The 288,358-nt window shown below is 40.5% G+C and overlaps 3 protein-coding genes and 1 long non-coding RNA gene across 6 annotated transcripts; 2 read left to right on the plus strand and 2 right to left on the minus strand.

Annotated features, from left to right (window-relative positions):
* Positions 1–21,545: 21,545 nt before the first annotated feature.
* On the plus strand, positions 21,546–22,370 carry MPC1L (mitochondrial pyruvate carrier 1 like). The gene has a single exon (XM_047076395.1). It carries the CDS (start codon positions 21,843–21,845, stop codon positions 22,266–22,268), a length of 426 nt encoding a protein of 141 aa, XP_046932351.1. The 5' UTR covers positions 21,546–21,842; the 3' UTR covers positions 22,269–22,370.
* Positions 22,371–23,864: 1,494 nt separating this feature from the next.
* CUNHXorf38 (chromosome unknown CXorf38 homolog) lies at positions 23,865–45,354 on the minus strand. 2 transcript variants are annotated; one of them, XM_047076088.1, is made up of 7 exons: positions 45,131–45,354; positions 44,827–44,961; positions 38,747–38,866; positions 36,714–36,863; positions 36,013–36,192; positions 28,900–29,062; positions 23,865–24,405 (listed from the first exon to the last, which is right to left on the minus strand). In XM_047076088.1, exons 1-6 carry the CDS (start codon positions 45,344–45,346, stop codon positions 28,901–28,903), a joined length of 963 nt encoding a protein of 320 aa, XP_046932044.1. In that variant the 5' UTR covers positions 45,347–45,354; the 3' UTR covers positions 23,865–24,405; position 28,900. The 2 variants fall into 2 exon arrangements, with proteins under 2 accessions (XP_046932044.1, XP_046932043.1); XM_047076087.1 differs by lacking the exon at positions 23,865–24,405 and adding an exon at positions 27,092–28,450.
* Positions 45,355–47,734: 2,380 nt separating this feature from the next.
* On the minus strand, positions 47,735–115,770 carry MED14 (mediator complex subunit 14). 2 transcript variants are annotated; one of them, XM_047076085.1, is made up of 31 exons: positions 115,230–115,770; positions 110,608–110,634; positions 108,188–108,293; positions 103,631–103,804; positions 102,675–102,804; positions 102,009–102,137; positions 101,575–101,682; positions 100,937–101,069; positions 99,789–99,939; positions 98,585–98,696; positions 93,196–93,321; positions 91,123–91,201; positions 86,430–86,589; positions 81,538–81,732; positions 80,980–81,114; positions 77,834–77,910; positions 72,626–72,786; positions 72,363–72,509; positions 71,348–71,439; positions 70,032–70,184; positions 69,457–69,726; positions 65,524–65,664; positions 63,828–63,939; positions 61,107–61,238; positions 59,159–59,341; positions 58,007–58,242; positions 56,281–56,460; positions 55,640–55,747; positions 53,310–53,435; positions 52,694–52,886; positions 47,735–50,066 (listed from the first exon to the last, which is right to left on the minus strand). In XM_047076085.1, the coding sequence occupies exons 1-31, from the start codon at positions 115,442–115,444 to the stop codon at positions 49,993–49,995; spliced, it is 4,365 nt and encodes a 1,454-aa protein (XP_046932041.1). In that variant the 5' UTR covers positions 115,445–115,770; the 3' UTR covers positions 47,735–49,992. The 2 variants fall into 2 exon arrangements, with proteins under 2 accessions (XP_046932041.1, XP_046932042.1); XM_047076086.1 differs by lacking the exon at positions 61,107–61,238.
* Positions 115,771–116,004: 234 nt separating this feature from the next.
* On the plus strand, positions 116,005–227,604 carry LOC124509688 (uncharacterized). Its single transcript, XR_006961483.1, has 3 exons — positions 116,005–116,083; positions 120,868–121,042; positions 227,460–227,604. It is a non-coding gene; the product is annotated as an uncharacterized LOC124509688 (long non-coding RNA).
* Positions 227,605–288,358: the final 60,754 nt, after the last annotated feature.

Genomic DNA, 288,358 nt, shown 5'->3' on the forward strand with positions numbered 1-288,358 from the left:
GCTCTGAGCCATCAGCCCAGCACCTGACGCGGGGCTCGAACTCACGGACCGCGAGATCGTGACCTGGCTGAAGTCGGACGCCCAACCGACTGCGCCACCCAGGCGCCCCTTAACATTTACTTTTGAGAGAGAGAGCGAGCGAGCAGGGCAGGGGCAGAGATGGAGACACAGAATCCAAAGCAGGCTCCAAGCTAGTAGCACAAAACCCAACACGGGGCTCGAACTCAAGGACCACGAGATCATGACCTGAGCCAAAGTCAGACACTCAACCGACCAAGCCACCCAAGTGCCCTGAGCTTACTTAAAAAAAAAAAAAAAAAAAAAAAGATGTATATCTCATTATTCATTTTACTGTCACCCGTTCTAGCATCCATTGATTCTTGCCTGAAAGAATTATTACTGTGGTATTTACCAAATAATGTTTTTATTAATTTTTATTTTAGTGCATGCAAGCAGGGGAAAGGGGCAGAGAGAGAGAATATCTCAAGCAGGCTCCATGTTCAGCATGGAGCCCGACACAGGCCAGCCTGGAATCATGACCTGAGCCGAAATCAACAGTCAGATGCTCAACCAACTGACCCACCCAAGTGCCCCCAAATAATGTTTTATTTCCATCATTCCTTTTTTTTTTTTTTAATGTTTATTTTTGAGAGAGTACAAGTGGGAGAGGGACAGAGAGTGGGGAACAGAGGGTCCGAAGCGGGCTCCGCACTGACAACAGAGAACCCAGTGCGGAGCTTGAACTCACAAACTGCAAGATCATGACCTGATCTGAAATAGGATGCTCAGCCGACTGAGCCACCCAGGGGCCCCTTCATCGTTCCTTCTTATTAACTGGAATTCTATAAAGAAGAGTTTTCCCTTCTCCCCATTTATTTATTCCATTATTTATACCAGCACGGACTCATGGATATTTTAGGTTCTGTGTTACTGTCTATTATCATTTATTTTGTTCCGTTGTCCTAGATTTGGCCATTGGGAGACCCTTGAGTTGGTTCTTACGTCCTTTTGACATGTCCCCATTTTTTGAGCACTTATTTACTTTCTGGCACCACATTTTATGAACTAAATTTTCAAGTTAACAACCACCAGCGTACCTTTATGTGACGGGGAGAAAGATGGGTGGGGAGAAGCGCAGGTAAGGAAAGAAGTGGTATCAGTTGGAATATGTAAACACATACATAACAAAATGAGGAATTAGGAGAGAGGGAAGTGGGACTCACCCCGGGCTCACGTTTTCACCCAAAGTGGGGCTAGAACTCACATGACATGGGATCTGTGAGAATCATGACCTGAGCCGAAGTCGAATGCTTAATGACTAAGCCAGGTGCGTTTTGTTTTGTTTTTTAAGGTTTTATTTTTAAGCACTCTCTACACCCAACATGGGGCTTGAACTCACAACCCTGATATCGAGGGTGGCATGCCCTTCTGAGCCAGCCAGGCACCCTAGGCAGATGTCCTTCTTATAAGAACAGTCATATTGGATGAAGGGCCCGCTCGACTCCAGTATGATCTCATCTTCACTAATTACATCTGCAATGACCCTATTCCCAAATGAGGTCACTTCTGTGGTACCAGGGGTTAGAACTTCAACATCTTATCTTTTTGGTGGACAAAATCCAACCCATAACAGGATCATAAAAATGTCAGCTCTCTCCAAGTTAATTTAATGCCATCCCAATGAAAATAAAAATGTTTTGGGGGAGCCTGGGTGGTTCAGTTGGTTAAGCATCCAACTCTTGGTTTTGGCTCAGGTCATGATCTCACAGTTCATGGGCTCAAGCCCAGCAAACCATGGGATTCTCTCTCCCTCTCTCTGCCCGTCCTCTGCTTGCACTCTCTTTCTCAAAATAAATAAATAAACTTGGGGCGCCTGGGTGGCGCAGTCGGTTAAGCGTCCGACTTCAGCCAGGTCACGATCTCGCGGTCTGTGAGTTCGAGCCCCACGTCGGGCTCTGGGCTGATGGCTTGGAGCCTGGAGCCTGTTTCCAATTCTGTGTCTCCCTCTCTCTCTGCCCCTCCCCTGGTTCATGCTCTGTCTCTCCATGTCCCAAAAATAAATAAAAAACGTTGAAAAAAATAAATAAATAAACTTAAAAAATGTTTTTATGGAACTAGACAAGTAGATCCTAAAGTTTATGCAAAACAGAAAACACTGAAAAGAGGGGTTATAAGGCTGAACTAGTGCTACCAGATATTAAAACCAGAAGCCTCTATCATAGAAACAGTATGGTACCAGTCCATTAACAGGCAAACCAATGGAACAGAATAGAAAGTCTAGAAATAGAAATTTAGTATATGATAAAGGTAGCATCTCAAATCACTGGGCAAAGGTAGACTTTTTGATAAAAGGTGTTGGGGCAACAGGATACCCATTTGAGAAAAGATGAAATTACATCCATATCTCCTAGCACATATAAGAATAAACTCCAAATGGATTAAAGATCTACACTTTATTTAGGGCCACCTAGGTGGCTCAGTTGGTTAGGCGTCCGACTTCAGCTCAGGTCATGATCTCGCAGACTGTATGAGCCCTGTGTTGGGCCCTGTGCTGACAACTGGGAGCCTGGAGCCTGCTTCAGATTCTGTGTCTCCCTCTCTCTCTGCCCCTCCCCAACTCACACTCTCTCTCTAAAAAATAAACATTGAAAAAAATAAATAAAATTTTTATTTATTTTTAAAGACCTAAATTTTTATTTTTTTTTTAATTTTTTTTTTCCAACGTTTTTATTTATTTTTGGACAGAGAGAGACAGAGCATGAACGGGGGAGGGGCAGAGAGAGAGGGAGACACAGAATCGGAAACAGGCTCCAGGCTCTGAGCCATCAGCCCAGAGCCCGACGCGGGGCTCGAACTCACGGACCGCGAGATCGTGACCTGGCTGAAGTCGGACGCTTAACCGACTGCGCCACCCAGGCGCCCCCAAGACCTAAATTTTAAAGAGAGAAACCACGTAAGTACTAGAAGAAAACACGGTTAATTATTTTATAGCTCAAGTGTAGGAAACAACTTTTCTGTTGGTATTGAATCAAAATCCAGATGCAATAAAAAAAAATGTTGATAAACTTGGAGATCTAAAAATTTGAATTTTGAAAATTTTACTGAGGCATATGTGAGATACCACATATCTATTTCAAGTATATAATTTAATGCTTTTGTAAATTTATCACGTTGTACATCACTATAAATCAGTTTAGAACATTCTCATCAGCCCAATAAGATCCCTCATATACATTTACTGTTAATCCTATCCCTGCCCCCCTCATCCCTACAACCACTAAACTACTTTCTGTTCTACAGATCTGCCTTTTATGGACATTTTATAGAAGACATCATATGATATGTGGTCTCTTGTGTCTGGCTTCTTCCGCTGGGCATAATGTTGCTTTTTTAAATGTTTATTTATTTATTTAGAGAGCACAAGCATGCATGTGTGAGGTAGGGAGTGACAGAGGGAATCCCAAAATGCAGGGCTCCAACTCATGAACCGTGAGATCATGACCTGAGCGGAAATTGAGTCAGGCACTTTTTTTTTTCCGGGAGAAGCCAAGGTGGCAGAACAGCATGGAAGTTTTTTTTTGCACCTCGTGTCCATGAAATACAGCCAGATCAACACCAAACCATCCTGCACACCTAGAATACTGATTTGAGGATTAACACAACAATACGCACAACCTGAACCACAGAACTCAGCAGGTACTCAGCGTGGAGAGGTGAACTGGGGGAGAGAGAAGCCACGGAGGGCAGGGAGCTGTTTTTGCTTGCGGAGAGAGGAAGAAGATTGGGGTGTAGGGGGCAGAGAGAGTATGGGAAAAGCACCCAACCCAAAAAGTGGCTGGAGAGAAAGTGGAAAAGTGGAAACAGCTGCAGGGATTGAACAAAAAAGGGAGAAAGGAGAAAAGAGAGAGTTTAAATTCCATTAAGACTCTATAAACGGGGAGTGCAGAGTCTGAAACTCCGCAGATCGATAACCTGGCTGTGCTTTGCTGGGAAGGGCAAAACCCCAGGAGCAGAGTGAAGTCTGGGGGGTGCTCAGGCCACATGGGGAGAGGCGGCTCCCCTGCTGGAAGGACATTTGGTAGAGACTGTGCAGCCACCCAAGCAGACCCCAGAGAACAACCACATTTGCTGGTACTGGAACAGGGTCATTAAGGTGAAGCCTGGTGCCAGATGTGTGTTGTGATTTTCCATAATCTCTGAAATGCTTCTGCTGCACGATCGCACAAACTTTTTCTGGGGCAGGCTGGCACCCAGCCACAGTCTCTGGGTATCAGCAGCAGCACGATCCCGTGAACGTTCCTGGGTGAGGCCGATACCCAGCCATTGCTCAGTGAGACCCTCCTGTAGAGGGTCAGAATGGATCAAAACCGCAGTCCCTCAGAAGTGAGGGGTCGGGAAACACAGCCCCATCTGAGAGAAAACTCAGGAGGGTGGTGCTGCCTGGCAACCTGACAACTTGGTCACGGACAGCGTAAAAGCGGGGAATGGACAGAAGCTGGAGACAAAGAACGGGTGCACAACTGCTGATCAGGGAGAACAGAGTTCCAATACTAGAGACTGGGTAGCTGGGTGATGCCATTTTCACCCCTCCCACGCGTGAGCATACACACCTACAAGTGCCACAACAATCCACACCAGTAAGCTAAGCAGCGCCATCTAGTGGAGAATGGAGCCATTACACTAAGCCCCACCCAACTGGGCCAACCTCACTCTTCAGGAGCACCACCAGTCTCTCCGCCTGCTTAGTTTACAGACTATAAAGTGCTTCACAGTCTGACTTCTAGGGGAAAACAATGTAATTTCGATTGTATTTTAGTCCGTTCATTGGTCCATCTATTCAATTTTTTTTTTCATTTTCGCTTCTTTTTCTTGAATACAGAAAGAAAAAATTTATTTTTAATTTTTATTTAATATTTTTTCTACTATATTTTTTACTTTTTTGTAAATTTTTCAAATTCTATTTTACTTTAATCATTTCATTTTATTCTATTTCATTGTATTCATTTTTTCAAATTTTCAAATTTTTTTTTTTGCCCTTTTTTCTCTAATCTATCAAGCCCCTTTCAACACCCAGACCAAAACACATCTAGGATCTAGCATCATTTATTTGATTTTGTGTGTGTGTGTTGTTTTTAATTTTTTAATTTTTTTTATTTTTTGCCTTATCAATTCCTTTTCTTTCTTCAAAATGACAAAATGAAAGAATTCACCCCAAAAGAAAGGGCAGGAAGAAATGACAGCCAGGGACTTAACACAGATACAAGCAAGATGTCTGAACCAGAATTTAGAATCATGATAATAAGTATACAAGCTGGGGTCGAAAATAGATTAGAATCCCTTTCTGTGGAGATAAAAGAAGTAAAAGCTAGTCAGGATGAAATAAAAAATGCTATAACTGAGCTGCAACCTGGAATGCATGCCATGGCGGCAAGGATGGATGAGGCAGAGCAGTGAATCGGCGATACAGAGGACAAACTTATGGAAAATAATGAAGCAGAAAAAAAGAGGGAGACTAAGGCAAAAGGGCATTATTTAAGAATTAGAGAAATCAGGGGCGCCTGGGTGGCGCAGTCGGTTGGGCGTCCGACTTCAGCCAGGTCACGATCTCGCGGTCCGTGAGTTCGAGCCCCGCGTCGGGCTCTGGGCTGATGGCTCAGAGCCTGGAGCCTGTTTCCGATTCTGTGTCTCCCTCTCTCTCTGCCCCTCCCCAGTTCATGCTCTGTCTCTCTCTCTGTCCCAAAATAAATAAACGTTGAAAAAAAAAATTAAAAAAAAAAAGAATCAGAGAAATCAGTGACTCATTAAAAAGGAACAACATCAGAATCATAGGGGTCCCAGAAAAGGAAGAGAGACAAAAAAGGGGTAGAAGGGTGTATGTGAGCAAATCATAGCGGAAAACTTTTCTAACCTGGGGAAAGACACAGACATCAAAATCCAGGAAGCACAGAGGACCCCCATTAGATTCAACAAAAACTGACCATCAACAAGGCATATCATAGTCAAATTCACAATATACTCAGGCAAGGAGAGAATCATGAAAGCAGCAAGGGAAAAAAAAGTCCTTAACCTACAAGGGAAAGCAGATCAGGTTTGCAGCAGACCTACCCACAGAAACCTGGCAGGCCAGAAAGGAGTGGCAGGATATATTCAATGTGCTGCATCAGAAAAATATGCAGCCAAGAATTCTTTATCCAAAAAGGCTATCATTCAAAATAGGAGGAGAGATGAAAAGTTTCCCAAACAAAAATTAAAGGAGTTCATGACCACGAGACCAGCCCTGCAAGAAATTTTAAGGGGGACTCTGAGGGGAGAAAAGATGAGGGGGGGGGGGAAAAAAGACGAAAAGCACCAAACACTAGAAAGGACGAGAGAACACCACCAGAAACTCCAACTCTACAAGCAACATAATGGCAATAAATTCATATCTTTCAGTACTCACTCTAAACGTCAATGGACTAAATGCTCCAATCAAAAGACAGAGGGTAACAGAATGGATAAGAAAACAAGATCCATCTTTATGCTGTTTACAAGAGACCCACTTTGGACCTAAAGACACCTTCAGATTGAAAGTAAGGGGATGGAAAACCATCTATCATTCTAATGGTCAACAAAAGAAAGCCAGAGTAGCCATACCTATATCAGACAATCTAGACTTTAAAATAAAGACTGTAACGAGATGAAGAAGGGCATTATATCATAATTAAGGGGTCTACCCACCAAGAAGACCTAACAGTTGTAAACGTTTATGCTCCAAATGTGGGAGCACCCAAATATACAAATCAATCACAAATGTAAAGAAACTCATTGATAATAATACCATAATAGTAGGGGACTTCAACACCCCACTTACAGCAATGGACAGATCGTCTGAACAGAAAACCAACAAGGAAACAATGGCTTTGAATAACACACTGGACCAGATGGACTTAACAGATATATTCAGAACATTTCATCCTAAAGCAGCGGAATATACATTCTTCTCCAGTGCACATGGAACATTCTCCATAATAGATCACAACTGGGACACAAATCAGCCCTCAACAAGTACAAAAATATCGAGATCATACTGTGCATATTTTCAGACCACAATGCTATGAAACTTGAAATCAACCACAAGAAAAAATTTGGAAAGGTAACAAATACTTGGGAGACTAAAGAACATCCTACTAAATAATGAATGGACTAGCCAAGAAGTTAAAGAGGAAATTAAAAAGTACATGGAAGCCAGTGAAAATGGTAACACCACAGCCCAAAACCTCTGGAACGCAGCAAAAGGCGGTCCTAAGAGGGAAGTATATAGCAATCCAGGCCTTCCTAAAGAAGGAAGAAAGGTCTCAGATACGCAACTTAACCCTACACCTTAAAGAGCTGGAAAAAAAAAAAAAAAACAGCAAATAAAATCCCAAACCAGCAGCAGACAGGAAATAATAAAGATTAGAGCAGAAATCAATGCTACTGAAACAAACAAACAAACAAAAAAAACAGAACAGATCAATGAAGCCAGAAGCTTGTTCTCTGAAAGAATTAACAAAACTGATAAACCACTAGCCAGTTTGATCAAAAAAGGATCCAAATAAATAAAATCAAGAATGAAAGAGGAGAAATCACAACCAACACAGCAGAAATAAAAACAATAATAAGAGAATATTATGAGCAATTATACACCAATAAAATGGGCAACCTGGAAGGAATGGAAAAATTCCTAGAAACATATAAACTACCAAAACTGAAACAGGAAGGAATAGAAAATTTGAACAGACCTATAACCAGTAAGGAAATCGAATTGGCAATCAAAAATCTCCCAAGAAACAAGAGTCCAGGGCCAGATGGCTTTCCAGGGGAATTCTACCAAACATTTAAGGAAGAGTTACCACCTATTCTCTTGAAGCTGTTCCAAAAAATAGAAATGGAAGAAAAACTTCCAAACTCTTTCTATGAAGCCTGCATTACCTTGATTCCAAAACCAGACAAAGACCTCACTAAAAAGGAGAACTATAGACCAATTTCCCTGATGAACATGGATGCGAAAATCCTCAACAAGATATTAGCCAACCAGATCCAACAATACATTAAAAAAATTATTCACCATGACCAAGTGGGATTTATACCTGGGATGCCGGGCTGGTTCAATATCCACAAAACAATCAGTGTGATTCATCACATCAATAAAAGAAAGGACAAGAACCACATGATGCTCTCAATAGATGCAGAGAAAGCATTTGACATAATACAGCATCCGTTCTTGATAAAAAACCCTCAAGAAAGTAGGGATAGAAGGATCACACCTCACACCTTGAGATCATAAAAGCCATATACGAAAGACCCAACACTAATATCATCCCCCATGGGGAAAAACTGAGAGCTTTCCCCCTAAGGTCAGGAACGAGACAGGGATGTCCACTCTCGCTACTGTTATTCAACATAGTATTGGAAGTCTTTGCCTCAGCAATCAGACAACACAAAGAAATAAAACGCATCCAAATCGGCCAGGAGGAGGTCAAACTTTCACTCTTTGCAGATGACATGATACTCTATATGGAAAACCCAAAAGATTCCACCAAAAAACTGCTAGAACTGATGCATGAATTACACAAAGTTACAGGATATAAAACCAATGCACAGAAATTGGTTGCATGCCTATATACTAACAATGAAGCAACAGAAAGAGAAATCAAGGAATCGATCCCATTTACAATTGCACCAAAAACCATAAAATATCTAGGAATAAATCTAACCAAAGAGGTGAAAAACCTATACACTGAAAACTATAGAAAGCTTATGAAAGAAATTGAAGACAACACAAAAAAATGGAAAATGATTCCATGCTCCTGGATAGGAAGAACAAATATTGTTAAACTGTCGATACTACCCAAAGCAATCTACATATTCAATGCAAGCCCTATCAAAATAACACCAGCATTCTTCACAGAGCTAGAACAAATAATCCTAAAATTTGTATGGAACCAGAAATGACCCCGAATAGCCAAAGCAATCTTGAAAAAGAAAACTAACGCAGGAGGCATCACAATCCTGGACCTCAAGCTGTATTACAAAGCTGTAATCATCAAAACAGTATGGTATTGGCACAAAAACAGACACTCAGATCAATGGAACAGAATAGAGAACCCAGAAATGGACCCACAAACATATGGCCAACTAATCTTTGACAAAGCAGGGAAGAATATCCAATGGAATAAAGACAGTCTCTTCAGCAAGTAGTGCTGAGAAAACTGGACAACGACATGCAGAAAAATGAATCTGCACCACTTTCTTATACCATACACAAAAATAAACTCAAAATGGATGAAAGACCTAAATTTAAGACAGGAAGCCATCAAAATGCTTGACGTTGGCCACAGCAACTTCTTACTCAACACATCTCTGGAGGCAAGAGAAACAAAAGCAAAACTGAACTATTGGAACCTTGTCAAAATAAAATCTTCTGCACAGTGAAGGAAACAATCAGCAAAACTAAAAGGCAACTGATGGAATCAGAGAAGATATTTGCAAATGACGTATCAGATAAAGGGTTAGTATCCAAAGTCTATAAAGAACTTATCAAACTCAACACCAGAAAAACAAATAATCCAGTGCAGAAATGGGCAAAATACACGAATAGACACTTCTCCAAAGAAGACATCCAGATGGCCAAGTGACACATCACAAAATGCTCAACATCACTCATCATCAGGGAAATACAAATCAAAATCACAATGATATACCACCTCACACCTGTCAGAATGGCTAACATTAACAACTCAGGGAACAACAGATGTTGGCGAGGATGTGGAGAAAGAGGAACCCTTTTGCTCTGTTGGTGGCAATGCAAGCTGGTGCAGCCAGTCTGGAAAACAGTATGGAGGTTCCCAAAAAACTAAAAATAGAAATACCCTACGACCCAGCAATGCACTACTAGACATTTATCCAAGGGATACAAGTATGCTGTTTCGAAGGGGCACATGCACCCCAATGTTTACAACAGCACTATCAACAATAGCCAAAGTATGGAAAGAGCCCAAATGTCCACTGATGGATGAACGGATAAAGAAGATGTGGTATATATATACAATGGAGCATTACCTGGCAATCAAAAAGAATGAAATCTTGCCATTTGCAACTATGTGGATGGAACTAGCGGGTATTATGCTAAGCAAAATTAGAGAAAGACAAGTATCATATGAGTTCACTCATATGAAGACTTTAAGAGACAAAACGTGAACATAAGGGAAGGGAAGCAAAAAAAATATAAAAACGGAGGGGAACAAAAGATAAGAGACTCATAAATATGGAGAATAGAGGGTTACTGGAGGGGGTGTGGGAGGGAGGATAGGCTAAATTGGGGAAGGGGCATTAAGGAATCTACTCCTGAAATCATTGTTGCACTATATGCTAACTTGGATGTAAATTAAAAAAATAAACACTTCACCAACAAAAAAAAAGAAGAAAAAAGAGTCAGATGCTTAACTGACTGAGCCACCCAGGGGCCCCTGGGCATGTTTTTGAGGTTCGTTTATGTCATAGCATGTGTCCACAGTTTGTTATTTTTTACTGATGAATAATATCCCTTGTATGGATATACCACATTGTGTCTATCCATTCACCATTTGGGGCTATTATGAACAATGCTGCCAAAAACACCATAAAAAAGTCAAAAGACAAATGACAAACAAGGAGAAAATACTTGCAACATACACTACAAAGTACTAATATGTCTAACACATAAAAAAACTTTCCAAATTTGAGGGGAAAGTCCAAAATTCCGATTTAGAAATGAGCCAAAGACATGAATAGACAATTCACCTAAAAAGATACTAAAATGACCCTTAAACATATGAAAAGAAATTCACTCATACTAAGAGTGCAAATTACAAATGTTACCAAGAACAGTGACTAGGATGGGCACGAAAAAAGGCAGGTAATTACAAGTGTTGGCAGGGATGTGCAGAAACGAACCCTTGTGCGCTGCTGGCAGGACTGTAAAATGTGGCAGCCTGTTTGGAAGACAGTCTAGCAGTTCCTCAAAAAATTAAACAGAGTTACCATATGATCCAGCAATTCCACTCCTGGGTATCCAACCACGAGACACAAAAACACACACCCACACAAAAACTTGTATGTAAATGTTCACAGTGGCATTATTCACAACAGCCAAAAGTAGAAACAGCCCAAACGTCCATCCCCCGATGAATGGATAAACAAAATGTGGCCGACGCACCTAGTGGAACGGTCTTCTGGCACAAAAAGGAATGGGGTATCACTACATGCCACAACAGGGATGAACCCAAACAATACGCTAAGTGAAAGAAGCCAGACATAACAGCCACATTGTATGCTTCCATTTATACAAAATGTCCAGAATAGGCAACTTCTTAGAGTCATAAAGTTTACAGGTTGTCAGGGGCTTCAGGGAAGGAAGAATGAGGGGTGACTTACTACTAGGTACAGGGTTACTTTTTGGGGTGATGAAAATGTTCTAGAATTGATTGTGGTGATGGAGGCACAGCTCTGTGAATATTCTAGGAACCACTGAATTGTGCACCCTAAATGGGTGAATTATACAGTATGTGAGATATGCCTCGATACGGCTGTTATAAAAAAAAAAAAAGAAAAAGAAACTACTGGAAAATACCATTTCTCTACTGTCACTGCAGCAAACATTCTAAAGCTTGATAATATACTCTGTTGACAATGCCGTGGGGTAACAGACACTCCTGTACATTGTGAGAATGCAAAATGGAAGGCAAATTTGATCATATCTAACAAAATTAAATTTATATTTACCCTCTGATCCAGCAACAACAGTTATAGGGCCTTGCTCTTTTTTTAAGGTTAGTTTATATATGTATGTATGTATGTATATAATCTCTACACCCAATGTGGGGCTCGAACTCATGACCCCAAGCTCAAGAGTTGCATGCTCTTCCAACTGAGCCAGCCAGGTGCCCCTCTGGGGCCTTACTCTTTTTTTTTTTTTTTTTTTTTTTATTTTAAGTTTATTTATTTTTGGGACAGAGAGAGACAGAGCATGAACGGGGGAGGGGCAGAGAGAGAGGGAGACACAGAAACGGAAACAGGCTCCAGGCTCTGAGCCGTCAGCCCAGAGCCCGACGCGGGGCTCGAACTCACGGACCGCGAGATCGTGACCTGGCTGAAGTCGGACGCTTAACCGACTGCGCCACCCAGGCACCCCGGGGCCTTACTCTTAAAATACACCTGTAATAACAAGAAAATACACAAGCATATTCATGATTACTCACACCTGCAAAACAGTAGAAACTACCTAATCATCTAAATGAAGGATACTGGCTACATAAACTATGACACATCCACATAATGGAGTACTTTGTAGCTGGAAACAAAACAAAAAAGATGTTGGGGGGCACCTGGGTGGCTCAGTTGCTTAAGCATCCAACTTTGACTCAGGTCACGATCTCATGGTTCACATGTTTGGGCCACACATCGGGCTCTGCTGACATCTCAGAGCCTGGAGCCTGCTTCAGATTCTGTGTCTCCTCCTCTCCCTTCCCCTCCCCCACTCACGCTCTGTCTCTCGCTCTCTCAAAAATAAACACTAAAAAAAATTTTTTTTTAAAGATGTTGGAAGATCTCTAGAGGATGATATGGTCATTTCCAAGAAAAATTGTAAAGTGAAAAAGAATATAAAGTCTGTTCCCATTTGTGTAAGAAAGGGGAAATAAGTAAAAATGCACTTTATCTCCTTATTTTTGCAAAAGGAAACACAGGAAGGATGAACCAGAAAAAAAAAAATGAAAGTAGTTACCTATAAGTAGTGTGTGTGTGGGGGGGGGAGTGGACAGCATGAAATAAATCGGGGAGGGAACAGCCTTTGCAGGGTATATCATTTTGTGTAGTTTAATGCTGGGGTCAGAGGGGACAGCTTCGAAGGGCTGCCACTGTCCAAATATGGACCAACTGGAGCATCAAAATTAAGATGACAGTAAAGGATTCTAATCACTGAATAAAACAGGAATCCAGGAGACCAATTTAGTAATAAACAGGTAAGTATATACATGGGGGGAGACGGGAAGTTCTTCCTTACAGTAATGCTGACATATATATGGAAGGACTGGTAGGACTGGAAAATCTTCACCTTGCTTCCATCGTAGTAAATATTGATTTGGATGAGACTCATCCATGGATGCTAAATCTCTGGGAGAGAAAGTCTGATAAGGAGCAGGATATTTATATAGTTTTGAAGTATCCGTCTCTTGACCACTTATTAGCTCCAAGGGGCAAAATTGTAACTACAGTGGGGAACCTGGCCAGTGCTTTGACCAGCTGATCAAAATGAACATTACAACCATGGGCAGGTGCACACATGCTTCTGGATGCAATCATCGCGGAAGGACACAGATCACTGATAGTATTTTGGCTGAGAAAGTATAATCTTTCTGAATCTGTGAGGAAACATCAGGCAAGCCCCGACTGAGGAACAGTTCTATAAAATATCTGGCCTGTGCTCTTCAAAAATACCCATGTCATAAAAAGTGACCAAAGGCGGAGGAACTGTTCCAGATAAAAAAGGAATATGAAATGTCCTGCATGACACTGGACAGGATCCTGCACTGAAGGAAAAAATGCTATAAAGGACATTATTGGGACAGTTGACAAAACTGAAATATGGACTAAAATCATATAAAGCATTGTATACAGTGTTACATCAATGAGTACTGTGGTTACATGAGAGAATCTATTTGTTCTTCTCTCAAATGGCTCAGACAAAATACACAGTAATGTATGCTTGGACATACATATGTAATCTAACACACACACACACACACACACACACACACACACACCTAGAAAGAAAATGATAAAACAAACATGGAAAAACTTTTTTTCTTTAATATTTCATTTTTAAGTAATCTCTACACCCATCATGGGACTTGAACCTACAGCCCTGAGATCAAGAGTTGCACACTCCACTGACCAAGCCAGCCAGGCGCCCCAAACATGGAAAAGTTTTTAATTGGCTGGAATGGTCTGTACTGTGTCAACCTGGTTAAGCCAGAACCCTGTTTCCCAGAGTCGCCTTTCCCATATGTTTCCATGTCTGAGACTGGACATACAGAAGTAAAACACGACTCTCCAAACGCATTCCGGGTTAAATGCAGTGCAAGAGGCAGAGGTGTTGGCAGATTCCAGCTTGTTCTATTCTCTGCTCCATGGCCAGCTCTTCTTCCTAACTGCAGGTCTTACTGACCAACAGTGCCACCCTCCCCAGGTCCATCACCAGACTCTTGGCTGTAGCACCTCAGAGGCAAGAGTCCCCCAGGCCTGTCTGCCAGCCTCCCTTTCAGTGCCCCAGGCCCTGCTTTGGCAGCTGAATGGGCCAGAGTCTTCACGATGACCTGACCAGTTGGTGACTCCTCACCCTCCAAGTTCCCCTTTCAGACACAGTCACATCCCCAGCTCCTCCCACGGCTCTGTTCTTTTCCCTATAATAAATCCCTTCTCACTCACAGTGGCCCTGCCTCCCTGACAGAACCCTGCCATTGGTGAATCTGAGTAAAGGGTATATGAGAGTTTTTTGTATTCTTTAAATTTTTTTTTTTCAACGTTTATTTATTTTTGGGACAGAGAGAGACAGAGCATGAACGGGCGAGGGGCAGAGAGAGAGGGAGACACAGAATCGGAAACAGGCTCCAGGCTCTGAGCCATCAGCCCAGAGCCCGACGCGGGGCTCGAACTCACGGACCGCGAGATCGTGACCTGGCTGAAGTCGGACGCTTAACCGACTGCGCCACCCAGGCGCCCCAGTTTTTTGTATTCTTAAAACGTTTTGGTAAACGTGAAATACTTTGAGAACAAAGTTTTCAAAACTCAAAGTTCTATTTTGGTAAAATTTTAAATATTGGATGATCCATTCACTAAAAGGTTAAAAAAAAAGGTTTTTCGTTTCTGGCGCCAAGACTATGTAGAAGTAGGCACAGCTATTTCTGATGACAGGTTCCTCCAACGAGGCCCTGGCAAGAGAGTGGGTGGAGGGTGGCTTTGCAGCCTCCTGCTCTGTTCTCCACAGACTTGATGGCAGGACACGTGAATAAGGCAGACATCACAAAAGATTGTAAGCAGTTCGCTGGACCCTGGACCCAACCTACCCCCTTCCAGCCACGTGATTGCACCGAGGTACTCAGACCAGGCTATGACATGCTTTACAGCTGGAGAAAGGGGGACACAGCACACTTAACTGGTGTTCTCATGGCTACTGAAAGATGCACCCATCCAGCCTTCAGCCACTGTATTCACATGAGGAAAAAAGAGCACACAGAAAGGCAAAAGATTAGAATCAGGGTCACAGATGGCTCTAAAATTACTTTAAGCAGTAACTGAAAATAGCAGAGTCAATATATCCACCTACTGTTTTATTCATCTAGTTTTAAAAAAATTTTTTTAAGTTTATTTATTTTGGGGAGAGAGAGAGAAAGAGCACAAGCAGGGAGGGGCAGAGAGAGAGGGAGACACAGAATCTGAAGCAGGCTGTGCTGACAGCACAGAGCCTGACATGGGGCTTGAACTCACAAACCGTGAGATCATGACCTGAGCCGAAGTCGGACGCCCAACCAACTGAGCCACCCAGGCACCCCTTTTTAAATTTTTTTTTAATGTTTATTTAGTTTTGAGAGAGAGAGCGCGCACAAGCACAGCTTCTTTTGAGGCACTATGCTATTTATTCCCTTTGGTAGAATTTAAGAGCAAATACTCCAAGGAGATCAGCATAGATATGGCAAAAAAATTTTTTTTTCATAAAATACCCAAGTCCTAAATGTTCGGTTTTCGTAGCCATAACTCAGGAATAGTCCTATGTTTTGTAAATGTTGGCCAGCATTCCAGGACAACTTTAATGAAATACATTTCTGACTTTTGTTTTAAACCAAAAGACTAAAATTGTTTTAAAAAAAAGAATGCTGCCATCTTTAGAGTAATACTGAATTCAGGCAAGAATCGGCAATGGGTGCTAAAATTAGTAGCTTAAGTATTTGATGAGAAAATAGATATTTACATAGTCTCAAAGTACCTCCCCACAAATTACTTATTACAAAGGGGAAAATACTGACTTTACAGTGATGAAACCTGGCAAAGACTGCCTTACTATTACTAATAACCAGACACACAGATATCACATGCCTGCCTCCTCATGTGACGCACTGGTGACAAAACATCCCCTTCGTGGGGTTCCTGCCCAAAATGAACACCCTGAAGATGGGCATGAAGAAACATCAAATAAACCCATAATGACAGACATTCTATCAAATATCTGGCCCGTACTCTTCTAAAATGTCAAGGTCATGAATGGCAAAGAAAGGCAGAGGAAGGTGGAACTGTTCTAGATGAAAGGAGGTAAAAGAGACACCACGATGAAATGCACTGTATCATCCTGGTCTGGATCCGGGACTAGGAAAACGAAATTGTGAACAGGACATTACTGGGACAATGAACAAAGTGTGAATAAGGACCGCAGATTATGGTATTATATTGTTAAACGTCTTGATTTTGATGGGTGTATTGTGGTAATGCAAAACAAAGTCATGGGTGTCCATGTGCTGAGGAAATACACACTGACATTCTTAAGAAATACCCTTAGAGGTAGAGAAAACTTTACAGGGACTGTTGCAAAATGTTAGAGTTGGTAAACCTGGGTGAAGGATAGGAGGGTGTTCTTTTGACACTCCTTGCTTTGTTACACTTGCTTTAAGCTGTTTTAACTTTTCTGTGAGTTTGAAATTATTACAAACTAAAAAGTTAAAAAGAACAGGTAAAATAAAAAGGCATGCTCTCTATGGTCCACTGCATTGGAACTCACTGAAGGGTCGTGTACTGCGAGAATTGTTAACATCAGGCAGGATTTCACAGGACCTTGTGAGCTGGAATCTTGGTTAGAGGAGAGGACTGGGCAAAGGTCTGAACCCACCTTTGTATTTGGTTGTCTTCTCCCATCGTTTTCCTCTGAAAGAGGATAGTGAACTGACTGACCAAGTTCACATTAGTGCCTCCAGGCTGAGTCGCACAGTAGACCCTGACAGCTTTATGCTGGGAGAGGCAGCACGGTGGGGAGAAACACCACTTCCAATAACATTAATGGTAAAGAGATAGTATTTAAAATAATGATATACCTTCAGCTGTTTAGTCTCAGCTGTTAAAACACACTGGGATACACAGCAGGGCTCACTTACCTGTGGGGAAAGGTAGTCATTGGCCAACATTAACTGTAATAGCACCCGGCTGGTCTTAAGGGTTAACCTGCTTTCAAGTTAACACACTCCTCGTTTGCTGACCTAAGGCCTTTGATCTGTAACAGAATTGATTTACTCTCTTTGAGATATGCAGACCACTGGCCTTGGGAAATGAAGGACCAGAACTTTCCCAGGCCATAGAGGCCAGCAAGTGTGTTTGAGGCTGCGTCAGCTTTCCGATTAGCCCAGCAATTTTTTAGCAAAATGTCTTCTTTTTTTAAGGTCACATAAATGACTTTACTGACCTCCCTTTGTGCATCTGTAGACCTTGCCCTCCTATGCAGAAAGAACAGGATATTCTTGCACAAGACCCTGAGTACCAAGGAACCATATCTTCTTCCACAACCACCCCCGCATACCAAGGAACCAGAACTTCTTGCACAGCCCGCCCTCCTGCCTCCCGGGCACCAAGGAACTAGAACTTCTTGCACAACCTTCAAACACCAAGATAACTCTGTAGCTGGCATCATCGAGTTGCACATAATCAAGAAATGCCACAGACCACCGCACTCCCTTAACTGATTAAACTCCTTTCAAAATTTCTAGGCCAGGCAGAAACCTTGGAGTTGGCTTTTGGACAAGAGTCCACCTTCTCCCCAGGTGGCAGGCCATGTGAATACAGCTATTCCTTTCCAATCAACGCTTGTCTCTTGAGTATTGGCCTTTCAAGCGGCAGGCAGCCAAACTTGGGCCTGGTAACATCACTTATGTTCTCTAATCCTAAGACTGTTTTGTCACCATCTTTGCTTCAGCCAGGAAGGAGTCTCTGTAGCTGTGCTCACTCCTAGCCCTGGATCTTTCTCCAGTTCCCCTTCAAGTGCTGGCCAAGCTCCATTACTATGTCTTACCCTCCGCCTGGGCCATTCTCATAACTGTACCAACCAACACGTATCTACCAGGCACAAACCTGATACAAAGGCATTATTTAGCCTGCATCTACCAGCCTGGAATCTACCAGGAAAGCCACACATTGCGTGTACCTCCATTTCTCTAGCTGTAAAATGCTCCACTGAAAGGCAGACCCTGTCTTGTCCAATTTGTTTTGGGCCATATCCAGTCAGCCTATTAAAAGGGCTCACGGGGAGAAGGAACAGTTTCTTTGGTGATGTTTTCCCTGGTCTGAGGGAACTCACAACATGGTAGGAAAGACAGAAACACATCAGATGTTAAAGTGATTTGTGCAGAGGACTGATGTGGTCTATTGCAAACTCACTGTATCACCATGGCAAATGACATGATCTCTTCAGGCTTCATGCCTCATTTGTAAAATGAGGGGGTTACAGTGGATGATAAAAAGGTAACAGAAATTCACTGAACACTTGTTATATACCAGATCCTATACTCAGCCCTGAACAAGGATTATCACATTGAAATCTCACAATACTGCTGTGAGGTAGGTACCACTGTCCACATTTTACAGATAAACTGTGAGATCCTTTCAACTCCAATGTTCTATAATTCTGTGATTACAAGTAACATGGTAAACTCTGTTTTCCAAAGGCGGCCACAATATTTCCCATCCCACATGCTCTTTTTTTAAGTTTATTTATTTTGAGAGAGACAGAACCAGCAGGGGAGGGGTAGAGAGAGAGGGAGAGAGACAGAATCCCAAGCAGGCTCTGTGATGTCAGTGCAGAGCTCAACGTAGGGCTTGAACTCACGAACCGTGAGATCATGACCTGAGCCCAAACCAAGAGTTGGATGCTTAACCGACTGAGCCACCCAGGTGCCCCTCACATACTCTTCTTAAAGTATGACTTTGGCACTCACACTCCTGCCTTTGCGAGGTGGGTCTATGTCCTCTCTCATTGAATTTGGGTGGGCTTATGATTGGAGAAAGCGATGTTATGTGACTTTAGAGACTAGATCACAAAAGCCAATATAGCTTATATTAGTTTTCCATTGTGGCACAACAGATTACCACGAACTTAGTGGCTTAAAACAATACCCACTTATTATCTGGGTCTGTATGTCAGAATTCTAGGCACAGCATGGCTGGGTTCTCTGCTCAGGGTCTCACAAAACTGAACTGAAGGTGTTGGCTGGACTGAGTTCTCACAGGGTCTAGGGGAAAATCCACTTCCAGGCTCACTCACATTGTTGATAGAATTCAATTCTTTGTGAGGACAGAGGTCTGCCCCTCTTTGCTGGCTGTCAGCTGGGGCTGCACTCAGCTCCTAAAGGCTACCCAAATTCCTTGCTAATATGGCCACCTCCACCCTCAAAGCCAGCTGCAGATAATCTCCCTCATGTCAAATCCCTCCCACACTTCAAATCCCTTGATATCCTCTATCTCTGGCTTCTAGAATGGACCCAGATTTAAATGGCTCAAGTGATTACTTGAGGCCCACTTGTAGAATCTCCCTAACTTAAGGTCAATTGATTTGGGACCTTACTTACACCTGCAAAATCCCTTCTGTCATATAACCATGGGAGTGAAATCTAATCCTATTCATAGGTTCCACCCATCCCAATGGGAGATATGCCAGGGCAAGGGTCATTGGGGGTAAAATTCTGCCTACCTCAGGGCTTCTATTTGATTCTCCTGTTACGCTTATTTTTGAAGCACAGCCACCATACTGTGAGGAAGTACAAGCAGCTTGTGGGAAGGAACTGAGGCCTTCCAGCCAATGATCCCAGTGGAGCTCCCAGCCAACAACCGGTATCAACTTGCCAGTCATGTTAGTGAGCCACTTTGAAAGTGGATCTTCCAGCCCCAAACTGAGCTGCCCCAGCTGGTGATGCTTGGAGCAGTAAGCAGTCCTTATGGAGTCCCATCCAAACTGCAAATTTGTGAGTAAAATAAAGGACTGCTGTTGTTCTAAGCCACTAAGTTCTGGGGTGATTTATCACACAGCAAGAGTTAATCAAGAACGAAGTAACAACCCAAGTTTAGCTGATCTACAAGTACTGAAAGTTTTTTTTTTATGGACAAAGAGTGGTGGCTTACATTTCTTTCAGGACACTGGAGCATCTGACGGTGTAGGCCTAGAATGTCACTCAATTCATGGTTGCTGATGTGTTAATTCAAACTAGTACTGAACCAATTTAGTATTCCAGTCATCCATATTTGGAAGCCCAACATTTTAAAAAGGTTATCTAAAAATGATGCTGTTTTCCTTTTGAGCAATGGCTATATTATATACTTGGAGCTATATTTGCAAAATATTTGGGGTGTAAATAAACATAATTAATGTACTAATTTTTAAAGCTACCATGGTCTTGTTTATAAATCACTAAAGTATTAATATTTCAATGTATATTTAATTTTCACGCTATTTTTAATTGGAAAAATAGGAAACACTTGTAAGATAATTATCAGTTGTGTCATTAAGAATTTTCATCAATGTATATTAACTATTAGGTGAAAGACTGTTGAAACAGAATTTCCGTACACTCTCAGAGAGGCTCCCCCTGTATTATTTTGTTGATTACAGAGGGGGAGAAACCTGGCAGATAACCCCTTAACCAGATAATCAAACTTAATATCACCAATGATGGAACAATGGGATATCATGTGCCTTCCACTGTGATGCACTAAGGGGACAACATCACATGTGTAGTATTCTTGACCCAAAATGTTTAACCTAAATCGAATTATGAGAAATCGTATAAATCCAAATTAAGGATATTCTGAAAAACCCCTGACTTGTACTCTTCAAAAATATCAATGTCATGAAAGACAAAAAACGCTGAGGAACTCCTCAATACTAAGGGAGATTAATCTAAAAGACGTAACTAAATGTGAATCTTAACTGGATCCTGGATCCCCCCTCTCCAACGTGAAAGAAAAAAAAAAACAGCCCAAAACTATAAAACTTAAATATGCACTGCATATTAAATAGTACTGTATCTATTAAATAGTACTGTATCTAATGTTAAGTATCTGAGTGGATTATTGTACTGTGGTTAAGTTAGGAGAATGTCCTTGTTAAGATCCAGATGCTGAAAGATTTAGGGGTGGAATGTCACAGCATCTGCAATGCTCAGGCAAACTGTATAAGGACTAAAATTGTGTACTTGGTTGAAGGATTCTGTATCGACATCTAGTCAACACTGTCCACACACTGGGCAGAACAAGCCAAGTTTTCCCCTGGATAGTTGAAGAGAAGCACACAGCTGGACGGACACTCACCTCCCTGCGTGCCACGTGGAGCCCTGAGAGTTCTACGATGGCCACACCCCAATGGCGAGTGAAGACGAGGCTGCGGTCTCACCTTTGTTAGAGGAACGAACACACACACACACACACACACACACACACACACACACACACACACGAGCACGCACACTCTGCATCCTTTCTGGCAGCGCTGCTTACGGATGATGGCGAGGCTACGCCTTCCATCTCCAAACGCAACGAAAGCTCGTTAAGTGCTTGTCAGATACACTTTACGGCCGTCACGTGAAGGCGGAAGGGCGTGGCCACACCTCCTGCACTTAAAGGCAAGTGCGACAGAGGCATGCGCTGTGTGGAGCACTTTATGGCAGCCACGCGAAGGCGCGAGGACAGCGGCCGATGCTGCGTGGGGCCACGTCTTTGGAGGCTGGCTGTTATTCCGTTGGTGCTCCCACCGCTCGGCGATCATGGCGACGGTGGCAGCGCTGTGGCGGAGAGCGAGGGACTACATGAAGACCAAGGAGTTCAGGGAATACCTGACCAGCGTGCACTTCTGGGGTCCTGTGGCCAACTGGGGCCTGCCGCTGGCCGCCTTTAAGGATATGAGGGCACCGCCCGACATCATCAGTGGCCGCATGACGACGGCGCTCATCTTCTACTCGATGGCCTTCATGCGTTTCGCCTATCGCGTACAGCCTCGAAACTTGCTGCTGTTGGCGTGCCACACCACCAACGTCATGGCGCAGAGTGTGCAGGCGGGCCGCTTCGTAATCCACCACTACGGCGGCACCGCCACCACCACCGCTGCCACCACCACCACCAACGACCCCACCATGGTTCCCACCAGCGACCGTGTGTGTGCTAGCGACTTTGAGGATGACAACTCCTGCTAGGCAGCCCCCAGCTCCAACCCGTCCTCCAAACCTGGCTGAGCGGGCCCGATTGAGTTTTTGCAGCTTGCAAGCACTGAACTGTTACTCTTCCTGAAGAAAAGGCCAGTGAAAAGTTTGGTTTTGACTCAAATAAAACAGTTCGAATCTGATTTAAACCTGCAGTTTGGTTAATAAAAAAAATAGAAAGTAGCAAAGAACGGAAGCTGCAGAGTGTTTATTTCGTGCTCTGAAAATACAGTGTTGTTTAGGGGAGGGTAGATTGGCTGGTCTTTCTCTTCACGGGACCTGCACACACCTCGAGGGGTAGTTTTTACAGGGGAGGAAGACTGAATGAAAGCTCTCTTGGGATGTTCTGTTACTTGTTTTGGGGTGTCCAGGCCAAGTAACGGTGCCTAATAGCATTCATGATTTTTAAAACTTGGTACAGGCATTAATCTCTTACAGCAAAAATAACTCGGGGGCTATGTCTACCAAGGGAAATACTTCAAAGTGGGTTTAAATGAGTTCAGTGAAACCCAGTTTGGACTTTTAAAAGGGGTACTTATTAAGAGAACCTAGAATCTCTTGGTGGCTGGAGAGCAATGACAGACTCTACCATAGAAACAAGATAAACAACTCTGAGGTCTGTTGCTGTCAACCCTGGATTTTAGGTAACTAGAGAATAAGAACGACAAAATCCTAACCCTTTCCTCTTTTCTTCATGCCTAGAAATGGGGGGGGGGGGAATGGCAGCTGGTAAAACTGGTAAGCCTATTGCCCTGTATTAAATGCTAGCTAGGGGTGGGGGTGGGGGTCAGTGGTCAACAGTATTAGCCTCGTGTTCCCCTAGGAATCCCATGGGTACTAAGAACTTGTCAAACCAGGTTGCATGAAGTGGGGAGAGAAGGGTGGGGATGTGGATGTGAGGCCACTACCTCTGCAGCAGAGGCTACCCTCTAGGATTTGACCCTGAATCTCTGGCCTCTGGAGGATGCAGGAAGTTCCAGAGTGGTCTGCTGGGTAAAGACTACTTAAACCTTACTTTGGTTAAAAATTTCAAATGTAAAGAAATTGACGACAAATCACTGAAAGGTTCTGAAGACATCAGGTCTTGGACAAGACAGGCACAACATTAGTGGAACTCTGGAAGATTCCCCTTTATCTTCTTTTTTAAAAATCTTTTTTTTTTTTTTAATTTTAGAGAGTGCAAGCTGGGGAGAGGGGCAGAGGGAGAGAGTCTTTTTTTTTTTTTTTTCAACGTTTATTTATTTTTGGGACAGAGAGAGACAGAGCATGAACGGGGGAGGGGCAGACAGAGAGGGAGACACAGAATCGGAAGCAGGCTCCAGGCTCTGAGCCATCAGCCCAGAGCCCGACGCGGGGCTCGAACTCCCGGACCGCGAGATCCTGACCTGGCTGAAGTCGGACACTTAACCGACTGCGCCACCCAGGCGCCCCGCGACACAGGTTTCGAACCCACGAACCGTGAGATCACGACCTGGGCTGAAGTCAGACGCTTAACCGACTGCGCCACCCAGGTGCCCCGAGGGAGAGAGTCTTAAGCAGGCTCTACGCTCAGCACGGAGCCCGACACAGGGCTCAATCCCATGACCCCGGGATCACGACTTGAGCTGAGATCAAAGAGTCTGATGCTCAACTGACTGAGGCACCCAGGCGCCCCCACCCCACTTTTATCTTCTGTGGCATCTAAGCAGTAGTCCTTTTTGTAGGCAGTTTCTGCATTTCACACTCTGCATTCAGGGGGAGAACAAACTCTGGAAAACTATTGTGTATCAGTAACAAATCACCCAAAACTTAGCTTAAAACAACAAATACTACCTCACGATTTCTGAGGGTCAGGAATCTGGGAGTGGCTTAGCTGCGTGTTTCCGGCTCAGGATCTCTCAGTTGTCGGCTGGGGCTGCAGTCTCTGGACTTGCCTTGGGCTGGCAGATCCATTTCCAAGCTCACTCACGCAGTTGTTTGCAGGTTTCATTCAGTTCCTTGGCATGGGGGCCACAGGGCTGCTCATGACAGGGCTTCCCTCCACGTATTCCAAGAGAGAGAAAGCCCAAGATAGCCATGGTCTTTTGTAGCGTAATCTGGGAAGTGACACACAATCACTTCAGCTGTGTCCTGTTGGCCCATTTCTGGTACACTGTGGGAGGAAAATACAAGGGTGGGAATACCAGGAGGCAGGGATCTTTGGGGACCATCTTGGAGGCTAGCTACCACATATGGTTCTGAAATAAAAATCCTCACGCCTTTCTGAAAGTCAGTGGAAGGTAATAAAGCATGTCAGGTCAGCACCCACCTTCCCCCAAAGATGTCACAAAATGCTCAGTTTACAGTTCTGTGGTTGTAACTAACATGCACATATCAGAGAGCATGGGTTTGAGAATCAGGAAGGAAGTCTCTGGAAGATAGTATTTTAGATAGTTCAGACTATAATGTAATAATAGAAACCAGTTCTGAAAGTTTTGAAGTGGGTCATAACCTTCTTTCAAGATTTTTATTAAAACTTTAAAGGAATTTTCCCTTTCACTAATGTCTGAGTAGGAATTAATATAATTTTAGATCTGTCTTACAACATGTATTTTGTAATTTGAGTATATTCCAATAAAAGGCAGGTAGGTTTCTAATTAACCTGGTAAGAGAAAAGTAGGTAATAATCCTTACTGATAATTTCCTATCACTTTACAACGTTTATAATTTAGAGGGCAAAATGATTAGAGAAAAAAATCCAAAAGATTGCAACGCCTCCTACTCTAAGGCAATGCTCCACTTACAGGATCTAATTTGCAGTATGCCCACCCAACACGTAACCCTTTGTTGCCTAAGATATTCATGTTTCAAGCCATATAAGTGATTAACACTTTAATAGAAATGAGCATTTCAGGGCGCCTGGGTGGCTCAGTTTGTTGAGTGTCCAATTCTTGATCTCAGCTCAGATCTTGATCTCAGGGTTGTGAGTTCAAACCCCACATTGAGCTCCAGGCTGGGCATGAAGCCTACTTAAAAAAAAATAAAAAATAAATTTTTAAACCTTAGGGTAACAATCATTTCATAATCTTCCCCAAACTCTCAAACAATCCTTTCTGGTCCTGGCAATTTAACCTGTCTACAGATCTCTTCCACTACTTATGAAGCCATTAACATTTTCTGAATCGGCAGAGCTATTTTTCCAGAAGTTTTTGTTACGGACACACTTTGGTTATTTCCCAGAATTCGTGTTTTATACTGAGTTTAATAAGTAATGTCTTTCCCCTTAGGTCCTCTGAGCTCCCTGGCAAAAAACGGGCTAAAATCCAAAGAACTACCTCACCTTTGCAACCATAATGCTGAAACGATTTCTCTCCTCTGATTCTTTCCACATATTGTGTCCCAGGGAGAGGCTGAGAGAGTAAATCATATTGCTGGATGAAAACCAGCATCTCGGGATGAAACAGCCCTGTGTGGAAAGGAGACCACTTCCTGGGCTTCTCTGGACCCTGATGCCTCACAAGTGCCCCTGGAGGTGAAGCTGACCCCCACAAAAATGGAGGCTACAACATATTCCGGGAAATGTAACACATAAGTCATGGCAGTTTGAATTTATATTGTTTGTGCCTCTTTATTGTCTTGAAATGAAAAACTGTACTTAAAAACTTTCAAAATACCAGGAGTCCATGTTTGTTGCAAAAATTTCATGCAGGGGTATGCGAAGAGCAGGAAAGCCAGATTTCTAACTACCCCACTCAACCCCAGTTCCTTTCACAGAGCTAACACTGCAAAAGAGCTTGGGAAAAGCACACAACTTTCAAGACCTTTTGTTGAAAGATACAAATAGTTTAACAGCATGCCACGCATTGTTAAACATTCTGCTTTTCTATTTAGTAGGTGTTCGAGAGCATTCCACGTTACTGCATTGCAGCATTAGTTTATACTTCTTAGCAACTGCATAATGCTCTGTAGCATGGATGTGCTGGGATTTAACCCGTCATCTCGATGGCTGGCTGCCAACGCTGCTGTGAGCGCCCTTTTGTGCACATCCTGTGCCGCGCGCACAGATCCGTAGAGAGGCCCACAGGTTGATGTCCCTGTACACGCTACACTTGCTTTAAAGCTCTCTCTGGGCATGTCTTCCTTTCTTCAATTTCAGTGTAATTAAACGTTGCCAGCATAATGTTTTTCTGAACAGTATCTTGAATTTATCAGAGTAGACAATAAATCCAGAGAGGACAGCATGTATACCATTGTCCACACCCTATGAATCCTCACATTTGCATCTATTCCAGGGCCTGACCCGTGGCTGACACGTGATAAATGTTGGAGAGAGAAGGAAAAGCTAACTAGATACAAGGGGCATGAAATGAAAGTGTTCATAACCCTAAGTTCCTAAAGTTAGAAATCAGGTCTTAAATTGGTTAGGGACTCAAAATTTAATTTGATCCCAACTCTTGTACCTTGTATCTAGAAGCTAGGAAATGTTTCAGCAAACTTCTTGGTTTGGGGATAGTTGTGAGATGAATGAAAATTCTTACTTTACTGTTGATGTCTTCTAAAGGAGCTGCATGAAATGAAGGGAGAAAGAAAATGTATGATTCAAGACCAAATAGTTAAGTTATAGGCACGTTTGTATTTATCCAGGGTTTACAGCATTACACTCATTTTAATATAAAAATATACCAAATACACCTCACCCTCTCCCCATTCTCTAGAGACCACATCCTTTTTTTTTTTTAATGTTTATTTATTTATTTTGAGACAGCATGCTCTAGCAAGGAAGGGGGGAGAGAGAATTGTAAGCAGGCTCCACACTATCAGTTGTCAGCGTGGGGCCCAGTGTGGGGCTCCAACCCACGAACCACAAGATCATGACCTGAGTCAAAATCAAGAGTCGGACACTTAACTGACTGAGCCACCCAGGTGCCCCTACAGGGTCACATCCTTGATGGGCAGCTCAGTAAGCAAAGGAGGATGGCTTCATTTGGGGTTGGAGTGGAAGTATCTCCTCCAGGAAGCAGGGAATGAGGCAATTCTGTTCCTGAAGGTCCAGAGGTGACATGGCCCAGTTAGGCACTGCTGGCTTTGAACAGGAGCAGAGGTAGGGAAGGGTGAGGCTGATCCCCCGGACCACTGCATATGACTGGACAGTGGTTTTGCAGTTTAGGAAACAGACAGGATAAAGTCAGAAGTAGATGACTTTTGGGGATAGAGGAAGTACAAATGAATCTGTCAATCTGCTGAAAGAAAAATGATGCCTTTGAATCTAAAAGAATGTTGGTATTTCACCCTTAAATCTCATAACAAGGGACCAGGTTGGTTTAGTTAATGGTCTAACATTCATGTGTATGAATAAGCGATCTGTGGATCCTTTGGTCAACAAATATTCATGGAGCACATGAGGGCTAGGCCCTGTGCACTCAGGATATTAATGAGCGGAAAGAGGGGATTGCCACAGGAGTTGACTTTTCCCAGGAGTACCATAAACAGGTCAGTAACTGCGAAGCTATCCCCGACATTCCCGTTTGTGAGACTGGCATGGGCCTTCTGCCTGCTTTGGTCAATCAAGTCACTGTGTTCTCTGGTCCCCACTGACCAGCCTGGGCCCACCTCCTTGCCCTAGTGCCCGGGGCTACCAGAAATAGGTAGCAACAGTTCTGTACTAAATTGGAAATGGCTAGAAAATGGGCAATCTCTTTTCTTGCCTTCTTTCAAAAAGGAAGGATTTACATCACAGCCTGCCCCTTGGGCACCCCTCGTAAGCGAGACTTTTTTTAGGAAGGGGGTAGGGATAGGGCTTGTGTGCCAGCTGGCAGAGAACTCTTTGTGACCCTTCGCCCAGGGCTGGCCAAATAGCCTTTACTGTGTTAAGCAGCTTAAGTTTAGGATCAGAAAAGAATAGCAAAAACCTTCCTGCAAAACCAATAAACCAAAACAAACAAAAGAAAAAAAAAAAAAACCCTGGGTGACAGCAAGTTTTGGCACAACAGTATCTAACATTTTTTGGTGGGTTATAGATAACACAACACCAAGCTTACGAATATTAAAAAAAATATTCCCAAAGAGTCAAAGGAAAGTCCAAGAAAAGACAACAAAAATTCCTTTTTGTTTGGGTGGTTGCACTCTGTTAAGTTTTTCCTTTTGCACAGAAAAGAAGGGCTGAGATTGAAGCCATGCCGACCTTCACATAACATGCCTGGGTTTTGTCAAAGGGCAGCCTAAAACAAGAGAAAATGTTTAATTTTCTTTATTTGAAAGGAAAAATGTAAAACACCAAAGACAGTTATTTTAACAAGTTTTTCTTATGGAAATTAACAAGTTGCTAGTAATGCCACAGGGAAGAGCTAGGGATCCCTGGTGTCATTTTAGGGCTGATGTGCTTTTGGATTATGTTAGAAAGTTGATTTACTTAAGACTAGACCAATGACCTCAGGTATATTTGACTAAACACAGCTGACAGGCAGATTATGTTGAATTACTTCACAGATGTGAGAACCATCAATTAGAAAGAGCGCAGGGCTCAGTGTCCTTTCTTCCAAATAATAAGGACACAGAAAAACTTCGGGTTAGACTAAATTGTGAGTTCATTATGGCCTTACATAAGAGAACAGGCATCAGAGAGATGAGGTTATTCTATCCTTACTTAACCTCATAGGTCTAAACTCACCTCAGGCCTTCCCTTCAGGTGTCTGTGCCCCAGGTTCCTTTGAACTTGGTTTTTGATGCTGTAGATGGAGGCTGTCTAGCTTCTGTATATCTTCGGTAAGACCATTTCTAAGATCCTCATTGTTTCTCAGAAATTCTTTCACTACTTCCAGTCGATTTAAGATCTGCAAGAGGAAACCACACAATGTATGGCTTAGAAAATTTTATAGCAGGCTTATAATTCTGATGAAAAACTTACTAGCTTCAAGACTGTCTCTTGCTCATGTGTCCACCAGTAGCTGGTTCTGGGGTTACACAAAGTGGTGTCTGCTTGTCTCAAGTTTTTTTTGTTTTTTGTTTTTTGTTTTTTTTTTTTTTGCTTTTAGGGGCCAAAATCCAAAACATATAAAGAACTCGTACAACTCAGGTACAACAGGTACATGAAAAGGTGCTCAACATCACTAATCATCAGGGAAATGCAAAACAAAACCACAATGAAATCTCACCATGTGCCTGTCAGAGTGGCCATCATCAAAAAGACAAGAGGTAATAGACGCTGGTGAAGATGTGGTCAAAAGGGACCCCCTGTGCACTGCTGGTGGGAATGTAAACTGGTGTAGCCACTATGGAGAACAGTATGGAGGTTCCTCAAAAAAATTAAACAGAATTACCATGAGATCCAGCAATTCTACTTCTGGGAATATATCTGAAGGAAATGAAAACACCATGTGGAAGAGATATCTGCAGCCCCATGTTCATGAGCAGCATTATTAACAACAGCCAAGATGTGGAAACAGCCTAAGTATCCATCGATAGATGAATGGATAAAGAAGTTGTGGTACATATATATGCCATGGGATATTATTCAGCCATAAAAAAAAGGAGGAAATCCTGCATTTGTGACAATGTGGATGGACCTTCAGGGCATTATGCTAAGTGAAAGAAGTCAGAGAAAGACAAATACTGTATGATTTATACGTGGAATCTTAAGAAAAAAAAAAAAAAGCCCCAAAAAGCAAACTCAAAGACCAAGAGATCAGAATTGTAGTAACCTGAAGGGGGGATGGGGTGGGGCAGAGAGGGAATGAGAGGGAGGGGATCAAAATGTAACAAACTTTAGTTGTAAGATAAAAAAGTACTAGGGATGGAATGTACAACACGATGATTACAGCGAACACTGCTGTGTGATATACAGGACATTTGTTACAAGAGTAAATCCTAAGCGTTCGCATCACCAGGAAAAGTTTTTTTCTTATTTTTTGTTTGTATCTGTATGAGCAGATGGATATTAACTAAACTTACCGTGGTAACCATTTTACAGTATATGTAGGTCAAATCATCATGCTGTATGCCTTAAGCTGCATGTCAATTACATCTCATAAAAATGGGGAAAAAATTTTTAACTCTTTTTGCTTTAAAACTTCCTGCATTTGAAAAAAAAAAAAAAAACTTCCTGCATTTGTAGGAAAGGGCTATATATCTGTCTCTATCTCTATATGTGTATGTACATACACACACACACACACACACACACACACACACGGGCACACATGTATGCACACATATATATGTATACTGTAATACTAAAACAAAATGATGCCCTTTCATTTGGAATTTATAGCTGCACATTTATTACTATTGAATATGTGTATATTAAATACTTATAAAATATATGTATGTTTAATAGTAATAAATGTACATGTACAGAATTCAAAATGAACACAGGGGAACAAGGTAAAAAGTCAGTCTTCTTCCCCACCCTGTCCCCAGTCACCCAGCTCCTATCTTCAGAGGAGACCACAACAAAGTTTCTTGTGTTTCTTCCAGAGACTTACATGTGAGCACACATATATACATGTATACATACACATTTAAAAGTTTTTTCACAATAACTATGACACATACACATTTTAAAAAACACAAATGGCAGCATACTAGATGCTGTCCCTCAACCGAGTTTTTTTTCTGTGGCAGATTAGAAAGAGTGGCCTCATTATTTTTTTTAATGACTATATAGTATTTGAGTTATGGATGCTTCACATTTTAACATGTTATTTCAAGTCTTCTGTTAGGAGCAATAATGCTGGAGTAACTAACCTGGTACACGTGTCATTTTGCACAAGTGACAGGCTATTTGTAGGATCTGTTTTTAGAAGTGGAACGTGGTGTTAATTTTGAGTTTTCTCTTTTACTGTTAATAGATTTTGCCCAAACTACCATGTATAGAGGTTACTGTGCTGATTTAAACTCCCACCAATAATGCATACTTCCCAACGCTTAAACTAATACAAGTACTCTCAGAATAGTACAATGGAAGTGTTTTCACTGGGCTTATCCTCAGGATCCCCTAACCAGTCACTTTGCTTAAATGAGAGCCACTCATATTTGGGGGGCATGGTGAATTTTTTTAATGGGGGACCCTGAACTCCAAGCTAAGTCAAGATGACTTAAATCTGATGAAGAAAAGCAATGGAGTACCTTACTCCTAGCAGAGTAGTGGTTCTTAAACTTTACAGAGAATTCATAATTGATTCTGATGCAGTAGATGTGGGGCGTAAGCTAAGCACGCACTCAGGTTATTGTGATGTAGGCACATGAAACAGCCAGATGCTGGATGATGGCGGGATGGGAGGGAGGGAGAAGACTGGCTGTGGCTTGTGGCTAGGACGAACAGGGATCCGGGAGGGCCAGCGAGGAGCTAAAGACTGCCAGAGATCTCCAGACAGGTTAGTTAAGTAGAGGGGAACAGGCTGTTTATTACACAGCTGGAAGCAAGTCTACTGCTCCTCAAAGTTACCTGGGCTTTAAATAATAAATCTGGAAACCATAAAAATGTGAAAGATCACACTGACGACATTACCCTCAGCACACGTTGGTAACTGTGGATACTGCACTGTTAGCGCTTATGCCTGTGCTTGGTACTGGGTTCCCATCAGATGCCCGTGACACCGCTGGCTGGGTCTGCGAACTGCACACACTCCAAGATGGAGTGGGGGCCTTCCTCCCCCTCTCCAGAGACCTTCTCATTGGATGACTTGGACACTGTGATCCTTTTGCTGTGACCTCTTGATCCTCTGTGCCCTTGAGATGTGCTTAAGAGGGGTGATTATTTTAGTTTGGTGGGGTGGTGGGGGCGGTGCAGAGACACAGTCAAAAAATTTTTTAAATTAAGAATAGGGAAGACTTCTGTACGTTTATATGTAAAGGGAGAAGAGGAAATAGAGATGGAAAAACTGAAAGTATTAGAAAAATCACGGAATGTAGTCAGACAGACTTGGATTTTGAAGCCCAGCTTTACCACTTAACCAGCTGTGTAAGTTTGGGTAAGACACTTGACCTCTCTGAGCTCACTTCCACATATGCCAATGAAAGATGAGGCTACCAACACCACCTAGGATTCTTGTGAGCACTAGAAATAATCTACTCTGGGGCGCCTGGGTGGCTCAGTTGGTTAAGCATCCAACAGCAGCTCAGGTCATGATCTCGAGGTTCATGGGTTCAAGCCCTGCGTCAGGCTCTGTGCTGACAGCTCAGAGCCTGGAGCTTGCTTCGGATTCTGTGTCTCCCCCTCTCTCTGCCCCTTCCCTGCTCATGCTCTGTGTCTCTCAAAAATAAACAAGCATTAAATACAATTTTTTTTAATAAAAAAAGAAATAATCTACTCCAAGAACTTAGCATTGTGTCTGGTACATTCATTCCACAAATACTTATCAAGAGCCAGTCTACTATGTGCCATGTGCTGCTCTAGGCAAAACATGCTTAGCATCCCCATTCTTCTGCTTAATCCCAAACCCTTGGACTTGTCTTTGACGTCTCTACATGCCCCCATGTGCGCACCTTCTCACCATACCATGTCTACACTTCTGTCCTGGTCTGAACCCAGTAAGTGCAGGAGCCTCCTTGTGTGTCTCCCTGCTCCTGTCCCACAGCGGCCATCGCAGGAGTAAGAGCCTACGTCCTTCTGATGGCTCACGGGCCAATATGACCTGCTTTCTTCACCTTACTTTCTCTTACCTCCTCACACGCTTTTCTTTCTCTATCCGCACCCCAGCCATCCTGCTCACATTGCTGTCCCCCCTGCCTGAAGGCTCTCCCTGCACATGTGCACATGGCTAATCCTCACCTTTTCCAGGGGGCCAACCTGACCACCCGGTTGCAACCTGATACTCGTCCCCACTCTGCTACTCCTCGTCCCCCATTCTGTGCTTGACACAGTACTTCTTCTAAAGCTGAGAAGCGCCGTTTGCTTACTACATTGACTCTTTACTGTCTCCCCCTACGGGGATCTTTGTTTTGGTCACTGATGTACACCAAACTTCTAGAACTGTGTCTGGCACATAGTAGGTACATGCTCCGTAAGTATTTTCTGGAATATAATAAATGAAGGGTCATTTCAATCCTTTTTCTGACTGAGTCAGGTACATCTGTCACTGCCCCTTTTGCTTATGTCTCCCCAGGGGTCTCTGTGGAGATGGTCCCTTCACCAGGGTTTAAGATATCAGGAATGGTTTTAAAGAATGCACAAATTCCTTACATGTTTTTTAGCCACTTACTGCGCTTGACATGCTTTAGCTGAATTAAAAAAAATTTTTTTTTAACATTTATTCATTTTTGAGAGAGGGAGGGAGAGGGGCAGAGACAGGGACACAGAGGATCTGAAGCAGGCTCCGTGCTGTGAGCATAGAGCCTGATGTGGGGCTCAAACCCATGAACCGCGAGATCATGACCTCAGCTGAAATTAACAGTCAGCCGCAGCTGATGACATTTTCAATTCACTGCCATTTGGCTTAGCAAATCTTCAGACTTTGGAGGCTCACCCTAAAGAATGTGGATAATCATGTATGGTGTGGAACTTTCAAAAGAGATCAGTTCCACGCATCATGGAAAGCCAACCTTCAAATTCTTTCAGATAATGTGCCAATCAATCCTAACTTACATTTTGATCAATTGAAATATCAAGAGAAATGCCATGGTCTACTGAACAGAAAGCAGGAAAAATGCAAATTTATCAATTCTATATAGAGGCTTTGGGATGCAGAGGACAGGCCACCCAACCCCAGTTTCCTCTCTGTAAAGCAGAGGTAATGAGGGTTCAGAATTGACAGCTGCCAGCACCTCAGCGATATGAGATCTGCAGTGCCGCATGTGGAAAGGCACAGGACCAGAGGAGGGAGACCCCTGCACTAACCCTCACACTCTTCTGTTCCTGCCTGCTCCTTGGGGTTGCTGCCTGGCATGTAAAGCAGGGGATATGGTGACCGCCAGGTTCCCTTCCAGCTTCTAAATTACACAGACTCCTGGCTTGAGTGTGCTCCTGTACAGATGCATTTTGCTGTGTGTTACACAGACAGAAAAAAAAAAAGAACCACAGGTCCCTCAAGAGAGAAGACAGAGCTAGTGACCACTCAAGGGGCTTGAGTCTGACCCCTCCTCTCCAACCCCATTGTTGTCTTGTTCTGTTCTACACTGCTTCTAACAAAAGCAGCAGAAAGAAAATTGGGGCCGGTTCTAATAGTATTTTATTTTATTTTTTTTATGTTTATTTATTTTGAGAGAGAGAGAGAGAGAGAGAAAGAGAGAGAGAGAGAGAGGGCAAGCACACAAGGGGGGAGGAACAGAGAGAGATGATGGAGAGAGAGAATCCCAAGGAGGCTCCAAACTGTCAGTGCAGAGCCCAACACAGGGCTCGATCCCACGAACCTTGAGATCATGACCTGAACCGAAATTGAGAGTTGGATGCTGAACCAACTGAGCCACCCAGATGCCCCTGGTTCTAATGGTATTTTAAAATAAAGTAAGGTAAAACACCCGGGTTTAGAAAACACAAGACTTAACTGTCCTCTTCATCATTGTAAACACCTATGCTGTGCTGGGGTGGGAGCATCCAGAAACCAGTGGTACCTGGTCCCGCTGCTAAATTAGGAGCTCACCAGGCTGAATGAATCATCTAGGTCAAGGTCAGAATGATTAACATATGCATATGGACCAGTAAGGAGCACGTCTTAATGAATGAAATACTTTATAGTAAATAAACACTCTGTGTTTAAAGAGGGAACCAGCAAAACTACTTTGCTTGGATAAGGTACAATGGAGAGGAAAAATGATTTGTCCAAGATTTCCTGGTGATGTAAAATTCCAATCCAGCAAGTACTGGAATACATCTTAATTTTACCAGAACACTGCTTTTTTATACCTTGCATGTAACAAAGGGGATTCATTTCTCCTGTATTCCCTATCAGGACTTACGGCCATCATTAGCCTGCAGGGGCCTAAGCTGGAAACCTTGTTGATCCTTTGACCCCCTCCTTCCCCACCTCCTTCCAGCCCCATGCCACACTCCAAGTAATATAAGCATCCACTAAGAGCCATCAGCTCTACCCAAGCAATGCCTCCAGAATGCAGCCCCTCCACCGCACCTCTAGTTTCTGTCCTTTCTCCAACCTCGCATGGCTGTGACACCATCCTGCAAGTCTCCAACCTCCAACTACCATGAGTTAACTTTCTAAAAGCCATACTGGATCCATTTGATTAACTCTTTCTGGCCTAAAAACACCCATTGGCTCCCTACTGCTTTTTAGGAATAAGGTCCAAGCCCCTTGGAACAGCACAACAAACCTTTCAAAATACGGCTTCAAGCTACCTGACTGCCCTCGCATCTGACCACATCTTCTATGCTGGCCTTACCACTGCTCAGGCCCAAGTTATTCTTCTATACCTCTGCAAGTGCTGTTCCTCCTGCCAAGAACACCCTTCCACTCATGCCAGTTTGCCAAACTCTTACGTGATCCTCCTAGTCCTGGCTCAACAGCATCTTCTCAGCAAAGTCTTTTTTTGCAGTCCCCTCTCGACCTGCAGAGAATCCCCAGAGCCTTTTGTTCAGAAACCTGTTGGAGCCCTTACCGTGTTGTGCCACTCTGTGCACACATTAGGCACTCAGATGTCTGCTGATTGAGGGAAAATATTTGTTTAAAGGTAGTGTTAGTCTGTGTCAAAAGAACATGCATTTCTGGAAATGATCGGACTTATAAATCAGAAACATAACTGGCAATATGTTGAAACAAGCTACTCTTCCTCCCTGGTGCCTTTCTTTGGTCTACTCGAACAGAGAATAGAATACTTTTTTTTTTTTTTTTACCTCTTCAGGCAACACGTCTTGTTCTTGTGTTTGAAGATAGATCTCTTGAAGTTTCTCCTTTAGTAATTCCATTTCTATTTCATTTACTTGGCTCTCACTCAGGTAAACTCCTGTTTCATATTCACATCCATCTAGCTGATCTTCTGCAGGGATGTGAACAGCCCAGTCAGATGTCAACAGCTGTTTGAATCATCGAACAAATATATGAATAATGGAATGGAAAAGATGTTTCACTGGATTGCTCAAAGAATTTATAACTAAACCTCTTTGACTGTATCCATTTTAGTAATATCTTGTGACCACAGAAAAGCTTCTTAAGCCCAGCACAATTCTGCATTTCATATCAACATTTTTCCCCCTGCTTACATTCTAAAATTTCATTTAAATCCAACAAACTTCAAATTCTAAATGAGTGACTGGAGTTGCTTTTTTCCCTTAGTTTTTTTTTTTTTTTTTTTAAATGTTCATTTATTTATTTTGAGAGAGAGAGAGAGAGAGACTGTGCATGCACGGGGGAGGGGCAGAGACAATCCCAAGCAGGCTCCACGCTATAGCATGGAGCCTGACGTGGGGTTCGATGCCACCAACCTCAAGATCATGACCTGAGTGGAAATCAAGAGTCAGACACTTAAACCAACTTAGCCACCCAGGAGCCCCTCTCCTTAGTTCTTTATGCCAGAACCGTTAAATCTGATTTTTACCTGTTCTATTCTGGTGTAGGCTGCCACAATCTCTGGAATATTCTTGAATTCATTCAGAAAATTTTGGATCTTCATCTGAAAATCTCGAAGCCACAGAGAAGATACTTTCATCTCTGAAGAATGCATGATCTCATTACGACATCTAATCACCTACAGAAAGGCAAAAAAAGATAGAAGGTTTCAAAGTCAAATGACGGGGTAAATGGAAATTCTGGACTTCCCAAGAAAAACTGCAGAGAGGCTTTGTTAATTACAAAATCCACAAGGCTTCAGGGGGATGTTTGACTGCCTGCTACTTGGAGTAACGAGTGAGAAATAAAAACAGGCCTACAACTATTGTCGGCTCTTGAAATCTTGTGACTGGCTGGTTATCTCTTACACAACCTCCCAAATCTCTAAACTTAAAACCACCTGCCAGGGGTGCCTGGGTGGCTCAGTCACTTGAGCAGCCGACTTGGGCTCAGGTTGTGATCTTGTGGTTTGTGAGTTCAAGCCCCACATTTGGCTCATTGCTGTCAGCGCAGAGCCCACTTCGGATCCTGTCTCCCTCTCTCTCTGCCCTTCTCCTGCTCTCGCTCTCTCTCAAAAACAAACAAACAAATAACTAAAAAAAAAAAAAAAAAAAAAAAGAGACCACTCTTATCAAAAACAAACAAACAAACAAACAAACAAACAAAACCACCTGCCAAAGAGCAAGAGAATTGGTTACTGGCTCTACGTATACCCAAAGGCTGAAGCAGACAATGAAAAACTCTTTTAAATATTGTTGGAGCTCCAGGAAGGTGGGCGAAGGGGGTGTTTTGATGTGGCAAGTCTGATGAAAACAAAATCAGCTTTTGCCTATATTGTATAACAAATGCTTCTGTCTCATTGTGTATTAGTATACAATTCACATAAAGTCTTCCATGTTCTTAGCTAAAAGATATGAAGAGGTCAACTTTGTACTGTGACAGTTTTTGTCTGCTGATATTATGAAAGATTCTCAGTTCTTCCAGCTGCTAGCATGCCAGCAAAATACACGTGCATTTTCTCTATATGCTATATATAATCCAGGTACGTTGTATACTCTTTTCGACAACCCTCAGACTAATCAATGTGCGAGAGCTGTTCTCTGGTGAAACAGAGAAAGTCTAAATCCCCCAGAGGAAATCTGACAAGCATAGTGATCTATTCGGAGACTGCTTGTCTGTTAGGGTTAGCCAAAGAGATTCAGAAGGGCAGGATTCAAATGCTGGCACATGACCGACAGAGTGATGCACTCCTCTCTGTTTTATTTTTTATTTTTTAAACGTTTTATTTTTTTAAGTAATCTTTACACCCAACGTGTGGCTCGAATCTACAACCTCGAGATCAAGAGTCACATGCTCCACCGAGTGAGCCGGCCAGGCGCCCCTATTTTTTTTTTAATATGGAAAATTACCTGACTTCTGTTTATGGCAGACCAGGGGAGAGAAATTGGTGGCTCATCTATTTTAGCAGTGAACAGAAGATCAAGGTGTTGGGAAACTTCAGTGAGGGAGAACTCAGGGGCCAGTCTCCTACCTGCATTCTCATAGGGGTTCTTGGACACACAGAAGGTGCATGCGACGTGGGCCCCACTAGCCCACTTAGTGTTGCCAACCTTGAGCCAAAGTCTAACTTTCCCTGCACGACACTGTTCTGGGGAGAGACCGTCTGCTACGTGGGTGTGCGCACGGCTGCTTGAGCACCGCAGGGTGTCTTTCTCAGCTGCCCTTCACAGCACCGACCCGACTGACTCTCACTGGATGATTTTATTTTTATTATGATTTTTAAATGTTTATTTATTTTTGAGTGAGAGAGAGGGAGAAAGAATGAGTGGGGAAGGGGCAGAGAGAGGGGGCAGATAGAGCATCTGAAGCAGGCTCCAGGATCTGACCTGTCAGCATCTGAGCATGATGTGGGGCTCAAACCCACAAACTGTGAGATCATGACCTGAGCCGAAGTTGGACGCTTAACCAACTGAGCCACCCAGGGGCCCCTCACTGGATGGTTTTACATGTGACAGCTCTTACCTCTGTGACTTTCTTTCGATCAATCATGAAGTGATCACAGGAGTTGATGAGGCTTAAAAGGGCAACGGCATCACATTCCTCAGGGCCTGTTTTGTCTGCCAGTCCTCGGGGCATGAAGGCCTAGAGTAGGGGAGGCACAAGGGACACCTGAGTCTCCTCCAACCCTAGGAACCGGTGGGCAAATGTTACTTGCCTGTTTCCAAATGCTGATTGGAATGTTCTTACTGTGGTTTCAAGGTAGAGCCTTGTGAGTCCAAAACACAGGTTGGGAAAGAGTGTCAGAGCTAAGGCTTGGCCAAGTGTGATAACCGAAGGGTTGCTCTATCTATCCCTCTGCTATCAGAAATACTTCAACACTTGGCATAACTGTCCTTTCCTAATGGTGGACAAGCAGGAAGCATAGGTAGAAACCAGTCCTTTTCTCCCCCCTCTTTTCCTTCCTGAGGTTTCAGTGGCTGAATTGTTAAAGAAGACTTAAAATTTAAAAGTGATAGTTACTCCCAAGTGAGCCTGGGCTTTGGAGTGTGATAGAGCCAGGTTCACATCCCACCTCAGCCACCTGCCAACTTGGGTGACCCTGGGCGAGTTACTTACCCTCAGAGTCCTCATTGGTAAGTAGGGGATAACTGTCCTCATCTACTTCGAAGGATGTTGTGAGAATTACATGAGTTAATGCAGATGAAGGACGGTGTCCGGCACACGGTAAACCAACAGGCCATAAATGTTGGCAATTACCGTGCTGATAGTGCAACGTGAGCATGACCTACCTAGGAGTTGCAGATGGGATCCTAGGGTTTGAGATACTAGATATATCAGAAGGGCCTCGTTCTAGTGTGATCTTGCCTTCTGTAGGATTTTGTGGCACAGACCCCCAAAATGGTGTCACAGCAAGGCTTGGGCATATTTCTCTCCTGCAACAGTTCCAAATTTACATCTGAATGCAATAATTTTACCAAGCTCAGCAGCTCAAGAGTACATTCCTGCCAAGGAACTAGAAACGATGACATAAGCAAAATTACTTGCAATAAGAACTCTAAATAAAGAGACCTATTTTCCTGAAAACAGACACATTTCAGTAGGCAGGCAACCACATTTCCTATAGTGCTGCTCGTAACGGTATTACAGAAAGGGCTTGTGGTCGGTGCCAACACACCCCAAGGAGAGTCATGGCTATGTTCCTGATGGTGGTGGAATCCTCCACTGGAGCCTCACACAATTAAGAACTTTGGGGGACGCCTAGCTGGCTCAGTCGGTTAAGCATCGGACTTTGGCTCAGGTCACGATCTCACAGTTTGTGAGTTCGAGCCCCGTGTGCTATGTTGAGAGCTCAGAGCCTGGAGCCTGCTTCAGATTCTGTTTCTCTCCCCCCCCCCCCCCCCCCCCCCGCCTTCTCTCTGCCCCTCCGCTCATGCTCGCTCTCTCTCAAAAATGAATAAACATTAAAAAAAAAAAGATACAGTAGCCAGTACCACTGTCTTTTCATGTCTTAACAGCCACTGACTTGCTGATCCTCTGAAAGTCTATAGTGGATGCAACAATGTTTACAAAGAAGTTAACTTATCACAGCCAAAGCAGGGCAGTAAAACTGGAAAAAAAACCACCACCATCATCAACAAAAAACACTTCAGCTCCCGCTGGGAGGATAATCCCAAAGTTAAGAAGGGATCTTAGGTGCCTCAAAACCAGGCACAGTTTTTCTTTTCTATTACAAGGAATGTCCCATCTGGCATTTTCTTGTCAGTATAAAACTGTCTTTCCCACGTTAACGTTTTATTCTAGGACTTATTCCCTTTCTTCAGAACTAGAAGCCGACAGCGAGGCTTTGCTGCCTCCTTGCCACTGAAAGGAGTTTCTTAAAATGGTGTTGCATGCCACCGTGTTCCAGATGTCAAAGGCACGTGGTGGGAAACACCTGTTACTTGCCTCTCACTATCCTCTACTGCGTGTTCAGTGAGTAGGGGGAGATGAAGTTGGAGAAACAAACAGGGGCCAGATTGTGCTGGGCTTTACTGGCCCTGGAAAGGGGTTTGGAGTTTATTCGAAGGATATCAGGAAGCCACGTGAGGGTTTTAGGCAAGGGAAGAAAATGAGCCAATTTACCCCTGAACACCACACATCCTGCAGTGTGGAGAACGGACCAGAGGTGACCACAAATGACCAGAGCAGCAGAGGTGACTGGGATGGAGGCTGCAGCCAGAGGCCAGGCAGGAGAGGTGAGAGTTGTGACGTGGAGATGGAGAGAAGCATCCAAAACTATTGTGCAGGTATAAACAGGGGGGTGGAGAGGGAGAGATGAATCGAGGGTGATTGTAGGTAGTTGCTGCTGGAGTGTGGCCGTGGGTTTGGTGGCGGGGGTGGGGGGTGGTGGTGGTAGAGATGAAGAGTCCTGCTCGAGGAGTAAATACAAAGTCCCCAGGAGGGAATAAGGAGAGGGGTCGAGCACACACTTGCATATGGGAAGGGCCAGGGGTACGAAATGGGGAGCCATTAGCATAAGGGTAGTCTTTAATGGTGAACTCCGTGGCCGGGGCGATATCACCAGAAGAGAAGAGGGGGACAGAAGAGGCCTGAGAAATGTCCACCGAGGACCAGGAGGAGGCCGAGGAGGAGGAAGAGCCAGAGAGAGAGGAGGAAACCTGTGGGGGAGAATGATGTCACAGAGCCACAACTATTTCAAGAGTGGCCAGGAGAGCCAAATATCTGAGAGGTAAGAAAGATGAGGCTGGAGAACTGGAGGTCAAGTGTGCCGACAAAATAGATGCAGTGTGCTGGGGGGGGCAGAAGCCACGGTGGAATGGGTTGAGGAGTGACCGGGAGCTGAGGGAAAGACAACAGGCATAAAACCCTTTCTGAGACGCTCTGCTGGGCATGCACATGGGAGGCAGGCAGAGAGATGGGGAGAGTGCTAGAGGGAATGGCTCAAGGGAAGCATTTCTTTCTTTTAAAATTTTATTTTCCAAATATCTATTCAAGCTTTTTTTTTTAAACGGCTTTATTGAGATATAATCCACATACCATACAGTTCACCAGTTCAAAGCATACAGTTCTTTCCAACAATGTGAATGGATCTTGAGGGCCTTATGCTGAGTGAAATAAGTCAGAGAAAGACAAATATTGTGTGATCCCACTTCTACATGGAATCTAAACCAAACCAAAGCATAAACCCAAGCTCAGCGATCCAGAGAACAGATCGGTGGTTTTCAGAGGTGGGGGGTGGGAACGGGCAATATAGGTGAAGGGGGTCGAAGGGAACTGACTTCTAGTTATAAAATACATAGGTCCTGGGGATGTATTGTACTGCACGGTGCCTGTAGTTAATAATACTGTGTTGTATTTGAAAGTAGCTGAAACAGCAGATCTTAGAAGTTCTCATCACAAGAAAATAAACTTTTTGTAACTATGTATGGTGATGTGGCCAATCACTCAATACTCCTATCAAACCCTTCTGTTGCACATCTAAAACTGATACAATGTCATATGTCAGTTACACCGCGATACAAAAAATGTACAGTCCAGTGGTTTTTGGTATATTCACACGGTTGCGCAACCATCACCAGTTCGTTTTAGAACATTTTCATCACCCCAAAGAGAAGCCCTCTACCTCCATTCACTATCACTTCCCTCTTACCCCCAGGCCCTGGCAACCACTAACCTTTTATCTCTACATATCTGCCCATTCTGGACGTTTCATGTAATATATGCCTGGCTTCTTTCACTTGGCATAATGTTCTCAAGGTTCAACCAACTTCATTCCTTTTATGGCTAAATAACACCTCATTATATGGACAGGCCACATTTTGCTTATCCATTCATCAGCTGATGGACATTTGTGTTGTTTCCACATTTCGGCTATCGTGAATAGTGCTGCTAGGAACACTCACACACAAATGTGTGTGGTTTTTGTGTGGACGTATATTTCTAAATTCATTCAGTATAAACCTAGAAGTGGAATTGCTAGGTCATGTGGTAACCCTATGTTTAATCTTTTCTTTCTTTTTCAAAAAAAAATTAAATAAACTGAGGCAACGTTAAAGCTATTTGTATGGTGATGGGACTAAGCTGACAGGGAGAAAGAGTGGATACTTGAAGACTGAAAGTCTGTGGGTAGGTGGGAGGGAACGTGGTCTGACACGCAAGTGGAGAGCCAAGGCGGTGAGAGATGCCCTTCCAACTCTAGCAGAAGGAAGACGGTGCACATGGAGATAGGCTGGTAGGTCTGGCAAAAAGATGCAGAAGCATGTATCTGAGGGCATGCATCAACTCCAGGAAAAAAGTCAGCAGCTGGGAGTGAGGGTGGAGGAGTGGAAGCTTACAGAAGGAAAGGCAGCAACAGCTGTCTCCAGAAACAGGAGCCCTATACACAGGCGAGGCCAGAGCAATGGGACTCGTGATCAAGAACTAAAAGTGATACCAGTCAGCTAACCTTGGGGTGCCTGGGTGGCTCAATGGGTTAAGCGTCTGACTTCTGATTTCTGTTCAGGTCATGATCTCATGGTTTGTGAGTCTGAGCCCTCTGCCCTTCTCACACACTCTTTCTCTCAAACTAAATAAACTCAAAAAAAAAAAAAAAAAAAAAAAGAAAAAAAAAAAAAAAGCCCGGGTGGCTCAGTTGGTTAAGGGTCTGACTTCCACTCAGGTCATGATCTTGCATTGACTTTGGACCCCGTGTTGAGCTCTGTGCTGACAGCTTGGAGCCTGGAGCCCACTTCGGATTCTGTGTCTCCTTCTCTCTGTCCCTCCCTCGTTCACACTCTTTCTCTCGGTTTCTCAAGGAAGGACGGAAGGAAGGACGGAAGGAAGGAAGGAAGGAAGGAAAGGAAGGAAGGAAGGAAGGAAGGAAGGAAGGAAGGAAGGAAAGGAAGGAAGGAAGGAAGGAAGGAAGGAAGGAAGGAAAGAAAGGAAGGAAAGAAAGGAAAGAAAGAAAGAAAGAAAGAAAGAAAGGAAAGAAAGGAAAGAAAGAAAGAAAGAAAGAAAGAAAAGAAAGAAAAAAGAAAAGAAAAGAAAAGAAAAGAAAAGAAAAGAAAAGAAAAGAAAAGAAAAGAAACCAGTCAGCTCCCTCAAGAGATTCTTCCCCTGAGCACAAACAGATTAGAGTGTTATCAGGGTTGGGGGTGGGTCATGCAAGTTCAGAGAGGAGAAAAGAGGAGGGTGTGGCTGGGAAGAGAATATAAATACTCTGGTAGGACTGGAAGGTCTTTTGATGACAGCAACAGAAAGGGGCATGAACAGGTGGCAAGGGCTTCAAGAGGATGCCAAGGGTATGAAAGCAGCAACAAAGACCAAACAGGTAAGGGACAGTCACAGTCAAGGGTAGAATTTTGGGTTTCTTTCTTTTCTGGGTAAAAGTTGGCAAGTCTATGGTGGCAACAACAACAACAAAAAAAAATGGGGAAGAGGGTGTAGATGTGGTGGGTTTATGGGTCCACGATAGCCACCAGCCTGGTGGCCACTGATCAAGTCCAACTTCCTCATTTTTGAGGTTAGGGTACAGAGGCTGGGCTACTGTCACACAGCAGCAGCTGAAATGGGACTCTGATCCCTGCTTTCCCGGCACCAAGCCTGTGCCTGGCTGCTAATTAGCATGCAGATTGACTGCAAAAGTTAATTTGTGTTAGGAAGTGACTTTGCCCCTCCCCACTCCCTACAGGGCTTCTAGCAAACATCAAAAAGTTCTTAAAAATTCCCCAATTGTCTCAGCTAGTAAGTCATAGTGCAAAGATCTGAAAACAGGCCTAATAGTCTTCTATCTGGCTGCACACTTCACCGCGACCTCCTCAAAGTTTTACTCCTTAGCTGGGCCTGTGCTCATGATGCTCACTCTACATCTGGTGTCGGCATCTCTTGTCGAAATTTTCCTTATAGCGGGTAGCAAACTCAACTGCCTTGTTAGCAGAAAGGTAAAAGAAAGCTTCTACTTCCCTAACCTAGGTTAGATCCAGTACAACAGCCCTGAACCTCGTAAACACTAGACCCTATATCAAACACCCTTTCCTCTCTCCCGCATCTGTTTATGAGGCTCTGGGCTTCAAGTGACCAGTTACCTGGTGGGTCACCTCCTATCCTCCCGAGCAGGTGCTTACCTTGGCCACCTCCCAGGCGTCGACGGGCCACCGGCCCGGTCGGCAGTTTCCCCAGTGGACGTCTCCATTCCTGTTGGTGTGGTGTTTCAAAATCTCCTGTTTCCACTCTGCGCATACCTGACACTGAGGCTGAAACTACAGGGAGCGGCGGTGAGAAGGGGTCCCGGGCGGAGGGGTGCTGTTTTGGGCAGTGAACGAGGAGTGTCGCGGTCGGCCCCGCCCCAGGGAGGGCTCGGGACACCGCGCTCGGGGACCAGGACAGGGGATAGGGTGCGGTGGTCAAGGTCCCCGGCCCTGGCCTCACCTGACGAGCGCGCGGGCTGCACCGAGAGCTGCTGCAGCAGGTGGCGCGGGGGCCCAGGTTGGGGGCGGCGGCGAGCAGGCCGCGGTGGAAGGCGACCACCTCGCGGGCGACGAAACCCTGCAGACAGCCGCGCAGCAGCAGCAGGCAGTGGCCCGCCTTCACCCAGTTCTTGTACTCGGCGCAGTTGAGGCGCGCTGCCAGCTCAGACAGCACCATGTCCCGCTCGAGCCCAGGAGGCAGCGGGGCGAGGGGCGGGGCAGGCGGCAGTGCGCAGGCGCGGAAGCCTGGGAAGACGCCGTCACCGGCGGCTGCGCAGTGGGCGGCGGCTGCGCAGTGGGCGGCGGCTGCGCAGTGGGCGGCGGCTGCGCAGTGGGCGGCGGCTGCGCAGTGGGCGGCGGCTGCGCAGTGGGCGGCGGCTGCGCAGTCGGCCTGGCCCCGCCTGGAGGCAGGCCCCAAGAGCACGGCGAAGGGAGGGGGTTGAGCTCCTCGCGCAGCCTCCTTGATCCCTGGGCGGAGCCTTCTGGCTTAACCGGTACGTGCACCACCCCAGCGTTAGGGGACCGCAGACGCCTAATTCCTTTATCAAGTGCTTGCCCAGAGAGCCTGTACCTGAAACTCTTCCGCCCTCTAGTCTATTTCCCCAAACTGAAACCCTGCCAGTCCCCGATTCGACTCCCCCTCCTGGTGTCCGTGCCTCTTTTATTGTAGAGATGTGTAAGGTGCTCAAGGTACACTTCTTGAATTACAGATGTTCCTTGCATTATACAATTCTATGAAGTTTATTTAGTTCCTAAGCCCACACATTGGCTGTGGCAAATAAAGGCATTAGTGCGGTGTGGCCGCCGGCTGCCTGTACCACGCATCTACCATGCTCCTGCAGTGTGCCAAGGTGACACAAAGTTCAAAAACATCCGCCACTGGGCCATCTAGCAGAGGCAAACAGGGACGACGCATGCCCTGGATCCTGGAGGGCTGTACTGCCCTGAGCTCGGTAAGAGCTTCTTCCACTATGGTCCTGAAGCATCCAGCTTAGATGATGATTATTTAGTATTCTCGGTTATAATTAGCGCTTCTTACATAAGGCAGTCTTAGTTAAGCTCCGAATAAGCGTAATGAGGGTCAGAAGGTAATGGACTGTCAACCCTATGTGACAAGAGGTCCTTTCAGTTTTAGTTGCTTTTTAGTGAGCTTCTTGAGCTTGGAAAAGTGTTAAAATTGTGTGGAGTCAAAGGCTCTGGCGGAAGAGCCTACACAAAACTTTCCCCTGACTTCATGGTTAAAAGCAAAGTGGCACAGTGTGTAGGAATGCTAGCTCTGGACTCAAACTGCCCCCTTTTAGCTGTTTGATCTTAAGCAAACTTAATTTTATCTCAGCAAATTTGAAACTTCATTTCTCTGGGCCTCAGTTTACTCGTCTGTAAAAGGAGGATATTAATACATATCCTACTGAGTTGATGGGAGGATTAAACACACACTGAAATACTTAGGCCAGTGCCTGACAATAGTAGCTCTCAGTGAATATTAGCTCTTATTTTATATTGATCTAAATGTGCCTTTCCATCAATGTCATATTCCTGGGCAAGGTATTTGAATAAATCACTTGGTCACTTGGAAGTGGAGGCGACTTAAAGAAGATTGTGAGATATGATGTCCTGGGGTTGTGCAGCACAATGCTGTCTGGCCTCTTATTTTCTCTTAATAACCTCGATACTAAATCCATCCAAAGTAAACTTCAAATCACTCCCTTAGACATACTGTCCACTCCCATCAAACGAAATGAAAGAGAAAATTCCACAAGAAATAGTGAAACACACATGAACATTTTCCCTTTCCCTTAAGTTTCTGGTAAGTTCTTAAAATTTTCTGTATACTGATTTTAGATCAAGAACACCTGGCAGAGGGGCACACCTGGGTGGCTCAGTTGGTTAAGTGTCTGACTTTGACTCAGGTCATGATTTCACAGTTCATGAGTTTGAGCCTAACATCGGGCTCTCTGCTTGTCAGCGTGGAGCCCACTTTGGATCCTCTGTCTCCCTCTCTGCCCCTCCCTGGTTCATGCTCTCTCCCAAAAATAAACATTAAAAAAAAAAGAACACTTGGATAATAAATATTAAAGTAAAATATAACAGGTAGTACTTGGAGGGGAAAAATAATGAAAGAAAGGAACTTTTTATATAGAAACTAGATTCCAAATTATAGCAAAATTATACTTCTTGAAGTTATCAAATTAATCATGGTCCAAAGAATGACTAACAGACTGTTAGTATCCTGTGGCTGAACGAGTTACTGTATTAACTGCAACACCGTTATTAGTGGTATTTACATTCATTATCATGTATATTTTAGTTTCTGCTTGCAGTAGCTGAGGGTAAACTTTCAAACATTAAGGTTCAGCCCCTGTTACTAATAACTTGATATGTTCTGTTGAATTTTTCGCTTTCTTCCTAATTCTGAAAGTATTTCTGTACATTCCAAAACATCATTTCCACAAATGAAAAAAAGAAGGTGGCAAATCAGGACCAATTTCTTCTTTTGAGATCAAGCTAATACTAAACCAGACTATTATCCAAAATATCCCCGTGAAAATTAACTAGAGAGAGTTGGTAGTTCTCTGAAACTTGTATAAATTTATTACCAAAATTACTAAAATCACATTGAAAACACCTTGAAGTTAAGACCCAAACCACCTATCAGAAAAAAAAAAAAATCACTATAGGCATCCAGTCCCTTTGATTGAACCTGGGTAACAAAAGAGGCAAAGGACATGGTTTGTCATGGAACCTAAGATTTGAATGCTAGTATTTTCAAAGCTTTAATAAAGTATATACCGATTCCAAGTCCCAAGCATATCAAAATTCATATCATGGGTTTACTCTTAAGCAGCAAAAGCAAATTCTGCCCACTGAATCCTATCTTTCGATTTGCACAAGGCATTCGGAGATGAGTTATAATCAGGAAAAAAAGTGTCCACTGAATGCATCACGTTTAAAAATACAATTAATGTCTTGAAACCACTTGAAAGGGAGGATACCTGAAAAGCTTACTCTACTTGTAAAATTTGAGACAATATTGTCCTGCAGATAAAAATACATTTCTTGTACATACATGTAGATTTCTACATGAAAGAAAGGACTCAGCTCCAAATAGGAAAGTGCTGACCCTTGATAAAGACATCGTAGATTGCCAAACTGATGTGATTCCCATTATAAGGAGAACTGAAAACTGAAGGATAAAGGTTAAAGGAAGGATAAAGTTCAGTCACCTGCTCCTGAATAGCACAGAGCTTGGCAAGAAGGAGGGGATAAAGGTAGAAATAAGACACAGAAGAAAGGCAAAGAAGGCCTCAGTTCTGACCAGAAGTGAATGGAGAATCAAGCAAAGTTGAGAACAGATATAACTGCAGTGAGATGTTTGAAACTAGAATTTGGTAGTTGATAGTTAATAGAAGCTCGAATCAACTTAAAGGGGAATTAGAACATCTAAAATTTACTGGAGGGCCAATATTACAGTGACCAGATAATTCAGTGCAGTATTATCATATAAAAAAACTTTCCCAAATAACATTTAAGTCACCAGAAGACCTTTGCTTCTGATCACATTCTTTGAAGCTTAAAAAGGTCCCTGACTGGGAGAGAGCACAGTGCTCCAAAAGGAAACTCTGCTGAGATGTGTCAGCACCAGAAATTCCATGTGACCCTGGATGGGCACTGGATCTTGGATTCTTCAAAGTGGGGGGACTGTGCCAGGTTTCTTCCAAGCAAAACATTGTACCGTTTTGGTGACAATGAATTAAGTTGGGATTGTGTAGAATAACCCCAATTTTGGTGGGGGAGGCAAGGGGGAGAGGTTAATAAGCAAGATAAAGAAATGTCACAGAAATTTCATGCAAGGGTAGGACATCCAAGTTCTGTGTTTCCTATTAAATGCTGTATGCAGAAGCATCCTGTAAGCTAAATTTGCCTAACAGAAAAAAGTTCCCGTATCTTCAATGGATGAGAATGACTGCAGTAATTTGGGATCCTTGATCAATATGAACTACTCACTGTCTCTTCTCAAAGACTGGTTCCTTCTTTTTTACCCAAATCCTACACTAAAAGACAACTAAGGTGCAAAATGTTCACCATGGGTCAAGTTAGGAATGTTTGAAGAAAACAAATTAACCTTGAAACAAAGAAGCGGATGTTTTTGGTAAAATTCCAGACATGTATCATTAGAAATTAACTACTGGCCCCACCAGGTGAAAGATGAAGGGAGGCCCTGAGAAGTCTATAGAGCTGATATACACACAAGTGAGTGTCACTGTTTTGTTTTTTTTTTAAACCTAGTTTTATTAAATATTGCTGCTTTGGGATGTGTTTATAACAACTCCCAGAACATTTTCATGTAAGGATTCAAAGCGGGCATATTAAAATACAGCTTCAATATAAAGTTTATCACAGTTTTACAGTATTCAAAAAAGACAGACCTGCCTTAAAAAACAAACAAAAACCAAAAGAAGGACTATTACACCCAAAACATAAGAAAACAATTAAATAAACAAGTTTGGCATTTCCATAACTTTATAGTATAAAACAGAATATTAAATCTATTACTGGCAAGCGGACACTGATGTTTTACCTAGTTTGAAATGTGTCCCATTTAAACACACTATACAAGTTCACTATACAAAAGATTGATGGTCTTTTTGATGAAAGAAGTGCACCCTGAAAATTTTTGCCAGTTTAGAATATTTATCTCTAAAAGTCAAAAAAGTCCTTTTTCTTTTTAAACTGAAGGCTAAATTCAGATTTTTTTTTTTTTTTTTTTTTTTTTTTGCTGTTTTGTCTCATTTGTCAGCCTTCCTGGTTTAAAAACAATAGTGTCTATGGACGCCCACCAGGGGGCAGTGTAAGATTAGCCATTAAATCACGAACAGCTGCAAATATTGTGCATTCACCTGCAACAGAGAAAAATGGTCATTAGCTATTCGCAATACAGGAAAGATGATGTCAACACACCGGTGGGGGTAGGGATAATTAAATCTAAAAATCAGATTAAATTAAATTTAATTTAAATTTAATCAAATTAAATTAAATCTAAAAATCTAAAATCAGAAAGAACTTTAAGGGTCAAAATAAAAGACTAAATTTTAACTGCACAGATTATAGGGGATTAAGCTTTCGTGTTAAGTATCAAATGATACTTGGTTAGGGTTTTGTTTTCCTCATGGGGAAATTTTGGGTAAGTCCCAGTTAGGTGTGAACGTAGTAAGATAGGCCTAGAGTTTCTCCATAGAAACATTGGAGCATTGGATAAGCCTTTAAAGTTGGGTTTCGAGGCTGCAGACAGTTTGTTTATGCATTTTGAAGCTAATGCAAAGATCTAGTTCATATTTGTGTATCAGCTACAACATCTATGATGTCCTTCTAATGTCGCTTCAAAGACCAGATAAAAATGTCTAACGATAGCACTGTCCAGTAGAACTTTCTGCACTAATGGAAGTATTCTAGATGTGCACTATGGCTAGTGTGACTGAGGAACTGAATTTTAAATTTTATTTCATTTTAATCAGATTAAATTTAAAAAGCTACATGTGGCCAGTAGTGACAATTATATTGGACAGTGCAGTTCTATGACATATATTGGAGTTTTCTCAAAATTAACGGAAATGATAACTTCTGGAGTTCAACATTAAATTCAATGGGAAAAAAAGTGATTTTTCGTAAAAGCACTTCACTGGGAGGGGAGAAGTAATGGGTTTGGGGCGGGGGGGGGGGGGCGCTGAAGTATGGCACACCAACAATCCAAAAACAAGACTTGCTTGTGGGTGGAGGGGAGGCTAATCATTCATCCTTTCGATTTCCCCTTTGCTGAAAGAAACCAAAGACCCTGCCTCTTACTTCTTGTGAACATGACATATATTTAGACATAATCAACTGAAACCAGCTGTAAATAATATAAACCAAAAGCTGGCTCCCTGTCCTGGAGCATGGCCTGGTGCTACAGTGGCTACAAGTGAGAGAACCAGGGACCCCAATTGAATAATGAATGGCCTTTTGGCCAAGGGTGGGATGTGCAGTGACCCTGTGCAAGTTACTGCACGCTTCTTTCCAACCGGTAAAGAAAGAAAATGAAACCCAAAGTTTGCCCCGTCTAAGGTAGAAATTAAAAAAAGAAAAAAAAAAAAAAAGAAAGAAAGAAAAACACTCCCAAAACATCCCAACAATTTCTCAAATAAAAGGAAAAGTTATATCCTTCTTTTTCCTTTTTAAAAACACATTTTCATTATTGGTAGGTAGAAAAACTTGTTTGATCCCAATAGGATCAAAACATTCTTTCCTCTTAATTGTAAATTCCACAAGACATAATAATGATAATCATCTGCTGGTGAAGGAATGGCGTTATCATCAAAGTTCTACTGGATTGCTACTTTGAAAATTCTTTTAGCTTTAAACTTTGATTTTTAAGGACCTATTTTTAGCTGAAAGAAGAGATAAGTCAAAGGATGAAAGCAGAAAATTGTAAGAAGTGGAAGAAGTATTACAACAAAAGAAGCATACCCTTCTCTACTGCCCAGTTCATTCCTTATAAACTATGCTTGAGTGAAAACTTGCCGATGTATACAATATGGAGAAATAAATGGCTACAAATAGAATTTCTCCCATGATTCCTGTCTCTAGTAAAATTTTGACACTGTGGTACCTAAAAATGTTTCAGAGAACAACTTTCCCTCATTTAAAAACATAATTCTGTTATTGTACTATTCTGAACAGAAAGCTACACAGGACTTCCTTAATATTAGATATAAGCAAATTTAAATGTAAATTTAATTTCCTGAAAATCAGAAACAAGGAAAATGGAAGAAACGTTCTCTTTGCTGAGCTTTTATGTGTTGTAACCAAAAATTTAGCACTGCCAGGAGGTGTGTGTTAAGTGTAGGCTACTATGGTATCGAAGGGACCTTGTTTATCTGCCAGAAACATTCAGGTTTCCTTGAAACTGTTGTTTGAGAGCTTCCTTGTGCACTTGGTGAAAAGGTTCACTTGCACCCACCTGACACTTATATAAGAAGCCCAAAAAGCAGTGATGCCATTTGTATCAGCTTTTATTCTTCACAAAACATTTAGAAGATACAGAACTTTGAATGATAATATTCTATTCATGATTGAACCATGAAGTATGAGAAACCGACATGCATTTCAACTGGTGATGTACAGAGTGGCAGGTTATCGATGGTAGTAGGGCAGGAATTCACGGCCATGAAAAGTCTATCATCCTAACCTAGGGCTCTGTGGCAATGTGTGCTATGAACACAAGCTTCTGGCATTAGCAGCTGGGTCAGTCCCGATAGTAAATCACTAACGAAAATGAAGTCCAGGCAGCAGAGACATGGACAAAAATGAAGAACCAGTGAGAAAGGAAGAAAGCGACAGGCAGACGTTAAGAGGGCCACAGCAATCAGCGCTCTAGTACTAGGATTGGGGGTGGGGTGGGGAAGGAGGTGGGGTGGGGGGAGGAGGAGGAATCTCTCAAAAGAACTCTTAAAACATATATGCAATACAATAGCATGTACCGGTCATGTACCTTGTCGCGGTGGGTTCATCTCTGCAAACCTCTTCAGAATGTTGCTGACCATCATGGGCGCAGCAACAGAAGAGTTCTGCTGTCTGGGAATGTCTGCCTGTTGGGTGGTGCCTGAGGCCATGTCATAAATGATTGGAACTATAATACTAACAGGCTCTTGGGGAGGGACCGATGTTTTCTGAGTTAGTTGAAGCTGAAGACACACAACACATACAAAGAGAATAAAAACGTAGTAAGAAAAAACATTTGCCTAAATTTATCAAGGATACTATCATGCACTCTATCAGATTAAGTTACCTCAGGCAAAAGAAAATGAAGTAGGACAAGAAAAGTGACAACTGAGTATTACACTTAAGATACAACGGTGCCACACAATTATCTGGTTCAGTAAATTTCTGTTCTTACTAAAGGAACCAGGATTATGTCAAGTCTAAACTGACAATTAAGGAATCTGAGCCTATGTTTGGCAGCGAAGGGTAATCCTGCAGTTATCCTGAAGTTGTTCTTCTATCCTCGCACGGCTTTTGCCTCAGGGGCTCTGCGCGTGCGCGTGCGCACGTGCGCGCGCACACACACACACACACACACACACACACACGCGCTGGATGGTACTTACAAAAAAAAGCATTTTGGATTTCAGCACCACAGCGGGCGTCCCAGGAGGCGCGATCGGTGGTGCACTGGGAGGAATGGTCAGGCAAAACTGAACGTTCCATTTTAGCTGTGTTGCCTGGTCAGGAAACTGTTTTGAAAAGAAATCATGATCAAGTCATATGAACATTTAAAATTATACTCTAGTACAGGAATCTGAAAGGTTAGCATTTTATCTTATACTCCATTATTAACAGGACATAAAGATGATAGCAGCCTGTATTATTTCAAAGAAAACGCATCCATAAAGTTACTAAATAAAAGTCAACTCCAGATTTCTGGGATGTGTTCCACTTTCCTTCCCTCCCACTCCATTAATTCCTGAGGCCTGTGGGTTCTGCTTCCTTGGTGGCTCTGACATCTGTTCCCGCCTCTCTATTTTCACTGATGCCACCCAACAAGTTCCAGGGTTCGTGACTTCTCCTGTAGCCCCTAATGGTCCCTTCTGGTGGCTGCCTCTCCCAGTTCCTCCTCCCACTACTGCCAGGCAAATGTCCTAGAGCACGGTTCTCATCAAGCTCACAAATGATCAGTGACACACAATGACACATGCTGTTCCCTTCCCCTCCCAGGACCGAGACCCGGCATTCAAGGCCCTTCTTAGCTGGTGCCAACCTAGACTTCCCAGTCTCATTTCCAACCCCTTTCCTAAAACAAACTAGTCAAACTGTCAAACTGTATTAATAATTTTAAATTGTATTCAGTGGTGTCTTTTTTAACTACATGAATACTTATTCCTTTAAAAACACAAAAGGGCATCCTTTTTGACATAAATGTTTCCTATAGGCTATCAGAAAGAACAGAAGCAAATGTTGAGACTATTAGCAAAGGAACACCGCTATCCCAATATTAACAGTAAAACACCAACTGGAAAAAGGAGTGAGGTATTTGGAATTAACCAAAGCAATACTAGAAACATCTGAATGAAAGTGTTGTAAGCTTGGAAAAATATAATCAGCTGCCATCTGAATTTCATCTATATGATACACTTTCACAGGAGAGAAGTGGAATTAGTCTCCCCAGAGAAGACCGTTTTTTTTTTTTGTTTTTGTTTTTTTTTTTTAATAAATGATATTAGGGCAATTGGGGGCATCAGAAAAAGCTAGATTCACACCTCACATTTGACGGTAAGATAGATTTTACTTTATTAAAAAGTTTTTTTAATGTTTATTTATTTTTGAGACAGAGAGAGAGAGACACAGAGACAAAGACAGAGAGTGAGTGGGGAATGGACAGAGAGAGAGGAAGACACAGAACTTGAAGCAGGCTCCAGGCTCTGAGCTGTCAGCACAGAGCCCGACACAGGGCTCAAACCCATGAACTGTGAGATCATGACCTGAGCCAAAGTCAGATGCTTAACTGACTGAGTCACCCAGGTGCCCCAACACTAAGATATATTTTAAATGGAACAAAAATTTAAATAAGTAATTAAAAAAATTAATCTATAACAGTATTAAAAGAAATATTAAAAGAAGCCACAGGAGCACCATCTCAGTATCCAGGAGCAGGAAGAGTGTATTAAATACATTTGCTTTAAATTTTTTTTTAAATCTTTTTATTTATTTTTGAGAGTGAGAGAGACAGAGTGCAAGGAGGGGAGAGGCAGAGAGAGAGGAGGATACAGAATCCGAAGCAGGCTCCAGGCTCTGAGCTGTCAGCACAGAGCCCGATGCGGGGCTTGAACGCACAAACTGCGAGATTATGACCTGAGCTGAAGTCGGACGGTTAACCGACTGAGCCACCCAGGCACCCTTAAATATATTTGCTTTAAAAATTTTTTTTTGTGATGTTTATTTTTTGAGAGTGAGAGAGAGCGAGAGAGAGAGCATGAGCAGGGAAGGGAGAGAGAGGGAGACACAGAATCCGAGGCAGGCTCCAAGGCTCTGAGCTGTCAGCCCAGAGCCTGACGCGGGGCTCAAACTCAAAAGCCATGAAATCATGACTTGAGAGCTGAAGTCGGACACTTAACCGACTGAGCCACCCAGGCGCCCCAAATGTATTTGCTTTTACAAGAGGTACAACTCGGGTTGCCTGTGTGGAGGGAGACTGGATAGCTGGACAGGGATAGATGGGAAATTTTCCACTGTATCATCTTGATCTAAATTCAAAAGATACAGGAAGACTGTATTACTTACTCAAAGATAAAATACAATTCAAGTTAAAAATTAAGAAGAGTTTAAGAGAAAAGCAGAGTACATAAAAAGGGGGAAAACCAATAAACATTGCTCCCACTAACTCCAATCCCTTCAGACAGATCTTGCTATACATAAAAGTGTGTATTTCTCTGTAACTTACCAGCTCTAGCTTCATAATATGCACACAGTCCCTGAGGATGTGTGTAGGAGCTCCTAACAGCTTGGTGAAGGCTATTAAAGTATTGGCTTTAAATGGCGGTCCTGCAACCTATAGGGATAAAGAAAGCAGGTTACTCTGCATCCTACGTCAACTCTTCTCTTTTGTTGATTATACAGGCAGACCTTAGAGATGGGAGTTCAGTTCCAGACTGCAATAAAGCAAGTATCGCAATGAAGCGAGTCGAACGAATCTTCTGGTTTCCCAGACCATATAAAAGTTATGTTTACACCATAGTGTAAGTGTGCAATGGTATTATCTCTAAACAGGGTACATATCTTAATTAAAAAATACTTTACTGCTAAAACATGCTAAGCATCGTCTAAACTTGCAATGAGTCATAATCACTGATCACCATAACAAAAATGAAGAAGTCTGAAATATTGCGAGAATTACCAAAATGCGACAAAGAGACTTGAAGTGACCAAATGCTGTTGGGAAAATGGCCCCAACAGACTTGCTCAGTGCAGGGTTGCCACACATCTTCAATTTGTAAAAAATATACTATCTACGGAACGCAATGAGGTAAAGTACAATAAAACGAGGTATGCCTGTATTAAAATTACACGTTAATAAACACATACTCTTGTTTCAAAGAATTTCTCTAAAACTTGAAGTTCATCAGGTTTCCACTGTCCTGCATTTTCAGGTGTCACTTTTAGCTGAAGTGTTTGGTTGGTTTTGGGACTAAGGGCTACTCTGCATTTCAGCGCATCAGTTTTAAACATGATCACTCCAGGTTCGTTGGAGTTTATCAGCTGCAGCTGCAAAACATGAAGGGTGCATCAAGTGAACATGTGAGACAGCATGTAAGACAAGAGAAAATGAAAATGCTGCTGAGAAAATGGTTTCAAAGGGAAAACAGCTAAGTTGATACCTGTTCCCAAACAAAAATATCTAGGCAGTGAGCACCACCAGCTGCTAACATCCTCAAGAAAAAAATGTACATGATGTGTCCTTGATGGAAGAACAGAACACAACCTATGGAATAGTTTTGTAAAATAACAACAAACTTGAGCCTGAACTCAGTAGTTAGATCTGTGGATGGACCAATATTATAGAAATATGAGGGTCAAAAGAACATGTTAAATAATTCCAAAGGGATGCAATGTTAGATCTGGACTGGGACCTTACACTGGCCCAGGGGTTGGCAATTTTTTCTGTGAAGTAATGGAGAATAATTATCTTCGGCTATATGGTCTCCGTTGCAACCACTCAATGATGCTATTACAGCTGAATTTACAGACAGTATGTAAATTAATGGGTGGGACTGTGTTCCAGTAAAACTTTTATTTACAAAAACAGGTGGTGGATAGGACTTGGCCCCTGGGCCAGTAGTTTATTGACCTCTGCTCTAGCTTAATATATTGATTATGCAGATGAGCAAAATGAAGTTCAGAGAGCTGAAAGCTTACACGGCTCATAAGTGGCAGAGGTAGGGTAGATTACAGATCTCATAATAATCATTTTTTAAAATACTAATTTATTCAACTTACGTTAAAACCTCGATTTTTCAAAACATCTGAATATAAAGGTTGCAAATTACCTTGGTGCCATCCATGGAGTAGATATTTTAAACATTCACCATTCTACTTCATTAAAACATGCATACATCGACAGTTACCAGTAACTAAAATGTACTGAAAAACACTAAGACATTATGCTAAGGGCTCTCTATGAAATACCTCAAATTTCCACAATTGTTATGAGGTAGGTAAATACCACTATCTACTCTTATCAAAAAGGGGAAGAGATTTGCCTAAGCTTGTACTAGCACGTGGCATGGCCTGTGTACAAACCCAAGTGGCCGGGCTCCAGAACCGGTGCCATCAACCCTGAACTATCTCATAAGGGTTATCACCACAGGACAGAAGTTTTTTCTATAAAAATTTTACCTCAATTCAATCGTCCATGTATTGAAAAAGTTTTCCACCTTGTGATCATAAATAATTTTATTTCAGTGGAGAAGCCAATTCCAGAGGGCAAATAGTCACTTGTATGCTAGTCTCTCCAGAGCCAGATCTTGGATACGTTTGTCCTATGACATTGTAGGGACCTTGTGGGACCTATCTCCAGATCCATGTTAGCCACAGCAGAGCAAACGTAAAATGCAGGAATATGTTAATGTAAGAATGGAAAATAAAATAGTGGAGTGCATTTTTAACACCAGAGCAGGGTGAAAAACATAGTTCTAAACAAGCTAGTTAAAGGAGGTGAAGCAATATCAATTTCATTCAGATCCTGCTCTGTGGGGCAGCTTAGCACCCGCCTTCGACAATCACCACTTTTGAGCTCACTAGGTACCCGTACCGTTTCTTGTTGAATAATTCTTTGAAGGTGTCGTCTCATGATGACGGATCCAAGGAATCTCTCGAGTGGAGAACAAAGGTAACTACCTGCCAGGCCAGGCACAAGGCCTGGTGTTGGAGAGGGCAGCAGTAAAATGTTCAAGGCACTGTGAGTGAGGATGGTAGGTATGGAGGCTGCCCAGGAGCGCTGAGGTAGTTTACGAGGTGGAGGCATGTTTGTTGGCAAAGTCTGGGAACCTGTGGGAAGGAAAACACGTCATTTCATTTACAAATCACACTGTCTCATTCTGTTTCGCTTTTATTATAAATCTTTGTTGTTCTAAAGCAACCCATACTGTTCATTACTCCTTGTGCTATAACAATCATATTAGCTTCCTGTTAGCAAAATGGTCAGACTTATTCTCCCCATAGCTAGGTCCATTGCAAAGTGGCTTTGTAGCAAGTCTTTCAAGGGATGGAGTCTACTTTACCTGGACTCTGGGCTGGCCCTGTGACTTGCTCACTTACAGAATGTGGTAGAAGGGACATGGTGCCAGCAACAAACCTAGGGTTCCACTCACGTTTCTGAAACCCTGTCCACCCATCAGGTCAACAAGCCTGTGTTCGAGTATGAGACCACATGGAACAGAGGAAGCCACACCAACTGGGACCACTTTAAGCCAGTCAGGCCCCAGCCAACCCAGGAGCTGACCACAGAAGCGTGAGTGAGCAAAACAGAGTCTGGAAAACTTGCCCAGCTTGGCTTAGCCCAAAATCACCAAGCTACACAATGGTGAGTTAATACAAGATTGTTTTAAGTCATGAAGTGTTACATGGCAAAGCTAACCAACGTATGTGTACAATTTTTCTCTTCTGTGTTAACTTGCATAACCTTATCAGTTAACTTTAGGTGTCTTTTAAGGTCTAGTAGCTAAGTTAGTAACAGAACAAAGGGGGTCAACCTCACAAGATTTCTGGAGGAGACATTTCTTTCTTACGTTTTGCTTAACTTTGCAAACTATTGTTAACCAATTTACTAAGTGGATAAAAGTTTAAGTTATTAAGTATCCCCATTTAACAAGTAGGTCATGGCTTTCAAATGTGAGGATGGAAAAAAAATAGGTCATTTGGAGGTTAGACTAAAAATGAACACAAAAATGGTGATGACACTCACTTGTTCCAGCTCGAGGGGAATGAGAAGCATCTGGAACCGGAGAATGTAGTGATGGGTTGGCTGGTGACATTCCAGGCATGCGCGTTGCTGGTGAGGGGCCAGACACTTGAGGAGACCCTGGCCAGTTCCCGGCTCTTCCACTTGGTGACACCATAGTGTATGGAGAACTAGGGTCCAGGGTTCCTGTAAACAAGTAAACAGATGGTTTTCAAAACCTGTATTTTAATAACTGAGAAGTACTTGACAGCACTTAAACACTCAACACTTTACAAGGTGACTGCTTTATTTTTTCTTTTGCTATTTCACTGAAGTATGATGCTTCTTAACATGATACAAAATTAGAAAAATACAGACCGAGGCAGGATAAAATTTACCTTCACCCAAGCTTCAACATGGACATTGTGTAACAACCTACTATTTTCAAAGCCTATTTGCAAACATGTTTGAAAATGTTGAGCAAAAAAAATCTCAAAGCTCATCTAAGGGCAGAAATCTACTTTTCAAGTAACACTGACAAATTACATTTTTATTCTACTCAACGCTGAGGACAGGAAAATTCTGTTTTATTTACTAAAGGCTACACTGAGAAATGAACCAAGAATCAAGTTTTGAAAGCAGCAACTTCCTGAACAATTTGATATTTAAATTTCATCCTGCAGATACCGTTAACATATTATATATACACCCCTCCGTAACCAAACGACAAACTGAGAAAACACTTTTACCATGTATCAGAGGAGAGTAGACAGTCCCAATTTCAAGTCTTATAAATAGTTCAGAAAAAAACACAAGAATATATAGGCAGGGCATAAAATGAGAAATACCAAAGATCCATGGGGGGCAGGGGGAAGGTTCAATTTCATTAATAATCCAAGAAACTTTCACCTATCAAAATGACTTAGATTTTTGAAAATCATTAATACCCTGTGTTGGCAATGATGCAGGAAAATAGATACTCTTGTTTGATGCTAGAGGAAATTGACATAGCCTTTCAGGTGAGCAATTTGCAGTATGCTTCAAAAGCTTTAGAATTTCTCAAACCCTTTGAAACAGCAATTCCACTTCTAGTAACTAACCTAAGGAAATAATTAGGTGAGCAGAGATGATACCATTTTTAGTTGTTAAAAAAAAAAAAAAAAAAAGGAAACATTCTAAACATATGATAGGAGGACAGTTACATTACAGTATGTCGAGACAAGGGAATACTATGAAGTCATTTAGTATGACGATGTAGAGTTTTTACTGACAGAAATGTTCCTACAAATATTAACAGTAGAGTGTAAAACCACAGATGCTACATAGCTGTAATTAACTGGGAAAGTTCTTCATGTTGTGATTTGGCATGGCATTAGAATAAAATAAATGAAAAAAGTAAGGCACTGAAGTGTGTTGTCATGAGTGTAAAAGAGAAGGGGAGAGTACACTTACAGGTATCTGCTTCTGTACGCATAAAACACCTCTGCAAGAACATATGAAAAATTAGTAACACTAAATGCCTCTGGGAAGAGGAACTAGGTGGTTGGTGGCATAGAAACCCTTCACTGGCTACCTCTTCTTTATGTGAACCAATTCAAAATAGATTATTTTTAGTTAAAAAGTTAGAAAATCCAAGTCTCAATACATATGGTACAGTCCCAACTATCGGGGGAGGTGTCCGAGGGGAGAGACAAGCAGACAGGTGGAGGGCAACAGAGATGCAAGCAGGCAGGCAAGCAGGGGGTGCGTGACGGGAAGAGCAAGGCAGGGCGAGGGAGAGAGAGACAGAGGGTTCAAAGCAGAGAGGCCAACTGGTAGGTCTCTGCGTGGTGGGATTAGGACAAATTCATTCTTTTGCGATTTCCCCAATAAACAGAGTGCTACTTTTGCAATATGAAAATAATTTATTTAACAAAACAACGACTTTCACGTCAAATTCTTATGCTATCGCGATTTCCATGTACAGACTCACCATGTGGACTAGCAAAACTGGCCCCTGGTCCTATTGAGATTCCATGCGAGGATGGGGGAGGAGTTGGAACAAATGACGCTGGTGAAGGGGCTCTCAAAGCCCCACTGGGGGAGCTGGCGGCATGCAGATTCCCTAATGAAGGAAAATAATTATAGATGATCTTGCAGGACACATATTATGTCCTGGCCGAGGACCTCAAGTTAAGACTCTCTCAACAGACTAAAGAAATAAGTAGTAAAGCTCCCATAAATAGCATAAAGAAAATCTGGAATGATTTTGTTATCGAACGAGAGAGAGACAGAGAGACAGAGAGAGAGAGGGAGAGATCAATTCCCTGGGGCCCAAATTCTAGCCCTTATATTGACTGAGTTCTACAAAAATATCCAGTGTACTTTTTTTTATTCGCTCATTCATTCAGCACGTGGGCATGAATGTCAATTTCACGCCAAGCACTGTTGTAGGCACTGGGGATGCAGCAGTTCACAAGAGACAAAAATTCCTGCCCTCACGGAGCTTATATTCTAGTAAAATGAGAAAGACAAACCAATATATGTCAGTGATAAAAACTATGGAGAAAAACAGGGCAAGGAAAGGGGGCAATTTCATGTAGTGGCGGAGGTGGGTGCTATTGTTGATATAAAGCAACCCGAGAAGACCGCTCTGAGAGCATGTGGGCCTTGTCACAAAGAAACTGAAGGGTAAGGCATGAAGATACCCAGGGGATAAGGTATTCCAGGCAAAAAGAAGAGCTAGTACAGAGGCCCCAGAGGCAGGAGCATAAATACCAGGGAGGAGGCCAGTGTGGCTGATCAGTGGGTGCACAGGGTCAGTGGGAGGAGATGAGGACAGAGAGGTGGCTGTGGGGGGTGTCCCCAGATCACACGGGGGCTTGTAGGCCCACTCTAAGGACACAGGGTTTACCCTGAATGAGACAGGAAACCACTGCAAAGTTTGGAGCAAAGGAGTCATAAACTAGCTTCTGTTTCCAAAGGATCACTCTAGGCGTTGTGTGGAAAATAAGACTGTAGGGCAAGGGCAGGGAAACCAGTTAGAGGCCACATTAATAATCCGAGTGAAAGACGGTTAATGGCTTGGGCGAGGGCGGAGGCTGAGGAAGTGAAAAGCGGTTAGAGTCTGGATAAATTCTGAGTACAGAGCGGACAGTGACCGGTAACTGCTCAAGTGGGTGCGCGAGGAAGAGGGGTTGGGCACGACTCTAACAGCTCTGGCCAAGCAGCGGGAAGGAAGGGGCTGCCATTTCCGGAGATAGGGTGGGGGCAGGGGCGGGTGTTAGGAGTTCAAGTCTCAGCCACTGTCTAGACATCTACAAGGACATGCTGACTAGACAGCTGGGAGATACAGGACTTGAGTTCAGGGGAGAGGTCTAGATGGCAGATATTAAAAAACTGAGAGCCAGAAGCTTAAAGATGGGATTTACCACAGGACTAGTTTCAACTGAGGATCAGGAAAGGGGGAACCATGCTACCAAAACTATAAATAAATTCAACACTGAAATACTTGCTACATTACCATAACTATCCTCCGTACCAGCAGGTTTTAAATTCTCTACTGCATGAGAGAATTTCATATTTTTTATGTTCTACACGTAATGTAGTGCCTTACATTCAGTAAATACGTTCATCAACTCGACTAACCTTTAAGTGTCATACTTAGATAGTTAGCTGTGGGTTTGCTGTGGGGATTAAATGGATGAAGTGCTTAGAACATGGCCTGGCACACAGCAAATTCTATATACCTGTCTGCTTCTAGAATTACTTCAAAATTATTTCTACTTCCTTTTATATAAAACCTCACTCATCTCCTAGAAACACACTCCCCCTTGGGTTCTATGCTCATGTCTCCTGTTTTTCTCCTTGCTCCCTGGCAGCATCTTCTCAGGCTCCTGCTCCTGGGAAGCAGCTGCCAGTACTCGTCAGGGTCTGCGCTCACCCACCGAACTCAGCCTTCGGTGACCTTAGACGACAGGACAGTAACTTCCAAATCCTCATCTGTAGTCCCAGCACCTCTGATGAGCACGTAAGGGATCATCTACCCAAGAAATGTGATACCTATCTTCCATGCTGGATGATGAGCTGGAGAGTGGGGCCGGTGTCTGGCTCACTGCTGAATCCCCAGCACCACACAGCACTGGCACAGGGCAAGAACTCAAGCAACACTAACAGATCGTTCAGTTACAAGTAAAAATTCGGCATCCTCAGACAATTTCACAGCGCACTTCATGGGGCTGCCAACAGAGCCATTTTGATTGGACGAGCAGGCTGTGCCCCCCTCTGAGGGGCACGTCTCACATACCAGGGCTTGGCCAACTTTTTCTGTGAGGGGTTCCAGCACAGCAGGAAAGCAGCCTCAACACTGCACGAATGGGTGTAGCTGGGTTCCGACAAAACTACAAAAACAGGTGACGGGCAGGACTTGGCCCAGGGCCTTCGTTTGTTGGCCTCTGACATAGATCATATTGTGATTAGCACTTCTTGGAGCTGTGCCGTGAGCCTGGCTCTGGGTGACAATATCTCCACTTAATTCAAACCTGAATCGTGAACACAGATTTCACAATCCTGCCATAAGGAACAAATGGCCAATATTTAGCCAGAGATAAGGAGTTGTTTCTGAAGTCAAGGCTACATGTGTGGTGCGTGCATGTGCGTGTGCGTATTCCGGATGTGAAAGTTGAACATGACAAGAGCACAGGTAACACCTTACCTGGAGACTGTGTGTGCATCATAGAGGGAGACTGATTAACTGTGCTGTGGTAAGATGTAGGGGGCGAAGTAAGAGGATAAGCGCCTGATGACCCTGGCTGCTTGGGAAATGGCTGAAAAGAAAACAAGTAAACGTTGGTCAAACGGCCACCCAAGTAGATTATATAGTACATACAGCACACAGCCTACAGCTTAAGTGTTAACATTTACACATTTCACTGATTACAAAACAGGAAACATGATATGAAAATGTGCAAAATACACAATAATTCAGAAATTTAATAACTCTCTGACTTTCGAAATGTTTAAAACACAGCAAGAATCTCACTCCTGACCTTGTAATGCCCTTGCTTATATCCCTCAAAATGTTTTTTGCTCATCTTATCTACCATATCACTGATTTATCTGTATCAGTGATCTACCATTTCACCGATTCTAAGATTTTCTTCCCCTCCACGTTTTCACATCTCTGAAATCAGGGTGTGTCTTTCAATTCATGGCATGGCATAGCGAAACTGGCAGTGTTGTTTCTGGCAGATCATAAAAAACAGTGCAACTCCCATTTGGTGGAGATTTAAAGGCAGTGAAACATGGTAGTTCAGCCTATCTCTACTCACCTTTACCTTCATCTCCAGCAAAGAAAAGCCTAGGACGACGTAATTCTTCCTAATCCGGTTTTTTATCTGAGTTACAAATCACATATAGTCAAGTACACACATCCTAACAAACGCACGGTCTGATGGATTTTTACAACTGTAACTGCCACATGGATCAAGACACTGAAGAACGCTCCCAGTGCCCCGGAGGCCTCCCTTATACACCTCCCAAGTCTTTAGCACCTTCCCAAAGGTAGGCACTATTCTGACCTCTGTCACTCAAGCTTGATTTTGCCTCTTTTCACATTTTACATCAATACTGAATGTACTTATTAGTGTCTGGCTTCTTCTGTTCAACATTATGTCGGCAAAATTCGTCATGCTGTTGCATGCAGCAGGAAGTTTGTTTTTTTATTTCTGTAAAGTATCCCATTGCATTAGTATACCCCAACTTATTCACTCATTCTGCTGTTTGATATTTGGGTAGCTTACAAGTTTTAGATAAATCAGGCTGATATGGATATTCTTGTGTTTTCTGGGGCATTTCTGTTGCTCATACCCCTAAGAGTAGAATTGTTAAGTCAGAGGTAAGCGTAATGTTCACATTTAACACCCTGGAGCACTTCTAAACACCACTACAAGGGAGCTGTACCATTTTATGCACCCTCTACTAGTAAGTGAGTTTCCGTCACTGCTAATACCTAATGTTGGCAAGAATTGTCAGTTTTCTCCTCCAAGCCATTTTTGTGGGTGTGGAGTATTCTCTCACTGTGCTTTCAAGCTGTATTTCTGTGATGCCAAACGATGTGGAACACCCTTTTTGTGCTTACTGGCCAGCTGGATATCATCCTCTTTGTGATCACATGGGTGATCACCTCACAGCATTTTAAGTCTGAGGTTAGAGCTAGTTCTGGTACTAATTCACTTGCCATTACTAGAAGCTTCTTCCTCTCCCTCTGTCTGTATTTTTTCATATGGACGTCCTGGACATCTTGGGCCCACCAAGGACCTCCTTGCCTTTCAACAGAGAAGCCCAGACACCCGTAGAAGCCGTGAAGTTAGGCAAATGTGATACCATTTGTAATTTCAGCTAGACATCACCTGTTGCTGGGGTGGTGGCTGGAGCTGTGAGATTAAAGAATCCATCATATCTCCCCCTATGGGAGAAGGGGGATTATCATCCTCGTTTACAGACCTTCTTCGAGCATCCTGATTGCTGTCAACAAACATATTCAGGAATGTCTATGGATATAAACAGGTAGAATTCAGATTATTTTACCTACCTTTAGTAAGATATGTTTAATCACTTAGATTATTTTAACACAAACAAATACACCATGCCCAACTCTGAAAGGTAAGTTTGATACGTGGCCACTTCCAGGACAAACTGGAAGACATATTGATAATTTTGAAGGAAGGCGGGGAAAGTGAGGAAATAACATCTAAGTTAAAAGTCCTCTCAAGAAGTATTGTGCAAGTACAAAGTTGAAGAAAGAAGTATACCCTGGTACCTCCCCACACCAGGTCCAAGTATTTTCTTGTTAACTTCTGAATCAGAAACACAGGAAAAAAGAGAAAAGTCGTATGTTGGCCATATAAATCACTTCAGTGACTTTGTGAAATGTCCTATTTGGTAAGAGTTCTCTACCTTCTGAGCTAGAAAATATGACAGAAGAAAACTGAATACAGAAACCAAGCCATCTTTCCTCTTTTAATCTTAACGCGACTGAAATCTTGAACCACCAAGAGTGGGACAATCTAGGCGCCTGGGTGGCGCAGTCGGTTAAGCGTCCGACTTCAGCCAGGTCACGATCTCGCGGTCCGTGAGTTCGAGCCCCGCGTCAGGCTCTGGGCTGATGGCTCAGAGCCTGGAGCCTGTTTCCGATTCTGTGTCTCCCTCTCTCTCTGCCCCTCCCCCGTTCATGCTCTGTCTCTCTCTGTCCCAAAAATAAATAAACGTTGAAAAAAAAAAAATTTAAAAAAAAAAAAAAAAAAGAGTGGGACAATCTTGTTTTCTGGTGTATTTCATCAAAATTTCAGCAAGGCGACCAGACTTTGCATCTCAAGCATTCTCTTCCTTTTAATACGCTCCACCTTCCCAATCTTCAAAAACATAGATCAAAAGCTTATCAGGATCACTAGAAAGCTTTTCAAAGTATGCTGTCTGATATCTAATAAAAGATGATGGATTGACAATGCACATTTTATCTTTTCCGAGTAACCCACTGAAAGTCCTAAAACTTTTTTTCAAGCAGTAAGTCACAAAGACAGAACGAGAGAAGAGAAAAATAGCCATGAATTCTGGAGGCTGCAGAGCAGATGGCTGAGTGGTAACTGAACTATCTGATGTGAGGAAGTTGTAGCCTAAAGCAAGCAGTGGGGAAAGCCAAGAAGCAAAGCTATTTCTGTCCAGATCCCCAAGACATGTAGGAACCGGCAGCACTAGACACCTCTGGAAGGGGGGATGAAAAGCGAGACTAAAAATAGGACTGCCCGAAAGTCTTTTTAGGCGACATGGAAAGCCTCCCAGAACCTCTGTCAGGCTCACTGGGTGAGGCTGACCTCTACCACTCTGGTGGAGAGTCTCTGACTAGGGGGTTCCGGCGCCAATTGAGAGGAGCGCCATATTAAAAATGAAGACCACGGGGGGTCTGGTGGGCTCACTCGGAAGAGCATGTGACTCTTGATCTCAGAGTCGTGAGTTTGAGCCCCACGCTGGGGGTGGAGATTACTTTAAAAAAACAATGAAGATTAAAGCTTACATACTGAATGTTGAAAATAGTATTCTCCTTCTCTTATTTGACTTGCCAGAAACTGGGGGCCAGATGCATCCCATCTATGCAGAGACTTGAATACTCCTCCCCTGGCACTCCCACCGGCCCAACAGAAAGACCTAAATCTACTGACACTGGGAGTTAGCCAAAGAAATGGCCCAAGCAGGTGATCCTGCAGTGAAAACCACAGTCAGCAAGTCTCACCTTTAAATAAGAACAGCAAGGGGGCGGGCACCTGGGTGGCTCATTCAGTTAAACATCTGACTCGATTTTGGCTCAGGTCATGATCTCATTGTTCATGTGATAGAGCCCTGTGTCGGGCTCTGCACTAACAGCACAGAGCCTGCTTGGGATTCTCTCTTTCCCTCTGCCCCTCCTTTGCTTGTGCATGCGTGCACTCTCTCAAAAATAAACATTTAAATAAACAAATAAATACGAGCAGTGAGTTAAGAATCACCAATATGAAAGAGATCAGAAGAACAAAAAAGCAAGGTGGATGAAATGGAAAGTATGTAGGAAGAAAAGAGGTACAAGAAGATAAGATAGCCATTTACAACAAGGTATCATAAAATGAACATTTAATGACTATTTAGAAACAATAGAGAACTCCTGGGAATTTTTTAAAAGATCACAAAAAAAATTATCAAAAATAGAAAGCTTGAAAGAAAACATGAGGAAATCTTCCAAAAATAAAGAGACAAAAACAGGGAAGATAAGAAAACTAGAGGAAAAGTCCAGGATACCAATCAGAATAGTAGGGGTTCCAGAAAGAGCTAACAGAGAAAACAAAGAAGAATTGAGAAATGATACAAGGCAACTCCCAGAGCAAAAGGATGTGGGTTTCCAGAGTGAAAGAGCCCACTTAATTACATAAGATTCAAGAACTGGAATGAGATTAAATACTTCAGTGGTCACAACAGAAGTTAGAAGACAATGGAGCAATGTCTTCAAAATTCTCACAGAAAATGATTATAATCTCAAATTCTACACTTAGCCATTCTCTCAATCAGATGAGGGTAAACTAAAGATGTTTTTAGGCACACAAGGTCTCAAATTAACCTCCCACGTACCTTCTCCCAGGAAACTATGTAGGAGGTTTTCTACGAAAACAATGGAGTAAACCAAGAAAAAGACCTGCGGTGCAAAGCCACAAGGCATGCAACACAAGAGAGAAGTAAAGGACTCTCTCTCCCTCTTCACTGTCTCTCTACAGATTCCTGAATCAAAACTGTGCAACAGGTCTGGAGCACTACCATTCCAGATTGGAGGTCAGAGGATTATAGAAGAGATTTCTTCAAGATGAAACCAGTGAGGTAGCTGATATATGAATGCGCGGAGGGGAAAGTTACATACATGGGAGAGACTCTAAGGTTGAGTTAGTGATAAGTACAGAGAAAGCTAAGAAAAAAAAAAAAGCAAATTAATAATTCCCAGGAAAATAAAATGTTGAACAAGAAAAATAATCATAGTAAGCTTGGTGGACAGTGTTTACATATTTATAATAATGACAACACTGAAAAATTATCTAATAAAAATTGCTGCCTAGCCATATTGCAAGGATAGGAGGAAAGAAAGAAGGTATACTGGGAGCAGCCTGGAAGGAAGAAGGAGCATATACAAATTAAAAAAGAATTAAATCCTCATCGTCCATTGTGAGAATCAGATAATGCCCTCAAACCAAGAAGTCCACGAACAGCAATGTAAGCATTTCATTTAGGGACAGGGATGTAAATACCAAGAGAATCCTCATATAAGAGCTGAAAACAGAACAGGAAAATGGCAAGAGTGGGTTGCAAGGGACTAATTTTCAAAACAAGCCATTTGGAACCATCTGACTCTAAACTAGAAGCACATACAATTGAGCTATTATACCAGAATCTGCAGATATTGTGGCCCAGGATCCTACATTAAAAACAAACAAACAAAAAAACCCTCATGGTTGAACTGATGAATCAAACCTTCTCAATAATCAAGGATAAAGACATTGCTGAAGTTCCTTGAAGTTCCAACTAGCAAACGGGACTCTCTGCCCTACCCTCCACCTTACTCATTACAAGGAGAGGAGAATTTATCATCTCATACACATAGGCACATGAGAACTTCCTGCTCCTTCAGAATGAAGTTGCAGAGATGACGAACTAACACAGCTGCTTATTAACTTTAAGCAGGAATTTGTTGCTTTTCCCCATTATTTCCCCCTCAAAGCAACTGTTTTAGCGATGTCTATGTTTACTCATGCTATAATACCGAAGTCGGTTACCTTTAGTCCGGGTGCAGGATAAAAACCTTCAACTAACTTGCTATTGTCAAAAAGACTATAGGCACCATCCCGTATTGCCACCACGCCTCGGCTCCGGCAGTAAATATCAATGCAATACATGTTCCTGAAGGCCAGTCTGATGTGGGTGGACGACTGTGGCAGGATGGAGAAGCACTGGTAAGCAGTATTGGTTCTCTGGGTCAAGCCCAACATCGGCACAGTGGGGAGTTTGTTGATGGCATTTAACGGAGCCTGAGTATCAAAGAGTACCTAAAAGAGACACAATGAGAGCAACCAGTTTCCATACAAATGCTAAAGCCTCAGAATCTCTTATGGTCATAAGTGAGACAATGTCTTTCTGGCACGTTCCATACAACGTTCCCTTGAAGAGAATGCAAATTATATCACTGCATCTACTTTGAATCAAAAGAAAATTCCCCAAGAAGAATGAAATATATAAAAGACAAAAATACACATCCTTGTCACTGAAGACAAGACCACACAATTTTTTGAGGGGTCTTACATGAGACCCTGACACTGACTCTTATTTTCACACAGAAAGTAAACTTAATTACCTGTAATAACTGAACCACATTCGGTGTTTTGTTGAACATTTCTTGAAGCTGATGGAGAATGGTATTGTGACAGTTACTGCAACCTGAGTTTGGACCAACAGTTCCCAAAGAGATGTGAAATTTCTGATGTATGGAATTCCACTGGATACTAATCTAAATCAAAGAGATTACAGGTTTCAGAAACTGAGAAAGTAACAGATTCCAGCAGAAGAAAAAACAATGTTTCAACAGTAAGGCAAAACGCCAAAGATCTACATGAGGTCTTTTTGGAAAGCCAGCCAGAAGGCTGGACTCTGTGAACTCCAGATGTACTGGTACTATGGGCCAGTACATTTGCAGACTATGTATTAGCCCACTTCCACTAAATAAAACAGAAAGAGAAGGTGCTAAAGAAGACAATTTGGATTAAATTTTATTTAAAAACCATCATGGGGTGTTTCTTATCTAGGACTGAAGAAAAGTCACCCTCTGGGTGAGCACTGTCGTAAAGGGAAAGGAAGCCACCTCCAACACAGATGCCTTCAGTTAATAGATTTTAAAACACTCAAGGAATTTCTGATATTACTTGATGTAGAAGAGTCCTGAAAGAAGCCAGCTGGCTGAATTTTTATGTGAAATTTCTAGGACTTTACATATGGGGTGGGAAGAAAATAAGGAAATAAGAGATTACAGGGAATACCTTCAAGACTGAGACAGGACCAAATAATGTTGATAGTCACGTGACCAAAAGCAGAGACATACTGTATTGTTCAAAACCATTCATAATCTTTCATTAAAGTGATCCTGCTGCTAACCAGATTTGAAATCCGTGAAGAAAACAAATACAAACACCAAAAGTACATTACCTTGTCCAAAACTCATCAAGATTATATACCCCATCAAAGAGGGCATAATTTTTGCTTTTTATTTTAAAGGGTTAAACATTATAATATATTAAATATCACCAAAGTACTTGAAGTTTATCATTTTTATCCCCAATATTTATTTGAGTCCTCAATTATTTCAAGGTAGTTTTCATAGTTTTGGAATTCTTGCTTTTTAGAAGATTTAGGAGATGGGGCGCCTGGGTGGCTCAGTCGGTTAAGCATCTGACTTCGGCTCAGGTCATGATCTCACGGTTTGTGGGTTCTAGCCCCGCGTCAGGCTCTGTGCTGACAGCTCAGAGCCTGGAGCCGGCTTCGGATTCTATGTCTCTCTCTTTCTCTCTCTCTGTCTCTCTGCCCCTTCCCTGCTCTCTCAAAAATGAATAAACATGAAAAAAAAATTTTAGAAGATTTAGGAGAGGAACTTCAGTTTTAATAAATTCACAGACTTACTGAGCTTCCCTTGGTGGTTCCATAACACAAGATGAGTTTTCGATAATTATAAACACGAACTTCCGAGAAAATATTTAGATGCGCAGGTATGTCTAGAGAGAGAAGAAGTAAAAGGGAGATTAAGATAACTCGCAAAACTTTAAAACACACATGGTGGCAGTATCATATGCCCAGACAGGCTGAGAGCTCTAAATATGTGATTTTGTTACAGAACAATTGAAAATAAAACAAGGAAAGCAATGGCATGGATGGTGGGCTTCCATTTCCATTTGGAAACAAGGGGGGCAGGGCAGGGCAGAGAGATACTGAGGCAGTGTACAGCACAATGGTCAGGAAGCTCCACTTGCAGCTCTACCCTTCACTAGTTATGCGACCCTCAGCAAGCTTCTCAGTCTCTGTGACTTGTTTCCTTCATTCGTGAAATGAGGAGTAATAAATGGCCTACCTCACAGGGTGACTGCAAGGATTAAATGGGTCAACACAAGCAAACTGTTTATCACATCATATGGCATGTAGTAAACTCTCACTAAATACTACCTATTACTATAATGCGGTATAGCTAGGAGTAACGATTTCTGGATACCTAAGAAACTGAGTCGAGAACTCAGAAACTGGGGGAAGGAAATAAAAGCCTGAGGTAAAAGGGAAACTTATTTTTTCATTAGATATTCTCCTGAAAAAAAAGAATTTTTTTTTTTTAAATTTTTTTTTTTTCAACGTTTATTTATTTTTGGGACAGAGAGAGACAGAGCATGAACGGGGGAGGGGCAGAGAGAGAGGGAGACACAGAATCGGAAACAGGCTCCAGGCTCCGAGCCATCAGCCCAGAGCCTGACGCGGGGCTCGAACTCATGGACCGCGAGATCATGACCTGGCTGAAGTCGGACGCTTAACCGACTGTGCCACCCAGGCGCCCCAAGAATTTTTTTTTTTACGATGTGCATCTTTTACTTCTTCAGTTAAAAAAAAGGAAGGGGGGGCTTCCCCCCGACAAAAGGAAGATTATCGCACGTACCTGGTAGAGAACGTGCAAATTCCAACACACACTCATATAATCGTGCAATGCTATTCCAGTCATTAAGGAACATTTCAACAACTTTTCTACCACCAACTGGTTCAGACAGCAGGTTTTCGTATGTCAGATAAACATGCCGGGATGGCCCTACAGGATTAAAAAAAAAAAAAGAAAGAAAGAAAAGAAAAGAGGATTAATAGCTATCAATATGAAAAAAAAAAAAAAAAGAAATATGCAAAGACAAAATATGTGAAGCATCTCACCTTGCTCCCTGGTAGAAGTGCCATTAAGTGGGCAATTTGCAAACACTAGCTCTGCCACCCACGTGCGGTTATTTCTACCTTGCAATCGGAAAGTGCAATCAAGGAGAGAGCGGTCCAGAGCCTTTTGGGTTTCCTCACTCACACCCTTACAGGGAGGAATTCTGGCAGCGAAAGATAGCACATGAAGTGTACTTGGCATCACAGAAAGACAAAAGCACAATCTACACAATAGGCAGTTCAAACTCCACTACTAGGCACCTTCTGCAAAAGAAGGAAGTGATCCATAGCAATTCACGGCAATACACAGCATTTAACCCGTCTCCATTCACGCCAACATGGATTAGGACCTCTTGGCTGAACAAAGTGTGTGTCTGAGTGTTTTAACAGTGTTTGTCTTCATCCTTAATCTCGTTATTAGAAACACCACGATTCTTCAGAGTGAAAATCAAGGATGTTGGCTTTCTATGAAATCTACCTAGAACATCCTCAAGGAAAACCTAAGGAGAACAAAACACTCGTAAAACCCCTCTTCGAGGGCAGAATGATACAGTGGAAACAATGTGGGCTTTGGAGTCATAGACCTGCATTCTACTTCTGACTCAGCCACATTTAACCTCTCTGAATTTGTTTCCCTGACTACAAAATGGAGATAAATAATTACCTTGTGGGTCACTGATCTTAAAACATGACACAACATATGTAAAGTGCTCATGGCAGCTGATACGGTCGGTATTCGTATTTGTTAGTTCCCCTTTGCAGTAAAACCAAGTCTCACTCGCTGACTGCCAAGACGAAACGCCAGGTTCATTATCTGCCCCCTCCTCTCCTCTTCTGTAGAGGGAACACTCATGGGATGGAGCTTTGCATGTCTCAACTCATCTAACATAATGTTACTTACATATATCTCATATAGAAGAAGAATGTATCAGTTTTGGTGTCGTAAAATACCTACCTACTAAAATACCTACCTACCTGTTTTCTTCTTGCTACTTTGTGGACATTTTCACTGGTTTTTCAGTCACAGATGAAACAATGAGATAACAGATTTTTTAATTACACATTATACTTTAACTCATAGGGAAGGTAGATTAATTCTCAGACTTGGTATAAAGATTATCTATATCTAAGTCAAAAAACAATTGGAAATACGGAATCTTGATTCAGGCCTCTTATTCAGAAACACCTAGAACAGGGTTCTCAACCTCGGCAATAGTGACATTTTAGGCTGGATAATTTTTTGTTGTGTAGCCTTGGCCTCTGCCTACCAGATGCCAGTAGTAACTCCCACCCCCTCTTCTCAGTTAATAATAACAAAAAATACCTCCAAACATTGCCAAATGTCCACTGGAGGGCAAAATCACCCTTGCGTTGAGAACCACTTGCCCAGGATAAACAATTTATGAGAGCAAAAGAGGGACAGAGATTGCATACGATAAAAAACAAAATTTGTAGGAGAGAGAACAGCTACACAGTTTACACAAAAACAGAATTCACATAGTACTAAAATTTTCTCATTGACTTAAAAATTCCACCACAGCTCCTCTTAAGTGTACAGTTTTTTTTTAATGTTTTCAAAAGTTATTCTTTCATACTACATACCTTTATCACTCATTACCAGAAAGATTTTGTCCAGTGTTGCTAGGGGTAACTATATATAGTAACTGCATACGTTACATATATGCTTCTCATGAAAACTTCATAGGTATACTGAGGACTTTTGCCTGTCCTTATCCCTGAAAACATAACCCCAACCATAAGAGATATAAAGCAGCCAATTCAGACAGATTTTTAAATCTTGATTTAAGAAATGTAAATGTAGCACATTATCTTCCTTTCACATAAATAGGTGTTTCACGAAATCCATCTGGTTAGAAAATGAACACACAGAATCCGGCATGTTTTCAAAGAAGAAAAGTAAGACTCCTTTCAATTTATGCTCTGAGGGACAGCATGAGCCTGACAATGCATTCTATGTCACCTTCCTCATCTGTGATACAGATAGAATTGGCTCTACTTCAAGGAACCTGTAACCTTTCACTTGCTTTTAAGGTTACAAATGTAACAGAACAAAAATAAACTACAATTATACCTTTAATCCTCCCCCATGTGAGGAAACCTGACAAATTTATTACAAACTCAAAATACTATTATATTCACCAAAAATTAAGAACCGTGGGAGAGGTTTCCTGGACCATGGGTTAAATTTATCTGAAAATTTCTACCAATCCAAAAAAGTTTTTTTTAACGTAAACAGCTACCCCTGGCTGATTTTTCTCCTAGAATTCTGAGTATGGAAAAAACGTAGGAACTAGGCTCTGGTCTTCCGGGGCAAGGGTGTGTTAGCGCCACGGCGTGCCGCATGTCGGTTCCGTTCTGAGGGGTTTTACAAACGTCAGGGACCACACTATGGTCCTGTGGTGCACAAGCGGGGAGGTCACTGAAAGTGCTAGTACAAGAAGCGCCATACTGCCTACAAGGAAAGTGAAGAGGGTTTTATAAAGGCTGCACCTGCATATGCAAAAGGACTGAGTCACTCCATTGATGTAAGCTAAGTCCCACAACTTGCAAAAATGAGCTGTGCCTATGCATTATTTGCATAAGCTGCAAGAGGCAAAGAAACACAACGGACAAGACAAAAAAAACCTTGTGGGTATGGACAGCAGACCAGCACCAACCATTGACTGGTACTGTAATGTTAGTTCAGAAGAAGGGAAGTTGGCTCAAGAGTTCAAAACCAGGCATTGTGAGCATGCTGCTCTGGAGATCTGTGTCATCTGTGCTGTCAGATCAAGGCTCTTTGGAATCTACACGAGGCAACACACCCATGAGCCCTAGCAATCTAAGGTGTTTACCATGATACTTTCACAGATACATCAGGGAAGCCTGCTCAACAGATTTTCAAAAAGTTGTACAAGAACAGAACATATTTTTAACAAAGCGGAGAAAAATGTCCTCAAATTTAAAGCTTTGAAGTATCAACAACTCATATATGCATTTAATATTAATGTATCTAGGACTAAGGCTTAGGACCTTCTAAAGATTAAATGCGTTAAAGCAATTATATACTAATTAGACCTTTGCCAGATTTTAATTTCATAAAACCATGTTTACACATTTATTGCTTACTTTTTCCGTCTTCATTTCATTCTACTACCCCCATAGTAGACAGCAGGCACCAGACAGACTGGTATCTTTAATTTATCCATCTCTATTTTCTCCTTTTAAGTTCTGAATAAAATAATAGCCAGGATATTATAAAGACTTTTAAAAAACTATTATAAGATGAAGCTTAAAACATAGGAAATGCTTCCTTCCTAGGTAGGACTATATTATGGGTTCTCTTGAATTCAAGAAGGAAGGGGGTTGGAATTTCTTTGTAAATATGCTGAGAACAAGATATTTTAAGACTTGCAACACATGAAAAACATAACTAAGAGAGTAGAACACAAATGTTAACATTATTTATTTATCTCCAGTTACCAAGAAGAGTGAAAAGATTAAAAAACAAACAAACAAACCAATCCCCTATACTTTAGGCAGAAGTAATTCAAGACCAAAAGCCATTAAAAGTATCACATTTCTCTACTGATTTTCATTACAAGGCCAGCTCTCTCGAGACCCTGAGAACTTTTTGTAGAAAGGGTGTTTACACAGCCAGGAAGGGAAAGCTATTCTTTCAACTCCAACTCAAGTGAGCACCGTGACGCAAGGGTGGAGAATGTGCTATTTGCTAGCCCTTCCCATCTTCCACAGAAACCAACTGATTCCCAAGTAAATAAAAATTAAAGACCCACTGGCTCAAATCATAGAGCTGCCATATTCTGTCAGACAGAGAAATTCGAGAAGTAAAAACTGCTTCTGTGATTTGTATTATTAAGCAACACCTAAGAAACAATGCAACACCCCCCCACCAACACACATACACCCTGAAAAAAACTCTTTACTGCACCAAAAAGGTTGATCTCTTAAATGGCAGGCTAGCTTTGCAAGTCCATCCTGGTCACCTTATGTAGCACATGCACCATCTTAGCTTTCCTTCTAAGCATCCTTTGGCCTGCTGTCCTCGATCCATTTAGAACCAAGCCCTCTGCCCAACTCCCTCGTATACTCTTTCCTGGCAATCTATTTTAATATCCCAGCTCAATTACTATCAGCTTCGTGATGACTCATCTACTTCTCCTGCCCAGGCCTGTCACCTGAGCTTGATACACAGCCCTGCCCGGCCAAAGGCATGTGTTGGCACCTCAAACCTAGCAAGCCCCTTCAAACTCACATCTTAGGTATCCCTTGTCTCAGGAAACACCACAATCATCCATCACGTGCCTAAGATGAAACAAACAGGCCTCTGTGCCATCTTCTCTTTCTTACCTTCAACATCAATCTCATCACCAACCCTTGAATATTCCATTCCCTGAGTCCTTGTGGAACCTTACGAGGTCTAAGCTACTAACAACTCTGGCGTGAACCACTTCAGCGACTGGTTTCACTACTTAGTCTTATTCCCCTGCAATTTATTCTCTATATGGCTTTCAGGATAAGCTTTCAAAAACACCTATCTAATGATGTCAGCTGCTGCTTAAAATCGCCATTAGGATAAAGTCTACATCCCTTAAGGACACTTCCAAAGTCCTTCAGGATCTGATCCCTTTCCCCCTTCTGGCTCCAGCTTCATCTCTCTCAACTCCTGACACTCTGACCTCCTTTCAGTTCCGGGACACAGAGCTTTCTTTCTCTTGCCTCCAAGACTCCACATCAGCAATTATCCCTTCTAGTTAGGACTGCCCACTCCCCCCTCAGCTCCCTCTCCTCTACCTAATTCTCACCTCACTTTCAGTTCCAGTATGACAGGTACTCCCTCAGGGCTACCCTTTCTGGCTTCCAAACCAGCTCAGATCCTCCCACCCACGGCATCCTGAAGGGCCCTATCAGAATTCAAACCTGATACACCGTTGCACTCAGGAAACATCCATTAAACGAATGAAAAGAAATGCAGAGGAAAGACATCCTCAAATACCAAGTGGTGCTGGACCTCCACTCGGCAGGTCAAAAGAGAATCCTCCCCCAGACCTCAGTAATTCCGTGCAGAAATCAGTGATGTGCACAAGTTGGGAACTCTGCTTTATGCAGTCTCACAGTAGGAGAGGAGCGGCTTTAGCAGATGTGACTTCTAATGCGTGGCCCTGAGTGAGACACAGGACGGAGACTTACTTTAGTAAGCGTATTGCGTGGCTGAAGCCATCACCTTCCATCTGCACTCCCTGATGGGGAATTTCCAGATTGGACAACTGGTAAGACAGAAGTAGTTAGATCAGATCAGCAATTTTACAGAGGAAACTTCCTTTTCTAAGTACTACTGTCCACTCTCATGGCACCTCTTCTAGAACTACTCTGTTCCAAAGTTACAACATATTAGGCATGCACACTGTCCTCCATCATTTGATTTCCTGGGCAACTATGTCAAGTCCAGTGAAACTCAAAGGTGACCCAGAGCTTCTAGTTAAAAAAAAAAAAACACCTCCAGGTGGCAAATCTTCAGAATTCTGGAGATTGATCTACTTTGGCAGCGAGCCAAAAGTAATCCAGAATCAATCCTGATGGTTCCAAATGAGACAACTGCAAAATAAGACTGGTTTTCTTGTGTAATTCAATTATGTTTGATCAAAACATAGTGTTCAAAACACTAGGTCTAAGGCCTAGTCACATCTCACTTTTAATCACAAACAATAGTTTGTAGTTTGTAACTTACCTGGAATACATTTTTAACAAGCCATTTTCTGGGTGAAATCCAAGAAAAAAAATATTTCCAATTTATGCAGTTATCCAATGAGATATCTTTCTCAACTGGAAGATTTGGAAAGTGAGTTGAAAAGACCAATGCAGGGACAGTGCCTGAGGCCCCGTGAGTGGAACTGCAGGTTATGTAGGTATGCCAAAAAGTCATCTGATCTACCAAAGAGAAGACTGCCTTTGGCTCATATTCCTGGGTCTTCTATGGCAGGCTATTTATTTATACCCACCTTGTTCCAGAAAGGATTTAAAACAGCTCTAAGTATTTGACTGAGCCCTGCTTTGGGCCTGGAAAGGGCACATGTTTAAGAAAAATAGCTGCTGACCAAATAGGCCACAGGAGTTCAGGTTCAAAAGGAAGCAACGTGTGGGAAGACTCAAAAACATGGTCTCTATCCTATGGATCAGTGATATAAACATCTCTTGTAAGATGAGATTTATTCACATCTCAGTATAAATTAAGCAGAAAATGTGCTTGTCTTTTGTCTTCAACATGGCTTTTTTATTGAGAAAAGAAAAAGTAGATTAAGAGTTTGACTGAGTTTGACAAAGTACTACAGAATGTTCTTACATGTCCTATATGTGCAACAGGTATAGGCACACAGAGAAGGGGGACAGAGAGGACATATGTCTATAGGTGTTAGTCTTTGTGGGTATTACAAAGGCACAATTTCTTGCAATTATGAGCCTGTAGGTGGGGAGGGAGGAGAGCAAGCAGGGAGACAGACATCACATTGCCCCTGGGTACCACGTAGCCTCCCTTCCCATGATAAAGGTAGTACGTGGATGACATTCGTGTAATCAATCCACAGGGCACAATAAAGAAATCCAAGAACACAGTCAAGTAGATGGGAAGCATGGACCCTGTCTGTACAGTTTAGGAGCTATGGCTAGTACCCAGACAAGACATTTATCAAGCTCACAGTTCTAGGAGCTAGGACATCAAGGACACGAGCATCTATTTTAGGTAACTGTTTCTGGGCCTCGATTTCTCTGGGCTATTCCTGCTCTTTATAGTTTTACACCTTACCCTCTGCCTTCAGATCCTAAAGCTCGATAAAGCAGGGGTCAGCATACAACAGCTCATGGGTCAAATCTAGCCCACTGCCTGTTTTTGTAAATAAAGTTTTACTGAAACATAGCCACACTCATCTGTTTAAACATCAACTATGGCTGAGTCACACTACAACAGCAGATCTGAGTGGCTATAAGAGACCATGGGACCCCCCAACACCTAAAATACTTACTATCTGGCCCTTTATACAAAAAGTTTGGTGAATTTGCAACAACGTGGACAGAACTAGAGTGTATTATGCTGAGCGAAATTAGAGAAAGATAAATATCATTTCACTCACATGTGGAATTTAAGAAACACAACAGATGAACATAGGGGAAGAGAAGGAAAAATAAGATAAAAAGAGAGAGGGAGGCAAACCATAAGAGATTCTTAAATATAGAGAACTGAGGACTGATGGGAGGGGAGGTGAGTGAGGGGATGGGCTAAATGGGTGATGGGTACTAAGGAGGCCACTTGTTGGGATGAGCACTGGGTGTCATATGTAAGAGATGAATCACTATATTCTACTCCTGAAATCATTATTACACTATATGTTAACTAAGCTGGATTTAAATAAAATTTTTAAAGAAAAAAGAAAAAGTTTGGCAATTCCTGCTCTAAAGCATGAAAGTGTTCAACAAGTCTTCCCAAGATTACCATCGTCAGTTTAACTGAAATAATTCACTTCCACATTGTCAGGTCTCTTCTTCTTCTTCTACTTTTTATACCCTCAGTTGTTTCACTCATAAACATGTTTTTTTTCTTTTAAAAAATTTTTTAGTTTTAATTGTGGTAGAAGTCTCCACTTCATTCATAGTAATTTACAGAGGGAAGGAGTCTTACAAAAAGTAAAACTTTAAAATAGAGCGAAATCATTAACGTCGTGGTGTATCCCTTTAAAGGAATGCCAATCCTTTGCCAAAGCCTTTCTTGGAAATGTAAAAATGCAGGTTCTGTTACCTCCCTTTCCTCTCATGTTTGGGGATCATGCTGGATATCACAACTGCATATTCTTGAAAGACACTAATTATATGTAGGTCTATTCCTTACTCCATGTGACAGAGTAAAAATTGGGTTTAATAGTCTTTCTGGTCTGCTTTTCGAAAGGAACCCAGGTTTATTAGTGTGTAAGCAGTATGTATGGCTTCACCAACTCAAAAATAAGCACCCCATCATCAACTAACTACCACAAAGAGATAATGCTCCTACTAAGAGGTATACAAGTTAAGATGTTAATTTTCAAAAGATGTCTTTTTTTTTTTTTTTTTAACTTGGGAAGAATTTACTTTCCATTTCCATAAAGAACAGAACGCCCACAATTTGGAATCAGAAAGACGAAATAATGTGTGTTTTACAGGTACACCATGAGACGCTATGATTTCAACCCCATCCCTCCCCAAATGAACAAGATCACAGCTATTCTGGTTTTCTTAATGGAATCCACATAGCTGTAAGCAAGGCATTTTAGAAATTAGTCTTTCATATACTCAAAATTGTTCCAAAAAATTACCTCCAACCGAAGTCCTACGAATGGCATATTTGTATCACACATAGCAACAAAGTGAGCTAGAACTTTATTGAAGGCACACATTTCTCCTGATCGTTTGGTTTTCTTAGGTTCTACTGGACACAGATCATCAGACAGCTAGAATTTAAGTGAAGAACACAAGTAGGCAAAAAAAAAAAAAAAGAAAAAACAGGTGATGCAATTAGTTAAGACAGTTAAAATGACTATAGCTCAAGATTAATCAACAAATGTTATTCATTCAACAAATATTTACTGAGCAAATATTTTGATGTAAATACTGGAAATTTAAGTAACTACTGTGTATTTAGCAAACTTTCTGGTGGAAATGGTGTATAATTAATTATTAATTAAAAGACAGGCATTTTCAAGAAAACATAGACAATTGTTATTTAAGCCTTATTGCCACCCAATCTCTTAAAAACCGTATCTAATTCTTATTTTTGAAACCCTATCTAGTTATCTCCCATATTAAAAATGGTTGAAGAATGCAACGAAGTTAAAACACACAAATTCTGTGCTCATTTCTGTATGTGATCATACCTTGCGCTTGGTGCCGGTTTTAGGTGGTTTCCCAGATTTTGTGCGAAAAACCAGCTCCTGGACGTTTTCCTTGAACTGCTGCAGCAAGAGCGCCATCACAGGGGCGTCCTCACGCTCCGCAGCGTTCACAGACATGAAGTAGTACTTGTATGACAGCTGTGTGGGCTTATTGGGGACCTCCAACATCTCCACAACCTAAAAAGGCCCAAATCAGAAATGAGACTCAGAGAATTAAGTGTGGTAGATTTGCCACCTTACAGCAAGTAGGGCTCAGAACTGTGAATCTAACATAGATGGTTTTTCTTCTTTAAACAAGGACAAATCAATCAGGATACTCAACAAAAAAGGGATTCCTGTTAAATATATATACTTTGTTTTCTAAAAAAATAGAGCAGAAACACTGTATGCTTAAGTTTAGCAGGTATGCTAGATTTTCTAGGATAGGATCTATTGATTGATTTTTTAAAGCTTGAGAGAGAACAAGAGCGGGGGAGGGGCAGAGAGAGAGGGAGAGAGAGAATCCCAAGCAGGCTCTGTGCCTACAGCATGTGGGGCTGGATCCCAAGAACCGTGAGTTCATGACCTGAGCCGAAGTGCATAGCTGGACACTTCACAAACTAAGCAATCCAGGTGGCCCTAGCATGGTATCTATTTTAAATTGCCCCGTTGCCCTTAATCATCAAAACATCTTAAGAATTCCACTGTTATAGCAGAGAAAAATGACAACTAACTCTTACAACTGGAAGCATATAAAAATAAACCCTGATTTTCAACTAAAAAATAGGTCACGGTGAGGATAAAGACCACCACCACCACCAATAGTCAACATGGAGGGGCGCCTGGGTGGCTCAGTGGGTTAAGCGTATGACTTCGGCTCAGGCCATGATCTCATGGTCTGTGAGTCTGAGCCCTGCATGGGGCTCTGTGCTGACAGCTCAGAGCCTGGAGCCTGCTTCAGATTCTGTGACTCCCCCTCTCTCTGCACCTCTCCTGCTCACACTGTGTCTCTCTCTCTCAAAAATAAACAAACATTAAAAAAAAAGTCAACACTGATATAGAGCTTACTACATGCCAGGTACTGTCCTGATATTGGACAAATGTTAACACATTCAATCTTCCTAATAACTCTGTAGAGAAGGGATTATTATCTTCATTTTTCTGATGGAAAAACTGAGGTGCAAAATAGTTTGGTTACTTGCCCAAGGTCTCAGAGCTGAGAAGTGATGGACTCATGCTCTGGTGCCAGTTTGGCTCCAGAGACCTTGCTCTTAACCACTATACCAGCTTACTATTTCCAATGTCTACCTAAAATTTAAGAAAAGTCCCCTAAATACTTTAGGGAGAGAAAGAAATGCCATTGGACCATTGCTCCGACCAACACATACTTGCCTGTCTCTCTTCTCACCTCCCTTCTCTGCCTCTCCCCCTGCCTCCCCACACACTCTCTTCAGGAAATTCTTAGGCTAACACCTAATATCACACTGATGAACCTGAGGAAATAGAAGAATTAAAAGTAAAATGGATGCTTCACCAAAGAAGATAAAGGGATGGCAAATAAAACACATGAAAAGAGGGGCGCCTGGGTGGCGCAGTCGGTTAAGCGTCCGACTTCAGCCAGGTCACGATCTTGCGGTCTGTGAGTTCGAGCCCCGCGTCAGGCTCTGGGCTGATGGCTCGGAGCCTGGAGCCTGTTTCCGATTCTGTGTCTCCTTCTCTCTCTGCCCCTCCCCCGTTCATGCTCTCTCTCTGTCCCAAAAATAAATAAACGTTGAAAAAAAAAATTTAAAAAAAAAAAAAATAAAACACATGAAAAGATATTTGATATCATCAGTCATTAGGACAACATAAATTAAGATGACAATAAAATACCACTACACATCTATCAGAATGGCTAAAATTTTTTTTAGCCAAGGGCTGGCAAGAATGCAGAGCATCTAGAACTCTCTTGTATTGCCAACAGATATGCAAAATGGCCCGGCCAATTTGAAAAACAGTTTGGCAGTTTTTTATAAAGCTGAACATACACTGATCATATAACTTAACCCACCAATCCCACTAGTTAATTTATCCAAAAGAAGTGAAAACTTAAGATCACAAAGAAACCTATATACAAACCTATATAGCAGCTTTATAATTGCCCCAATTAAACAAACCATCCATACCATGGAATACTACTCCAATTAAAGGAATATTTGTTTTTATTTTTTAAAGCTTACTTATTAATTTTGAGAGAGAGACAGACAGAAGGAGGAGAGAGAGAATCCCAAGCAGGCTCCACGCTGTCAGTGCAGAGCCCGACACGGGGTTCAAACTCATGAACTGCGAGATGATGACCTGAGCTGAAACCAAGAGTTGGACGCTTAACCAACTGAGCCACCCAGGCACCCCAATTAAAGGAGTGAACTATAACACCACCACAGTATGGGTGGAAATCAAAGGCATTATGCTGAGTGAAAGAAACTAGATTGATGGGCAAACCCATAAAGACAGAAAACAGGGGGAGCCTGGGTGGCTCAGTCGGTTAAGCATCCGACTTCGGCTCAGGTCATGATCTTGCAGTCTGTGGGTTTGAGCCCCGCGTCGGGCTCTGCGCTGACAGCTCGGAGCCTGGAGCCTGTTTCAGATGCTGTGTCTCCCTCTTTCTCTGACCCTCCACTGTTCATGCTGTCTCAAAAATAAATATTTAAAAAAATTAAAAAAAAAAAAAGACAGAAAACAGGTCAGTGGTCACCAGCTGAAAGTGGGAGGAGGGTTTAATTATAGAGATGCGGCACTAGGGCATTTTGGGGGTAATGGATCTGTGTTCTGCTGAGATAGGGATTACAACAGTGTATGCATTTATTCCAACTCAAACACAAAAAGTCTAAATTTTTCCTGTATGTAAATTACATCTTAATAAAGCTGACAAAAGTAAAATGGCAGAAAGACATTTAAAGGTAGCAAGCCTTGGGGCTCCTGGGTGGCTCAGTCAGTTAAGCATCTGACTTCAGCTCAGGTCATGATCTCACAGTTCATGAGTTCGAGCCCCGCATGGGGCTCTGTGCTGACAGCTCCGAGCCTGGAGCCTGCTTCAGATTCTGTGTCTCCCTCTCTCTCTGCCTGCCCCCCCCCCCCCCCGCTCACATTCTGTCCCTCTCTCTCAAAAATAAACATTAAAAAAAATATTTAAAGGTAGCAAGACTTTCCTCTGTACTTCTTAATGTCCGTGGTCATTTCCATTTCTATGAATGTATCACCCCTACGTGAGAAATAAGAAGGATGAAGAGAATGTACATTCAGTTTTGGTCTAAACCATGTGAAACAACTTACTGCTTTTCAATAAGTTGTTAGTCACTGAAACTAACATTTGGCTTCTGGTGATACTAAATAAGATCAGAAATACTAAAACCATTTTGTCCGTGGCTGTGTATAAGGATCTTTGTGTGTTCATGGGTTTGATTATTATGCATATATTCTGAATATCATTTTATATGTAGACTAGGCAGCTCACCAAGAGCGGAAACAACAATCCTTTGTCATGTATCAAATCTAGTTCTACAGCTGGGGTTTTAAATTCAGAAAAAAGTGAAATTCACATCACTGACAGACTTACTGCTCTGCTCTACATAAATAACACTAACTTAAGATATGTCAGGGTACACATGGCACTTTTTTTTAAAGATACTATCTTTTTTTAAATTTTACTTATTTATTTAATTTTTTTATGTTTATTTATTTTTGAGAGAGACAGAGCACAAGCAGGGGAGGAGCAGAGAAAGAGCAGGGGAGAGGAAGAGAGAGATGGAGACACAGAATCTGAAGCAGGCTCCAGGCTCTGAGCACAGAGCCTGACGCAGGGCTCAAACTCACAAACCATGAGATCATGACCTGAGCTGAAGTCGGACACTTAACTGACTGAGCCACCCCAGATGCGCCTTAAGATAATATCTTTTAAAAGTACAGCTCAAGACCTTAAAAAACTCACTCCTACGGGCACCAGGGTGGCTCAGTCGGTTAAGTGTCTGACTTTGGCTCAGGTCATGGTCTCCTGGCTCGTGGACTCAAGCCCTACGTCAGGCTCTGTGCTGACAGCTCAGAGCCTGGAGCCTGCTTTGGATTCTGTGTCTCCATCTCTCTCTTCCTCTTCCTCCCTCTCTGTCTGCCCCTCCCCCACTCACTCTGTCTTTCTCTCTCAAATATAAACATCAAAAAAATAAAATAAAATTCAATCCTATTGCCTTCAACCAACAATCTTGAATTAAGTTTTTCAAACATCTTATATTCTTTGCCAAAAATATCTACTTGGTATAAACAGAAATTTCTATAAGCAGGGAAATATATTTAGGGTGAGTTCATATTTCAAATTCTTGCAAATTTTAACCAATTCAAAGATCTCAAAGAAACTAGAAGACACACAGAAAGAGTGAAAAAAGAACGAGAAAGGATCTTACCATGCCCTGAAAGGTACATACATCAAAAGGATGAGAATATAAAGCTACTTCACTTCAGCCAGCCCATATTTTAAAAAGCTGCATTATGCAAGTTAACATCTGATTAAAACCAATCAAGTTTCTCTGACACCAAAAGATCTCCAAACATTCACAGTAGTTGCTTTCAAAATTCTTCTTATATAGAGATGCTTCATCCAAAGCAGAAACTAGGCCTCACTACAGGAAAGATCCAAGAGTGAGGGATAGAGGCACACCTATATTTCCCAACCCTGCCTGATCATCGTACCATTTCTTACACACATGATTTTCCTCTCTCCCCTACCCCTACTTCCTAGGTTGAAAATCACTAAACTTAAATATCCAATAAAATATATTTGTAAATTAAGTTAAGCAATAAATCATTTGAGATACTAAGAGAATGAACTGAATTCGATCACCCAAATCACCCCTTTTCATACTTACAATGTAGTACTGTGGAAGACGGGTAAGTTTAATGAACAGCTTATTCTTAGAAAGGTTTCCAATAGGATGGGTTGAGTAATTGGACAGCTGCAATGTTTCACTGGTTAATGTAGGCAAATGTTTTATAGATTGTTTGCAACGCTGTTGTCCAAGCCAAAACCTTAATTGAAAGAAAATAATTTACGTCACAAAATCATAGATTCTTCTGTGTGCAACTGATTTGTAAATTGATTACTGAAGACCACTAAAAAATAACAATCTGAAACTTAACTGCTAGTAAAAAGACACATAACCATACCGATGAATCATTTCTCCAGTTTTACATTGGTCTGTTAGTTCTAGTTCTTTTTCTTTGTTTTTAGAGACAGAGTGACAGTGGGGGACAGGGGCAGAGGGAGAGAAAGAGAATCTCAGGTAGGCTTCACACTCACCACAGAGCCCGATGCAGGGCTTGATCCCACAACTCTGGGATCATGACCAGAACCAAAATCAAGAATCAACTCACTGAGTCACTCAAGCGCCCCTGTTAGTTCTAGCTCTCGTTTAAGGAATTGAAACTGCAATGTGAATGATTTTGATTAGTTATAAGGAAGAATTAACTAGTATTAAGGCTGGGACACTGTAGAAGTTTATTACAGAGGAGGACAGATTTCCTAGGGTTTAAGACAGCAATAACTAACCTCAACATCTTTCATAAAATGCCTTTAGTGTTTATAAAACAAAGAGAAAACAATAAATAGGTATAAAGGTGCCTAATTTTTCTTAAAAAAATTCTTTCAATGTTTATTTTTGAGAGAGTGTGTGCACGTGTGCAAGCTGGGTACCGGCAGACAGAGACAGAGACACAAAATCTGAAGCAAGATCCAGGCTCTGAGCCGTCAGCACAGAGATCAAGGCGGAACTTGAACCCACGAACCGTGATGACATGACCTGAACCGACTGAGCCACCCAGGTGCCTCAAAGGTGCCTACTTTTTTTAGTATCACTGGAGATATACAGTCCTAGTTGTTATACTGTGTATGTGTAAAGTGATGGGTATATAGAGTGGGTGCCAGGAAGGTATTAATTACCTCCTTTCCCTCCTCTCTCTCAGTTCAGCCACCAGATTTCAGTTTGAAGCTTTTTATAATATTCCTCTCACTTATTTCATTAGCTGTCCTTGAGGCTAGACACTGTGTGTGTGTGTGTGTGTGTGTGTGTGTGTGTGTGTGTGTATATAAGACACGTGAAAAAGAGATAAAATGACTGGTTCACAAACTTTCACTGATTCACAATGAAGTAACTACAGAAAATAAGAATACGAATTTAGAAACTTTTCACAGCAATGTAACAATTATCACAACATCCCAGCTCACGATCAGTAGGCTCACCTTGTTGAACAGGGTACAGACCCGTCCGGGTGCTGCTGCACTGGTGTGGTGAGCTGCGTGTGGCACCGACCCTGTGCTAGTCACATGCAGTAAAACCTAACATAACACGTTTGAAGGCTAGTTTGTCAACTATTACCCAAAAATGTAGAAGGTCTAGAAACCTGTTTTTTTCCCCACTGAAAAAACAAATTTAAAAACTGCAACATCGCAGAATCAATTGCTAGAACTGGCCACAAATGAAGAAATGAAGAAAAATTTTGAAAATACAACCATACTTGCTTCATTTTAAGGTAGAAGTTAAAAATGAATATTCTGGGGGTGCCTGGGTGGCGCAGTCGGTTAAGCGTCCGACTTCAGCCAGGTCACGATCTCGCGGTCCTTGAGTTCGAGCCCCGCGTCGGGCTCTGGGCTGATGGCTCAGAGCCTGGAGCCTGTTTCCCATTCTGTGTCTCCCTCTCTCTCTGGCCCTCCCCCGTTCATGCTCTGTCTCTCTCTCTGTCCCAAAAATAAATAAACGTTGAAAAAAAAAATTTTTTTAAAAAAATAATAAAAATGAATATTCTGAACTTGCTAAAACTGCTTTCAAATCTCTACTTCCAGTCCCATCAACAAGTGAGACTGTGAGACTGGTATCCTTATTATGTATGTTTTTAAAAGAAAAACAGAAAAAGGTACACATTATCTCCTGTGATGAGCATCATCATCAATCCAACTTAGATAAGTTACAACAAGCAAGAAACAAGCTCATCTGTCACCTTAAAAATTCTAAACACACTGTAAATTCTAAATATATATAAACATGTATTCATACGAATTGTAAACACAACATACTCTTTTCAAAGCACACACGGAATGGCCATTTTACTCAACCTTTTGTCTTATTACGATTTCATGGGACAAAAAAATCTGAGCGTAAGAGTGAATGTTCCACATTAACTGCCTGTGTACACTTCCAATGAAAAACGTGTAGAGATTTTTTTCATTTTTATACTGTTTGTTCTGATTATATTTGTTAAGATGCAATTCTGTCTGTTGATCCTTACAATAAAAAAATTGGGGCTTTTATTTATTTTTTAAGTTTGTTAATTTATTTTGAGAGAGAGACAGAGAGAGCAAGCAGGGGAGGGGCAGAAAGAGAAGGAGAAAGGGAATCCCAAGCAGGCTCCGTGGTGTCAGTGCAGGCTTGATCCCACAAACCGTTGAGATCATGACCTGAGCCAAAATCAAGAGTCAGATGCTCAACCGACTGAGCCACCCAGGCGCCCTGGGGCTTATATTTTATACATGTTTTTTCATTTCCTTTTTCTACAATTTGTTTTCATTGCATATGACAAGAAAGGTGATCACATGAACAGATGCTCAGAATCATTTGTCATTAGAAAACTGTAAACTAAAACCACAATGCAATACCTCATCACACTTACCAGGATGGCTATAGTCAAAAACGGTAACAAGCTTCGGCAAGGACTCAGGGAAATGGAAACCCTCAAATATTGCTGATGTGATTTTAAAATGGCATAGCTACTCTGGAAACTAGTTTGGCAGTTTCTTTAATAAGCTAAACATAAATTTACTGTATGACCCAGCAATTCTACTCTTAGTGGAATGAAAATGTTAAGTTCACATATAGACTTAGACATGACTATTCACAGCAGCATTACTCATAACAGGCAAAAAGTGAAACAACCCACATGCCCATCAATTTAGGAATGGATAAACAATGTGGTATATATCCATATAACAGAATATTATTCAGCCACAAAAAGGAATTAAGCATCGATAACTGCTACAACATGGATAAACCTCAAAACATTATGCTAAGTGAAAGAAGCCAGTCACAAAAGACCACATACTTTATGATTCCCTTTCTACAAAATGTCCACACACACACAAAAAATCTATAAAAGCCGAAAGTAGATTCATAGTTGCCAGGGGCTGAAGTTGGGAATGAGGTTTAACTGTACATGAACACCTGCTTGAGGTGGTGAAAATGTTCCAAATGTTCTAAAAATGGATTGTGATTATGGTTAAACTCAGTAAATTTACTACAAGTCATTGAATTATACACTTAAAATGGGTGAATTTTACGGTACATAAATTATACCTCAATAAAGTTATTTCAAAAAATTAATGTCCCATGACAGATTAACAGATTAGCAATAAGCTGGTCATTCACCAAAGATCATTTGAGAAGCATGATTACAAGTGATAACCAGGGGACCTTTCTTATAAATTATGTGTTTAAGTACAGAGACACATTTGATAAGTTTAAGGCTTTGGGGACTTGGCCTTCTGGTTTTAGGTTATATCTCCTCTCGCTGGAACTGCCAGATAAACCACCTCAAGTTATGCAAGCTGTGAATTATTGAGCATTTAAGTATTTGAACCTTATTTGTTTAGCCAGAATGCACAACAATGCACCAAAAAATGCCAAAGCGCTAAAAATTTTGGAATTTGTTATTAGAGTATTCCTTACTCAGAGTAAGGAGTATCACTTTTCATACACAGTTAAACTAAACAGCTATTCAAAAGGAGGCTCATATAATATCACCAATCTGGTTGGCATTAAAAATCACATCTTGTTAATGAAAACACTACTTGATTATAGTGAAGCCTTCAAATATTTATACAACTCAAACTAGCAAAAGGAGAAGGGGTAGGCTAGATCACAAAGAACACTCTAGCCCTCTCCCCTTCTCCATTTGACAGTTTGGGTTTTGACCTCCGCAATTTATTTTTATCCCTTGGAATTTTATTAACTTTAAAAGCGAGTTTGTTAGAGTTGCCATAATGGCACCTCTGTGTACCAGGGTGGCAATGAAACCTCACAGAATTGTCTTTAGCTCCATTTTCAGTTTTATTTAGTTTGACAGTATGAAGCATTCAAAGGACTTTGAGACAATATTGAATGACAGTATTAGAGAAGCAGAAACAACTATTCTGAAGGGTCAGCTGGTAGATTCATACCATGAAGATTATCCTGGGTAAGAACAAATAAGACTATTGCAGAGAACACTAGAGTCAATAAAATCCACTGTGTAAGTGATTTGCAGAGTGCTTTTCCAGGAGGAAACATGGCGACGAGTGAAAGTTGAGTGTCATGCCCTTCATACCTGTATTTGCCCTAGAGGGGAACTGGATACAAAACATTGCTATCTTGGGCCTATTCCAAGACAATTTCGATTCCAAGTACCAAAAGGTGCTCAAGTTTCATGTCATAAACATTAAGGACAGTGACTGATCAAGAGTAATGATGGAGAAGAAAATATATCGTGTCAAAATAACTTTCCATTTTTAGTCTTGAGCTAAATAAATAAGCTTACTTAAGTTGTTGAATCCAAGGAATAATTCGTTTCATATCATCGTTCACAGACTTCTCCATGTCATCCAGCGTGGCCTGGTCTATAGAATACAGCACTTCATTAATTCGTTGCTTACACGAGGCACAAAATATTTAGGTAGCCCAGAACTTAAATGAAAATGATTGTTTTAGGGAAAAATTAGTGTTATTTTTGAGTCAGAGAAAAACTAAACTAAATGCATCATTAGGCATAAATTAACCTAATTTGTTTTCTCTCTTTAACATTTAGGGAGAGTTATAGTTAAGACAACTGATTAATAGCAAATGTACATTAGCAGGAAGAACAAGTAACAAATACATGAACTCATTATCTGCCTGCATTTCAATTCCCAAACCCTAGGCCTAGTTAATTAATATTTTTAACTTGCATGTATTTCTAACTCATAGTATTACCAAACTTAGAACCTTAAAAATGTAAAAACTGTAAAACTCCACTAAAATATTTATTTATTCAACACAAATGGTTTCTGGCATAAGCAAGAGCTGTTGGCTGAAGTTCAGCTTCCTAAATGTCACTTAGAATTTTTAATGACACCGAAAAAATGCTAATAATAGCACGTTTTGAACAAAAGCAAAATATACAATGATTTCAGTTCAAGAAAAAAAGTATAAGAAAATTAGTGCAGCATTGCCATGGTTTAATTGTACCCCCCAAAATTCGTATGTCGAAGCCCTCACTCCTAATGTGATGATGGTATTTAGAGATGGGGTCTTTGGGAGGTAATCAGGTTTAGATGAGGTCATGAGGGTGGCACTGTCTTGATGGGATTAGTGCCCTTATAAGAAGAGTCACCAGAGAGCTTGCTCTCCTCTTCTGCCGTGATGACAGGGAGAAGGCCTGGGCCTACGAGCCAGGAACAGAACCCTCACCATAATCTGACCATGCCGGCAACCTGATTTTATGCTTCCAAACTCTAATACTATGATAAAATAAATTTCTTTCTTTTTAACAACCTACTCTGTGGTCCTTTGTTATGGCAGCCTCAGCTAAAATAAGCATATATCCCCTAAAACAAGAATGACTGCCAACAGGTAACTTTTTTTGGCTTCTCTCAGTTTTACATGGTCATCTTCTTTATCTATGAGTGTGTACTGTGTAAACAGTCAAGAAAACAGTTAAGTAAAAAAAAATTCTGAAGAATGAACAACAGCTGCCTTGTGGTTCGAAACCAGTTAAACGGTAACTTATAAGTATGTCACTAATAAGCCATCATAAAGGCGATGTGATTCAAAGTAATGAAACCAGTTTTCCATGAACGGTTCATAGAAAAAGCTATCTTTTTTTTCTTAAGTTTATTTATTTTTTTAGTAATCTCTACACCCAATGTGTGGGGCTCAAACTCATGACCCCGAGATCAAGAGTCAAATGCTCCTCCGACTGAGCCAGCCAGGCTCCCTGAAAAACTTACCTTTACAACTATATGAGCAGAAAATCATTTATTTTCGCTAATCTAGCTTAATATTAATTTCAAATGGTAAATGTGCTAATACATTCAAGAACACAGTTCCATTAGCAATACAAAAACACTACGTTCCAAGTAGTTCATCATTTCAGAACACCAACTTGGTAACAGAACATGGTAAATCAAACTTTAATTTTGACTGTGTTTAACTCAGAAATATAAACATCCTTTCCTTCAGGATTCTGTACCCTAAGTCATCTTTTAGATGTTTATACTGTCATTCGTATATGTTCTTTAGCCATTAGAATCCCTTGTAGTCATTTCCATGTCACCTATTAGTGGTAAAACAGTTCATCTAAAAACCATCAGCCATCACCATTATTACTTCTACATAAGACAAACAACATAAATGTACTTCATACTGGGAAATTTAACTTCTGGGAAGAGAAAATCCCAGGCAGGGTTAAAATTGGCCCCAAGGAATGGACATCAGCCAGAGTCATTCCTTCCATATCTACTTTCTGTACTGCTGATACCACCCCTTCCCAATACCTAATGGCAGAAAAATTTTGTTTTGCTTTTGTCAAAATATTTTTCCTTACACTGAGTGACCATGTCATTGGGTAACTTACCAAGTCCATAAAGCATCAATTGAAACATTCCAGAATGCAAGTCTACAAAAATGTGTAGACACTCCGAGTTACCGCAGGGCTCCAAGATGGGAACGACAAGAGCTGGAAGTGCAGTCTCTATGGAAGCTGAACAGTTAAGAATGAAAAAGTGTATTTCTAGCTGAATATTTTCCACAAAAGATCATTTCTCAGTGTGTAGAAACAAACCAACTATCAAACAATCCTGAATATCAGAGGAAAAACATGATTTTGCAAAACTGGACTGGTACTACTATGTCAATTAGTAGCTCCAAAGGAAGAATGTATTCCTCAGGGTGACTTGAAACGAACATACCCATCTCAACCGCTACAGCAAAAAAAATCCCAGGATTCCTTTAAAAAAAAAAGGTTAAAATAGCTAGTGAAAATATTAACTTCATCAGTGAGCCGAGTTCTAGTTTTACTTTTCACTCAGTAATTACTAATAAGTTAGTTTTTAAGGATTTCCTTTTTGATATAGTGGGAAGAAAATGGTTTGGTAAACAGAATAAATTTCATCAACGGCCTAAATATTTTCAATGTCATTCCTCACAAAGAGAGGTTTTCTGGCAATTAGGGCCCATGTGTTTAAGAAAAACACTTGAAAACCATGAAACATTATTGTTTATATAGGAAAAACATTTTTTCCACGTTACTTCTATACCTCATTTTCAAGTCACAGATGAAATAAGAACATAAGCAATTGTTACACACAAAGTCCCAAGGCTGCCAATATACTCGTTCTCAAGTTTCACAGTATTTCCACCTGGCCCAATTAACTCTTCCCTTAATCCCACAAGCTGGCATAACGAAATCCAGGAAAGGAGCAGAGCATTCATTGAAATCACACCCCGTGCTGATCAGGTGGAGAAGCTCTAAAGAAATATGCTCTTCTAGTTACCATGGTCCTCTAATGCTACAGCACAGAAGAAAAGGCAGGCAGTGAGGAGAGTGGTTACATAGGCCCAGCCTTTCACCAGGTGTGACTTCTCTGTGCTACTTTGTTAAACAAGAACAGTAACATCTTCCTGTCCATGCCTTGGGTCCTTAGGAGGAAGAAATGACAAGTTTGAAAAGGTGCCTTAAAAAGCAAAGTGCTCAACAATGTACATTCTCTATACCCCTTTCATGAATCAAAGAAACAAGCCAAACCCTCTCATCAGGAATCTGCACAATAATGAAAATGGGCAGAGTTACCACTGGTGCTATCTATACAAAGAAATTATCAAACGAGTTAACAAAGCAAAGAGAGCTGCAGGAGACATATTTAATCAGATGAAAACAAACTGCTTTCCAGTCCATCTACTACATTTGTGAAGAACTGTTGAACATACAGGGCCAGCAGAGCTCTCACCTAAAACACACACACACATATACATACACACACACGAAAGAACAAATAGGTACAAACAGAAATTCCTCTTACAATATCTTATAACTCAGAGCAGGAGGACAAATTAGTTCAAATGATGTTTTGCTGAATTTACCAGGTTAATATAATAAATAGTGCTTACAGATCTGAAGCAGGGTTGCTAGGTTTCCACACCTATCTGGACTGTTAATAATTCCCAATGGAGAAGGAATGTATTCTTAGTGTAGTAATGGTGTAAAACTAATTCTGACAAATTGGGATAACAATGATCATTCCAATCTAATTATCAAAATTGAGTATTCTTGAAAAGACAGGGCATTAGAGAAGAATATAGAAAGCACAGTCCAAAGGATAAAATATACTTTGATGTATCTCTAATGACTGCCAATGTCCACATTTTTCTTTGCAAAAAATAAAATATATAAGGCCCGAAGCATTTAAAGGCAACTGGCTTGAAGGTATCAAAAATGGCAAAACCTAAAACATAGAAGGGAGAGTTAAAGGTTGTGCAAGATGACAGGATGGTACACTGCTCTTTCCTGAAACAGAAATATATATACATCTCCTCTTTGATTTCTCCCTATTTACCAAGGACAAAATGAGGAATGGACCAATACATAGTAATGTAAAGTGTGAAGACTAAAGAGAAGCAACTAAAGCCCAGGTAGGAATAGCTGCGTGTGGTTTTCAGCTTCTGAACTGCCCTGGATACCTTGATTCTGGCTCTGACAGAGCACAACACAAGGGAGACTCCCCTGGCTTTCAAGAGACAGGAATGCTGCAAGCGAGGCCACCTGGGGCAAGTGACCTGAAGTGCCTTGCACTGCCTTTTTTGACCTTCTCTCCAAAGTTCTGCCTACTCGCCCTTGAGACATTCCCACCCCCATGAAACCACATGCTGCCATCTAGACCATCCAAACCTGCTATCTGTACATTCCCCTAGCTCTCCCTTGAAATGCTCCATTGTCCAAGCTACTCACTTCCTTGGCTTATTCCAGGGAGGAGCTGGAAGAAAAGCCAGGTGATTAAGGGTGATTGCACAAAGGGATTCCAAGAACAGCCCTAGGTCCCAGTAAAGGATTTGACTAAAGCATGCTTTCCCATCACAAAAGGGATCAAGTAAGACTACACGAAGAATACAAATGCATGAACATGAATTTTAAAAACAAGCTAAAGCATAGGTAATAAAATGGTGGGTCAGCAGGCCCTTTCCTATAATGGCCCTCATATCCACAACCGTTCTGATTAAAGCAGGTCTGAGGGGCCCAACCCCACACACAAGCACCGACCTCTCCTCCAAAGCACAGTCTCCAAAGCACCCTTCTCTCACACCCGGAATTCTACAGACACCTAGAACTAGAAAACCGATGCTGGAGCACACTCCCACTAGAGTCAGAGATCTAGGAAGGGCCTGGACTAACATCCTTGAGTTACAGATGAGAATGGAGCCCAAAGAATGCTACTTGTTCAAGAGCATGCAGCTCAACTCACACCTTCTGGCTGCCCAACCAGTGAGATCTCTACAAAATGGTGCTAAAGCAAAATCTTTGCAACTTACATTAACAAGACACAAAAGTACGTTTCTTATGTAAACACCTGGTCACTCTATTTTTCAAAGTAATTTAAGTTATCTCCTGGGCAACCATACTGAGTTCTTACTTACTTAAAACAAACTAAACCTTGTTTACAGATGATACTAAATTAAACCAGAGCTTATCAAAATATCAAAAGATCACAAACCCTGATTTTCTACAATCCCAACAAATGAATTTTAGAATTTTACTATTTTGAAAAATCAGAAATTAAAAAAAAATGGTACCTAATAGGGTTCTTTACGAACGAAAGGTATATTTCAACAGGGTGCCAAGACAACTAAGTGGGAAAACTTTATTTTTTCACCAAATGTTACTGGAATGACTGTGTATCCCCCTACAAAAGAATGCAGTTGGACCACCACCTCATACCACATACAAACATTAACTCAAAAAGTAATCTAAATGTAAGAGCTAAAACTACTCAACAGAAGATGTTTAAGAATCATTAGGTAGATTCAAATCAAAACCACAAAGAAATACCAGTTCACACCCACCAGAACGGCTAAAAACAAAAAGACAGGACAATAACAGGTCTTGGTAAATATTCAAAGAAACTGGAACCCTCAAACACTACTGGTAGTGGGATTAAGAGGTGGTGTTAAACATGTAAAAAGGTAAAACAGAGTTACCATATGACCCAGCCCTTCCACTACTGGGTACATGGCCAGGAGAAATGAAAACAAGTCCACACAAAAACCTGTACAAGAACGTTCATAGCAGTGTTATTCATCATAGGGGGAAAAAAAAGTGGAAGGAACCCCATCAACGATGAATGGATACATAAAATGTGGTAGATCCATGCAATGGATTATTTGACAATAAAAACGAAGTACCAAAGCATGCTTTAATATACACAAACCTCAAAAACGTTATGCTACCAACAATATGCAGAAGACCACACATTATATGATTTCATTTATCTGAAATGTCCAGAACAGGCAATTCTATAGAGACAGAAGGTAGATTAGTGGTTGCCAAGAGCTGAGGGGAGGGATGAATAGGGGAGTGACTGCTAATGGATACGGAGTTTCTTTGGGGGATGATGAAAATGTTCTAAAATTAGACTGTGGAGATAGCTGTACAACTTGAGTATGTTAAAGAAAAAAACCACTGAATGAGTGAATTGTATGCAAATTATACCTCAAAACTATTACTAAAAAAGAACAAACAGGAGGGTGGTTATGTGTGCTTTCTAACCCCAATGAAAGTTTTCGTTTTTTTTTTTTTTTTTTTGAAAGTTTTGATTATACTTCCTAATCAGAAAATTTAGGTCTGTATTTATAACATCTTTGCTTGAGGGATTAAAGTGGGGGCAGGGGGATGAGGACTTCCATGTACCTTATAATTAAATTAAAATCATCAAGACTCGATAAATCTAATGTGAAGCCCTGTTGGGGCTAGTGAACATGCCCCCTCAAAATAGATTAAAACACTACATTCATTCATCCGATGTCTAGCATACTTTGCATTTAAGGCCTGCACTTGTTTAGTTAAGCTGTTTCCACTTAGTCTTTAGTCTGTCTCAGACCCTCTTTCACACCTCTGTTCTTTCACTTTCTTTGAATGACTATGTATTCTGAATACAAATTTATTTTCCTGTCTGTCCTCTCTTCAGGCAGTATTTTTAGCTAATTCGTCAAAGTGGTACCGAAGAAGCTGCTTTTTTAAGTATAATGGATTGAGCTGGGCTCTGTGACGGTGCAACGCAGTACTTTAGCTACCACAGTTATTAAAGACATCATTTTTGCGGCACTTCACATACATCATTTCACTTAATTAAAGGCTGTTCACTGTGGGCACAAGGTCATCACAACCAAAAACTGAGGTAGGGATAGTGTATGCTCATGATAATACTGTGAAACTATTACTAGAATGAAAGCACTTACTTTCTAAATGATTGTCCCCCGAAGCTCTAAACGTACTAAGTGAACTTAGAAGATTTTTCGCTATGAGTGTATATGTGTTTCTTATTTGAGGCCTGCTCATGTATTAACAACTAAATAAAAATCTTTAAAAAGACAAAGGATAAATTCTGCTTCACTCAAAGAGACATATTTTATAAATAACATCATAAGTATCTGCAAAGCTACCTTATTCTTAGAAGATGACCTAAAAGAAATGATTCATATTAAAATGTTAAAATAACTTCCATTTCAATAGGAAAAAAAGTTTTAAGGAGGTTCAATATGCATACCTTTAAAAAATAAGGCCAAACAAAATAATTAAAAAGAAAATTAGAGAAAAATTTGGACAAGCTTGGTAGATCACAAGTTAAAATGCAGAAATGCCCAACTCCACGACAAAACCAGGAAAAAAGTCTAATTAAGAAAGACGTTTCATAAAATAAAAGTGGATACTAATGAAAACAAAAGAAAGGTGGAAATGCCAGTTTAAAAGAACCTACAGTTTTCGTTGGCATTGAAGCCTCTCAGAATGGCCTTCAGCTCCTGGAGCTTCTGATGAGCTCGTGCATGGACGCTGTCAATCAGGAGCTTTTCTATTGATAAGTGATCAATCTGCATAAATAAGAACAGAATCATATGTGCAATTTAAACATTTTCACTTTAAAAGTCTAAGAGTAGATTACTGTGGCTCAAGATAGTTCCTTTTAGAATCACACTGACTGAGTGTTAACCAGTAGAAGAAAGCAAACTTAAAGGTAAAAAAGATAAACTTAGATGGTATTGGGAGCTTAAAGACTATAGCTAACATTTTGGCAATTACAAATCAAGATAGGTTATGTACTGGTTATCAGTGATTAAATGTCAGACCTTAAAAATAAAATGGTGATATGACCTAAATTTTAAAATGTGAAAGAACATCTTACGAATTATACATAACGTTAGTTATTTAAAAAAACAAATGTGGGGCACCTGGGTGGCTCAGTCGTTTAAGCATCCAATTCTTGATTTCCGCTCAGGTCACGATCTCATGGTTCCTGAGATTGCGCTGATAGTGCAGAGGCCACTTGGGATTCTCTCTCTCTCTCTCTCTCTCTCTCTCTCTCTCTCTCCCCCCCTCTCTGCCCCTCCCCCACTTGCATGCGTGTACTCTCTCTCAAAATAAATAAACATTAAAAAAAACCCACAAATGCAAAAGCATAACATTCACATAAAACAAGTTTAATAAAGGGTTTTAGGAACAATCAGGTATTTTATCTTTTTATTTTAATATTCATTTCTTTTTGAGACAGAGACAGTTGAGAGAGACAGAGTATGAGCAGGGGAGGGGCAGAGAGAGAGGGAGACACAGAATTCAAAGCAGGCTCCAGGCTGTCAGCACAGAGCCCCACGTGGGGCTCGAACTCATGAACCGTGAGGTCATGACCCCAGCTGAAGTCGGCGCTCAACCGACTGAGCCACTCAGGCGCCCCCTTTATTATTTTTTAAGTAGGCTCCATGCCTGCTGTGGAGTCCAACACGGGGCCTGTGCTCATGACCCTGAAATCAAGACCCGAATTGAGATCAAGAGTAGGACACTTAACTGAATGAGCCACCCAGGTGCCCCACCATGTATTTTAAAGAATGTGTTAAAAGTTTAAGAATAAAGTGTAAGTTATATACATTCATTTAATCAAACCAATGTTAAAATATATTGAGATCTCTTACCTTCATGGCTCTTTCTACTAACTTGGAATCAGAAGCTGGCAAAGGAGGATCATGAAAAATCTGTAAAGGCTTAGAGACATCATTTTCATCAATTTTAATTGTAACTTTGTGAACAGATGCCGTCCCTGTTTTTCTCCCAAGAACCTGTTGACTAAAGAGAAAAGAAATACTAAGGATTTTTTTCAACACAGCCTGTTAATTTTTGGAATAAAACAGAAACAATCTATTGTATGCCTTAGCCAGAGCCTAGAACATGATAGGCCCTCAATGTTTGTGGAGGGAATAATTTAATATTGAGAAGACAGCTATTCTGTAATCCAACGCAGTATTTGATTTACATCCTTTTTAAAAAAAACAGACACAATTTAAAAACAAAACACACGTGGGGTGCCTGGGTGGTTCAGTCAGTTAAGCTTCTGACTTCGGCTCAGGTCATGATCTCACGGTTTGTGAGTTTGAGCCCCACATTGGGCTCTGTGCTGTCAGTTCACAGCCTGGAGCCTGCTTGGATCTGTGTCTCCCTCTCTCTCTCTCTCTGCCCCTCCCCCGCTCATGCTCTGTCTCTCTTGCTCTCAAAAATAAACATTAAAAAAAATTTTTAATAAATAAAAAATAAAAACACATGCAAAGAAATCTGAAAACAAAACAATCTGTCTTCTACATGGTGTCTATTTATCTCTAATTCCTTTACAGAAAATGAGAATCAAGCAAAGTTCAAACAGGGAATTGAGGATTATAAACAGCCTAATACTGATTTTCCCCAAAACTCTCCCTCAAAAAAGACATTAAGAGGCACAGTTCAAAATATAAAATTGTGATAAGCAAACATGTTTTAAAAACATACCCAACAATCTTAATGGTCTTTCAGCAATCTGGTATAAGGCCAGAGTAATCTAACTTTTTGAGAATAGCAAGTCTTAGTACAAACAGATGTCTACATATTTAAAACATGCCATGTTCTAAGAAAGGGGTCGATTACAGATGTCTTATGTGGTTTATATGATACCATGGGACTTTACTATATAAAATCATGTTGCTAGAAGTACATAGCTATTGGTCTATAGTAAATCAGATATAGGAAAGAAAAAGAGAAACATAAAGGATATTTACAGTCACAGCATGAACCTGCCAGAATCAATTTCACTTACTTCCAAACTGAGAGGGAGAGGCACTTGCCAGCATGGTACCTTTCCACCTGTACAAGGTCTCCCCACCGCTCTCGGATTAACATTAGAGTTTGGGAATGTAGCACTTCTAACTGAAGCGACAAGCAGAATGAATCTGATGGGGTTTGTTAAGCAAATTTAATAAATCACTACAAGGGCCAGTGAACTACAAGCAAACTTCATTTAACAAAAGCTCTATTCCCCAAAAGCTGGCTATGAAGGAAATTTCTGGAATTCTATTTCTTCGATGACATATACGAAAAGGTGTGATCAACTGTGGCACAATTTTAGAAAAAGGTTTTATATTTCATTTTGAACCGACATAAACAAACTATAAGGCCCAGGTTGCCTGCGAATTCATCATGGTTTAGAGAATATGAGTAGAACAAATGGCACTATTTTCTCCCCTCTAGATTTCTTACTCATTTTTGTTTTACCAACAGTAAAATTTAAAACTTGGTCTATTATAGATGTATCACTATTCTCCACACTCACCAGTTCCTCAGCCCCATTTCTACTCCAAAAAAGGAAAGTTCAGGATAGGGGGTAAATGGAAATATGGGGAGGACAGGGACACACGAATTCCTTACAAATACAGGTCTCAAATTTGAAAAGGATACGTAGGCAGTTGTACATGTCCTGAAGAGGTTTTTCATCAGCAAAGAGTCTAGACTGCACCAGCTGATGGATAAAGTTGATTTGCATACTATGAACCAAGGCTCGCCCATCTTCCATTGGCAGGAGAAAAAAAGGCGGTAAACCAGAAAAGTGTATAGATCATATCATAGTACCAACTAAGGAAGAGTACACCGACTAACAATAAATTAAACAAACAAACAAAAAAAGAACTGAAATTATCCATGGAAATCAGAGAACATTATACTTGAGAAACACTAAAATCTCCATGGAAAGTAAGTATGATTATCACAACATCTACTTCAAATTACAGAATAAATTGCCAAACATTTAGTACTCTGTAAGAATGTTTCAATAATATAAAAACACCAAACATCTGAATTAATATTTATGATTTAAATCAGTATTTATGATTTACCTCCCGTTTCCTTATCCTCAACTAGAATTTCTAGCTTGAGAAGACGCCATGGTACATCCGGATCATCTCCCATCACGGTCAAGGTGGCTTCAAATTCTCCCTCAACTCGAAACTTCACCCGGCCATTTGCTTTTAAAAGAAGAAGAAGAAGAAGAAGAAGAAGAAGAAGAAGAAGAAAAAGAAGAAGAAGAAGACTACTTTGCTAGAAAATAACCAGCTTCCCGCTAGCCTAGAACGTTCAATTTTGCTTACAAGAAATTTTAAATAGCTTGAAAGTTCTTTCAGAAGTGTCCAAAGAACTCAGTAGTTCCTGCATAAGCAATAGCCAAAGGCAGTGAACACTTCTAACATCAACTGACAATTTTCTCTTGAGGTATAACTCTGGGGCTTCATCTCTCCTCCAGCCCCAGGTGATCTCCCTGTTCCCAGCTTCACATACCACCATTTTATCTCCAGGTACGAAAATTTTATCCCTTGGTACTAAAGAGAAACGATCGGTTGACAAGTCTAAAGAGAAACGATCGGTTGACAAGTCACAGATGTGAACACTACCTGAATTGCAGACCAAACCCTCAAAATGAGAGTTCTTTGAATGAAACCCCAAAAGCTGTTTGAAAAAAATTCTAACACGTCAATTCTTAAAAAAGATTAACTTCTGGTACATACCAACTGTAAGATTGGCTAACTGAGGAGGGAGATCTGTGGTCACAAGCCTATGTCTAAGAATCTGATTGAGCTGGTGAAGTGTGGCTTGTTTCTCAATCTTGGTAATTGGGTCTGGAGGAATAATTTTATCCTACAAAAAAAATTCAGTGATTTTATAACCATGTACAAAGAGACCCAACTCTTACCTGCACCTGTCTTAACATATTTTCTCACTTTGCCCAAGAGGATCTTAACACTCATTTCTTAAGTCGACATCCAGTAATAGTGATATGCCCCTTAACTATGGTGCATCAGAGTGCCACCCAGCTGAGACAGTAATGCAACATGATCTTCTTCACGCTCTATTTATGAAATCAAGTTCATGTCACTAGATGACTTTCACCACTTTTTAAAAGTATAAAATAAAATAGCACCACATCAGTAAACTATTACCGCACTACTTAAAAAAAAAAAGCTTCCAAAAAGCAACTAGCATACCGTATTTTCACATATGAAATAGATGTAAATTAATTTACACCTGTTTACCGCCCCCCCCCCCCCGATTTATCTATTTTGATAGCTATTCACATTTTGGCCTCAATGTATTCCAAAAAAACACAATTCTAATTATGGAGAAAAAAGTGAATTACATGAAATCTTTTAAAATATAGAACAGGGGCACCTGGGTGGCTCAGTCAGTTAAATGTCCAACTCTTGATTTCGGCTCAGGTCATGATCTCATGGTTTGTGAATCTGAGCCCCGTCTTGGGCTCTGCGCGGACAGCTTGGAGCCTACTTGGGATTCTCTCTCTTTACCTCTCCCCCATTCTCTCCCACTCTCTCTCTCAAAAATGATTAAATAAACTCAAAAATGTATATATAGAACAGTTGTTTTGCTGGACAATTTAATAACACAGTAGACTCCAATGCCAAAGCCTTTAACTTCTAAGAACAGGAGTGGTGAGCAGTGCACTTACCCTAATGCAGGTGGGCAGTCGTGGGTAAGATCCAGTAGTCAGTACATCAATGGCATACGGGATGGCAAAACTAGGCAGGCGTGCATGGACTAGGGCATCTCTAGCTAATGAGGCCAGGCGATCAGCAGTGTCCACGAACAGAATGGCTTGCTGATCTAAAAAGCTTGAAATCATCTTTAAAGCAAAGGGTAAATGTATTAAACTTAATTGAGAGCTAGCTACTTTGCACTTCAAATATCATTTATTCATTCCAAAGTAAACTCTGAGGGACATTAATATAAGTTTCCCACATTTCAAAATATTTCCTCAAAAAATTTTCCAGTAATGTGAAGAAATATTTAATACGTTTATATTTAACATTAAAAACAATAACTTCCTATCACTTTAAGTAAAACGTTTTCCAATTTGTTTCTCCATCCTTAACATTACACATACACATCAGAAGTTAGGAGAAACAGAACAAAATGCTTTTTCCTCTTACAGATTTCTAGAGTTGGCTGGTAATGAAGTAGTTAAAAGCATGGCCTCTTGGACCCAAACTGCCTTGGTCTCAATTTTAACTCTGCAACTTACTATCCCTGTAACCTTAGGCAAGTTACTTAACCTCTCTGTACCTCAGGTTTTTCAACTGTAGAATAGAGATAATGATTTCCAACCTTACAAGGTTATTCTGAGGAGCAAGAGTTATTGCACACAAAACCTTAAGAACAGTGCCTAGAACACATAAAATACTCCATAAATGCTGTTATAAGACATCTAGGCCATCTTCATGCCCCAAACAGAAATCCTTTCCATCAGTTCTCTATTGAATGCGTTTCTGAATAGTAGAGCTCATCATGGAGCTGCAAACTCCTTCCTTGAAACTTTTCTATTCTGGAGCAGTAATGTCTCCCATGTCCTTCCAACACGGGCAAGCCCACCCTATCTTCAAAGCTAAACATTCCAAGTCACATCAATTTAGTCTTTACATCTCCAAATTTCTATCTCACCACCCTTGTTCTGCTGCCTTGGAAAGGCTCCAATTTATCAGTGGCTAACTTAAAACATGGTATCCAGAATTAATACCACATCACACCCACAATTAATACCAGCACACAATGCCCTACAGTTATTTTCTCAGTATTTCCATACTCATTTTATTATCTGATCTTCACAACTCCAGGAAACAGACAAAATCAGATAATTCCTATCACTTTAGAGATGAGAAAATTGAGACTCAGGTTAAGACAGGGGCACCTGGGTGGCTCAGTCAGTTAAGTGGCCAACTCTTGATTTGGGCTCATGTCATGATCTCACAGTTCGTCAGATCGAGCCTCGAGTGAGGTAGCAGATTCATACAATTCAACTATAAAAAGGAATGAAGTACTACGACATGAATGAACCCTGGAAACATTATGCTAAATTAAACAAGCCAGTCACACAAGACTCCATCATGGTGCCATTTATATGAAATGTTCAGAATAGGCAAATCTATAGACAGCAGATTAGTGGCTGCTTAGGGCTGGGATGGGGGACACTTGGGGTGACAGTGAAAGGGTACATGTTTTCTTTTTGAGATGATGAAAACATTCTACAATTGACTGTTATGGTTGCACATATCTGAATACACTAAAAACCATTGAATTAGACACTTTAATGGGTGGATTGTATGGCATGTGAATTATGTCTCAATAAAACTGTTTCTCAAAAAGCTCTAGGAATAGGATTATTTTCTCTTTTTCTTAAATAAAACATGATCCAGACTGTTTCACCATTAGAATTCTACAAACTATGTACTTACTCAGCTACACACATAATATGTCTGGTATGGCTAAAGATCATTATCTATTAAGAACCTCAAATGAAACTAGTTAAATAATCATTAGGTTGAGAACAGAAGAGTTAAAACATGAATAATCTTCTAATTCTTCAGTTGATGGACCTTACACCTGACATAAACACATCTGTGTCTACATTCACAAAATACCAAAACTTTACAGAAGTTCAATATGAGACTTCATTCAGAATGTGATTTATTTGAACAGCCAACTCAAGAAACTAATAGAAGAATACTCTACTTTCAATTAATGAAAGATGAATTACAATATGGCTCAATATTAAAGCCAAGAGTTTTGGATTTTCCCTGACACTATGTTACTGAACTCAGTAGTATTAAACAGGTAACTGAAATACCCATGATATAATTAGGAATTTAACACCAGATTTGAAAAATTGAACACTTGGATTTTGATTTACTTCAGTGACACCTAACTTTTCACTGCAAGTTTGAACATCTTTAAGAAAAGATTGCTCCAAATTAATTATTGAGAAGAAACCCCAGGCTTTTCAGAAACAGTATACCATGCTACCTCATTTCAGCCAAAACAGATTTACTACATTTGGTGTCCAAATTTCCAGAACAATGAGTTGTAAAACTTTCTGATAAATAAGCTTGGAATGAGTCTGTTTGTTAACATTTATAATCAAAACCATTCTTTGTATGATGCTTTACGGTGTACAAAAGACCCTCTGAATATAAACTTTAACTGCCCTATCATACCAACAGACAACCAACCGATGAATAAAAGAATGTTTTCCCCCATAAGGAAAATGTATGGTACAAAATACTGTCCCTCTAAATAAACCCTTGATCGATATTATATAGAAGGATGACAGCTTACTCCTACAGACAAAAGATATGTGACTAGACTGTGTCTTGGTAGAAATCTTCCAGTTTGATCACTAGCTTAGTTGGTAGAGCTGGAATGGAGTATCAACTTCAATGAAGATCGGGTTTTATTTTTAACTTAAAAACAATTATTCTCCTAGAATTTAAAATTCTCAACTTCTTCACAGCCCCTTTTCTCCTTTCACTTTAGCAACTTTCACACAGACTTGGGGTCTAACGATAAAGGAACCTAGTAAAATCGAGGGCAGTGAATGCAGTGGCTACAACAGAGGTGAGAAGTCAAGAAATCACGTGCAGAAACACAACTGTGCTGTAGATTCCTTTCTGAAGTGGGATTTTATGGAATAGGTAAACCCTGACAGATTTGCAAATATAAAATTACTCTAAAAATATTCTAGACTTAGCTTGTCAGAGTGCTAAAAATACACTTGTTATGGTACCTCTATGCTAAGTGGGTAGCTGCTAATTTTAATTTATCCAGGAAGTCTAGTAAACTTTAAGAGAATTTAAAAATGACTCAAATAAAATTTAACCAAAGTAAAGTTGTTTTTCTGCCTTCACCTATTAAAACTGATAAAAAAAATTTTAATGTTATTACATAACTGAATGGAAAAAAAAAAAGAATATGAGCATCAGTATCAAGCTCACTTAGAGAATCTACCCACTTTCCAAATAAAACTGACTAGTGGCTAGATTACTTGGACCTTGTAGAGCAGACCTCAATTTTAGGACTTTATTCATTTTATGATAATTACCCTCCCCTTTCCAGTATGAAAAGGTACTCTACTCTTTCCATTCTCCTCACCGGAAATGACCAAAGGAAAACAGAAGGGAGTAATTGGGAGGCACCATCCTCCCCAAGTTAGGAGCTCAACAGGCTAACACAAGACCCCTACTGATGTTTTCCCTCAACACTTCTTGAATACAGCTTCAAAAAATTTTTTTTGTTTTGGTGGGGGAGGCGGGGAGGGAGGCACAGATTTTAGCATCTCTGGTATGTAACAGTCAAAAGACTATGAGCTTTGGGGCACCTGGGTGGCTCAGCTAAATGTCTGACTTCAGCTCATGTGATGATCTTGTGGTATGTGGGTTTGAGTCCCGCGTCAGGCTCTGTGCTGACAGCTCGGAGCCTGGAGCCTGCTTCGGATTCGGTGTCTCCCTCTCTCTCTCTCAAAAATAAATAAAGATTAAAAGAAATTTTTTTTAAAAGCTATGAGCTTCTTGAGGGTAGGGGCTGTGCCTTACTTGGGTGTCATCCACTATACCCTATACTCTGTGCTCACTAAGGGTTTGGAGAATGAATAGATGAACAGCAAACAGATAAATGCTGTCATCAGCTCTGTGGCCCTGACTGAAGCCAGTTAGTTTCTAAAAACCTTATTCCCTCATCTGTAAAACAAGAAGATACCGACTCTGCCATACTCTGAGGGTTTTCAAGAATAGGCAAAATTCAAGAAGCACTTTGCAGACTTTAAGGAAGTGTACAAATGTAAGGCTGTTTCCCCCCTTTAATTCAAGTCTTTGTCTTTAATGTCTTCTAGAGTAATGTCTTCAGATACGGCCTACTCTTTTTTCTAGTCAGGTAATCAAATACTAAGTTTCTACAGAAATATAGTACACATTTTCATACAGAAACAGAATTACTCACTTAAATAATGTCTCTCAAACAAATCAGGAGATATAAATTTAAGCTACAATCAAAAGTTATATCTATTACAAGTTAACATTCCAAAAAGTTACTTAATATAAAACATAATCAAAAGTTATATGTTACAAGTTAACATTCCAAAAAGTTACTTAATATAAAACATAATCAAAAGTTATACCTGTTACAAGTTAACATTCCAAAAAGTTACTTAATATAAAACATAATCAACAGTTTAACTCACCGCACATTTTTCCACCTTGCCAGCGTTATTAGCCCATTTTACTAAAGCTAATAATCGAACAAAGAGTTGACGTGTCCGGCTAGCAAACTGCACTATTTCTATTTTCCTATAAAATAAAACAATTCTTAATGACCAACATAGTTGAAAAGAATATTTAACAATTTATTTCATCTGAGCTAAAATATGACTCAATCTTTGTTTATAACCATTACAACAAAATGAATCACCTAAAATATTTATAAGTATGAATTATTGTCACATTTTGCATACTGGCTGCATTTTTAATTTTCTACTTCAGGGTAATAAATCCAATAGTATCAGAGTAACAAATCAGAATCACATTTTAAAAACGAATTTTGCAGGACAATAAAAGTTGCTCACTAAAATATACCCAATTCACAGATATAAAAGTACAATATAGAAGTTAACCAGGTCACAGAGGAGATCAAATTAGGAGTTAGGAATTTCATAATTGTGGTTATGAGTTATGAACTGGCAACCTTTTTGGTACAAGGAACTGAAATAGATCTTTACCAAAGCTTGAAACTGTCTTACTTCTACAAAAGCAAGGGTCCATTTCCCATCTTGCAAGAGCATGATTTAAAAAGCTGAATAATCAAAGAACTATCCAACTCTTTACCAAACTAATTTCAACGACAAGCTTAGATATTAAATTATCTAAACAAAGTTAAGGAAAGTAAGTTGACTACTAAAAGTAACAGCTAGATGGTCAGTCTGTATCTATTTTTATGCTATACCCACTATGATGCTTTTGCTCCCAATACTCATCCGTATTTTTATCATCTCCTCATAAAGCCTTAAAAGCTTTACATTGTCAATCAATGTGTGAACTAGACCTCTCAATTTCCTGTCAGCTATAAAACTGAAAATCACTTTCATAGTTTACCTTAAGATACCGAAAAAAAAATATTGAACAGGCCAGGACTGATGACAGAACCCAGCAGGACATCAGCCTCCTGCCAAGTGGACTCTAACCTGTATTAGTCTCAGTACAGCTGTTCAATGACCTGCAGATCCAAACCACATCCCTGCATCTCACCAACAGCAACACCATGAGGCAATGCACCCAACCAAAAGTTTCTGTTGAAGTATAATCCTGACTGACTACAGAGTCTAACTCCTAGTGAAAGCATGTGTATGGAGCCCACAGACAACGTGAAAGGCTTAAGATTCAGCCAGCAATAGGATCAGTGGTAGTACAAAGAGAAGAATCAAGGACACAGATACAGTTATGACTCTTTGCCAGCGTCTGTGAAGGATCTTAAGAGATAAAACTACCAGAGCATCACAGGCAAGACTGGAACACAGAAAAAATATTCAACGCACATTACAACCTGACAGCCACCTCCATGCTAGGAGAATTAGCACCATCATTCTAACTCAGCAACAACTTACAGAGCAGGTGAGGTTGCTCTCCTAGAGCAAGCATATCTGTATATTATTAACTTGCTTTCCCAAATGAGCTCCTCTACTGGAAAGCAAACACCCACCTTTGTAAACTATCGTAACGTGATCTTTTTGACACCATGCAATCTCAGGTGATAAGCAGCATGAGTCTGTTTTTCCAAGGTCCAGTTTCCCTTCCTACCCCAGAGTGGACAGAAGAAATCTGGATTTTCATTTCCTTCCTTTAAAACTGACCAGCCAAACTGTCTCCCCCATCTCTGCCTTTTCAGTCTAATTCCGTCAGAAAGAGAGCTGGTGGTGGGGATGGAGCATAGTCACTAATAAATCCTCCCTAGTCACTTGGTCTTTAGAAAAAAAAAAAAAAAATCAAGGAGCATTAGTGCCAAAGATGTAGTCAAGTAGTCTATACTATAGCCACAATTTAAATCTCTATCACAGGATTGCCTTGAAACCTTAATTTATCTTGTTCCCTTGGCCTATGGAAACATTGGTGTCTAGTTATGTCTTAAGCCCCCAACTCCAACTCAATAACAATTATCTCAACTATAAAGCAGCAACGGAGTAGGCAAATGTCAATTCTCTAAAGATATCTGGCATCGTGGTAAACTAGCGGCCAACTTTCTAAAGTGAATCTGTTCCTCAGCTTCTTTATTAAGTTCTAAGTTTTCTACATCTTTCTACCCGCCTCAGGGACTTGACCTGGTCAGTGACTCAACAAAGGTTTCTAGGACAGAAGGTCCAGAGCTGGTCTCACACCAAGAATTGTCAAGGATGAGGAAACCACATTTCCCAGGGCCCCCTAAACAAATGGAGTGAAACGTCACCCTGGGTTCTCTGGGCCTAGGTTTGCAATCCACAGCCCTGCCACCCACAGACACACAAACACACACACACTTTCTCTCTCTCCCTCTCTCTCATATACCATACACATATACACACTCCCATAGATCTAACAACACAGACACAGATTTAAGGTTTTTTTTCATACTTACCTTTCCACATCAGATTTCCTTGGCAGTCTAAGAAGGAAAAAACACAAAAGAAATTGACTAAATATATGCATACCTTCATCAAAATGGTAACGGTCTTTATTCTGACTCTATTACATACTTCAGCATTTCAGAAAAGCTGGATCAATAGCCACTACAAGCTTGTGTGGCTACCTACTCTTTTTTATGAGTTTCCAGCAATATGGCCATAAGGGACAAAAATCAACAAAGGAACATTCCTCTCCATTCAAAATGCTCCAAAAGGTATTGCATGAGCCTCAAACATTGAAAAAGCTCAAGTCTTACGTTACGCACACTACTATATCACAGAGTCATAGAAAATACTCTTTTAAAACCAAAATAGTCACGGATGCAGAATACTAGTTGTCAGCCTCCCTGTATCCAATGGAACCTTGCCTCCAAGCAATAACCTCTCCATGTTTTGTTAGGGTGGGCAAAACTGGAAGCTAAGCACACAAAAGGACCAGTGTCAGCCAAGGGTTTTATGGTAATTATAACGCTGCATGGTGGTTAGCTGTAAATGATTACTTTTAAACAGCTCCAATAAGGTTTTGATTTCTTTTTGCTAGTTTTCCAGTACAACAGCCAGCTACCAATGTCACCATTTTCCCTGTTAAATTATACTATTTAACACTCTCACATCCACTGATGCTTACAGAGGTCCCGATCTAGCCTCATGAATCACCGCATTCTAGAAACCCCTATCCCATGGCCCAAGATTCAACTGCCTGAGCAACTCTAAAACCTCCTCTACATCTAATCACTTCTTTTTTTCTTTTATTTTTTTTAATGTTTATTTTTGAGAGAGACAGAGCGTGAGCAGGGGAGGGGCAGAGGGAGACACAGAGTCTGAAGCAGGCTCCAGGCTCTGAGCTGTCAGCACAGAGCCTGACGCAGGGCTTGAACCCATGAACCGTGAAATCATGACTTGAGCCGAAGTCTGGCGCTTAACTGACTGAGCCACCCAGGCGCTCCACATCTAATCACTTCTTGAAGAACACACACTGAACTACTTAGATCCTCTCCCCCACCCCACCCCCACAGGCCACAGGTGCAGAAACAATAAAACCAGAGATTCAAGGCAGAAGGAGGGGAAACTATGAAAATGAGCTCTGGCTTGTAGATAACTACAATTCGGAGAGTAGACAGTGACATAGAAGTTGAAGTTATGATCTGGTGATAAAGGAAGCCGGGTAGAAGCTGGATGAGCCAGCAGATCAGATGAAGCATACATTAGGCCTTGTAAGACTACAAGTAAAAACAACTACTGGTAAGTTCCTCTACATGTGAAAGCTCCTAACACTCCCCGAGGAGCCACAACCCTCATCCTCAAGGGAGGGAAAGAATGAGAACCATGGATGCTTGTGTGTGCTTAACAGACACAGAGAAACAAAAGAGGAGAGATTTTGCGGGTAGAAAGAACAGGAAACATTGTTCCAACTCTTTCCACCTGCCCCGGACACCCTAAAAGGATCACCTCATTTCAGAGGTGGTATCATTTTGGGGACCAAGATTATAAGGCTCTGTTGCCTGCACCACCACCCCCCCCCCCCCGACCCGCCCAATTCCTCCTAATCTATTTAAAATTCCTTTATGGATAATGAATCCACCATTTGGGGCAAAAGCCCTAAAACACAAATTTTTGGAAGTCACAGAAACTTACACCAAAGTGTGATAAGACAAGTTTACGTGATGGAGATCTTAGCATTTTCTAATTTTAATTAAAACAGGCAAAAAAAAAAAAAAAAAAAAAAAAGAAAGAAAGAAGAAAAAAGTAGGACCTACATCCCTAAAAAGTCAAGGCAGAGAATAAACTCTTAGATGAGAGTGTGTAAGGAGGCTGGGATAGACAAGGAGAAGGAAAAAACCCAGAAATCCATGGCCCAAAACAAACCACTGAAATTGTCAAGGCGGTCCTTTTTACTTTCAATAGTTCACAGACAAGCATCAAATGTGGCAGAAATAAGATTCGTATTAAGTATACCTAGAACACTAGCTTTACATCAATACGTTAATTCTGACAGCTTCCAGCTAGAACAAGGGAAAACACAGGATTTAGGAACTCCAAGGTAAGTTCTCAAACTAATTTTGGCTTGCACAAATCCAAAGAGAAAAGAGTTATCTTACTCTTTTCTAAGTATTAAGAACAGTGTATTTTCCTGTTAAATACTCCATGGTCTGTAATTACAATTCTAAAAATTCATTTGTTGATGTGTTAAGTCAATAAATACTTAATCCCCGACTATGTGCCAGACACTGTTCTAGGCCCACCGAACATAGCAAACAAATCAAAATCCCCATCCTCATGGAGCCTCCAGTAAGGAAGAGACACACAATAAACTAAGAGTACCCACTAGTGATTAAGAGAAAAAGTGAGTTAAGAATGGACAGCAGGGGCAGAGTGCTTTTCATGGGTGGTCAGAGAAAGTCTTTGTGATAAGTTCTATCTGAACAAAGACCTAAAGGAAATAGGAAAGCAAACCACACAGATTTCTGGGGGAAGAGCAAAGGCTCTAAGGTGGGAGTGTGCCTGGCACTATGAAAAAACATCAAGAAGGGCAATGTGGCTGAAACAGAATAAGCAAAGAGGAGTGTATTTGGAAATGAGGATAAAGAGGTAAGGGAGAAAGAGAAGGCTCAGACCACGTATCCTTGTTTGCCCAAGATAGTCCTGGTTTGTGCCTGTTGCTCCAACATTATTATTAACAGCACCACCTTTCATGCTCAAAAGTGTCCTGACTTGGACCATAACTTTTATGGTCACTCCATATATAGGTGACTATAAAACCTTTTTACTGTAAGTGAGATAGATGGAGAACCGCTGGAGAGATGTGAGAAGTTTTAAAAGGATCATCCTATTTTATGGATGACAAAAACTGTAAAGGGGCAAGCTAGCAGTGGAGATATCAGATGGCAGACTACTGCAGTTAACAGGGGCAAAGGAATCACACTTGATGGAAATGTTGAAAAGTGGTCAGATTCTGAAGTCAGAGATGATCAGTACTTGCTGACGTACTGGGTGTAGGATTGGAAGAAAGAAGAGCCAAGAGTTACCCCCAATTTTTGGCCTAAGCAACAACAGGAAGAATGGAGATACTCTTTAGAGAGACAGGAAAGGTGGGGGGGGGGGATCAAGTGGAATCAGGAGTTTGAGTCTGGACTTGGTACACTGAAATACCCATTAGGTATTTAAATGTAGGCGTTTGGATATAGAGTCTGGAGTTCAGTGGAGAGGTCTCTGCTGAAGATAGAAGTTTGGGAATCATCATCATATAAAGGGTGCAGGATTAAAATTATGTACTTATTCTACAGCAGTAAAACAGATGTTTCTTCATAACTAAACTGTAAAATAGTAAGAATGCAGTATAGCTCAAAGAATTTCTACAAATCCTCTACGAAAAAACAAATTATACAACCACTGATAGCAGTTTTCAACATTTTTCCCTAGCTATACATTGGGTAGGTGACCTTTACATGTATGAAATTTTCTCATGGATACTCTTAAATTTTCATGATATCCACCAGTAATTGGCTCAGACAGGTATATTACTACAACACCTAATCATGACAGCTATTTAAGTTTCTCATTAGGCAGGGGTAGTCTTCTTTCTCTTCCATTCAATAAAGTACAACATATCCAAATTGAGAATGATGTTTTGCAGGAATAAGGAGAACCTATTCTAACTCTTTCATTCATCTGCAAACAAATATTTTTAGTCTCTAGTAACAAATTAATGTTCCACTTGAAAATACTGATCTGCAATCTAACAATAGATCAAAGATAAAAACTACAATTAAAAACTTGTAATTCTTAGTTTTTCTGAACCTGGATTTAAAAATGTAAAACAGTAAAGTACATATACCTGCAATTTTATAATGCTTTTTCTTCACACACTAAAAATCATTAGTGTAGTCTGATCCTATTCTGAAGGGATTAACACCCTAATCATGTCCCATGGCATTTCATTGGTAACTTAGTGATCTATAAACTCCCTTCATACTCCAAGAGACAATAACAGAAAACCAGTTACAGCTTTTACTTACACTTAAGGCGTTAAGACTCAGAACACTCTCAAACATTCCAGAAAAAAAACCACACATACACACACACCTTGGATTCCAAATTGTTGGATTATCTTATACACATCTCCTGAGTTCAAACTTTGCCAGAAGCAATTACAACCTTCGTTTAAAATGTACCGTCAAGACGCTGTAAAACAGATTTCCTGTCTTTAGGAATTCGAATATTATGTATTCCTAAACCCTAAAAGTGGGCTTTCGGCTAAAAAGCTTCCAACCAAGAAATTAATAGGGTTCGGTTGGCAACTCGAGCAAAAATCCCAAAGATGAGATTTTCAGTGCAAGTCTAACATGCATAATTAACAAGTGTCCGTTGCTTCATCTCCAGAAAGACCCCAAATGCAAAGCTTTTCCTCCACCTCCGTTGAGCCCCAAGAGTTCAAAAATTCTAGATTAGCCCAGAGGAAAGGAGAAAACAGCAGCCCCTTGGAGAGAGGGAGGTGCGAGCCTATCTGAGCCGGTTGGGCGGGAAGAGCGGGGGGGGGGGGTGCCTGGAGAGCAGGCATGGGTTTCGCGGCACTTACAGATCCGTCAACACCATGAGCTCCGAGTAGGCCCGGTGCAGCAGAAATTCGATAAGGGTGCTCAGCCGGTAGCCGGGGCTGGCCGCAGCTGCAGCTGCCGCCGCCACGGCAGCTCCAGGAGGAGGAGGCGCCGGGGCTGAGGCGGGACCGCCGCTGCCCCCGCCACCGCCTCCGGGAGGGACCAGCTGGTGGTTCTCCAGTTGCACTGGGGCCATGGCGGCGCAGGGCCGGGCTTGGTGCAGCGGCACAAGATGAAGCACTCGAGCTTCCCGGGCGCTCGGTCACCGCGCCGAAGTGGGCGCGGGCAGAGTCGCCGCCGCCTACCGCCAGGCCGCCTCCGAACAGGAAGCCGTGAGCCGGCCGCGGAGGCCCGCCCCCATGTAGCAACGAGCCCGCCGGCCCCAGGGACTGGAGAGAGGGGCGGGGGAGAGGCGGGGAGGGCGGGGAAGCGGGGAGGCCTCCGCAGAGAAGCTGCGCCTCCGCAACCGATCAGAGGCCGCTTCGCCAACCAGCCGCAGCGTCCATGTTGACGGCCCAAAACGGAAGTCGTTAGGCAGAGCGGAAGGGGAACCTGCAGGGGGACTTCCGACAGCAACCTGTGCCTTTTCTCCGGCTGTCCGGTGCCGTGACGCTTGGGGGCGCGTGGGAGTGGGGCGGGGCCGGAGCGCGGGTGGGGAAAGCGGAAGCGGTGGCCGCGCGTCGCCGGAAGCGGGTGTGAGGGCGGAGCCATGGACGTCACCGTTAACGTCAGTAGTTGCCCCGCCCTTGCCCTCGCCGCCCTCCGGTGTTTAAAAGGCTCCAATGTACCCTGAGGTATTTATCAGCGCTCCCCAGTGCGGGGCGAACGCGGCTGGGTAGGTTTCCTTCCTAGATGTTCGTGAGTTGTGGTTCTGGAGTCGCGAAGAAATTGTTGCGGCTGCGCTCTCGTGGCTTCTCAGACCTTTGCTCCTCCCACAGTCTGCTCATGCGCCTTTCGTGGGATAGAAAACGTTTCCGTCATTTTTTTTTTTTTTTAACTGTGGGAAAAGATGCGAGAAAATATGATGGGGGATAAGAGCAGGGCTGCTGGCAGAATAACTTCACTTTAATGGAGTTGGACATATGCCGACCTCGTTACCGAGCCCCAAATCCGGGGAGTTCTACCACAGAGACAGCCTTTAAATCCTCTACCGCTGGCTCTCACTCCCTTCTTTCTTGTCCCTGCCCTTGCAGTAGACGCCCTGCCCTCCCAGGGTTTTCAGTTTTTCTTTTATGTTCTGCCTCCACTTTTCCCCTTCAAAATTTTGCTTCCTGCTTTAAAACAGTGATTCTCAACGTAGCCTTCACGTTGGAATCACCGGGCGGGGGCGGGGTTTAAAAAAATACTTATGCCACGCTCATAGATGCGGCTTTAAGTGGTCTGATGTGAGATCTGGGCTTCCAGGTTTTAAAGATTCCTAGATGTGCAACTAACGTAGAAGTCTATTGTTAAAAAGCGTCAATTGCTCCTACCCTTTTTTCAAACATTTTTGCAGATTCCTATCTGTAACTCCTAGGTGTAAGAGATACTCTTGCTGTTCTTTAAGGTTAAACCAATCCTACTCTTTTTAAAAAAATTAAGTGTATTTATTTTTGACAGAGACAGAGTGTGAGCATGAGCTGGGGGGGGGGGGGCAGAGAGAGAGAGACACACAGAATCCGAAGCAGGCTCCAGGCTCCAAGCTGTCAGCACAGAGCCTGACGTGGGGCTCCAACTCATGAACCATGAGATCATGACCTGGGCCGAAGTCGCACGCTTAACTGACTGAGCCACCCAGGCGCCCCAAAATAATCTTATTCTTGTCCACTTGTGTAATTCTCAGTAATTCTTGAAGGCCATTCACCTGTCTTCTGAAGGTGTAACCTTTGGAGTATAGTCGCTTGCTCCCTCTTTTGGGACCTTAAAGCACACTTACACGCAATATCATCATGATACTTATCAAAACGCATTAGTGTTACACCCCTTGCTGGAGGGCAGAGATTATCATTCCTCCCTATGCAAGCTACCTTTGGGAACAAATTTTTATGTTAGCTAGAATGGTACCATTTCTTTTGCAGTTGTTTTGATTTGTTTTACTGAAGATTTTCCCTCTTTCTTGAGAACTACTGACTTAAAACCAAACAAAAAAACCTGGTGATCACATACCCAGGAAAGTTGGTGGTTGTACAAGGTGGTCTTTAAGGTCTTTTCTAACTCTCAGATTCTGATTCTGTGTGATGTTGATAGGATTTTAACTCTGCCTTATTGCATATATTAAACACAGTTATTATACACCATGTCTTTTGGTATACGTTCAATTTGGCAGTAAGGTTCTACCTAGAGACAGCACAACCAGCTTGCAAATGAAAGGAAAATAATTAATTGGATGAAAAAATTGTTTTAGGATAGAGAAATTTCACTCACATCCGTCAGATTAAAATCTTTGGAAATTTCTGTTTCAATAGATACCTTTAAAAATTGAAAAGTACCTTTTAAAAACGATATTCTAAAGGAAAATAGGGCAAAAATCTTACTAATACAACTGTGAGATGTGCTATGTTTGAGTTGTTGGTGATCAGGGAGGTAATATAAATGAAAGCTCCTGAAAGAAGTGATAACCCTCCCTCCCAAGCTGATAATGTAGCCACTAAACAAATACAGGAAGTGCAAATAGAAGAAATGAATGGGGATGGAGAAAGAATGTCATCATGTTTGGCTGAGTTACTAAAGGAATGACTCACATCCAAATCACTTTTGGAAATCCTATAATTTATCATTTTAAAACTTACAGTACAATGTTTGGCACTATAGTATATATACATAATTCTTTCACATTTTTCAATTGTTCCTCTATTTGGTCATCACCAGATTCTGTCACACTTCAGATAGTTTCAGAACTAGCAGCATGATACTTCCATGGTTCTTCAATTGAACTAAACACTTGAAATCTTTCATGAAGCCAGTCCAATTTTAATAAAAGAAATTGATTGCAAAATATGGAAAAATAAAATAACATTTCCTTTTAAGCCCTTTTGCTGGAAAAATGAAATTGTGATAAATATAGTTTCATTTTGAAACATACAGCTGCCCCTCAGACACAAATGAGTAGGAAAGGGATTGAAAAGTAGTTTTTTTCTTCCTTTTTGTGAGATACTACAATTAATTCCTCTAAAACAGAGAGCAAAAGCAGTAACTGCATTCATTCAATAGATGCTCCATTCATGGTGAAGTTGAGGGAAGGTGGTCACAACACTCTGAGTATGGTCTGACCAACCTAGAAAAAATGAGAACACTTTAATTGTTTTGCCTAAAAAAGAAAACCCAAACTTCTTACTGTGGTCTCCAAAGCCCCTGAGAGAGTGATCCTTGTCTGCTTCTCCACTGCTATCTCCTACTACTCTTTCCTTCCCTCACTACACCTGTAACCACACTGGGTCTAGCACATGCTGTTCCTTCAGTGTTAAGGCTTGTCCACTGTTCCAGATATGGGAAACACTTGTTTCCCAGCTCATCACATGTTTCTGGCTTCTCATCCTTCCAGTGTCAGCTTAAATGAGAAAATCCTTAGGGAGGCCTCCCTTGGCTATTTGATATTAGGAATATATAAGGAATTCCATTGCAGCATTGTAGAAGCCAAACCATATGATCTTAACTGTCTCAGTAGAATGGTTAAGTAAATTACTATATTTCCATGTAACTGTTCAAGTGAAGGAATTAGACCTACATGTACCAACATGGATTCATCTCAAAAACAATACTGAATGAAAACAGCCATCTTTTTTGATACCATTTCTGTCCATTTTTATTTTTTTATTCTTTAAAATTTAATTTTAATTCCAGTGTAGTTAACATACACTGTTATATTATTTTCAGATATACAATATAGTGATCCAGCCGTTCTATACATTACCCTGTACTCATCATGACAAGTTCACTCCTTAATCCCCATCACTTATTTTATCCATTACCCCACCCACCTCCCTTCTGGTAACCATCAGTTTGTTCTCTATACTTAAGAGTCTGTTTCTTGCTTTGTCTCTCTCTTTTTCTCTTTTTTCCTTCACTCATTCGTTTTGTTTCTTATCTGTCCATTTTTAAAGCACACAAAATAACTGTAATTTTATATATTGTAGTCAAGGTAAAAAATGTCAATGAAGATGATAGCACTTTCAGGATGGTAGTTACTTCTAGGGAGGGGTAAGGGACGAGGTAGTGCTTTATGGGATATTAGCTATTAGTTATATCTAATGGGTTTACTGAAGAAAAACCTGAAGGATATGTGACAATATTAGTATCTATTAAATCTGGGGAGAGAGAGATGATTGTAAATATGTTCTGTACTTTTCAATATTTTTATAAAGATTTTATAATTAAAAAATGTTTAATGTTTATTTAATTTTGAGACACGGTGTGAGGGGGAAGGGGCAGAGAGAGAGAGGTAGACAGAGAATCTGAAGCTGGTTCTGCGCTGTCAGTGCAAAACCCTACATGGGGCCTGAACTGAACCGTAAGATCATGACCTGAGCTGAAGTTGGATGCTCAAACAACTGAGCCACTCAGGGGCCCCAAGATTTCATAATTTTTTTAAGTTTAAATTAAAATGTTTCTATTAGTATAATTTATACAAACTGCCATAACAAACCCCCAATCTCAGTGACTTAACATGGTAAGAGTTTATTTCTCGTGTTCACAAAGTTCAGTAAAGATGTACCTGATGGAGAGGCTCTCTCTAAGTAGTAACCCAGAGATCTAGACTCCTTCCTTTTTTTTTTTTAATGTTTATTTATTTTTGAGAGAGAGAGACAGTGAGAACCAGGGAGGGGCAGAGAGAGAGGGGTAGACACAGAATCCAAAACAGGCTCCAGGCTCTGAGCTGTCAGCACACAGCGCAATGTGGGGCTTGAACTCACAAATATGAGATCGTGACCCGAGCCAAAGTCAGACACTTAACCGACTGAGCCACCCAGGTGCCCCAGGACTCCTTCTATCTTGGGAAGCCATCGCTCTAACTGGGAGATTTTGTCTATGTCCACCCACATTCCATTAGTCAGAATTAGTTACATAGCCCTTTTAAATGCTAGGAGCTGGGTCGATCCATGTTGTCTCAAATGGCAAGACCTTATTCTTTTTTTATGGCTGGGTGATATTCCACTGTACATATACCACATCTTATTTATTCATTTATCAGCAGACACTTAGGTTGCTTCCACGTCTTTGTTACTGTAAATAATGCTTTGGTGTAGGTCAGGGAGTGAGGGGTAGATGAACTAGGTGAAGGGGATTAAGAGGTACAACTTTCCAGTTATAGTAAGTCACAGAGATGAAAAGTACCACATAGGAAATATTGTCAACAATATTATAATAACGTTATATGGAGACAGATAGTGACTACACTTCGGTGGTGAGCACAGCTTAGTGTATAGAATTGTTAAATCACTATGTTGTACCCCTGAAATTAATATAATATTGTATGTCAATTACACTTCAATAATACATTTTTTTTTAAATAAAGGCTAGGGAGCTGGGAAATACAGTCTTCTTGTGTGCCTAGGAAGAAAATGAAATGGTTTGGTGAACAAAGAATATTTCTTTTTATCACAAGACTAAAGTAGTCTTCTCTCTCTCTTTTTTTTTCCTTAGAGCATGGTCTCTGGAATCAGACCACTTAGATTAAAGTCCTAGCTTGACCACTTGCCATCTGAATGCTCTCCAGCAAGTTATTTCACTTCTCTGGATCTCAGTTTCCTCATCTGTAATAATAGTATTTACCTCAGAGGATGACTATGAAGAACTAATGAGTTAACATTTGCAAACAGTAAGTGATCTATAAATATTAACTATTACCACCATCATCACTTAGGAGTAATAATTCTTATATTTGGTTTTTCACCTAATAACCTATGAACTTACTGTCTTTCCCTGCCCTCATGTGGCTCTCACTCTGATAATCCCAGCACCTAGCATAGTGCCCTAGCTATCTGGTTTTAATGAATGGGACAGGTATATTCCTTCACCTATACACTGTAGTTCTATTTATATTGCATTAACCTATTTGGGATTAAGATTGACTTACGTGTATTTACGTGTGAAAAAGAAGTGTCTAGGCTTTCTACAAAAACACTTAAGAAAAAAACTTGGTGGAGGTAGATGAACTACAATTGGCAACATGTTGACAGTTATTAAAGTTGATGATGGATACATGGAAGTTTCTTACACTCTGTTCTTTCTCCTCTTTTCTGTATGCACAAGAACATATATAATAAAAAGTTTTGAAAAATCAAAACTGGGTACTCAACTAAAGGTCCAGATCTTTTTTTCTTTCCTAATCGACAGCTTTTAATATATGTATCTACTCAATCTTTGAGAGTTTTTAAAACATTTTTGTAATTTATGGAGTGTTTAACATTAAAAAAACTATAAGGAAACTTAAATTATAACTGCTTGTAAAAGAAATGAATGTGTCAAATATTTTAACAATTTTGGTTTCAGGCCTTGGAATAAGAATGTTTGCAAGGAGCTCTAAAAAAAACTTATCCAGATTTATAATCTTAAGAATTTCTAGCTGTGCTAAAATTCAGTATCTTTTTTTTCACCTCACAGTTACTTTTTAAAAAATTTTGTGGTGAGAACATTTAAGATCTACTCTCTTAGCAACTTTAAAATATACAGCACGTGTTAACTATAGTCACCATGCTGTATATTAGATCCCCAGAACTTATTCATTTTATAACTGGAAGTTTATACCATTTGACTGTCTCCCCATTTCCCCCACCCCCGGCCCCTGGCAACCACCAGTCTACTCTTTCTTTCTATGAGTTTGGCCTTTCTGGGTTCCCACATGTAAGTGCAACCATACAGTATTTGTTTTTCTATGTATGACTTACTTTAGTTAGCATATTGCCATCAAAATTTTATCCAAATGGCAGTGTTTCCTTCTTTCCTTCTTTTATGGCTGATTAATATTCCTCTGTGTGTCTTTGTGTGTGTGTGTGTGTGTGTGTGTGTGTGTGTGTACATAGATAGATGAGTATCACATTTTTTTAATCCAGTCATCCATTGACAGACACTTAGGTTGTTTCCATGTTTTGGCTGTTATGAATAATGCTGCAGTGAACATGTGGGGTGCAGATACCTCTTTGTAAAATTCATTATCTTTTAAACAAATGATTTCTAATGGGTGAATAAAGGAAGAAGAAAAAGAATTATAAGAACTATATTTAGAATGCTGGTATTATATTCATCACTAAGATAAAAATCTTATCTTGCCTTATTCTATCTTCATTAGGGAAGAATGCCAACCTCTGGATGCCAGGTGTTGGTGCCATCCATAGGTGGCATCCATAGGTGCCAGAGTAATCCTTGGCACAGATCAGAGTGGTCAGATTAAACCTCAGCACAGCAAATAGCAGCACAGCAAATAGCATGCCCCCAAGTCCCATGAAATGATGGACCCAGATGGAGACCCTGTGCTCAGCGAGTTGCATCATGGGTGAGAAACCCAGGGCCAAGTGTTCAACACCTTAATTCTCATCAGTCAGATTGAGAGCTTGTTTGGAGGTTCCAGCAGGGAAGCACAGATAGTCGTATACCTCTGACTGATGAACAGTCCTCCTCTATCGGAGAAGGTCGTCCTCTTCAACCAAGTGTGCAGCTTCGGGAGTGATGTACATGGAGTGGTGAGGTAGGAAGGTAGGCCCGCCTAGCCAGCCAGATCAGCCGAATCAACTCTGGCGATCAATGGAGTGACAGATGTCACAGCCAGATCACCCTCATATCATCATCAGTCAGACTGAAACAAGATTACACTGGTGCACACGTGAGAAGGGAGCTGAAGTGTCAGGCACAGCCGAGCAGTCCTGCTTTCATCGGGGCATCGGACAGAGCTGAATAGTGCTGCCATCCCGAGGGTGTCCAGCACAGGGGAATAGTTCCAATCTGGCCGCACCCACAGGAGTTTTTCTGTTTTCCTAGCTCAAGGATGAGATGACAAACCCAGCAGCAGGGTCATAGTGTCAACTGTAGCTGCTGCTTGACTCATGTGAACCACGTGATTGTTTTGTGAATGCTGCAGTGCTGGATGAAGGGGACAAAGAAAGCATTAAATGTTCCCACCCCTTCCCCCCCCACCCGCCGCACACACCTCACAGGGATGCAGGCGTTCCACCATCAGGTACCAGGGTTATTGTTCTCTTTCCATGGCCATGAAGGTCATTTGTTCTAAGTCAGTAGCCACTATGTCTCTCTTCACTCACCTGACTCCTACCTCCATGCAGACCTTCTTCCATTTCAGGTGCATGCTGTGATGGAACTTGGTAGAACCAAGAGTTCCCCCACCATCAAGCAGGCCACCGTAGGGATACTCCAGGGCTCATAAGTTTCACCAACTGACTCTTATCCTCATGGCCAGCAGTCTTCCTCCCCCAACAACTGAAACCAAGTGGTAGCAGAAGCAACAGATGCAGTCACCTTCCCTTTGTGGTCCAACTGCCACCTTAAGATGAAGCCAGTGAGGCTTCCCAGGTACTAGCACCAGAGGGGGAAAACGGTGAGGAGTGACTAGAGATTGTCAGGGTGGAATCACAAACACAGAGTCCCAGACTCCCGTTGCTTCCAACCTTTCAGTCCTGACCTTCCCTACACGGCTGTTCCAAAGGAGATGCTCCCTTGGAAGCCTAATAGGCAATATGGCTCCATTCAGTCTCACCCAGGTGTGGACTCTTTCTACCAGTGTCTGCATGGGCCACATGAATGTGCTATTGGCCTGTAGCAATGGCTTTTCAGAGTTCACAGCCCCACAGAGCAGTGTTTTTACTACTAGGTGCCTGACCTGAGAGCTAGAGCATTAGCCACAGCCTGAGTCAGTTGAGCATATAACATGGATGGTCCTTAGCAGTACCGCCTAAGAGAAGAGTAATGCCTATAAGCTTGGCCCATTGTACTGACCAGTCCTTACCACAGTTTTTCTTCCAGACCTGTTGGGGACACACAGGTGCTGCCACCCAGGACACATCATCAGCTTTTAGTTTGGCTGAACCATCAGTAAACCAAGCCCAAGGACCCTTAGGGACACTCTGGAAGTGGGGTCCCTAGGTAGCTGGAGGCTGGCCCTGTGAGTGATCTAGGAGGGGGAGCTACGATGGCCCCTAAACCTGTGGCCCCAATATCTTCATGTGAGGAGGACACACCTGTGGGGCTAAGCACACTATTTTCATTAAGTAAGAAAAGACTGTTGTGCCTTTCCAACACTGGTACCATTGAGTGGACCCAACCTAAGAGAATATCTAGGTGCAGTGTTACCTGGAAGTACTGGGTAAGATGCTCAGTCTCCCCAAGTGCCCACCTAATAGCAGACCAGTAGCTGTTTTACAAATGGAATGTTGTGGGTAGGTGCTAGGGTGGCAGCAAGTCCAGAGTCCCAGGGGATGCCTCCAAGCAGAAGCAGCCTCCCTTCACCAGAGGTGTATGACAAGGGTCCAAAAAGCCAGACTCAGATGGTTACAGTTAATTCCCTTCCTCATATTACTTCATTTCCAATTCTGGCCAATTGAACGCATGGCTGTGAACGAGCTCTGGTATTCAAGTCATAAAAATTTTTATCCTGCTTCCTTGCCCTCCCTTCACCTCATTGTACCCTCATTAGAGACTAAGGCCTCTGGTCTGCCCTGGGGGTGGAGAAACTTCAACCCCCACCCTTAGTCCCCTTTTCTCCTTAAAGGCAGTTAAATCAGAATACATAGTTCATGGTCAAGTGGTAAAGGTGCTGAAGGAAGAATTTGTTTTAAGGCAACCACTTGGCTTCTTAGTTCCTCCAGTAGAGAGAATGATTTCTGTGGAGGGATCTGGTTTCGCAGAGGCACTCTCAGTTCCAACTGGGTCGATGACTAACTGGCTGCTGCCCCCTCCCCCATAACTCAATATCCGGACCAAATCTCTTTGGTCCTCACCCTCTCCGTGTCTTCTGTGCTTAGCCCCTGCTTGAACAGCCATATCCACATTGCTTTATGGGTCCCTTTGGAGGGAATTTGATATTCCCTTACTTAGTTTTGTCTTGCATTGCAGTCTTTGCCTTGTTTGGGTTGCCCATCTTTATCCCAGGCATTTTTTTGGCTCAGGGTCAGCAGTGCCCACACAGAGGGCCTTCGAGTACTAAAAACAAAGGTAGTGGAGTCTTCCACCTGCGGGGGGCAAACCACAACACGCTTTCAGCCATTCTCTGAAGTGAGGGGCTCATCATGAAGGCTTTCATTGTGTCCATTTTGCAGTCAGTCTGGAGCATCTACAGCACTCAGGCTTTGAATAACTTCTTCCATGGTGTTCCATGGCATTTTTAAAATCAGCATTGGGGAAAGCTTTCTGGTTTGGCCATAATGTCATCATTGAAACAGAAATTCACAGGTGCCTGGGTGGCTCAGTCGGTTGAGCGTTCAACTTGGGCTCAGGTCATGATCTTGCGGTTTGTGGGTTCAAGCCCTATGTAGGGCTCTGTGCTGACAGCTTGGAGCCTGGAACCTGCTTTGAATTCTGTGTGTCCCTCTTTCTCTGCAACCCCCCCTTCCCTGCTCGCGTTCTGTCTCTCTCTCAAACATAAACATTAAGAACTTAAAAAAAAATTTTTTTTATCATTTATTCATTTTGGAGAGAGAGAGACAGAGCATGAGCGGGGATGGGGCAGAGAGAGGGAGACACAGAATCCGAAGCAGGCTCCAGGCTCTGAGCTGTCAGCACAGAGCCCGACGCGGGGCTCGAACTCACGAACTGTAAGATCATGACCTGAGCCAAAGTCGGACGCTCAGCTGACTGAGCCACCCAGGTGCCCCAATATTTAAAAATTTTTAAAAATTCAAAGTAGCAAGCCTTGTTGAGGGCATAATTGTGTCCCAGTTACATAGTAGCTTAAAGCATGTGAGACAGCCTAGCTGCTGCCATTCATTCTCACTCCCTCATCACACAGACATACCAGCCAGGTCTTCAACAGCTCTCCAGTCTGTCAGCCAAAGCCATCCCGGGTGTCCCTCACCAGAATGGGTGGATTGAAAACTGATTTTGTTGGACTACAGGTTTGTCCCTGGTGATCTTAGGCTGATTAGGGTAGGATCATTTGGAGTTTCTACCCAGGTATGGTCAAGCCCCTCACTGCTATGGACCAGCACCCTTCATTTGGTAATAATGTACACATCTGCAGCCCCTTGCATCGCATCCACTTGAGGCATCTCTATCCCTAATAACATGGATTTTGCGCTGAATCTGGACCCTGATGATCTCTTTGGCTCTTTGGTTGTCAGATTTGTTATACCATCCTGGGATTTTAGAGTTCTGATCAATCTGTGGTGGCCTCTGATGAAATATGCCTTTTAATACCATCCTCTGTGTTCTGCATGTCCATCATCTTGTATGTTGTCTGAGAACTTAGAGATTGGCCTTGGGAGAGATCTTTGTAAATATTCTGTCCTCCAGGAGGCTGCTGATTTCTCCAGTCAGCAGTTGAAGTGATTTAACATTAGAGTCAAGGTCCCAAGTCATTCATAAGTGATATTTTTATGTTTAACCGAGTGTCAGCTAATGTCCCATGGGGTTTTTGGCTAATGAACATACTAACTTCTGGCATAACTTCACTGAGGGCAATTTAGAATTGTAATGGCCACTTTAGGCAACTTTGACACGAATAAGATTGTTCGTCTGAGAGGGGCTTTAGAACAAAAAGAAAAAAAACTCACGAGGAGACTACCTTGTCTAAAAAAAAAGATAACACATTATTTTCCCATACATTGAGTATTAATAAGCACTGAATTTTCCTGGTATGACTTGATAAAATTACCAAGGCCCTAAGTTATTGGTTAAAACACCTCCAATGACTGTTGTGGATAGGTGTATATAACTGTCAAAATGGGTGTTTAGCTTTTGCAGTGATAATTTCATTCTGAAACCGGTTCCTTCTCTCCTTTTACAGTTTTTCTTTTTCTCTTTGCCTCACTTGGGAAATTTTAAGGATTATCATAAAAATTATTTTGTCATTAGGTGCATATTCTAGGAACATCTAGTACAGATAGTCATAAATGTCTATGAGAAAGAAAAAACATAATAAACTTTCTTTCGCTTTAGAAAACATGACAGACTTAAATAGTGGCCTTTTTTAGTAGACTTACAAGGTGAGAAGAGTGTCTTCTTTTGGTTTTAATCTGTAAAATTATTGCAAGTCAGTGTTCTACTTAAGCAGGCTCCATGCTCAACACAGAGCCCAATGCAGGGCTTGATGCCACGAGTGTGGGATCATGACCTGAGCTGAAATCAAGAGCTGGATCCTCAACCAACCGAGCCACCCAGGCCCCCTATGAATATAATCTAAAAAGTGTATTCAGGGAATCTTGGCTAGAAGGTTCTTGATTTCCTGTCTATTGGTTTTCTCTGGGTCTGGAGAAAGCCAAAGTTGGCTGGGGAGATTAAAGGAGATAATAAAAATAATTATACGATATGCAATATAATAATTACATAATATGTATACAGGAAAATGGATATTATTTGTTAGGCAAATTATTAAGTTTATTAAATTATTAAACTTATTAAAATAGTAATTTCAATGTAATTCATATTTTGTTTAATATGTCAACACTAATTATGTCTTAAAATTAAAGCCCTTGGGGCGCCTGGGTGGCGCAGTCGGTTAAGCGTCCGACTTCAGCCAGGTCACGATCTCGCGGTCCGTGAGTTCGAGCCCCGCGTCGGGCTCTGGGCTGATGGCTCAGAGCCTGGAGCCTGTTTCCCATTCTGTGTCTCCCTCTCTCTCTGGCCCTCCCCCGTTCATGCTCTGTCTCTCTCTCTGTCCCAAAAATAAATAAACGTTGGAAAAAAAAAAAAAAAATTTTAAAAAAATAAAAAAAATTAAAGCCCTTAATTTTATTGTGTATTTACATTGCTATATGTTTACATACAAACACATTCATATGAAGGTATATTTAGGAGTGATGTCACTGCACGTTGCAGAGTAGGGAACTCCAGGGCTGCATCCTCCCCAGAAGAAACCAATGAGCTGGCAAAAACTATCATAATCAGCTTTTGCAAAACACTAGAATCGAGTCAGTTATAACTACCAGAGGAAGGCTTGATGAAGACAACAGCTGCTGTGCTGTGGAAAGAGAACATAGTGGCCTTTTAAATTGCCCACTACGGTCCCCCACACCCTAGATTGGGAGCACCAAGAGGACAGCCGTCCACACTCTTAGTGCAGGTTGCTAGTGCCTAGGAGAGCAGTATGGACCTTATTCTCAAATAATTGTGCTTATGGGTTTAGAATTGTCTGGTAGCTCTCTAAAGGACCTGCACAATGTTTACCTTTGTTTCTGTCAACTCAGAGCATTCCTGGACCTGGGGCACCTTCCCGAGCAGCTTTTGCCAAAAACATTTAAAGGCCCACATATTGGCTATAGCAGCCTGGGAGCAAGGGACAACAGTCAGGACAACAAATAGACCATAAAGCCTAGGAAGGAAGAGATTGGGAAAGGAGATACATGGAGAATTAGGGACTTTTAGAAGCTCCCACATATACCTGGGAATCAGGAAAGCCTCATGTGTGCCCAGGGATGGATACATCCTCAAAAAAACCCTGAAAAGACCCTAAGCTTTTACCTCCAGCTCGACTTCAGGCTCCATACAATCAGGATGTGAAGGCTAAGGCAGAGTCACAAATGGCCTGGCTAAGCATTGGAGAAGTGCTCCCACATTGAGCCAATCTTAGAAGACTGGAAGAGTAGTTTATTTTTTTCTTTTTCCTTCCTTCTTCCCCTTTGTTCTTCTTTCTTCCTCCTCTTTCTCTTCCTCTTTCTTCTCTCCCAGTATTTACAGAAACTCTGCAAAATACTAACTGACCACAAAGCTAACAAAACAGAGGCTTAGGTAGCCATATGTGACAAAGAATACAGATTTTACAAATATAGTTTAGAAAAGTTACTAAACAAGCAACAGCATAGATCAATGGAATAGAGTTGAGAATTCAGAAAGAAACCTGTATATCTATGGCCAGCTGATTTTTGACAAGAGTGCCAAAACCATTGAATGAGGAAAGAATTGTCTCTTCAATAAATGGTGCTGGAAAACTAGGTATACACATGCAAAAGAATGAAATTGGACCCTTACCTTATACTATATACAAAAATTAACTCAAAAATGGATGAAAGATCTAAATGTAAAAGCTAAAACTATAAAACTCTTAGAAGAAAATATAGGGGTAAAATTTCATGACTTTAGATTTGACAATGGATTCTTAAATATGATACCAAAAGCACAGACAATAAAAGAAGAGGGAGATAAATTGGACTCCACCATAATTAGAAACTTTTGCAAAAATGAACTATTGGGACCTCATCAAAATAAAAACTTCTGCACAGCGAAGGAACAATCAGCAAAACTAAAAGGCAACCGACAGAATGGGAGGAGATATTTGCAAATGACATATCAGATAAAGGGTTAGCATCCAAAATCTATAAAGAACTTATCAAACTCAACACCCAAAAAACGAATAATCCAGTGAAGAAATGGGCAAAAGACATGAATAGACACATCTCCAAAGAAGACATCCAGATGGCCAACAGACACATGACAAAATGCTCAACATCACTCATCATCAGGGAAATACAAATCAAAACCACAATGAGATACCACCCCACACCTGTCAGAATGGCTAACATGAACAACTCAGGCAACAACAGATGTTGGTGAGCATGTGGAGAGAGAGGATCTCTTTTACATTGTTGGTGGGAATGCAAACTGGTGCAGCCACTCTGGAAAACAGTATGGAGGTTCCTCAAAAAATTAAAAATAGAACTACCCTATGACCCAGAAATGGCACTACTAGGTATTTATCCAAGGGATACAGGGATGCTGTTTCGAAGGGGCACATACACCCGCATGTTTATAGCAGCACTATCAACAATAGCCAAAGTATGGAAAAAGCCCAAATGTCCATCGATGGATGAATGGATAAAGAAGATGTGGTATATATATACAATGGAGTATTACCCGGCAATCAAAAAGAATGAAATCTTGCCATTTGCAACTACGTGGATGGAACTAGAGGGTATTGTGCTAAGCAAAATTAGTCAGAGAAAGACAAATATCATATGACTTCACTCATATGAGGACTTTAAGACACAGAACACGTGAACACGTGGGAAGGAAAGCAAAAATAATATAAAAACAGGGACGGGGACAAAACATAACAGACTCTTAAATATAAAGAACAAACAGAGGGTTCCTGGAGGGGTTGTGGGAGGGGGGATCGGCTAAATGGGTAAGGGGCATTAAGGAATCTACTGAAATCATTGCTGCACTATATGCTAACTAACTTGGATGTAGACTTAAAAAAATTTTTTAAAAGAATTAAAAACTTGGGTACATCAAAGGACACTATCAAGAAAGTGAAAATACAACTACAGAACAAAAGAAAATTTGTGCTTTGTGAATCATAAATCTTAGAAGAGTCTAGTATCCAGAATATATACAGGACTCTTACACCTCACCCAAAGACAAACCATACAGTTTTAAAATGTGCAAAGGACTTGAATAGACATTTCTCTAAAGAAGACATACAGAAATGGGTGCCTGGGTGACTCAGTCAGTTAAGCCTCCGACTTCAGCTCAGGTCATGATCTCACAGTTCGTGAGTTTGAGCCCTGCTTTGGGCTGTGTGCTGACAGTGGGGAGCCTGTTCAGATTCTCTGTCTCCATCTCTCTCTGCCCCTCCCCTGCTCATGTGCTCATGTGCGCTCTCTCTCAAAAATAAATAAACATTTTAAAAAATGAAGACCTACAGATGGACAATAAATACATGAAAAGATGCTCAGCATCACTAATCATTAGGGAAATGAAAATCAAAACCACCATGAGATACCACTTTCCACCTAGTAGGATGGCTGTTATTTAAAAAAAAAAAAAAAGAAAGAAAATAGCAAGAGTTGGTGAAGACATGGAGAGTTGGAGTCCTCATGCATGGATGATGGAAGTGTAAAATGGTGTAGCTGCTGTGGAAAACAGTTTGGTTGGTCTTCAAAAATGTTAAACGAACAATTGCCATATGATCCAGCACTTCCACTCTTATGTAAATACCCAAAAAGAACTTAAAGCAGGTAAACAAATACTTGCACACGAATGTTCAGAGCAGCACTATTCCTAATAGCTGAAAGATGAAAACAACCCAAATGTCCATTCAACCAGTGAATAAACAAAATGTGATACACACATACATACAAAGGATGTTGTTCAGCCATAAAAAGGAGTGAGATACTGGCATATACTACAACATAGACGAACCTCAAAAATATGCCAAGTGAAAAAAGCCAGCCACAAAAGATCATATATTGTGTGATTCTACATATATGAAATACCCAGAATAGGCAAATCCGTAGAGACAGAAAGCAGATTAGTTGTTGCCTAGGGCTGGAGGGAGGAGAGAATGGGGAGTGAGTGCTTAGTAGGTATAGGGTTTCCCTTTGGGGTAATGAAAATGTTTGGAACTAGATAGAGGTGATAGTTGTACAACACTGTAAATGTGCTAAATGCCATTGAGTTGTACACCTTAAAATAGTTCATTTTACATTATATGAATTTTACCTCGTTATGAAAGTATATTAATTTTTAAAAGGTCTGTAAATGGCAAAAAAGGGTATGTCCAATGTTGATAGGTTTACTTATTTAAAAATGCATATATGGGCGCCTGGTTAGCCCAGTCAGAGGAGTATGTGACTCTTAATCTCAGGGTTGTGAGTTTTAGCCCCACATTGGTTTAAATGAATGAATGAATGAGTGAATGAATGAATGAATGAATAAAACTTTACAAAATAAAATAAAAAGGTATATAAGTACCTTGCTGCAAATTATTACATAGATGACATACAAAAAAAGTAAAATTAGATTTGTTTTTTAATAAAACAACCAGCTACTTCTCTGCGTAGATAACAGAGGGTTTCTGTTGTGAGTTATTTAAAAATCATAGAGCATATTTTGTTAAGACCAAAAACATTCTTTTTACTTTTTGTACTTCTAGCAAAGTCTTGAATAATTCTGACAAAAGTTTTTTTATTTTTTTTAAGTTAAATTCCTTTTTAAAATAACACTGCTAATTATTACTGTGGTTTAAATATGTATATATATATACATATACATATATATATATATATATATATATATATATATATAACTGAATTTGGGGTTTAAAAACTATGATTGCACAGTTAACAGGAAATAATATTTCTCCCAAGGACATACTATAGGTATAGAATGTCATAATAACCACCTTCTTTGGGTGACTAATGCTGCCATACTAATGGAGAAATTTTAGTCTCTAAAATTATAGGCTATCAGAAACTTTGCTTTTTGAAAATATATCTTTAAAAATAAAGCGTCCCAGGGGCGCCTGGGTGGCTCAGTCGGTTGAGCGTCTGACTTCAGCTCAGGTCATGGTCTCGCAGTTTGTGAGTTCAAGCCCCGCGTCGGTCTCTGTGTTAATAAACAGTTCAGAGCCTGGAGCCTGCTTCAGATTCTCTGTCTCCCTCTCTCTCTCTCCACCTCCCCTGCTCATGCTCTGCCTCTCTCTGTCTCTCAAAAATAAATAAATGTTAAAAACAAAAAAATAAAAAAATAAAAAGCATCCCAGGGGCACCTGGGTGGCTCAGTCAGTTAGGCGGCCAACTTTGGCTCAGGTCACAATCTCCCGGTTTGTAAGTTCGAGCCCCCGTGTTGGGTTCTGTGCTGACAGCTTATAGCCTAGAGCCTGCTTTGGATTCTGTGTCTCCCTCTCTCTCTGCCCCTCCCCAACTCTGTCTCTTTCTCTCTCTCTCAAAAAATAAATATTAAAAGAAATTTAATAAATAAAAAATAAGTAAAGCATCCTATTCTTGCTTGGAGAATCTTAAGTCACTTTGATCTAGAGAAACAGCTGCAGTTTTCACCCTAGGTGCAGAGCTTCAGGTAAGCGCTCTGGCTTCAACATTCTGCGTATATCCTAACTTGGTAGATTCCAAGGAATCCAAGGGTATACTTTGCTGCTTAGAACTGATGTTGGTCCCTTTACACACAACCTTGCTTTAAGCCTCCTGCTTCATTTAAATTTCACCTAAACTCTACCCTCCCCCCAAATTCTATAAAGACTCTATCTTACCCTTCATTTTTTAAAATGTCCCATGGTTCCTCTGATGTGACCTCCCTCATTGCAGTGGGTCAGTGAACCTGATTTTGTTGTACTCTAAGCTTGTTTTTGGTAGCCTGATGGGGCTAACAGAGTAAAATTCCTACTTCCACACATGTCAGAAAAGTAGGCAACAAGATTCAATCAATCACAAGACGTTTTATTACAGCATAGCAAGCAGTAGGAGCATCTGCATAGCAGTGGCAGTTCCTGTGCCCCCAAGTCTCATGTTGTGACGTGAGGGGCTACACGCATAGTGGATCGTGCCACAGCTGAGAAACTCAGTGCCAAGAACTCAGCATGTTCTGTAGCAAGCATCAAACAGGGCAGTTCCCCTTTCCCAGGGAGCAGTGACATTGTAGTCATCTTGTGGTCACCCTGACCAAGCTAACTGTGTGTGTGACTATACAAACCAGTCAGTATCAGGGGATGGTTAGGCCTTAGCAAGGCAATGTAAGGATGCTTCAGCCCTGTGGTGACCACCTCTCCTATAAACCAGTGAAAATATTTGTATTGAATGCATTTTTACTTCAAAAACCTTTAGCCCATTATTTCTAGAGATTTTTGAAGAAGATAGAATGAGTCAAAAGGGAAGGAAACTCCTAATTCTAAGCCAAAAGCAAAGTTTAGAGAGAAAACAATGCTCCTTGGAAAACGTGACTTATAACTTTGGTTTTTGTTTGATACTTATGAAGGATGCCAAACTTACTTCCTCTGGACGTTATCAAAAGATTGTTGAATTGGTTACTATCAAGAGATAGGTAGTGGTATAGCAGCGTATTCACTAAACCAAAGGTCCAAAATAAGATTGCCAAATATGATGACATTGTTGATTCTTCACTAATTTCCTTTATATATGTTTCCTTAATCTTTCAGAGTTTTCTATTTTTGCCAACTCAAACAACCAGAAATGTATGTGTTGTGTTGGAACCTAGACTACATTGAGCCCAAACGATTTGATTTTGAGGGCCACCAAGATATAAAAATACATGTGGATACATCTATACCTTGAAATCTGATTTTGGGTTAAGCTTATATCATCCCCTGGAATCACTGTAGGTGACAATATTTTCACTGCACGAAACTTAGAGCACATTGCTTTACATGTGGCAGTGGGGTAACAGTTCTGTCATGCTGAATTTCCATATTGGCCATTGTTGTGTTCAATTATTCTGATATTGTATTTCTGTTATTTTTTAAATGTTTATTGATTTTTAAGACAGAGAGAGAGTGCAAGTAGGGGAGGGACAGAGAGAGAGGGAGACACAGATCTGAAGCAGGCTCCAGGCTCTGACCTGTCAGCACAGAGCCCAGCACGGGGCTCAAACTCACAAACCGCGAGATCATGACCAGAGCTGAAGTCAGATGCTTAACTGACTGAACCACCCAGGTGCCCCTGTAGGTCGTTATTTAATGCCAAAGTATTTTCTCTTTGACAACAGAACACTTTTGCAGATAGAACAAATAATAAATAGATTTAAGAGACCATGCAGAAACTTGTATTGATGGATAGTGCCACTGAACAGTAAAGCATCTGTCTTTGGTATGTAGTTGTCACAGCCCATTCAGCCTTTCCCACATCTGGTCCTACCTCAGCCAAATACTAGATTAGGTTTTGAAATCATTAGGACTGTGGACACTGACTTGAGAAAAACAGAATAAATGAAACTCTGCCCAAATAAAAATGAATTCTACTTTTTTTTTTTAATTCTCAAAGCCAGAATATCTTCCATTGTATCAGCTAGGAATGATTTTGGCTGCAAGAACAGACAGTGTGGCTAATGATGGACAGGAGTTCATTTTTCTCACATAACAAGGTGTCTGGAGATTTGTGGCTGCTGGGGAATTGGTTTAATGTCTCAACTGTATCAGGATCCTCTGCTCTATAAGTTCATGTTTGCAAGATGGTTGCTGTAACTCCAGACATGGCATGAAATAGAGAAAAAGAAAACGGACACAGGATATTTGTCCTTTTCGTTATAAAGCAAAACTCTTCCAGGAGTCCTCCGATAGATTTCTGCTTATAGTTCATCAGTCACACAGTGAAACATGGCCACTAATGGCTGCAAGGGAGACTGGGAAACCAAGGCTTTTTGTAGCCTCTAGAATGGAGACAAGGAGGGGGCAAAAGCAGATGGGTACAGACCTGGGGTTACCCTATCAACACATGTGAAACACATGTAACTTCTATGCTATTCAGTTCTATTCTGTGTGACACAGGGCAGCAAAATTAAGGAGAAAATCAAAGAATTTCTGTCTGCCTGGAGTTCATAATGTCCTTTCATCTATTTTCCCAAAATAGAAATCAAAGCTACTATTCAAGCTTTATTTACTAATATTTCCTTTAGTGTACTGTATGATCTGACCCAATTTGATTTCCTGCCTCCATGCATTTTCTCAGGCTGTTAGCTCAGCCTGAATAGACCTCTTCCCATTTCTACAAATTAAACATCTTATTTGTTCTTCAAAACCTAGCTCAAATATTATTTCTCTCATAAAGTGTTCCCTACTCTCCCCAGCTTGAAATTATCTGTGAGCTCCAAAGACACATTCTTATTGCCTAAAATAACAATAGCTTGAGTTCTTTACCTAGACCATCTCAATCTTCACAACCACCCAGTGAGGTAGGTACTATTGTTATTCGATGGTTGTTGAAACTGAAACTTAGGAAGATGAAGTAATTCAGTCAAGAACACACTGCTTGTAAGTAAGTGCTAGTGTGAAGATTTAACCCCAGTTCTATATGATGCCCAAATCCATTCTCTTAACACTATGCCATACTACTTTCTTTACCCACTGGTTGCAAGAGGGTAAATTAAGCTAGGAACAGAGTCTTATTCTCCTCTAACTAGCCTCCCCTCCTTTACTCATTCACTGCCTTGATATTCAGAGGCACTCAGAAAGTTATTAAATAAATAAGTAAAGCTGGGGGTGCCTGGGTGGCTCAGTCGGTTGAGCGACCGACTTCGGCTCGGGTCATGATCTCACGGTTTGTGAGTTCGAGTCCCGCGTTGGGCTGTGTGCTGACAGCTCAGAGCCTGGAGCCTGCTTCTGATTCTGTGTCTCCCTCTCTCTCTGCCCCTCCCCCACCCATGCTCTGTCTCTGTCTCAGAAATAAATAAACATTAAAAAAAACTTTTTTAAAAAATAAGTAAAGCTGAAGGCTCTGCCAATATGGCAGCAAAGTAGTACGCAAGAAGGAGATTCAAAACCAGACTGTCTGGGTTTGAATCTTGGCTTATTTGAGCAAGTTATTTACCCTGTACCACAATTTTGTTGCCAGTAAAATAGAAATAATGTCTCTGTCTTACAGAGTTATTTTTATTAGGTTTAAATAAAATAATACATATAAAGTACTTAAAACAGTGTTGGCACAAAGTAATTGCTTGATAAATGTTAGCTACTATTTATTTTTTCAATAGCCCTTTTTCAAATTGAGATTAAAGATGGTAAGAATAGAGGGACCATTTTCAGATGGGCCTACCTAACAGGCTGTAATGTAAATGGATTGCTACAAATAATTTACTGAGTAGTTCTGTTTGTTTAATTCTGGTTACATTATTTCAATGTATTTTTAATAAACAAGTAGCATCAATAAATACCTATATCGTTCTAAGTCCACACCCTACCCCGACAAAACAAGAACTCTAACATGCATTCAGTTTCCTCTGCTACCTGTGCTCCTCACATATAGAAATCACCTGGGGATTTAGTTGGACTGGTTTCTGTTGGTTTTTTTTGGGGGGGAGGGGGGTGGTTGTTTTTGCAGTACACAGCAATATTGACTTAGATTTGTTTTCTTTTTTCTTCTTGCCTCATTTTTATTTTGACAAAGTACATCTTGAAATAATTCTTTCAAAAATAGTTTACATGTCTAGACACTGAGAAATTTTGCAGTTGTTAGGCTCTGGGAAAAACAATTTAGAGGTGCTAAAGAGAAATGTTTCATTTAGCTCTCAAGGTTGAATGCTAGTGAGGCTTGGTATAAAATTCTAGGATCAAAACAGTTTTCCCTCAGAACTTTCAAGATATTGTCTTATAGCATCCATGGTTGTCAATTTTATTCTCATTTCTGTATTAGTAACCAGCTAATTTTTCTCTGAATGCTTTTGGATTTTCTTTAAATTATAAGATGTATATAGGTGGAGGATTTTATAAAAAATCCATGTGTGTGCTTGGTGGGACCTGATGGCCTGAAGACTGACATCCTGAACTCTGATAATGTTATTATTTCTTTATATATATAGTTTGTATATGTGTGTGTATATGTGTATATATATATATATAAACTTTATTATTTTGAGAGACACAGTGCATGAGTGCTGGGGTGGCGGTGGGGGGGGGTGCAGAGCAGAGAGAGAGAGAGAGAGAGAGAGAGAGAGAGAGAGAGAATCCCAAGCGGGCTCCATGCTGACAGCAGGGCTCAATCTCACACACTATGAGATCATGACCTGAGCTGAAACCAAGAGTTGGACACTTAACCGAATGAGCTACCCAGATGTCCCCATTATTTTTTTTATTCCTTCCCTTCCCTTTCACTGTTTTACCATGAATCACAATCATGTGGATATTTAAACTTCTGAATCTATTTTCTATGTCCTTTGGTATGTCTTTTCATTTTTTTGTCCCTATGCATTGTATTCTGGAAAAATCATCTGGCTCATTCTTCATCTGTGTTTAAGACTGAAATTAAGCCAGTATACACTGTTAGGTCATACTATTCCAAGTCTTACTGGTTAGGCATATATTCTGATTATTCGATAACTGTGTCATACTAGTCAGTAAATATTTTTAAAATCATTCTTAGGTGTGTTTGTTATTCTTTTTAGCCCATCTCTTGAGTTTTTTATTTCTTTTTTTTTTAAACATTTATTTTTGAGACAGAGAAAGACAGAGCATGAACGGGAGAGGGTCAGAGAGAGGGAGACAAAGAATCCGAAATAGGCTCCAGGCTCTGAGCTGTCAGCACAGAGCCCGACACAGGGCTCGAACTCACAGACCGTGAGATCATGACCTGAGCTGAAGTTGGACATTTAACCGAGTGAGCCACCCAGGCGTCCCGAGGTTTTTATTTCAATGATCATATATTTCACTTCTAAAAGCTCTAGCTGTATCTTTTCTCTCATGTATATCATCTAGAATATCTCTGGGATATTATACTTAATTCTAAAGTCTTCTTTAGTTTGCTGTGTTAATTATTTCTAACATTTGGGGAGTTGGCTAATTTTCTTTCATGGTTGTTCTTGATTTTGTGCTTATATTTCCTTCAGATACTCTGTTATTCTGTCTATGGATTTTTGTTCCATGTAATGGATTTGGCATTGTTAGCAGTAAGGGGTTCTAGATAGGTTTCAGTTGTGTGAATTAATCTGTAGCACAATTCTTTCAGTACTAAAACATACAAGTATTTTTGCATAAACATTATCATGGCTATATAATTACCTGCCACATAGGATTAAGGCCTCCTTTATGAGCTGGCAATGCTATATGGGAAGTTTTGAGGGGAGGGAGTCTCCCTGAAAAATCAAAATTCCAGGAATATCCCTTTTCTGGATTTGAAGTCCATATTTACACTGCCCACATGGTTTGGTAATCCCAAAATAGGGAAAAATGTAAAAAATTAGACCTGGTCCTAAAGGACCTGTTGCACCAATTATCAGTTTATTGACTTTAAGCTTTAAATCTACCTTTCTTTGTCCTGTTTTGTGATACCGGACCTTGTAAACATTTCTCCTTGGCTGGACAGTATAATGTTAGGCTTTGTCAGGTGAGGGTGCTGGAGGAACAGTGCAAGGAAGCAGAGGCAAGAGCTTATCTTTCTGGTCTGGAGTGGGTTTGTTTTTTTTTCCTGAATCTATCATGCAACTGCCCGTGGTATGCAGAAGACCAAGTGGTGCTCATTCAGCAATTTACACCAGATTCCAAGCAGGCAGCATCCTTGCTAGCAGTGTATAGGAGGCCCAGGGGCAGCCTGCGTCCAGTGACTTTCCCTTGCACCCAAACAGGCAGGTGCCTGTCTTCTAGCTCTAGCTCTCTAGCCCCAGCACACCAGCACCCTGGTGAGCAGCTCCCTGTTTGCCGGCCTTGGCCTGCCGGTTATGGGCCAGCTCTGATCTGTTCTACCTCAGAGGACTCCTTCACCATCCGGTGGGCTGCAACCCACCCTCTCTGCCAAGGTCCGAGTCCCAGCCTGAGTTGGTGGTAGAAGGGGCAGTGCTTTTTCAAGTCCTTGGATCTTCTCCCTCAACTCTAGAGGTAATAGCTGCTCCCTGTAATGCTATTCCTGTATTCTTCAGAGTTCTCTTTTATCCTTTTAGTAATAACCTCTAGCTTGTTAGTAATTATTTGTATTAATTATGTTCAAATCACTGGCATGGTTTCTGTGTCCTGACTGGACTCTAATTGATACACCTGGTAAAAGTAAATGCCAAGAGCCCAGGTTGCATTGGCTACACATAGAAAAAAAAATGCCACCAACACACACATTGAACTTAGAATAAAAACGTATAAAACCTCACAGGGAAACAGCCCAGCACAAGCAGAAGTCAGCAGACATAATCAGTGGAAGGATTAAAGCCCCTCAAACCAGGGATAATAGAATAAAATTTGAAAGAGAATATAAAATCAGTATGTTTTAGAGACTTTAGAAGCCCAGAAGAAGGATCAAAACACTAAGAGCAAGACGCTATGAACAAAGAACAGACAGATTAGGAAAAACAACCACAGAAATATAAAGATAAAAAATACAGCCACCAAAAAGCAATTTAATCGATGAGTTAAAAAGCAAATTAGACACAGATAAAAAGAGAATAAATAACCTGTAAAATTGATTTAAGGAAATGTCCAGAATTCTGTGATACAGAGTGACACAAAGATTGAAAATACTTTAAAAAGTTTAAGAGGCCTAGAAGATAAAATGTATAAGACCCAGGGGAGCCTGGGTGGCTCAGTTGGTTGAGTGTCCGACTTCAGCTCAGGTCATGATCTCACAGTTCGTGGGTTCAAGCCCCGCATCAAGCCCCGCATCGGGCTCTGTGCTGACAGGTCAGAAGCTGGAGCCTGCTTCCAACTCTGTGTCTCCCTCTCTCTCTGCCCCTCCCCCACTCATGCTCTGTCTCTCTCTCTCTCTCTCTCTCTGTCAAAAATAAATAAACATTAAAAAAAATATATAAACCCAGAGCAGTGTTTATACTTTGGTACCATGTGTGTAAGAAGAAAGTAAAACTGTGTATTCATATTTTATTATATTTCCATAAGAAAAGGCACACACAAAAATTGGCAAAATGTACATGTGCACGAATATGGTGGTGATGAGGGAAAATGGTAGATGTGGGCAAAGGTGGGAATGAGACTTTTATTACTTGGATACATTTTATATTCATTTAATTTACAAATCTTCTGCATTAGTTTAGGTCCTCTGCAAAGCAGAAGGCAAGATGAGATTGGATATGTAAGAGACCCATTGGGGAAATTGCCTTTGAGTGTAAAAGGGGAGGGAGCCCCAGAAGGTGGAAAGAGTGTTCGATGACCATGCAGATCTGACCCCCTGTCAAAGAAGGAGGGTTGCCCAGGCAGATTGTAAAGACTGCGGTGCGGTTGTAAGACAAGTTCAGCCAGGCTGATGAGGAATCCTCAAGTCAAAGTAGCCTGTCAAAGGAATCACATGTCTTGCAGGAATGGGTCTGCCTTACTTTCCTTGCCATGCTTAGTCACTGACTGTGAGCAGCCTGTGTGAAGTGTGGCCTGGTGTGGCCTCCACGCTAACATGGTGGTGGATTCAGAGTGCAGCAGCTGAGGCCATCTGTCAATTACACTCCTGTAGCAAGAGAGCTGAGTGGCCTATTTTCATAGCCACCACACCGCGTGATTCAATTTTGTATTCAAAGAAGAGCAAAATAAAGACATTTTCAGACAAAGACTGAAGGACGTTATCACTCACAGAATGTCAGTCTAGGAACCCCTGAAGGATTCACTATGGAAAAAAAATTTTGAATCCTGAAGGGTAGTGCAGGATGCAGGAAGCAATGATGAGCAAATACATTGTGTATAAGAGGTCCAGCTTCTCTACATCCTCACCAGCATTTGGTATCATCATTATATTTTCTTTTTGTTGTTTTAATAAGTTTATAGTGATATCTCATTGTTGTTTAGATTTGTATTTCTCTAGGGAGTAATGATGTTAAACATCTTTTCAGGTACTTATTTGCCATCCACATCTCTTTCTGGGTGAAATGTTTGTTCATGTCTTTTGCTCTTTTGTAATTGGATTTTTTTCCTAAGTTTTGAGGGTTCTTTACTTACTCTACAAAGAAAGCTTTTGCTGGAAATGTCATTTGCAAATATTTTGACCACACTGTAGCTTGTCTTTTCATCCTCTTACTAAAATATTTCACAGCATAAAAGTTTTTAATTCTGATGAAGTCTAAACTATTATTTTTTCTTTTATGAATAGTGCTTTTAGTGTCATTTTAAAGAACTCTTCAACTAGTTCTGAGTCCTGAAGATGTTCACGTGTTTTCTTCTAAAAGTTTCAGTTTTACATTTTACATTTAAATCCAAGATTCATCTAGAATTAAGTTTTCTATATGGTAAAGTGTCTAGGTCAAGGCTTAACTTTTTCTTCTTTTTCCCCTCTGTATGCATGCCCAATTGTTCTAGCACAATTTGTTGAAAAAGCTATCCTACCTTCATTGAATTGCTTTTGGACCTTTGTCAAAAATCAGTTGGACATTTCAACAAATGATGCTGGGAAAACTGGATATCCACATGCAAAAAAATGAATTTGGATTGATACTTCACCATATATACAAAAATTAAAACATCAGAGACTGCCTTCTCCCCAGCAGTTCAGCAAAGTACAAAGATTCAAAGCATCCCTTTTTTAAATTTTGTAGTTCTTTACTGTGGAATAGCTCAGAATGTCACTTCTGTTTTAAAAAACAGAATTGATGACTGAGCAAGGAAATATAACCTGGATTATAAAATTATCACCTTAATAAAAATTCCTTAAACAGTAAAAAAAAAAAAAATGTATCAAAGACCTAAATGTAAGATCTCTCCATTGTTCAGATTGTGTAAATTCTATTGATTTGTCTTTGAGTTCTCTGATTCTTTTTTTGTCTTCTCCGATACACTGTCGAACCTAACCAATGAGGTTTTGTTTTTTTTTTTTTTTTTTTTAATTTCGGTAAGACTTTCCAGTTCTATAATTTCTGTGGTTCTTTTTAAATATCTTCTTTTTTTTGCTGAGAATTTCTATTTCATTTGTTTCAAGAGTGTTCATAATTGCTCACTGAAGCATTTTTAGGATTGATGCTTTAAAATCCTTGTCAGATAATTGCAACATCTGAGTCATCTCTGTTGGCATCTACACAATCGTCCTGATTTTTGGTATAATGAGTCATCTCTGATTGTATCATGGATATTTTGGGTATTATGTTGTGAAACTCTGGACCCTACTTAATCATTATAGGCAGGCTGTACTGTTTAGTTGTAGGGAACAAATCCAGCTTTTTGTCCATTTATAAAATTGGTTTGTTTTCTTATCAATGAGTTGTAAGAGTTCTTTGTATATTCTGGATATACAAGTCCTTTATCTGGGTATGTAATTTGCAAATATTTTCTCCCAGTTCTATGGCTTTTATGTGCATTTTCTTAGGGTGTTAACTGGTGTTTCTTAGTGGTGTTTTGAGCTTAGGAGTTCAAAAACTTTCAATTTTGATGACATTGGATTTATTAATGTATTCTTTTATGAATCATACTTTTGGGGTCATACATAAGAAATCTTTTCCTGGGGCGCCTGGGTGGCGCAGTCGGTTAAGCGTCCGACTTCAGCCAGGTCACGATCTCGCGGTCCGTGAGTTCGAGCCCCGCATCAGGCTCTGGGCTGATGGCTCAGAGCCTGGACCCTGTTTCCGATTCTGTGTCTCCCTCTCTCTCTGCCCCTCCCCCGTTCATGCTCTGTCTCTCTCTGTCCCAAAAATAAATAAAAACGTTGAAAAAAAAAATTTTAAAAAAAGAAATCTTTTCCTAATTAAGGTCCTTAAGATTTTCACCTGTTTTCTGTTATAGCTTTTATAATGTTAGCTTTTACACTTAGATCTCTGATTCATTTTGAGTTAATGTATGAGTGTCATGTCATGTGGATATCCAATTTTCCCAGCACCCTTTGTTGAAAAGGCTATCTTTTCCCCCAGTGAAATGCCTTGGCACCTTTATCAAGCATCAATTGGCCATGAATGTAAAAGTTTATTTCTAGATTCTCACTTCTTTCCTTTAGATCTATCTGCCTGTCTTTGTGCTAGCATCCTGCTATATGGATAACTATAGTTTATAATAAGTTTTGAAATTGGGAAGTGAAAGTCCCAATTTTCCTTTCAAACTTCGTGTGTGTGGGGGAGTATTCTAGGTCTATTTCATTTAATTTTAGGATCAGTATTAAGTCAAAAACTGTGAGGGGTCTGAGATTTTACCCTACTTTCAAACTAAGTTAGTCACAGTTTCACATGCATATACTGACAAAGGACGGCAGATCCCTGTGTCAGGGACAAAGATGGTAGATTACTCCTGGCAAAAGTGGCATCCAGAGTAGCATCTGCATCAATTCCCCATGCGGCAGTTCTCCACAGAGAAACACAAATGAAGGTCAGATGTTTGCCTGTATGTGCAGTGGGGTTCACTGCAGGAATGGACGCCCCCCCCCCCCCCAAATTATGAGTCTCTAAGTTCATATAAGGTTTGCTGGCATATCTGCCCATTCTTCTCTTTTGGAAGAGAGAATGACTTTGCCTTTACTCTGGAATGTAAAGAAATCTTCTCTGGGGAGGGGAGGGAGAAGGTCTCTAGATTTGTAACCTTGGAATGTGAGCAAATGTCTCTTAGGGAAACATATCTCTCAATCGCTAGCTTCCAAGGTCTTTGCCGTTCAAACATGTTCTTTGCTCAGAAGACCTACACTGTGCAGAACTGTAGAATATCCACGGAGAATTGTCTCCCAACAGTCAGCCTATCAATTTCCACATACACAAAAAAATTGTTGGAATTTTGGTAGGGATTGTGTTAATCTGTAGATCAATTTGGGGATGTCACAGAATGTCTCTCCATTTATTTCAGTCTTCTTTGATTTGCCTCATCAGTGTTTTTAAATTTTCAGTGTACCTGTTTTGTACTTATTAAATTTATTCCTACGTGTTTTTATTCTTTTTAGTGCTATTGTGAATGGAATTACTTTCTTAATTTCATTTTGAATTATTTATTGCTTGTAAAGAGTAATACAATTGATTTTCATATACTGATTTTACATCCTGAAATTTTGCTGAACTGATTTATTAGTTCTAATAGTTTTTTGTTTGTTAATTCCTTACAATTTTCTACATATAGGCTCTTGTCATTTGCAAATGAAGACATTTTTTCTTCTTCCTTCACAATCTCGATGCCTTTTATTTTTCTTGCCTGATTGCACTGGCCAGAACCTTCAGTACAATGTTGAAGTAGCAACAGTGAAGTGGCAAGAGTGGACATCCTTGCTTTGTTCCCAATTTAAAGAGGTAATATCCAGTCTTTTATCATTAAGTATCATGTTAACTGCAGGGTTTTTGTACATGTCTTTATCAGCTTAAGGAATTTCTCCTCTATTCTAGGTTTCTTGAGAGTTTGTATTATGAACATCAGATGCTTGCTTCTATATCTATCTAGTGATTAGGTAGCTTCTGTTATTTATTTTATTTTGTTGTTCATTTTCTTTTTTTTTTTTTTTTTTTATTTAAAATTTTTTTTTTTTCAACGTTTATTTATTTTTGGGACAGAGAGAGACAGAGCATGAACGGGGGAGGGGCAGAGAACGAGGGAGACACAGAATCGGAAACAGGCTCCAGGCTCTGAGCCATCAGCCCAGAGCCTGACGCGGGGCTCGAACTCACGGACCGCGAGATCGTGACCTGGCTGAAGTCGGACGCTTAACCGACTGCGCCACCCAGGCGCCCCTGTTGTTCATTTTCAACTGAATTCCTTTTTCTGAACTTTTAGAAATGATTTATAAATTTGTGGCTAGGGCCCTCTCCTACTGTCTTTGCGAAGTGTCAGAAACTATGGTGGCTTAATTGCTGGGGTTTCTAGACTCTGTTCCCCTCTTTTAATTTTTCTGAACCTGTTCTTTCCTGTGTCTCTATTGTCTCTATCCTGTTCAATTTAGATTCACCAGTAAAGATCCTCAGTGTGGATCTTTACCCTTAAAGGACGCTTTAGCTGGTTAGTTCTAAGAGTTTGTATGTGTTAGCGAGACTGTTTTAGCCCTCTTAGACCTTATTGCAGGCCCATGGTACTCACCTGACATTGGAATATTAAACCCTTTACAGTTTTAACTCCTGTCCTCATGTTGGCTCTATGAGCCTTCAGTGAGTACTTGTTCGTTGTTTTGTTGTTCTCAGGTCAGTGAGAGGCCCTATTGCTTCCCTATGATTCCTTCTGGATATAAAATAATAAAATAATAATACTTTTGGACAGTATTGTACTTGTCACTAGTCTGTCCCCACTTGCTCATATTTTGGTTTTTTGGTGGGGGGATAATTTATCAGCTTGTTTTGTTTTGTACAAATAACTCCTATTTAGAAAGAAAGCTAGCAGCTACATAACTTGAACATGAAAACGAGAAACCAAAGAACAAAAGTAAAACATGTCAACTCCTGGGACCAGGACTGTGACAGATGTATGTGTATGTGTGTGAGATAATCCCTTTTGTTGGACCACATCTTCTGTGCACCAGGTGGCAGAAATAATTGGGAATGGACAGGGAGTAAACAACCAAAAAAAAAGTGACAGTCTTCACCTCCACTGCTTCAACTTACTAATTTTCTTTTTAAAAGATTTAATGAAAATTAAGTTACACGAGGGAGCCTGGAATTATATTTTACACAGGTAGTTATGAGTGGAGAAGAAAGGCAGTTAATGAGCTGGTGCTTTGGTGTTGTAACAGATGTTATTTGAATCCTTCAAACAAAGATTTTGGACTTTTTTTTTATATCATGGTGAAATAATGAGGCTTGTTATTATGGTATATTCTCTCTTCAAAGAGGGAGACCTTGAAAATGGATTTTACTCCCATGTGCCATCAGTAGACAAGTAAAATAAACAAATACTCATAACCTAAGTATAAGTGATTACTCAATAAAGTCCAACAAATTTGAAACCCGGAAAACTAATCTAGAGGCTCTAGGTAAATACTTGAAAACCAAATAACTGTGCCTTTGAGCATACCATAAGATGATTTATAAAAAAGACAAATATATAGATTCAAATTTAAAAATAAATATTTTTAAATCTGGCATGCTATGTGATTAGAATTCTCAGTGACTATAACAGGGAATTTCCATTTTTAAAAAGTAAGATGTTGGACTTTTGGATATTTCAAACCCACCTCCACACACACTATTCTTATCCCAAGAATTTTATTTCAGCCATTGTGTAACATTTTAAATTTCTCCACAAATAACTTTATACTTTTGTCTTAAATTCCCCAAATGCTTAAAATCATGCATTTTAAACCTTAAAAAATTCCTAGTACACTTAGTAATTTAATGGTGCCCAAGTGTGGAAATGTAATTCTAGTTCATTTGCTGAGAGTAACTTCTTAAAAGTTACAATCAAAAAAGTAAAGATTAACAAAAGCATTTATCTTGAATATTGAGCCTTCATAATAAAAAGTAGGGGATGTACTTCTTGTCATTATATTTTATTTAGAAGCCGTAGAAGGAAACACACACACTTGCAAAATATTTTTAATATTTAAATTTTTTTAACGTTTATTCATTTTTTGATAGAGAGAGAGAGAGAGAGAGCGCGCGCACGCGCGCGTGAGCGGGGGAGGGGCAGAGAGAGACGGAGACACAGAATCTGAAGCAGGCTCCAGGCCCTGAGCTGTCAGCACAGGGCCCGATGTGGGGCTCGAACCCATGGACTGTGAGATCATGACCTGAGCCAAAGTTGGACGTTTAACCAACTGAGCCACCCAGGCGCCCCAACACACTTGCAAAATATTTTTTTTTTTAATTTTTTTTTCAACGTTTATTTTTGGGACAGAGAGAGACAGAGCATGAACGGGGGAGGGGCAGAGAGAGAGGGAGACACAGAATCGGAAACAGGCTCCAGGCTCTGAGCCATCAGCCCAGAGCCTGACGCGGGGCTCGAACTCACGGACCGCGAGATTGTGACCTGGCTGAAGTCGGACGCTCAACCAACTGCGCCACCCAGGCGCCCCACTTGCAAAATATTTTTAATGTGCATACATTAACTTTTAAATCAATCTAGTTTCAAAAATTTTTCTGACTGCCTAATATATTCCCATTAAATACCATAATGACTGGCTATGCTTTAAAATTACAGGAAGAGGGGCGCCTGGGTGGTTCAGTTGGTTAGGTGTCTGACCTCGGCTTAGGTCATGATCTCGTGGTCCCTGAGTTCAAGCCCCACCTTGGGCTGTGTGCTGACAGCTCGGAGCCTGGATCCTGCTTTGGATTCTGTGTCTCCCTCTCTCTCTGCCCCTCCCATACTCGTGCTCTGTTTCTCTCTCTCAAAAATAAATAAACATTAAAAAAGTTTTAAATTATAGGAAGAATAAGTAAAGGTTTTAGTCTGGAAAATTAAAAACATATTGCAGAGTGGTATGTCCAAATAATTTGAAAAACCAACCTAAAATTAATGGGCAAGTGCCTCATTAAACATCATCAAGTAATTCTGATATTTAAGGAAAACAGATGCTAGTTCAAGAAGCCTCCCCTGCCTCCTTCTTCATCCTACCAGTGCAGTCTGTACATGTTGTCAACAGAGAGAGCTTTATAGTAAGCACAGCCTGAGGAATAAAACTGTATGTCTAATAATACATATATCTAAGAAATGTTTATTTTTTTCAACTAAGCCTGTTCAAAATTGAGATAACACTGAAAAAGAGATCAAGGTAAAAGATGAAAGGTTTTCCTGGATATCAACTACTCTCTTAAATTTTTTAGGGCAAAGAGTGGGGAAGGAAGATGAATGACACAAGAAAGGAAAGAGATCACAAAGAAATTTCTAGAAGAAAGAAAAATATATACCTAAGAAAAAACTAACAAAATCCTGGCTCATTAAGATCTGTAGCCTGAAGAAGAAGGAGGAGCCTATATTCACAATTCCTTTATATGCATTGAATGGGGATCTAAGAGACAAAATTCTCTTTCATTATTTAGAGTTATACCTATTGATATAGTGAAAATGTGATTGAAAGATGTGGAAGAAATAGGTTACAGAAAATATTTGCCCCGTGACCAGCACTTAAAGCATAACAGTCAACCAGTCATTCCCTTTTGAAACACGAAATAGGCAACATAATTCATTTAAAATACTTGTTGAGCGCCTACTATGTGCCAGAGTTGGTTCTAAACACTGAGACCAAAGAGAAAACAAAACAGACAACAATTCATACCTTCATAAGATTATATTTTGGTGGGAAAAACCGATAAAAACAGGATAAATAAGTAAACTTATAGAATACAGATATAAAAAGAGCTATCAATCAATAGTGCTACATGCTATGGAGAAAAAAATAAAGCCAGGAAGGAGGATAGGATGTCTCAGTCAAGAGTGATAGTAGTGGTGGTGTGGAGATGAATAAGAAGGTGACATTAAGTAATATCCAAAGGAAATGAGACTATCTGGGGAAAGAGCATTCTAGGGAGAGGGAAGAAGAAATGCCAAAACTTTGAGACAGGAGCTTGTCTGATGTGCTGAGTGAATTACCAGAAGGCCACTGTGGCTGGAGCAGAGTGAGTGAAGGAACGAAGAATGAGAGTTGAGGTCACCTGATACAGTTACAAAATCTTCTTTTCTTTGTGGGTACTTCTAGGATCTACTATTAGCAACTTTCAAATATGCAATACTGTATTATTAATGGTAGTCACCATATTGTATATTACATCCCCAGAGCTTATTTCTCTTATAAACTGGCAGTTTATACCTTTTGACCACCATCACCCAATTTTCTCACCGCCTAACGCCCGCCTCCAGCAACCCACAAATCTGATCTCTGCTTCTATGAATTTGGTTTTTTTTAGGTTCTGCATGTAAGTGAGATCATACGGTACACAGCATACACAGAACTGACTTCTGTGGCATGACCAGATGGATAAATGATGGCTATTAACTAAAGTCATCGTGGTAATTATTTAGCAACACAGGTATCCCTCGCATTTCAAAAGTTCATATTATACCAGTTCGCTTTTACAAAAAACGTGCATCAGTACCTATTTTTGCTAACCAAAAGAAATCCAAAGAGGATTTTTGTTTTTTCGAAAAGAGGTGAAAAGCGAAAACAGCTTTCAGCATTTGTTTTGCAGAGAGCCATTAAAGAGAGCACACCCCGAGAGCAGTGAGAGTGGCCCCGCCAAGCTCCTTCCCCCAGAACCACTCTCAGCAACTCCACATCAGGCCCCCAGAGTTTTCAACTACATCTGTGAGCATCTGTGCCTTATCTCGATTTATTCTGCACATCCATTGGCAAGATGTGTCCTAAGGTATCAGACAAGCCTAAGAGAGTGATTTTGAGGGGCTGAAAACACTCAAAATTTTTCCATATAAATAATGGTAATTATGCCATTTTGGCTTATGAGAAGTTTCATAGGAACACCCTACTTTTGGATAGTGGAGGGAAACTGTATATACATATTATCAAATCATTCTGTTACACACCTTAAATCTATATTCTGTTACATGTCAGTTATATCTCAAACTGGGAAAAAATGATGACAACATCAAGTGCTGGTGAGGATGTGGAGAAACTGAATCTCTTATACACTGCTAGTAGCATGTAAAATGGTACAGCTACTCTGGAAAACAGTTTGGCGTTTCCTTTAAAACCTAAACATACACTTACCATATGGCCTAGTAATCACACTCTTCAGCATTCATCCCAGAGGAATAAAAATTATGCCCGCATCAAAACCTATACATGATTATTCTAGCAGTTTTATTTATAGTAGCCTAAAATTGGAAACAGCCCAGATGTCTTTCATAGGTGAACGGCTTGTGGTACATCTGTGCCATGGAATATAACTCAGCAATAAAAAGAAGTAACTATTGGTGTTTACAGCAGCTTGGAGGAATTCCAAGGGCACTATACTCAGGGAACAAAAGCCATTTTTAAAAGGTCACATATCGAGGCACCTGGGTGGCTCAGTCTGTTAACCGTCTGACTCTTGATCGCAGTTTAGGTCTTGATCTCAGGGTCCTGAGTTCAAGCCCCACATGGGGCTCCGTGCTGGGCATGAAGCCTACTTTAAAAAAATACATAAAAAAATAAAAGGCCACCTATTATATGATTCTATTCATATAACATTCTCTAGTGACAAAATTATAGAGATGGAGAACAAATTAGTGGTGGCCAGGAGCTAGAGTTTGTGGCATGAGGGGGGAAGACGTGGATGTGACTATTAAGAGATAGCAAAAAGGGAGTTCTTTATGACAATGGAAATGTTCTGTTTTGATTGCAGTGGAGGGTACAGAAATCTGCACATGTGATAAAATGACATAGAGCTGCACACACACACTGTGCCCATGTCAGTTTACTGGTTCTGATACTGTTCTTCAGGTAGGTGGGATGCACTTTGGGGGAAAATTAGTGAAGGGTACCTGGGATCTCTCTGTACTGTCCCTGCAACTTCCTGTGAACCTATAATTATTTCAAAATAGAGTCTGAAAACCGTAATTTTTTTTTATTTATTTTTGAGAGAGACAGAGACAGAGACAGAGTGTGAGCAGGGGAAGCAGAGGGAGAGGGAAACACAGAATTCGAAGCAGTCTCCAGGCTCTGAGCTGTCAGCCCAGAACCTGTCGTGGGGCTCAAACTCACAAACCATGAGATCATGACCTGAGCTGCAGTCTGACGTTAAACCGACTGAACCACCCAGGTGCCCCTGAAAACCATAATTAAAAAACCAATACAAATAAAACTTTATTGAAAGACATTGAAGACCTTAAAGAGAGAGAGAGAGAGAGAGATGAAGCCGGAGAGGTACTTCAGGGCAGCTCATCCCCAGCCCATTGTGACATCTTACAACCTGACTTTGAGTGAGCAGCACAGGAACTGGAAGGTTTTTGGAGAAGTGGTATCATCTGACTTAGGTTTAAACAGGATCACTCTGACTGCCATAATGAGAACAGAATGAATCAAGAGACAGCGTCCTTTCAAGATTAGAGAAATAATAGCTTCTTTGCAGGTACACTGGTAGCATAGTGCAACAGAGAAGGGGAAACTGATGCACAAGAGAAGGAGGAGAATGATAATTTACCAGCAACTCAGCAAAGCTAGCTAACCAGGCACCTTAAGCAATCCAAATGTATCTAACATACTATATAATTTACTGATTTATCATATTTGTTGTTTGTGGCCTGTCTCCCTCCACTAGAATGCAAGCTCTATGAGGGCAGGGACTTTTGTTTGCTTATTTATGCAATAGTATAGACTATTACCTGGCACATAGTGGCGCTCAATAAATTTTTGCTGCATGAACATGTTTTTATAGGCATAAAGGGAGAAGAGGTCTATCACATGAGTACAAACACTTAGTTTGGAGTGCAGGGCAGCGGTTGGGGATGATGGGAAGAGATGGCCTCTAAAGAAACAGCGAGAAGTGCCATGCCAGCCACTGGTATAACACCATCCTGCAAGGACAGAGAAAATTCAGTGTCTTTTTATGCTTCATGTTTGATGCTCACTTTTGAAATCCTTTTGTGTCCAGAGTGAAATGTAGGGAAAGATTTCTGTTATATATCACATGATTACCTGAAGTATATACTTTTTTTTTTAATATATGAAATTTATTGTCAAATTGGTTTCCATACAACACCCAGTGCTCTCAAGTATATACTTGATAAATATAGTTTGAAGGACTACCCAGATGAAAGATTTTATACTGTTTTCCAAAGGGATTACCAGGCCAGTGGCTCTTGTATTAGGTCATATAATTTCCCAACGCACCACTGACTCTGAGGTATGCAACCCACCACCTTGAGAACCACTACTAAAGATTAAATATTTTTATTCTCCTAAAGGCTATTTTTAGGGAGACATTAAAAATTTATTCATTTGGCCAGACCACAGAAGTCAGTTCTCTGGCTTTTTTTTTTTTTTTTTTTTAATATAATATGCTGAGTATTCTCTCTGACAGTAAGCAAGGCCTGTGGAACAGTGCTACTGGTGTGGTACAATGGCCCTGTTCTCCAGATAATTCAAGTAAATCTCAGATTCTCTTCTCTAATTTGGAAAAGTTAAGAAAGGGCATATTCTCTATAACACAAGTTATAATTTCTGGCACTTACAAAGGCGCCTTATTCGAAAACAATTCAACTTGAATTACTGTTTGCAGGCTGAAACTCACATACTGCTTTGAGCTTCAATGTTCATTGCTCAGCTAATAAACTGGACATTATTGTAAGTGCTAAATACATTTATGTCTCTGTAACCGAGAATAATCAACACGTGCCTTTCCTGTCCTCAAAGAAACAGTTGCCATCACCACAACCTAATAACGTATAATAGAATTCAGTATCACATTCGAACAAGAGTTCCATTTTAATTGAGGGAATCACTACAGTAAACAGTTTTATAAATATAGAATAGATAAGCAACTATATCTTTAAAAAGATTTCTTGATCTCTGTATCTTAGGGAAAAGGCAACGTTTGATCTCTTGTACCAGAGATGAACAGATTTGATAGGTTACTGAGGTCTTTTTATCTTAATTAGCATACAATATTATTGACATTTTTGTGTTCTTGCACTTCTATGCGTTCTAACACATCTGTAGATTTGTGTAACTACCACTACAGTTAGGATACAGGACAATGACATCACACACCACATTCTGGATTCCCTTGTGCTATCTCATTGTAGTAGGAGTTGGCCAACTACATCTGAGTCACATCTTGCCCATTGCCTGTTTTCTTAGGGCCCAGAAGCTAAGAATGGTTTTTATATTTTGAAAGCGTTGCTGGGGCACCTGGGTGGCTCAGTCAGTTGAGCATCCAACTTTGGCTCAGGTCATGATCTCGCGGTCCACGAATTCGAGCCCTGCATCGGGCTCTGTGCTGTGCTCAGAGCCTGGAGCCTCCTTCAGATTCTGAGTCTCCCTCTCTCTCTGCCCCTCCCCAGCTTGTGCTCTCTCTCTCTCTCTCAAAAATAAATAAACATTAAAAAATTAAAAATAAAGCATTGTAAAAAGAACAAAAGCAACAAACAAAAATAAATAAGAATAATATAACAATAAAATAAACACAGACCCATATGCAGTCCACAACGCCTAAAATATTTACTGTCTGGCCCTCTGCAGAAAATGTTTGCTGACCTTCTGTTTTATAGCCACATCCATGCCCCACCCATACCCCCTGGAAACCACTAATCTTTCTCGTTACTATAGTTTTATCTTTTGGAAAATGTCATACAAATGGCATCATACAGTCTGCAGCCTTTTGAGACTTTGAAGCATAATGCCTTTGGGATTTATCCATGTTGTTGCATTCATGAATAGTTCTTTCCTTTTTATTGCTGAGTAGAATTGCATTGTATGGATGTACCACCACTTGTTTATTCATTCACCTGTTGAGGGACATTTCAGTTGTTTCTAGTTTTTTGGCATTTATAAATAGAGCATATATGAACATTCATGTACAGATTTTGGGGTGAATGTAAATTTTCATTTCTCTAGGGTAAATACCTAGTAGTGAGATTGCTGGGTCATATGGTAAATGTATGTTTAACTTCATAAAAACTAACCTGCCAAAGAGTTTTTCAGAGTGGCTGTATCAGTTTGCATTCCAACCAATAACATACGAGAGTTCTAGTTAGTCTGCATCCTTGACAGCACTTGATATTATCAGTATTTTTTATTGTTGCCATTCTAATAGACAGGTAGTGGTATTTCCTTATGGTTTTCATTTGCATTTCCCTAGTGGCTAATGATGTTGAACATCTTTTCATGTGCTTATTTGCCATCTGTATATTTTCTTTGGTGAAATGCTTGTTCAAGTCTTTTGCCATTAAAAAAACACAAAACCCTTTGGGATGCCTGGGTGGCTCAGTCAGTTAAGCAGCTAACTTCAGCTCAGGTCATGATCTCACGGTTTGTGAGTTAGAGCCCTGTGTTGGGCTCTGTGCTGACAGCTCGGAGCCTGGAGCCTGCTTCAGATTCTGTGTCTTCCTCTCTCTCTGCCCCTCCCCTGCTCGTGCTCTATCTCTCTGTCTCTCTCTCTTAAAAATAAAAAAAAAACATTAAAAATTGTTTATTTTATTTATTTTATTTATTTTTACATTTATTTATTTTTGAGAGACAGAGAGAGACAGAGCACAAGTGGAGGAGGGGCAGAGATAGAAGGAGACACAGAATCCAAAGCCGACTCCAGGCTCTGAGCTGTCAGCACAGAGCCTGACGCGGGGCTCAAACTCAAGAACCGTGACATCATGACCTGAGCTGAAGTCGGACGCTTAACCGACTGAGCCACCCAGGCACCCCTAAAAAAACATTAAAAAATTTTTAAAAACACTTCTATTATGAAATAACTATACATTCCTGGGAAGTTGCAAAGGTACCATAGAGATGTCACATGTATCCTACACCCACTTTCCCTCAGTGGTTGCATCTAACATAACTATAGTGTAATACCAAAACCAGGAATTGACATTGGTATGATGCGCGTGTATAGTTCTATGCCATATTGTTGTGTGTGTAGATTTGTGTAATCACCACAGTTGGCAAGATGCAGAACTGTTTGATCACCATAAATATCTCCTTTGTGCTACCCCTTTATCCTCATAGCCACGCACCTCTCCCCAACCAACACTAACTCCTGGCAACCAGTAATTTGCTTTCCATCTTTATACTTTTGGCACATGGAAAATGCTAGATAGGTGGAATCACACAGTATGTGACAGTTTGAGATTACCTTTTTTCTCTCAGCCTACCTTTGAGATCTATCCAAGTTGTTGCATATATCAATCACGTGTTGATTTTTAGTGCCGTGTAATCATTCTGTGGTCTAGATGTACCACAGTATGTGTAACCATTCAACTATTGCGGGACATTTTAGTTGTTTCAAGTTTTTGGCTATTGCAAATAATGTTGCTGTGATCATTTGTGTGGACATAAATGTTCATATCTCTGGGATAAATGCCCAGGAGTATGATTACTGGGTTGTAATTTAAGGTTTTTGCTGGGCTGTTTATTGTCTTATTGTGTAGTTTTAAGAGTTCTCTCTTTGTATATACAGGATATAAATCCTTTTTTTTTTTTAATGGATCATATTTTTGGTGTCAGGTCTAAGATGTCTTTGCCTAACCACTGACAATGATGATTTTCTCCTGTCTTTATTTATATATGGTTTACAGTCTTATGTTTTACATTTAGATATGAGATCCATTTTGAATTAATTCTTGGATAAGGTAAGAGGCTTAGATCCAGGTTATTTATTTATTTATTTATTTATTTTTTGCCAACAGATGTCCAGTTGTTTTAATACGATTTGTTGAGTAGCCTATTCATTGTCCAATGAATTGTCAAATGTGGCATTTTGTACAATGAAGGTTACTTGGCAATAAAAAAAGGAATGAAATACTGATACAAGCTACAATAAGAATGAACCTTGAAGACATTATACTAAGTGAAAGAAACCAGTCACAGAAGACCACATACTGTATTCATTCCATTTATATGGAATGTTCAGAAGAGGCAAATTCAGAGAGACAGAAAATACATCAGGGGTCACCTGGGGCTACTGGATTCAGAAGGAAATGAGTGACTGCTAATGAGTACAGGTAATAAAGATGTTCTAGAATTGGTTTTTTGGTAAGGGGCACCTGGGTGGCTCAGTCGGTTGACTTTGACTAGGGTCACGATCTCATAGTTTGTGGCTTCAAGCCCTGCTTTAGGCTTGCTGTTGTCAGCACAGATCCTCTGTTCCCCTCTCTCTCTCTGCCCCTCCCCCACTCACACTCTCAAAAAGAAATAAACTTGAAAAAAAAGACAATAAATAAAATTGATTCTGGTGACAGTTGCCGAACTTTGTTAATTTTACTAAAAACCATTGAATTGTATACTTTAAATGGATAAATTGTGTGGTATGTGAATTATATTTCAATAAAGCTGTTATAAACATTTTTTAAAGAAGGGAGAATGTTTGTAAAATGAAGCACAGCATAGCAACAAGCAAAAATTAGGGATAATTTGAGAAAGAGGTAAGTAGTTTCAGATAATTTTAGAGCAGGGCAATAGTATTAGTAAAGGTTGCTCAGAAAGCAAAAGAGTAAATTTATGAAGTGTTCAATGAGTTTTTAACATAAATTTCTTTAAAATGACCCAAGCCTATAAGTCCTACAGTGATGGTAGGAGTATAAATTGAAATAGCCTTTCAAGAGCTTTAAAAAAAAAAACCCTAAGAATCTTTTACCCAGCAATTCCACTCTGAGGAACTTATTATCCTAAGAAAATAACTTAAAATGCATCCAAAGCTTTATGAACAAAGAAAATGCCAAAAGTTTGGAGATAACCAAAGAGAACATAGCTAAGTATAACAATGCAACGAATATTGAACTGTTATTGAAAAATCCTATTTCTAATGCCTTTATTGAGGTATAATTGATATATGAGAAACTGCAGATGTCTTCACATACAGCTTAGTAACTTTTGATGTGTGTATATATACCTATTAAACTATCACCACAATCAAGATAATGAACATATTCATCATACCCAAAAGTTTTCTCAGCCCTCTTCCTCTTCCTCCTCACCAACCACCATCACCCACCAGGTGACCACTGATCTGTTTTCTGTCACTATAGATTAGTTTGCATTAAAAAAAAATTATATGCAAATGAAATTATACTACCATGTACTCTTTTTGTCTGGGTTATTTCGCTGAGAGTAATTATTTTTAGATTCATCCATGGTGTTATATGTATCAACAGTTTATTCCTTTTTAATGGTGAGTCGTATTCCATTGTGTGGATGCATCAAAATTTACATATTCGTTCACCTATTGCTGGATATTTGAGTGGGTTTCCAGTTTGGGGCTATTACATAAGGCTGCTGTGGAAATTCATGTGTAAGTCAAAGTATGGACATATGCTCTCATTTCTCCCGGATAAACACATAGAAGTGGAATAGGTGGGTCATTTGGTAGGTGTGTGTTCAGCTTTCAAAGCAGCTTCTAAGTTGTTTTCCAAAGTGCTTATGCATTTTACATTCTAATCAGCAGTCATGCAAGTCAGACAGTTCCTTCACATTCTTACCAACCTCTGGTATGGTGAGTCTTCTTAATTTTAGCCATTTAAAAAGGTGAGAAGAGGTAGTTCAATGTGGTTTTAATTTTTATTTCCCTGATAACTAGTGATTTTGACCATTTTTTCACATGCTTATTTTCCATATATCTTCTTTGGTGAAGTATCTATAAACACCTTTTGTTCACTTTGTTGATCAGATTGTTCTCTTATTATTGAGCTTCGAGAGTTCCTTATATATACTCAGTACAAGCCTTTTATCAGATATATGATATGTATATATCAGATATATTTTTTTCCCTGTCTGTAGCTTATTTTTTCATTCATCTTTTGAAAAGGAGAAGTTTTAAATTTTGATGAAATTTATCTTTTTTTTTTCATGGATAAGGTTTTTGGTGTTATTTCAAGGAAGTCTTTTTGTAATTCAAGGCCATAGTTTTTCTCTTGTGCTCTGTTCTAGAAGTTCTATAATTTCTGGGGCACCTGGGTGGCTCAGTCGGTTGAACATCCGACTTCATCTCAGGTCATGATCTCGCAGGTTCTGAGTTTGAGCCCCACGTCGGACTCTGTGCTGACAGCTCAGAGCCTGGAGCCTGCTTTGGATTCTGTGTCTCCCTTTGTCTGCTCCTCCCCTATTCGTGCTCTGTCTCTGTCTCTCTCAAAAATGAATAAACATTAGAAGTTCTATAATTTTTACATTTAGGTCACTGATCTATTTTGAATCCATTTTTGTTTATGGTGTAAGATATGGTTCTAAATACATTTTCTATTGCCAGTTGTTCCACCACAATTTGCTGAAAAGACTATGCTTCCTCCACTGAATTGTCTTTGCACCTTTGTCATCAATCAGTCATCCATATATGTGTAGGTCTAATCCATTCCATTGCTCTAATTGCCTGCCTTGACATCAGTCCCACACTGTCTTGATTACTATAGCTTTATAATAAGTTTTTGAAGTTCGTTTTGGGGCATTTGGGTGGCTCATTTGGGGGCACCTGGATGTGTCCGTCAGTTGAGCATCCAACTTCGGTTCAGGTCATGATCTCACGGTTCGCGGGCTCAAGCCCCATGTCAGGCTTTGCACTAAAGTGAGGAACCTGCTTTGGATTCTCTCTCTCTCTCTCTCTCTCAAAAATGAACATTAAAAAAAATGAAGTTAGTTTTAATCTTCTAGTGTTGTTCCTCTTGTTCAAAGTTATTTTGACTATTCTAGGTCCTTGGCACTTCTGTAGAAAATTTAGAAGCATCTTGTCAATTTCTACCAAAAAGCCTGCTGGAATTGGTGCTTGCATATAATATACAGATCAATTTGGAGGCAGTTGACATATTAATAATAAGTCTTATGACCCATGGATATAGTATATCTCTCCATTTATTTCAGTGTTTAATTTCTTTCACCAGTAGTTTGTGGGTTTTAGTGTACAGTCTTCTCATCTTTTGTTAGATGTATTGACAAGTTTTTAATATTTTTTAATATGTTGTTGGATTCAGTTTGATAAAATTTTGTTTAGATTTTGCATTGATGTTCATGAGGGATACTGACCTTTAATTTTTTTCTTCTGGTAATGTCCTTGTCAGGTTTTAGTATCAAGGCAATGCCAGCCTTAGAGAATAAGTTGGGAAGTATCACTTCCTCTTCAGTTATTTTTTTTTTAATTTTTTTTTCAACGTTTATTTATTTTTGGGACAGAGAGAGACAGAGCATGAACGGGGGAGGGGCAGAGAGAGAGGGAGACACAGAATCGGAAACAGGCTCCAGGCTCTGAGCTATCAGCCCAGAGCCTGACGCAGGGCTCGAACTCCCGGACCGCGAGATCGTGACCTGGCTGAAGTCGGACGCTTAACCGACTGCGCCACCCAGACGCCCCAACTCTTCAGTTATTTTTAAGAGTTACAAAGAATTGGTGTTCCTTCTTCCTTAAATATTTCACAGAATTCGCCACTGAAGACATGTAGGCCAGGTATTTTCTTTGTAAGAAAGTCTTTAAAATTTTCATTTATTCAATGTAGGACATTTCAAGTTTTCTGTTTCGATATTGGTCATTTGTATTTTCTTTTTTTTTTTTTTCTGGATCAGTTTGGTTAAAGGTTAATCAATTTTATTGTTCTCAAAGTAGCAGCTTTGGGTTTCATTTATTCTGTCATTTTTCTGTCATCTATTTCATTGATTTCTACTCTGATCTTTATTATTTCCTTTCTTCTGCTTAGTTTGGACTTCATTTGCTCTTCCTTTTCTACTTTCTTTTTTTTTAATTTTCTTTAACGTTTATTTATTTTTGAGAGACAGAGCACAAGTTGGGGAGGGGCAGAGAGAGAGGGAGACACAGAATCCCAAGCAGGCTCTAGGCTCAGAGCTGTCAACACAGAGCCTGACATGGGGCTCTAACTCACAAACTGTCAGATCATGACCTGAGCCGAAGTCAGAGGCTCAACTGACTGAGCCACCCAGGGGCCCCTCCTTTTCTACTTTCTTAAGGTGGAAGCTGAGGTAATTGATTTGAGGTCTTCTTTTCCAATGTAAGTGTTTAGTGCTATAAAATTTCCCCTACATACTGTTTTGGTGAAATCCCACAATTTTGTTACGTTGTGTTTTCATGTTCATTCAATTCAGAATACTTAATTTTCCTTTTGATTTTTTTCTTTGATTCCCTTTTTTTCTTTGATTTTATTCTTTTGATTTTGTTATTTATATGTGTTATTTAGTTTTCAAATGTTTGTGGATTTTTCAAATATATTTCTGTGATTGATTTTTAATTTAATTCTGTTGTCCTTGGAAAATGGATTCTGTATGACTTCTGTCCTTTTAAATGCATTGAGACTCATTTTATGGCTCATAATATAATCTCTCTTGGTAAATGTTCCATACGCAATTGAGAAAGATGTGTATTCGGCTGTTGTTGGATGGCGTGTTCTATAAATGTCACTTAGATCAAATTGGTTGGCTGTGTTGTTCAAGTCTTCTATAGCTGTACTGATTTTCTTTCTGCTTGCTCTTTCAATTATTTAGAGAGGGGCATTGAAATTAACTATAATTGTGGATTTGTCTATTTCTTCCTGCAGTTCTCTCAGATTTTGCCTCATATATTTTGAAGCTCTGTTATTTGATGTATAAGCATTTTGGATTATGTGCTCCTGATGAATTGCCTTCTTTATCAGTTTAAAGTGATCTTTCCTATTCCTGATAGTATTTTGTGCTCTGAAATCTACTTTGATATTCATATAGCAACTCAGGCTTTTTTTTTTTTTTTTGACTAGTGTTAGCATGATAATCTTTTTCCATCCTTTTAATTAGTTGTGTCTTTATGTTTAAAGTATATTTTAAAACTCATACTCTCACGAGAAACAAATTTACCACTTAGAAATACAATGACAATGTAGTTCCTTTTGTCCATAGCCTTAGAGTTTTCAGTCACATCATTTTCCAAAGTTAGATAGATCAGCTTTTTAAAATTTTGCATACAGTAGAATTTACTCTTTGTAATATATAGTTCTATGGATTCTATGCAGTTCAAATGTAGTCATATATCCATCACCCCAAAACTATACAAAACCATTCATTCACCCTAAAAGCTGCCCTGTGTGTCCCCCTTTGTAGTCAACAACTTGCACCTTCTCAACCCCTGGGAACCACTAACTGTTTTGTCCCTATAGTTTTGCCTTTTCTGGAGTATCATATGAGTGGAATCATGCAATGTACACAATATGTAGATTTTTTTTTCCTGCCTTCTTTCACATAGTAGAATGCACTGAAGATTCATCCGTGTTGATGAAAGAATCAATAGATCATTTCTTTTTACTGCACACAGGATTTCATGGTATGGATGCACCACAGTTTGTTTATTCATTCCCCTGATGCAAGACATCTTCCTTGCTTCCAGTTGTTAACCAATGTGAATAAAGCTGCCACAAACATTTGTGTACAGGATTTTGTATTGGTATAATTTTTCAAATCACTTTACATGTGTATTGGTGTTAAACAAGTAAATCATGGTGGATAGTATGTCCAAGTTTCTCACTGTCAGAGAGGAAGCTTCTAGGTAAACAAGTAAAACAAGAAGAAACCCTCTGATACTAGATTAGAGTCAGAGACATGAAGTATGAACTTACATTTAGCTTAAGATAGGTAGATGATAGATAGATAGATAGATAGATAGATAAAGGAAGAATTATAGATACATGTGTACATGTGGGTTAGTGCCCATGTGTGTATTACATAGCTCTATCCATCAAGAGGGCCTAGAATCAATGATACCCAGTAGAAACAAGCATAGTCAGTACCCAGACTTTGTTTTCTAAATACAGTCTCCAATAAAAGGAACCAGGGATTGTTAGAGAAACAGCCGATTTTAGGACCAGGGAAGAGAGCATCTTGTAGTATCAGAAAATGAGAAAGTGCTCCAAAAAACCCCCAAGATATGAGGGCTTGTCAAAGTGACAAAGAACCAACCTGAAAGAGCTACCACTGACTAAAGTGGGAACAAACTGAGTGTTTTTTATTATTTCATTTTATCTCCTTTTCCCCCCATATTATCTATACCTCTTTGTTATGTTATTCTGGGTTTGCTTTTGGGTGTAAGTATACATTTTAATTTGACACAGTCAACTTTCTAGTAATGTTATACCACTTAATGCATGGTTTAAGACCCCTATAATAGCATATTTACATTTCTCCCCTCCGGGACTTAGTGTTATTTTTGTCCTGCATTTTACTTTTACATGTGTTATAAACCCAACACTACATTGTTAATTATTTCTGCTTACACAAATGTCTTTTCCACATATTTAAAGGAAAAGAAAAAATATTAGACATTTACCCATGTCGTTACTATTTCCAGTGTTCTTCCTTCCTTTGTGTAGATCTGTATTTCCTTTGGGTAGTATTTTTTTTTTCTGCCTAAAGGATTTCCTTTAACATTTCTTATAATGATGATCTGCCGGTGATGAATTATTTCACCTTTTGTAAGTGTAAAAAGGTATTGTTTTATCTTTGTTTTTGAAAACTGTTTTTTCTGGGTGTAGAATCTTATGCCGACTTTCTTTTTCTTTCAGTGCTTTAAGGATGTTCCATTGTTGTCTTGCTTGCATTGTTTCTGATGATAAATATGCTGTAACATCTTTGTTCCCTAGGACATTGTTAGGAAGGTAAGATCACAGAGTGGAACTCTGTAGGCACAGGCCAAGCTGTTGTCCACAGGAGGAATTTCTTATTTGTTTCAGGGAAGCCACAGCCCTGCTTTTAAGAATTTCCAACTCCTGTTATCATTATTCAGTACTTTGAGCAAGTGCTAAAGGTTAAACTTACAAAAGGTTGTATTCCTAATAGCATAAGGGGATATATCCTTATACCCTTGAGTGATGGCAGCAGAAGTGACCAGCCACAAAATTAGAAACCTTTTATGTGAATTCTCTTCCTTTGCCCTACCATTAATTCACCACTTTTATTCATTACATCATTTAGACTATCCCTCTTCCTCAGTCAGAATTTTAACAACTATGTATTTTAAGTGAAGGATGGTTGTTTTAGATAATTGGGTGATGAAAAGAAACCAGAAAAATTAAGGGCCCGACTGAAAAGACAAGCCAATATAATAAGTATCTGCTCTTGTACTTACAAATTTGTAAGTACTCACAGAGCTCTTGATTTTTTGTTCTTGAGATCTTTCTTTACAGATATTGGTGGTCAAATGACTAAGTTCTGGCTAATGAGGTAGAGGCAGAAGTTTTGGGTGGGATTTTGGGAAAGCTCTTTTAAAAGGAGGTTGACTGGCCTGGAGAGTAGCCTTCTGCCCCTTTTCTGTCTTCCTCTTTACCATCCAGCCTGGAATGCAGACTCAATGGCTAGCGTTGCAGTGGCTCCCTGGCAACCATGAGGCAAGCTTCAGGGTGAAAGTTGCTGCTAAGCAGGGCAAAGTAGCAAGATAGAAGAATCCTGGGACTTGGATGAGTTCATGGACTTGTCAGGCCACCACTAGATTACCTACCTCTGCCTGCAAAAAAGACAAATAAATTTAAACCACCCTTTATTGAAGGTCTGTTATTAGCCTCTGAATAAAATTCCAAAATGAGGTACCCCCATCCATGTGGTAGGTACCACCTTCTTCTCAATATCCTTCTTCAGATGAGGCCGATGTTAACCTGACATGGAATACTTTGGACCACTAAGTTAGGGTTGTGTGTCAGTCAGTCTTTCCCTCCACTTCCAAACGTGATGGCTGACAAATAGTAGATGCTCAGTAGAAGTTTGACCAATCAGAGGCCTGGCTTAGTTTGAATCTGTTACTCTCATACCCTTGTCTCCAATTTGGTCAGGCTAGACATGTTTTATATCCCTTTTGATTCCTGCTTAAAAATAGCAAACAAACCTTCCTTCATTTTCAAGGTAGTGGAGTCCAAAACAATCACAGTGGTATTTGAAATAGTGAAGGGCTATTGAAAACAAGAAATCAGGGCAGTTCCAAAAATTAAAAAAGGCAGATGATGATGGAAGTACAAGAAGAGAGTCCAGGCCTGTGTTAATCTTTCTTTCCTAATCCAGCTGTCTGTGGTACATTTTGTGTCTCTTGTTCACCTCCTGCCCTTTAGAGTATAAATGTTCATTTGCTTAAACATTTGTAAAACTATCATTTAAAAAAAAGTGACCTAAAAAATAAATAAAAAATAAAATAAGTGACCTACATAAATAAGTAATTGTGATGGATGAATAAATAATGAGTAAAGGAAGAAGGAAGCAATACATATGCATGTTCATAGGTGACACATATAAAGAATCAACAGTGGCATCCAGTGAGGTCACTAGGATAGGGGAAAACCATAAGGGAAGAGAGAGGAGTCAGATGCAGAATATGCCCAGAAAAGGGTCACATAAATATTAGAGGACGGAAGCCTTACAAACCAGATAAACATTTCTCTCTTACTTTCAAAAATGCACTTCAGAGTGACTGGAATTGCTGGCATGGAGCTCTTCTTCCCGTCTCTGGGAACTGGCTTATCCCTATGACAAACCTACAGCCAAGGAGAACAAAATTCAGTCAGCCCTCCAAATAAGAAGGGCCTTGGTGACCATGTCTGTAGGAAAGACGACATGAAGCAGTTGAAGCTATAGAAAGTTTGGCTTTCTCGTACATCTTTTTCTTGTGACACAAGGTCAAGAGCTTATGATCCTAACATGATGGAAAGCTGTTTGGTTCCTAATGTGAAGAATAAGTAGCATATGATAGACTTTTCTGAGGCAGCAGGGTGGACTCATAAGAATAGAGCCATGAGGGGCCATAGACTTAGACTTTCTATCCTCACTCTACTTCTAACTTTGCCCATCACAGCTTGGTGTCTTGCATTTTATCTTTGGTTCAGCCTATCTTTTTAATTTTATTTTTTACATGTTGTTTGTTTTCCTAACTTTTTTTATTTTGAAAAATGTTAATCATACCACAAAGTTATAAAAATACTACAATGAATACCCACATACCCTTTACCTAGATTCACTAGTTATTAACCTTTTTTGTGAAAGATCCAAGAGATTTAAATGTAAGTTTCAGACATCTTGACATTGTCCCCATACGTACTTAAAGCATATTTTTCTTTCTATTGTAGAGAGTGCACATGAGTGGGGGAGAGTGGCAGAGACAGAGAGAGTCTCAAGCAGGCTCCACTCTCAGCGTGGAGCCCAACTTGGGGCTCGATCCCACAACCCTGGGATCATGACCTCAGGTGAAATCAAGAGTCAGACACCCCTGGGCGCCTGGGTGGCTCAGCCCCTTGGGCATCCAACTTTGGTTCGGGTCATGATCTTGCAGTTCATGAGTTGGAGCCCCGCGTCGGGCTCTGTGTTGACGGCTCAGAGCCTAGGGCCTGCTTCAGATTCTGTGTCTCCCTCGCTCTCTGCCCCTCCCCCGCTCACTCACACTCTCTCTCAAAAATAAATAAAACATTAAAAAAAATTTTTTTTAAAGAATAATAATTGTAAGACATTGGTCACACTCAGGAAGAATATCACACTCAGGAAATTTGAGATTGATATGATACTGTTATCTAATGTGCATTCTGTTCTCATATTTCTTCAGTTGGACTAATTACAACAGTGTCTTTTATACTGGTATTTATTTATTTATTTATTTATTTATTTATTTATTTATTTATTTATTTTAATGTTTATTTATTTATTTTGAGAGAGAAAGTGTGAGCAGGGAAGAGCAGACAGAGAGGGAGACAGAATCCCAAGCAGAGCAGAGGCTGATGTGGGGCTTGAACTCACGACTGTGAGATCATAACCTGAGCCAAAATCAAGAGTCAGATGCTGAACCAACTGAGTCACCCAGGCACCCCTATACTGTTTTTTTAAAAATCCAAGATTCAATTAAGGTTTGCACATCGCATTTAGTTGTCATGTCCCTTTACTTCCTTTTAAAGATAATTTCTGTACCTTTCTATCTTTTATTACATTGACATTTTTGAAGAGGCCAGGTCAACATTTTGCATGTTCCTGAATTTGGTTGGTGTAATTAGTACCTTATGATTAGAATCTTTTTTTAAAAATCTTTTTAATGTTTATTTTTGAGAGAGAGACAGAGAATGAGCAGGGGAGGGACAGAGAGAGGGAGAGAGAGGCTCCAGGCTCTGAGCTGTCAGCACAGAGCCAGACTCAGGGCTCAGACCCATGAACCGTGAGATCATGACCTGAGCTGAAGTCGGACGCTTAACCGACTGAGCCGCCCAGACACCCCTAGAATTTTTTTTTAACAGGAATACTTCATGCATGATTTGTGTCCTCAGTGTGTCACATCACAGAAAACACGATGTCAATTTTTCCCATTTTGGTGACGTTAAGTTTGATCATTTGGCTCAAGTGATTTCTACCAAACTTCTCCATGTATAAAGTACCTTTTTTTTCTCTTTTATTCTCTTTTTTCTTTTTCTCTTTGTGATTGTAACTAGTGGTACTTTGAGAATGTGTAAATATAGTCTTCCCTACCATCTTTCACTCGCTGATTTTACATCTATTTATGACTGTTACCTGAATCAAGTATTATAATGGTGATTGCAAAATTTTGTTTTTCTAATTCTAACAATCCTGTATTTATTAGTTGGCATTCCTGTGTAAATACCTTTTTTATTATTTCTTCCTCACCCTTAATTTTTTTAATGAATAGCATCAGTTTGAATTTTTTTTACTCAAGGTATTATAATCTATTCCAGTCATTATTTATTTTGATACTCAGATTGTCCCTTAGTTATCAAGTGGGAGCCCTTTCAAGCTGGCTTCTGTCTTCCTTTTACATGCCCCATCAGTTTTTGAGCACTTCTGTATTTTCTGGCGCAAGATATTTCAAGACCACGTAATACTTTCTCTACCTCAGACTAGAATCATCCACTTTTTCAAAGAGCCCTGGCTCTTTTTAGTGGGATATAATCCGGACACTAGACATGGTCATGGTGATTGAGGTGTTATTTATAGACATTTTAAACCGAAAAGAAATACTATTGAAAACAGTCATTTCAGATGACTGTATAAAGATGAATTCAACAAGAATGTGAAAAATACAAGAATTTTAGCGGGTAGGTAATAATTTCAATAGTGGTTTTCATTTGTATAAGACAGTCTAAATGCATGACGTCTGGTAGTGTCAAAATTGACACACAAATATCAAAAAGGTACATTGAATATGCTCACGTCAGCACAGTAATATGTATTTTCCACATGTTATCTGGAATGTGATCTGCACCATTTAACATAATTTTAACCCCAAGTTTATATTTATAATAAATTTTTTTTCCTAGGATCTCAATCTCATTTACACTTAACACTGTTTTCTATATTTTATTTGAGAAGAGGAGGAAAAAGATGAATTAAGAAAGAGAAAAGAAACACAGAGTGTTTTATTAGAGGAAATCACTGGATTTCTGGTAGTTGAATCTCTCATCTGAATGAATCCTGACATAATGCTACAAAGGGATTCCTTAATTCTTAGGGTATCTGTGGGATACAGGTTATAAACAACTATATGGTACTTTCCACTTCCCCTAGAACTGAGCAAAGTAGGGGCTATTGTCAATTATTTTAAAATAAATAATGATCGTATATATAATGTATATAAAGCTGAGCTGTACCAAGGCCCAGTCTTAACATAGTGCACTTTTCAAAGAAATGTCAGTTGAACATTCAAGAAACAATTTCTAAAACAATTTGATTTTTTAATAAAATAATTTGTAAAATTCCAGAGGGGGGTTCTATTCATATTATATAGGAACACTTTTTTCCATCTTTATTGAGATATAATTGACAAATAAAAATTGTATATACTTAAAGTATGTGACTTGTTTTGTTTTTAATTCCAATATAGTTAACATACAGTGTTATATTAGTTTTTAGGTGTACAATATACTGATTCAACAATTCTATACATTACTCAGTGCTCATCATGATAAGTGTACTCTTAATCCCCTTCACCTATTTCACCCCTCCCCCCCCCACCTAAACAAACCTCCCCTCTGGTAACCGTCAGTTTGTTCTCTATAGTTAAGAGTCGTTGGGGCGCCTGGGTGGCTCAGTCGGTTGAGCATCCGACTTCAGCTCAGGTCACGATCTCGCGGTCCGTGAGTTCGAGCCCCACGTCGGGCTCTGTGCTGATGGCTCAGAGCCTGGAGCCTGCTTCTGATTCTGTGTCTCCCTCTCTCTCTGCCCCTCCCCCGTTCATGCTCTGTCTCTCTCTGTCTCAAAAATAAATAAACGTTAAAAAAAAAATTAAAAAAAAAAAAAGAGTCGGGTGCTCGTTCGGCAGCACATATACTATAGTTAAGAGTTGGTTTTTTGGTTTGTCTTTTTTTCTTCATTTGTTTTTAAATTCTACATATGAGTGAGATTGTATGGTATTTATCCTTCTCTGACTGATTTATTTCACTTAGCATTATACTCTCTAGATCCATCCATATTGTTGCAAATGGCAAGATTTTATTCTTTTTCGTGGCTGAGTAATATTCCATTATATCTATATCTACATCTACCACTTCTTTATCCATTCATCTATCAATGAACTGTACTGCTTCCATAATTTGGCTATTATAAATAATGCTGCAACAAACATAGGGGTGCATGTACCATTGTGAATTGGTGTCTTCATGTTCTTCTGGAAAATACTCAGGAAGGGAATTAATTGGTCATATGGTACTTCTGTTTTTAATTTTTTGAGGAACCTCATACTCTTTTCCACAGTGGTTGTACTAGCTTGCATTCCCATGAACAATGCATGAGGGTTTTTTTTTCTTCACATCTTCACCAACACTTGTTGTTTCTTATGTTTTGGATTTTAGCCACTCTGAGGTGTGACGTGATATCTCATTGTGGTTTTGATTTGTGTTTCCCCAGTAATTAATGATATTGGGCACCTTTTCGTGTGTCTGTTGGTCATCTTTATGTCTTCTTTGGAGAAATGTCTGTTCATGTCTTTTGCCCATTTTTTAGTGGGATTATTTGTTATTTTGGTATTGGGTTGTATAAGTTCTTCATATATTTTAGATACTAACCTTTATCAGATATGTCATTTGCAAACATCTTCTCCCATTCAGCAGATTGTAGTTTTATTTTGCAGATTGTTTCCTTTGCTGTGCAGAAACTTTTTATTTTTATATAGTCCCAATTGTTTATTTTGGCTTTTATTTCCCTTACCTTAGGAGACATACCTAGTAAGATGTTGCTATAGCCCATTAATTGTTTAGTAACATGTTATTTAACCTCCATATATTTGTCAGAAAAATTATCGCCTGTGCTCTCTTCTAGGATTTTTATGTTTTTCAGTCTCACATTTAAGTCCTTAATCCATTTCGAGTTTATTTTTGTGTATAGTGTAAGAAAGTGATCTAGTTTCATTCTTTTGCATATATCTGTCTAGTTTTCCCAGCAGCATTTGTTGAAGGGATTTTCTTTTTCCCCATTGCATATTCTTGCCTCCTTTGTCGAGGATTAATTGATCATATAATTGTGGGTTTATTTCTTGGCTCTCTGTTGTCTTCTATTGCTCTCTGTGTCTATTTTTGTGCCAGTACCATACAGTTTTGATTACTACAGCTTTCTAGAATCTTCTGAAATCTGAAATTGTGTTACTTCCCATGCTGTTCTTCTTTTTCAAAGTTGCTTTGGCTAGTCGGGGTCTTTTGTGGTTCTATACAAATGTGGTGTCATTCTGGTTTCGTGAAAAATGCTGTTGATATTTTGATAGAGATTGCATTAAATCTGTAGATTTCTTCGGGTAGTATGAACATTTTAACAATATTTGTTCTTCCAATCCATGAGAATAGAGTACCTTTCCATTTGTTTGTGTCATCAATTGCTTTCATTGGTGTTTTATAGTTTTCAGAGTACAGGTCTCTCACCTCCTTGGTTAAGTTTATTCCTAGGTATTTTATTGTTTTTGGTGCAATTGTAAAAGGGATTGCTTTCTTCATTTCTTTTCTGCTGCTTCATTATTAGTGTATAGAAATACAACAGATTTCTGTACATTGATTTTGTATCCTGCGACCTTACTGAATTCCTTTATCAGTTCCAGTAGCTTTTCGGTAGATTTTTTAGGGTTTTCTGTATATAGTATCATGTCATCTGCAAGTAATAAAAGTTTTACTTCTTCCATACCAATTTGGATGCCTTATATTTCTTTTCCTTGTCTGATTGCTGTGGCCAATGTTGCCAGTACTATGTTGAACAAAAGGGGTGAGAGTGGGCATCCTTGTCTTATTTCTGATCTTAGGGGAAAAGATCTCAGTGTTTCACCATTGAGTATGATGTTAGCTATGGGTTTTTCATATATGCCCTTTATTATGTTGAAGTATGTTCCCTCTAAACCTACTTTGTTGAAGGTTTTTTTTTAAATCAGGAGTGGATGCTGGACTTTGTCAAATGCTTTTTCTGCACCTACTGAAATGATAATATGGTTTTTATCCTTTCTCTTGTTAATGTGATGTATCACATTGATTTATGAACATTGAATCACCCTTGCATCCTAGGAATAAATGCCACTTGATTGTGGTGAATGATTTTTTTAATGTATTGTTGGATTCAGTTTGCTTATATTTTCTTCAGGATTTTTGCATTTATGTTCATCAGAGATATTGGCCTATAATTCTCTTTTTTTGTAGTGTCTTTATCTGGTTTTGGAATCAGGATAATGCTAGCCTTATAGTGTGAATTTGGAAGCTTTCCTTCCTCTACAATTTTTTTTTTTGGAAAAGTTTGAGAAGAACAGGTATTAACTCTTTAAATGTTTGGTAGAATTCCCCTGTGAAGCCATCTGGCCCTGGACTTTTGTCTGTTGGGAGTTTTTTGATTACTGGTTCAATTTCATTGCTGGCAATTGGTCTGTTAAAAATTTCTAATTCTTACTGTTTCAGTTTTGGGAGGTTACATGTTTTAGGAATTTATCCATTTCTTATAGGTTGTCTGATTTGTTGTCATATAATCTTTCATAATGTTCTCTTACAATCCTTTGTATTTCTGTGCTGTTGGTTGTTATTTCTCCTCTTTCATTTCTGGTTTTGTTTATTTAAGTTGTCTGTCTCTCTTTTTTTATCAGTCTGGCTAAAGGCTTATCAATTTTATTGATCTTTTCAAAGAACCACCTCCTGGTTTCATTGATCTGTTCCATTGTGTTTTTTTTAGTTTCTGTTTCCATTATTTCTGCTTTGATGTTTATTATTTCCTTCCTCCTACTGGTTTGGGGTTTTGTTTGTTCTTTTTGTAGCTCCTTTAGGTATAAGGTTGGGTTGTTTAGTTGAGATTTTTCTTGCTTCATCAGGTAGGCCTTTATTGCTATAAACTTCCATCTTAGAACAGCTTTTGTTGCATCCCAAAGATTTTAGACCTGTGTTTTCATTTTCATTTGCCTCCATATATTTTTTTATTTTCTCTTTGATTTCTTGGTAGACCCATTTATTGTTTAGTAGCGTGTTATTTAACCTCCATGTATTTGTGTCCGTTCCAGATTTTTTCTTGTGGTTGATTTCTAGTTTCATAGCATTGTGGTCAGAAGAGATGCATGGTATGACGTTGATCTTTTTGAATTTGTTGAGACTTGTTTTGTGGCCTAATATGTGATCTGTTCTCGAGAATGTTTCATGTGCACTTGATAAGAATGTGTATTCTCCTGTCTTAGGATGGAATGTTTTGAATATATCTGTTAGATCCGTCTTGTCTGATGTGTCACCCTAAGCCACTCTTTCTATTTTATTTTCTGTTAGGATGATCTATCCACTGATGCATGTGGGGTGCTAAATTCCCTTACTATTATTGTATTGCTATGGATTACTTCCTTTATGCTTGTTATTAACTGCTTTATGTATTTGGGGGCATAAATATTTACAGTCGTTATATCTTCGGGTTAGGTTGTTCCCTTTATGATAATACAGTATCCTTTTTTGACTCTTGTTACAGTTTTTGTTTTAAAGTCTATTTTCTCTGATTTAAGTATTGCTACTCAGGCTTTCTTTTCGCTTCCATTTCCATGATAAATGCTTTTCCATCCTTCACTTTCAATATGCATGTGTCTTTAAGTGTGAAATGAGTCTTTTGTAGACAGCATATAGGTGGGTCTTTCTTTTTTATCTATTCTGTCACCCTATATCTTTTGATTTGAGCTTTGTAGTTCATTTACATTCAAAGTAATTATTGATAGGTATATACATGTTACCATTTTGTTACTTGTTTTATGGTTGTTTTTGTAAATCTTCTGTGTTCTTTTTTTGTTCTCTTCTCTCATGGTTTGCTGGCTTTCTTTACTCATATACTTGGATTCCTTTCTCTATATTTTTTGCATATCTATTACTGGTGTTTGATTTGGGGTTACCATTAGGTTTGTATATAGCATCTTATACATATAACAGTCTATATTAAGTTGATGGTCACTTAAGTTTGAACACATTCTTTACTCATTTTAGATATATAATATACTTTACGTCCTTTTATTTTGTGAATCCCTTGACTTGTTTTTATAGATATCTTAATTTTACTGCTTTTGTGTTTCTTACTTTTCTTACTCCCACTTATGGTCTTTCCTTTCCACTCAAGGAGTCCTCTGTAACATTTCTTGTAGGGCTGGTTTATTGATTGTGAATTCCTGTAACTTTTGTTTGTCTGGGAAACTCTTAATCTCTCCTTTTTTATTTATTTATTTTTATTTTTTTTAATGTTTATTTCTGAGACAGAGACAGAGACAGAGCATGAGCGGGGGAGGGGCAGAGAGAGAGAGGGAGACACAGAATCTGAAGCAGACTCCAGGCTCTGAGCTGTCAGCACAGAGCCCGATGCGGGGCTTGAACTCACAAACCATGAGATCATGACCCGAGCCAAGGTTGGTTGCTCAACTGACTGACCCATCCAGGCACCCCTCTCCTTCTATTATGAATGATACCCTTGCTGAATAGAGTATTCTTGGCTGCAGGTTTTTCCCTTTTTCCCTAGTATGTAACTGTTTTCTTTTCTCTTGCTGCTTTTAAAATTCTTTCTTTGTCACTACTTGTGTCATTTAAATTACTATGTGTCTTAGTATGGACCTCCTTTGGTTGATTTTCTTGGGGGCTCTCTGCACCTCCTTGGCCTGATTTCAGTTTCCTTCCCCAGATTTGGGAAGTGTTCAGCTATTATTTCTTCAATTACATTTTTTGCCCCCTTTTCTCGTTCCTCTCCTTCTGGGGTCCCTATAATGTGAATATTATTACATTTGATGGTGTCATTGAGTTCCCTAAGTCTGTTTTCATTTTGTATTTTTTTTCTTGCTCCTGTACAAGTTGATTGCTTCCCATTATTATTTCCTCTAGTTTTCTGATCTGTTCTTTTGCTTCCACTAGTCTACTATTTATTACCTCTAGTGTATTTTTAATTTCAGTTATTGAGTTCTTCATCTCTGATTGGTTCTTTTTAATGTTTTCTGTCTCTTTGTTGGGGTTCTCACGAGGTCCTCCACTCTTCCCAAGTCCAGTGAGTATCTTTATGATCATTACTTTAAATTCTCTATCAGACATATTACTTATCTCCATTCTGTTTAGCTCTCTTGCTGTGACTTTGACCTATTCTTTAAGACATATTCTTATGTCTCCTCATTTTGTCTAACTCTTTGTATCTGTTTCTATGTGTTAGAAAAGTCCACTATGTCTCCTCCTGAAAGTAGTGAGGGGTCCCCTGGTGGCTCAGTCAGTTAAGCGTCTGACTCTTGGTTTTGGCTCAGGTCATGATCTCAGAGTTCATGGGATCAAGTCCCACCTCACGCTTGCACTGACAGTGCAGAGCCTGCTTGGGATTCTCTCTCTCCCTCTCTCTCTGCTCCTCCCCCACTCGCTCATGCACACACTCTCTCTCTCAAAATAAACAAATAAACATTTAAAGAGGAAAGAATGAAAGAAATAAAGTAGTGGTTTTATGAAGAAGAGGTATTGTAGTGCCCTGCAGTGCAATGTCCCCTGTTCACCAGAACCTGGCACTTCAGGGGTATCTCTTATGCATGTGCCCTGTTGTTGTGGCTGAATCACTTTTGCCTTCAGTCCATTCATCTGCAATGGCTCTCTCTCTGCCTGTTGTGCATGGGATTTGGTCCCTGTGTTGTTAGTGGGCCAGTCTGAGGCCACCTTTGGCTTAAGTTGAGTCAACACCATGCATTTGCCAGAGATACAGTAGCACTAAACTACAAGAGAACACAGGGGTATGGCACACAGTGCCAGTAAGGTCCACATGGGTGGGAGGGGGCCTACAGCTGCCAGGGACCAAGGCAGGCTATGTTGGATGGAGCAGATCTGCAGAAGCTCATGGGGGTGGGACTCACAGTGTTATAGCAAGGTTTGCTCTAGTCCTCTGCAGGAGGGGATCTACAGCCACTGGGACCAAGGCAGGTTGGATTGGAGGGGGCAGATTCACAGAAGCAAGCTGGGCACAGTGTTAGCATGGTTTGCAGAGGTCTGCCATGGGAGGGGACCTGGAGCTGAGGCCTGGCTGGTGGGGACATGTCTGCAGGAGAATGCAGGGGGCAGGGCAGCAGTGTTCGCACATTAGATAGTAAGTTATGTGGTGCTGGTTCCAGTAAGTGTCCATGTATCTAGGCTGGGGGGCTGGGGAGGGAAATGCCACCCACCAGCTCCTTTGTTCCTACAGAAGTCTCCCAACAATCCCTGCCCCTCCAGCACTCACTCTGAGTTTAGTAAACAAATCTCTCTCATGTATACCCCAGGCGTTTTTCAAACTTTTCAAATAGCTGCTTCTATGCTGTGTCTCCATGGGGCTGGCTGTTTGTAGTACTGTCTCTTTAAAGGCAGGGATTCAGTTTCCTCTCGTTCTCCTTGCTGTTCCACAAGCCAGCTGATTTTTAAAGTTACACGTTTTAAGCCCTGCTGATTGTAGGAACTCACGGCCCCTCTAGTTTTCAAAGCCAGATGTTGTGGGGATTCATCTTCCCCCTGAAGGCTCGCTGATGTGACAGTCTGTTTCTCTCCCTTCTCTGCACCTGCGGCATCCTGCCCTGCAGTGGGTAGTTCCATGCGTCCATTTAGCTCCCAAACACATCTTCGATCCTCCCACCCTCTCCAGTATGGCCTCTTCTCTACATTCAACCGTGGAGAGTCTGATCTGCCAGTCTTCAGGTCGTTTTCTGGGGCATGTACACTGATGTGTCTCGATGTTTTGATACATGTATACATTGTGAAATAATCGCCATAATCAAGCTGATTAACATATCTATCACCTCACACAGTTACCCCTGCTATCTCACTGGATCCTAGAAAGAATGTCCCAGAAATTCCCTGAAAAAGGTCAGTTGTGGACCCCACATACTCTTATCCGACCTCCTCTCCACCATTTGTCCACTTCCTTGCATAAATTAGCAACACCAGCTGGGGGCCAAGGACTGTTTGAACTTTCCAAATGGATTTTCTTAGTTCACAGAATCAAAACTACAGCTTTGCAAAGATATGGCATTACCTGAAGGAATGTAGGGTGATCTCTGTGCTGGAGCCTTTTAGAGAAAGCCAATACCAGAGATCCGTTGGTCCCCGAGGTGGCCAGCCCTTTTGGCTTTATAGCTGAACGACCTTTCTCCCCAAGGTAGAGCAGCCAGCGTACCTGAGTGTGGAGGCCCCCAAGTAACAGCCATCACACTATACCTCTACCAACTACTTTCTCTAGGCACACCAAGCTTTTTCTTCCTTCGCGGTAGATACCTTCAAAGGGAACCCAGTCTCTTCGTAATGTTGATTTCTGGCACTTCTCCCTCAGATGTCTGAGTGTGTGTCTGAACCTAATCACTGACATTATTCAGTCTTTTCTCATGGCTCTGCATTGGCTCAGCAAATGAGCTGATGAAAATCAATGCTGGGATGGGGGCATCTCGATGCCCAGTCTCTGATTAGGCTCTCTTAGAATATGCAACTGCAAGAGCCATTATGTGTGGATTTTATTTGGCAAAATAAATGTTTTAAAGTTCATTTTTTTAACACGTTAAAGAAATGGTGGTAGCCTGTAAACATTGGGTTGTAGGGCACTCTTAATTATCAGCTTAAGAAAAGCAAGAAATCAAGTAATAGTAAATACTCTAAAAGTCACATAATGCTTCTACTTCTTGAGAGAGAAGCAGTAACCAGATGGATTTTGTAATGTGTGGAAGTTGCTTTGATGTGCTGTCTTGATCCCTCTTCAGTGAAGGACATGTTGCCCTAGCTGCTGGGAATGTGTGTATATGTGTCTGCATTTTAAGTATATCTACTAAAGTCACACCCTTCCCAGGGCAGCCCACATCCATTGACTAATAGATGCAGAGGTATGAAGGCTTCACCATCTCAGTTCATAGGGAGACATTTCTGAAGGACTATTTTAGCTCTGGAGCTTTCCTTGGGTTCACTGAAGCCATCAGCAGCCTGTTACAGCTCATCTTCTCTCTGCCTGTGCCTGCTTGCTTCCATGGGTGTAAGTCCCAAGGACACTTCTTTTTTTTATTTTTTTTTAATGTTTATTTAATTTTGAGACAGAGACAGAGCATGAATGGGGGAGGGTCAGAGAGAGGGAGACACAGAATCTGAAGCAGGCTAGAGTCTCCGAGCTGTCAGCACAGAGCCCGATGTGGGGCTCAAAGTCACAGACTGTAAGATCATGACCTGAGCTGAAGTCGGATGCTTAACCGACTGAGCCACCCAGGCGCCCCTTTAATTTTTTTTTAACATTTATTCATTTTTGAGAGTGAGAGAGACAGAGCATGAGTGGGGGAGTGGCAGAGATAGAAGGAGACAAAATCAGAATTAGGATCCAGGCTTCGAGCTGTCAGCACAGGGCCCAATGTGGGGATCGAACTCACGGACTGTGAGATCATGACCTGAGCTGAAGTCGGACACTTAACCCACTGAGCCACCCAGGTGCCCCCCAAGGGCACTTCTTAATAAATAGCCTACACAATAAATTTCATCTCATCTCAAAACTTGCTTCCTAAGGAACTCAACCAGCAAAACAATGCTTTGCTTACTTAGGTAAGATTCTAGATATCTGCTATCTTAATATTCACACTGTGTGGAGCCTTACTGTAAGTGATGTTACTGTCGCCCCTCTTATTCTGTAGATCCAGTCTCATATTATTAATCACCTCTGAGAAAATCAATTTGGCAGATTAGGTATAATGGCGACAAATGACACAGTGAATTTTCGTCTGTCCTCTGTCCATCCATCCATCTAGCTGCTTGGTAATAAAAAAGCAGGCTTTGTGAACTATTCACGTTCACCAAATAGTTCATTTTGTTCCTACATTTGCAGCCCCCTTGCAGATAGGCAGTCATGGGACTAGTTTTGGCCAATGAGCTGTGAGGGGGGGAGTCACCCTTGGGCTGAGGAAGTGAGAAGTCCAGTGTGATTCTCCTGTCTCTCTTCCTCTGCTAGGGGTACTGAGGCTGCATGTTGCAGACAATGTGGATACAAGATGCTGAAGCTCTGACAGCCTAGATTCCCTGTGAGAATCTAGGGTGACTGTGAGAAGCAGACTTCTGTTGTGTTAGGACACTGAGATTGGGGTTGTTTGTTACTTCATTCCTTATAACCAGCCTGTCCTGACTAATACACTTTATAAAATATATTCACTCTTAATAACATTTATGCTAAAGTATTTGAGTAGGTGTATATTAAATACATATACATCTACTAAGATATGCATTAATTATGTATAAATAATATAGAATACTGTATCATATGTATGAATTATAAAATTATACATATTAAATATGCATATTGTATATACATCTACTAAACATTTACAGTATATACCCCATGCCCTAGCCATGACAGCTATTAGCAGTTGATTCATAGACTTCAAGATTTTTTTCTAAATAAAGTAAGATGTTAAAAGATTAAACATCTAGGTTGCATATGGCAACTTTGTCACCAGTGTCAAGCTTTACCCTTATGAACTAACTCCAAATCCCCGAAGTGGAGTTAAAAGTCCTTTCTAGAAGTTTATTTTCAACATTTCATTCAAAATAAAAGCTGTCCTGGGCTACTTACCGCTCCTTCCTCTGCCCCAAACAGTTGTTTCTTCTTAGATGAGTAATCACTGGGAGGGCAGGAGCCTTGACACTCCCTGCCTCTTGATAACTGCATCCTTTTGCCACAAGGGTTGAAGTCAGATATGAAAGGAAATTCCAGGGCACTGCATGTCAGAGTACAGCTCAAGCACGAAGAGGTACTTTTCCAACGTACTCTTTTTAGTTTCCTCACTTCCCACCATCTGGTTAACCTTTTCAGCTTGACTACTGTAGCAGATGTTAGCAGGCTCTACACTTAATCCCCTTTTGTCCCCCCCCACAGGGTCCCTTGGACACTCCCAATGCATGCTAATGGCTTCCTGCATCTCTGTGCTTTGTGGATGAGGAAGCATGCTGAAAATGTCTGCATTTCCTAGGAGCGATCTTTGGGTCTTTAATGAGAGATGGGAATAGATGCATACTCTGGCTTTCTTGCCCCTTGGCAGGGCAGTTCTGAGGTATGTTGTACTCAGTGTCTCAGGGGCTCCAGCTGGATTGAGCTCCACATACCCAAAGTGATAACCTGCTCATTGACACACCCTCTATTGGCTTTCCTCCTCTCCTTGTCTTACTTCCTCAGTCTCTCACTCTGCTTCTTGGGCTCACCTCTCAACTACTTCTCTTCAAATCTTTATCTCAGGCTCCATTCTGGGGAGAATCCAAATGAAGGCAACCCCAAGGAAACTTGATCATCTCCAGCACTAGCTTAGATCTCTGAAGGCCAGAACTCACAGATTCTGCCTAGACCAGGGTTATGGTCTTACACTGACAGGTCGAGACCAGAAAGTATGTCAAAAATACTGACACTTGTGAATGATTTTCTTTATAAGTTAGAGTAAATTTAAGGTTGCCCCGTGACTAGTGCAGTCCTCTCTCCCAGAGACTAGGTGTGGAGTCACAGGCAGCTCACTGGGAATTGGTTCCCCCTGTGTCACCTATCTTTTGTGTTTCGGTAAAGAAATTCCTAGGCAGGTTTTCAGAAAAAAAAATCTTTTTTTTCTTGAAGGACCTGTATTCAGCCATTGAACAGGTATTCATTAAGTGCTTGTTAAGTGCCAGGATATCATGTTAAAGACATTGGATATTGTGTTGAAAGTATTAAGATGTTGTATGGGTAACTGATAATTATGATACTTGAATTTAGAAACTTCAGTGGGATTTTAGTTAGTTAATTATGTTCTTTAAACAGACTAAAAAAGAAATAGTGACTATATTGGTCAGGCAGATACTGTAAGTTGGATCACTTAACACCAATTCCAGTGTTGGTGGTGTCTCGGGCAGGATTTTTCCATGGGGTGATTGCTTCTGGAATTTGAGTGAGTTAGGAAAGTTTTGTCACTCCCAGGCTATAAGGGAATTCACCCATATTTTCTCTTATTATTTGTAGTTTCATTTTTTACATTGAAAATTCTGATCTATCTGGAATTTATTCAGTATAAGAAATAAATTGAATTTTATCTTTTACCATATGGCTATCAAGTTGTTCTAACGCTACTTATTAAAAAGTGTTTCTTTTCCCATGCTTGAGACTGTCTTTATTACATACTCTATCTCCATGTACATGTAAGTCTACTTCTGGGGTTCTTTTTGTTGTTGGTTTTTTTGGGGGTTTTTTTGTTTGTTTGTTTGTATTCTGTCCCATTGGCCAATTCATGTGCTGATATCATACTGTGTTAATTATGAAAGCTTAATAATATGTTTTCATATTTGTTAGAGCTAGCTTTCCTCACTGCTTTTATCTTTTAAGGAATATCTATTCTGGCTTGTTTATTCTTTGAAACAAACTTTGTAATCAATATTTCCTGGCTCCAGGAAAGTGGACTGATGAAATTCTATTAAGATTGTGTTAAATTTATAGATTAGCTTACAAAGAATTGGTATCTTTATGCTGTTAAATTTTCCTATCAAAGAACATGGTATGTTTTTCTACTTATGTAGATCTATTAGGAATGTTTCATAGTTTCTTCATAATGATTTTTCACTTTTCTCATTATGTTTATACCTAGGCACATTATTTTCTTTTATTTTGCTCTTGTAAATGGTGTCTTCTCTTTCATTGTTTCTTCTAGCTGGTTATTGATTATATGTGTATATAAAGGCTTTTGGTTTCTGCATGTTAATTTAATATCCTTCTATTTAAATGAATTTTCTTCTTGTTTGTGGTAATTTTTTCACTTTGGTGTTTTTCACGTAGATAAAAGTATCAGGTGCAAAAAAATATAAATTTTCTCTTCCTTTCCCATTATTATGCCTCTACTTGATTTTTCCTGTCCAACTGCTAATTGGCTAATACTGCCAATACAATATTTAAAACTAGCAGAGAGAGGGAGTGCCTGGGTGACTCAGTTGGTTAAGTGTCTGACTTCAGCTCAGGTCATGATTTCACAGTTCATCAGTTTGAGCCCTGCGTCAGGCTCCCTGTCTTAGTCCTCACTTTAGCGTGAAAGCCTCTATTATTTCCTTATTCGATAAGATACTGGCCTTTGGGATAATGTGTATATATGTATGTATGTATGATATATATGTATATATAATCATCATAAAGAGATAGCCACTAAGTCCTATTTTATTGATCATTTTTAACATACCTGTCAACTTGTAAACTTATAAGCAGAGAAAACAATGAGTCACATTATTTATCTAAAATACAAAATCTGTGAATGTAGAATGTCACACATAATCATAGTGGCATCAGAGGCAAGTGTTCAAGAATATCTGTCCTGGGAAGTTTATAATCCAAGGAGAGGGCACTGAATGAGTCGATCACAGACTAATTCAAAGGTTCTACCATGTGGGGCAGGGGCAATTTAGTATAGTGGGTCTCTGAATGAAAAGACTCAGGTTTGAATCTTAACTATGCAACTCCCCTTGTGATCTTGGACAAGTTACTCAGCCTTTCAGTGCCTCCATTTCCTTTTATGTAAGTGGGTATAATGGCAGTAGCTACATTAAGGATTGTTGTGTTTAGTGAGGCAATGGCCCCAGAAGATTTAGTTCAGGACTTGGCACATAATAAATGCTCACTAAATGGTAGTTATTATCATTAAGTGCCAAAATGAGTAGTAAAGATAATAGATGCTATGGGGGGGGGTCTTTGGAGGAGGGTGTTCTTAAACTGATTCTTTGAAAGCTGAATAGGGTTTGAATAGACTGAGGGTTGAAGAAAGAGAAAGACTTTCCAGGTAGGAGGGAAAAGATCTTTAAAATTTAAAAGGTCCTGGCAAAGCAGTAGTTGATTTTAATTTGTATTTTTAAAGAGGTCCAACTGCCTTTTTTGGCCAACTGCCTTTTAAAAGAATTGTTATTTAAAATTTGATTTGCTTTCCTCATTACATTTTGCAGAATACTTGAATATGAATCACTTGTTTTATTATGCATAGGAGAGAAAAACATTTTGAATCAAATTCCATGCTCTCTCTTTGAGGCCTCCACTGGCTTTTCCATCCTTTATAGTTTTTTTGTCTAGTTGCTGTTTTGCATTTTAATTTGGTCCTGCCTTTTATTTATTTGCATCTATTACCAGAATGCTTTTCTAAACTAAATATTTTGTGGTGTTTTCTATTTAGCATTTGATGAATGTTTATTACTATAATTCATTGTTCAGAAAAATGTACCATATCCCACATCAGTCATTACACTCCATTATCCATGGGGTCCAAACCATTTCACAGCCATTAAATGAATATATTATTTGGGAATTAAATCAGTGGAAAGAAAGGGAAAGGACAGCCAAAGGTGGTGAGGAGGTAGGGTAGGCAGTAGTGAGGCTTATGCAAAGCGCTCCTTTGCTTGCAAGCAAGAAACACATAAAGCCTCAGACTTTCCCTTCTCTGCCTCCCCCTTTCTGCCCCCTTTTCCTCCAGTAAATGTAGTAGAAACTTGCATCAGTCTAGTCTTCTAGACTAGTATGAGGAGTGTGGAGAGTGCTTGAGAAAATATCTATGGGACATATTGGTTGTCTTCGGTTGTGTTGTCTAAGAAGACCCGAAATCAACAATTTGAGTGCCAATTGTTTATTTGGGAAGCGAACCTAGAAAATGCCAGTAGGGGAATGGAGAAATGAGACAGGAAAGGGAAAGGAAGCCAATAAAGGGCCTGTTACTGTCAAGAACTATAAAGGGCCATTCATTCATTTAAAATATTAAAAATAATAAATGCTTACAGGAGAAATTCCAGAAAACATGTATATACAAAGAGATTGTATACATATATAATATTATGTGAATTTTTCTTTCTTTATTTAAGTAATCTCTCCACCCAACATGGGGCTTAAACTCATGACCCTAAGATCAAGAGTTGCATGCTCTACTGACTGAGCCAGCCAGACGCCCCATATTATATGATATAAATGGCAAGAACTGTGAAGGCTCTGAGGTTTTACCCTACTTATAAGCTAACAAGTTGGCCTGCCACGGATTCATAGATGTTGGCAGAAGACAGTAGATTCTTGGGTTAGAGGGAAAGGGATGTGTCATTTGTGGCACAGTGGCAGCCCCTGTGTCTCCCAGGATGGTGCAGAAGGACCCGGGTAGATGTTGCACATGTAGCTTGTCTTATCAACTGGGGCTGTTCCTGGGAGCACTGACTGACTCTGTGGCACTTCTGGCCCATTGACTATTCCACCACACAAAGCTTGCCAGAGCCAGTCCTGACCAGCAAATAGAGTTGGCTTTAGTTAGCAGCCTCTTCTCCAAACTTTCCCCAAAGCAGTTCTGTCTCCATCTTCCCCAGGAGAAGATGGGTCCACATTTTCGTGTGTCTTGATCTCTTCTTTTATTCCCAGTGAAGTCCGCCTTTGTAAACTCTCTGTTTGCATTAGGGAGGAAATGACTGGGAGCAGTCATGCTAACATTGGAACTGGGATGGATGTCCTAAAACTAAAGATATAAACACCCTATCTGGGGAGACTTAGGATATCAGATGGCAAATGGAGGAAGCTATGAGATGGAGGGAAAATGCCCACTTCTTTAAGGCTGAAATTTCCTGGGTGATCCTCAGATTGCCTGGGAAGGTCAGTATCCTGCTCTGACTGTAGCCTCCTGGGTCTTGGGAAGAAGAGCTCATTAACATCCCTGCAGCCTCTTACCATTTCCTGTGACTCAGCTCTGTACTAAATCACTCTGAGTTTTTGGTAACATCCACAAGGGACCAACAATCTTCCTACATTTACATTTTGTCTATTTCCCTCTTCCTCCTCTCCCTAAATGATGGATCACTGGACTGAAAACAAAATTCATTTGTTTCAGATAGATGGGTCACAGCATGACCAAAGAACAGAGGCTTTATTCTTCCTTCATCCCAGAACATTCTAATGAGAGGCCCTGCCCCCATTTCCCACAATTCCTAGCCAGCTACCTCAGAGGATAGACAGCTCAGTATAGGTTACACTGTTGTGATCAGCTAGCACTACCCTCCAGGCCAGGGAGCAGCATGAGGTGGAGGGGACCTCAAGTGCTTAAGAAACAAAAAGAGCCTCCTGGGGCTTTGCTCCATGTGTCTAAAATTAACACTGCGGTACACACTGCTGAGCTCAGTATCTTTCCACCCTTGCTGAGATCTATCTGAATTTCATTCACTCCACTTTTCTTTTCTCTAAGCTTCCTCTAGGCAAAATGAATGAATGAATGAATGAATGAATGAATGAGTGTGTGTGTGTTTGTGTGTGTGTGTGTGTGTCTATATACATATGTGTTCTATTTTCCAATGCCTTTTCATATCCATGAGATAATTATTTATGGCACGTAGCACCCTGCTAGCATTACTGTTGTTAATGTATCCTGTGACTGTTCAGAAAAAAATATGATGGTTTCAGAAATATGTCCTCATTTTATGACATTTATCTTTCTCTGACTTGCATTAGTTATCTATGGACATTTCTAATCATCTCTTCTAGACTGTCAGAGGTCAAGTTATGCATCTTTATATCCCAGACAGTCCTCTGCTCTAAACTTAGTATGTGCTCAATTCATGTAGCCGAATTCACATTTTCAAATGAGGTTTTAGAGAGGTTAAAAGAGGGACGCCTGGGTGGCTCAGTCGGTTAAGCGTCTGACTTCGGTTCAGGTCATGGTCTGGTGGTTCATGGGTTCGAGCCCTGTGTTGGGCTCTGTCCTGACAGCCCAGAGCCTGGAGCCTGCTTTGGATTCTGTATCTCTCTCTCTCTCTCTCTGTCCCTCCCGTACTCACTCACTCTCTCTCTCTCTCTCTCAAAAATAAACAAACATTAAAAAAGAGAGAAGTTGAAAGAGTATCTGAAGGCTGGTATATCAGCTGGTGTATCAGTTTCTGGTCAAGAACATATAAAGTACTCTAGATATTTCAAGCAGAGAGGGCTTTAATGCAGGGGATTGGCTACAAAGGGGTTGGAAGGGTTAAAGGAGTAAAAAAGGGTCGGTGTGACTCAGAGGCAAGGAAACTGCTACTATTCCAGGGGGAGACCAAGTGTTGGCCTGGTATCAGGAAGCTGCTACCACCCGAGAACTGCAACTCATAAGCCCATACTTACTATTGACATTACCTGGCCCACGGCTGCCACAGCTACTCCACAAACAGAATGCGTCCTACCTTCTCACTGCCTTCTAATTTGACTTGACTGACTCCTGTTGTAAGAACCCAACCAGAACCCATCTGGCAAAGGAGTCTGGGAAGTGTGGTTTGTAGACCACCAGCCGCCATGGTAACAGGGAAGGTGAGCATGAGCTGAAGGTCAACAGAGAATGTCTGGGATAGATGATCGGGCTGGTGCTGACTTAACTGCACCCCCTGCAATGGAAGCAGTCTGTAGGAGAGAAGTTAATTCCCATACCGGAGCTTTGCAGCAGTCCCACCTTTGGGTCTGAGGAAGGAAGTGTCTGGCTGCTATCAGCCCTGGGATTCCCTTGGAAGAGCAGAGCCATGTTCAGAGGCAGGATTCCCTCGTCCAAACAACAGTCAGTGGTGCCTCCTTTACTTGAGAGCCTGCAACTCTGAAGTGAGTCATCATCTTTTTCCTCAGAAGTTCATCGCTTCAATTAAGAGGCAGAAAAAAAGTGACAGATGGGAACCAAGCAAGTACAGCAACCCCAACCTATTGAGAGTTCAACCCACTTAGGAATTTGGACTGTACTGGTTGTCTATTTTGCTCCCTTTCTACCATCTCTGAGACGGAGACGATTGGCCTTTATTGAGTGAATTTGAGCTGTAGAAAAGGCCAGATCTGATCCCACACAGATTTATTGACCAGAATTACCCAGTCTCGCTGTCTTCCCTTGACACTGTTTGGGTGGACATGGCTTTGTGGAACCAATTCTTTTTTGCTGAGGCTGGGGGCAGGGAAAACAGAACCAGGAGCGGTTGCCCTGCTATTGCAAGCAGAAGTGGTTCTCCCTTTCTGTCCCTTCTACCCACCCCCACCCTGGCAACCAAACATGTCCCACTCTAGCTCATCATGAGAGAAAAAAGCTGCATAAATTTGTTTGGCAGTGTCTACCTGGAATTAATTTTTGTGTGTAAGATAGAAGTCTGATTTTTCTTTTTACACACAGGTATCCAGTTGTCTCAGACCATTTATTGAAAAGTGCATCCTTTCTTACTGATCTGGAATGCCGTCTCTGCTGCACATCACATCCATGATTGTGTAGACCTATTTGTAGGCTTCCTACTCTGTTCCATTGGTCTCTTTGTGGTATGATACCATACTGCCTTCATTACCGTACCTTTATATTGACTTTTTATCTGATAAGGCAAAACTCTTTGCCTTGTTATTCAGGAGTAATTTAGATATTCTTGTCCATTTGCATTTTTATATAAATTTTGGCATCAGTTTCTCAGGTTCCACAAAAGTATATCTTGGAGTTTTTATTGGGTTTGCATCAAATCCATAGATAATTCAGGTGAGAACTGACATCATTATAGTATTAGTCTTCTAATCCATGAGCATGGTATATTTCTTAATTCATTTAGATCTTTATATCTCCTAATAAAGTTTTATAATTTTTTCCATAGATAATGAAAACATTCTGTTTTCTTTAATGTTTTTGAGATTGAGGGGTACTTGTAGTCCACCTTTACATTAAAGGTATAAATTCTTTGAGTGAGACCTCCATGTTATTTAACTCCTAAAGGCACCATTCACATTTTCAGTGAACAAGCTGTAGACTACAGAGTGAATGAAGGTGCTCCCTGTAGTTGGGCAACATGATGGTCCTGCTTGTAGGTTCCCAGCATCATAGAAGAAAGGTTTCCTATTAACCTTCCACTTTGGGTGTGCCCTGACCACAGTCTGTTCCCTACATTCCTTGAGACAAGGAGTTCAAAGAATTGAGTAATGTTACTAATAACAAAACTCCTTCCATTACTACTGACTTATTTATATGAATAAATTTTCTCAGTATTTTCATCTGTAAAGGTGACAAATAGGAATATAATTGATTTTGAAGTTGTCTCATTTTAGCAATAAGTACTAGTTACCCATAGATACATGGACTATTTTTAAAAAGTTCATCCAGGGGCGCCTGGCTGGCTCAGACGATAGAGCAAGCAACTCTTGATCTTGGAGCCATGAGTTTGAACCCCACATTGGACTTAGAGATTACTTTAAAAAGGGGGGAGAGGGGTTGGGGCACCTGGGTGGTTCAGTGGGTTAAGCCTCCAACTTTGGCTCAGGTCATGACCTCGCAGTTTGTGAGTTCCAACCCCATGTCAGGCTCTGTGCTGACAGGCTCTCTGGAGCCTGCTTCAGATCCTCTGTGTGTGTCTCTCTCTCTCTGCCCCTTCCCCACTGATGCTCTGTCTCTCTCTCTCAAAAACAAATGAACATTTAAAAAATAAATAGGGGGATGGGGGACAGGGGAAAGTGGGTGATGGGCATTGAGGAGGGCAACTGTTGGGATGAGCACTGGGTGTTGTGTGGAAACCAATTTGACAATAAATTATATTTAATATAAAAAATAAATAAAAATCGAAAATCAGAAAAATATTACAAAGGTGTATTAGGGAGGAGTTAAGATGGCAGAGAAATAGGGGAACCCTAGGCTTTCCTTGTCCCTCAACCACAGGTGTATTGAGGTCAGATCACTTGGAACACCCAGGAAATAAATCTGTGGAGTGGCAGAAGGATCTCCACAGTTGGAGGGAGACAGCGTGGAGTAGTGTAGAGACTTCCAAAGCGCATTGGGAGAGAACATTCTCCTTCCTAGAGTACTTTTGGAAGAGGGTTTATTTCCTCTCAAAAGAGAAAAGACCCTTCGGGTGCCAGCCAAAGGTCTTTCATCAGCTAGGGTACAAACAAATAAAAATAAATAAATAAATAAATAAATAAATAAATAAATAAATAAACAAACAAACAAACAAGAAAAATAAAATAAAATAAAAATGTGGGGAGTCCATCCACCTTAATAGGTGATATGTTTTGAGTAAAAGTTTAATAATTAATTTTAAAAATCTATGATAAATAGTTTTGATCAGTTGGGTACTATTTATTACAATGATCACTTAATCTGGAAGAACACTTACTTAACACTTAGAGCCTTTTAGTCACAGAAAACTGAACCTTTATTTCAATTTTAAATACACATATATTTTTCCAGTTTTACTGAGGTATATGTATACACATGTATTTTTGTTTCAGGGGAAGTGTGATAGGATGATTAATAAAAGGGTTTTCAAACTTAAAAATATATTACATTAATGTAACTTTTGTGGGGGGAGTGAAATGGAATTATGACTTCTAGGAGAGAAAGTAACTTCAATACATCCAGCTGTTAAAGAACTTGTTCAAGTTTTTTGAAAGATGGGCAATGGTGGATATTAAAAAACTAAAGAATTTAGAGTCCATTAGATACATTGAGAAAGTGATGTACATATTATTTTTAAATGCCAATTATAATAAGATATTGGAAATTATATCCTGTTATGGAAATTGCTTGCTTTCCACCAAAATCCATTCTATTTTTGTAACTGAGATATGAATACCCAACTAGGGACTAAATTTCCTAATCTCCCTTGAAACTAGATGTGACCATAGGACTGAGCTCTCATCGGTGGAATTTGAGCAGACAATTCCCGGCCCTGAATGACCCTTTCTTCTCCTGTCCCACTGGAAGAAATGGAAATAATTACTTTGACCTTGGAAGTCTCCTATTGAAGATGGTAGATCTGTCATCAACCTGGGTCCCTGTTATACACAGACCTAGAACCCTCAGCTCAGAATGGCATGAAAGAAATGAACTCCTTTGTTTTTTAACCCTCTGAATTTTAAGGAACCTCTCTGTTACAGCAGCTAAGCCTTCCTTAACTAATACAGAAATCAATATCATGAAAGCAGAGCACCACTATGACAAAAACCTAAAATTTTCAGCATTTGCCTAGTGCCTGGAGAGCAAATGATGAAGAAATAAATAGTGTTAGTTAGAAGGCGAGGGACCCCAAGACAACTGGTTAACTGTGTTAACTTGGAAGGCAGACCACATGTTTACCAAGCCAGTAGATCTAGGGCAAGAGCTAGAATGCTAATGTATAGTGGTTTCTTCTTACTGCCTTAGGAAGGCATTACAAGGAAAAGATGAGTTTGGGTAAGAAATAGCCAGTGTGCAAGCAGAGGTGGTAGACAATGGAGAGAATATTTATATTACAAGCCTCAAAAGCCTCACAAGTTTGGAAAATCCAACTGCTTCTCGACCCAAGAAATAAGTCTCTTATTCAAAGTTTACCTAGAGACTCATTAAAACCTTTATGTCAAGCATTAAGGCAAACAACGAATCCAGCTTGGAGGAAAGAATCAGACTATGGTCATCACCCCTACTCCCATCAAATTTATTGTTTTAGATGGCAACAAGTTAGCTGACATTAAGAGATATGAGCATGAAGACAATCAGGAAGTAAAAAGCAGGCCTAATTACTTTGGTTGTAGATACTGGTATGTGAAAGTGACTGGAAGCAGGGGTCCTGGGTGACTCAGTTGGTTAAGCATCTAACTCTTGATTTCAGCTCAGGTCATAATCTCACAGTTTGAAGAATTGAAGCCCATGTTGGGCTCTGCACTGACAGCATAGAGCCTGCCTAGGATTCTCTCTTTCTCTTTCTGTCTCCTCAGACTCATTCTAAATAAATAAATAGATAGATAGAGAGAGAGAGAGAGAGATAGGTAGATAGATAAATAAAATTTTTAAAGTGACTGGAGGCAAACTAAATAGACACTTTCATATTTCATCAATTCTTTTCTTTCAGTTTTATTGATATGTAAGTGACATATAGCACTATATAAGTTTAAGGTATATAACATAATGACTTGACTTATATATTGTGAAATGATTATCACAGCAAGTTTTGTTAGCATCCATCATCTCGTATAGATTTAAAAAAGAAAAAGAAAAAATGAGGTTTTTCCTTGTGATGAGAACTTTTAGGATTTCTTCTCTTAGCAATTTTCAAATATACCATAGAGCAACGGTAACTATAGTCATCATGTTGTACATTACATCTCAAGTAGTTATTTATCTTATAACTAGAAGTTTGTACCTTTTGACTAACTTCATCGATTCCCCCTTCCCCCACCCCCTGCCACTGGGGGGATCTGATCTCTTTTTCTATGAGTTTGATTTTTTTTCTGGTTTTGTTTTGTTTAGATTCCACATATAAGTGAAACCACGTATTATTTATCTTTCTCTGACTTATTAGCATAATGTTCTCAAGATCCATCCATGTTGTCAAAATGGCAGAGTTTCCTTTTTATGGCTGAATAGTATTCCATCGTGTGTGTGTATGTGTGTATACCACATCTTTTTTATCCATTCATCTATTGATGGACACTTAGGTTGTTTCCATGTCTTGGCTATTGTAAATAATGATGTTATGAACATAGGAGTGCAGATATCTCTTGGATTCATCAATTCTAAGACATGCTGTTTTCACATTTTAACATTCTAGAAATTAGGAATGTCTTAAAATAGATAGTAAATTACAATCCCCATTTGTCAAACATCTGTCCTGATGTATTTGTAATTATCCATACAGGAATTTAGCCATAGTAATTCACATTGCCATCACTTCAGTTGGGTTATTGCACTGTTGATACTATATGTTAAATTCAGTTGCCATTTTAAAAGTTTTCAAAAATACGATGCCATTGTTTGCCATTGAAATGAAAAATTATTGTATTTACGAAAGATACAGAATAGCAAAGCACAAGTTTGATATTAGTAAAGATTCGATTTCTTCTGGTAGGATCAAGAAGTGCCAGTGTTAACACTTGCAAAATGGGTGTCAATGGCTTGGGAAATCAGAGAGACAATAGTTAAGTGTTAATCAGTGTATCATTACCAATCCTCTAGGTGACACAGAGGGTGGTAATGTTTGGAGAAACTTGGAACAGCAAGTAGGAGGTTGTGAAAGTGATACAGCCCCCAAGAAGAGTATTTCCCCAACCTGCTCTTCGCATGTGATCACAGGGAGTAATGGACAAAGCAAAAACTCCCAGAGACCAAAGCCAGGCCCCCTAGAGGATAGTGGTCATGGGAATTCTCCCCATCAGCAGAATTAGGACAGTTAGATAGGCTAGTCAAGAAATTTATCCTACTGTCAGAAGTGGGAGTCTCTGCATTACCTATTAGTGGGTTTTACAATCACTATGGATTGATGACTATTAGTGTTTCTTGTTCTTTCTTTTTCTAAATAGGAGTTTTGGTTATTCTCTTCCCACATTATCATCGGATATCGGGTAGGGAGGGAGCAAATAACTTGTCTTTTTGTTTCTAGATATACAGACCATGAGGAACCATGCTCACTAAATTCCTTTCTCTTTTCTTCCATAACAACAGAGCCATTGCTATGATATGGGTGCCTGGCCTGGGACTACATTTCCCAGCCTTCTTTACAGTAAAGCAATGGCCATATAACAAAGATTCTACCAATGGAATGTGAGCAGAACTGACACAACGTCAGCTTCCCTTGCTTAAAAGAAATTCCTTGGCTCTTGGATTCTGCTTTTTCTCTTTGTTGGCTAGAATAGTAACTAGAATGACTTTAGAAGCCGTGTGTTGAAAATGGCAGAACATCCTACTCAGCCTGAATCTTGGAACCAGTATATAAGAAAGAAATAAACTTCTCTGTTCTATAAGCTACTAAATATTGACAGTCTCTGTGTCATAGCACATAGCCTTTAACCACAACAAATACGCATAATTTACGACTGTTTCAACTTATAATGAAAACTATTAGGGGCACCTGGGTGTTTCAGTCATTTAAGTGTCAGACTGTTGATTTTGGCTCAGGTCATGATCTCACAGTTTGTGAGTTTGAGCCCCACATCGGGCTCCATGCTGTCCGCATAGCCTGCTTGAGATTCTCTCTCTCCCTCTCTCTCTCTGCCCCTCCCTCCCCCACATGTGCTCGCTCTCAGAATAAACATTTAAAACACTATAAATTTTTGTTTTAATTTTTTTTAGATGTCTATTTATTTTTGAGAGAGAGACAGACAGACAGAGTGCGAGCAGGAGAGGAGCAGAGAGAGGGAGACACAGAATCTGAAGCAGGCTCCAGGCTCTGAGCTGTCAGCACAGAGCCCGATGCGGGGCTCCAACCCACGAACCATGGGATCATGACCTGAGCTGAAGTTGGATGCTTAACCAACTGAGCCACCCAGGCACCCCAAACAACATATAAAAATATTAAATGACTTCCAAATGTGTGAAAAGGTAGTAGTTTTTGTTTTGTTTTCTTTTCTTTTAATGGATTCACAAGCAACAAAGTTTAAAAACTCCTGGGATAGTTCATACTTGATAGTCTCTGCTTCACCTTCTAGTTACTCAACGACCTATTGTGTTGTTGTTCCCTTCCTCTTTAAAAAAATAGGATACAGATTCCAAAGAGGTTGATGAATTAATCACTTACCCTACCCTCTACAACCTCTAGCTATATCAAATACCTTCCCCACCCATAGTTCCTTCTAAAGGAACTTACCCTACCTTCGGTTCCTATTGAGAAAGCCGTCCCATGTTTTGTTCCATGTGACCCAGTACACCCCCCTTCTCTCTACCATTGCTCATGGTCATAACTGACTGGGCCAGGGTGAGCACCTGACCAGTGAGCAACCAGTTCATAGATCAGAAGCCTCTGCTGTAGCCTGACCCAAAAAGCCAAATTGGTTTTATCATATTACCTCTTTCTAGAAAACATGAAATTGATGGCCAAGGAAGTTGAGAGAAGCATGTGTGTAAAAAGAGGCCATTCTTTACTGGGACTTGCTGGGACTATTCAGGGCAAAACAAACTCAGGATACAAAAAAGCAGAAAGTGTGAATCAGCAAAAGCTAAGAGGTAGAGAAGACCTATGTAGAATAGAGGGAAAAAGTAAACCAGCGAGGGCATTTCTGTCTCATGTATGACATGCCAGCTATCCTAGTTATCCTAAAAACTACAAACACATGGGAATTCTGGATAAAATGTAACAAATATCCTTTAATATGCATAGCTGAGGTAAAGTAATTTAATCTGGGAGGGAAGGGAGGAGCAAAGAGAAAGCCGAAACTAGAGTGGTAAGCTTGTGCTGACGGAGGCTTTTATTGTTCTTAGTAAACAAGAAGCATGGTGGGGATGAGAGAGAGCGAGCTCCCTCAGTGAAAGGATGGACTATTATTCTACCCACCAACAAAAGGACATCCGGAGGATACTTGTCAATCTGAGCTTGACAACTGTTGGAGCCCCGAGTGGGACCTTTGTCAGTTGGGGAATGCAGATTATCAGTGTCTCCGAAGTGGCCACGCAAACAGCTGGTACACCTTAAGGTCCCAATTCTGTCTGAATAATTGGGGCTAGCCTTCAGTTTTGGAAAGCCAGTCTGAGGGCAGTTATCCAGTCTGTTCTATTTGTCCATACCACCAGCCAACTGACATTCTTCCACCCTGTGGAATGAGTCAAGGCTATGGAAATGAGGTTGGGGAAGACATCTGGAGGTGCTGACAGGTGTTCTCTACGAAAGTTTAGCAGCTTGGGTCCTCCCTTGCTGTTGCTGATAGACTTCTCAGTAAGATTAAGAACAATGGTGATCAAATTGCCTGGCAGAGGACAGCAGACCCAACAGTCAGTTAAATTATGAAGTACACAAGTAAAACAGTTAAGGAAAGCTACACCGGGGCATTTTCTCTCATAAGGGTAAGACTCCAGGGGGTGGTTCTAAAAGATAAAAGTTCATTAATGTCCCTCCCTTCTCTGCTCATCTTGGCATGTGAGGTGCTCCCTCCCCAGGTGCTGGTGTTGCTCTCCCTCTACCTCCACAAAATTGTTGGGGCCCATTCCAGCAGCTATAATTTCACCCTTTTCCAATCATCTATTATTCATACCCACACCTTTCATCCCTAAGAGTCAGGTGCAAGAGGGACAAGGATGTTTTTATAAAACTTACAGAGACCCATTATGTCCCCACTTTAGCCCGTATGGGTCATGGTAGGGAGATTCTGTGAGCAACGTTCTCAACCAAGTGGTCATTATCTTTATGATCTAGACCACGGAAGTCCAATGAGGGAATCCAGATGGCTGAACCAGAATTACGTTTCAATCCCCTAGGCCTTGTTTTGGACTAAGCTGCCATCCAGATTGTACCAACCACGCTGGCTTGGGGTTGCCATTAGGAAAAGAAAGAAGCATTGTGCCAAGAATTGGTCAGGAAGGAATCTTGAATTTTCAAAATAGGTGTCTATAAACCCCACCACATTTTGTCTTAATCATTACCCAGGAAGTAGCTGAGAAGGCAAGATTTCTTTCTGGAGACAACGGTCTTCAATGACTAAACTGCCTTACTAAGATATATAGACCAGGAGGAGGTGAGGGAAATAGAAATCTTTTTAAGTCGATTTTTGAGGAAGCTGGTCAAACTCCACAATACCAGATGCATGTGGATGGGAGGGCACATGGAAGAACCATTGGATACCTTGACAATCAGCCCATTGTGTGTGGGTTTTGCCACAAAAGGGGCATTATTGTCAGCCTGCAAATGGGCTGGGAAGCTGATCACATGACCTAGATTAGCTTCCAGGGCCACAGTAATTTGTTTGGATTCAGCTGATCAGACTGAAACAGCAGAAGAGTAACCTGAAAAAGTGTGAACAGCAGTGAAGCCCTACTGATATGCCTGAGAGGTCAAAGGTCCAGTGTGGTTAGTCTTTCAGGAGCAGGTGGATTCAGGGCCCCATGTAATATGGGCTCCCTCATTGTGAGATAATTGGGTCAACTTTTGGCAGGTGTCACAAGTCTAGCATTCAGTGGTAGCCTCTGCATCAGAAACATAAAGTTCTTTATTTTGTGCCCAGTCTGTGAGGGTGGATGTGTTGCCCTGACTGATCTAAGCAGCAACGATGACAATCTGGGAAGTTCAGGCTTAATGAGCAGCTTGATTTTCATTGGTCTCATCAGAGAATTGGCCTTTCCATTGGTATCTGCATGAGTAACCCAACTGGTTTGATCAGAAGTCATGGTTTGTTTCTATAGTACATGACCCCCAAGAAGGGTGTCCTTAATCTATAGTTTTCCAAGTAACAGACCAAGCAACTAAAGCTATTGGCAATAGCCAATAAGTCAGTACAAATCTGATAAGGTTAATCAAAGTGAGTATTGGTCAGAGCTATGAGAATGGCCTAGAGTTCTGCCCAGTAAGTGGAGCCACGTTCATTTTTCATTCTGTATAGCTGGTGATGAGGTTGAGTAGCTACAGCAACCCAGTGGACACCATTGGGGTTAAGTTTGAGCCATCAGTGAACCAGGCCTAGGCATCAGAGGAGTTTCTGTGAATCAAGGGTCCCATTGCACCCATGGCTGTGCTCCAGGCAACAGAGTAAGGGATAAATTATCTCCAAAATAATAGCTGTCATTTTTTCATATAAAGTTGAGATGCTGCTTGTTCCAGGCCAGTTGCCTTCTTGAATGCACCCTTTCCTTTTGACAAGTGAATCTTATTGGGCCCATTCCGCCTTGTTAGTCAGTGAATTTGAGTTTACCCATCCTAAAATGGCAATATCAGGCTGAAGAGTTACAAGGCTTCCATGGTACAGATGTTTAGTTTTGACAAGAGCCCAGTAGCAAGCTAATAGCTGCTTTTCAAAAGGGCTGTTTCTAGTAGCCATGGCAGGAAGGCAACTAGTCCAAAACCCCGGAGGGCATTTCTGGGTGAAGGCAGCCTCCCTTTGCCAGACTTCAATCAGCAAAATCATGATCATTAAATTTATTGGACCCTGAAGTTAGAGAGCATGCCATAGCTTGTAGGGCAACTTAAAACATGATCTTTTGATATAAGCCCCACTCAAAGGATGCTGATTAGTAGGCTAGCTAATATAAAAGACCAAGTAGGTGCCTACTTGGGTGAGCCACATACTCCGATACCCAGAGTCCGATAAGGTCCTGGGCTTCCTGTTTGGTTTGTAAGGCCAAAGAGAGCAGTTTTTCCACGACCACCAGAAGGATTGAATGTTCTAAATCCACCCAGATAGTTCTAAGAAATTTTGCTTGTTGAACAGGCCCCTGAATTTTGTCTGGGTTTATCAGATACTCTTCCTGGCTACCCGCATGGTGTGATAGCACCACTGTCAAGGTCATTGAGACCGAGGCTTCTGACTTGCCAATGAGGTTTCATCTATATAGTGAAAGCTTTGGACATCAAAGGTAGAGGAACTCATCCTGCTAAATCCTGACTCACCAACTGGTGGCAAATGGCAGGGGATCTTAGGTATTCCTAAGGGAATGCTATAAACATATATGGGAGGCCTTGTCACATGAAAGCAAACTGATCTTGTTCCTTCAGTGTTGGTAAGGTGGCACATAAGGTATTGGTAATGTCTCAGATAGCATACCAAGTGTCATCAGCCTGTGTAATGGATTCAGTTGCAGTAACAGTGTCTGGAACAGCCAGGGATATGGGAGCAGCAATTGAAATCAATTGACAATAATCTGCTATAAGCTTTCAACTCCTTGTAATCTTCTTTTAACTGCCTTATAGGGCTGTTGTATTCAGTTATTGCATTGTAGTTTTGATTTGCATTTCCCTGGTGACTAATAATGAACATCTTTTCATGTGTTTATTGGCCATTTGTATATTTTTCCCCAGCTTTATTGGTATAATTGACAAATAAAAATTGTATATATTAAAGGTGAATAATGTGATAATTGGTATACATATGTACTGTGAATTGATTACCATAATCTAATTAACACATGCATCACTTCACATAGTTACCTTTTTTTGTGGTGAGAATACTTTTTTTTTTGAGTATTGTTGAGACAATGCTACATTAGTTTCAGATGTACAACTTAGTGATTTGATGAGTTTGTACATTATGCTATGTTCACAAGTATAGCTACCATCTGTCCCATTACATCACTATTACAATATCATTGACTGTATTCCTTATGCTCTGCTTTTTATTCTCGTGACTTACTCATTCCATAACTAGAGGACCATATGAGAACACTTTTAAGATCTACTTAGCAAATTTCAAGTATACAATACAGTATTATTAACTATAATCACCATACTCTACATTAGATCCCCAGAATTTATTCATCTTGTAACTGAAAGTTTGTACCCTTTGACAGACATCTCCCCATTTCTCCAACCCTGGGCCCCTGGCAAATGTCATCCTACTCTGCATCTATAAGTTCAACTTCCTTCGATTTCATGTATAATTAGGATCAGACACCATTTGTCTTTCTGTGTCGAGCTTATTTCACTGAACATAATGTTCTCCAGGTTCATCCATGTTGTTACAAATGGCAAGAACTCCTTCTATTTTATGGTTGAATTATATTTGAGTGTGTGTATCATATTTTCCTTATCCATTTATCTGTCAATGAACACTTAATTTGTTTCTGTGTCTTGGCTATTGTGAATAATACTGCAATGAACGTAGGAGTGCAGATATCTTTTCAAGATACTTATTTCATTTCCTTTGGATATATACCCAAAGTAGAATTGCTGGATGATATGGTAGTTCTATGTCTAATTTTTTGAGGAAACTCCATACTGTTTTTCATAATGGCTATACCAATTTAGATTCCTACTGAAAGTGTACAGTGTTCCCTTTTTTGCACACCATGTCAACACTTTTTTTTAATGCTTATTTTGAGAGAGAGAAAGAGAGAGAAAATGAATGAGTGGGGGAGGGGCAGAAAGAGAGGGAGAGAGAGAATCCCTAGCAGGTTCCTCACTGTCAGCATGGGGCTCAGTCCCAGGAACCATGAGATCATGAACTGGGCTGAAACCAAGAGTCGGAGGTTTAACTGACTGAGCCACCCAGGCACCCCATTGCCAACACATTTTATCTCAACACCATCCTAACAGGTGTGAGGTGACAGCTCACTATGGTTTTGGTTTGCATTTTTGTAATGATGAGTGATGTTGAGCACCTTTTCATGTACCCATTGGCCATTTGTTTTCTTTGGAAAAATATCTATTCAGGTCTTTTTCCCATTTTTAAATTGGGTTATTTGTTTTTTGCCATTGACCTTTAGGAGTTCCTTATATATTTTGGATATTAAATTATCAGATGTGTGGTTTCCAAATATTTTCTCCCATTCCACAAGTTGTCTTTCTGTTTAGTTGATTATTTCTTTGCTATGCAGATTTTTAGTGTAATGTAATCCCGCTTGTTTATTTTTGCTTTTGTTCCTGTGTTGATGGTGTCATATCGAAAAAATCACTGCAAAGACCAACATCAAGGAGATTTTTCCCTATGTATTCTAGGAGTTTTATAGTTTCAGGTCTTACCATTAAGTTTTTAATCTATTTTGAATTCATTTTATTCTGTGGTATAAGATGAGGTCATTTCATTCTTTTGCATGTGGATATCCAATTTTCCCAACAGCATTTATTAAAGAGATTATTGTTTATCTATGATATATTCTTGGTGTCCTCGTCAAAAATTAGTTGACCATATATTTATGGGTTTATTTCTGAGTTTTCTATTTTGTCCCACTGGTGTATGTGTCTGTTTTTATGCCAGTACCAGAGTGTTTTAATGACTATAGCTTTGTAATATAGTTTGGAAGCAGGATTGTGATGCCTACAGCTTTGTTCTTTCTCAGGATTTCTTTGGCTATTTGGGGTCTTTTGTGATTCCATATGAATTTTAGAATTGTTTTTTTCTGTTTCTGTGAAAAATCCCAGTGAGATTTCAATTGCACTGAATCTGTCAATTACTTTGAGTAGTATGAACATTTAACAATATTAAGTCTTCCAATTGAAGATTTGGAATATGAGAATATGAGACCCCAAACTATACCTTTTTAGTATAAGAATTATCTTGAGTTGGTTATTTTTAAGAAGCAGCAAACACAGAAAAAGCTCTGAAAGCCTAGTAGGAGTTACCCTTTTGTAATGAACATTTACATTTATAAAGATAATTTCCATTTGTAAGTATGTCTCCCTCTCAGGGCTCAGGAAGAGAAGGATGGCTGTAAATCACAAAAGCCTCTTATCAGTGGAGAAGGCGCATAATTAAATCTGCATAATAGCCTTACCCCTGTTTACTGCTTTTTCTGACAACCTCCTGTAATTGGCCTCTTCCCTCCCCCAACATCTTTCTCTTGTTTTGGGTGAAGATAATATTTAAGGTGGTGTCTTGGGCCATGTTGGGGATTTATTCAGTTTTCCTGGGTCTCTCCCATGTATATAGGAGGTATATATGTTATTGAACTTCTGTTTGTTTTTCTCTTGTTAATCTGTCTTTTATTACTGGGGTGGGAGAGTGGTCTCAGCTAAGGACCTAGAAGGGTAGAGGAAAAATTATTTTTTCTCCCTATACAATCCATGAACATGGGGGTGTTCTACCATTTTCCTGTGTATCTTCTTTAATTTCTTTTATCAATGATTTGTAGTTTTTGGTATAAAAGTATTTTACTTCCTTGATTAAGCTTGTTCCTATTTTATTATTTTTGGTGCTTTTGTACATGGGATTGTTTTCTGAATTTATTTTTTGGACAGTTCATGGCAGTGTATAGAAAGGCAACTGATTTTTGTTTTTTAATTTTATATCCTGAAACTTTACTAAATTCATTTATTAGTTCCAGCAATTTTTTGTGGAGTCTTTGAGATTTTTTTACCTATAAGATCAGGTCATCTGCAAAGACAGACAGTTTTACTTCTTCTTTTTTTATTTGGATGCATTTTATTTATTTTTATTGCTTAAGTGCTCTGACCAGGACTTGCAGTACTATGCTGAATAGAAGTGGCAAGAACAGGCACCCTTGTTTTGTTCCTGGTCTTAGAGAAAAAGCCTTCAACTTTTCAATGTTGAGTACGGTGTTAGCTGTCAGCTTGTCGTATATGGTCTTCATTATGTTGAGATATATTCTTTCTATACCTAATTTGTTGAGTTTGTTTTTTTTTAATCATGAAAGGGTACTGTTTTGATTACTTTATCTTTGTAATGTATTTTGAAATAAGGAAGGATGATGCCTCCGTCTTTATTCTTTTTTATGATTGTTTTGACTATTTGGGGTCCCTTGAGATTCCATATGAATTTTAGGAAGGGTTTATCTATTTATGCAAAAAAAAAAAATCATTGGTATTTGTATAGGGATTGCATTGAATCTGTAGATGGGTTTGAGTAGTGTTAACGTCTTAATGATATTATGTTTTCCAATCCATGAACATGGGATGTGTTTCCATTTATTTATGTTATCTAATTTCTTTCAGCAATGTTTTATAGTTTTCATTGTACAGGTCTTTCACCTCCATGGTTAATTCCCAACTATTTTAACTCTGTGTCCTGCTGCTTTACTGAATTCATTTATTAGTTAGAGTTTTCAACATATGATCATATCATCTGGAAGCAGATAATTTTACTTTTCCTTTTCATTTTGTTGCTTTTTTTTTTTTCCCTAATTGCTCTGGCTAGAACTCCCAGTACTGTGGTGAATAGAAGTGGTGAAAGCAACCATCCTTGCCTTGTTCCTGGTATTAGAGGAAAAGCTTCAGTCTTTCACCATTAACTTTGATGTTTGCTTTTTTTTTCTTTTTTTTCATATATGGCTCTTATTCTGTTGAGATAGTTTCCTTCTATTCCTAGTTTGTTGATTATTTTTATCATAAAAGGTTGTTGATTTTGTCAAATGCTTTTTCTGCATCAATTGAGATGATCATGTGGGGTTGTCTTCATTCTGTTAATGTGGTATAATTACATTGATCAATTTCTGTACACAGAACCATCCTTGTATTCCAGAAATAAATCTCATTTGGTCATGGGTGTATAATCTTTTTAATATATTGCTGAATTAGGTTTGCTAGTATTTTGTTGAGGATTTGAGCATCAGTGTTCATAAGCCGTATTGGTTTTTAGTTTTTTTTTAGTGCTTTGTTGGACTTTGGTATCAGAGTAATGCTGGCCTCATGGAATGAGCTAGGAAGTGTTCCTTCCTTTTCATCTTTTTGGAAAAGTTTGAGAAGGATTCATGTGAGTTTTTCTGTAAATGTTTGGTAGAATTCACCAGTGAAGCCATGAGGTCCAGGACTTTTGTTTATTGAGAGATTTTTAATTACTGATTCAATCTTCCATACTAGTTTGAGGTCTATTTTGTGTATCTTTTTTGTGAAGTCTTTTTTCACATCTTTTGCTGATTTATTACTTGGATCGTATGTTTTACTATTGGGTTGTATGAATTTATTACATATGTTCAATATACAAGTACTTCATTAGACAGTTGTATTGTGAATATTGTCTCTCAGTCTGCGGTTTGTCTTTTATTTTATTTTATTTCTTTTTATGTTTATTTTTGAGAGAGAGAGAGAGACAGAGAGCACGTGTAGGGGAAGGGCAGAGAGAGAGGGAGACACAGAATCTGAAGCAGGATCCAGGCTGTCAGCATAGAGCCCAACATGGGGCTTGAACCCACAAACTGAAAGATCATGACCTGAGCCGAAGTCAGATGCTTAACCAACTGAGCCACCCAGGTGCCCCAGTTCAGAGGGGCAGAGGGAGAGAGTGTTAAAGCAAATACTTGGCACCCAGGAAGAGACAAGCCACACACACTCAGGGAACCAGAAAAGACTGTTTATTGTGCACCCTTGCCGGCCCAGCGGAGTCACCTCCAAAGGCTGAGCCCAAACCTTGGCATTGGCCTCCTTTTATGGCTGGGATGGTAGGGGGTTGAGAGACAAAAGAAAAATGGGAGGGGGCCCTTAGCAGTGGTGCTATCCTGGCAGTTGGTGGACACAGGAGGCAAACAAGATTACAGAAGCCAGAAGTATGCAAGGAGAGTATCCAGCTTTGGACATCTGGCTGGCCCCTTTTATCTTGTTTTTACTAGTTTTTCTTAGACAGAGAGAGAAAGAGAGAGAGAGAGGGAGAGAGAGAGAATCCTAAGCAGGCTCCAAGCTCAGCATAGAGGCCGATATTAGGCTCCATCCCACCACCCTGGATTCATGACCTGAGCCAAAACCGAGAGTTGGATGCTCACCTGACTGAGCCATCCAGGTGCCCCCACCAACTATTTCTTCTTATCTCTAGTACCTAGTTCAGTACCTGAAACACAGTAGATGCTGAATTGGACTTTAAATTATTGAACTTAAGGGGCACCTGTCTGGCTCAGTTGGTAGAGCATGCAACCCTTAATCTTGAGGTTGTGAGTCTGAGCCTCACGTTGGGTATAGGGAGTACTTTAAAAAAATCTTTAAAAATTTTTTTAAAAATCGAACGTAAAATTATTGCACCTTAACTTTGCTCAAAAAGTGTCAGAAAATGAGCTTCCAGAGGAAATTATTCTTTGTCAGTAGGCTCTAGAGCCCATGGTCCCTAATACAGTCCTTTGTTCATACATTTTTCATTTCGTATTGTATTTCTGTGAGCAGGAATTCATTGCTAATCTCTGGCAAACTGGTTTATATTACAGCAAATTGTATTCCCACTCTGAGATTATTTGCATTTAAAAGTGAAGGCTGAAGAGGAAAATTCCTTTTGCCAAGGAGGAATTCCAAGCATCTGTTGCTGGCCAATGGGGTGAATTTTTGTTTGAAAGGGTTAGAAACTGTTTGGGGGAGCAACTACCAAAGCATCCCATAGAAGGAAGTGATTTTATTTTGGTCACAACTAGCAACAAGAGCTATCCTGAAGTCTTGAACAAAGTCCGTAAAGAGGCTTGAATTTGGAAAGACGAGGAGAGTGAAAACACTAGCAGTTAAAGAGTTAAGGAAAAAATATGCTTCTGCCAGCAGTTCCTGGGATTCTGTCCAAACAGCATGCTGTCGGCAGCATCAGCCAGCAGGAACGCATAATCTTCCACCCTTTGGTTTTAGTGGGTAATACTAACTAAGAAAACACTCCAGATTTTTTATGTTCGTATGGATAACTCACTTACTTCAGACATAGCTCTTTATCCAATAGTTACCTCCTACACTTGGGAAATTTTCTTTTTTTCTTCTTTTCTTTCTTTCCTTTGTTCTTTCTTTTTTTTGTTTCTTTCAATACAGTATCCAATTCAGGACACCAACCAGCATCTCCTAGGACAAAGAGGCAGCTTTTTTCAAACTATAAGGTCACTTTTCTTTCATTCCCATCATTCTTTGAGCCAAAAGGGCACAACAGCCTCAGGTTTTAACATTTCTGAAAGTAAATATACTACACGATTCTTTCCCCACCCTGAAACGTTCTTATTAAATTGATGGTCAACTAATGACTCATGGCATCTTAGAATGGAGGAAAACGTGCCACAGAAATGCCCTCCCTGTCATTACCTTTGTCCTGGGTCGAAGAATGATCCTTGTATCAGGAGCCTTCCCCATCTCTCCTGAGAAACAAAGGCAAAAAACATCTCATGCACTACACTATAACGTAGTTCAAATCAACAAAATTTATTAAATATTTATTAAATGCAAATCACCATGGTGTATATAGAGCTGAATAATTCAAAGCACATTGAAGCTTAAATGAAGCTGGCACTAAGGTTACAAAGCATAAATCATGGCCCCTACTTTAGCTCAGTGTGGTCAGGGAGACCATCTACAGATAATTATAAAATGATGTGATAAGCATTGTATTGGAAGCTTAGAGGAACACACAGTAAAAATTTTGTGTGCAGAATTGAACTTTAAGTTCTTTACAGAGCACTGAGGTAGTTTACAAACGCTTTGCCTTGTCCCACAATAATACATATTTTTACTTGCAGTTTCGATTGAGATCATAGTGGCAGTTGTAAGAAATTAATATAGAGAGATACCATGTACACTTTGCCCAGTTTCCACCAATTGTTTTTTAAATTTTTTTTTTTCAACGTTTATTTATTTTTGGGACAGAGAGAGACAGAGCATGAACGGGGGAGGGGCAGAGAGAGAGAGGGAGACACAGAGGGAAACAGGCTCCAGGCTCTGAGCCATCAGCCCAGAGCCTGACGCGGGGCTCGAACTCCCGGACCGCGAGATCGTGACCTGGCTGAAGTCGGACGCTTAACTGACTGCGCCACCCAGGCGCCCCTCCACCAATTGTAATATTTTGGAAAACTGGATCATTTTTTAAATGTTTATTTATTTATTTTGAGAGAGAGAGAGAGAGAGAGAGAGAGAGAGAGAGAGACTCCCAAGCAGGCACCTCGCTGCCAGCGCGGAGCCCAACGTGGGGCTGAAACTCACAAACCAAGAGATCATGACCTGAGCTGAAATCAAGAGTCAGACACTTAACTGACTGAGCCACCCAGGCACTCTGAGAGGGTCTTTTTAGATACATTCTAGGTGGTTTTCTTTTGTCAGATATGTGGTTTGCAAATATTTTCTTCCATGCCGTGACTTGTCTTTTCATCTTTGTCACGTAGATTTTCAAGACAAAGCAAAAGTTTTTAATTTTGATTAGCTTCAATTAATCAATATTTCCTTTTATAGTTCATGCTTTTAGTGTCAAGTCTAAGAACCCTTTGCCTGGCCCTAGATCCCAAAGACCTTCTCCTATGTTCTTTTCTAAAAGTGCACTCCACAAAAGCCTTTTACTAATTTCAGAGAAATCACACTGGAGCTTAATGGAAGACAAGCAGTAAGTTAGAATTTAATCAGAGCACTGTATTAGTGTGCTCAGGCTGCCATAACAAAATCCTACAGACTCGGTAGCTTATACAACAGAAATTGATTTTCTCACAGTTCTGGAGGCTGGAAGTTCAGGATCAAGGTGCTGACAGTGTTGGTTTCTGGTGTTTCTTTCTGGCTTGTAGACGGGCCACCTTCCTGCTGTATTTTCACATGTTCTTTCATCCATGAGAGCTGGGAGAGAGACCTCTTTGATGTCGCTTCCCCTCCTCATAAGGACACCAGTCCTATGAGGTTAGGTCTCTACCCTAATGACCTCATTTAAACTTAAGTAGGTCTCTAAAGGCTCTATCTCCAAATACAGCCCGATTATGAGTTAGAGCATCAACATATGAACTGTTGGGGGAACGATACAATTCATTCTTTAAGAAACACAAGGCCCAGAGTGTTGGATTACCTGTTCTGGGTTTCTTGGACCACCTCTGCTAGCTGTCATGGCCAGCATTATATGTGAACATAGGTACCAACACTGCCTGGTTTCAGAAGTCCCAATGAGTGAATGCCAGGTAGTTTATGTGCTTGCCTGCTTAGTGTGTTCCTCTTCCCCCCACCTCCCCGGTTTTCTGGGAATCATCCCTGTCTCTCTCAATCTGGTAATGAGGCTCTTACCCTCAGAACTGCTGACTTAGTACAATATGCCCATAGCACCCTGGGCATAGTTAATTAGTCCAGGAAAGGGACTAGATGCAAGCTGGGTGAGTCACGATCTCTTCTGGGAATTTTGACCTCAACACTGAAACTCACTTTGGCTGCTCTATCTAACTAAAGAAATCTAAGCTTGGGGGCCCTTGATGTTGGCCATTTTCTTCCACTTGGACTAGGAAACAGGGATGGTGGGTTTGCCATGAGAAAGAAAATGAAGCAGATGCCAAGAAAAAGACAGAAACAAGGGACAGAGGACATTCTAGCACCAACTGCTCTCCCACTGTATCCTGTCCTTGGGTACTAGGAAACACTGAAAACCAAACTGCCCTTTTTGCTTTGAGGGAGTTGAAGGCAGGGAAGGAGAAAACAGCCTCTGTGTGGGCAACCACACAGAGTTGCTGCCCAGTCTCTTTTTTCTACCTTTAGTCTCTTCAGAACTGACCATCTCGGTTGGCATACTCTTTAGAGCAGCTCTGTCTGTAAAATATAATGCAAGCTACATATGTAAGTTTTAATTTTCTAGCATCCACATTTTAAAAAGAAACAGGTGAGAGGCACCTGAGTGGCTTGGTCAGTTAAGCATTTGACTCTTGATTTGGGCTCAGGTCATGGTGGTGAGATCGAGCCTAGTATCAGGCTCTGCAGTGACCTCATGGAGCCTGCTTGGGATTCTCTCTCTGTCTCTGTGTGTGTGTCCCTCCCCCACTTGTGCTCTCCATCCCTCTCTTGAAATAAGTAAATAAACATTTAAACAATAAAAAGGAACAGGTGAAATACATTTTAATCATATATTTTGACCCAGTACATGTAAAACATTATCATTTCAACATGTGACTCCATTTTAAAAATTGCCCCATTTGAATGATTCATGTACTGTTGCCTTAAGAGGCCTAGACATTCCTCTGAGAAGTGGGGACTAAAAGATGGTCTTATGGCCATGCTAACCCCTGGACTTCTCCATGGTGACTCTGTGCCCTGGGAGCCAGAGCAGCCATGTGAATATTCCAGATTTCGATTTGCAACCAACTCGACTACCTCCCTAAGTCCCTTCTAAATAAGTCTGTGATGCTAGTTAACACCCTGAGCTAAAAGTAGGGACTTTACTCCTCATCAATACCATCTGTCTATCTATATCTACCTACCTACCTGTCTGTCTATCTACCTATCTATCATCAGATGAGCTCTGGAGTCAGAAATATCTGTATTTGAGTCTTTCCTCTGTGCCTCCCTCTTACTAGCTCTGCGACCTTGGGCAAATTATCTCAGCTTCTCTGAGATCTTCATTTTACACCTGTAGAATAGGGATAATGGCAGTACCTGCCTACCACTCTGAGGATGACAATTAAATGAGGAAAGTATGAAAAATATGACAAGGATGAAAAGCACAGTGTAGCATATGTTAAGCACTCCGTAGTTGGTGGCCATTATTATGCACAGACCTCCTCGATAAAGGCCTGACAGCCCTCTAGCAGCTAATAGGAAGAACAGAAAAGGTAACATACAAAGAATTAAGAAAATGAGTTACTTCAAATTTTAATGTCTAGCAGTACCTGAGGCTTGGCACAAAACCTCTAGTCCACATTTGGGTTTCCACTTGAAGGCCAGAAAAACAAAATTAAAGCCCTTTCTTTGTCTTAGCATCTATTTGCACTGTAAATTTTTGATATGGGTTATTCAAAAGAAATTCTTGTGCAGTAGTTCTTTGTCCTTTTCCCTTAGGTTGACCAATGTCTATAGATTTTTTAGCATCCTCATTGAACACACCCACTCTCCATTCTCCCTACAAGTCATGACCCTTTGCTTCTGTCCTTCTAAGTGATTGTCCTCTAGAGCATACATAAATAATTTTAAACATTGGCCCTGGAAACTACTTTTACCATTAGAAAAAGAACCCCTAAGGTGATTTGCAAGTGCATTTAGCTGGAATCCACCCACATTCCCACTAAGATAAATGCTTCTGTTATAATGGAAAGAGGACTTCAGAGAGAGGGAAATAAAGAGCAGGAAATTCAAGCTGAGGGAGAATTTAGAAAACATTTAACACAATTCTTCTTAAATATTGTACCTGCGGGATTGGCAGCACATGCTTCCAGAGGGTTCTGTCTTCTGCAAATACCTGCCCAGCCCTCACCTGCACAGTAGCCTTTGCCATGTTGCATTATGGTTGCTAGTATGTCTGTCTTGTCTGGTAACCTCTGAGACCATCAATACAAGGATCAAATCTTACTCATCCAAGTCCCCAGCACTATACTTGACATATAGGTGGTGAGCAAATGTTCAATATATGAGTGAAATGCTTTTGGACTTGCAACAGTCCATCTTGGCCTGGTATCTGGAATTAAGAAAAGATCGGAATGAGGTTTTTAATTCTTATCTTTTTTGTTCTCAGGGCCTGTGTTCTCTGGTATGTATTTGCTCTTCATGGGGCTGAATTTCTGTAAAATGTGTCTGAGTAGGCTGACGAGGGTCCCAGGCATAATGTGAAACAAAATTATCTGATGGGGATTTCCAAACATTATGAGAATTAAAAGCCCTCAACCTTAGAATGGCCACTTTAACTACCAAAGTGAGGAGGCCCTGCCTCAGAATGAAGCCTACCCAGTAGAAATCAGAGTTAAGGGAAGGAGAGAAAAGTATCTTTCTGATGGCATCATCTGAGTACCTGCATCCAGCCATACCTGAATGAAGTCAGTATGCCTGCGCTTATCTCTTATATGAACCAGTGTACTGGCTTTTCATTGAAGCCGGCCTGAGTTGGGCTTCTGTCACTTGCCCCCAAAGAGCATTGATTAGTAAAATAAAGACCAAATAATTAGAGAAGAAAAGCCAACATATATAAAGCGTTGAACTGCATTCTACTGATTATAAATGCAGTAGAAATCCAGAGGAGCAGGACATGGGTAGAAATTAACAGAGGTAATGGAAGTTGGACAGGCCATGATCACTGTTGTAAATTATAAAGAAACATCAAGAAGGGACTGTCTGTGGCTGGTAAACTATAGTAGTATAGTGTAGTTATAGTATAGTATACCATCAGGAATATTCTGTAAGAAGGGAAGAAGGCTGTGCCCAGTGCAGTGCTAGCCTTTATCCTGTTAGAAGTTTGTTAAGAGGGCTAATGGAGGGAGAGAAAATCAATGTAGCATAAGATGTTAGATTTGGATAGTCATCCAAGCCTACCCTAGTGTAGGCTGAACATACTCTATTATTTTGTCTAGAATAGTGATTCTCAACCTTGGCTGCACATTAGAATCAGTTGGGGAGCTTTCAATCCAGATACCATATATACAGGGGAATATTATTTGGCCATAAAAAAGAAGGCAACACTGCTGTTTACAATAGCATGGGTGAAACCTGAGGATATTACACTAAGTGAAATAAGCCAGATAGAAAGACATTCTACACAATCTCACTTATATGTGGAACCTAAAAAAGTTGAACTCCTACAAACAGAGTAGATTTGTGGTAAATAGGGGTTGGGGTGTGGGGGAAATGGGGAAATGTTTGTCAAATTTTCAGTTATAAAATGAATAAGTTCCTGGGTACAGCATGGTAACTATAGTTAATAATGCTGAATTGTGTACTTGAAATTTGCTAAAAATTTGCTTAAATCTTATGAGGTGAAGGATTACTATGTTAACCTTAACATAGTAATCATTGCACAGTATGTACACCTATCAAATCATAACATTGTACACCTTAAACTTCTCAATGTTATTATCAAATCTCAATAAAGCTGAAAAAAAAAAAAAAAAACAAGATACCCAGGCCACACCCAAACCAAGTAAACCAGAATCACTGGAGGGGAAACCAAGGTATCAGTATTTTTTTTTTTAATTTTTTTTTTCAACGTTTATTTATTTTTGGGACAGAGAGAGACAGAGCATGAACGGGGGAGGAGCAGAGAGAGAGGGAGACACAGAATCGGAAACAGGCTCCAGGCTCTGAGCCATCAGCCCAGAGCCTGACGCGGGGCTCGAACTCACGGACCGCGAGATTGTGACCTGGCTGAAGTCGGACGCTCAACCGACTGCGCCACCCAGGCGCCCCGGTATCAGTATTTTTAACATGTTTTAATGTTTATTTATTTTTGAGAGAGAGAGAGAGAGAGCACATGAACACGTGAGCACATGAGCGGGGGAGGAGGGGAGGAGCAGAGAGAGAGGGAGACACAGAATCCAAAGCAGGTTCCAGGCTCTGAGCTGTCAGCACAGAGCCTGATGTGGGGCGCAAACTTACAAACCACACAATCATGACCTGAGCCAAAGTCAGATGCTTAACCAACTGAGACACCCAGGCCTGCCTCCCCCCCTCCCCCAGTATCAGTATTCTTAAAAACTCCCAGGTGATTCCACTGTGCAGCCAGGTTTGAGAACATGTGCTCTGGAGTGGTGCTTCTCAAAAGTGAATGTGTAATTGAATCTTGTTTAAGTCTAAAGTGGAGTCCAGAATTTTGGGAGTTAAGTGTAGTTTAGGGTGGTGGTGATGGTGGTGGCAAGTCTATTCTTTCCAACTCATCCAGCCAGATTTCCCAGAAATCATCTGTGGAGAAGCTAAGTGTGATGAAATGTTGATGGCTACGTGATAATGCCAGTTCTGACGCAGGATATAGGGTGACCCACTGACCTGATTTGCCTGGGTCTCAGGGGTTTCTGAGGACCTGGGGTTTTCAGTGCTAACATAAGAAAGTTGTAGGCAAATCGAGATGCTTAGTCAGTCTACCCATCCCTGACCTTCAGGCCAGTGAAATTCTGGCCACAGTTAGGAAGCTTTTCCAACCAGAATAGGCACCATTAATGAAATGGGGGTGAACAAGACCTCAGAAGATGCTCCTGGGAAAGGGAAGGGAATTGCTGAGCACATACTCCTGTCCAAGCCCAGCAATAGATACAGGAGCAAGGGAAGGAAAATAAATGCTCTGGCTTTGCCTGGCTCACAGGCACCTATCCAGAAAGCGGGGCAGGGAGCCCTGGAGACAAAATAGTCTTTAATTTAACGTGGAGAAACTGGAAGCTTCCTGCCAATGTGGGAAATTCAAACTAGAATGTACAGAATTACCTAAAGAGCTCAAAGTGCAAACTCAGCCCCTCCCCTCAGAAATTCTAATTCAAAGGTCAAAGGTAATTCCAGGCTACACACTGAGAAACACTGAACTAAGTGGCTTGTCTGCCAGTAGTTTGGACTGTTAAAGAAAACTTTCCTGACCAGGGGGATGAGCTAACTCAAAGAGACTCAGCAGAGCTGGTAGGTGATGGTAAAGTTTCACAAAACAGGAGATCCAGATGGTTTCAGAAGTGAATTCTAGCAAATCTCTAAGGAACAGATCATTCTAATGCTTTTAGAGTTCCAGAACATATAAAAGAAGGAAATATAATTCTATTAAGCCAAAATAACATGGAAATCAAACCTAGCAAAAATAACACACAAGGGGCGCCAGGTGGCTCAGTTGGTTAAGCATCCGACTTTTGATTTTGGCTTGGAGCATGATCTCACGGTTGGTGAGATCTCTCTCTCTCTCTCTCTCTCTCCTTCAAAATAAATAAACTTAAAAAAATAGCACACAAAACTGTAGACCAATCTCATCCATGAATATCAATGTAAAAATCTGAAATAAAATATTGGCAAAGTTCAGCATCCTATTAAAAGAATAAATTACTGCCACCAGATGGGGTTTATACTCAGAATGGTGGTTCAGTGTACAGGAATTTATTATTTCGATACATGATATTAACAGCAAAAAAATTTGCATGTCTATTTTTGTAGGTCATGTAATAGCATTCAATAAAACTCTATATGTACTCTTAATGTTTTTAATGCCTACTATGATCTGGGTGTTACCTGATCTACCAAACCATAAACGTGGACATGCGTAGCAGTTTTCCATTATAATTTTTTTTTTTTTTACATGGGCTCCGCACCCAACATGGGGCTTGAACTTACAACCCTGGGATCAAGAGTCGGATGCTCTACCAACTGAGCCATCCAGGGGCCCAGCACTTTTTCATTATAAAACAGAAGTAGAATATATGAAAACAGCCCCAAGCATGTCAGGAAAGCAGGAGAAAACTGCCCAGGTAGGTGGCTCAGATTCTTATGGTACCTACTGTTACTGCTACTCTGCCTCACATTCAGTTATACCAGTGGCCTCATGGCCTCCATTCCCTTTGACCTGTTATCAGTGAAGGAAAAAGCTTGGGCCCACTTCCCTAAGGGGTCTACATGGTATGTTGGCACCAGCCAAAAGCTGGATAACTGTTACACTCCAGTCCCATTCAGAAGTAGCCCTAAAAATGTTGCTAAAATCCTTCCAAGAGGCAGAACATTTGGTTGTTTACTTTGTTGGGACCAAGATGGCCAGAGGACTGGATTCACACTGCCTCATGGGCAATGAAAGTTGGGTTATCCAATTGGTCAGGGACTTGGAAAGAACAAGATTGAAAAATTGGTGACAAGATGTCTTGACGGCAGGTATGTGGATAGGCCTGTGGGATGAAGCCCAAAATATGCAAGTTATCGTGCCCACATAAATGCCCACCAGAGGGCATATATTGCAGAGGAGGCTCTCGATAATTAGGTGGACCAGATAACCAAGTCCTGGTTGTCAGTCAGCCTCTTCCTCCGGAGGAGGTGCTCCTTCAGTGATCTTGTGAACTCAGTGTCATAGCATCCACAACACAAACTTCTCTCATTAAGCCCACTGGTGGACACCTGACTGGCCAACAGCAGAGGCCAACTCTGAGACTTTGATATGGTACCATTCCCTGAGGTGTCCAGGCTTGCGGAGCAGACATCAATAGGACTTGAAGTCTGGAGTCAGCCTGGCCCAGCTGAGCCTAGCCTAAATTAGCTGAACGGTAACCAATCCGCATACCTGTGAGCGAGAAATGAAACATTGGTTCTATTGAGCCCCTGAGGCTATGGTGCTGTTTGTTATGCAGCAGAAACCTAACATAGTCCCTTTATTAATTCTCACTGAGTTCTCCTGATTTGGTCGTGCCATCTGTTTCCTTTTGGAGCCCTGACTGAATCACTGCCTTTCTGCAGATGACTCAAGGATATATAAATCTCCAGTTCATACCTCTCCTCTCAGTCCCACACCCATATATAGTCAGTGGTCTGCTGGATAGCTCTTCTTGGATATCACGAAAGCACCTGAAACTCAACACTTAATCTTCTGTCACAAACCTGGTGCTCTTTCAGGGGCCCCTCCGTCTCACTCAGCAGCACCACCCACTGAAGACACCTGTGAACTCTCCTTGACACCCACCTCTCTGTCATCCCTGTATTTAAACCGTCACCATGTCATGTTGATTTAACCTCCTAAATATCTCTCAAATCTGTTCCCTTTTCTTTACCACCACCCGCAGCACCATCCCAGCCTAAGCCAACAATATTTCTTACCTAAAATAATCTCCTAATTGGCTCCTCTTCAGTTGGTTTTCCATATAGCAGTCAAAAAGAAAATTTTGAAAATTCTATTTCAATTTTGTCCATGCCCCAGTTGAAGCCCTCCCCCCACCCCCGCCAATGGCTTCCTATTGCTTTTAGGATGAAGACCAGCATATTTAACATAGGTCTCAAGGCTCCGTGTGGTATGGCCCCTGCTCCCTTGCTTTTCTTCCTCCTCTCTGTTCACTTTATTTGCTATAAAAGGCCATATGGCCTTCTTTATTTGCTATGCACCACCTTACCCCTTGCTGTTCCCTCTCCCTGCAAAGCTCTTTCTCCTTTCTTTGCCTTATTAACACTTACTCATGCTTCACATCTCACCCAAGCATCACCTCTTTAAGGAGGCTCTGTCTCAGCTCCCTAAGTCTGGCTCACAGCATGGGGTATTTTACATTTGTGTGATTGCTTAATACTGGTCATCCCCCCTGCCCCTACCCACTGTAATGTGACCTTTAGGAGGGCAGAAGCTGTGTCTGGTTTTGGTCATCGTGGAATCACCGCAGAGTCTGGCATACCCTAGGCATTTGGCACCTATTTATTAACTTAATAACTTGGTAAATCAGGTGTTGAGCTGGAATGTCTCTAGAGTTCATGTCAGCTCCAACCTTCTGGGCTTCCTTTCCAGGTTCTGCCCGTAGGATAGAAGAGTGATAGGGAAAGCAGCCAACTGGGGTGAATTAGCAGCCTCCACGCAGTCAAAGCCATTGGTTAGAATTTGAAGAAGCCTTCTTCCTTCTCCAAAGATCCTGCTAAGAACAATGTGGTATGTGCCAGCACTTGACTGGCCAGACCATTCTCAAGGAATGCTTTTACACAAGTGCCAGAAAACCAAGTGCCAGAAATCTTGGGACAGAATCTTTTGCCAGGAGGTTTCCTGACTTGTTGAGCTGAGCTGAGAGACAGAGATCGCTCTAAATACCACTGATTAATGACCAAGAGTGAAGCTGATCCACTCTGGCACTCTGCTGCTTTTTATCAAGTGTTCATCCACCCTGCCCCTTTTAGAAAGACCTCAAGTAACTGCTGTCTCGAAACCTCCTTAGATGGTTGGCTTGGCAGGTGCCTAAATATCTTTTGACCCATGCTGAGGTGTTGAGGAAGGAGGGAGAGATAAGTTACTCTTCTAGTTCTTGCATTGTATAATTCTGTTATTTTTAATTCTGAGGATTCCTTTTGCCTTTTAAAGAGTAAACTAGTTACATTTTGACAGCATGGCTTGGCTATCACCCAGGGGAAAGAGGTAGGGAATTCCAAGTACATGAGTCATTCTGCCACCAGAGGTAGAGGCAGTTGTTCAAATCCATATCCTGTGGCAAAGGCAAACTCCTTCTCTCAAGGTCAGATGATGTTCTGAGTCCATACTCAATAGGCAGCCTGCCATTTCCAACAAAGCTTCTCCTGAGGCCAGGGAAGGAGGCCTGGATGAGGGACCTGGACAATTTGGCCCTTAGAAAGAGGTCTTGCTGTGGTTGTGAATTAAGAATCTAACATCCTTTGTGAGACAGGAAAGAGGAGTGAGTTCATGGCTGGGTTCTGCGTCTGGCTGTTAAGAAAGATGCATCTGTTTGTAAGATGGAATACTATACAACAATTAAAATGGATGACCCAGAGCCTCACTATCAATGTGGAATAATTTTTTTTTAATTTTTTAAATGTTTATTTATTTTTGAGAGATAGAGACAGAGCACAAATGGGGGAATGGCAGAGGGAGAGAGAAGGAGACACAGAATCCAAAGCAATCTCCAGGCTCTGAGCTGTCAGCACAGAGCCTGACACGGGGCTCCAACCCACAAACCGTGAGATCATGACCTGAGCTGAAGTCGGATGCTTAACTGACTGAGCCACCCAGGAGCCCAACATATACTAATTTTTAAATCATAATGTTGGGGGCATCTGAGTGGCTAAGTCGGTTAAGCATCCGGCTCCAGCTTAGGTCATGATCTCTTGGTTTGTGAGTTTGAGCCCTGTGTCAGGCTCTGCGCTGATAGTGTGGAGCCTGCTTGAGATTCAGTGTCCCCCTCCCTCTCTACCCCTCCCCCACTTGCTCAGTCTTGTGCACGCACGCGCGCGCTCTCTCTCTCTCTCTCTCTCTCAAAAATAAATAACTAAACATTCAAAAAAACCCATAATGTTGGAAGGAAACAGCAAGTTGCAGGATACATAGGGTATGCTACTATTTATAAAATGTTAAAATATGCAAAAATGTTGTAAATCATTTAGTTTAAATGTACATCCCTAATGATTTATAATATGATATAATTTATGTAGGATTTATAATATGTATATATATGTGTGATATGCATGTAATAAAAATACAAAAATACACATAAAAATGATAACATCAAATTTGTGGTTGTCTCAAGGGTAGAGGGAATGAGACTGAGAAGGGGGTGCACAGAGGGCTCCAACTATATCTGAAATGTTTTATACCTTAAGCTGGGTGTTTGTTATACTGTTCTGTATACCTTTTGTGTCTCTGAAATATTCCATGATGATTTTGTAAACTCAGAAAGAAATGTTAGGTTTTAGGAGGCTTGAGTATAAAGTCAAACCATGGACTTGTACATTGATTGGGAAAGTCTCTTAGTTACGACCACCCAAGTTACCAATATCCCATGAGCAAAATCATCCCTGTGGCCAGGGACTTTCCTCTCAATTGCAGCCAAAACTATAAATACTCCCACCTCTGCTGCTGCATCACTGCCGGGCCCACCCCCGCTCCTTTTCCCTTCTTCTTTCTGTCACTGCTGGGAAGCCTGTGCCTCTGCTCACAGTGTTCTGGACATCTGCCAACTCCTTTTCCTGCCCGGTACGCTCCAATCCCCCAAGCTGTAGGAACCCCCTCTTCTGACTGCAGAGTGGAGCTGGGAGTAGAGAAGGCAAGCTGTGTTTCTGTTCTCCCAAGTCGGATCTTAGAGTGGATTCTCACTGGGAAATAGCACTCTATCCAACAGTTGGTTTCCTGATCATCATTAATACCAGAGTCCCACTTCATTAGGGGTGACATGGCTCCCAGGGGCCTGCTTGGGAACCAAAGTCATTCCTAACGAACTAAGGAAAATCTGTTCTGAATTCTAAGACAGATTTTCCAACAAACTTTTGGAACAACACCAAATTTTAAGTTGTCAGTTCCCTATAAAGCCCTAAGGGGCAAAGCTAAGTTTTCCTTGGCTAAAAGGGATGAATCCAAGGAAGCAAGGTTGCTGATTGGTGAAGTAAGACAGGGAACTTCAGGGGAACCCCAAAAGAATTTCCTGGGAACAAAATTATATTATGGCTCACCTGCCCAGCTGCCTGAATCCTTTAGAGTGCCCAGTGCTTCTACTGGAAGCCTTTTTCCCTCTGCAGCCCCACATATTAAATATGAACATTATATTAACAGACTCCAGTGAGAAGATCTGACAATTTGCCACACAATGTGAATTCTAATTGCTCGAATAATACCGCACAATGGAATAATTTCCTACCCAGTAAAAATGATTCCTCCTTGCCTGAATGATAATATCCTGTTGAAATATAATGCCGTTCCAGACAGTGACTACATAATGTCTGGAGGCTTTTTTTTTTTTAATATAACCTTTAAATGCTAAGCATTAGAAATAAGGCAGTAGCAAGTGATAAAACATGTTCCGAGATGAAGAGAAGAATTCGTTAGGTCTATGTTGGAATCTACTAATTACCCAATGTCCTTGGATAAAATAGTGAGTCAATAAATTTACAATGCACCAGGCAGTCTTTGCTCTGTTCTTTTAGAGAATATCAGTTGTGTGACAAGAATGGTAATGGATTTTTCCATAAAGTTGGCGCACAATGTAACACCTATATTTGGACAGGTACACCTGCCATGTTGTTAATTTTAATGCCCCAATTTAATCCTTGTTAGATGCATCACTGTACTCATAAAAGCAGATTTTTTTTTCTTTAGAAAAAATGAAATTGCAAGCCATTTTTTCTCCAGTGATCTTGGTGTATAGAGCTCTAGCTTTGAGTGCTCTCTAGGAATACAGAAGAAAGAGAAGATATGGGCCCTGTTCTCAAGGCATTTAGAACACAGGCAATTCTTGGAAGTTCAGAGCAGAAAGGAGCCACACATCAGAAAGATGAAAAAAGTGAGGCCTAGAGAGGGGAAGATGACCTTCCCAAGGTTACAGAGCCACATAATGGAATTGTTCTGATGAAAACCAGGTGTCCACAACTGGAGCCTGATAGGTAGCCTCTTCAGCACCAGCCCTTTACAACACCCATGTTGAGACAGGCCCAATGCTGTGCTAAATTTTGAAGTTTCTGGAGGCCAGGCTGTGTTCCTGGGTACATGGCTTCCTACATGGGGCTCATGGGAGGCTCCTTTGCTGGGTCCCTCTGACTGCAGCTCTTATAATGGGGACCATATACTGTTTTTCCAACTGCCATCCCGTTTTAGCCCCCTGGTTCTGGGACTGAGGTGAAGGGTAGGGGCAGGGGCGCTCTACCTAGACTTTCATTGTTGAATCCACATTCTCTCCAAGAAGTCTTCTTAGGCGAGACTTCAAACTGCTCCAGATTTGACAAATACCACCCCTGTGTCCCTGAAACTCCACTCCTACGTATATCCACAAGAGAGATGTGTACATATGTTTACTAACAGACGTGCACTCAAACATCCATAGCTATTCATAATAGCCCCAAGTTGGAAATGACTAAAATGCCTATCAGCTGTAGACGGGATAAATAAACTGTGGAATATTTACACAACAGGATGCTATACAGCAGTGAGAATAAACTATCTACAGCTACATGTAACAATATGATGAATCTCATAAATATGATGTGGAGCAAAAGAAGCCAGGCGTTCAAGGGTACACACTGTATGATTCCATTTATATGAAGAACAAAAAGAGGCAAAACTAATCTAGGCTACCAGAGGTCAGGACAGTGATTATCCCTGGGGGGTAGTAGTGACTGAAAAGGTACAAAAGGAAATTAGAGGATGCTGGTAAGCAATGTTCTCATTTCATGGGGATGTTCAGTTTGTGAAAACTCATCAATCTGCAAGCCTGTTGTTTTTGCACATTTTAAGGGGTGGGTTGAGTTTTGTTTTGTTTTGAGAGAGACAGAAACAGCACGAGCAGGGGAGGGGCAGAGAGAGAGGAGAGAGAGAGATCCTAAGCAGGCTGCGCACTGGCAGCGCAGAGCCAGATGCAGGGCTCGAACTCACAAAACTGTGAAATCATGACCTGATCCAAAACCAAGAGTCGGACGCTTAACTGACTGAGCCACCCAGGCGCCCCTTTTTGCACATTTTAATGTGTATCATATATTTCAAAAAAGGTTAACAAAAGCTCCAGCCAGACTCCCCCACCTCCCTGGCTCCCACTCATGGGAGTACTGGCTGATTCCAGTGTAGCCACTCTCTCCCACTGCCACAGGCTGTCTTAACTTAGGCTCCAGTCCTGCTTCCCCAACTACGGGGAACATACAGCAACCTCTTTAAGGCGTCCCCTTAGTGCCCTCTTTCATGAGGCTGGAGGTTAGAGGGCATCTCGCCCCTTCCCCTCATCCCAGGGGCAGGGTGAAGGATACAATAGACTTCTCCAAGGAATCCTCCTCACAAATCCTCTTGCCCTCTCCCCTCTTTTGATGCCCTTATAATCAAAATTGTTGAGGGTATTTGAGAGTCATAGAGTTTCTTGTAAAGTCTGCCTCTGTGCACCTGTCCATACTAGTTTGGGAACATAATATCTCTTGTGTTGGTACAAAACAGCATCAGGAAGTCCCCACTTTAATATCTTGGTACGTAAGTAAATAAGAAATCCATCTACATGATGACTTATCATATTCACATAGCGCTTGGAGTTTATAAAGAGAATTCAGATCTATTTCCTTAATTTGGTGAGGTGACCTGCCCTGCCTGAAGTCACATAGGTACTACATGAGGATGCCAGAACCCCAGGCCAGGTATTCTGACTCCAGATTTATTCTGCAGTAGTTCAGAATTACCAAATATAGGAAACACTGTTGGTTACCTACCCAAACCCATTTCTCCTTCTAGAATCATCTTCCTATGGCCATGTGCTCATTCCCTGCCACTCCCAGACAGTTAGGGTGATTTCATTCCTTTTGTGAGGGATTTAGGCACAGACATATGATCCAGATTTGGCCAATGAAATCTGAGGGGACGTCTGCTGAGGAGAATTTGGGGAAGTTTTGCTCACTCTTAGAAAGGAACACCACAAGGGGCACCTGGGTAGCTCAATCGGTTAAGCATCTGACTTCGGCTGAGGTCATGATCTCACGGTTTGTGAGTTCGAGCCCCACATTGGGCTCTGTGCTGACAGCTCAGAGCCTGGAGCCTGCTTTGGATTCTCTCTCTCTCTCTCTCTCTGCCTCTCCCCTGCTTGTGCTTGCTCTCTCTCTCTGTCTCAAAAATAAGTAAATAAAACTTAAAAAAAAAAAAAAAAGAACACAAGACAGGAAGCATTCCCCTCCCCCAGTCGCCTTTTTTTGTTCCCTGTCTCAATGCTATTTTGTGAGGGTGCAATACTTGAAGCTGCTGCAACCATCTTATGATCATAAGGCACAAATGTGAAGGTAAAACCCACCATCCCATAAAGAAGAAGTGGTTTGTATATACAATGGAATATTACTCAGCCATAAAAAGAATGAAATCTTGCCATTTGCAACAATGTGGAAGAAACTAGAGAGTATAATGCTAAGCGAAATAAGTCAGTCAGAGAAAGACAAATACCATATGATGCCATTCATGCATGGAATTTAAGAAACAACAAATGAGCAAAGGAAAAAGAGAGAGAGAGAGAGAAGCCAAGAAACAGAGTCTTAACTATAGAGAACAAACTGATAGTTACCAGAGGGGAGGTGGGTGGGGGGATGGGTGAATTAGGGGATGGGGATTAAGGATACACTTGTGATGAGCACTGGGTGTTGTATGCGAGTGTTGAATTGCTATGTTGTACACACAAAACTAATATAACGCTGTATGTTAACTTGAATTAAAATAAAAACTTTTTAAAAACCCAGCATCCTAAAGACGAGGAAATAGTAAGAAAAACAAACAAACACCAAATCCTTGATGATATTCTGCCACTAAATTGACAACTCTGGGACCGCCTACCTCCAAACATACTATATGAATTAATAAATGCCATTATTTTAAAGCCAGTTTTAGCCACGTATTTTCTCCCTGCAACCAAAACCATTCTAACCGAAAACAGCAACATTTTAGTACCATATTGTCCTTTATAACATTATTAATTCTCATTTGTATTAATGAATATTTGGACATAAATGATCCAAATGTGATGATGATGGTGTAGCCACACAGATACCAATCAGAGGAGAGAGAACACAGGGTTCTAGGGTAGGAGGAGACAAATAAGGCACTAGAAATAGAGTGAATAGGTGGCCAAAAAAGGATGGAATCCACTTCGCCAGGTTGGAGACTGAGCTAAAAGAAAGCCATAAGTAGCTAAAGCTAAGCTAAACTACACACAATACATTTCCCCTCATACCAAGCTGATTGTACAGTTTATGGATTAGACTTCCCCACAGAAGGAGTTGTACTGTTTCAATGTACATCCTCAAACTGGAAAAAAAAAAAAACTATTAAAGAGCACTGGACAATGTTTCTTATAGTTAGCATTACTGAAATTATCTATTTGGTTCTTTCCATTTTTTTTTCTCTTTAATGGGCCAGATAACTGGGGATAAATAGTATTTCAGAGGTTGAGACTTATTGGGTGATAACACCGTACCAGACATCGTGCCAGGGACTCTATAAAATATTTTCTATTTTAATCTTTATGGCAACTGTGGGAGATACTGTCAGTTGCCTGTGTAGTATCCATTTTGTCCTTCTTCCTTGCCCCTCTCACAATGCTTGCACCAGACAGCAGCACCACCCCCCGCCCAGCCCCCGGTAGAAGAGGGGTTACTCAGCATGGCAATAGCCCTCTACAGAGAACTCTCTTCCCAAATCGTCCTTCCTCATGTGGCTCTGGTTTTGTTCAGGGTGACAACATTCCCAAGTAAAACCATGACCTTTCCCGACTTCTTTCGGGGAGCTGGTGATAGAGTCTTAGACAATGAGAAATAGGCAAAATTGCTGCTTGGGGTGCTCAGGAAACTTTTTTTTTTAACATTTTATTATGTTTTTAAAATGTTTATTTTGAGAGAGAGAGTGAGAGAGAGAGAGAGAGTGAGCAAGCATGAGCGGGGAAGGGGCAGAGGGAGAGGGAGAGAGAATCCCAAGCAGCTCTGTTCTGTCAGCCCAGAACCTGATGCGGGGCTTGATCTCACGAACCGTGAGATCATGACCTGAGCCGAAATCAAGAGTTGGATGCTTAACTGACTGAGTCACCCGGGCGCCCCTTTTTTAAACATTTTAAAGGAGCACAAAAATATGTATGTAGCTTGTATTTGCTCCCTAGTGACATTCATAGAGAGGGTATGCACTACAGAGATCTGGGTTTATGAGAAAAATTGGACTGTTTGGAACTCCATTACACAGTTTTCATGGGCATACATATATGCGGACATATATGGAAATTTTCCAAGTGTTTATGACATGATTTTTAAATCTGACAATAAATAGGTAAGATCAAATTGTACCCACAAGTGACTTAATATTGGTGAACACAGTGCCTTTGCTCTTCTGTACTTACATCACAGAGCCAAGGCGCATGGGGCCAAGCATACTTTGTGAAAGTTACACACATTTCATTTTGTAATGTGGACACTTCACAGTAAATAAACTGAGAGCAAGAACATTTTGAAAATAGTGCCAGGGGGCTGGTATGCCATTTTAGGTATCCATAAATGTAAATTTAAGCACAGCATGGTCTCATTTTTTTCATACAATTTCCCCCAGATTTTAGTTTTGTTTTTTTAAAGATTTTTTTTAATATTTTATTTTTAAGTAATCTCTACACCCAGCGTGGGGCTCAAACTCATGACCCCAAGATCAAGAGTCACATGCTCTACCAACTGAGCCATCCAGGTGCCCCTAGTTCTTACTTTTTATTTTATCACAAATTGATTTTAAGCATGTTTTAAACACACAATGGCCTGGTTTCCCTTTTTGAAAAACTTCATTTTTAAAAATGAAAACTTTATTTTTAAAAATTGACACAACATTATATTAGTTTCAAGTATACAAGGAAAGCCTTTTAATGGAGAGCTAACGGAGCTTGCTTGTCTCTTTGGCCCTTTGCCCCTTGTCCTTTGCCATTCTTCCTGGATTGTGGATGCAATAATCAGAGGTAAAGCAGCCATCTAAGAAGCAGAAAGACAAAAGCCAAGCATGATTGCGCCCAAAGCAAGGAGGAGCCTGGTTGCCCATGGTGCTATGGAGACATTATACTAACCCTGGGCTGCCTTCCCCTAAACTTCTTCATTATGAAAGAAAAATATATTCTTGTTGGTTAAACCTCTGTGGTCAATTTCCTATTCTATGCAGTTGAATACACGCTAATTCATATAGTTGTACACTGAAGTCTACCTTTTCAAAATTTATGAAATTTATCATGCACAGAATGGTTGAAATTCATATGTAGGATTTGAATATGATCAAATCTACCTCCTCCTGGAACCCACTTCGTTCTGTTCCCCCCTCCCCCACCCAGAGGAGCCGACCATTCTGATTTGTGGCAATATTTTTTCCCGGTTCATTGCCATCCCTTTAAAAAAATGAGTCTTTTGTTCTTATTTTTAAAAAAGTAATGAGTTTCCTTTCCCATATTCTATTATGACAATAAATAAGATGTTTAAAAAAGCAAAACCCTACAGGGACAAAGAGATTGGGAGAGAAAACAACAAAATCTCAGATGCAAGAAAGCAGATGGACAAGTCATTGTTGATCCAACAGATCACAAGAGGCTAACTCCCAAGTTTCTCATGGGGGTTAGGGAGACCAAGAAGCAAGATAATTTCTGGTGTGAAACTCCAGAAGGGCTCAGGATTTGGAGGCGACCCATACCTCTGGAAGTGGGGTGTAAGTGGGGCTGGAAAACAAGAGGTTTCATTGAAAGTAGGTGAAATGGTCAGGATCTGGTCAGGAGCCAGAAAAACCCTACCAATTATTTGAACAGAAAGAATTTAATATAAAGAATTGTTAATTAGACATAAAGTTGGACTCTAAGATATCATGGAGACAATAACTACAGGAAGCAGCTACCATTCCCAGGCTGCAGGGGGTGGGGGAAGGATGGAATTATTAGAACCTACAAGCTTGGAGGAGGAGCCCATGGGGCTGGGACCCAGACCCCTGAGGAGCGATTCCTGTTCAGCCAGTGCTGGTGTCTCTGGTGCAGGGGGCACCATGAAGCTGGTTCTGAGTGTCAGAAAAACTGCAAACTGACTTAAACTGTTGCTGCAGGAAGGAACCCCTGCTGGAGCGAAGAAGCATTGCTGGGAGGCTGCTCACAGCAGTAGGAAGATAATAAGCAATGTGATCCTTCTTTCCCCAGCCTTCCAGGTTCCCTCTATTGCCCTCCGTGGGTAGAGTCTAACAAGGGATAGCTGGCCGAATTACTATGGTTTGAAGAGTCTCAACACCAGTGATGCAAAGCTGAGTACGGAAAGGTTGGGTTTAGAGTTGAGAGACAATGACATAATAACAGGCAATGTTGGTAGTAGAAGCAAAGTTAAACCCAGATCTCTATCCTCAGCAAAGCAACTGCTGCTCTCCCCAACTCTAGCTGAATACTAAGGTGTATTCTCTGGAGAGTAGAGGGTCTCTGGACTGGGGGACATTAAGCACTGTTGAGGGTGGGATCCAGTATTGAAAATAGGGATTAAACAAAGGCTTACTGAACCTCTGGACCTCAGCCCTCTTCTCCCAAATGACCTTCACTAAAAGTTAGATATATATTCTCCAGACGGGATTGGAAGCTTCTCTGAGAATTTGACAGCCCAAGACAAAAGACATAAATATCCTGGTATCAGTATAAGGGTCTAGCTAGATGATAGTGAAATTTATAATCGATGGCCCCCACCAAGCTCTCTTCCAATCAGGCTTTTCAGTTATAATCTTATTTTTTAAAGGATTTTCTTTCTTTCTTTTAAATATTTATTTATTTTTGAGAGAGAGAGTGGGAGGGGCAGAGAGAGAGGGAGACAGAAGATCCAAGCAGGCTCCGTGCTGTCAGCACAGAGCCCAGTGCAGGGCTTAAACTCATGAACCACGAGATCATGACCTGAGCCAAAGTTGGACACTTAACTGACTGAGCCACTCAGGCGCCCCTCAGTTATAATCTTAAATGTGAGCAAGATATCCTGGTACTACCACACATCTTGGGAAACTCTCTAAGGTACAAGACAGAGGCCAAACATTGAGGGGGAAAAAGAACCTGGAGGAAACAGAGACTATGCTGAGAGATATCATTTTTGATATTTAATATTTTCTGAAAAATAAGATACTACAACCAAATAAAAAGGAAACCAATCTAAAGGAAACATTTAGAGAATAGGAAAGAACTCTTGGTAATTAAAAATAAGGTAGCAGAAATGAAAAACTCAATAGGAGGACTGGTAGCTAAAGTTGAGGAAATCTCTTAGCATGTGAAGCAAAAAGACAAAGAGATGGAAAATAGGAGATAAAAGATAATAAGAGCACCGCGTCGGGCAAGAAGGTCAACATATGAATGAGTTCCAGAATAAGAACACATGGAAAATGGAAAGGCAGAAATCATTGAAGAAATAATTCAAGAAAATTTCTCCGACTTGAAGGATATCAGTTTCCAGACTGAAAGGGCTCACTGTGTGTCAAGCACAAAGGCTAAGTAAAAAACACAACTATATCAAGGCACATGGTCATGAAATTTTAGAATACAAGGGACAAAGAAAAGATCCTAATAAGCTGCAGGAAAAAATTTGTTAAACCAGGCTGGAGCCGACCTCAGGAATCTTTGTTGGAGCCTCAATGTGCTGCCCAAGTACTCTGGCAATAATCATAGGCAACTAAAATAAATAGCTATCATTTATCAAGCACTTTACACATGCAATCTCTCTTAATTTTATAAAGATCCAACAAATCAGATGATCCTATCCCAGTTTTACAGATGAGGAAATTGGAGCTCTAGAAGGTATGTGATTTGGATAAGTTTAACACAACTATTAAGAGTTAACAACAGGGGCACTTGGGTGGTTCAGTCAGTTGAGCATCTGACTTCAGCTCAGGTCATCATCTCGAGGTTCATGAGTTTGAGCCCTGCATCAGACTCACTGCTGTCAGCGCAGAACCTGCTTTGGATCCTCTGTTCCCCACCCCACCCCACCACCACCACCACATCTGCCCCTCCCCTGCTCATGCTCTCTCACAAAAATAAACATTTTTTAAAAAGAGTTAATAATAATAATAGCTTAACATATATTAAATGCTTACTATGTGCCAGACTCCATGCTGTAAATTGGTGGCCTATCAGCAGCCACATCCCTTACCTGCTAACAGAATCCCAACTTTGTTCAGATATCTGTTCCTCGGGAAAAGGGACCACATCTTCAGCATGATGGTCCAAGCCAATCAAGATGATCTTATTCCCCTTTGTTGGTGATTGAATTAAAGGCAGTTTTCTGAGCCAGCTCTGGCCAAAGATATGGAAAGGGAAGTCAGTGAGAAGTTTCCGTGAAATGTTTTTTCATTTTAAGAAAGACACAAAAGAGGGGCACCTGGGTGGGTCAGTCATTTAAGCATCTGACTTCAGCTCAGGTCATGATCTCGCAGTCCGTGGGTTTGAGCCCCGTATCAGGCTCTGTGCTGACAGCTCAGAGCCTGGAGCCTGTTTCGGATTCTGTGTGTGTCTCTCTCTCTACCCCTCCCCCACTCACTCTCTCTCTCCCTCTCCCCCCCCTTTCTCAAAAATAAGGAAACATTTTTTTTAAAAAACACATAAAAGAAAAAGATGACTCTCTTCTGCTACTGTGTATTGTAGTGTTTGGATATGATGCCTGAACCTATGGCAGCCATCTTATGACCATGAGAGGAGACAGCCTAGGAAGGCCTCCAAGCTGAGGCTGGAAGAACATAAAGATGGAAAGAATGTAGGCCGTTGATGAGCTAACCAATCATGAAACTTCTCTCCTTTTGGACTTCTTGTTACATGAGATAATAAATTTTCCTTATTATTTCAGGAAAAAAAATTAGTTACATAGGGTCATGTGCCAGAATGGGTCTGAACTTCTCAACAGCAGCACTTGGCACCTAGAAGGCAATGGAATGAGCAATGCCTTCAGAATGCCAAAGAAAATAATTTCTGACCTACAATTCTATACCTGAAAAACAATCAGTGAATGTGAGGGTAAAGATATTTTCAGATATGCAAAGTCTCAATAAATTACTTCCCATGCACCCCATTCGCAGAAGCTACTGGAGCTGCTCCATAAAAACAATGGATAGAACCAAGAAAGAGAGGGGTGACTGGGTGTCTCAGTCAGTTGAGCGTCCAACTCTAGATTTTGGCTCAGATCATGATCTCACCTTTATGGGGTTGAGCCCTACATCGGGCTCTGTGCTAAGCATGGAGCCTGCTTACAATTCTCTCTCTCTCCCTCTGCCCATCTCCCCCACTGATGCTTTCTCTCTTTCTCTCTCTCTCTCTCTCAAAGGAAGGAAGGAAGGAAGGAAGGAAGGAAGGAAGGAAGGAAGGAAGAAAAGAAAAAGAACCAAGAAAGAGAAACCTATGGGAACCAAGAATGTAATGAGAGAGAGGGACAGGATTATCAAAGATGATAGTAAAAGGAAACTTCAAGGCAGCAGCTGAGCCCCAGGAGTAAAAAGCGACCAATATAGAGTGGAATAGATCAGATCTATCCAGGAAAGACTTCTTCAAGAGGATGAAATTGATGGAGTACTTGATGAATTTCAGCATATTGAAAGGAGATTTAGACAATGAGGGAAGATTGGGGAATGAATTCATTATAAGTGGATAGGAAACAACACAAGTGAGAAAAACAGACAGCTATTAATTACAGGAAAATGAAAAAGTTGAGCAAGCAAAGAAAAGTAATCAATGGGCTGGGGCACCTGGGTGGCTCAGTCACTTGAGTGTCCAACTCTTGATTTCAGGTCATGTCCCAGGGTCATGGGATCGAGCCCCATGTCGGGCTCTGTGCTGAGCATGGAGCCTGCTTAAGATTCTCTCTCTCTCAAAGACAGATACCATATGTTTTCACTCTTATGTGGATCCTGAGAAACTTAACAGAAACCCATGGGGGAGGGGAAGGAAAAAAAAAAAGAGGTTAGAGTGGGAGAGAGCCAAAGCATAAGAGACTCTTAAAAACTGAGAACAAACTGAGGGTTGATGGGGAGGGTGGGAGGGAGGGAAGGGTGGGTGATGGGTATTGAGGAGGGCACCTTTTGGGATGAGCACTGGGTGTTGTATGGAAACCAATTTGGCAATAAATTTCATATATTCAAAATAAAATAAATAAATAAATAAATAAATAAATAAATAAATAAAGTATCCTTTTCCAAAAAAAAAAGATTCTCTCTCTCTTTCCCTGTGCCCCTCCCCCACTTGTGCTCATGTGCACCTGCGTGCTCTCTCTCTCTCTCAAAAAAAAAAAAGAAAAAAAGTAATTGTGGAGTACTACATAGCTTAGCCAGGAATTACATTTACATAATCATAATAATATAAAGAATGAATATTGGTTTAGCCCAATTATGATATATCTCTATTGGGAAGCTTGGGAAATGGAAAGTGTGGCTATATGTGGTGACCAAGGAGGGGGAATCCATGCAAGAGCAAAAAACCTTCATTTTTCAAATTGAGACATAGGTAGATAATGCCTATACCACACAAAGCAAGAGTTATCATTATAAATGTGTTATTTAGTGATGTGAAGGGAAATACCAAAAGAAACAGCTAAAAAGGAAGCAAATGGTTGCCTTTGGGGAATGGAAAATGGAGGTGATGGGGTGTGGAAGACTGTTTTTTTTCATTATTAGCCTTGTAGAACTGATTGATTGTCTAGGAGTTTGGATAACTTTAGTAAAAATTAAAAATATATTTAAGACATAAAAACCAAAAAAATGTTTTTCATAAAAAGAGCCAACCACTAACTCCAAGGCAAATACAAGTTATTTAAGAAAATAAAAAACACTAAATGTGCTCAGCCGTGAATACTAGTTACATAATTTGCCTTCCAGATTCATCCAACCTCCTCTACCTGCCCTGTGCCCTGGAAGCAGACCTCTATGGACTCCACCAACAGGCCCCCATGCCCTCTGGCTTCCAGGTGAGTTCTTCCCCTGGGAAGCTTCAGCAGGAGATCAGAGGGAGGAAAGAAGTTGAGTCGAGGGTATGTGGTTCCCTGTCTGTCTTCCTAGCATGATTGTCTCATGCTAGGGCTGCCTGCATGCCCTCAAAATGTTTACATTTGCTATCAGGTGGCTCTCTCTATACACTTCTAGATCTCCAGGTCCTTTGCGCCCAGGTGTGGTAACAGAACCCCTACAGTTCTAACAGCCCTATTCCTGTGGTTTTCCTGTACCCTGCCCACACTTTTACAAATGGTCCCTTATTAATTCTTCTCCAATTACCCTATTTGAGTGTGCCATCTATTTTTTGCTGGGACCCTGACTGATACATACAACCATGATAATATAAATAATGAATGTTGACTTAATCAGAAACTCATGATATATTGGGAGGTAAGGAGGGGAAATATGTGAATATTTGAAGAAGGTACACAAAAGGGAGCTAAGTCCTCATTTTCCATACGAAGAAAATATATAGATATATAATATATATAGATATACAAAAATATATATAAATATATATAATATATATAAAATATATATGATCTAAATATATATAAAGAATATATTGTTACTTAGAAATATGGAAGTAAGTCCCATAGGAAATAACAAAACGGAGTCGAGGAAATGAAGATACTTCTGATTTGTAATTTGACTACCTGAGGAATAGATTCTAAAACTGTGTTTGTTGGGCTGTGGTTCAAGACTCATTAGTAGGTCTTTGAAATTGATTTGGTATCAGTCAATTATCTTATTAATTAGAAGAGAGTAGAAATTATCAACGTTTATCACAAGTAGTGAGAGTAAATATTATTTTGTTAAATGGCTTGGTTTTATATTCTTGTGCATGCGTGTGTGTGTATATTCCCGTGTGTGTGTGTGTGTGCACGTGCGCAATATCAAATGTATTTCTTATTGTGGTTTGAGCTCAGAAAAGCTTGAAAGTCACTATTCTAAAAGATGGATTGGTGGCTGAAGACAGGGCAGAGAAGTAAATATCTTAACCAAGTGGAGTTAAAGGGTCATGTTATTCCCTGTGGATGCAGTCACATTTCAAATGGCTGACAGGAATAATAATTCACTGCCTTTGTGTGAGGCCCTGCCAGGTTAACAGTCCCACATGTAGCTCTTATTATATTCGCCTTGTGCATTATAATGTTCTTGGCTCAGCAGCTAATAAAGAAATAAATCCAGAACCTCTCTGGTGGGATGATATATTGCTTTATCATGGAAGCCACTACCGACAAAAAAGATATATAATTGTTCAGGATGGGGGAGGGGCACCATAATAAGGTTAAGAAGCAAGAATAAAAATTACAATACAGTAGGAAATAGGATGGACACCCGACTTGTTTCCAATGAACCAATACTTAAACTACAAGCCAGGTGATTCCAGGCTTAACCTAACAGAATTCCTAGAATGTAAAACCAAAAACACCATCTCATAGGCATGAGGTCCAGACTGGTGAAATAAATTGAAAAAGTGTGCTATTTTCAAATTTGCATAAAGATACCATTTTATCGGGGCGCCTGGGTGGCGCAGTCGGTTAAGCGTCCGACTTCAGCCAGGTCACGATCTCGCGGTCTGTGAGTTCGAGCCCCGCGTCAGGCTCTGGGCTGATGGCTCAGAGCCTGGAGCCTGTTTCCGATTCTGTGTCTCCCTCTCTCTCTGCCCCTCCCCCGTTCATGCTCTGTCTCTCTCTGTCCCAAAAATAAATAAACGTTGAAAAAAAAAAAATTAAAAAAAAAAATAAAAAAAGATACCATTTTATCATATACAGTTGGAACTCTATATAGTTCTGGAATTCCAACTATATTTATTCTATGAATTATGTAATTATATGAGTATCTACACTGAAAGGAAGGTGAGGAACTAAACCACAGTTTTCCCACCAACTTGCATAAAGTGAATGACAGGTGCCAGTGAAAAACCAATAATTCCCATGAAGCCTTCAGAATTCTAAACACAAATGGCAAGTGCAACAGTTTTTAATCATGAGAATAAACCCTTAAAGTACATTTTTGATTGTAACAACTAGTTGTGAATGGATCATCAATTAAAAGTTGGCCCTTGGGAAGGGAAGGAAAAATAAGATAAAAACAGAGAGGGAGGCAAACCATCAGAGACTCTTAAATACAGAGAACGGACTGAGGGTTTCTGGAGGGCAGATGAGTAGGGGGATGGGTTCAATGGGTAATAGGCATTAAGGAGGGCGCTCTTCGGGATGAGCACTGGGTATCCTATGTAAGAGATGCATCACTGGGTTCTACTCCTGAAGCCTGTAGAGTTATTTAACTTGAATTTAAATTAAAAAAAAAAAAAGAAGTTGGCCCTTACACAATGGGATATTCAGGTCTCGTGACAGTGTGAGGGTGAAAGGGAGTCTGAGGGGTTGTCCCCAGAGCTCTGGTCTCAGGAAAATGTTGCCACTCCTCTTGAGAGTTCAGAAGCAGCAAGGAAGTTGTGCTCACCAATGTCATCACATCCTTTTTCTTCAGAGGGCAATATGAACAGAAAGGGTTGACTGACGTGAAGGCTGCTTCTCTGCCTCTTGTGCTCTCACATCCAGTGGTGCTGCACCATGCCTGTGTGCTCACCTCTGAGCCAGGCACCACAAAGAGCCAAGAGAAGGAGGAGATGGGGCTCCACTCTCATGGAGTTTTCAGTCTTGTTAGGTATCAGTGAAACAACCAGACCATGATGTCAGGTGGCATCTGATAAGGACATTAATTGTGTGAATTAAGAAATAAGTTCAGGGGCGCCTCAGTGGCTCGGTGGGTTAAGTGTCCGACTCTTGATTTCGACTCAGATCACGATCGCACGGTTCGTGAGATTGAGCCCCGTGTCAGGCTCTGCAATGGCAGTGCAGAGCCTGCTTGGGATTCTCTCTCTCCCTCTCTCTCTGCCCCTCCCCTGCTCACTCTCTAAGTCTTTCTCTGTCAAAATAAAGAAATAAACATTTTAAACAGAGAGAGAGAGAAATAAGTTCAGCTAGAGAGATCTGTGTCCCTGGCACCATTGTGTAACATGTTTGGGGCAGTCCTGCCACCTTTGAGGGGCTGTGGAATAGGGCGAGGCTCTCATTCCTACAGCGCATTGGGACAGGCCTCACCAAATGAACACAAGGGCCGACGTGCACTTTTGTGCTCATTGCCAAATCCCACCAGCCTTAAGAGCTGATCTGTTCAGGATCTCAAAATCCCAAATTCCTGCCTGTCTTGAGCTACCACTTATCTCCTGATAAGCTATGGAAGGTTGGGTTACGAGAAGTAGGGATCAGGAAAACCAAGTCTCACAGTCCCCACCAGGCCTATCTTGTGTCTGAAGCACCCACACAGTGATGGTGGGAATACACAACCACAAGGCAGACGCATCAGGCAGGTTCTTTGTTGCAAACAACATCCATTCTGATAGGTTAAACAAAAAGGAATATATTGAGGCATAGTAAGAGGGGGCTCACAGAATCACTAGGGTGGTGAGAGAATCAGGCCTGTAAGCCTGAACTGTGCTGTCAGACTGCTCCCACTGCTGGGCGAGAGCTCTGTAGCTTACAGGGCTGGTGCTGGGCATGGGATGCTCCCCCTAGGCTCTCTGCCACCACTGCCCCGGAGGCTGGAAGTCTCTTCTTCAGGCTCTGCTGCCCTCACTAGAATGGATTCTGTGCCATCCCTCCGCCTTCACTGTCTTCCAAAGCAAACGCTCATGGGAGCATCATTGCATACCCACACCATAGCTGCAAGTATATCTGAGAAACTAAGTGTTTGCCTTCTGCCTTGGGAGGCAGGATGTCCAAAATCATCCTAACACAGGTAGGGTGGGCAGAGGCACCAGGCAGCCAAACAGCATGGAAAAAGTGTTCGTTTGTTAAATGAGCCTGAGGCAGGACGTCACACATTGTTCCTAGGCCCATGTTGTTGACCTCTCTACACACCACCTCAGTGACATTTGAAATCAGGCATTTCCCATCCGTTGGGACCCAGTGACTCTCTTCTTGATCTTCCAAGGTCATAGGATGGTTGTGCGGGTGGGATAACCCAAGGCAGCAGCGATGGCAGCAGGCAGCAGGAGCTAAAAAGGGACACGTGGCTTAGGAAGTGCCCCCGACACACGCACCACACCAGTGATGTTCTGTGCTGACGTCAGTCACTGAGGAAAATCCTGGATCACGGTTCAGATGCTCGTTTTCCTGATAAAACCACACACTAAAACAGGACTTCGGTTTCTTCTTCAAAGCTGGAACATAAGGTCTCAGCGAGGATCATCGGCTGTATTAGTTTCCTGTGGCTGTTGTAACAAATGACCACAGACTTGATGGCTTAAAACAACACACATTTATTCTCTCACGGTTTTGGTCTGAAATCAGTATTAGTGGGCCAAAGTCAAGATGTGGGCAGGGCCATGCTCCCTCCAGAGGCTCTAGGGGAAGAATCCTTTCCTGTCTCCTCCAGCGTCTGTGGCTGCTGGTGTTTCTTCCTTGGCTTGTGGCCACATCACTACAGTTTCTACCTCTGTTTTCACATTACCTTCTGTGTGTGTAGAATCTCCCTCTGCCCCTCCCTCTTATAAGGATAAATGCAATTGCATTTAGGGCCCACCTACCTAATTTAGGACAGTCTCTTCATCTCAAGATCCTTAACTTAATCACAGCTATAAAGACCCTTTTTCAAAATAAGGTAACATTCACAAGTTCTGGGGATTAGGACCTGATATCTTTGGAGAAGATTATCCAGGTTACTATAGTGGTAGTTGAGAGCTGTAGAAGATAGGACTAGAAGAATCAGGCAAGACAGGGGTTAATAAATTAAGTGCACTATTGTTAGGAATGTAAATTAGTGCAGCCACTATGGAAAGCAGTATAAAGGTTTCTCAAAAAATTAAAAATAGAGCTACCTTGGGGCGCCTGGGTGGCTCAGTCAGTTGGGCATCCAACTTTTGATTTCAGCTTGGGTCATGATCTCAAGTTCATGAGATCAAGCCCTGTGTTGGACTCTGCGCTGATAGCACAGAGCCTGCTTGGGATTATCTCTCTCCCTCTCTCTTTGCCCCTACCCTGCTTGTGCTCACTCTCTCTAAATATTAATAAATAAATACGAAAAAAATAGAACTACCTTATGATCCAGCAATTCCACTTCTGGGTATTTATCCAAAGAAAATGAAAACACTAATTTGAAAAGATATATGCCTATATGTGTATTGCAGCATCATTTATAATAGCCAAGATATGGAAGCAACCTAAATGTCCACCATAGATAAATGGATTAAGAAGATGTGGACACATACATGCACACACACACACACACCGAATATTACTCAGCCATGAAAAGGGATGAGATCTTGCCATTTGCAATAGCATGGATGGACCTAGAGGGTCCATAATATGCTAACGAAATAAGTCAGACAGAGAAAGACAAATACCATATGATTTCACTCATATGGGAATCTAAAAAACAAAACAAACAAGGAAACAAACAAATAAACAAAAAAACAGAGACAGACTCATAAATACAGAGAACAAACTGGTGGTTGTTAGAGGGGAGAGAGGTAGGGGGTTGGAAAATAAATGCAGGGGACTAAAAGGTACAAACTTCTGGTTATAAAATAAATAAGTCATGGAGATGAAAAGTACAGCATAGGCAATGTAATCAAGATTGTAACCGTTTTGTATGGTAACAGATGACAACTAGACTTGCTGTAATGTATATAATTGTCAAACCATCATGTTATACATCTGAACCTAATATTGTATGCCAACTGTACTTCGATTAATTTTTTTAAAGAAGCTAAAAAATTATTATGTTGTCAGCTCCTTTCCTAAATCCCCTCAGCCAACCTTTAGCATCCTCAGAGTTTGGCAAAACCAAATGAACCCTGCCTCTAGACTTAGTTCTTTAGTGTGATTAATCCCTTTGACATGAAGTTGGCTTCAAAGGCAGCACAAGTAAAACCGTTTGGAAAGTAAAACAAAGGTCGTTAAGAACATCTCTTGAGAAGTATAGACACAAACCAAGGTTCGGTGTCTCATATTTGTTCAGTACTGACTTTAGACAACTGATTTTTGCTGGCTCAGCTATGGCTAACTACAAGCTAGCACCAAGGGTTTGTCTAGGATGCTGGGATGGAGTCTGCCATCCCCAGTGGTGTGACCTTGGGCAAGCTCTTCAGCTCTCTGTGCCTATTTTTCTCATCTCTAAAATAAGGATAATAATAATAATACCTCATAGAGTCGTTATAAGCTTGAAATGAGCTAGTGTATATAAAGAATATGTTGCATACAGTAAGCATTGAACAAATGTTAGCCTTTGTTGCTTTTGTAATGGTTTTTATTACAGTTTCCGTGCTATTTTATCTAATTTTTTAATGAAAATATAGTATCTGGGGCACCTCGGTGGCTCAGTTGGTTAAGTGTCTGACTCTTGATCTCGGCTCAGATCATGATCTCATGGTTTCATGAGTTCGAGCCCCACCTGGGCTCTGTGCTGACAGTGCAGAGCCTGCTTGAGATTCTCCCTCTCTTTCTGCCCCTCCCAATTCACACACACTCTCTCTCTGTCTCTCTCAAAATAAACATTATATATATATATATATATATATATATATATATATATATATATAGTATCTATGAGCCAAACCATATAAAAGGGGATTTTAAAACCATATGAAATGAGTTTACCAGGGCATATCTACAAAAGTAGAGATTTAAACATTAAAGTTTATTGAACTGAATGAAAGGAAAATAAAAGCCCAAAGTTATGGCCTCAAATATATTAAGTGATATTTTTTCTGTGTCATAATGTCTCAAATACAATGGCAAGAATTCTTCTCCATATGAAAGGCTTTTACAGACCTCAATATGTAGAGTCTATCTCCTGGGCTAAAAATACCTTCTTTCATAATTTTTTCAACATACACATTTTCATGCAGGACAGTAGGAACAGCTTTATTAGCAACATTTATCAGTTAAATAGGAAGCTGTCCCAAATATCGTGGACTGCACATTTCACCCTAATCAAGTGGAATCTACAAGCAGATATTTAACTTATATTTCTGTTTATATATTCCCAAGAGTTTTTATTTGTTTAATAGAGCCCACAGTGTGGCTGGTAATTGGAAATGTTGACTGAACCAGGTTGCCTTGTACAAAATGGAAGACTTATGAAATTTTATCCTAACTGTGAGTCGCAAAAGCCCTTTTAAACAAATTAATGGCCACTGATGGAAATAATCAGGGACTATGAACAAAATCTCAATCATTTCATTAATTTCTCCCCTATTCTTATCCTACTATAGTGTTACTGTTTTAAAAATTCAGTACAAGACTTTATATTTAATATTATTTTTGTTGATTGCTGGTATATTCTGACACATTTAAAAAATTGCAACATAGCAAAAATTTCATTAAACTGTGATTAGCATGATCAATACAAAACATAGAACATATCAGTAGGATTTCTACTCTCCAGTGTTTACAAAAGCAGCTTAGTAAGTTGAGAGACTGTGCATGGAGACACTATTTTAATATATTTTTGTCTTTGTTGTGGTCTCTTAAAACATGATTTATAAAATATTATTTTCTAGTGAGCTCAAATTTGTGAATGGAAGGAGTTAGGATCCCACTAACATCAGGTAACAGATGTATCTAATTTTAACTACAGAGGATTTAGAAAAGCAAAGTTGGGCTCTTTTCAAGCTAATATTTCCGGGTAGACATTTGGAGGGTTTGTTTTTTCCCTTTAACTTAAAAGAAAAAAGGCTTTGATGCCTGGTAGAGTAAGAAATCTCTGAGTGGTGTTTATTATCTTGGAAGAGTTTTGCCTTTTAAAAGATTTAATGTGAGTTTAAATACACATTCTTGTCAAGCCTGGAGAGCTGGTGACTGGCAACCATTACATATTGGTGATTGTTTTTCAGTTGCATTTATATGTTTATATTCTTCTAAATGTTAGTTCTCAGATATTCTATGTTCTTTTTTTTTTATATCTTAGTTTGGATTCTCCAGAAGCTGGCTGTGGGGCAAGGGTTTAAGAGCAAATAGTTTATTTGGGAGATAAAGGAAAACATTGGTAGGGGAGTTAGTCCATGAAGGGAGGTCATAAAATGGTGGATTATCCAGCAAGAAACAACTCTGGACCACTGGGGCCTAATCCCATCGTAGAACTCTGGGAAAAGGTATAGAACATGACCCTCAGAGTCTTCCGACATTGGGAGTGAGGGAGCCGGGGTATTTATACACTAACAAGCCATAGCCTTTGGTTGAGGGTTGCTCAAGAGACTGTCAAATCCTTGGCACTTTGGCACTTCCAGGCTGCCGTACTGTGGACCAAACCCTTGGCAGATTCAGGTAGTTGGAGTACACGGAAGTGGGGGCCTGAGGGTGTAGGGTAGAGCACCAAGAGCATCTTGTACAGGTTACCACAGAGCATCTCTGTGGTGAATGAATTGTTGCATATAAAGAATTTATTCATATTTAGTTAGTTTTTAAAGTTTATTTATTATTTTGAGAGAGACAAAGTGAAAGTGGGAAAGAGGCAGAGAATGAGGGAGAGAGAGAATCCCAAGCAGGCTCTGCACCGCCAGTGCAGAGCCCTGTGCGGGGCTTGAACCCACGAACCCATGAGATCATGACCTGAGCCATAGTCGGACGCTTAACTGACTGAGCCACCCAGGCACCCTGTTGCATATAAAGAATTTAGAATAATGCCTATCAGAGAGTAAGGATTCAAGGTTAGTTCAGGTGTTTTGATAACATTTACTTTCTTTTTTTTTTTTCCTTTTAATATGTCATGAACCATCCTTTCTTGTTGTTTGAGGACTTCTCTTTCTCTGTCTGCACTTTATTTTTATTTTTGGCTTAGACAACAGAAATTTATTTTCTCATAGTTCTCAGAGGCTGGAAGTCTGAGATCAAGGTGTTGATAGGGTTGATTCCGTCTGTGGACCAAGACAGAAAGGATTTCTTCTAAGCCTCTCTCCTTGACTTGTATGTGGCCATCTTGTCCTGTGTCTGTTCATATCATCTTCCCTGTGTACACGTCTGTTGTCTAAATTTCTTTTTATTTTTTATAAAGACACCAGTCATATTGCATTTGCACCCACCCTAATGAACTCATTTTAATTTAATTATTTCTTTTTTTTTTTTTTTAATTTTTTTTTTCAACGTTTATTTATTTTTGGGACAGAGAGAGACAGAGCATGAACGGGCAAGGGGCAGAGAGAGAGGGAGACACAGAATCGGAAACAGGCTCCAGGCTCTGAGCCATCAGCCCAGAGCCCGACACGGGGCTCGAACCCACGGACCGCGAGATCGTGACCTGGCTGAAGTCGGACGCCCAACCGACTGCGCCACCCAGGGGCCCCTAATTTAATTATTTCTTTAAAGAGTCTATCTCCAGGGGCACCTGGGTGACTCAGTTGGTTAAGCATCTGACTTCGGCTCAGGTCATGATCTCATGGTTCGTGGGTTCGACCCCATGTCAGGCTCTGTGTTGACAGCTTGGAGCCTGGAGCTACTTCGGATTCTGTGTCTCCCTCTCTCTCTGCTCCTCCCTCCATTTGAACTCTGTCTCTCTCTCAAAAATAAATAAGCAGTTTAAAAAAAAAGAGTCTATCTCCAAATAAGGTTACATTTTGAGATACTAGGGGTTAGAGCTTCAACACATGAATTTGAGGGGGACACATATATATACATATGTATATATATATATATATGCATATATATATAACTTTATTATATATTGTTATATATATATAACAATATTGTATATATATATATATAACTTTACTTTCTAAGAGTTATTGTTTATATATGAATGACTTGATCCACTATTATTATATATATATATATATATATGCACAATAACTCTTAGAAAGTAAAGTTACGAATCCGTGTTTAAAAAAAGAAAAAATGTTCTTACCACCCAATTATCTGCTTAGAGTCCCCTGATCACAATAGTGGTGACCTGTGCATAAGAATTGGGGTTCCCTCCAGAGTCATTGGCCTCCTCACAACCCTTGAAGTGATCCCCTCACCTTAGGCCAGATGAAGTTTGTGGTCAGGGCTCCTAGCCCTACCCATGTACAAAGGAAAGACCCAGGGATGAATACAGTTCCACTTGGATGGTGGGATTATGGGTGACATTTGCTGTCTTTATCACTTCCTCAGATATTTATTGACTATCAGGTACGGGCAATGCCCTGGTGAGGTCAGTGGGAAGAAAACAGGGTCCCTTCTGTCATAACAGAGGTTATAGCCAAGGAGACAAGCAATGTGCTCATCATGGCAACAGCAATGCAGTCTGGTCCAGGGTTACTTGCTATCCCAGGCTTGGTGTAGAGCCCAGTCAACAGTACAGATTTGCTCTTCCCCCATGGGGATTATCTCTGCCCATCAGTGGTATTCCTGTGACCTGAACCAGAGCATACTGTGGAGACTGTCTGCTCTTCCCAGATGCCTTTGGATCTCTTACCCTGTCTGTGAGCCCATCTGCAGCATTTGCTACTGGAGCCACTTTTCCCAGATACAGGTGCAGAGGGCCAGAAGGGCCCAGGACTTTACTCCTGCCCCCTACCCCCACTCCCCCATAGGCCTAGCCAGGGTGGGATGAATGATGGTACAGGGGTATAATAGTCCAGAGGAGGGATAAACTTGAAGGAGTATTTACAGTCGATTCTCTAATTCATAGATCCCATATTTGCAAATTTTCTGATGCACTAAAATTTATTTGTAACCCCCAAGTCCACGTGTATGGTAGTTCCACATTCATTCATGGACATGCGCAGAATGAGGCAACACTCTGCCTCTTTTTTCAGCTTTTATACTGTAAACAAGTGTTCTTTTCACAGTCTATTTAGTACTCTGTTTTTCTCACTTTTGTGATTTTGTTGGTGATTTTGCTGCTTAAAATGACCCCTGTAGGGGTGCCTGGGTGGCTCAGTTGGTTAAGCATCCAACTTCAGCTCGGATCATGATCTCATGGTTTGTGAGTTCAAGCCCCACATCGGGCTCTGTGCTGAAGCTCGGAGCCTGGAGCCTGCTTCTGATTCTGTGCCTCCCTCTATCTCTGTCCCTTCTCTGCTTGCACTCTCTCTCTCTCAAAATTAAACAAACATTAAAAAAATGACCCCTAAGCATAGTGCTAAAGTGCCGTCTACTCTTCCTAAGCACAAAAAGGCTGTGATGTGCCTTATGGAGAAAAGATGAGTGTTACAGAAGCTTTGTTCAGGCATGAACTATAGTGCCATGAGTTCAATGTTAATGAATCAATTAATGATTGATGGCACACATTAAACAAGGTCTTTAAACACATAAAATAAGGTTGTGCGTTGAACAGTTGCCAACATGTGACCAGAGACTTACAGGAACCTAAACCTCGTATTTCACCTGGGAACAATGATTCAGTGTTCGCTAACTCAGTGTTCATGGTGACTTTATAGAGAGAATGAGAATCCACTGTACACTTCAGACTCCCCTGTGTGTTTAGGCTGAGGCTGGCTTCTCCCCATTATCTCTTTAGCATCTCCCACTCCTTTGCCAGTTTCTCTTGGGAGCACTTCCTTAATAAATGACTTGCACAAGAATTGGCATCTCAGGGTCTACTTCTGGGGAACAAGGCCTGACACAGAAGGGCAGCACACTTATCCCTTTGCTCCTAGTGCAGTTCCTTAGCCCCTGGGAAGACTGGTTTCCACTTCTCCCCAGACACCAGCTCTGTGTAATGCCATGTAATGGGAAGGCATCATGGTCAAGCCACAAAATAAGGGCTTGTTATGTGTCCATCTAGTCTAAAGTGTCATGCAAAGCCACTTTGCCTGAAAACATCCACCCCTGCAGCACAACAACCAGGAATGTCTTTTTACCCCTCCCTCTGTTCAGCTCCTTTTTCCTGCTGACTCTTATTCAATGGTTTTCTTCATTTTAGCTCCATGGTGGGTTAGATACCACTTCTCTGGATCCTGCTAATGCCTTATGCATATCCTTGTGCATATGCATTGTCCTTGTCTCAACTGTGCCATAATTATTTATTTGGGTCTGCCTCCTTTAATAGATTGTGTGAACCTTGACAGTAGGGACCATACAATATTAATCTATGCACCTCCAGTGTGGCTGGCCCAGAGTACAGACAGAAGGAAGCAAGAGAAGGAGGGAGGAAGAAAGAGAAGGAGCTGTAATGGTTTCCATCTACCTAGAAGCAGGCACAAATACGGGATAAAACATACAAGAAATTTATTAATGAAAACACCCGTGAGAGAAAATGCATGCAGGAGATAGAAGAGACATGGGGGGAGGGGGCCTGGGTGGCTCAGTCAGTTAAGCATCTGACTCTTGGTTTCGGCTCAGGTCATGATCTCACAGTTTGTGGGATCGAGCCTTGCGTTGGGCTCTGTGCCGACAGCATGGATCCTGCTTGGGATTTTCTCTCTCCCTCTGTCTCTCTCTGCCCCTTCCCCACTCATGTTCTCCCTCTCAAAATAAATAAATAAGCATTAAAAAAAGAAAAGAAAAGACTGGGAAGCCTAGCATTCCTCACTGCAGGCCTGACCAGTGAAGGAGAAAGGAGAAAAGAAGGAAGTTCAGGTAGAAGCATCTTAGAGACTGCAGTTCAATCTAAGGAGGGTTTGACAATGCCAAAGGGGAGTCCTTGAGCCAAAGTACCTGTCAGAGGGGTTCCCGTGTTTCTCAGGAACAGGCGTGCCTTAGTCACTCGCTGGGAGCAGCCGGTGGGAAGCGTGGCCTGTGGGAAGCATGGCCTCTGTACCAACGTGGTGACAGATTTCAGAGGCTGCAGCCAATGCCCATGGTCGGTTACACTTCTGCAGTCGGAGAGAGATCTGAGAGGTGAATTCTCTTGAGGAAGGTGAGGAGAGAGGACATACTCAATCGGAATCTCCAGGGAAGGGTCCTGGGAATGTTATTTTTAAAAGGCCTCTGATGATTCTAAAGTGTAACCATGCAGCAGAAATAACCACAGCCTCCTGAGGGCTAATCTTACAAACCCAGACTGAAAATGCACCAACAAACCTTTATAGCTGGTCATCACAGGCCTGCATTCTAGTCCCACACTTGTGATTTACTTGATGGCTTTTTTGTACAGTTCTCTAATCTCCCTCTACAGTGCTCACATTAGGAAATGAACTCCAAAGAGATCCTCAAAGAGAAAACTCATCAGACCCCCAAACTCAATCCTTCCATCTGAGTGATAAAACTGTGCTTACTTAACTAGGAGAAATGCCACTAACTTCCATCAAAGCATAATTTGTACCCCTATTGTTCTAGGCATTTCTCTATGTATGTTGGCACAGTTCCCAGCTGGCCTTTCAGGATCACCCAGGATGCTGGATGACAGTTTCGGAGACCAGTTAGAGCAAAGAAGATTTAATTCACTTAGTGCACAGTAAGAATCCACAGATGCAGACGTTTTGATCGTACCAGTTCTTGCAAGTTCCAGAGCTCTCCAAGGAGGCCACGGTTTCTTGACATTTGTATTTCCAGTCTTGTTCACTCCTTGACATACAGTAGATACTTAAAAATTTTTTTGCTGGTATCTGAGAACTTAGGGCCCCTAACCCAATACAATGTTGCCTTCCAGGATGTAGGATATATATACAATATATTGTAACAATATATATAACATATGTACTAATAATATATATCACATAAAATTTACCATCTTAAGCATTTGTAAGTGTATTGTTGTGCAAACTCCAGAACTGTTTTCACCTGCAAATCTGAAACCCTGTAGCCATTAAACATTTATTCACCATGACTCCCTCCCCCCAGCCCCTGGCAACCATTCCATTTAACGTCTCTATAAATTCGACTAATCTAGATGCCTTGCGTAGGTGGAATCATGCAGTATTTGTCTGTATGTATATAAATACATATGTATCAGATACATACACACACAGAGGTGGTTTATTTTAAGAAATTGGTCACCCAGCTGTGGGGGCTGGCAAGTTTAGAATCTGCTACCGGGCTGGAAATTCAGGTAAGAGTTGATGTTGCAATCTTGAGTCCAAATTCCACAGGGCAGGCCAGGCAGGGTTTCTATGTTGCAGTTGCGAGAATTTCCCCTTCTTCAGAGGAAGTCTTTTCTCTTAAAGCCTTCAACTCTTTGAATGAGGCCCACCCAGATTGTGGAGGGTAATCTGTTTCACTCAGTGTCTACTGACTTAAATATTAATCACATCTAAAAAAGTATCTTCACAGTAACATCTAGACTAGTTTGACTGAACAACAAGGTACCATAGCCTAGCCAAATTGACCCATCAAATTAACCATCACAGCATATAAAAAGATTATAGGGATTTTTTTATTCACTTTTCACCCAAGTGGAATCACAATTTTCTGTGCAACTTGCTTATTATCTTACAATAATATATCATATCATTATTAATAAAATAATAATATCTCATACTTATCAGATCAATCATTGTAGATCTTATTACTTTAAAAAGTTGCATAATATTCAACCATCTGTCCTTTTGAGGGGATTGTTTCCAGTTATGACCACTGCAAAAAACATCTTTACACATGCATACTTATATATTGGTACATTTATTTCTGGAGGCTATAATCCCAAAATTGTGTGGCTGTGCCAAAGAAGAGGCGCATCTTTGATTTTAATAGATCCTACTAAATTACTTTCATAATATGCTATACCAATTCTCCCTCTAGCCAGTAATTAAAGCAAGTACACATTTCCATACATCATTGTCAAAATTAGTTCTAAATTTGGCCTGACGGGTGAAAAATGGTATCCTGTTATTATTGTGTGTGTGTGTGTGCTTAAAATCTCTAATTGTGATAGGGGTGCCCAGGTGGCTCAGTCGGTTAAGTGTCCAACTCTTGATGTTGGCTCGGGTCATGGTCTCCCAGTTTCATTCATGAGATCGAGCCCCATGTCAGGCTGTGCTGACAGCATGAAGCCTACTTCAGATTCTCTCTCTCCCTCTCTCTCTCTGCCCCTTCCCCATTTGCACTTGCTCAAAATAAATGAAATAAACTTTTTAAAAAATGTGACTGTGGTAAAATATATATATTGTAACAATATATACAACGTATCTAATAATAATATATATCACATAAAATTTACCGTCTTAAGCATTTGTAAGTGTATTGTTGTGCAGTCAAACTCCAGAACTGTTTTCACCTGCAAATCTGAAACCCTGTAGCCATTAAACATTTATTCACCATGACTCCCTCCCCCCAGCCCGGGGCAACCGTTTCATTTTCTGTCTCTATGAATTTGACTAATCTAGATGCCTTGTGCAGGTGGAATCATGCAGTATTTGTCTTTTTTTGTGACTGGCTTATTTCACTTCAACATAATGTCTTGAAGATTGATCCATATTGTAGAATGACTCAGAATTCCCCTCCTTTTTAAGGCTGAATAATATTCCATTGCATTTATCTACGACACTTCATTCATCTGTCTATGGACACTTGGGTTGCTTCCATCTTTTAGCTATTTTGAAGAATGATGCCATGAACATAGGTGTGCAACTATCTCTTTGAAACCCTGCTTTCAGTTCTTTTGGGTATATCCCCAGAGGTGAAATGCTGGATCATAGGGTAGTTCTATTTTTAACTTTTTGAGGAACTTCCATATTATTTTCCACGGTGGCTGCACTAATTTACATTCCCACCAGCAGTGCAGGAGAGTTCCGAATCTTCCACATCCTCACCAACACTTGTTCTTTTCTATGCCTTTGGTAGTAGCCACTGTCCTCCTCCAGTTTTAACTTTTACTTTTATATATAAACATATATATTTACTTAGATATTTATAATTATGTATTTATATATTTACACTTTCTTTTCTATGAATTTCCTCTTAGTAATTTATTTTTATTTTTTTTAACTTATTATTATTTTTTTTTTTTGAGAGAGAGAGAGACAGAGACAGAGTGCAAGCTGGGGAGGTGCAGAGAAAGAGGGAGACACAGAATCCGAAGCGGGCTCCAGACTCTGAGCTGTCAGCACAGAGCCCAATGCAGGGCTTGAACCCACAAATGGTGAGATCATTACCTGAGCTGAAGTCGGATGCTCAACCGACTGAGCCACCCAGGCGCCACTCCTCTTTGTAGTTTATAATCTTCACCTTTTTTTCAGTTGGGTTGTTTGTCTTTTTTTTTTTCTTATTTTTTTTAATGTTTATTTTTGAGAAGGGGGAGGGGAGGGGCAGAAAAAGGGAGACACAGAATCCAGAGCAGGCTCCAGGCTCTGAGCTGTCAGCACAGAGCCCGACACGGGGCTCCAACTCACGAACCATGAAATCATGACCTGAGCCAAAGTCAGACACTTAACTGACTGAGCGACCCAGGCGCCCCTGTTTGTCTTTTTTTGATCAACATATAGAAAGCCCTAAAATGTATGTATTCTGGAAGCCCTGTGTTGGGTTGAAATCTGAAATTGCCATTCTTTCTTTCTTTTTTTTTTTTGGCCATAAACAGTTGATTATGAGCAATTTCATGTAGTTTAAACTGAATATTATGTATATGAATCCTTTGTCTGCAATTTGTTGCAATGATTTTCTCATAGCTTTTATCCTTTGACTTTGTATGGTGTCTTCTACCCCTGGAAAATTTTAATCGTCTCTTTTATCAAATTTGTTTCATTTCCTTTATGTCTTCTGAGTTTCTTGTATTATTTAAGGTCTCCCTACCTGGATATCATATAAATATCCTCCTAAATTTACTCCTAGAATGTTTTTATTATTTTACCTTTGCATCTTTAATCCATCTGTAATTAAAGAAATAGGGGGTCTAACTTCATATTTTCCCTGTAAGAAGCAATTATTCTACCACTTATTAAATAATCCATCAGCGAATTGAAGTGCCACCTTTATTATACACTGTATTAAGTTCCCATAAAATCTATGTCTTTCTTCTCTATTCCATTGCATTGATCTATTTGTCTATTCCCGTGCCAATTCTCTACTCTTTTGATTACACTCGCTTTATAGCAAGTTTTAATACCCATTAGGGCAAGACACCAGTGGGGTATTACTGGTCTTGTTTCTCAAAGTTTTATTAGCAGTGATCACAGAATTGCTGAGCTATTGTTCCTCACAGAAATATACAGATACCCCTCGTTAACAGTTAAATCACTTACGCGTCTTAATATTTCTCTCAGCTCATGAAGCCAGTTGGGTTCAAGTTCCCCTTGGGAGGTCCGTACCCAGAGCTTCAGCAATTAGCTGGGAGGATGGAGCGGAGATGGAGGAAGAAGCAAGTCTCTTCAGAAGCCCTCAGTGTAGAGCTAAGATCGCTCATAATTGTCCCCCACTGTCCTCAGGATGGACCTGTCAGGTAGATGGGGTAGTAAAGGAAAGCGGCAGAGCAGCAGAAACAAATTACCTGCTTCAGACTCTCAGGAATGGCCTTCTTCTTAACAAATATTTAAATGATCCCAAAATAGGGGCGCCTGGATGGCTCAGTCGGTTAAGCGTCTAACTCTTGATTTCTGCTCAGGTCATGATCTCGCGTTTGTGAGTTCAAGCCCCGCATCAGACTCTGTGCTGATGGTGCAGAGCCTGCTTGGGATTCTGTCTTCTTCTCTCTCTGCCTCTCCCCTGCTTGCTCGCTCTCTCTCTCTCTCTCTCGCACAAAATAAATTTTTAAAAAATAAAACTTTAAAAAAAAAATTAAAAAAAAAAAATAAATAAAAAATAAAACTTTAAACGACTCCCAAATATAAATAACTCCTCTACTTGTCATTCCACAATATCGCTTATTAAATGAAACATGTGGAAGCTCCTACGTGGCGATGGGATCTCAGCAAGCGATGAAGGCACGCTGAAAGCCAGGTAGGTTTGTGCCGACTAGCCGGCATCCCCAAGTGCCTACTTCTACAGGATGCCAGACCACCATGGAAATGAATCAAACCACCGTGCCAGTTAACTCAGGTCTCCACACAAATTCCTGACATAACTAAGGAAACGTACCCAGTCCCACTCCCCCTGAAGTGAGGCCTACCCTGGGCAGAAATCTGAAAATCTTGGTGGCCTCGCCCTAGCTCTAGCTGTCATTTCTGTGCCACGTGTCTGCAACTTGTTCCATGCTTCTATTATCCGTATCACTCAAAGTCACTGGTCATAATTAGCCTCCAATGTTTTTTGAAATCGTGTTATAAAATTGTAAATGTAATCCATGAACTTGGTTTTTATAGTAAATATGTACAAAGTACATATAGTAAATAGTAAAAATGTACAAAGGGCATAAAAATGGAAATACAGAGGGGCGCCTGGGTGGCTTGGTGAGTTTAAGCATCTGACTCTTGGTCTTGGCTCAAGTCATGGTCTCATGGTTCTTGAGCTCAAGCCCCGCTTCGGGCTCCTGGCACTGACAGCACGGCAGAGGCTGCTTGGGATTCTCTCTCTCTCTCTCTCTCTCTCTCTCAAAATAAATAAACTTTACAAAATGTAAATATATAGAGAAAATGGATTTAGAAAGTCTCTCGTCAAGGCACTTCAGCGGCTCAGTTGATGAAGCATCTGACTCCTAATCTCGGCTTGGGTCATGATCTCACAGTTCATAAGATTGAGCCCCGTGTCAGGCTCTGCAGTGACAGCGTGGAGCCTGCTTGGGATTCTCTCTCTCCCTGTCTCTCTGCCCCTCTCCTGCTTGCTCACATGTGTTCTCTTTCTCTCTCAAAATAAATAAACTTAAAAAAAAAAAACAAAGTCTGTCATTCTTTCTCATGCTCCCCTTACCTTTTTTCATTTGTTACTTGCATGGAGAGAAACTTCCTGCAAATGAACCAAGAATCCAGTCTTCTTAGATTTCTCCTTATAAATTAGTGCCCTGATTTATTAAATTGCATTGGTTAAATTTCATAGAGAGGAAAAGCATTCTACTTCAGCAGATCCCACATTGCAGGCTAGGGATAAAGAAGGACTGAGCTGGCTAGAGGAAAGAGAGCTGAGGTCAGACGGGTATGGGGTGTGGAGAGAGCTCAAGTGGGGACACCAGGGAGGCTGACAGGCTAAATGAAGTCCTCACAAACACCGGGGAAGTGCGTCCTGACTTCTGGCAGCCATGGGGAACCTGAGGGAATCAGGAGGGTATGACCCTGTGCACTGGCCACCAGTAGCGGGAGGAGTGGAGGGTCTAGCAGCCCACTTGCAGAGGCAGCTAGTTGTTCGGGACACGAGGGACAAGAAACAGGACTGGCCAGATGGGTGCAGGAAGCTAGTGAGGCTGGGGCCTGGAGCAGGTTACTTCCTTACTTGACAACACTGCCTTGTGTGGACGCTGGAGGAAAAACAGGGAGAAGACTCAAGAGCCCCAGGCAGACTAGGACAGTTCAGGCTGCCCCACTCCTCAGGGAGGAAGACCGACACGACCCCCCAACTTTCACCCCTACTCTCAGGAGTACTGGTGGAAACCACCTTGGACAAAACTGCAGCAGACTATTTCCGAAGTCAGATGGTGTGTCAGATGGCTTCCTTTTGCCCTTCCAGATCCACTCCACCCTTTTCCACCTACTCTGTGCCCCTGCAAGCCGAAGTCCATGGACTCCACCAATGGGCTCCTACGTCCTCTGTCTTCCAGTTGCCTTTGGCCACCACTGAGAGATGGGAGGCTGGGAGGAGAGAGATCAGGGTATTTGTTTCCCTCGAATGCCTTCTTTCTGGGTCCCTGAGGGCTACCTGGTTTCATCCCTGAGCCAAAAGCCATCACTCCTGTCAAGAGGCCCTCTTCACAGAATTCTCTTGTGAGGTTCCAGTAACTGCTCCCTCCTTCTGCTCCTTCTGTCCTGTGGTTTCCCTACACCCTGATATGCCTTTGTAAATAGTCTATTAAACTCGTCTCAATTTACCCAATCTGAGGGTGCCATCTGTTTCCTGCCTGGGCCTGGAATGATGCAGATGGCTTGTCTGACAGGGCCTATTGAGGGAGAGTCCAAGGACTCCTTATTGCTCCAGGCAGAGGTGGGGCAGCCTGCAGATAGCTGGAGGTTACTACAGACACCTGGAATGAAGCCAGGAACTTGAGCTCTTCGGAGGCACGGACGGTGTCTTAGTGTCTTTGCAGCCCCAATATTAGGGCAGGGCCTGTCCTTTAGTAGGGGACCCTCTAAAAACAGGTTTCCTCCGTTCCTTCAGTTCAGGAATACTTTTCTGTGTCGGTAGGGTCCCCTTCTCAAATGATGATGTCCCTAAGAGGTTGCACTTTGAATGATTTTCTGCTAAGATCAAAACAATCAGTGAATCCTTGAGCAGAAATGAGATGCCAACACTCATAGGAGAACAGGCCCCAGGAAGGGGCTGAGCGAATGAGAATCTGGAAAAGCACTGGAGGAAGAATATGCCCTAATAGGGAGAAACGGAGGGCTCCACAGGCCTCCTCTCCCATTCTGCAACTTTGTTCAAGGCCAAAATTCTGGGCCAGGAGGAGGTGCTGATCCAGCTTAAGAAAAGAAGAGAAGCAAGAGTTCTCACCACTGTGCAGGGGGCTTTCCATCTCTTACCAGGTGGCAGGTTTAGGCCACTTACCTGCACGCTTTGCAACATAGAAATATTCTAATCATTGCTAGAAGATAATGTATATGTGGCCTTTTATCATTTGTTTGAAAGCCAGTGTACAACATGATCACAACTGTCGATATGGTATGTCTTGATAAAGATTGGAACACGCATGAAAATATTAAGGTTATAGAATCATTTTCCCTCTTTTAGCTTTTTGAATTATAGCTGATGTACACAAATTTCATACATTTAGCATATACATCATGATGGCGTTGAATATATGCATATACCTATAGTACCATCACCGTAACCAATACTAAACGTATCCACCACCTTCAAAAATTTCCCTGTGTTCTTTTGTGATGTTTTCTGGTTTGGGTGGTTTTTTCTGGTGAGAATACTTAACAGGAGATCTATCCTCTTAACAAATTTAATTTTAGGTGCTATGTTGTTACAGTAGTTTTCTAGAACTTACTCATCTTGCATTTGGCATAGTTTTTTATCCGAAAATGGTTAAGCTCATAAAATTATTCTTATAACAAATAAAAATGGAGGAAAAACCACAAAGCAAGTATTTATATGAAATTAGACCAAGCATTTTCTTTTTAGCCTCCTTTTCCTCATCTATGTGATAACTTTTCTATAGTCCATTCCAAATTTTACAGAATGTGATTCTGAATGTGATTACAGAATGTTAAAATGAGTCATAAAAATATGGATATAGGAAGAGAGAGCGAGATTTTGGTTATTTTAACATTTCCATAAAAATCAAGAAATAGGTAGCATTGGTTTTGTCCTCATTGGGACTATGGTAACTGAAGTTCTGTTTGTCTAGCATGGTTTCCCATTTCTTTCTCTGGGTCACTTTGAAGATCCTTTCCTCAATTCCACATGATCCTGGTGGGCAGGTCAATCATGGTGCCCCGTTTCCTCCTTGACAGGCATTTGGTGGTCACATGGCCAAAGCAGAGCCAATCAGAAGCTTCTCTAAAATTGATATATGGCCCGGGCAGCAAAGAAGGTCTCTTTCTCCTGAAGCTTCTCAGTCTTTCTGCCTATTATCTGGGTGACATTAGACAAATTATTTAACTTCTCTGAGACTCAATTTTCTCACATTAAATAAGGATAATAATATAATCTACCTCATAAGAATATGTGAGGAACAGATGATATAAGGTTATAAACTTTAAAGTATATTATAATATCAATTATTTTTTAATGAATTTGTTATTATTAAACATAAGGAAAATTATATGATAAACTAACCCATGATAAGATATTAGTCAATGTCATCATATGGCATTAAGTCTTTCAAGGGTATTTCCTTTTTTTTTTTTTATTTTAGACAGAGAGAGAGAGAGAGTGTGTGTGTGTGAGTGGGGGAGAGGGGCAGAGGGAGAGAGAGACAGAGAGAGAGAGAGAATCTCAAGCAGGCTCTATATCCAGCACAGAGCCCAACGAGGGGCTCAATAGCACGACCCTGGCATCATGACTCAAGCCGAAATCAAGAGCTGGACTCTCAACTGACTGCGCCACCCAGACACCCCCCCCCTTTTTTTTTTTAAAGGAATCCATTATATAAAGTACAAAAACAAGCTGCAGCAGTCTATACTGTCAGAAGTTAGGATAGTGGTTAACTTTGCAGCTGAGGCTAGTGCTCACAGGGGGCATGAAGGGGCTTCTAAGGGGGGTTGATTGTATTCTGTTTCTTGACCTGAGTTCTATTTACATGGTATATTGTTAGTGAAAATTCATTGGCCCATATACTTAAGATATGTGCTCTTTTCTGTATGTATGTTATACTTCAATAACAAGTTTTAAGAACTTGAGGACTTCTATTTTCAAGAAGATGGAATAGACATACTTTTCTTAACTCTGCCCATAAGTACAACTGAAAACTCTGGACATTATATATGAAACAAACGTAAGAAGACCCAAAATGGAGAGAAGAGGGAGGACCTGCTAAGGACCTCAGTATTCCAGGAACAACATGGTAGTGAATTCTCTGGATTTTCTTTTTGACTCATATATCCCAGATTTGTAGCTCTAGAAGCTGACATCCAGAAATGCAAACAAGTGCAGAAAAAAAAAAAAAAGCCCAACAAAAGCTGCTCTTTCTAAGCCAAAAGATTGAGGAAGAGCAGCATAGGAAGAGAAAACTTTTCAACAGCAACTGCTCTACTCCAGCTAAACCCACACAGAAAGCTATAGCCCCACTCACACTCATAACTAGCAAAGGCCAAGTGGGAAACCTAGAATTCCACCTAGAACAAGGTACCTCAACCTACCCATTAGGATGGCATCAGAAAACGCAACCTGTGGAGCCAGCTCTTTCTTCCCTGCTGGGTGGTAATGAGGAACCTGAACTTCCACTCTGCATCCTTTCTGCTGAAGTAGCATCAGAAGAACCCTAGTGGAGACTCAAGACACTGACCATTGCTCAGTGATATTGAGGACACCCTCTCCTTGGGGTGTCAGTGGAGACCTAGTGGGGAGCCTCAACTGCCACCCCACTCAGCAGTAATAAGGAGCCCCCTCCAACAGATACTCCTCTCCACTTCCTCTCCCAGTCCAACAGAGACTGAGAGGACTTCTATGCTGACCTGGTAGTAATAGGGATCCCTTCTTCTCCTGTTGGAGTTGTATTAAAAAAAAAAAAAGGGCTCCTGGGTGGCACAGTTGGTTGAGCATCCGACTTTGGCTCAGGTCATGATCTCGTGGTCTGTGAGTTCGAGCCCCGGGTTGGGCTCTGTGCTGACAGCTCGGAGCCTGGAGCCTACTTCGGATTCTGCGTCTCCCTCTCTCTCTGCCCCTACCCTGCTAATGCTCTGTCTCTCTCTCTCTCTGTCAAAAATAAATAAACATTAAAAAATTTTTTTTAAAAACAGCTAAAACAGGTTTAGATAAGATATAGAGTCATAACATAATACCCAAAACACCCAGGTTTTATTCAAAAATCACTTATGATACTAGGAATGAGGAAGATCTCAAGCTAAATAAGAAAAGATGCCAAAACTGAGATGAAACACATATTAAAATTTTCTGACAAAGTTTTTAAGGCAACCATCATAAAAATAATAATGAGCAATCACAAATACACTTGACACAAATGAAAAAAAAATAAGTCTCAGTAAAGAAATAGAAGACATAAAGAAAAACCAAATGGAAATTTCAGACTGAAAGATGAAATAACCAAAATTTAAAAACTCAATGGATAGGCTCAACTGCAGAATAGAAGAGACAAAAGAAAGAATCAGTGAACTGGAAGGTAGAGCAACAGAAATTACCCGGTCTGAACAACAGAAAATAGACTGAATAAACAAACAGAACCTCAGGGATACATAAAGAACTCTCAAAACTCAGTACTTAAAAAACAAAATAAAGCAATAATCCACTTAGTAAATGGATTAAAAACATGAAGAGACATTTTACTGAAGAGGATATACAGATGGCAGATAAGCACACACACAAAAATTAACCTTTAGGGAAATGCAAACTCATCAGAATAGCTGAAATTTAAAAATAGTGACATCATCACATGCTGGCAGAGATGCAGAGAAACTAGATCACTCATATCTTGCTTAGAGGAGGGTGTGTAAAATGATACAGCCATCATAGAAAACAATTTGGCAGTTTCCTGAAAAACTAAATATATACTTACCATATGACCTAACACTTGTACTTCTGGGCATTTATATGAATGAAATGAAAACATATGTTCGTGCAAAAACCTGTACATAAATGTTTATAGCAGCTTCATTCGTAATTGCCCCACACTGGAACAATCCAGATGTCCTTCAGAAGATGAATAAACTGTGATACATCCATACCATGAAATAACACTCAATAGTAAAAAGGAATATGGTATTGACACGCGCAACAACCTGGATGGATCACCAGGGAATGGTGGTGAGTGAATCAAGCTAATTTCAAAAGCCTACCTGTCTGACTACCTTTATATAACTTTCTTGACAAAATCATAGAAATGGAAAACAGATTAGTGGTTGCCAGGGATCAAGGAGGAGTGGGATGGGAAGGAAATGGGTGAGGCCATAAAAGGGCAACATGAGGGATCCTTGTGATGATGCAGCCGTTCTATACCTTGGCTGTGTCAGTGTCAGTATTTGGTTGTGATATTGTACTATAGTTTTGTAAGATGTGACCATTGCGGGAAAGTGAGTAAAGGATACCTGGAATCTCTGTATTATTTTCTTACAACTGCATTTAACTTTATAATGATCTCAAAATAAAATGTTTACTTTTTTTAAATGAAGTAAAAGGGACCCCGAAAAAGCAGAAAGCCTATAGGACCGAGAGAAAAAACATCTCATAGTATGATTTCAGGCATGGTGTCAAGTCAGTAGAAGAGGGAGATAGATGCACCTTTTGCCACCTTCGCTTTTTTTAATGTTTATTTTATTTATTTATTTTGAGAGAGAGAGAGAGAGAGAGAGAGAGAGTGTGTGTGTGTGTGTGTGTGTGTGTGTGTGTGTGTGTGCGAGCAGGGGAGGAGCAAAGAGAGAGGGAGAGAGAGAATCCCAAGCAGGATCAGCTCTGTCAGCGCAGAGCCCGCCATGGGGCTCGATCCCACAAACTGTGAGATCATGACCTGAGCTGAAATCAAGAGTCGGATCCTTAACTGACTGAGCCACCCAGGTGCCCCTTGCCACCTTCACTAAAGTCACTCCTTGCACCTAACAGAGAGAGATATTACTACAGACATACCTCAGAGATATTGCGGGTTTGGTTTCAGACCACTGTAATAAATCACAGTATCACAATAAATATCACAATAAAGTGAGTCAAATGAAGTTTTGGTTTCCCAGTGCATATAAAAGTTTTGTTGACACTATACTGTAGTCTATTAAGTATGCAATAATAGCATTGTCTAAAAAAACAATGTACATACATTAATTGAAAACTACTTTATGGCTGGGGCCCCTGGGTGTCTCAGTTGGTTAAGTGTCCAACTCTTGGGCGCCTGGGTGGCGCAGTCGGTTAAGCGTCCGACTTCAGCCAGGTCACGATCTCGCGGTCCGTGAGTTTGAGCCCCGTGTCGGGCTCTGGGCTGATGGCTCGGAGCCTGGAGCCTGTTTCCAATTCTGTGTCTCCCTCTCTCTCTGCCCCTCCCCCGTTCATGCTCTGTCTCTCTCTGTCCCAAAAATAAATAAAAAACGTTGAAAAAAAAATTAAAAAAAAAAGTGTCCAACTCTTGTTTCAGTTCAGGTCATGATCTCACAGTTTGTGAGTTCAAGCCCAGCATCGGGCTTCACACTGATAGTGTGGAGCCTGCATGGGATTCACTCCCTGCCTCTCTGTCTCTGTCTCTGTCTTTTTCTTCTCTCAAAAATAATTAAGCTTTTTTAAAAAATAAAAAAAAAAATAAGCAACTCCTCATCCATTAACGTTTTATCATGAGATCGCAGCAATTCAGTCTCCTCTTCAGGCTTCACTTCTAATTCCAGTTCTCTTGCTGTTTCCACCACATCTGCAGTTACTTCCTCCACTGAAGTCTTGAAACCCTCCACTATCCATGAGGGTTGGAATCCACTTCTTCCAAACTCCTGGTAGTGTTGATATTTTGACCTCTTCCCATGACTCACGTGTTGTTAATGGCATGTAGAATGGTAAATCCTTTCCAGGAGATGTGCAGTTTACTTTCCCCAGACCCATCAGCGGAATCACTATCAGTGGCGGCTGTGGTCTTATGAAATGCATATCTTAAGTGATAAGACTTGAAAGTTAAAATGACTCCTTGATCCATGAGCTGACATATGGATGCTGTGTTAGCAGGCATGAAAACAACATTAATTTCACTGTCCATCTCCATCTGAGCTTTTGGGTGACCAGATGCATTGTCAATGAGAAGTAATATTTTGAAAAGCATCTTTTTTTTCTGAACACTAGGTCTCAACAGTGGGCTTAGAAAATTTGTAAACCAAGTTGTAAACAGATGTGCTGTCATCCAGGCTTTGTTGTTCCATTTAGAGAGCACAGGCAGAGTAGATTTAACATAATTCTTGATGGCCATAGGATTTTCAGAATAGTACATGAGCATTGGCTTCAATTTAAAGTCACCAGCTGCATTTGAAGCTTTGAAGCCAGGTATCGACTTCTCTCCGCCTCTGAAAGTCCTAGATGTCATCTTCTTCCAATAGAAGGCTATTTCATCTACATTGAAAATCTGTTGCTTAGTGTAGCCATCTTCATTAATTACCTTAGCTAGATCTTCTGGGTAAGTTGCTGCAGCTTCTACATCAGCATTTGCTGCTTCACCGTGCACTTTTATGTTATAGAGAGGGCTTCTTTCCTTAAACTTCATGAACCAACCTCTGCAGCAAATCTCTGGAAACAAAATTTTCCAGCTTTTCTTCTGCAGCTTCCTCACCTCTCTCAGCCTCCATAGAATTTTGCAGAGTTAGGGCTTTGCTCTGGATGAGGCTTTGGTTTAAGGGAATGTTATGGCTGGTTTGATCTTCTGTCCAGACCACTAAAACTTACTCCTTATCAGCAGTGACGTTGTTTTGCTTTCTTATCATTCATGTGTTCACTGGAGTTGCACTTCCAGTTTCTTTCAAGAACTTTTCTTTTGCATTCACAGCATGGCTAACTTGTTTGCCACCACAAGAGGCCTAGTTTTCAGCCTATCTCACCTTCTGATATACTGTCCTCGCTAAGTTTAACCATTTCTAGCCCTTAGTTAAGTTTTTTAATGATTTTTTTAAAACTTTTTTTTTTTTAAGTAAGCTCTACACCCAACGCAAGGCTTGAACTCACGACCCTAAGATCAGGAGGTGCATGATCCACTGACTGAGCCAACCAGGAGCCCCTAGCCTTTGATTTAAAGTGACAGATGTTGGGGGCGTCTGGGTGGTTCAGTTGGTTGAGCATCCAACTTTGGCTCAGGTCATGATATCACGGTTCATGAGTTCGAGCTCCGCACCAGGCTCACTGCTGTCAACGTGGAGCCCACTTTGGATCCTCCGTCCCCCTCTCTCTTTGGCCCCCGCTCAAAAACAAAGTAAAAAAAAGTAAGAGATGTGGGACTTAAATATTTAGAGGCCCCTTGTAGCATTATTAATTGGCCTAATTTCATTATTGTTGTATACGTATATGTTTATGGTGCCCCCAAACAATTACAATAGTAACATCAAAGATCACTGACCACAGATCACCATAACAAATGTTATAATAATGAAAAACTTTGAAATACTGCAAGAATTACCAAAATGTGACACAGAGACACAAAGTGAGCAAATGCTATTGGGAAAACGGTGCTAATACACTTTCTTCATGCAGGGTTGCCACAAACATTCAATTTGTAAAAAACAAACAAACAAACAAACAAACAAAAAACCTCAGTATCTGGGAGGCACAATAAAGCAGGGTATGTCTGTATTTACATTCAGATGATTGAAGGGCAAGTCTTCATGTATTATGAAGAAGGTAATTTATAAATTACCCTTTGTAGGATTTGCAGTCATCAATAAAGGCAAGACAAGAATCTGTGTCTGCTATTCTTAGCCCCAGACATAAAAGACTTAAAAATCTTAGTTGGTGCTCTATGTGTTTAAGTAATTTAACTATAGTGATTTACATAGAAAAGATTAACAGTTTGAATCTGCACCATAGATGAATTTGCAGCTGAAAACACATCAGTGCTATCTAGGTAAATTTTCAAAATATCGAAATTTTCTGAGAGAAAATACCCATGGTCTCTGATGTGGTTACAGAATAATGGTCTCCTGATGACTCATAAAATATTTCTTTGGGGGGAAAAATACCTCTAGCACTACAAATAGGGTTGCAGAAACTAAAACAAAACAAACGTTGTCAAGTCAAGAGGTTTCCTTTGGTCATGCTGTGTAACTCCTGTTGTGGTGCTCCATTGGGGAGGTTGGTAGAAAAGTGGGGGCTGGAGAGGTGGGGATGGAAGAAGAGACTCTTGAAGAGAGACTCTTGTAACTAATCTCTTTTTGGTACATCTAAGAACTTTAGGAAATAATGTCTTAAGATGAAAAGGAATTGTACTGATAATTGAAGCATTCAGATTCTAAAGAGGACTGTGTGAGAACCAAAATACCCGGGAGAAATACGTTTCTTTAAAATTTTTATTTTAGAGAGAGATAGAGAGAATGCAAGCTCGGAACAGGGACGAAGAGAGGGAGGGAGGGAGAGAATCCTAAGCAGGCTCCATACTCAGTGTGGAGCCCCACTCAGGGCTCAGTCCCACAACCCTGGGATCATGACCCGAGCCAAAATCAATACTTGGACACTTAACCAACTGAGCCACCCAGGTGCCCCATAGAAATACATTTTAAACACATGACCATGAAGATACTGGCATTAATAAATCGGTGTGGACCCCCTTCAAGATTGAATATTTAGAGGAAGAAGAAAGGGAGGAGAGGTGAGGAGGTGACTGGCATGGCTTAGTGTTTGGTCTGTGCTGCCTCTGGGTTCTGAATCCTACCCCAGAAGGGCTAACCAAACTTCAAGGGTTGGCTGAGGCAGGGACAAGTAGTGCTGGAGGTAGGCAGCTAAGAGCCACCTGGCAAGACAATTTTGTTTTCCAAAAAATACTGATATGCGGCCAGAAACCAGGGAACTGAGGCATGGTCTCAGCAGGAGGGGCCCTGGTGGACGCAAGAATGGAGAGGGGGTTACATGGAGCCCCAGAATTCAGGCTGACGCCAAGAGCTGAGCAAAGCTGGGCTCAGGAACAATTGCAGGTGTGGTAACAACGTTCTAAGATAGCCCCTAAGATTCTCAGTCCCTGGTATACATACTTTGATTCATCCCCTCCCCTTGAGTGTGGGCAGGATCTGTGAATATGGTGGGATAATCATTCTGTTGATTAGGTTATGTCACACCAGATCCTGCCATAGCAGACTAGAGGGAAGTTCTCCTGCCAGTTTTGCCAATATGACTACCATGTTAGAAAGCCACATGACTAGGCCCTGAGGGCAGTCTGTCGATGTTGAGCGATCCCCCTACCAAAAGCCAGAAAGAGAATTGGGATCTTAATCCACGACTTTAAGAAAATCAATCCTGGGGGCACCTGGCTGCCTCAGTCAGGGGAGCATGGGACTCTTGATCTCTGGATCATGAAATTGAGCCCCGCGTTGGATGTAGAAATTACTTAACATAAACAGATAGATGATAGATAGATAGATAGATAGATAGATAGATAGATAGATGATAGATGAAAGAAAGAAAGAAAGAAAGAAAGAAAGAAAGAAAGAAAGAAAGAAAAAGAAAATCAATTCTGCCAGCAACCTAATAGAGTTTGGAAGAGACTCTGAGCCTCACATGAGATCATAGCCCCATCTGGCTGACACCTTGATTTCAGCCCAATGAGACCGTGAGCAGAGGACCCAGCTAACCTGGGCCAGGATTCCTCGCCCATGAAACTGTGAGTTATAAATTCATGTTGTTTTAAGCCACTAAGTTTGTGATAATTTGCTACACAGCCATAGAAAACTAATACAGAAGGTCGGCCTGGATTTAGGAATGTCAGGATCAAAGAGGTTTTGGTGACAGTGCCCGGCTGGATAGATGGACCCCATGGGGCACTAACTTCAATTGAAGCAACCACAGAGGACATCCTACCCCTGCCATTGCTGTCTTTAAGGGTCCTTGGCACAACCGTCCTGTGTTAACTGCCACAACCTTGCTGAAAGTCAATTTAGCAGTATCTGTCAAAATCATAAGAGTGTATGATCTTTGACCCAGTAATTTTACTTCTAGGAATTGACCCCACATACATTAGTAGACATGGAAAATGATCCATGTACAAAGTTATCCATTTGCTCACTCATTCATACAACATGTGTATTGTTAATAGCATAAGATTGGAGGGGTGCCTGGGTGGCTCAGTCGGTTGAGTGTCCGACTTCAGCTCAGGTCATGATCTCGCGGTCTGTGGGTTCGAGCCCCGCGTCAGGCTCTGTGCTGACAGCTGGGAGCCTGGAGCCTGCTTTGGATTCTGTGTCTCCCTCTCTCTCTGCCCCTCCCTCGCTCATGCTCTGTCTCTCTCTCTGTCAAAAATAAATAAACATTTAAAAATTTTTAAAAAATAGTATAAGATTGGAAACAACCTAAATTTCTATCACCAGTGATAATTAAGTACATTACCATACAGTGTAATACCACATGGCTGGAACAAAAGAACCAGGAAGCTCTATGTGTATCAGTATGGAAAGAGCTCTAACATGTTTTTAAGAGAAGCAGAAGAGAGCATACATCATGTTAAAAGGAGAAAAGTAAGGATATCCATATCCTTACTATGTATATCCATACACATGTATATCCATGTGTATGTATATCCATACACATGTATATACTAATGTATATCCATATACATTAAAAAATGTCTGGAAGAGAGTGTGCCTGGATGGCTCAGTCGGTTAAGTGTCCAACTTTGGCTCGGGTCATGATTTCGCAGTTCGTGAATTCGAGCCCCATGTCAGGCTCTATACTGACAGCTCAGAGCATGGAGACTGCCTCAGATTCTATGTCTCCCTCTCTCTCTGCCCCTCTCCCATTTGCGCTCTGTCTCTCGCTCTCTGTCTCTCAAAAATAAACATTATGGGGTGCCTGGGTGGCTCAGTCAGTTGAGTGTCCAACTTAGGCTCAGGTCATAATCTGGAAGTTCACAAGTTTGAGCCCCACATTGGGCTCTGTGCTGACAGCTCAGAGCCTGGGTCCTGCTTCAGATTCTGTGTCTCCCTCTCTCTCTGCCCCTCCCCTGCTCACACTCTGTCTCTGTCTCTCTCTCTCTCTCTCTCTCAAAAATAAACACTAAAAAAATTTTTTTTTAACCTGTGAAAGGTTACAGTGGCTGTTTAATTGGGGAGGAAGGGGACTGGGCAGATGGGGCAGGCATTAGAGGGAGAGCTTTAATTGTATATCTGGTTATAGCTTTTATTTCTGAGCCATTTTGAACTATATAGAATGTTAAATGTATGTATTTTAAAATTACAATATTTTATTTTTTAATGTTTATTTATTTATTTTGAGACAGAGCGTGCAAGCAGGAGAGGGGCAGAGAGAGAGGGAGAGAGAGAATCCCAAGCAGGCTCCATATTTTCAATGCAGAGCCTGAAGCAGGACATGAACTCATGAACCATGAGATCATGACCTGAGCCAAAACCAAGAGCTGGATGCTTAACTGACTGAGCCACCCAGGCGCCCTCAAATTAAAGCATTTTAAAAGATACTGCGGCTTGGGGTGCCCGGGTGGCTCAGTCAATTAAGCCTCTGACTTCGGCTGTGGTCATGGTCTCTCGGTCTGTGAGTTTGAGCCCCTTGCTGGGCTCTGTGCTGACAGCTCAGAGCCTGGAGTCTGCTTCGGATTCTGCATCTCCCTCTATCTCTGCCCTCCCACACTCACACTCTGTCTCTCTCTCTCTCTCAAAAATCAAACATTAAAAAAAAGATACATCGGCTCAACAGAGTTAGGGAACCACATGATCTTTGTAGCATTACCCACCCCACTTCCCACTGGCTCAGTTTCCTTTGCTGCATGGGACCAGGCTGTCAGCATGGGGAGGAGACATGCCCCGCCCCCAGGTTTAGATTTTGTAGCCTGAGCACTATCTTTTACTGGAGCCACCACTTACCTGTCCCACCCCAGCTCCCTGGGGAAAACTTAAGGGCTGTTTTCTCAGAGGCCACTAAGGCTTTCCAGCTGTACCAGGGCCCCTGCTGGCAGCTGAGATTCCCCTGGGATAAGAGAATCTGAGGGTCCTGCTAACCACCAGGCCCCAACCATCTGGGAAAACTTGAGTTCAAATAACCCAACCAGTCCTGTCCTACAGATCTGAACCCAACTCAGGCAGGGCTGAGAATGAGCCGGGATGTATCAGTACTAGCTTGTTCAGTGTCTGTAGTCTACGGGTTGTTGTATATTTTGGCTAACCTCTGCCCTCAGCTACTTCTCCTCTCATTTCAATCCCCTATACTGCCTCCTCCCCACTACTCTGGGCTTCTTCCCCTGATTCTACTTATTGCTGCTGATTACCTTCTGGTATCAGACAGGCGCCCATCAAGAAACAGATGGCATGCTCAAAATGGGTAATTGGAGAAGAGTTTAATAAGAGATTATTTATAAAAGCATGGGCAGGGTCTAGGGAAACCACTAGGGATAGGGCAAGAAGAGGGATGAGCAGCAAAAAGGGATGGGTGGAGAGCACCCTGGCAGGAGCTGAGACTTGTGGCTCATTAAAGGAGGCAGCCAGCTCACTGTGACTCATCAGGGAGGGAGCCTGGGAAATGAAAAACCCCAACCTCACTCTCCTTCCTTCCATCTCCTATGGGTATCCCATTTTACAAACCTAACACAGGGCACAGGAGCCCATTGATTCTATCCATAGAGTTCAGCTTCCCAGGCAGAGAGTATGGGGGGAAGGGTGGGAGGAGATCTGGAGGGACAAATGGAATATATCTACCACCCCTCCCATAACATTTTAGAAAAATTATCATGGGAAAATGTTAAACATATATAAAAAAAAGTAAAGAGAATAGTATAATGAACACCATGTAGCGATTACCCAGTTTCAACAATTATCAACATAGAGCCAATCTCATTTTATCGATATCCCCACTCACTCTGCCCTCTTATTCCTTTTATTTTTTTATGTTTATTTGTTTTGGAGACAGAGAGAAAGAGAGCCTGAGTGGGGAGGGGCAGAGAGAGAGGAAGACACAGAATCCGAAGCAGTCTCCGGGCTGCGAGCTGTCATCACAGAGCCAGACGGACATGGGGCTCAAACTCCCCAACCACGGGATCATGACCTGAGTCGAAGTCAGACGCTTAACCAACTGAGCCACCCAGGCACCCCTGCCCTCTTATTCTTTTTAAGCAAATTCCAGACATCATATCATTTCATGTCAATAATTCAAATGCATCTCTAAAATATAAGGGTTCTTTTTTTTTATTATTATTAAGTTTATTTATTTATTTTGAGAGACAAAGAGTGTGAACAGGGGAGGGGTATACAGAGAGGGAGAGAGAGAATCCCAAGCAGGCTTTGCAAGATCATGACCTAAGCCAAAATCAAAAGTCAGCTAAGTGAACCAACTGAGCCACCCAGGCGCCCCAAGATAAGAATTCTTTTAAGCCACAAAACCATTAACAAAAGTAATAAATAAAATCCTAATATCCAATCAGTGTCAGACTTCCAATTGTCCAGTAAATATCATACATGACTTTTTAAAAAACAATTTGTTTGATGTCTTTTGATTCCCTTTTAGATCTATAGCTTCCCATTCCATCACTTTTTCTTTATTTCTTGAAGAAAACGGGACATTTGTCCGGTAGCATATCCCACAGTCATGATTTTAGTGATTGTATTCCCATAGTCTAATTTAATGTGCCCTCTTCTATTTGCTATAAGCTTATAGTTGGCTCCAGAGGCTTAGTCAAATTCAGGTCCAACTTTTATTACTACTTCATAAACAGATAATGATATATTCTTCCCTCAGGAAGCACTAAAACCTCATTGACAATTTTTGTGATGTTAGTAGCCATGACGATTGATGCTTAGATTAACTTATTAGAGATTGCAAAATGATCATATTCAAATTTATTCCAGTTCTTGTGTTAGCAATTTTGGACTTTGATTTTTTTTTTCGATTCACAATACTTCATGGAACTCACCCATGTCACCTGGTATAGCCCCAATGGAACCTTCTTAATGGCTGCATAACTTTTGTGGTATGGACATATTATCATTCATTCAGCCATTCTCCTTTTGGCAGGCTTTCACTTGGCGTCCTGTTTTGTTTTGTTTTGTTTTGTTTTGTTTTGTTTTGCAACTATGAGCAATGCTGCGATAAAACATCCTTTTACACATGTCCTTACTTACTGGTACCTTCATTCCTATGGAATAGGTTCCCGGGAGCAGAGTTGCTGGGGAAATGAAATATATTAATATTAACAGTTGTTACCAGATTCGTTTCTAAAATGACTGTAATACTCCAATGTCCACCAGCAATGTACAAGAGCATTTTTTAATCTATATCCCCACCAGCTATAGGTATTACAGCTTTTATAATTTTTGCCAGGTTAAGCACGTCTTACTGCTTCCTTCTGTGGAGCCAGTCTTCTAGGTTTAAATTCTAATTCTGCCATTTACTATATGTGTACCTTGTTCAAATTAACTTCTCAGGGTCTCAGTTTCCTTATCTGTAAAATGGGGATGATAATAACAATACTTGCCTTAACATGTTGTAAGGTTTCAGTGAATTAGCATATGTAAAGTGTTTAGGACAGTGCCTGGCTTATTGCAAGCGCTTATCATTATTTTTCTGTCTCTTTTAACATCCTCTCTTTTCTAGAGCTTCATGGTGTATCACATCAGTTTCTCTGTTGCCAGCACCTTAGCATCCTGAGCCCCCTGTTCTTTTATCCTCCCACCACTGCAAAGCCCACTCTCCTCTCAAGCTCTTACCTGGGCTGCCAGATGCCATCACGCACACAAGGCCATTAGGAATTCAGACTCTTGTCTCAGATGGGTCCTGAACACTGATTGGAAATCTATGTTTCTTTGAGTCCATTTCCCCTCACCTCCCCCAAGCAGGTATTCTAAATGATCACTACACTTCCTGATCCTCTACCCAACTAACTTCTACCCCACTAACCTTTTAGCACATAACTTTGAAGCACTTACCTATAGCCTTATAAAGGCAGATGTGTCAGACTGACTTGTTCAACACCCATTTCAGTGTGCACCGTCTGGAAAGATAAAAGGCTCCTTTGCTGCCGGGGTTTTGGATGTAATTTGGGTTATACCAATTAGAAGCACTCATGCATCAGATGGTGGCATTCTCTCACAGTGAGAAATAATTTATTCAAATTGCTTTAAAATACAGTGTTTTAATGACACAAACCCAGTGGAATATACCCTTAGGGCAAAGTGCTCTTAAAAAAATCTTAAACTGCTTTTAGTAGTCTTAGTGATATTAGTATTACTATTTTCTCTCACACACACAGGATAAGCCTAATAATTATGATAATGTTGTTAAAAATAAAGATTTTTCCACCAAAGATAAAAGAGAGATGCTAGTATAAAATCAAATAAATTATACAATTTAATCATAAATTCATATTGGAAATATCAATATAAACTCATGACTTAGGTTATTTTATTTTTTATTCTTTTTGTATTGTTTTACTTGTTTTTGAAAGAGAGAGACAGAGTGCGAGCAGGAGAGGGAAAGAGAGAGAGGGAGACACAGAATCCGAAGCAGGCTCCAGGCTCTGAGCTGTCAGCACAGAGCCCGATGTGGGGCTTGAACCCACATACTGTGAGATCATGACCTGAGCCGAAGTTGGATGCTTAATGGACTGAGCCACCCAGGCGCCCCTAGGATTTTTTTTTTTTTTAATTGTATCTCTTAGCTTTGTACACCGACAGAGACTTAGATACAATGATGACTCAGGAGCATGAGCACACTAGTACCAAAATGGTGGCCTCTAAATACCATTTTCACCTAAAAGAATTAGGGCTCCTTAGAGAGATGGCAGATTCCACTTAGAGTTAGAAGCGTATAAAATAAGCAAAGGAACTATCAGTGACTACTGGGGTTTGTCAAAAGGACACAGGAACCAACTTGAAGGCACTCCCTCTGGTTTAAGATGAGATAATTTGGGTATCAAAATGAATAAACATTGCATTGATTGATAAGCATCAATTTCTTAAATTTATGAGTTCACAATGGTAGGAAAAAATGAAACAAAAACCCAGAAAGCTTATTTGTCATCATTGGAGCTAGAGCACCAATTCATTGTTTTGAAAAAGTGGTTTTTAAAATAAGAGAAAGAATCAAACACGTATCTGCCTTTCCTGTACATTAATTGAATTTTTCCATAACCAGATAGTTGATGAAGAATCTTCTTCTTTTTAGGAGAATTCCAGATAATATGCAGAATAATGATAAAATAAGATATGACCATTTTTCAGGTCTTAATAAAATGATGGATCTTAGTGATGATCATCAATGGCTGCTAAAAACCATTAGGGGAAAGATTGATAGGAAACTTTAAAATGGATGAATCAGGCTGACGTCACCTGGTCTTACTAATTAATTTTAACATCACTACAAGAGAGACAACACACGTTATCTGCCCCTTGATATGTTGTGAGGGGAAGTACGTAGCCTCACCTGTTACATATTCTGCCTACAAAAAACCCCCACTAATCTAATCAAATTGCTCTATATAAATACCGAACAGAAAACACAGGGAACAGAGATTGAGTTCAATGACACCCTGCAGAAGCAATCAACCAAATCCAGAATATAATATATCCTACAGGATAAATGATCCAGTTTGTCCAATAAATCAATGGTGTGGGAGAAAAGGGAGTGGAGCTGTTAGAGAATAAAAGAAACTTACGATCTACAATAATCAAAAGAATATATAAAGCTTGCTTGGATCCCAATGTGAACAAACTAACTGAAAATGATATCTGATATCTTTGTGCGAATTGAGGGACTTTGAAGGTGGTTAAATAGAAAAAGATTGGCAAAATATTGAAAACTGTTGAAGCTTAGTGATGAGTACATGGGTGTTCATTATATGATCATTTCTACTTTTGTGTATGTTTAAAATTTTCGATAATAAAAGGTTTTTAGGGGGAACCTGGATGGCTCAGTAGGTGGAGCCTGCGACTCTTGACCTCCTTAAAAGACAAGGAAAAACCAAGAAAACGTCAGAGTGTAGACTAAAGAGACATAATGACTAAATGCAAGATGGTATCACCTGAATCAGATCTTGAAAGAGAAAAAGGGAAATCCAAATAATGTCTGGAGTGTAGTTGAAAGTGTTGTACCAGTGTTCATTTCTTACTTTTGATAAATGTACCAATGTCGTCTTAGCCCATTTGGGCTCCTATAACAAAATACCACAGACTAGGTGGCTTACAAGCAACAGAAATTTATGTCCCGCAGTTCTGGAGGCTGGAAATCCAAGATCAAGGTGCCAGCATGGTCAAATGAAGGCCCTCTTCCAAGGTCATAGTTGGTGTCTTCTCATTATGTCCTCACATGCTGGAGGGGGATAGGGATCTCTCTGGCACCTCTTTTATATGGCACTAATCCCATTCATGAGAGCTCCACTGTCATGACTTAAACACCTCCCAAAGTCTCCACCTCCAAATACCATCACCTTTGGGGAATAGGATTTCAACATATAAATTTTGAGGGGACACAAACATTGGTACCATAGCAATGGTTATATAAGATATTAACATTAGAGAAACTGAGTGAAGAGTATACAGGAATATTCTGTACTATCTCTGCTACTCTTCTGGAAATCTAAAATTATTTAAAAACTAAATGTTAAGGACGCCTAGATGGCTCAGTTGGTTGAACATCTGACTTCCACTCTGGGCATGATCTCATGGCTTGTGAGTTCAAGCCCTGTGTCAGGCTCTGCGCTGACAGCTCAGAGCCTGGAGCCCGCTTCAGATTCTGTGTCTCCCTCTCTCTGCCCCTCCCCCACTCATGCTCTGTCTCTCTCTCCTTCAAAAGTAAATAAACATTAAAAAATAATAATAATAAAGAGAAAAATGTTATAAATAAACAAATGTATTAATCTCTATCCATGAGTTTCTTAAAGTGAATTTACACCTTCAGAGAAAAATACTTATGTCTCTATTATTGGCTTTAAATAATTCTTGAAAGATGAGGAAATTGGCATACTTATACTACCTCCATGTTTCCTCACCTCTAGGATATCCAGAATTTGGTTGGCTATATTATGACTTCTATTTATATCATCTCAGTGTATATAAGATGTATATGCTGTTCTCTTTCTGTAGTCATTTTAGCCTTTAATGGACCCATTGATCACTCCTAGTCATTTTTATTATTGTATCTGTTGGTAGAAATTTATTAGACAGTTCTGTCTTCAAGAAAGACTCTTGAGAAATATAAAGCCATCTGTGCCATTATAGTTGGATGACGGTCTGCTCACCACACATTCTCTTTCTCCGAAGACTTGGTAGGCATTACTCCTCCATCCTCTAATGTTGGATGCTATTATAGAGGGGCTGGAAGCCAGATGAATTTTTTCCCATTCACGAGTGACTTGGTTTATTTGCAAGGATTCTCGTGGGATTCTTTCTTTATTTCTGAAATCCGTTAACTTTGTCAGGATATGTGTTGAAGGTAGCTGTTTTATTTCAATTTTACCTGGGATAGGTTTATTCTTTCAAGCTAAAATTCAAGTCTTATTTCTGGAAGCACTCTTGAATTTTATATTTGAACATTTTTGTTGATATTACTGTTCCATTTAATCTATTCTCTTATTCAGAAACACCAATCATACATGAGGTAGGTCTTTGTTCTTTATATATGTCATTTTCTCTTTAATCCTTTTATTTAAAAATTTTTTAAGTTTACTTATTTTGAGAGAGAGGGAGAGAGTGGGGAAGGGGCAGAGAGAGAGGGAGAGAGAGAATCCCAAGCAGGCTCCACATTCAGTGCAGAGCCCAATGTGGAGCTCAGTCCCATAAACCATGACATCATGACCTGAGTCGAAATCAAGAGTTAGATGCTTAACCAACTGAGCCACCCAGGTGCCCCTTCTCTTTAATCCTTTTAAACTTCTAAAACTACTTGTTATATTCTCATTCATTTTGTTCACTTTTCTCAAGCCTACCTTTCATGCCCATGGCTTTTACCCCCAGTAATCTCTTTATTTTTTTGATGTTTATAAGATGACCTTCATTTCTCCTTTATATATCTTCTCCATTTCTTTCCTGAGTCCTGCTAGCTCATTTCTTATTTCTTTTACCTTATTTTTTTTTCCTTGAGCTGTTTATCTGTGTTTAAGTTCCTTATTCACATATTGTGCTTTTATGTAGTTTTTTGTATTCCTATATAAATCTTTGGTCATGATTTTCATTTTTTTCCCTGGCAAATTGTCTCCGATGTGTGCCCTTTGGTCTTCTCTTGGTCTTGTTCCTATATTCTTGAGGATATTTTTGTACAGTTCCTATATTGCTTCCTTTTTATTATTAATAAAATTTCAATGATGATTTATTTCCCTAGACCACCACTTTGTGGAAGGCGGAAAGGACAATGTTGAGCAGCAGAATATTTTCTTAGTTCAGTGTAAAGCCCTTCAAGGTATAAGATAATCTAGGTTTTCTCTCTCTCCCTCTCTCTCTTCCCTGCCCTCGCTCATGTTCTCTCTCTCTCAAAATAAATAAATAAACATTAAAAAAAAACCTCACGAGATGAGTTCAATAGTAGAATAATGATGACAGAGGAAAGTATTATTAAACTTAAATGTATATCAGTATTTAATTTAAATGTATATCAAATGTGCTCAATCTGAACAGCCAAGAAAACAAAAATTGAAAAAAATGAACAGAGCCTCAAGAAATGTGGGACAGTAATAAAAGGGCAAACATTCATGTCATCTGAGTTCTAAAAGGAAAGGAGAAAAAGTGTGGTACTGAAAAAAAGTAATTGAAGAAATAGTGACTGGAGACTAATTGATGAATCTGAAGAAAGATAAACAAAAAGAAATCCATACCTAGATACATCATAACCAAACTGTTAAAAACTAAAGACGAAGAAAGGATCTTGAAAGCAGACAGAGTAAAACAGTGTATTAGCTATAGGGGAACAACTCTTTGGATGACTGCAGATTTCTTATCAGAAACCATGGAGATAAGAAGGAAGTGGCACAAAGATTTTGTGTTGAAAAAAGTCAACACAGATTTTTATATCCAGGGGCACGTGGCTGACTGAGTCAGAGTGTGCGATTCTTGATCTCAGGGTCATGAGTTTGAGCCCCACGTGGGTTTAGAGATTAGTTAAATAAATAAAACTTTAAAAAGAAGAATTTTGTATCCAGTGAAAATATCCCTCAGGAATCAAAGTGAAACTGACATTCTCAGACAAACTAAAAGAAATCATTGCCAGCATGCCTGCTCTAAAAGAATTAGAGTTTTTCAGATAGAAGAGGAATAATAAGAGAAGGAAATTTGGACCATCAGGTCTGAAGAAAGAGCAATAGAAATAGTAAATATCTGGGTAAGCAAAATAGGCCAATCTTCTCTCAAATAATTTAAAATGTGTTTAACGATTCAAAGCAAGAACTGTATAATTGTTTGATCGGGTTTTCAGTGTATGTAGATATAAGACAAGTATAACATAAGGGGATGAGGGTAAAGGGACCTATGTGGTGGTAAGGTTTCTACATTCTACTTGAAGCGGTAAAATATTAATTCAGAGTAGAGTGTGAAAAGGTAAGTATGTATATTGTAATCCTAAGAGCAACCACCAAACCAACACAAGCTATGTAAAGAGATAGTTGAAAAACCTAATGGATAAATTAAAATGAAGTGAAAAAGATGTTCAGAGAATGCAAAAGAAGGCAAGAAGTAGAAACAGAATAACAAAAAAACCAGAACGAACATCTGATAATAAAATAGTAAACATAAATGCAAGCATATCAATAACAGCACTAAATGTAAATGGTCTACACACACCAATAAAAAAAAAACGAAGTTTGAAAATACATTAAGCAAACACTTAGAGAACAAAAAAGGGAAAATCTCACAATTATATTTGGAGATTTCAATACTCTGCTCTCAGAAATCAATAGAACTAGAAGAAATCAGAAAAGATATAAAAGTGAACAACACCATCAATCAACTACATCTAATATTTATATAACGCCCCCCCAAACAAGAGCAGAATATGTTCAAGTGCACATGGAACATTTATCCAGATAGACCATATCCAGGGTCATAAAAAAACCCTCAGTACATTGGAAAGAATTGAAATCAGAAAGTATGTTCTGTGTCTCCAATTGGAAATTAAACATACATCCCTAAATAATTCATGGATCTCAAAAAAATTAGACAATATTTTGAACTGAACAAAAATGGAACTATAACACTTCAAAATTAGTGGGATACAACTGAAGAAGTACCTAGATGGATATTAGTGGTATCAAATGTTGATAGAAAAGAAAGAACTGAAATCAATAATCTAATTTTTCACCCTGAAAACAAAACAAAACAAAACAAAAACCTAGAAAAAAAAAGCAAAAGAAACACAAAGCAAGCAGAAGGAAAGAAATTATAAAGATAAGAGCAGGGGTACCTGGGTGGCTCAGTCAGATGAGTGTCTGACTTCAGTTCAGGTCATGATCTCATGGTTGTGAGTTTGAGCCCCACATCAGGCTCATTGCTCATCAGCACAGAGCCTGCTTCAGATTCTCTGTGCCCCTCTCTCTATACCCCTCACCTGCTCGTGCTCTCTCTGTCTCTCTCAAAACTGAACATTAAAAATTTTTTTAATAAATAAATAAACACATAGATCAGTGGAACAGAATAGAGAATCCAGAAATATATTCACAGAAATATGTACAACTGATTTTCAACAAAGATGCAAAAGCAATCCACTAGAGTGAAAGTTACCTTTTCAACATGATGCTGAAGCAATTGCACATCCTCAGGGAGAAAAAGGAGAATCTCAATCTACATCTCACATCTTACACAAAAACTAACTCAAGATGAAACAGGACTTCAATGCAAATTGTAACTATAAAACATTAAGAAAAAAGTAGGAGAAAACCTTTGGGTCCTTGGGCTAGGCAGAGAATTCTTAGTCCTGACACGTAAGCGTGATCCATAAGAGAAAAAAATTGATAAATTGAGCCTCATCAAAATTAAAACTTTTTCTCTGTGAAAGACCCTATTGAGAGAATAAACCTATAGCCTGGGGGGAAGTATTTGCAAACCACGAATCTGACAAAGGATTTGTATCTAGAATACATAAAGAACTCTCAAAGGTTAACAGTAACAAAACAATAAGTTGGCAAAAGGAGAAAAGACATAAACTTTCACCATGAAAAGATACTCCACATCATTAACTATTAAAGAAATGCAGAACAAAATCCCAGTGAGATACTACCATACATCTATTAGAATAATAAAACACAAAACAAAACAAATACTGACAATACCAGGTGCTGCCAAGGAAGTAGAGCAATTGGAACTTTCATGCACAGAGTAGGAATGCAAAATAGTATGGTCACTCTGGAAAACAGTTTCTTATAAATTTAAACATATACTTACTACAAATCCCAACAATCCGAGTTCTAAATATTTGCCCTAGAGCAGGGGTCACCAAACTGAGGCAAGCAGGTCAAATCAGGCCAGTGATCTGCTTTTGCCTGTCTGCAGGCTAAGAATGCTTCTTATAATTTTAAATTCTTTTTTCTTTTTTAAGTTGATTTATTTATTTTGAGAGAGACAGAGACAGCGCAAGCAGAGGAGCGGTAGAGAGGGGGGAGACAGAATCCCAAGCAGGCTCCACGCTGCCAACGCAGAGCCCCATGTGGAGCTCGAACCCACAAAACCGTGAGACCGTGACCTGAGCCAAAACCAAGAGTCAGATGCTTAACCAACTGAGCTACCCAGGCGCCCCGAGAATGCTTTTTATAATTTTAAAGAGTTGTTTGTTTGTTTTAAGAATATGTTACAGAGACTATAAGTGGCCCACAAAACCTAAGGTATTTAGTATCTGGCACTTTACAGAAAATGTTTGCCAACCTCTGCCCTAGAGAAATGAAAACTTACGCTCACACGAAAACTTTTGTACATTAACTTTTATAATCCCCTCCATTCCTTTTGCCCCAAACTGGAAGCAATCCAAATATCCTTCCGTTGGTGAATAGATTAACTCCATGTGACACATCATCCATAATAATGAAATTCTACTTAGCAGTAAAAAGGAAGAAACTATGGTTACATAGAACAATTTGGATGAATCTCAAAGGCATTATGCTGAGTGAAAGAAGTCAGTCCCAAAAAGTTACATAGTGTATGTATGATTTCACCTATATGACATTCTCAAAAATACAAAATTATAGAGACAGAAAACAAATCAACAGCAGCATGAGGGAGTGTGGGGATTGATGGAACTATTCAATATCCTGATTGTTGTGGTAGTTACACAAATCTGTATATGCTTTAAAATTCATAGGCATATATACCAAAGAAAAAAGTTTATTTTACTTGTATGACAACATAAAAAGGAAAATAATTTAAAAAATTCAAAGTGGCCAAACGTTTGCCAGTGTGTAGCTTCTTTTAACGTGGCTCCTGAAAGAAAATGAAATTTTAAATTGAGCTAACAACAGTAATAATGGCAAAACAAAGACAAGAATGCTGGTGCCATTCCATGTAAAGTTTAGATTGTTTGTTAAACTCTGGCATGTTGTCAGCCATTATTATAGAGTTTATACTATAAAATATTGCTTATGCCAGCACAAGGAAATGCTGCAGTGGTTACATGGTAAATGTCATGGATCTGGGGGCAGATGGAAGATGATTAGACAAGCTACAAATAGTCTACAATATCAATGCCTCTGGAACAGCATTACTAATTAAGCCATTTAAAGCTTCATTGAGAGGGACACCTGGGTGGCTCAGTCAGCTGAGCCTCCGCTCTTGATTTCAGCTCAGGTCATGATCTCACGGGTTCATGAGTTCAAACCCCAAATCGGGCTCTGTACTGACAGTGTGTACTGACAGCCTGCTGGAGATTCTCTCTCTCTCCTTCACTGTCTGCCTCTCCCTCCCTCCCTCTCTCTCTCTGAAAATAAATGAATAAGCTTAAAAAAAAAAAAGATGAAAGGGGGAGAATGCAGGTTAGAAAGGGCTAGCTAGCTTCAGACTACAGTGCAGATCTGGCAGTCTTAGCCAATACAATGGGGAGCTCCAAAGCAAAGATTGCCCATTATAGGAGTTCCACATTGCAAAGTCATGGTAAGAGCCTGATACCACCACCATACTCAGTTATCGTCTGGGAGCTACTGAGAAAGGGAGTGGCCTTGTCCCAAAAGCTGATGCAGAGCGATGTAAGCAAAATGGCAGAATAGGATGCCCAGACCATCCTTCCTCCCACAGAGACACCAACGACAGTACACGAATGAATTCTCTTTATGAGAAATCCAGAAACCAGTTAAAAGGCTTCTGTACCCCAGGCAAGCATGAGATCAGCTACATCAAAGGTGCTAGGAAATTTTGTGACCCTCTTACCCTAGTCCCGACTCCTGGTATATCTCCCTGGGTAGGGAAAGAGAAGACTGGACTATACATTCAACATTCTGACTTTTCAAGGGGACTACCTGAGGGACTGGCTTCTGTCTTGCCTGCCTCTGAGCGCTGACAAGACCCAGCATACTTTAAATAGCTGGGGGCCCGCTGAGAACAAAAGAGAGCCAGGCCGCCTGCTGCTGCTTCTGAGAACCTGCGGTACAACAGACACAGGCTAAGACAGCCTGGCGGCCTCTCCCTCAAGGGGAAAGTGAACAGTGGAGCATGTGTCCAACATTCCAGCTTTTCAGGGGGCTGTCCAAGGGACCGGTTTTTGTCTCAGACCGTGGATGGGACCTAGCATACTCTAGATGCGTGAGAGCTGCTGAGAACAAAAAAGATCAGTGCAGCTGCTGCTGCTCCAGAGGGCCCATGGTACAGGAGGAAGACACTGATACAAGTTGACAGCCTCTTCCTTGGGACAGGAGAAGAATGGAGTATGCGTCCAACATCCTGGCTTATTGAGGGGGCTACCCAAAGGATTGGTTTCTGTCTAGCACAACTTGGGGCACTGACAGGACCTGACATACTCTAGATGCCTTAAGGGCCACTGGAAAATCAAAAGCCAGGCAGCATGCTGCTGTTTCAGAGGACTCACAGTACAGCAGACTCCAGAGTAAGCAAGAGATTATGAGGTTTTGAATGAAAGAAACAAGCAAATCCCCTTAATTCAAAATCTACGTGCACAAGTCTAGAGAAGACACATCCACAGAAAATGTTTGAGAGGCCCCCAGGATCTCTAGCTGGGCTGATTGGTGAAGGTCTTTCCCTGTACTAAGCCAGTCTGAGCCTGGGAGAGAGGGGTGGCTGTTTTTTCAAGTATCAACAGATAACCAACACAAAGTTACAAGGACATCAAGAAACAAGGGGAAATGGCCCAATCAAAGGGACAAAATAAATCTCCATAAATCAACTCTGAAGAAATGGAGGTACATGAATTACCTGACAAAGAATTCAAAATAACCATCATAAAACTGCACGGTGAGCTCAGGAAGAGTATGCATGAACAAAATGAGTACAGCAAAAAGATAGAAAATATTAAAAAGAACCAACCAGAATTTTGGAGGTGAAGAATGCAATAACTGAGGAGAAGAAGAGAGAGAAAGGAAAAGAAAGCTTATTTAAGAAGTGATGGCTGAAAACTCCTCAAATTTGGGGTAGGAAATGGCATCCACATTCAAGAATCCTAATGGATACATTATAATCAAATTGTCAAAAGTCAAAGAGAATTTTGAAAGCAGCAAAATAAAAGTGACTCATCATACTCAAGGAAACCCTCATAAGACTATAAGCAGATTTTTTCTTCACCAGGAACCTTGCAGGTCAGAAGGGGTATATTTGAAGCACTATAAAAAACTTCCAGCCACAAATACTGTATCCATCAAAATTGTCCCATCAAAAATGAAGGAGAGGGGCGACTGGGTGGCTCAGTTGGTTAAGCGTCTGACTCTTGATCTCAGCTCAGGTCTCGATCTCAGGGTTGTGAGTTCAAGCCCCACATTGGGCTCCATTCTGGGCATGGAGCCTACTTAAAAATAAAATGAAGAAGAGAAAAAGGCTTTCCCAGATAAACAAAAGCTGTGGGAGTTCATCAGCATTAGACCAGCCTTATAAGAAATGCTAAAGAGGGACACCTGGGTGACCCAGTCATTTGGGCCTCTGACTTCGGCTCGGCTTGGGTCAGGATCTCACAGTCTGTGAGTCAGAGTCCCGTGTTGGGCTCTGTGCTGACAGCTCAGAGCCTGGAGCCTGCTTCGGATTCTGTGTCTCCCTCTCTCCCTGCCCCTCCCCTGCTCATGCTCTGTCTCTCTCTGTCTCAAAAATAAATAAAAACATTAAAAAAAAAAAACTTTAATAAAAAAAATGCTAAAGAGAGTCCTTCAGGTTGAAATGAAAACACATCAAACAGCAACACAAAAACATGAAAGTATAAAGCTCACTAGTGTAAGAGTAACTATATAAATAAGTACAGTATACTAAAATACTGTAACTATAGTATATAAATCACTTTAAATTCTGGTGTAGAACTTAAAAGACAAAAGTGTAAAAAATAACTATAATTATAAAAACGTTATTGGATGCACAATATAAAAGATATAATTTCTAACATCTATAACATAAAGTAGAGGGGAGAGAAGTAGAAGTGTAGAATTTTTTTATGTGATTGAAATTGTTACCAGCTTAAAATAGATTGTTGTCACTATAAGATGTTTTAGGTAAGTCCCATGGTAACCAGACAGAAAATACCTATAGAAGGGACAAAAGAAAATAAGAAAGGAATCAAACCATGTCATGACCAAAAAACAAAAACAAACAAACAAAACAAAAAACAACAAAACAATTAATGAAACACGAAGGAAGACAGCAAGCAACAAAACATAAGAGGGACAAAAGAACTACAAGATAAACAGTAAACAATGATGAAAATGGCAGTAGTAAGTCCTTCCCTATCAATAGCCACTTTAAATGTAAATGGATTAAACTCCCCCAATCTAAAGACATGGAGTGGCTAAATGGATAAAAAGATCCAACTATATGTTGTCTTCCAAACTCACTTTATTTTTTATTTTTTTATTTTTTTATCTTAATTTCAGTGTAGTTAACATGCAGTGTTATATTAGTTTCAGGTGTACAATATAGCAATTCAACAATTCTATACAGGGGCACCTGGGTGGCTCAGTTGGTTGAGCACCAACTTCGGCTCAGGTCATGATCTTACAGTTCTTGGGTTCCGGCCCACCACGGAGCTCTGTGCTCACAGCTCAGAGCCTGGAGCCTGCTTTGGATCCTGTGTCTCTCTCGCTCTCTGCCCCTCCCCTGCTTGCGCTCTCTCTCTCTCTCTCTCTCTCTCTCTCTCTCTCTCTCTCTCAAAAATAAAATAAACATAAAAAAAAGTAAACGATACTATACATTATACAGTGCTCATCATGATGAACAGTGTTAATCCTCTTCACTTATTTCACCCATCCTCTGAAACCCCTCCCCTCTGGTAACCATCAGTTTGTTCTCTACAGTTAAGAGTCTGTTTTTTGGCTTGTCTCTTTTTTTTCTTTGCTCACTTGTTTTGTTTCTTATATTCCATATATGAGTGAAATCATGTGGTGTTTCTCCTTCTTGGACTGACTTATTTCACTTAATATTATATACTCTAGATCCATCTGTGTTGTTGCAGATAGCAAGATTTCATTAATTTTTATGGCTGAGTAATGTTAATTATTGATAGATATGTACTTATTGCCATTCTGTTCCTTGTTTTATGGTTGTTTTTGTAGTTATTCTCTATTCTTCTCTTGCTCATTTCTGTCATAGTTTGCTGGATTTCTTTAGTGATAATCTTGGATTCCTTTCTCTTTATTTTTTGGCATATCTGTTACTGGTTTTTGATTTGTGGTTACCATTAGGTTTGTATATAACATCTTATGCTTATAGAAGTCTATATTAAGTTGATGGCCACTTAAATTTGAACCCATGCTTGACTCCTCTCCACCCCACATTTTAGGTATGTGGTGTCATACTTTACATCTTTTTATAGACATAATTAATTTTACTGCTTTTGTGCATCCTACTTTTATTATTCCTGCTTATGGCGTTTCCTTTCCACTCGAACAGTTACCTTTAACATTTCTTGTATGACTCATTTGGTGGTCATGAATTCCTTTACCCTTGTCTGGGAAACTCTTTATCTCTCCTTCTATTCCAAATGATACCCTTGCTGAACAGAGTATTCTTGGCTGTAGGTTTTTGTTGTTGTTGTTTCAGCACTTTGAATATATTATGTCAGTCCCTTCTGGCTTACAAGATTTCTGCTAAAAAATCAAATTGATAGCCTTACAGCGTTTCCCTTTATGTAACTGTTTTCTTTTCTCTTGCTGCTTTTAAAATTCTCTCTTTATCACTACTTTGTGCCATTTAAATTACTATATGTCTTGGTGTGGACCTCCTTGGCTTGATTTTCTTGGGGGTTCTCTGTGCCGCTGGACCTGATTTCTGTTTCCTTCCCAAGATTTGGGAAGTTTTCAGCTATTATTTCTTCAAATACATTTTTGCCCCCTTTTTTCTCTCCTCTCCTGCCACCCCTATAATGCATATGTTATGATGCTTTATGGTGTTGCTGAGTCTATTTTCATTTTTTATTATTTTGTTTTTCTCTCCTGTTCAGTGTGATTGTTTTCCATTATTCCTTCCTCTAGGTCCCTTATCTGTTCCTCTGCTTCCTCTAGTCTACTATTTATTACCTCTTGTGTATTTTTAATTTCAGTTTTCGAGTTCTTTATCTATAATTGGTCCTTTTTTGTTTTCTGTCTCTTTGTTGAGGGTCTCACTGAGGTCCTCCGCTCTTTTCTCAACTCCAATGAGTATCTTTATAACCCTTACTTTAAATTTTTATCTCCATTTTGTTTAGTTTCTTGCTTGATTTTGCCCTGTTCTTTCATTTGGGACATATTCTTCTGTCTCCTCATTTTGTCTAACTCTCTGTGTCTTTTTCTGTGTTAGGAAAGTCAGCTATATCTCCCGCTTTTGAAAATAGTGGCCTTATGAAAAAGAGGTCCTGGAATGCCCTGCATTGCAATGTCTGCTGTTCACCAGAACTTGGTACTTCAAGGATGTCTCCTATGTGTGTTACCTGTGCCCTGCTATTGTGACTTAGCCTCTTTTGTTTCCAATTCATTGATCTGCAATGGCTCTCTTTGCCTGTTGTGGGCAGGGTTTGGTCTCTGTGTTTTTAGTGGGCCAGTCTAGGGCCACTTTAGGCTTGAGTTTAGACCAGGCATTTACTAGAGATGCAGTAGCACCAAACTGCTGGGGACTTTCCCTGTATTATCCCCTGAGAAGCTTTTGTTGGTGGGCGCAGACTGCAGTCAGACCAGATTTCCTTCCCCAGGCCACCGTTGGGGCTACAGTCAGACTGGTGCATGTGGTTATCTTCCCCTTTCTTCAGGGTAGGAGTCACTTTGGAGTGGTGCTGGTCTCTATTGGGACTGCCCACACTCAACCAGATTTGTAGCACCAGTTTGGTTAGACTGCAGCCAAGGACCTATTGGAGAGGGAAGGTCTGCAATTGAACCTGGGAGTGGGGTGCACAGTGTTAGCAAGGTTTGTGCAGGTCTGCTTTGAGAGAGGACCTGAAGCCAAGACCTAGCTGGAGGGGTCATGTCCACAGGGGAACACAGGGTGGGGCATGCTGTTAGCGAGTTAGGTAGTGAATGTTGGTGCTACACTGGTTCCTGGGGGTGTCTGCTTGTTTAGGCTGGGGGTAAAGGAGGGAAATGGTGCCCACCAGCTCCTTTGTGTCTGGAGAAGTCTCCCAATGATCCCTGACCCTCCAAAACTCGCTCTGAGATTATTCAACAATTCGCTTTCACATATACCCCAGGCATTTTTCAAACTGTTGCTTCTATGCTGTATCTCTGTGGGCTGTCATTGTGCTGTCTCTTTAAGAGTGGAGACTCAATTTCCTCTCACCTTCCCAGCTCTCCCAGAGCTGAACCCACTGATGTTCAAAGTTCCAGGTGTTAAGCCCCACTGATTGCAAGAACTTGTGGCATTATTCCCCTCTGGTTTTCACGTGGGTTCCCTGTGCCTGGGGTGCTTGCTGTGAGGGTCTGCTCTTTCTCTCCACACCAGTGGTGGCCCTCGCTCAGATGGTCCATGGATCTATTTAGCTCCCAACTGCATCTCTAGACCCTTCCTACCCTCTTCAGTGTGGCCTTTTCTCTACATTTAGCTCTGGAGAGTCTATTCTTCCAGTTTTGGGGTCATTTTCTGGATTATTTACATTGATGTGGGTGTTATCTAGTTGTGTCTATGGAACGAAGTAAGCTTAGGGTCCGCCTACTTTCCCATCTTCCCCAGAAGACTCTACCAAACTCCCTTTAGATTTAAGGATACACATAACCTGAAAATGAAAGAATGGAAAAAGATATTCCATACGTATGGTAGCCAAAAGAGAGTAGAGGTGACTATACTTGTATCAGAGAAAGTAAACTTGAAGTCAAAAACTGTCACAAAAAAACAAAGAAGAACATTACATAATAATCAAAGGGTCAACTCACCAGGAAGATATAACAATTATACATATGAATGCATCTAAATCAGAACACCTAATTATGTGAAGCAAACATTGACAGAACTGAAGGGAGAAATTGATGGCAGTTTGAAAAATGGTAGATTTTAGTGCCTCCCTTTCAGTAATGGATGGAATATCCAGACAGAAAACAAGGAAACAGAGGACTTGAGCAACACCATACACCAAGTGGGCTTAACACGCACATACAGAACATTCCAACAAACAGCAGCAGAATGTCTGTTCTGCACAGGGAACATTCTTCAGGATAGATCACATGTTAGGGCAACAAAACAAGTCTCAACAATCTTAAGAATACTGAAATGATAGGAAGTATCTTTTCTGACCACAGTGGAATGACAGTATAAGTCAACAGCAGAAGGAAAACTGGAAAATTATCAAAGATATGGAAATTAAACAGCGCACTCCCAAGCAATCGACAGATCAAAGAAAAAGTCAAAAGGGAAATCAGAAATATCTTGAGAAAGATGAAAACTAAACTACTACATACCAAAATTTATGGGATGCAGCAAACGCAATACTAACAGGGAATATTATAGTAGTAAACTCTTACACTAAAAAAGAAAAAAATAGGGTCACCTGGGTGGTTCAGTTGGTTAAGCGCCTGACTCTTGGTTTTAGCTCAGGTCATGATCTCACGGTTTGTGGATTCAAGCCATACATCGGGCTGCATGCTGACAACACAGAGCCTGCTTGGTATTCGCTCTCTCTCTCTCTCTGCCCTTCCCCCACTTGCTCTCTCTGTCTCTCTCTCTCAAGATAAATAAATAAACTTAAAAGATATATATGTCAAATAAACCACCTAACACTACAACTCAAGGAATTTGAAAAGGAAGAGCAAACTAAGCCCAAACTAAGCAGAATTAAAGAAATAATAAAGGTTAGAGTAAAAAATAAACAAAATAGATAATAGAAAAATGGTAGAAAATTATCCATTAAACTAAGTTAATTTTTTGAAAAATAAACAAAAATGACAAACCTTTAGCTATATGAAGAAAAAAAGAGAGAAGACCCAAATAAATAAAATTAAAAAATAAAAACAAGACATTCCAACAAAGTGGCTACCCTAGAAGAAATGGATAAATTCCTGGAACATACAACCTCACAACGCTGGGTCATGAAGAAACAAAATCTGAACAGACCAATAATGAGTAAGAAGGTTGAATCAGTAACCTAAAACCTCCTAACAAAGAAAAGCCCAAGACCAGATGGCTTCACTTGTGAATTCTACCAAATATTTAAAGAATTAATGCCAATCCTTCTCAAACTCTTCCAAAAAATTGTAGAGGAGGGAACATTTCCAAACTTATGTTATGAGGCCAGCATTACCCTATATCAAAGCTAAATAAGAACAGTACAATTTAAGAAAATTATAGGCCAATATCCCTCATGAACATGCATGCAAAAATCCTCAACAAAATACTAGCAAACAAAATTTAACAGTGCATTAAAAAGACCATACACCATTATCAAATGGGATTTATCCCTGGGATGCAAGGATGATTCAACATACACAAATCAATTAATGAGATACATCACATTAACAAAATGAAGGATAAAAATCATGTGATCACATCAATAGAAGCAGAAAAAGCATTTAACAACATTCAACATCCTTTCTTGATAAAACTCAACCAATTAGGTATAGAAGCAATGTACCTCAACATAATAATGGCCATATATGACAGGCACACAGCTAACATCATACTCGACATAGAAAACTAAACGTTTTTCCTCTAAGATTGGGAACCAAACAAGGATGCCCACTCTCACCCCCTCTATTCAATAGAATGCTGAAAGTTCCTGCCAAAGTAAGATTATTTCTGTTCACAGATGACATGATTTCATATGTAGAAAACACACACACACACATACACACACACATACACACACACATACACACACATACACACACACACACAAACCTATTAGAACTAATAAATGAGTCTGGTAAAGTTGCAGGATACAAAATAAACATGCAAATATCAGTTGCATATCTATACAGTTGGAACAAACTATATGCAAAAGGTATTAAGAAAATTATTCCATTGATAATAGCATCAAAAAGAATAAAATACATAGTAATAGATTTAACATAGGAATAGAAAGAGTACAAAGCTGAAAACTACAAAACATTGATAAAACACTTTGAAGAAGACACATAAAAATGGAAAGATATTTTGAGTAAATTTTAAAAAAGATATTTTGAGTTAATAGATTGGAAGGATTAATATTGTTATAAGGCCATACTACCCCAACCCACTTATAGAGCCAATGAAATTCCTATCAAAATTCCAGTGACATTTTTTTACAGAAACAAAAGTAAAACAATTCTAAAATTCATATGGAACTACAAAGGACTCCAAATAAGCAAAAGCAATCTTGAGAAGTAAGAACAAATCTGGAGGTTTCACACTTACTAATTTCAAAATATATTACAAAGCTACATTAATCAAAACTGTATGATACTGTCATTTAAAACAGACACATATCAGTGGAACAGAATCAAGAGCCCAGAAATAAATTCTCGCATATATGGTCAACTTATATTTGATAAAGGAACAAAGAGGGGAGCCTGGGTGGCTCAGTCAGTTGAGTGTCCAACTTTGGCTCAGATCATGATCTCATGGTTCATGAGGTTTTTTTTTTAATTTTTAAAAAATTTTTTAATTTAATGTTTATTTCTTTTTAAAGGAGAGAGAGACAGAGTGTGAGTGTTGGGGGGGGGCGGTGCAGAGAGAGAGGGAGACACAGAATCTGAAGCAGGCTCCAGGCTCTGAGCTGTCAGCACAGATCCCGATGCGGGGCTCAAACCCACAAACCGCGAGATCATGACCTGAGCCAAAATCAGACACTCAACCGACTGAGCCACCCAGGCGCCCCATGGTTGATGAGTTTAAACACCGCGTTGGGTTCTGTACTGACAGCACAGAGCCCGCTTCAGATCCTCTGACCTCTTCTGTCTCTGCAGCTTCCCTACTCATGCTCTCTCTCTCTCTCTCTCTCTCTCTCTTAAAAATAAATAAACATTTTTTAAAAAGGAGCAAAGAATTTACAATGAGGAAATGATCGTCTGTTCAATAAATGGTGCTGGGAAAACTGGATATCCACATGCAAAAGAATGAAACTAGACCCTTATGTTACATTATGCACAGTAATCAACTCAAAATGAATTAAGACCTGAAACTAAAACACCTGGAAAAAGCCACAAGGGGGAATCTTCATGACATTGATCTTAGAAATGATTTCCTGGAAATGATATCAGAAGTACAAGCAACAAAAGCAAAAATACAAGTGGGACTATATCAAGCTAAAAATCTTCTGCAGGTAAGGGCGCTGGGTGGCTCAGTCATTTGAGCGTCAGACTTCGGCTCAGGTCATGATCTCACAGTTCATGAGTTCGAGCCCCATGTTGGACTCTGTGCTGACAGCTCAGAGCCTGGAGCCTGCTTCGGATTCTGTGTCTCCCTCTCTCTCTGCACCTCCCCCACTCACACTCTGTCCGTCTGTCTGTCTCTCTCTCTCTTAAAAATAAACATTAAAAAAAAAGGACTGCTTTAAGGACAGTTCAATTTAAAAATCTTCTGCAGAGCAAAGGAAACAATGGACAGCATGAAAAGTCAGCCTATAGAATAAAAAGAAGTATTTGCAAACCATATCTCTGACAAGGAGTTAATATCCAAAATATATGAGTAACGGGGCACCTGGGTGGCTCAGTCGGTTGAGCGTCCGACTTCAGCTCAGGTCATGATCTCACAGTTTGTGGGTTTGAGCCCCGCGTAGGGCTCTGTGCCGACGGCTCAGAGCCTGGAGCCTGCTTCGGATTCCGTGTCTCCCTCTCTGCTCCTCCCTCGATCATGCTCCGCCTCTCTCTGCCTCTCAAAAGTAAATAAAAGTTAAAAAATTAAAAAATATATATATATATATAAGTAACTCATACAGCCCATGAGCAAAAAAACAAATAACCTCAATTTAAAATAGGTGAAGGACTCAAATAGGCATTTCTCCAGAGAAGACTTACAAATGGCTAACAGGTACATGACAAGACGTTCAACATCACTAATCATTAGGGAAATGTAAATCAAAACCACAATGAGCTATCACCTCACACCTATTAGAATGGCCATTATAAAAAAAAATAACAAAAAATAATAAGAGTTGGTGAGGATGTAGAGTAATTGGAACCCCTGTGCACTGTTGATAGAAATGTGAAACAGAGTAGCCACTATGGAAAGTGGTATGGCGATTCCTCAAAAACTTAAAAATAGAATTACATATGATCCAGCAATTCTACTTCTGGGTATTTATTTAAAAACCTGAAGTCACAAAAATAAATACAGTTAAAATTAAAAAACTGAAATCAGGATCTCAAAGAGATATCTGCACTCCTATGTTCACTGCGGTGTGATTCACAATAACCAAGAGATGGAAACAACCTAAATGTCCTTCAACAAATGAATGGATAAAGAAAAACGTGGTACATACATACAATGGAACATTATTCAACCACAAAAATGAAGGAAATACTGTCATATGCTACAAAATGGATGAACCTCGAGGACGTTATGCTGCAGAATTAAGCCAGTCACAGAAGGACAAATACTGCATGACTCCACTTATATGAGGTATCTAAAGTAGTCAAACTCACTGAAGCAGAAAGTAGAATGGTGGTTTCCAAGGGCTGAGGGGAGGTATAAGTGGGGACTGCTGTTCACTGGGTATAAAGCGTCAGTCACGTAAGATGAAAAAGTTCTAGGTATCTGCCATACAACATGTACTTATAGTTAAACAACGCTGTACTTTACACTTAAATATTTGTTTAGAGGGTAAATCTCGTGTTACATTTTTATTTTTTTACCACATACGCCAAAAGAAGGCTGAGGCAGAGCCTCATAGCCTGAAAGCATGAACAGTGGAGACTCCCAGTTAACTGCATTCCATGAAGTAAATGGTAAGTTTCTTCTTGGATGGATACCAGAGTGGCATACCTCCATGGCTCTTGTACCTTGTCCTACTCAACATTTTTAGTAGCAGTGACTGAGATGAAGACATAGAATGATAGGTACTTACATCTGCAGCTGACAATGTGAAGATAGCCCTAATGATAGGCAACAAAATACCATTTGAAAACGATTTTGATGGCTGGAACAATCCTGGATTGAATCCTACAAGATGAAATCCTACAAGGATTAATGAAAAATCTTCCATTTAGGTTCATGATAACCCATTATATAAATACTAATGATGGAAATATTCTTCTATTCATATTCAAGGATCTGAAAGTTTTGTATGACTACCAGACCAAAAATGATACAAGGATTTGTGCTGTGGCTACTTACAAAGTTGCAAAAGACTGTGGCCACATTAATAAATGTATAGTGTTTAGAACAAGGGAGATGATATCCCATTCAAAGCAGGTATTGTCTTATGGGCATCAGTATTTAAGAAGGACACTGGCAAATTAGACAACATTCAGAGGAAGGTGACCAAGCTTTGGAGGTCAGAGAACTATGTAATATTGGAGTGCCTGGGTGGCTCAATTGGTTCAGCGACTCTTGATCTCAGCTCAGGTCTTGATCCCCGCATCATGAGTTCAAGCCCCATACTGGGCTCTGCACTGGGCATGAAGCCTACTTTAAAAAACAAAAACAAAAACACAACAAAAACTATGTAAGATTAAGGAGAGATGAAGGAATATGGTACATTCGTTATAAGCTACCTTAGCACCCTGTAGTTTTCCAGTGAGGAATTTATATAAGACTATAAAATAAATAATTTTTTAGTTGTACAGATGTTTTCCAATTTAACTTTTTATAAATTAAGATAATTATAGATTCACAGGAAGTTGTAAAGATAGTACAGAGAGGTCCCATGAGCCCTTTACCCAGTTTTCCCCAGTGATTACATCTGTCATAATTGTAGCACAATACCAAAACTCAGGAAATTGACATTGGTACAGTGTGCACATATAGTTTGTGTCATGTTGTTACGTGTGTAGATTTGGCCAATCCCCACCCACCAACACAGGTTTATTAGTCTTTTCAAAAAAACAGCTTTTGGTTCGCTATTTTTGTCTTTTTTTTTTTTTTCTGTTTTCAACTTCATTGATTTCTGCCCTTATCTTTATTAATTCCTTTGTTCTACTTGCTTTGAGTGTATTTTGCTCTTCTTCTAGTATCTTGAGCTGAGAGCTTAGATTATTGATTTGAGACTTTTCCTGTTTTCTATTGTAGGCATTTAAAGCTACAGATTTCCCTCTCAGCGCTGGTTTAGTTATGTCCACCAATTTGAGTATGTTTTTATTTCTGTTTTCATTTAGTTCAAGATGTTTTTAAAAATTTCACTCGAAGCTTCCTCTTTGACACATGGATTATTTGGAAATGTTTTGCTTCATTTCCAAATGTTTGAAAATTTTCCTACTATCTTTCAGGTATTAAATTCTACTTTGATTACCTTGTGGTCAGAGAACACACTGTAGGATTTCAATTCTTTTAAATTTGTTGAGTTTTGTTTTATGGCCCAGGACATGATCTATCTTGGTATATGTTCCATGGGCACTTGAAAAGAATGTGTCTTCTCCTTCTGTGAGGTGGCATGTTCTATAAATGGTGAACAGATCTTGTTATTTGATGTTATTTGATAATGTTACATCCTTCTATATCCTTGCTGATCTTCTGTCCAGCTATTCATTAATTGTTGAGAAAGGAGTGTTGAAGTCTCCAACTATGATTGTGGATTTGTCTATTTCTCCTTTCAGGTCTCTCAGTTTTTGATTCGCATCAAATGCATCTGTGTGTACACATTTAGGTATGCTATGTTTTCTAGGTGTATTGACCCTTTATGTGATATTGCTCTCAGTCCCTGGTAATTTTCTTTTCTCTACAGTCTATTTTATCTGATATCAATATAGCCACTCTTCCTTTCTTTTGATTACTATTTGAATTACATAGCTTTCCCATTTTTTTTTTTTTTTACTTTCAACCTACCCATATCATATTTGAAGTGTATTTCTTACAGACAACGTATAATTGAGTCTTGTCTTTTTTATCCATTCTGCCACTCTCTGTCTTGTGGTTCGTGTATTTAGGCCATTTAAATTTTGAATTTTTTAAATGTAACTATTGATGTGAAAAAGCTAAAATCTGTCTTTTTATTTTTTGTTTTCTGTTTATTTTCTGCATTTCATTTCTCTGTTTTCTTTGTCCTGCCTTCTTCTGGGTTACTAGAATATTTTTACAATTGCATTTTGATTTGTCAGCAGTGTTTTTGAATGTATGTCCTTGTATAATTTTATTAGTCCTTCTAGGTAACACCAAAGTATATGTAAGCATATGTTTATATTTATAGATAGATATAGATATAGATATAGATATAGATATAGATATAGATAGATATTATCACAGTCTACCAGTGTCATCATTTTACCAGTTGGAGTGAAGTATAGAAACCTTATCTTTCGTGTCCCTTTACCCTCCCCAATTTATAATTGTCTTAAATATTTCCTTTACAGGTGTGCCTGGGTGGCTCAGTCAGTTAAGCATCCGATTTCAACTCAGGTCATGATCTTGCGGTTCGCGAGTTCGAACCCTGCATCAGGCTCTCGGCCGTTAGTGGGGAACCGCTTCGGATCCTCTGTCCACCACCCCCCCCCCCCGCCGCTCCCCTGCTTGTGCTCTCTCTCTCTCAAAAATAAATATTTAAAAATATATATTTCCTTTACATACATTTAGAACCATATAAGACAATGTTATAATTGTTGTTTCAACCATCAAACATAATGTATAGAACTCAAAAGAAGAAGGAAGTCTATTGTATTTAGTCACATTTTTTGCTCTTTGTCTTTCTTCCTGATGTTGCAAGATCCCTTCTTTTATCATTCGCTTTGTGTTTAGGGAAATACCTTTAGCCATTCTTTAAGGTTGGTCTGCTGGCAACTAATTCTCTTGGTTTTCCTTCATCTGAGAGTGTCTTGTTTTTCCCCTTAATTCCTAAAGTATATTTTCAGTGCATATAGAATTCAGGGGTGACAGTTCTTTTCCTTCAGCACTTAAAAATGCTATTCCACTACTTTCTGGCCTCCATGGTTTCTAATGAAAAATCCACTGTAATTATAATAATTTTTGCCCTATAGATAATGTGTCATTTTTCTCTAGCTGGTTTCAAGAATTTTTCTTTGTCTTGGGGCGCCTGGGTGAATGGAGAAATTGATGGCAGTTTGAAAAATGGTAGATTTTAGTGCCTCTCTTTCAGTAATGGATAGAATATCCAGACAGAAAACAAGGAAACAGAGGACTTGAGCAACACCATACACCAAGTGGGCTTAACACGCACATACAGAACATTCCAACAAACAGCAGCAGAATGTCTGTTCTGCACAGGGAACATTCTTCAGGATAGATCACATGTTAGGGCAACAAAACAAGTCTCAACAATCTTAAGAATACTGAAATGATAGGAAGTATCTTTTCTGACCACAGTGGAATGACAGTATAAGTCAACAGCAGAAGGAAAACTGGAAAATTATCAAAGATATGGAAATTAAACAGCGCACTCCCAAGCAATCGACAGATCAAAGAAAAAGTCAAAAGGGAAATCAGAAATATCTTGAGAAAGATGAAAACTAAACTACTACATACCAAAATTTATGGGATGCAGCAAACGCAATACTAAGAGGGAATAGTACAGTGGTAAACACGTACATTAAAAAAGAAAAAAATACAGGGGCACCTGAGTGGGTCAATCAGTTAAGCATCTGACTTTGACTCAGGTCATGATCTCACGGTTTGTGAGTTCAAGCCCCGCGTCAGGCTCTGTGCTGACAGCTGGAGCCTGGAGCCTGCTTTGAATTCTGTGTCTCCCCCTCTCTCTGCCCCTCCCCTGCTTGTGCTCTGTTTCTCTCAAAAAGAAGAAAGAAAAAAGAAAAAAAAAAAAATAGGGGCACCTGGGTGGCTCAGTTGGTTGAACGTCTGACTCTTGGTTTTGGTTCAGGACATGATCTCATGGTTTGTGGGTTCAAGCTGTGCATCAGGCTTCATGCTGACAGCACAGAGCCTGCTTGGGATTCTCTCTCTCTCCCTCTCTGTCTCTGCTCCTTCCCCACTTGCTCTCTCTCTCAAAATAAACGAATAAATAAATAAACAAACTTTAAAAAAAAGAATTTTTCTTTGTCTTTAGTTTTCAGAAGATTTACTATGACATGTCTTGGTGTGGATTTCTTGAGATTTATCCTGTTTGATGAGATTCATTCAGCTTCTGAATCTGTAGGTCTTTTGCCTAATTTGAGAAATATTTCACCCTTCTTTCTTTGAACACATGTCCCCTCACCTTTTGGAACTCTGATGACAAGAGTTAGATATTTTGTTATAGTCCTATGTATCCCCGAGAATCTATTCATTTTTGTTCAGTCTGTTTTCTCTCTGTTGTTCAGATTGTGTTATTTCTATTTTATATCTTCAAGACCATGATTTTTTCCTTTGTTTTCTCCATTCTGCTGTGAGCTCATTCACTGTATTTTTTATTTCAGTTTGTATTTTTTTCAGTTCTAAGAATTCCATTTGGTTGTTCCTTAGATCTTGTAATTTTTTGCTAAGACTATTTCTTTAATGAGACTCTATTTTTTTCATTTTTCATTTGTTTCAAGCAGGTCCATAATTACTAATTGCAGCATTTTCATGGTGGCTGTTTTAAAATGTTTGTCAGATAATTCTAGGGGCACCTGGGTGGCTCAGTCGGTTAAGTGTCTGATTCTTGGTCTTGGCTCAGGTCATGACTTCATGGTTCATGAGACCGAGCCCCACATCAGACTCTGTGCTGACAGCATGGAGCCTGCTTAGGATTCTCTCTCTCCCTCACTCTCTGCTACTCTCCTGCTTGCATGTGTGTGTGCACTCTCTCTCTCGAAATAAGTAAATAAACTTAAAAAAAATTCTTATCGGATAACTCTAATATCTTTGTCATTTCAGTGGCATATATTGTCTTTTCAAGTTGAGATCTTCATGGTTCTTGGTATGATGAGCGACTTTCTATTGAAACCTATGTTCTGAGACTTGGGATTTTATTTAAACTGTGTCTTTTAACAGGCGTCCTCTGGCACCACTCTGG

Source organism: Lynx rufus, unplaced genomic scaffold, assembly GCF_022079265.1.
Source record: "Lynx rufus isolate CCGP_SWC_20201006 ecotype Redwood Valley unplaced genomic scaffold, mLynRuf1.p SCAF_14, whole genome shotgun sequence".
Taxonomy (NCBI): domain Eukaryota; kingdom Metazoa; phylum Chordata; class Mammalia; order Carnivora; family Felidae; genus Lynx; species Lynx rufus.

Coding starts and splice junctions, on each gene's coding strand:
- MPC1L (XM_047076395.1), top strand. CDS start 21,843: ATGGCGACGGTGGCAGCGCTGTGGCGGAGAGCGAGGGACTACATGAAG.
- CUNHXorf38 (XM_047076088.1), bottom strand. CDS start 45,346: ATGGTGCTGTCTGAGCTGGCAGCGCGCCTCAACTGCGCCGAGTACAAG. Junction 44,962..45,130: donor GCAGCCCGCGCGCTCGTCAG/GTGAGGCCAGGG, acceptor CGCTCCCTGTAG/TTTCAGCCTCAGTGTCAGGT. Junction 29,063..36,012: donor AAGACGTGTTGCCTGAAGAG/GTAAAAAAAAAA, acceptor TTCCTCTTGCAG/ATCTTAAATCGACTGGAAGT.
- MED14 (XM_047076085.1), bottom strand. CDS start 115,444: ATGGCCCCAGTGCAACTGGAGAACCACCAGCTGGTCCCTCCCGGAGGC. Junction 110,635..115,229: donor CTCATGGTGTTGACGGATCT/GTAAGTGCCGCG, acceptor TTTCCTTCTTAG/ACTGCCAAGGAAATCTGATG. Junction 52,887..53,309: donor AATCCAAAATGCTTTTTTTT/GTAAGTACCATC, acceptor GTGTGTCTTCAG/CTTCAACTAACTCAGAAAAC.